We start from the raw sequence: 221,490 nt of genomic DNA on the forward strand, positions 1-221,490 counted from the left end.
CATCCCAGCCATCATCACCGCATATCCCAGATCCAGATCAGAAAAAACAATGATTTTGTGATCTCCCATTCTTTCAACAGAGTTATCAGGAAGTGACTTTTTATAACTTTTTATAACTTTAAAAGCAAAAGAGACCACTAGGTCATTTATCTGACAGCTGCCCTGCATCTTTTACTACTTTATATAAAGGAAAAATATGGAAGCATTTATAAATCTGGCAGACAACTCAGCAACAAAAACCTCCACAGGGCCTTTAAAGACTATTTAAAAAAGCTATAATAAATCCACAATATAAAGTTTCTTTACTTACTTAACAAGGGTTTTACTTTACTTATCAGTAGTTTGCATTTTCAGAGACAAACTTTAGCAGATGAAGTACCATTTAGAAGTGTCAGGAACAGATGCCTTGCTATCTCAAGAGGAAACATGCAGAGGTTCTTCAAACATAAAGGAGAGGGGGACGCTGATAAACATGTGTACTGATAGCTGTAAAATTTTCTTTATTATTTATTGAGATCAATAGTATGTGAAAAAGCAATTTAAACAGTTCTCTTGGCAGTAACAAAGTTTGGGGCTCAAACCTGCTTCAAATCATACAACTGAAGCAGTAGCTCTATCGTTAAGGTGACTGGCTTCTTCATCATTCTGTCATTATACAGCCTGACAATCCTATTCATCATAAAATCAAGAGAATTTGTTTTATCAGGATGAAATTTGGCATGGTGAATCTACCTGGTGAGAATAATAATCTGGAACACCCAATAAAGAATGACTGAGTTACAGCATCTTAAAAAAAATGGCACTGATGTCTAGTCCTGTATTTGTGAGCATGTTCTGCCCACCCAAAACTTACCGTCTGAAAAATGCAAGATTTATTTTTATTTATTAATTAATTCTATATATCCCGCCCTTCCTCCCAGAGGTTTATTGCAGATGTCATTCTTTCCTTGGTTTTATGAAAACCTTTCATGTATTTGTAAAGTTATGAGATTACAAATTTCCCATTTGAATGAATCAGTCAGCGAATTGCAAGTTATTCAACACATGATTTTTGCAGCCACAGTCAAGAAATGAAGAGACATGATAAGGTGAAGTGTGGGTAAAACAGAGGCCAAGTTTATTTAGATAAAATCAATTAAAGGAATGATTATGCAAAATGATCTGCAGAGTGAAAGTGCAGGACCAAACTCTTAACCAATTGGGTGAGGACACCCTGCCATGAGAGGGTGGTGGTCCAAGCCCACTCCCCTTCCCCTAGTCCCAACTCCATGGGGTGGTTAGGAAGGCCTTCCTGATCCACCCCCTTCCAGGGCCTCACTACTCTGAGTGGGTGTTACAAGTTAGCCCCAAAGATGAACTTTATCCTGCCAACAGGCCTCACCAACCCAGAAGGCAAGTCTCAGATCCCACCTTTCACCTTATAGGTTGCATAGGAATGCTCACCAAGCCATACCCTGTGAAATTCCTGCACATATCCACCACAAAAGAGGACAAGCCTCATCTTAGACCCTTTTCCCTCACCAGCAGCCAAATATTTCACACAGGGCACCCTGCAGATCAGCCAGAAACAGACCATTACCCAGATCAGGCATATGGACACCATCTGATCGGTAAAGTTCAGCCCTACCACACTTCACCTCTGTATGATGTATTTCCTTGCCCAGAAAACCAGCAAGAGCAAGCCAGACTCCCTATTCACCTTCTTCCAGGCTTGTTCAGGCTTCTAGGGTCAATCCCTATCCTTCAAACCATCTTAGGGAGGATGTTGGACCAAACAATCAAGGTCCTTGGCTACCGATTCCGAATAACCCCCAAATCCAGGCAAGCCTGTATGATAAGGGCTTTACCCTTCAACTATCCCAGGTCATTGCTCCCCAAATGCACAACCAAAACCCAAGGAGGGTTCTGCACCAACAAAGGATCAAAAATAGTTGGTAGGAGGCGCTTCCACAGCATGCCAAGACTAGCTACTCGACCAAAGCCTGAGCTCCAGCTGGAAGCTGACAGTGCCTGAGCTCCAGCTGGGTTCAATGATTAGTCTGCAATGCTCTCCTCTTGGCCCAGAAGACCATGCTGTGTCCTCATATGAGTACCCTCTCCAGCAACCTCCAACCTGTTAAAACAGAAAGAAAATAATTAACATGGTACTCACTAGCGCAATAATCAATGAGGGCCCTTAACTGGCCTAACATAAGCCCATAAAGCACCTGATTGCCAGAGCCCCATCTCCTGTATATTAGTGCTTCCAATGCCCAAGTTAGCTACAACAGAAGCAGCACCAATCCTAAAACAATGTGTGCCAAACTGCACCAGATCATAACACAAACAAGACAAAGTCCGCTTGATAATGGTCCAAACCCAAAACTTAGTTAAAAGCAGAGCTTGGAAAAGTTACTTTTTTGAACTGCAATTCCCATCCGCCCCAGCCAGCATGGCCACTGGATTGGGCTGATGGGAGTTGTAGTTCAAAAAAGTAACTTTTCCAAGCTCTGGAACTTAAAAGACTGATCTTGATAACAAAATAGCAACCCACCAACTGACCCTAAGCTGCAAGAAACATCATAAGCCTTGGACCAGGCACAACCCTTCCAAGAGGGAGAGGTGAAAGTGATAACAGACCCCTGGCCCCTTTAGTTAGTCTTAGACCTGCGCAGCCAAATCTGAATGCTGATGACCTACTGTGACATCACCTGTGTCCAAACCCTGACCAGACCTGTCGTACCTAGAGAAAGAAAGCAACTCACCCATATGAAAAGCCCCCCAAAATGCCATAACAGAAACTGCATGAAACAATGCTGCCTCATAGCTGGAACTACATAAAGATATCCAGAGCCCATATCCAGCAAAATAGATGACAATATAGGGCAATGGGAATCTGGCACAGGAGGTTGGGCACAAGTCCATCTTTCAAACATTTTCCTGATCTTATAATCCCCTGAGATGTCAGGTACCCCATTAAATTTAGCCAGAAATCTAGTATATGCTAACTTACCTCTGATGGTCTTCACAGAAAGGCTCTGTTGGTGAACAGCCACATAGAATTCAATAAGCTACTCCATTGGGATGGGCCAAAGCAGTGGATACCCCGTTTTAAAACAGAAAATAACAAATTCCCTACCTGCCCTCCAATAAGAGGATCTCGTACAGGTGGCAAAGGATAGCATTATGGCCTTCTTAGATTCAAGCTGCCAAGATCCCACAGCATCACAGGCATTGGCTCTGGGTGAAGTCTGGCCTAAGGGGCCAACTCCTGAAAATGTGTCATCTGACGTGAAAGGGCATCAGCCATGCCATTGTCCAGGCCAGGAACATGGCAAGCAGGAAAATGAATATTCAATCAGAGGCATTAAGTAACCAAAGTGCATACCGGAACCATCACTCTAGGATTCTTAGAAGTAAGGGAATTGATTATACACACAATAGACTGGTTAGCACACCAAAAACGGACCACAGAGTTGGTCAAATCATCCTCCCACATATCAACAGCAACCACTATAGGGAAAAACTCTAAAAAGGTCAAATCCCTCATGATGCCTGTAAAGAACTTGGGGGGTGGAGTCAATTCCCAACTCCAGGGTAATTGATCCCAGCAGGCACCACCCATGCCTCCCTTACTAGGGCTGAGTTAAGCCTAACACCAACCCTGTAGGGTAGGTAGACTGCCACCACCCCTTAAATCTGGTCACACATTCTGGGCCAAAGGGAAACCGAAAGAGCCAGAAAGAGACCTGCCAAGGATTCCAAAAAAACAAGAGCCAAAATGTAATCTTTAATCCTTTTGGTGAAAATACTCAGTTATATGGTAGTCTGTGGCTAAATGGCCAAGGTGTTGGATTCTGAGCCAAATACCCCTGTAGTGAACACACACTGGTAAATAAGAGGTAGTCTTCATTTATTTATTTATTTATTAAATTTATTAGTCACCCATCTGGCTGGCTGTCCAGCCACTCTGGGCAACGTACAAAATAAAAACATACAAATACATTAAAACATTAAAAATCTCAACAATAATAATAAAACCTAACTCACCGCAAAAGCCTGCCTGAAGAGCCAGGTCTTTAAGGCCTGGCGGAAGCTCATCATATTATTAAAATAAAATTATAAGTGCAATCATTATTAAAATAAAATTATAAGTGCAAAAATATAGCAGCAAAATAGTTCCTTAAGCCAAACACCCAGAAGGTTAGGTAAAATACAAAAATACATAGAGTTCAATCACAGGACAAAAATAACAAATCTGTCTAGCCTATTTTATATTCACACATTATAGAAAGATGGGCAGAGTAACTTCATGATCCCATATCTCACCCAGAGATGTATGGCCTGCATTGCAATAGGAAGATGGAACCCCAAAATCAGGTAGGAACATTGAGGAACAAAGACCAAAATCTTAGCTCTACTTTTATTGGTTGCAGGCTACGGTCTGAAGGCACATAAGGACAGCTCCCAGCTGAAGCTAAGCAGGGTCATGTCTGGTCAGTGCCTGGATGGGAGACAGCCTGGGAACCATATGTAACCTGCCTTGGGTTTCTATCATTAAAAGAAAGGCAGGGTATAAATGTAATAATAAATAGATAAATAAATAAATAAGCCCTGCAACAGCCAGGAATTAATTAGCCAATCAGAGGGCTTTCTGATTAAAAAATCTTCCAGAGTTTCCATGCCTAATGATCGCACATTTTCTCCAAACTTCCAGGGCTTGAGGTACCAATCTCACGTTGATAAGCAGGTGTTCTTATTAACTGCCTAATTAACTGGATTCAGCTGTGAGAACTAATAATCTCATGGCCTCCTGGGGACCCTAATTCAGGCAAGATGTTTCACCCACAAATTCCTTGCCACCATCTTTATCAGCAAACCTTAGCAAAACGAGGCATTCTTGACATTGCCAGCCTCAACCCATGCCCCTGGCCATGCCTCAGCACATCAGCTGTCCTGAAAAATGACCCCAAAACCCAGTGCCCCAGAATCATCAAAATTCATTTACAGCTCCACCTCCAATAAGTCCTGCCACCAAAAAGAAACCCCATTAAACTGATCTAAAAAATGTGACCAGACCAACAAATCCTCCCTCATATCCCAGGTAACCCTAACTCTGTGATGAGATCTGATAAGGTCTTTCATCAAATCACAAATCTTATGGAGGAAAGACCTGCCAGTAGCAATAACCCTACAGGCAAAATTTAGATGCACAACTAACTCCTGTAGCTCTATCAGGGTAACCTTCCGAGCACCCAACATCCTAGTAGTCCTATGCTTCAACTCATCCAACTTTTGTTGGCGTGTGCGTATATAGATCATACAAGGAAGAAATCCAAGTGTCGCATAGAACAGGAATAAGCCAGGCCAGGCAAGTTTCTTGTAAGAGTCTTTACTTAGCATAAGACATTAGATACAGTTCTCTCCACAGACGACTATTCCCCCACACTGAGCTTTTTGCAAGAGTCCCTCCTTATCTGCTTGCCAGCCAGCTGCTAACCTTGGCAAACCTGGCGCTCTGTTCTTCCAGCTTAACCCTTCTGCTTCAGGTTTCACTCTCTCTGCTAAAAACCCTGTCTGTGAGTCTCACAGAATGCTTCACTGACCAACAGCCCCCACCTGAGACTCACAGATTACAAAACTTCATTGTTCAACATTACATTTCTACAATATTAACTTTTCATTACAATACATATCAGTATATGGTTTGTTTCCTTACAGTTTCTATTTACATTTTCAGTTCAGGTTTTGTTTCTTTATTTCTTTATTCACACAAGTTTCACAGAGTCATTTTTGTTCACTTTTATTTGATAATACATTTATATTTCATTCCTCAATACAAAATTTCCACATGAGATCCATTGTTTCTTTGTCTATTGGTCCTTCTTTTTCCCATTCTACTGGATATTCATCTGTCTCATCATTTTTATGTGTAACATTAAATGTGAATCTCTGAGGTGGTTGTCCTTTCGTTTTTCTTTCTGATCTCCCAACATTATCTATTTCCATTTCTTCCTCACTCTCAATTTTACTTGGACCTGCACCTGTGTCTGCACTTGTACTTGGCACTTCTGTATCTTGCATTGCCATGTCTTCACTTCTCAGTCTTTTCACAGTACGTTTGCCAACGTGTATTAGATCAGTCAATGCTTAATGGAATTTGCTGCCCAAAAGGAACATCTGCTGCTTCCTGCTTGTTTGCACCCTCTAGGATAACTGTTTGACTCTCTCTCCAAGGTTTATCTATCACCTTTATGCTTCTGCTTAACACTAATTGTTGTTTCTCAGGCAACCAAACTCTATAATATGAATTCTGAAATCCCAAAACGCGTCCTGCCTGAGCTCTTGAGCCTAATTTACCATGCCTTTTCTGTTTTGCAACATGTACCCAGCATTTAGCTCCAAAACGCTCTATGTGTTTCACCCTGGGCTTTCTTCCAGTCAACTTCTCATAGGGAAACATGCCTATTACTCTGTGCACAAGACGGTTCTGAATATAAACAGTGTACAGAATACATTCACCCCAATAAGTGTTATTCATATCAGCATCTGCTAGCATGGCTCTCATTGAATCCTGCAATGACCGGTTTCTCCTCTCTGCAGTTCCGTTGGAGGATGGGCTGAAGGGAGCAGTGAGACTCTGTATTATTCCCTTCTTTTCCAAATATGTTTTAAATGAAGTACTGGTAAATTCCCCACCTTGATCTGATTTGATATTCTTGATAACAACCCCATATTGTGTCTCTGTCCTCTGTATAAATGCCTTTAATTTCTCTTCTGCTTCACTTTTCTTTTTCAATAAGAATACATGTGTAAATTTGGAGAAATCATCCACAATCACTAAATAAAACCTTGCTCCACCTTTTGAGCACTGGAAAGGTCCAGCCAAGTCCACATGTATGAGCTGATAGGGTTTAGTGGTCGTGCTTTCACAGCTCTTATTTACAGGAGTTACAGTCATTTTTGTTTTATAGCATACCTCACATTCATCCACATGCTCACAATGTGTTAATTTCAAATCTTGACTATGCTTTGGGGTGTTTTTCACCTTTTCGAAATGTGCATGTGCCAATTTTCTGTGCCATTCATGTAAACAATTTTCATGTTTATTTTTATTAACTCCTATCCAGGCACACGTGGGTTTATCAAGAGTGCACTCAACCATAAACATTTGGTTCTGTAATTTCCCTTGCATACATATTTCACCATCCTTTCTCACAAAACATCTATCCCCTTCAAATGTAATTTTACAACCTATTTGAGCCAATTTTCTTACTGATAGAATGTTATATTTTAAACCAGAAACCAATAACACATCTGTTAATAGAGTTCCCAAATTACATAACCTGAGCGTGCCTCTTGCAATAGCGTCCTGAGTCGATCCGTCAGCCAGATAAATCTTCTCCTGCACTGGCTTTGAAGTGTAAAATAAACTAGAGTCTGTGATTAGGCAATTAGACGCTCCGCTGTCGAGAAGCCACTTAGAGTTAATTAGTTTATTGTCCTCCTTAGTAACAAAGTTCACGCTTGTTCTCTGACTTCCAAAGTCCCTGTTATTTCTCTTCTTACTTAAACAATGTCTCTGTATATGTCCACGGGACCCACAAAAATAACATATTTTATTCTCTTGCCTGCTTCTTTGATATTGTTGTTGTTGTACAGCCACAGTCTCTTTTAACTCAGTTTTCTTATTCTCTTCTCTCCTATTCCACTCTTGTTGAAGTTTCTGTTCTACAAAGTCCAAATTTAGATTTCCGTCTGGTAAACTTTCCAGACTAGAGACCATGACATCCCATTTTTGATCAAATGAAGATAACAGTATATAGACCATCTGAATGTCACTATGATGCACTCCTCTATCTTGCAGCTCAGCATTTAATCTACGAAATTCAGCCAGATGCTCTGTCATAGTCACTTCATCTGTAAAACGCATCTGATAAAGTTTCCATGCTAAACACAGCCTGCTTCCTGCAGTTTGCTGCACATGAGTGGCTCTTAGCTTCTCCCACATCTGATTAGCTGTCGGCTCATTACTCACCAGCAACAGTTGTGAATCAGACAGCCCCAGAGTAATAAAAGCCTTCGCTTTCTCGTCTTTCTTCAACCACGCTGCTGAAGGAGCTGCCGGAGGGGGGTTTTCTACGACATCATTCAAATCTTCTTTAATCAGAACTGCTCTCATTCTCCATTTCCAGCTGGAGTAGTTTACAGCATTCAGTCTCTCCATCGGCATCCCGGATGACAGGTTTACAGCCATGTTGTCCACTCTTACTTGCCTCTTTCTTGTACTTTCGTTTCTCTCTGCAACAACGTCACGTCAACGACTCTCGAACCCGTTACCTTGTATGATAAGCTGGGCCCATAACCCCTGTTGGCGTGTGCGTATATAGATCATACAAGGAAGAAATCCAAGTGTCACATAGAACAGGAATAAGCCAGGCCAGGCAAGTTTCTTGTAAGAGTCTTTACTTAGCATAAGACATTAGACACAGTTCTCTCCACAGACTATTCCCCCACACTGAGCTTTTTGCAAGAGTCCCTCCTTATCTGCTTGCCAGCCAGCTGCTGACCTTGGCAAACCTGGTGCTCTGTTCTTCCAGCTTAACCCTTCTGCTTCAGGTTTCACTCTCTCTGCTAAAAACCCTGTTTGTGAGTCTCACAGAATGCTTCACTGACCAACAACTTTGCCTCAGATAAAGGACAAGCCTGTGTCAGTGAGTCAAACTCAATCCCAAAAAAGGTAAGCACAGCTACTGAGCCCTCAGTTTTCTCCTTGGTCAAGGGCACCCCAAGTTCCTTACCAGATGCCAAAATTCAGACATAAGCTGAAAGCACTGTTGCAAGCCAGCTGGTTCAAAAGTCATCCAGATAATGAACTACTGCAGAAGAGCCAACCTGCCTTAAGAAGACCAGAAGTCATATTTTAACAGCAACTTTCTTCTCAAATTTACATGAATTCATCAATTTAGGCCCCTCTTCAGTGGATTGTAGTAAACACCTAGGACTTCTTTCCCAATTGTGTATAGCCAAAATGGGCAGCTGTATCTTCCCCCCTTTTTTCTGATCCGGGGGGGGATGACATTCCTATATTTCCCAGTTCTCAGCAAGTTTGTCACTGAAAGATGGTGGTATGGATGCTTCACAATCCTCTACAACTTTGTCTCTTTTTCTGATAGGCCTTCTGAATTTGGGGAGAAGGAATATGATAGGACATAGATATTCCTAGGGTTCTAGGATTCTTGTTGTTCTCTTCAACTTTGTGGATGTATGGTCACATTCTGTGAGCAGCAAGTCATGCCATATTGTGTAGGCCTGCCTTTCCCAACCTTTGAGTTCGCAGAAGTTGCTGGATGACAGTTCCCATCATTCCTGACCATTGGCCATGCTGGCTGGGGCTGATGGGAGTTGTAGTCCAACATCTGAGGACCCAAAGTTTGGGCAAGGCTGGTGTAGGTGGCTCATAAGCAGGGTGTTGGGCCTTACTTCTTATTTGAGTTTCCAGATGCAAGATTGCTTCCAGTGTTAGCAGGCCCTTTCCTTAAAGACTTTCATTACATTATCTGACTGAGGAAGTGATTCTGACCACTGTTAAAGGGACAGTAATATATTAGTTAAAGAGAAGCTAAAGACAAAAAAGGGGTGCAGAGAAACATACTTTGGGGTACAAAAAGAAAAACAGTGAACATGAGAAATAGCGGGGTGGAGAAATGGAGAACAATGGAGGAAACAGATGAAGGTATAGATGAGGGATAGTTTGAAAAGAAGGTAGGTGCTATGGAGTTCAGAGAAGGGAGAGAAAAAAGATTAACTAATAATGAGTTAAAAACAAAATACAGTTGAAAGTTCAAGAAAAATGTTTTTCTGTTGTTAACATAGCAATGCAGCTACAAATGTATTAAACCCTGTGCTCCTTGGATAGTTGACTAATTATCCTAACCAATAGAAATCCATATAATTTATCATAAAAGAGGATTTCAAAATGGTAAAACAAACAAGAAGTCTGTGCAGGCTCCAAATTCATATTTCAGGCTGCAGAGAAGCCATGAAGAACATGAATTTCCAAATCACCACATAAAAAGGAGGGCACAGCCGTGAGCCTCTGGCATGACTTACCCAGCCTGCAGGGGCAAAGGGATAGGACACAGCACTGTGGAGACACAGCATAGGAAGGAAACATGAAGGGAATTTCTTTCTTTTTTACAAGAATCACCATGAAGGAACACAGAGGTAAAAAGGACAACAAGAAACACAGAGACAAGAATTAAGAAAGTGAGTTGCCGGAAGCCTCAGGAGAGGCTTCCCCCAGACACCTGGTTGGCCACTGTGAGAACAGGATGCTGGACCAGATGGGTCACTGGCCTGATCCAGCAGGCTCTTCTTATGTTCTTATGAGCTAAGGCTAAAGGGAGATCTGCCTTGGATGAAAGGCAGGAATAGACTGGAGTGAAGACTGGAAGACTGGAGTCACGCTATATGTTAAAAATATATCTCCCTGCACAGAAATACAGGAAGATGAGCTTGGTAGCTCCACCAAGAGTATCTGGATTAAAATTAATGGGGCAAGTAATAAAAGGAATGTGGTGCTTGGAGTCTACTATCGACCACCCAATCAAGGACAAGATGAGAATGTAACTTCTGAAAAGCAAATTGCCAATGTTTTGAGGTGGCATGATGTAGTAGTAATGGGGGACTTCAATTACCCCGATATCTGTTGGGAGACAAATTCTTCCAAACATGGCCCTTCCAAGAAATTTCTGGCTTGTGTTGGAGATAACTTTCTCCTACAAAAAGTGGAGGAAGCAACCAGAGGATCAGCTATCCTGGACTTGATTTGGTGGATGAAGTGGAAGTTACGGGAACTCTGGGGGAAAGTGACCACGCTATACTTGAATTCTTGATTTTAAAGAAGCAAAACCTGAGAGTAGCCATACACGCACCCTGGACTTCAGGAAAGCTGATTTTAATAAACTCAGAACAATTGTAAGTACGGTTCCATGGCAAGCGACCCTAAGGAGAAAAGGAGTCCAAGATGGGTGGGAGTTTCTAAAAAAGGAAATTCTAAAAGCGCAATGGCAAGCAATTCCAACAAGGAAAAAAGGGGGAAAACAGCAGAAGAAGCCAATGTGGCTTCACAAAAACCTTAGAGGTGACCTGAAAACAAAAAAGGATACATATAGGAAGTGGACAGAAGGCCAGGCCACAAAGGAAGAGTACAGGCAGGTATCACGGAATTGCAGGGATGGTGTCAAGAAGGCTAAAGCTGAGAATGAGCTGAGGTTAGCGAGGGATGCTAAAAGCAACAAAAAAGCTTTCTTCAGGTACGTCCATAGTAAAAGACAGAGACAGGAAATGGTGACACAGCTACTCAGTGAGGATGGCGAAATGATAACAAATGACAAAGAAAAGGCAGAAGTGCTCAATTCCTACTTTGGCTCAGTCTTCTCCCCAAAAAGGGTCTATGACCCTCCTGGGAAACATGAAGTAGAATGGCCAGGATTGGACCTTGAGATTGATAGACAAACAGGCAAGGAATACCTAATCACTTTAAATGAGTTCAAATCGGCAGGCCCCAATAAACTGCATCCTAGAGGATTGAAGGAATTGGCTGAAGAACTCTCAGAACTGCTGTCTATTATCTTTACAAAATCGTGGATGACTGGTGAAGTGCCGGATGACTGGAGGAGAGCTAATGTTGCCCCAGTCTTCAAAAAGGCGAAAAAGGAGGGACCAGGGAGCTACATTCCAATTAGCCTAACATTAATCCTCTGGAACAGATTATGAAGCAGTCGATCGGTAAGCACCTTGAAAAGAATGCAGTGATTACTAGAAACCAACATGGATTTATGAAGAACAAATCCTGCCAAAATCTCTTATCTTTTGATCAGGTAACCTCCCTTGTAGACTATGGGAATGCTATGGACATAATATATCTCGACTGCAGCAAAGCTTTTGACAAAGTGCCCCATGATATTCTGATTAGCAAGCTAGCTAAATGTGGGCTGGATGGAACAACTATCAGGTAGATCCTCAGTTTTCTTCTCAAACTGGGTGGAAGTAACAAGTGGGGTACCACAGGGCTCGGTCCTAGGCCCAGTGTTCTTCAACATTTTTATTAACGACTTGGATGAGGAGCTACACAGCATGTTTATCAAATTTGCAGATGATACAAAATTGGGGGGCACAGCTAATACCGTGGAAGCCAGAAACAAAATTCAAAGGGACCTTGATAGGCTGGAGCGTTACACTGAAAACAACAGAAATAAATTTAACAGGGATGAATGCAAAGTTCTACAGTTAGGAAAAAGAAACCAAATGCACAGTTATAAGATGGGGAATACTTGGCTCAGCCATACAACATGTGAGAAGGATCTTGGAATTGTCGTTGATCACAAGCTGAATATGAGCCAACAGTGCGACGTGGCTGCAAAAAAAGGCAAATGCTATATTAGGCTGCATTAACAGAAGTATAGTTTCCAAATTGTGTGAAGTATTAGTCCCTCTCTATTCAGCACTGGTTAGGTCTCATCTTGAATACTGCATCCAGTTCTGGTCTCCGCACTTCAAGAAGGATGCAGACAAACTGGAACGGGTTCAGAGCAGGGCAACAAGGATGATCGGGGGACTGGAAACAAAGCCCTATGAGGAGAGACTGAAAGAACTGGGCATGTTTAGCCTGGAGAAGAGAAGACTGAGGGGAGATATGATAGCACTCTTCAAGTACATGAAAGGTTTCCACACAGAGGATGGCTGGGATTTCTTCTCGATTGTCCCAGAGTGCAGGACACGGAATAATGGGCTCAAGTTGCAGGAAGCCAGATTTTGACTGAACATCAGGAAAAACTTCCTAACTCTTGGAGCCATATGACAATGGAACCAATTACCTAGAGAGGTAGTGGGCTCTCCGACACTGGAGACATTCAAGAGGCAGCTGGACAGCCATCTGTTGGGAATGCTTTGATTTGGATTCCTGTACTGAACAGAGGGTTGGACTTGATGGCCTTATAGGCCCCTTCCAACTCTACTATTCTATGATTCTAAGGAGTGGCTCAAGTCTTCTGCCTTCGGACACTAGGAAGCACTATAACCTACCTGATGGCATGCTACCTGGGAAAAACATGAATTTTTAAATCACCACATTGAAAACATGCTAAATCAAGAACATAAATACTTCAGTTCAACCTGTGGTGCATGCATGTGCAGAATTAATTTTACATTTCCTGGGTTGAAAGATTTTGGTGAGAAAATTGGCATTGGAAACCACCCAAAGAGCTTCGGCTATTGGGCGGTATACAAATTCAAGCAATAAATAAATAAATTAAAAGATGTAAATCCAAACATAAATTATGTATTTTACCATTTTCATTATTTCACTTTACACAGAAGACACTGAACTGGTTTCTTCAATTGAAAAAGACTAGGATACCATTTAGTACAAATGATTAGAATCTATTTGGAGCTCCACTCTAGGTGTGGGGAACCTTTGGCCCTCCCAATGTTGCTGAACTTCAACTCCCATTAACTCTCACATTGGCCTTGCTTGCTGGAGTTTTATTTCAGCAGCACTTGGGGATCAAAAGTTCCCCACACCTGCTGTACTCTATGGCATTGATAGTGGCAAGAAAGGATATTTCTCTGCACTGTGTCTAAGGTTGGGATATCTATGGGGGAAAACTCACTCTGGATCTAGAACTGTCCTGTTTAGTTAACCATTGTGCTTTTCATAGGTGATTTGAGGTTGTTTTCTGCCCATGTGAAGACCACTACTACTCGCTTTTGTGTCCCTAATGATTTATGTGAACTTCTGTTATTATGTTTAAAGTCTTCACCAGCACATGTGATTGGTGGAGCAGTGTGGAAATGGAGTGCAGGGACAACACTTTTGCTCTCAGTTCAAGCTTATTTATACTGTGGGATGCCTCTGTCAGCAGGACCACTTGGCCCTGACAGTTCACTCTCCACCAGACAAACTGATATTGGTTGCCACTACTATCTATTGGATCTTGAAAGGGGATACATCTGGTGATATTTCTTTGCAATAGCCAGGACTGAAGGGACTTCCTGACACAGCTGGGAACCAGCACCCTTGGACAACTCCTGGGTGCAGTGGCTGTTTGAAGGGGAATGAGGAGGCATATGAAGCCAGGGCATGACCTCAGTAGTGGATATCATGAGGCTGAGCAGATGGGCCAGGACCATCACGTTCTCAACTCTGTGGATGTCGATACTGGAAGCTTTGGAACAGAATTTCTGGACCATTTTTTCTGAGAAACCATGCCCTTGACTGTGTCTGTCTCAATTGCTAGGTGTTGGAGAGAATGTGTAGGACAGAGGTGGCTAGCCTTCTTGGGGGGGCCAAGGGCGACATTGACCCATGGTCAACCCTCTGGGGGCCAAAGTGTAACTTGGATGTGCTCAGGTTTGTTTGTTTTTTAAAAAAACAAATTTTGGAGAACCTTGGGAGACCCACAATAAAACTTTTGATACCACAGGTGTACTTGTGTGTATGTGATAAGGGAACAGTAAGTAAAATACTTTTTAATTTAATTTGCCACAATAAAACCTCTTGGAGTGCTATATGTGTAGGATGTAGATAGCTCTTATCCAAATTGATCATAAGACCATGGGCTGAAGGACATTGATGATATCCTAAATATCTTTCAACACCTGCTTTCAGGACAATGGTCCAACATGTTACTGATATAGGGGTACTCCAAACAGACCCAAAGATGCCACCACCAAACCATGATCTTTGTGAAAACCCTGGAGGTTGAGGACAGCCTGAAAGGAAGAGTCTGATATTAGAAGAAACTGTTTTACTCACCAGAAAGGTTTTTATTTGGGGGCACCAGGACACCGCCAAGTGGGTATTGTCTTCCTCTCCTGTTGCCTGAGGCAGGAAAGAGTTAACACTCCAAAGGATTCTCACCTTAGCTCCTTCCACTAACAACATCATGACTCAAAATAATGTTGCATTCGCTGAAGCTAACATGAAACATGAACTTGCAAACTTCTAGATCAGTTCCCTGACCCTTCAATTTCCCCCCATTTTCCTTGTGTTTCCATGTTGCATACCAGGGTGAGCCTTGGGGGTGTCCTGGTGTCCCCAGAGAAACACCCTTCTGGTGAGTGGCTGCCTCTGCAGATGCATAAATACCCATCTTACACTACTTGATAAATGTATCTGGGTTTGCCCAAGTGGCTCCCTGACAAACCTCTTGTAGAGGAACATTTCTTGTATGTACTACATGAGCAGCTGCTGCTCTTGTTGAATGCACCATGGTACCAGGTGTAGAGTAAGGTGATCCTGATTGCTTCGGAAGCAGCCAGAGAAGTTTCAGTTAGGAGGAACTCACTAATGGACACCTGGCAATTTAGGCAACCAAACCTCCTGAGTGTTTCAAAAGCAGCCAGGAAATCTCTGACTAGGTGAAACTTCTCATACCTACAAAGCAATCCCTGAAACATTACCATGCTACATGAACCTGCTGAGTGCCAGTAATCTGCAAACGTAAACTGCTGTTTAAATGAACACAAAGGAACAGAAGGTCTGGTAGTCTTAATTTCCAGTGAATTAAGGATTATTATATAAGAAGCATGTGTTTCTTAGATTCTGTTACCCACATTCTCAAAAAACTATATAAAAAACTAATTGCCTGTTGAAGACAAGGAATAAAGACAAGTTAACTTACACGTAAAACATGCATTAAATTTGCTACTGATCTTCCTCAAGGGAGGAAATGAAATGGAACTGCATGTGAGTAAACCTTAGCCAAGTTACCAAGTTGTGCAGAGTAGTAATCCCTACCAAAGGTTACTTTGTTCCAGCAAATAATTTGTTTGTAATATTAATCTATAAACTGTTTTACGCCACCCTGGGACCTGATGGCAAAGGGCAGACAATGAACTGAACATCAGTACCATTCCAACAGTTTTTTAGCTAATGAACTGAACACCCTGGTAAAATAATAGTGAATATGTCATTGCAGAAGATAATACTGAATATGTTGTTGCCGAGGATATGGCTGAAACTCATGGAAACTTGTGAAATAAAAGCAAGCTCATATATATTCTATTTATTTGTTATTTAATAGCTATTGTTAAGATCATCCTATGAAATGGAAATGGACTGCCTTCAAGTTGATCCTGATTTATGGCGACCCTATGAACAGGGATTTCATGGTAAGCGGTATTCAGAGGGGGTTTACCATTGCCTCCCTCTGAGGCTAGTCCTCCCCAGCTGGCTGGGGCCTGCTCAGCTTGCCACAGCTGCACAAGCCAGCCCCTTCCTTGTCTGCAACTGCCAGCTGGGGGGCAACTGGGCTCCTTGGGACTATGCAGCTTGCCCACGGCTGCACAGGTGGCAGGGGACCATTAAACTCCTAATGAATCAATTATATGTAATTATCCATTCCTTCAGCTATTAAAGACTGCAGCTCTCCAGGAGAGCAAATTTGTGCTATGTGCTGCTACCCTTAAAAATACTTCCAAACAAAAATTTCACAGGGCTATCTGCTAGAAATAACCTTCACATTCTCATGACACTTATGAGGTAACTGATATTTACTTATATGCCTCTGGCCCTCCAAAGGAACCAACAGATTCTTTCCAAAGGTGTGTTTTGAGGGGGGAAACCTAACAGTCTCCACAGACATGTCTTTATCTCTTCAACACTGTATGAACATTCTCGGGCCCAAATAACCGCCAATTGGCTATTACAACTGGAAAAGATGTTGACCCTTGCAGCTGGATCTTTTGGAACACTCCTGAATGACTGATGTGACAACCCCATAATTACTGAGTGGAATCCCCTTATTATATGTTATAATCGTCGTTATCATTTTCATTATTATTTTCCTCTTGCTGAGGGATTCAAGGTTGATGGAGCTAATAATGGCCATCAATGCAGTCTGTCACACAAGAAAATGCATTAGCACATGCCACTGTGACCTGACCAGTTTCTGAGACAGAGGAGGAACAGAAATAGTCCATTCTGAAGACTTGTATTGGGAGCAGCAAACACCCGAGAAGTAGAAGGGATGGACTTCGCACATGGTGTATTGTGTCAAAGACTGCCGTGGCCTTAAAAACAGGTGTAGGCCATGATTTATGAGACCATTTTGTCATTTCTTTCTACATTCAGAACATACCATATCTAACCCAACTATATACTGAACCAGTAAAGGCTGCTCTGATAATAAAGAAGCAGACCGTCCAGTATGGGACATTATAGAAACTACTACTCACATTACAATAGAGTGCAGTGACAGCTCTCTGCCTTTGAGAGGCTGACTGCAGCTTCTGATTACTGAATGTGGAGGCTGGAACCCAATAACTTTACCTCCTGATGTGGAAGTGCCCAAATTGGCCCTGTACACAGTACTTGGCAACTGTGGCAATGTAGTATAATAGTTAGTAGCAGAGCTTGGAAAAGTTACTTTTTTGAACTACAACTCCTATCAACCCAATCCACTGGCCATGCTGGCTGGGGCTGATGGGAGTTGTAGTTCAAAAAGTAACTTTTCCGAGCTCTGGTTAGTAGTAAGATGTTGCTGTGGAATAGCATGAACCATTCAACAGAAATGATGACTGTTACTGAGCAGTAGGATACATTTCATGCACCTAAGCTATTCTTTTAGTTGTGTCCAGTGGTTGTGCTATCTCTTTTGGTAGGTGAGCTTTGGACACTAAATTAACCACTGGCAAATTAATTGCTAGTAGTCAGAGTTTATGCATAAACTCTGGGTCTGGAAAGTAGTATTTATTTGCCAAAACAAATAGTCTGAAGAAGTGCTTCCCATTCAATCTAAGTCTTTTACTTAGGAGCTGAACTGGAATCACCTTGAAATCAGTACTAGGTTCTTTTGGAACCTCTGTGCTTTGGATCAGTTGGCTTGTCAGGATGATCCAATGCTAACATTCTACAAAACAAATGAATAAAATGTTCACCTTTAACAGTGTGTGAGATATTTCCTTTTCAGTCTGTACCAGGAAGTTACTTCCTTCCCCCTCCTCAATATCTGGTGTCACCTGAGGATCAAGGGAATCAGTGTTCATAGCAGCATCTGGCTGTCTAGCAACCTGTGGTGTCACTCTGAACTCTTGCCCCCAGCCCATTGGAATTGTGTGCAAGTCTGGGAACTTAACACCCTCATCTGAAGAGGAATTGTGCCCATGATATGGCTTTCTCCTAATCTGATTGTGCATCAGACTAATTTTATTGATTGATTGATTAATCATCATCAGTATTGTTTTTGCATGACTTGGCAGCAATAATTTGTGGATAATCTGGTTGATCAGTCTGTCTGTGGCTGGACTGAGAAACTACACTGTGAATTAGAAAACTGTAGTGCACCCAATGTGCCACTATATGGCGCTGTTGAGTGCACTTGAGCCACTGTATCTCAGCGAGATTTAACATCTTCCAGGCAAACTATTTATCTGCTGCAAAAACAGATGCAGTTCAGATAACCACATGGACTGAGTGTTCTGCTCAGTTGATCTGAATGTAGGCAATTGCCACATATAGCCCCTGTGTTTTCTTTGAAGAGACCAGTTTTGTTTGGTATTTGTTTTTAATGAAGTGTCTTTGTCTGTTGCTTATGCCCACAAATTAATCACTTGATGAAGATAGCACACATGGAACAGCCCTAGTACTTGTTTGAGGTGGGAGCTGCAGATTAGACAGCTCAGCTGCATGCTTGATTGCAGTTTGCCGAGCTGAGTCTACTTCTACTGACCAGGGCATCCAGGACACGCTTCCCTCATATAGCATGTCTTCCTGGTCTCCAGTAACTCATCTGACCTTGTAGTGGCCATTAGTTGCTGCCCAATCATTGACCTGCAGACAAGGTGGAGGTCACACCCTCCACGGGGCTACGTAAGACTATTGAGGGAACGCAGCAGCATTTCTCAGACCCAGAAACAACTGAATCATCATACACATTCTGTTGCGCCTAACTGGTCGGTCTGCCAAACGTTTTAACCATCAGCCTGAGTGCTCTACCTCTGGGCACATCATGTGGGTCTGGTGAAGCACTGTCACATGTTCTCTGTTGTCCCTGCTGCTCATTAACAGTATTGTTTGGCTGACTCAAATGGACACTGTGCTACAATGTATTGGAAGCTAATTGATTATTCACTGATGCACGGTGTGCTTGTGTAACTTGCTGCATTTGTGCAGATGCTACTTGAAAAGACTGGCGAAATGCAGCTAGTTCTGCAGAAATGTCATCCATCAGGGTTCTTCCAATGTGATTTAATGCAGCAGGACTTAAATGGAAAGATTCCTGATTGAAACCAGAGATGGCAGCAGACAGCAAATTAACTGTCTCTGTTTAATCTTTATACTGTTGCTGTTTTTGACCAGAGGTGGCAGCATTACGCAATGGCACTGTATCTAAACAGATCTGGGGAAGTTCAGACTGCTGGGTGTTAAACCCAGTGCACTCTGAATTTGAGCTGGAAAGGACCAAAGGATCTGGAGCCCTTTCATCCTCAGACAGCATCTCATCTTCTGTTGCCACCCATTGCTGGCTTTGCTCTCATGTAAGCTGCTATTCTGCACTTCAATAATGTTGTTGGTAGAACTGTGTTTTTATTTTTGTCCTTCCTTTTGGCATCATTTTCCCTCCCTGATTGCTCTGCTACCACATCGCTTGCACGGTTTGCAATGCTTTTGTGAATGTTTCTGGCCACTCTTTGTGCTACTGCAAGAGTTAATGGGCCACCCACTGCCCGTGAGGCTGCTTTCTGTTGCCCAAATGGCAGTCTTCTGCACTCTAATAATGTTGTTGGTAAAATGGTGTTTTTATTTTTTCCCTTAGTTCTGGCAGCACTTTCCCTCCCTGATTGCTCTGCTACTGCATTGCTTGCAGGGTTTACAGTGCTTTGCTGTTGATTACTGGCCTCTCTCTGTGCTACCGCAGGAGTGAATAGGCCACGTGCTGACTGTGAGACTGTTTACTGTTGATCAAAATGGCGGCTGCCTCCATGCACACTGCTGCAGCTTGTCTTTTTAACCGTCATCTTGCCTGAGCGGGCTGAAGGTGCTACCGCACCAACCACTCCTCCCAGTTTGTGCCATAACTTCAATCTTTTATTAGAGTGCTCTGTAGAGACTTTGTTATGATCCTTGTGTTTTTAACCAACATCTTTTTCTCTGAGTGGGCTGAAGGCGCTACTACAGCAACCGCTCTTGCCACTTTCTGTGTGGATTTTATTTTTTGGAGTGCTCCTTAGGAATTTTGCTGCCAGCAGGGTTTTTTTTTCCTTTTCAGAAGAGTATTCCTTGTCACAGTTGAATCAATGTACAAAATTCATTAGATAAAACAAAATTAATTTGAACACCTCAGATCAATCAACAGGAACACTCATTTAAAACTTCTGAAAAAGAACAACATATCAGACACAAAAGCAAGTTTGGAAAAAATTAATATTATTTAAAATATGTCTGACTTAAATATCTCCACATAACAAAGTGTTGTTATCAAGTCAACAGTCATATTACTTATATACATATGTCCATAGTTAACAAAAGAATTATGAGATCTCCTATCAAAGCAGTGATTTTTCTCCTTCAGGAAATAGAAAGAACTAGTCTTATAATACACAAAGTATAAATTATATGTACAGATAGCTTCTTTCTGGAACTGAGAGCAAATAAAAAGCAATTATTTTTCAGAAAGATATAACATGTCTACATTACAATAAAATGAATTAATACTGATTTTGAAGTGTTCACTTGAAGTTGGAAACTTTATGAACACTTCCTATAATTAGGATTGTTATTTACAAAATATACTTAACAGCCACATAGAGGCTTAAATATCTGTATATATATACACACACACACACACACATATATAACATATAAAGAAATTCAAAAATTTAAAGTAAAGTTAAGCAAGATCCTTCTGTCTTTGGAATGTTTAAAACAGAAAATTCTTTATTCCAGTGTTTCTTTAGATATATAAGCTTTTCTATGGGGCTTTTCAGAAAAATACTGAAAGGCCTAGGTAGTTTTAAAATGTGTTAAAAGGCTCCCAATTTGAATGGCAACAAAATCATGTTTTTTATTAATTGGGAGGTATCTGTTGGAGAGACCAACCTGTGTCAACTGATACAACCTATGTTGCAGCTCACTTGGTTTGGTCACAAGAAGGTACAGTTTTGTATGTCCTACCATCTTTAACTTATGGCTTATGTTTTCATAGTTAGCCAGCTAAAGCTGCTGAGCTTTAAGACATACACAGAAAATATATGTATTTGTTGTTCATGGAGCCTCTGCTGTTGTTAGTTAGGTTTTCTGTGAATTATTGCTGAATGTAAAGCTAAACATGTACAATTAAGAAATTAATAAAAAGTAACATTAACAAAATGAATATGGCCCATCATTTTCTGACATGTCAACACCAGCAGCATCATTATGTAATACCAATTAATGGACTAAGGCATTTAATGCTGTATTTTAATATGAATTCTCTACTGCAGCCTTTCCCAACCAGTGTGCCTCCAAATATTGTTGGACCACAATTCCCATCTTTCCTGACCATTGGCAATGCTGGCTGAGGCTGATGGGAGTTGTGGTCCAACAACATCTGGAGGCACACTGGTTGGGAAAGGCTGCTCTACTGCATGCAACTAATTGTGAGATCATTTTTCTTCCAATTAATTTTAAACAGTCAGGAATTCCTCATGATTGGCAGAATCTCCATATGGTCTACCTTCCAATCAGCATTCACCAATATAAAGGTCTGGGTGTGTGTCTTTGTTTTTTAAGTGAATACACTTATGGTGGATTTGGATTCGAAAGATGAGCAAGTTCCATGTACCTGAGATCACTGATTGTAGTCAATATAGCAAAGTGTATCTGGTGAGTCTCCAATATCCTCCAAGCTTACAAAAAACAACAATTCTTTTGTTGGTTTTGTAAAATTTAAAAAGCTATATTATCTTATTATTTTCAATATGTTAGGTTTTAATAATAAAAATCCACAGATGACTATTTTTAGAAAAACTCTAGTCCTGAAAGCATTTCAAGCTTTCACCTTGGTTGCCATCAAAAAATATTGGTTATACTCTGCCATTCATTTGAAGATTCTTGTACAACCTCTTCCAAGTTCAGAGCTCGATTAATGTCTTCTCCTTCTTGTCCTTGATGACTGGTAGATTCTTGTACCGTGCCTACCATAATGTAGAACAGAAATAATGCTAAGAGGCATAAGCACAAGATCTACTGTAAATACAGAAGTGTTTACTAAATACACAATAAGAAATGTGTAACATTTTTTGCAGAAAAAGTAAACTAATTCCAACCACACATTATGTAATACCTACAAAATAGGGTACCCACATTCCTTTCATCATTGCAATCATTTTGATACAGAGCAGCAGATAAACTCTACAGTGCTCTTGGTTGTGGGTTGCCTACTCCTTTCAATGGAGGAACATGAATGCTTAATCTATTCTGACCATTTAAATTAATGAAACAGTCTGTGAGGTCAATGGAATACATTTATTGCTGTAAGAAGTCACTGAATCATGGGAAGAAACTATCATCTATATAACGACCCAAAAATTTAGTTACAAAACACTGCTCCACTTTCCCAACCCATTCATTTAACACAGATTCCACTACTGTATTTATTCACATTCATGATAAACAACAGTTTAGCTTAATATAAATGAGTGTAGGTAGACTCGTACATCCCACCCCTCATTTCCACATGTGGCCACTAGGTGGAGTTTCGCTTCCAGTGTACCTTAAGCGCAACTTGTGTTGTCTGCACCAACAAACTACAGGTAATGTGGCTTGCCTGACATGACAAGTTATGCTTAAGCAAAACCGGAAGGAGAAAGCTTTCAAATTCCTCCTCGCAGCTATGCCAGAATAGGAAAAAGGAGGGGGAGAAGTGTGAGCCCAAGGCTCATTTACTTCACACTGAACTATGGTTCAGTGTGATGTCTGAATCAGCGTATATTGCCTTCAACTACCAAGAGAAATATCAGTAATATACTTCGGAGGGGAGGGGAGGACAGAACTCCTTTCTTGCTTTGATATGGTTCCAATGCGCATCTGGAAAAACTGATTATTTTGCTGCTAGCAGGCCAAGCATGCAGCCAACCCTACGTTTAGAAGAAAATGTGTCAGACGCAAAAAGCCTATGAATTGCACCCAATACTGCATAAGCAGAAGACAGCTTTCACAACAGATATTTCCTTTCCCCATCTTCCCTTGCAAGTATCCCCCTGAAAAGCCTCTCCAGAGCATGAGGAGGATGTACCCAGGGCCAGCTCCAAAGGGTGGCCAAGTGGGGCCCTGTCTGAGGGCCCCTGGGGCTACAGGGGCCGCTGAGGCACCCCTCCACTCCTCTTCTGTGATTCACGGCAGAATTGCTCCCGCTGATCGCACAGCGAGAGCTCCGGAGCCCCCACCATTCCCTTGCTTCTTCAACCTACCTTTCTTGGCTGTTTTGCAGTTGCGCGCACAGCGCTGCCCTTGACCAACATGGCAGCCAAGCTTCCCTAAGGGACTGAAGCCTCTGCCACCATCTTGGCTGATGGCACGCATGCATGCTACGCACACGTATCCCTGCCATGAGCCAAGATGGTGGCAGAGGCTTCAGCCCCTTAGGGAAACCTTGGCCGCCATCTTGATATAGGGCAGCTCTGCGTGTGCAAACACACAACAGCCGAGAAAGGTAGGTTGAAGAAGCAAGGAAATAGCGGGGACTCCGAAGCTCTTGCAGTGCGATCAGTGGGAGCAATCCTGCAGCAAATCACGGAAGGGCAGCGCTGGGGCCCAGGGCAGGCTTGTGCCCTAGGTCCCCGGCATGTCTGGGGCCAGCCCTAGATGTACCACTGTGGACTGCGTTCTACACAAGTGCAGTGAGAAAATGGGAGTTGCCCAAAACCAGGAAGAGAGATTTTGCACCACTCATGCAAAGTGTCTGTTTTCAGGTTATTTCCCTCACACACACATACTGCAACGCTGTAAGGCACAGCCCAAAATGTTCAATATGTCCCGCCCTGAAGAGGCTTTATGGGGGCTGTAAGAGGGAGGAGGGAAAGGAAAATATGCTGCTGTTTTGTAATTAACTGAGTATTCTATAGTACCCTGTTGCAGTCATGGGCTAAAAAAGCTTATGCTGTGTATCAAAATGCTTTCTTAGCCTCAGAAGCAGGATTATTGTAGTTGTGCTGAATAACAGCATGACAACTGGATAATGAGGGACCATGGTATCCCTCTGTAGAGTACAGGAAAGAGGAAAATATTACTATTCAGCACAAACAGTAACACCCATACATGTATATCATGCAATACATTATCCACTGCTGAATGCCTAAAGCAGGAGTGTGAATCCACTTTTCACCAGCAGGCCACTGCTTTACTTGTCCTGCACCTCATATCATATGAGTGACAGACAGGTGAGGCCTGATAAAAATGGTGGTATGGGCCACTTTCCCCACCCTTGGCCTAGACACTGAGAGGAGGGGATTAGAACAAAAGAAAAAGGTGTTAAGCCATGTGAATATTGGGTTGTAAAGCCCAGGGCTGGATTAAGCTCTACAGTATTTGATATAGAACTTTCACTTAGCACATTGCACATACCAGAATAGCCATGGGCTCGTTTCATATGAAGCTTCATATTGCTTTTCTGGGTAAATCCCATTGCACAATAATCACATTTGTATGGTCTTTCTCCGGTGTGTTTTTTCATATGAACTTGCAATGCACTCTTCTGGTTAAAAGCTTTCTCACACAATGTGCACTGAAACGGTCGCTCTCCTTTAATAAACAAGAAACTTTGAAAGATTAATTGCAAAGTGATGTGCAGTGGAGTAAAACCCCTTAAACTTCACAGATACACAAATATTACACTAATATTAGTGAGACCTTTCTCACTAAAAGCAGCCAATTGGCTGCTTTTAACTGCAAGTTATCCTTTTTGAGTTATCTATGGATTATATCCCTAGTTCAGGATAGGAGGCAGATTCTGAAGGGAAAAAAACACTGCGTCTAGACAGGGGTAGCCTGTGCATCGATTCACTACTTGAAGCCACTTTATAGTGATTGAGGGGGAAGGGAAATTCCTATCTAAAGTTTAAAGTACCAGGAGGAAACACATGGGTGCCATCTTTGCTGCACATGACAGTAACCCCTGCTGATACCAGTACCCTATGTCCACACTAAGGTGAGTTTCTTCTCAACAACTGCATGCTTGCATGGGTCTGGTTGTGGCACCCCGTTTTCCTTACCACTTCACAGTGTTTAAAAATATGGATGGGAATTCCCCTCCTTCTCCCCAGTCAACATGCAGATGATGCAAACTGCCTTACTAGGACTACTCTAACCCTTCCTGTACTCTCATAGTCAAAACTTCCAAAGAACCAAGTACCAACAAGGCACTGAAAAGGTAATTGCAAACTAAAACCTCAGAAAAAGTATAAAATGGAAAACCGTAACTCTACCATATATCTGGAAGATTTCCAAATATATACAAATACTATATATCCAGGGCCCCAAATAGTATTCAGAGCTTATCAAAGGCAAAACATCGAAGTCAGGATTCTATTCTCAATTACTTTATTTATTTATTTGAAAATAAACTCATTCTCACTGGGTGAGAATGTAACAGGAGATTAAGGATAACTCACAGATAAAGACTGAGTTGTCTGATCTACGTATGAAAGCATGTCAATTTTGAAACCCTGCACACCTCCACCTAGGATACTCTCAGGAAGCACTACAATCCTAGTAGAATATGCCATAATCTGTAACGGGACAGCTTCCTAAATATTTAAGAGGCTCAAAAATACATGATAATGCATTTCAGAATGAAAAAAAGGAGAGGCTTTCTTGTGTTAGTTGATTGCCATAATTTACAGAGGGCAGAAAGGAACTGAAACTAGTAAAAGACAGTTCATTTTAGTTATAAAACTTGGTCAGGAGAAGACACTGTATTGGCCTGAAGTAATAGAACTCCCAACCCTGAGACCTCTGCACTTAATGCTAGGAAAAGGCTCAGAAAAGCTGAAACATGGGTAGATTTACTCTTGAATAGAGATGGTCAGTTAACACTGCTGAACTCCTTTCTCACCTGTTGTTTCCAATTTGGGCATGTGGTGCAAAGACACAAGTGAACAGCCCAGGCACCCAATTGCTGCCTCTCTCTTCCTACTGTTCCCAGATTGAACTGCTAATGCAATGGCACAGATGTGGCAGAATCATGACTTCTAGTTTAAGTTCTATATAATTTACTTAATTTGTTAAGCAGTTTGTGGCTAGCCACTTTTTCTGCTAATTTCTTACCTGTATGAATGCGACTATGCCTTTCCAGTTGACTTGGCTTAGCAAAGGCTTTTTCACAAGTATCACATTTAAATACTCTTGGCTTTTGGGAATTGGGTGATGGTCCAGCCTGATGAGTCTGCGTATGTTCCTAATTCAAAACACACAAGAAATATCTTATAGATGTTTAGGTAAGGAAAAAAATCACTGGTGCAAACTCCCTCACACGTTCTTTTATAAAGATCTACAAAGTAAGAGGCCAGAAATTGGCAAATTCAATCTATGTTAGAAAGGATACAGATAACATACACTCCTTAACAAGTGTAAGACTTTCTTAAATTTAAAAAGCATGAAGCACAACCATTTACAACTTCCCTGTTTCAGCAGAAAGCATGTTAAAAAGATAAGCATTTCCCCAAATTCCAGACTTCTTTCCAAGGAAAGAAGCCCACACTCACAATTATGGTGGAGCCAATATGGCTTGGTTCACATGTAACCATTTTCCATTATGACTGAACCAAGCTCATAAATCAAAATAAAAATTTATTTCTCCTTCCTCACAAAAAATTGAAGTATAGCTTTATAAAGGTATTATATTTTTATTCTGCTTCCTGACAAGCAAGGTGTTTCATATTAAAATATAATAAAACATGTGCAATGCTAAAAAGAACATAGAAACCGGCATAATCAACAGCACTAAAACCATTAAACAGTTGGGGGGGGGAAAGAAAGGTCCTGGTCTTAACCATGAACGAAGAAGTAACCAGCTGGATTTCTTTAGGTAAGACCGAGGGCCATTGAGATTTTGTACCCCTTGCCTCCCAGGAAGAATACCAGAGCAATGGAGGCAACAGCCTAGACCCATCCATTTGCCAGAGAAGTAACAGCTGCAAGAAGCTTGCTTCTTAAAGAACACTCTGATCCAACTACCAGTTGCCCTGGGAGTACAGAAATGAAGGGAAGCACACCCTGGTCCTATTAACTAGTCAGAAGAGAGCAGGATGGGGAAAAAATCCAGATATCAAAAAAGGGTAATGTGTCAGAGCTATGCCAGTAACAGGATCAGATAACTTGGAACCTCAATATCCAGACAAAAATTCCAATGGGTATAATTTTGCAAGCATCTATTATTAATTGAAAGCCTGTTTATAATTCATCTTTTAAAACTTATTAAAGGTTCCTAATAGTAGCAGAATTGTTTTCATCAAATAATACCTATTGAAAAGGCAGATGTTCACTGTAAAAACAAACAAGGATGCCCTTTTTGAACGATTTAGACCTCTTTGGAGGTTTTCAATATAATACGTTGTAGATTTTATTTCATACCTTAAGGTGTGTTGCTCGTTTGAAGGCTTTATTGCAAATATGACAAACATGGATTCTTTCTTTTCCATGAACTTCTTTACTGTGCTGCATTAGCATGGCAGCTGAAGAAAAAGTTTGACTACATTCAAAACACTGGTGCACACGGGACTCTTTTTCAGCCTGAATACCTTTAGGCAGGCTTGGGGAAATCTCACTCACCTGAAACAATTACATAAAATACACACACATTATGGGAAATACACCTACCTAAAACTCAAGATGTGAATATCACTCTTCAGATGTGATGTGCTTATGCCTTGAAGAACACATAATTGAATGGGTAGCAATATATGCCATGCAACCTTTAGTCCAACTCTTCAGTAAAATAAAGGAATCAGTTATGAGTAATCTACTACTTATAAAAACCTGTTTTCCCAAAATTAGTATTTTGTATAACTCGTAAGAGATTAAGATGCACAATATATTTTCACTCAAGTTTCAGAGTGAAGGAATTTACCTGTGAATTTTTATTCCAGTAGGTGGCAGGAGGTTATTCTGTTATTGGTATGCTGCCTCCCCCACATGAATCAGCAAGGTAGAGCTAATTTGTCAATTATCATAGGTGAATACCTGCCCAAGTCCCCAGAAAGATAATGCAAAAACACTAACAAATACAAAAACTGGAGCATCTAACAAATTAACAGGAGAAGAAAACAAATGGATATTCCTTAGAATCCCTGTATGAAACCCATATACAAATAAGTTAGTGAAGTTGAAAGAGAGGATCAGAATATTCTCCTGCCACTGACTGGAAGAAGAATGTATAGGTAAGAATTCCCTCTTCTAATAGTGGCAGTAATGTATTCTGTCCCTCAGAATGTACTATGGCAATGCCATTGCCTGGTGAGATAGCTTCAGTGTCATTACCTTCACTGGGAGAATAACCCGTTAAGTATCTTCCTTCCAAAGGCTGACAATGCTGAAACAAATGTTTTTAGTCAAAGTGTGTACAAATTAGCAGAGGGCCATGTTGCAGTTTTCTTCCAACAAATGTTATGTCTTCACAACATTCCTGAAGTGGCTGTCTGCTTACAGAATGTGAAAGGGCCCTGTTAATGCTTGTAGTATAGACCAGCAGTTCTTTTTTCCTCCCTAGGACTACTTGAAAATTGCTGGAAATCGTGGCACGCCACTTAATTAGCTTTTTGTGGCTGTTCAAAAAATCAAAGCACATATTTTCATGACTGTACACTTACCTTTCTAATGGTATGCATGTGCCTCTTTTTGTGTGCAAATTTATGTGAAGTCAGTTATAATGTTTGTCAGCTTTAGCCTCAGATCAGGTTCAGCATTCTGAATTTGGATTTGAGATCCCTTCAGATAATGCAAAAACTGCAATTGACTGAGTGCCACCAACTTGGGTAATTATCTTACTACAGCAATAGCCACCAAGAGCATCTTCCACATAGTTTTCACAGAGGAATCAGTGGCATAGGGGTCCTCATTCAGAACCAATGGGACTTTGGGAATCAAGTTGAGAATTCAAGTCAAAATTCTAGCCACTTCTGGGGGTGTCACAAAGACACTGTCATTTTACACTAGGGTGTTGGGAATGGAATTTGCCCTCGGCAGGTAAGAAATGACTCAGTCAGACCATTACTAAGCCACCAGTTCTTTAGACAGATCAGCCAATAATGCTTTTTTTAATTGTTGTAAAGTGTGGGGCGACAATAGTAATGGAGTAGGAGGGTTAGATAATGATTGAGATTGAATAGAAGGATCCAATTCTTGCCCTGCAGGTAGGGTCCTAATTGGGGAAAAGGTGGGAGAAACACGATCTTGCCAGATATAGGACGGACAAAAGGGATGAGCTCTGGAGGAATCCTGAAAAGCCCTGAAATCCTCAGAAAAAGAGTGGAGAAAATGGTCCTAAGGTCCATTAGGGACTGTCCTCCTCCTTCGCCAGACAGCTGCTTCTGAGCTCTAAGGCACCTGTGCATCAAGCACCAAGATCTTTCTCTTGTCCCAGGTCCAATCTCCACAGCAGACTCCCCCCCTTCCGAGGTGATCCCATTCAATAGAGAGGGAGAACATGGCTCTGCTGCTAATCTCCCCCCTGATCTCGCAAACCTTGTGTGTTAAATGGTCTCAATGTTGGCGCAGTAAAATTGCTGGATGCCTCCATAGCCTCCCTGCCCACAATTGCACAGAGCACCCAAACATGCTCTGGCCTGCTGGAGAGGGGTTGGCAACAGCTGCTACTAGTGGAGGATGCTGCTTTATGGAAGCCCAGAGCGAAGGTGATGCAGCTGAGATTTTCTGTCAGGAACGGTTGGTTTTTCTTTAGATTTTCCCATGGCCCATAAGCAGAAATCTGTATGTTTATGGCTGAGTGGGACTTATGGGTGAGGGATGAGCAATTCTGAAGAGAGACTGTGATTCTGAGGTAAGGTGGTGAGAGACAGAAGGGAGTGCTGAAGAAGAAAATGGAGGGATGGCACTGAGGTAAAAGTCCAAGGTCTCTACATTCGAAACAGGGGACAACAAGCACAACCCAAACAAGAAATGAGGGCTGAACAAGTAAACTGACAGAACCTTTTTTTTTTAAAGAAAAAATATGGATTAAACAGGGTTTTGAAGAAAGATAGATGAGGAGCAAACAAGAAGACAGACACTAAAATATATAGGCCTGAACCACTAACTGAGCAGAGCACATGAAGACAACCACATTTGGTGAAGGCAGAAAAAGAACTATTCTCAAAGGAAGGGGAAACTAGAAGAGTCTGCAAAATTGAGCAGTGCCTTTTCTGCCTTTAACCATAAGGTGCTCAAGTCCCACCTAAGATCATCTTACATGCATGAGAGAAGATGGACGTTGTAGTTCAGCAACATCTGCAGGGCCAAAGGTTCCCCACACCTGTACTAGACAATCAGATCTGCAAGCCAATTCTTATTTACAAATGACAATCACTCTAATAATTTGATCTTTCAGGTTGAATCTAAATGATACAGAGACAAAAAAGAAGATGGGGCAGAAAATAAAGGAAGCATATTACAATGAATCGCTGTCAGAATCAGAAGAATTCAAAGTAATGATGGTACAGAGTAGGGGTGGACAAACGTTTTTCTGTCATAGGCCAAATTCCTTCAGGAGTAATCTGTCAGTGACAGCACACCAGCAGTGATTGGGGCCAGAGCCAGTGGTGGTGGTGGTGCTGCAGGGCAGCCCTTTTGCTTTCCCTTTTTCTGCTCCCTCCCCTTTCCATCCTTGCTCCCCCCCATATTAAATTAGGCCAAAGGCAGCAGGGTGCCTACCACTGGCATAGAAACATGGAATGCAAAGAAAGAAAGGATATAAAGAGGAACAGGACATAAAGATTATTAGGGAATGAGCAGCCACATGTATGAATCAGCCTTTAACATTAAAATAAAATGGAAACAGCCAAGACATAAGGATATACACTTAAAATGTTATTTTAACATACACAAAAACAGTGGAGTAATGTTCAAAATGGAAGATTCTTTTAATATGAAGCTGCTTCAAAATTATCATTGAAAAGGCAAAGCTAAGCCAAATGTTAAACCTCCATTTTTAACTTCCATAATAAACTAAATTAATTAGGATAAGATAAAAGACAACATAAATTTTCATCTATATAAAGTCTACATATCTTGTGTCTTTATTCATGGCAGAAGGTTTATAAAAGTGTTTACCTGATATGCTAATTCATCCTGGTTTGTAGGTATTGAATGTGGAGTATGACTCACTAGAATAACTTGCTGAGAGCTTGAAGTGCTTTGTCCAGAGAGACTAGAATCTGTCAGTAAAGCAGGAAACTGTTGTCCCTGCCAAAAGAAAAATAGTAAAGAATTTTACATTTAGAAGAAAATGTAACTGCCATGTTCAGCCAAAGTATTCAACCCCCACACATTAATATGTGGTAGAGCCACCTTTCGCTGTAATAACAATTTAAGTCTTTTGGGGTAGGTATGTACCAACTTTGCACACAGTGTCGGAAGGATTTTGGCCTATTCTTGGCAGATTCGCTCCAGGTTGTTCAGTTTGGTTGGACGTCACTTGTGGACCACAATTTTTAAAGAGCGCCACAGATTCTCAACGGGATTCAAATCAGGACTTTGACTAGGCCATAGTAGGACATTCACCTTTTTGTTCTTCAGCCACTCCAAGGTTGCTTCGGCCTTGTGCTTAGGATCATTGTCTTGCTGAAAAGTGAATTTCCTCCCAAGCTTTAGTTTTTTAGTGGACTGAAAGAGCTTCTCTTGCAGTATTTCCCTGTATTCACTCTATCCATTCTTCCTTCAGTTTTAACAAGATGTCCAGTCCCTGCTGATGAGAAGCATCCCACAGCATGATGCTGCCACCACCATACTTCACTGTAGGGATGGTGTGTCTTGAGGCATGGGTAGTGTTAGGCTTGCACCACACATAGAGCTTTGAGTTTTGGCCAAAAAGCTCTATCTTGGTCTCATCTGACAACAAAACCTTTTCCCACATTGCAGCTGAGGCACTCTCTTGCTTTTTGGCAAACTACACACGTGCTTTCAGATGGTACTTTTTGGGTAATGTTTCTTTCTTGCCACACTCCCATACAGGCAATACTAATACTAATACTAATACTAATACTAATACTAATACTAATAATAATAATGCCATTTCTATATCGCTTAATATATATAAAAATCTCTAAGTGATGTACAGAAGATAAAACAGCAAATATAAAAATATACAATAAAGCCACAATACAAATGCATACATAATACAAATTAACAAATAAATATTACAACAATTGCCTTGCACTTCTCCACTCAACATCTCTCAACCTCCTGGCTCTCACTCAGGACTCCACCCATCCACCCTGGCTCTCACCCAGGGTGCAACACACACACATCGCCCCCAAATCTCACAAGCTTCCCAGGGGATCCCCAGAATGCCGAACAGAAGGATGAAGGAGCAGCTGGAGGCCCGGGCCACCCCTGCAGCCCAGTGTTATGCAGAGCTCTTGATATGGTTGACTGGTGCACCATTATTTCAAAATAAAATATCATACAGAACGAAATTACAATGTACCATTTGTAATTCAGTAATATGAGAGCATTGGTCAGGAGTGTGATTACTTTTGCAAGGCACTATGTGTATGCGCAGTTCCCCTGAAGTGTTATCTTTCCCATCTATCACATTGAGTCCACATTAATAACAACCAAATATATATAGCACAATCAATATGCATGGTGTTCTGCAAAGCTGCTGAGGGGCTTACAATCTAAAACTCAACATAGGGGAGACAACAGAGGAAGGGGAAGGAAATAGAGGGAGGAGCACATAAAGGAGGTATATGCATTATTTTCAGTTACACATATATAGGCTTGGTTAGAGCATGGAATGGAGACTAAGAGTTTGTGCCAAATGATACACAGGAAAAGGTGTTTTGATGAGGTATCTGAAGGGAGTAAGAGAGTGGACATCATGGTTGTTAGACTCTTTTCTAAAGAGGCAGGTGGGTCCCCAGGGGATGAATACAATAGACATTTTACAGGTAGTTTTGGTCTTTTCCTGGATTAAACTAGGAAATGTAGTGCTCTCTTTTAATAAACTGCAGGGGGGGCAGGTGGAGGGATATGTGCCCTACTGCATGTGGTGATGGTCCTCTTACTTTACACAGACTTTTCCTTCTGAGGTCTCCCCAGATTACTTATAAAGTATGCAATTTACGCCCATGTTTATGTGTGTTTTATCATAGAACAGCAAGGCTTGAAGGAGAACCCACTTATATTATATATTCTACATCTTGCCTTAATATAGGATACCCTATGCTTAAATCATCTCCTACAGATGCTTGTCTAGCCTGCAACAGTTCTTGCAGCAAGAAAGGAAATATTTGCTTATGTGTAATTTATAGACACATTGCACATGTGTTAATTAACACTAAAATCAGCAGAGGCAACAGGGCTGATAAATGTTTTAGCAAGGAACCTTATTGTCTCTAATGATGAAGACTTCTTGAAAAAAAGTTAAAATTGACAGTGTGATCTTTAAATTATTTCAGCAACAGAAATACTGCAAAATCAATGGGACTGAAAATCAGAGGCAAAGCAGATTAAATGGAGGAAACTAGGGGAAAAGGAGTCTGAACACAGCTTGACATAGAAAATATGTTTGCAGTTTACTATATCTATGATTATGTCTCGTAACAGCTAATGTGAATACAGTTACTTTAAAATGTACTATAAGACATTACAGGACATAATCATAGCTATTAAACTGCAAAAAATATTTTCTGTGTCAAGCTGCATTCAGACTTCCTTTCCCTAGTTTTATAAAGATAATTAATAAGCATCATGAATAGGATAGAGAACTATGACACAAACCTGTGATGTGATGTTAAGTGTAACTGCATCAAGACCAGCAGATAACATACTTTGAGTATCAGCCAATGTCAATGTGACGCTACCATCTCCGACTCCTGGTGATGACATTACTAAATTCTGAGCTGGTTGAGAGATGGGTGTTGTTGAAGGAAGGTTACCGCTTGATGCATTAAGCTCTGTAAAAGTATGATATCGTAAAGGTCTAAATGTAGTTAAGATAATGTAGTTGTTGGAAGAAGTGCAACATGCCTAAATTTGTAAATGGGTACAATACAGGCGGGCCCCGCTTATACGGCGGGTTCTGTTCCGGACCCCCGCCGTAAAGCAGAAATCGCTGTAAAGCGGAACCCCATTCACTATAATGGGCCGCGTCGTGTGAAAACAGCGCAAAACATCGCAAAAGAGCAAAAAATACCTTTAAAATTGAAAATGAAAGCCATCGCATCAGCGAAACACCTTAAAGCGGAACGCTGTAAAGCAGGGCCCTACTGTAGTCTATTTTGAAAAATACTCATATTTGTCCATTTTTCTTAACATGTTCTAGGTACATATGAATTATTTACAAGTGGAATTTGTTAAGGTAGGCAGGTATGACAGCATTTTTAATAAGAGCTTAAAATAACATGAACATAAGAGTATTATAATTTTAATGGAAAAATCTGAATTAAGAAGTGCACTGCAACTGCTGAGAAAAACAAAAAGGGAGAACACATGTCTTGGTCTTCAATAAACTCAGGCATTTTTGAGAATCAAATTCTCTCTTGTTTCTTCACTGAAACAGCTAAGCTATGTGAATAGGATTATAACAGATCCCACTACAGTAGGGCCCCACTCATACAGCGGGTTACGTTTCGGACCCCCGCTGTAAAGCGAAAACTGCTGTAAAGCGGAACTCATTGAATAGAATGGCGCGCAATGCCCAAAAACTGCCGTAAAAGTGGAACCACTGTATTAGCAAATTGCTGTAAAGCAAAGCACTGTAAAGTGCGGCCCTACTGCATATGATTTATTTGAGTAAAATTATTAAAAGCCTACCTGAACTACTGTTCAGTGCTGGACTCTGAGAGAGGAGCTGATCATTACTTATTGTCAATGTAGCACCTGTTGACTGATTACTGATAGCTGGTGTTGCCAGTCGTAGATTCCCATTCAGTTCATTACTTCCAGAGGAATTATGCTGAATAAGATCTTGGCCTAAATGCAAAATTGAATCTGTAAGCCAGTAAAATCTATATTTATTTGTGAATTTTAAAATATATTATTTTACAAGAAAAAATAATTGTGCCGCTATGGAAATATAAACCATGAAATCCATCCAACCGTAAATATTAAAAATATTCACTTCACATTAAACAAATTAACAACACTATAACAAAGTTCAATTAAAACAGCAAATGATATAGGAATAATTAATATGGTGTTGAAAACCAATATTACTATCTTGTAAAGACACCTGGACAATGGCTCAGTTCACACATAATGCTAAGCCAACACATGACTATCATGAACAAGCAAGCATGGTTTGGCTTAGCATTACATTTGAACAGGGGAACATGGTTTGTCTCCTCCAAACAATTCATAAGCCATGAACAAACTTTGGTTATAGCTGATAGTTTGTTTGGTTTATGTTTATGTGCAAACCAGGCCAATATAAATAACTTTATATTCTTTTTCAGCAGAACAAAAGAATGAAAATTAAATAAATTAAATTGGTTGTACTTGAAAGGAATTTCTACCAAGTGCAAAGGTACCTTCAGATGGGATGTAAGCTGCCCCTAGCATTTGAAGGCAGGAACACTATTGCACAAAAGGGAGTCTCTTTGCTATCTCTCCCTCTCAGTGGCAACAAACTACACAGCAACATCACAGCTGAGGCTCTTTTCTGAAAGTGCAAAGGCCTCACAGCTAATTAACGTGTGTGTGTAAATACCCTGAGGCAGCCAATGAAAGCACAGAGGGCCCTGAGGGCATCTTTATACTCATATAGAAATATCTTTCAGGTAAGACCAATGGTCCTCTCTCCCATGAGTGTAATATGTTTTCAGGTGGGATATCCTAAAGCTAACTCTTATGCAGGATAAGTATCTGGGTGCCTACTGGCTTGGGAGGACATTCTGAAGCATTCTTCTCCCAAATGCAGCTTCAGCTGAGGTGTAAAAGTCAGTCTTTATAATACTTCGTAAAGGTACTTGGATTGGACTGGATGGCGGTATGAAAAACCTCATGAAGAGGGTCCTTTAAAGAAAAGGCTACCAAAGTCACAGCTGTCCTTGTTAAGTGAGCCATGACCTTTGCTGGCAGAGCTAAATGTAATGATGTATGTGCTAGTGTTATGCAGGTTTTAATCCACCTTGTAGGAATAGTGGTGGTGAATCTTTTCTCTGATAGGTCAGGGTGAAAAGACACCAACAGTAAATTTGATTAATAAAAATACTTTCTTTGAGAAATGAATACTTTCAAGGCTTTATGAATGTCCAGAGAATGCCATGCCTTTTCAGTCAGGTGAGAAGGGAAAATATAAAAGGTAGGACGAACAAGTTCTTGATGTCTATGAAATGAAGAAATTATCTTTGGAATAAATTATGGATCTGTGTGTAGGATGACCCTGTCTCAATAGAAAAGGCACAAATGGCCACAAACAGTACATTCAATTCTGACCTTCATCTGGTAGAGGTGAGCTACAAGAAGCAACTTTTAGAAACAAGCATAAGTTGAATAACTTTAATGGTTCAAAGGGCAGCTTCTGAACAGCAGACAGAACTTTGTGAAGGTCTCATGAAGGAAAGCGATATTTGACCAGTGGATTAATGAGAGATGCTTCCCAAAGAAACTTGTGTAGGAAAGGATGGGCACCCAAGGGATTGTCCAGCTCCTTTGACAGAACTGAAGTCAGGGCCAAGGCCTATGTGCAAGGTGTTTGGCTACAGACCCACATCAAGGCCCTTCTTGACATGACAAGCTAATCCACCACATCAGCCTCCATAGGATGAGTGCCATATTCCTGACACCAGCTGAAGAAAACTGCCCAAGTGGCTTGGCATATATGTATTATAGAAAAACAACTTGAGGATAGTATCATAGCTACAACTTCAGAGGACAGACCAAACTTCAAGAGATGTTGCCTCTCAACTTCCAGGCAGACAGCAAGCCAGCCTAGATTGGAGTGCAGTAGAAGACCCTGCATAGGCAATCTAGATAGACTGGTAGATACCAAGGAAGAGACACTGGCAGCTGAACTAACACTGAAAACCAAGGCCTTGAATGTTCTGGTCTCCTCTCAGGTGTTCTGCAACCAGAGATTCTAGATGAGACTCCGACCAATCTAGCACACATAAAGCTTCCTTCTGCAGACCCAAAGACCAAGACCAAGTCTCCCCTGACAGTTTATGTGAGGCTTCAGCTTGTTATATGTTCTTAGAGGAATATCAAAGGCTGCTCAGCAATGTGAAATCTTGGATGACCAACCTTGGGACTCCTAACTCCAAACATTGATCATCTGGCAAGATTTGCCTGGAGATCAAGTGTCCTGAACCATCCACCATTCGTAATGGGCACCACATTCAGACAAACTGGCGTCGGATGTGATGATTACTTTCAATTGATCTATCAGCAGATTTCACTTTAGAAGCCACCAGCACAACAAAGGCTGTACAGACAGTGGCATAACAATCCAAATATGGCAATTGTTTGCAATGGCCAACCGATGGGGTTGGAGTTGCCCACTGCAGAGAGCATGAGTGATAATATGCCCATGACATTACTTATATCACTGAGATCATGCCCAGCAGCTGCACCAACTTTATCACATCCCCAATCTTGCCACCTCCTGGATCTTCAGAACATCATCTGCAGCAAGGGCCATGTCCCCTATTTGGTTTTGATCAGTGTGCCTAGATGCTGAGGACAGTTCATTCCAGTTGAATGGCCTTTTGCATCCTTGACTAAGAATCCACGATCCTTGAGATAGGGAGGGTGACCAAATCAGCAGGTTATCCAGATAAGCTTGTATGTGTGCACTCTGCAGATAGAGATGAGCTATGAGGGTCATCACAATTTTGGTGAAGACTCTGGTGGCCGATGAGTCAAAGGGACATTTGTTTATATTGGTAATGTTGGTCCGCACAGGAGAACTGCAGATAAAATCTGTGCATCCTGTGGATAGGGATGTATAGAAAGGTCTCTGTCAGATCAATGGGAACCAGACAGTTTACATGCTGATGGATTCCACACTCTCCATGCAGAATGTATAGGATACAATGAACTTGTTCAGATATTTCAAGTCCAATAAGGCCCCCTAGGAGCTGTCCCTCTTCGGCACAACGAAGATGATGAAATAAATGCCAAAGAAGGCTTCTCCTGTCAGTACCAGCTCTATCGTTGCAATGTCCAGTAGATGCTGGCTATGTTCTACCTCCACTGTCGGAGGCAATATGCTTCAGAATATCAATTGCTGGAAACTGTAGAAGGGGAGAATATTGTTGCATTAAAGTCCTACTTGCATGCTTCCCAGAGGCACCTGATTGCCACTGTGAGAACAGGATGCTGGACAGGATCGGCCACTGCCCTGATCCAGTAAGCTCTTCTTATGGTACTATGCTGGATAGCCACTTGCACTTTCCCTCCTCTGGTTTGGATGACACTGGAGACAGGAGAAACCTGTGAGATGTCTCGGATTGCAGCCCCAGGTGTAGGCTATGTCTGATAGTATTGATGACCTAGTGGCCGATGTCATGTCCTCTCACTTCCCAGAAAAAAATAGGAGATGTTCCCTCAGCTGAGGCATGATGGCATCAGAACTGTTGTCTTCGCCCTTTGCACTGAGAGGGGTTGCTGAATCTTCCTGGTGCCTGCTGCTGACCATGGGCTTGGAACTGTGGGTGATTCTAGGAGGCCTGTGAGGGCCGAAAGTCTCTGCCTTTACCAGTAGACTGTGAAGTGTGAAACTGATAAAAATGAAACAAGTGATGGAAGAAATGCTGATTCCACCAGGGCATTATTTAATGCCTCTTCTCCAACCAACTTGCCCACAACAAATGGTTCTGAATATAGGTTGATTTGAGATGCTGGCTCAGCCTCCCAATGGCAAAATCAGACAACCCTTCTTGTTACTACATCTCCTGCCATTGCTTCTGTGGAGAACTGAGTGGCATCCATGTAGTGTTAACCACAAAAGCTGCTGGAGACCTTCAAAAATGTCATGCGTATTCTGTCAGGGTCCTGCTTGGGTTCATCCAACAAATTATCCAACCACAACAGACATCCTTGCAAAAACTGTTGTAGCACAAGACAAGAAGTTCTGATAACTAAAGCACTGACAGCATGCACTCGTCCCAAACTGTCATCCAGCAAGAACTGAGATCTTGCGGTAGGACCACAAGACAGGGCATTTCCATTTTTGGAGTGCAAACTAGCACCACCATAGGTCCATCAGTAACTGGCAACTTGAGCCATCAGGTGATGATCTGGAACGTAAAATCTGTTAGCATATGTTAGTGTTTTCCTATATTGCAAGGGCACATCCCACTCTGATTTTAATAACTTTTGGAATAAAAAAAGACAGAGAAATTATATTTGTTTTAGATTTTACATCTGGCAGCACTGATGCACCCTTGAAGAGGTGGGGGTGAGATTTTCCCATGCAGCGTTAAGATATAAAGCTGATCACCATTGCTTGAGAGCTTGCTGCCTGCTCTCCCATTGGGCGGCGAGAGACATAGCTACAACATGGCCACCACCACTAACAACATCAAAAGTTAGGTATTAAGGCTTACTGACCTCCTCCTCTTTGAGATGAGGAAGCCACTCTTGGCACTGTAGCTGCTGGACTCAAGGTGTGAGATGTGGCTCCTGGGAGCACACATTCCTTTGAGCAGGGTGTGGTGGGCTGGTTCTTTTTTTCCCCATCTGTGGAGTAGCAAGTGGCCCGGAGTATATGGGAGAAACAATGGGGCAACACAGATGGGGAGGATGGGTGAGATAACAGGAAACAAAGGAGAAGGGATGGATATACCCATACAATATCAGAGTGAAGGAAACAATGGCCTCAAAGATAGCTTAGTCAGGTAATGACAAAAGAAATAGGCAAAAAAGTGAAGTAAAATAATATGATTTAAAAAAACTAACCATCAACAAAAAAAGCAACCAATCTCACAGAAAAAAAACTATTCTAACTCCCACAAACACAGAGATGCAACATGCAGAACACAAGCCTGAGAAGAAGATAGGTGACAGAGAACTGAATCCAACGTCTGCTCCAAACCCAGACAGAAACAAACTGAAGCTCTGGTGGGAGAGACAACAAAACAACATCCTTTGGAGCTACAGGGTCCCTGCCTTCAAATGCCAGGGGAAATTCACATCTCACCTGAAAACCTCTTACACTCACAACTCACGAAAGAGCAAGTTCTGCATTGAAAGGCTTTTTACAGAAAAGACCAAATTGCTTGCTGAACTAAGGCACAAAGGTAGGACTTCAAGAGAACGAGCTGTGCCTGAGCACAGAGACAATTAAAAGGGTTTCAGGAGCAGATCTAAAATATAAGTCTTCCACTTATAACAAACTAATAAGCATATATTACCAGACAAAGTCATTGGATGAGAATCAGAGTGACTTTACAAACAATTAGAGGATAGTATACTTGCCAGATATAGTAAGGGTAATTTCCTGAGGAGTTCCTGATGAATTTGTAGTAGTTGTACTAGAAGCATGAGCTAAAACATGACTCAGACTTGAATTATTTATTGTTAATGTAATCTCGTGTTGACCATTTGGGGTTGATACCATACCCTGTGAAGTCATGACCTGAGAGAGATCTTGAGAACCTAAACACAAGCACAATAAAAATAACTTTAAAAAATCACTAGCCAAGCTTCAGTTTGTTGATATTTATTATGGTGATGTCTGTAAACATGACAATCAGAAAGCAGAGGAGCAGGCATGTCCCACCTATTCACAGAAGCAATATAGACAATCCAAGAAGAAATCGCAATATTAGAGAAGAGATGGTATTCCTAACTTGGATGCAGATTATCCACTTTCTCGGCATGGAGTCCCATCCACTCATTAGGAAGTGTTTGATTAGAGATCCTCACTCTCCTCAGCCTGCTACTGTCATTCTACTCTGCTTCAGGTTACTAGCAGATGTTGGTGTGGGTGGGGAAGAGGATCTTTCTGTTTCCTGGAATTCCTTTGAGGAGTTTTTCTCCAAATGGTTAGCCCAAGTCAGTCACTCCTATGCATAACTGTGTATGTAAATAGCTCTTAAAGAACAACCTAATCACCATATTTTTTCGGAATAATTCTGCATCATATTAAATGATTTAAATAATTAGACAATTAAATGATACAAAAATGTTCCTCAACTATGAGGATTTTTTAAAAGATATGTATAATATATATATTATATTCCCTGTGGAATTCCCTCCCCTTAAATGTTAGGCGGGCGCCATCTCTGTTATCTTTTCGTCACCTTTTGAAGACTTTCCTCTTTCAACAAGCCTTTTGAGACCTATCCCAGTCTGCGTCTGTGTTGGAATTGCTTTTAATATGTTTTTATTTTTTTAGACATATATACACGTATATATATATATATATATATATATGTGCGTATATATATACATGTATAGATAGAAAATGTGTATTTATCAATATGTGCCAAGGGGCAATATTGTATTTGTTATTAAAATTAATATTTATATAATAGCTTTCAAAAGGGATGAGCAAAGTAACGAATGATTTTTGAAAAACATGAAAGAGTTTGGGAAACTTTTAGCAAAAAAAGTTCAAAATGGAAGAGTGTATTTTCTTAGCATACTTACCAGTAGTACTAGTAGTCAATACAGATTCCTGCTCAGATATAGGTCCTATTGTCATATTTGCTGAAGAGGCAACAGTGGGCTGTAAGGTTAAGCTTGACAAAGGTTGTATTACCACATTTGTTGGCACTGAACTATCTGTTGTCTGGAGGGAGGCATTCTGAGTTGCCAAACTGGGATCACCAGTTAGCTGCTGGGTAAGTACATTACCCTGTTGTAATGTCTGCTGCAAAAGACTGGGATCAATCTGAAAAGAAAATGAATATATTAAAAATAAAGATATATATAAGTCCCTTACAAAATGTTAAATTTCCCATAGAAAACATGCTCCCCAACCCTAAGTAGGCTAGATTTAAGAAACTGCATACATTCTAACCACAGCATACAAGAGTTACCTTATGAAATCTGATTGAGACTGTAGTAAATAAGCTCCTGCTAAACCTTGTTTAATTTGCACAAATTATTGAGATGCTTCATACTTACAATTGCCATGTTTGCACGTAATGCTCAGCCAAAATTCCTGGTTTAATAAGTCAGGATAGATATGAGCAGAGTATACCCAAAGGTAGCCCCTTTCCTGCCACGTTTCTCCTCCCTTTGCACGAGAGGCAAAACAAACCAGGATTCAGCACTTAACCCATGGATTCCCATTTCATGCAAATCCAGAAACTAGTTAGTTAGAATTTATTTCTATGCTGCCTTTCAGCCCAAAAGGTTACCAAGACAGCTCAAAAGGTTAACACAAATACAAAATTCATGCAATAAAAGACAACAAAATCCCGACATCTAAAAACAACAGCACTCCCAACTGAAAGCTAAATACATCCACCATCCTACCTAAAGGCAAAGGCCAGTTCCCCCAAAATGTCAGAGACAGGTGGAGTAAACGATGGTTAATTGCTTCAAACAAGGCAGAATATAAGCCACTGTTTAAGATCTGGCTTCATATCCTGGCATTTTTCCACATTCAGATTAACTGGTAGTTTTGATTAAGTGCCGAATTATGTCTTGTTTTGCTGCTAAAAGCAGCAGGAAAAGAGCTGCCTGTAGGTGCACACCACTGACACATATAATGGCTTATACATCTGAAATTGGATTTTCATCTTAGTGTTATGTATGAAGGAGGCCAATGTGAGCTAGTAACCATCAGTCACCAAAGCAGTTAGCAAATTCAACCACAAAAGTCAGAATACTGTGTGAACCTAAGGGGTTCCCATTTTCTTTAAAGGTAGATAACACTAGTGCCTAGTCATTGCCTCCCACGAAAGTTACTGAAACAGACTAAAGGGTAGGAGAGCTCTGGTCTTGTTGGAGAGAGATGGTCTAGGGACATCTCCTTTCACTGAATGTGGAAGAGTCAGAGAGAGTAAATATCAAAGGCTAGAAGTGTTATGCCCGAAGATTTGCATGACTACAATTCATATGTTGGGTATACATCCAATGTTTGCAAATCTGCTGTACACAGTGGCAGGACAAACCCTTTCTCCTAAAGCAAGATTTACTCACTTCCAATGACAAAATATCTACATATAAAGGATATTTGAATAATTACAAGTTCACAACTTGCAATTATTGTTATATTAAGCAAAGGAAGATACTTGTGGGGTAAGGATGGGTGAGGGAAACAGCAACATAGAAAAATATTTGGCCATTAAACCTCTTCTTTAATTGTTTATGAAAGATAATACTGGATGAACACACCTGTAATGTAATGTTGTTAATGGTGGTAGGATCTATTCCAGAAATTTGAACATTTGGTCCAACCAAGTTAGCAGCAAGCTGTAACTGTATTCCTTCAAGGGTTGCCAAACTACCATCTGTCAAGGATACAGTTAAATCACCTCCAGCTACCAAAGAAAACAGTTATAATTTAAATTTATATCCTTTACTTTCAAGAAGCTATGTTTACAAATATCTTTCTTTTATGAGTAAGCATGTAAAATCCTTCTTATATTAAAATATATTAAATAATGTTTGTATCAGTAAACAATATTGTAATGACTTTTGGTTAAACAATTAAAGTCTCACATTGAGGGCTACAAATCCTAAACACACTAACATGGGCATACAAATAACAAAACTACATAATTGGTACCATATATGGAATGCTCAATACAATTTAACATTGATCCACCCTTTGTATGTGTGTGATATAAGATAAATGATTTCCACCTTTCAGGCCCAACATGTTACATTTCATCTTATCTTATATCTCCATATTGCAAATAAATATGACCAAACAGTCTATCTGTAGATCGTCTGTAAGTAGAGCATATAAATGACCTATTACTGCTGCTGCAGCATGTGCTTTAAATCAATTTACTGTTGATTTTTTATGTTTGTGGTTTATTGCTAATTTTATTATTGATTTGCTCTATTTTATTATTACTCTATAGTTTTGTTAGCCACCATAAGCTAACTTGTTGATAAAAAATATAGGACAGAAATACTAATCGTTATCATCATAAGAATCAGAATGAAAATGTTCTGATGCACACTAAGTAATTTAGTTCTTCTCTACCCATGAAAGCACAAATATAATCCTTCAAACTCGACTTTATAATAACTGAATGAAAACTATAAATTGGTATAGTCAAATCAAAGTTGGAAAGACTCAATCAATAGTCAACAATCTAGTACAGCCTCTGCTCTGAGGATCCATAGAGTTGCAATGTTACTTGCATATTTGAACCCCAAGCTTAAGGATTTTCCTCAACAGCTGCTGGGGGTAGGGGCAGGGCAATCCAAAGGTAGGTTTGTTAAACTCTCCTGTGCCATTTTCCCACTGAAAATGCCCCTCCACTTGCTATTTCACTATACAGCCAGTGCGGTGTAATGGTCAGAATGTTGGACTGTGAGTTGGAAGACCAGGGTTCAAATCCCTGCTCGGCCTTGAAGCTCACTGGGTGACTTTGGGCCAGTCACTACCTCTCAGCTTAACCTAAATCACAGGGTTTTGGGGAGGATAAAATCAGGAGGGGGATAAATCTTGGAGGAAAGGTAGGATATAAATTTAACAACAGCAGCAGCAGCAGCTACAAAAAGAAGTAGGGGGCATAAGATTTTTTCTTACCATAAACCTATTTTTGGGAGAGAAAAAATATAGCATTCTGGAACCTTCAGAAAGAAAGAAGGGTTGGCATCGAATTCTATTTACAATCAAGAGGTATATAAATTTTGGTTAAATAAATAAAATCCTCCCACACCAGTGCTACGTCATAGCTAGGAATCGTGGTCTCTGTTGGGCTGCTAAAAAACCTACAGCAAATGCTTGTAAATAGAGATCATTTTTCTTCTTCTCTCACCTAGATCTTTCCCCCACCCCTTCTACCCAACAAGGGACACACACACACACACAATTTTAAGTATATTTAACCCCCTTCCCCAGCTGGGCAGGCTGGCTAAAGGAAGAAAAGAGTCTAAGGTTGGACAGTGGCTCTGTCTGCAATCAGTTCATCCTCCCATGCCAAATATTCTCCCAAACTCACTGCGCCACTGAGTTGCAGCAGTCAGAAATGCACTTCCAATAGCCTCAGCCTGCTCTTCCCCCATGGCACTGTGGAAGCTGAGACAGCCAATGAGGTAATTTTCTTTCTGTGCTGTGGTGCAGTTTAGAGTGAGCAAAATCAGTGAATCTTGCCCGAGCTATGCCTTTTCACAGCATGAACAATAGTTCTATTTCTTCCTTCTCAGATCTTAGCAAAGAAAACAGGATTTGGTACTCTGTCAATGAAACTCCAAACAAAACACAGTATTTACCTGACATTGAAGCAGGAAGTATAGCCTGACCAACAAGACCTTGTGGAAGCAAATTTTGGTCAAATTGGCCTGTCAGAACAGAATTATTCATGATGAAGACATTGGGATCAGCTGAGGATGAATTAAGAAGATTTACTGGCTGTAGTCCCTCAGATGGTGTACGAGGAACAGGTTTCCTGACCTTCTTGGCCTCTGGTTTAAAGTGACACTGTATGTGGGTCTTCCTGCGTCCAGACGTTCGAAATCGCAAGTCACAGTGAGGACATTTAAAGGGCTTTGCTCCAGTATGTAAGCGCATATGCACTTTCAGACTACCTTTTGTAGAAAACGAATTGCTGCACACGTGGCAACTGAAGAGTTTCTGACCTAGAGAGTAACAAAACAGTCTGATATGAGGTGAAAATGAAGATCCTCATCACTTTACAGCTATGACTCACTGCAGCATTTCTGATGAACATGTGCATGTTGAAATTATACTGAGAGAGCCTGTATGGAGGAGACAGTTGTGTCAGAAAAATCAGGAGTGGTACATCTGTTCCTGTATTCCTTTCCCTACTCGCTTACCGTGTAGAAAGTAAACATATTGTTGCGTGCCACCCCAATCTCTGAGCGGTGAGATTTCCAGGGGTCCCTGCGCTCGCCTTGGGTTTGGTTTCCTTGGGAAGAAGGTCAATGGAGACTGTGGTGTCTTTATGAAATATGGTTTATTTATTTACACACATTCCAACCTGAAAGGATGGAGGGGTTCAAGGCATCAGCAGTCCAATATCCAGTTTTTCCATCAGGGTTAAAGGAGGCATCCCAAAGCCATGGTGCAGAGAGCCAGTCTCTCTCTGTGCCTCCAGTTCCAGCCTTTTTCTCACACTCAAAACACAACCCTCTTCTCGGCCCCAGGAGAGGCTCTCCTGAAGAGTTTCAATGACAAAAGGGTCTTCCTGGCCCATTCGCCAGTTGCTGGGCACTTGATAGACCCATTAACAAACCCGGCCACTCTATCAGCTTAACAAAAGAAACTCATCTGACCAGCAGAGAGAGTTTCTCACCCCAAGGCACAGGATTCCAAATTGGAGGCTCGAAGGGGACTCATAGAAATTATCCATTTCAACCCCCAAACTCACAACACTATGAACCAGGAAATGTATTTGAATGGAGACTGAATGTAGATTGTCTTTAAGCTTGAGACTGAAATTATTAACAGCTCAAATTATTTTGAAAAGTGGGATGAGCGAAAGAGGCTGTATGTGGCGATTGTATATAGTCCCTACTAGAATATTTTTTCTTTCATTTTGATAGGCAAGATCTATAGTCACAGACTGATTTTTTTAACACTGAAGGCATGATACAGACAAAGTTAGCCATTACACTTGATCATGGTTGGCTATACTACAAAAGAGACCCATCCATCAAACACTGCTGTTTTCTGTCCACGCTAGTGGGCTGTCTTTGATGGATTGTTTCTGTGCTGTGCGTTCTGGTAATTACTTACTAAGGGAAGGGGGCAGAACACACGTGCACATGCACAGGTACAATAATACTGGTGCACATGCCCAGAATGTACCTGTGCAATTTTTTCTCTCCCACAGGAAGTGCCCCACTCCCCGCAAAAATGCACAAGCTTTCACTGAGCCCATTGTGAAATGTGATAGCAAAAGACAAGTAACATTTACTCTTGCGCACTTCACAATGACTACACATGTATAATAGGTCATTTTTATGTAATGGATTTTCCACAGTAATAGGAAATCAGGATTACACATTTTAAAAAATACAGGCTGGTATTTTGATGACAATGACATCATATGGACAGTGCAAAAAACATGCATGTGTTAGCAGCACAAGTTCTACTATAAACCTCTATCTGAATGTATCCTTTAATAAATGGAAAAAGGCTTGCTACAATAATTCATTAAAAATCAAAAGATCTTGACCAGATTATCAGCACAAAATATTTATATATTTTTCACCTATATAGTTGGCATTATAAAATATCTTGCTTACCTGTGTGTGTTTTTACATGACAATCCAGAGTAGACTTTACAGTAAAACTCTTCCCACATTCATCACATTTATATGGTTTTTCACCTGTATGGATGCGCACGTGCCTAGCCAAAAATATATATATGCTTTGGTTACTATATGCTCATGCCAATACTATATGCTTATGCCAACATCAATGGCTACTAAGCTTTTGAAACATCTAGGCCTCAAAACTATGAAGAGAAATGTAGTTTATTGAGCAAGCTGAAAAAACATGTTTGGAAACATTTCTGGTTTTCCAGGCATATTTTTCAACTTCATTTTAATATATTACATATTATAAACTTGCTGCAGAATTACCAGACATGTATACAAAGTTACAGCTGGTACATTAAAATCCTAACTGCCTATGTACAAGTCCAATCATATGTGAACCCTTATGGAGTACTAAGCCACTGATTTTCATCTGACAAGCTTTTCCATAATGGTCACAATCCAGAGAGCCTCTCTAATTTATTTAAAACATTTCTATACCACCCTTCATCATAACAGATACCAGGGTGATCTACAACATTATAGATAATAAGTTATTTAAAGCCTAGCACAATAAAACACTAAACATTAAAACCCATAAAAAATAGCAACCAAAAATGTTGAGGAAGACTGAAGGATTACACAAATTAAAATGCCCAAATAAATAAGAACGTCTTAACCTGGTGCTGAAAATATTACAAACTGGGTGCCAGGTGTACCTCCTTAGGCAGGGCATTCCAGAGGCAGGGGACCATAACTGAGAAAGCCTCCCTTATGGGCACTCAGTAGGGCTTCTGATATCTTTAATGTGAACAGTTACCTCCCATGCCATATTGCAAACTGCTTGTGAAACTTCTCCAGGTTTCAAAAGCAGATCCAATGTTATATGAACAGCTGCTATTTAGGGGGGGAAATCAATAAATCACTGAGCACATAATTAATAGTGCATTTCTTTAGACTGTGGCCAGAATTACTAAGAGTTGTAAAACAGACAGTTGGTCTCACCTGAAAGGTGGTTTTACCCGGGTATCATGCCAACAGATGGGTACTAGTGTCCAAAGGCAGGAATGCACTGGAATCAAAACTTCAGCAGCTCCTTTCGGTCTTCACCCCAGTCCATGCCGGATGAACTGTACACCGGATCCATGCTCAGTTTAATTATTTTAGCTTCTAATGATAGTTCAGGTGAAAGGAGACAAAGAGATTTCATCAGATGAACGTCCCTAGTCCTTGCTAGGTGGACTTTAAGGGATCGACGGACATCCAGAGAGTGCCAGGCTTTCTCAAGAGGGTGGACTGGATGAGGGCAGATGGACAGTAATACAATGTCCTGACTACCAGTAAAAGGTAGAACACATCTTGGGATGAAACACAGGATTGGTATGTAATACCACAAAGTCCTTGTGAAAGACACAGAGGTGACAGGCAGTGGTCAAAGCCACCAGATCAGAAATTCTGCGGACCGAGGTGATTGCCACAAGAAACAGGACCTTGAACAAAAGCAGGCGTAATGGAGTGGACCGAAGGGGCTCTAAGGGAGGGTGCTGCAGGATCTGCAGGACTTTCTGAAGACTCCAAGAGGGAAATCGATGACCTACTGGTGGTGCAAGAAGGGATGCCCCTTTTAGGAACCACTTGACCAAGGGATGTGTCCCAAGGGGAGCCTGGTCTGGTCACACTGACAAGATAGAGAAAATGGCTGAGCAGTGTGTTCGGCTTCCATCCCATTGAAAGACTTACATGGAAGAAGTTAAGTATGTAACTGACTGTAGCACCAGATGGGCGGACCCATTTTTTGAAGCACCATTTGGCAAAGGCTGACCATGCGGCTTGATAGGTATGAACAGTGGAGAGCTACCTGGAAGCCAAAATGGTCACAATGACATCTTAAGAGAGCCCCGAGTACCTCAAGTGGCACCGCTCAATACCCAAGCTGTCATTTCAACCACTGGGGATCCAGTGGTAGATTAGGCCCCGAGACAGAAGGTCTGGTCACAAGAGCAGGTGCCATAGATCCTGAATTGAGAGGGACAGTAGCTCCGAGAAACATGGCCTGTGTGGCCAATAGGGAGCCAGATGGATGACTCTGGTGTGTTTCTGATGAACTTCTGGATGGTCATACCTAGTAGAGGGACTGAGGGGGGAGGCACAGAGGAGCCCGCTTGGCCATGATGTTGAGAGGGTATCAACTGGTTTGGCGCCCAGTTGAACCTATCTTGTGAAGAACGATGGAAGTTGTGCATTCTGATTGAAGGCAAAGAGATCTACTTTGAGGGGTCTGAAATGTGAAGCAATTGGCAAAACACCTCAGGATGAAATTTCCACTTCCAAGGCAGAACCTGCTCTCTGCTGAGCCAATCTGCTGCAATGTTCAATTCGCCACTGAGGTGTTCTGCCCTTAGAGAGTGCAGGTGATGTTTGGCCCAATTGAAGATGAGGGTCAAGTCCGTTTGGAGGACCCTTGAGCATGTGCCCCTCTGACGGTTCAAAAGTGCCTTCACACTGATGTTGTCGGTTTGGACTAGAACATCGGTCAGGTAGAACTTCCAATGAAAGTGGAGGAGGGTGAGCCTCATAACTCGCAACTCCAGCAAGTTTATGCTTAGCGTTTGTCCAGGTCCTTTGAACAAAGAGGGAGTTGCAATGGAGCCCCCACCCTAGTAGACTGACATCTGTCGTTATCAGGGTCCTCTCAGAAGGGGGTGACCTTCTGCAAATTTTCAGTCACCGTCCCTCAGCAGAATGACGCCCTCAGAAACGGTGACAGAAGCAGTCTTCTGTGCCTTGAGTTGGCAATGCACAGTTGAAAGGGCAGATGGATCCACTGGAGAGGCCAGGAATAATGGCAAGCCCAAGGGATGATGTGAATGGAACTGAACAGACCCAAAGCTCTGGCAAAGAACATCACATGCGCCACTCTCCAAGACCCGAGATGCTGAGCTGCCTGGATGATGGCCATTATTCTCTTTGGAGACAGAAAGACCATTGCATGGGCAGTGTCCAATATAGCCCCCGGTCCTGAAGATGTTGCATTGGATACAAATGGCTCTTTTCCAAATTGACAAGGAAGTTGTGATCCTTCAATGCTGCCAGAGTGAGGAATACCTGATTGGAAACCAGTGATCTGGTGTGCACCCTTATGAGGAGATTGTCCAGATAGGGATAGATGTGTATCCCCTGGAGCTGGAGATGTACCACCAGGGTGATAATCAGCTTCGTGAATACCCTGAAAAGAGACTGAATAGTAAGGCCCGGTACTTGAAATGATCCTAGCCGTATGCAAACCTTAGAAATTGTCAAAAGGCAGACAAGATCAGAACACAAAGATAGGCCTCCTTTAGATTGATAGAGGTGAGGAAGGCCCCTTCCTTGAGAACCTCCACAATGGACACGAGAGACTCCATCTGGAAGCACTGGTGTCTGAGAAATATATTGAGGAATTTGAGGTCCAAAGTAGCTCTCCACTAGTGTTTGTTTTTGGGCACAGTGAACAAAATGCAGTAGACACCTGAGTAAAAGTCTTCAAGATTCATTGGTTCTATCACCCCTATAGAGAGTAGGTGGTGTATTGCTTCTAACATCACTGCCCGCCACTCCAGATATTTGGACAGGGGCAAAGGGAGGAACCTGCAAGGGAGTTCCTGAAATTCTATGGCGTAGACATGAATCATAGAGTTTCTCACCCAAGTGCCCATAGTTATATGCCTCCAGGAGCTGGCAAAGCAAAGGAGCCTGCCCCCAGCTGGGATGCCATCAGTACTAGCACTCTTGACATTCCCCCGGCTAGGGGTGGGAGTGTGCCTCAGGCATCTAGAGGACTGGTATTGGTTACATGCAGGGAAGAGGTGCTTGTTCCAGTAGCCTCTGGATGAATGAAAGTCGTGGCCACTACCCCGGCTGCGGTGCCTGAAAGGGTTGTTGGGCAGGGGTATGAAGATGACCTGTAGCCAGCTCGATGATCTTCTCTCTTAGTTGTAGCCAACACGGGTTTGCTCTTATCCTTGGGATCAGCCAGGACTGCCTTGAGGGCCTCCAAAGAGCAGAGAGCCTGTATAAGGAGCAGTGGAGAGATTGATACAAGCTGTGTTGTCAGCATCCCAGTGGCAGAACAAGAGGGTTCAGCGAGCCACTATACCCATGGGCAGAATTCTGGCGGCAAACTGTGTAGCATTGAACATTGCATGTGTTATGAATGCTGCAGCCTTGCATAACTTGAGCAAGGTCTTGTGGAGCCAATTTGTGCCAGGTTGTGGAACATCCAGTAACTCATCCAACCACATCATTGAGGCCTTGATGCCCTGGTGATCAGGAAGGTAGCGCAAGTGGTCCAGCATACACGGATGCATCATGGGTTTTCCTAAGGGCAAAGGCCAGTCTCCGTTCAGATGCATCCTTAAATTGAGAGTCCCCTTCTTTTGGGAGGATAGAGTTAGAAATAAGGCTCAGGATAGGCCCATCCACTGCCGGAACCTTCAGGAATTCCATGAAGTCTGAATCCAATGAATAAAATTGGTTGGTGAAGGCTGTCACATGGCATGGTCCCATTCCTTCCATGCCATTCTATCAAGAGGATCAGGTACCAGGAAGGAAAGGACCGAAGACTTAGGGGTCTTTTCACCAGAGCAGGAGCAGGCTCAGGTTCAGATCTTTCCAGACCCAGGGTGGCTAAAGAGTTGTGGAATAGTGCATGGTTACCTGAAGCCTGGATGAGGCGATGTGAGAGATCCCCCCCTTCCAACTCACCACTCCAATCCTCATTACCTGCAAGGGTGATGAAATGGTCCACAGACTCTAGAGTACATTGAGCCCTTCCCTGGGAGACATCAAAGGGATTAGGGGATGGCACCCGTCATTCCTCAACTGGAGGTGGGGAACGAGCCTGGAGCGCAAGAGCAAGGGAGGACCTCTGAACTTCAGCTGATATTGACCCAAGCAGAGAATCTCTGAATTGGGATAGAAGGGCCTGATTCAAAAGGAGACCCTGTAGAGGGGTGTAAGGAGACTGAGGGTCAAGGGCTGCCCATGGATCAGAGGACAGCTGAGACTCAGTGGACAACCCAGGCTGATCAGGCGCAGGAGGCGGTAAAGTTGAAAGCTGCTTGGAGGCAGAGACAGAAGTCTGAGTATTGGGTACTGAGTAGTGCAGCAGCCTTTCCAGAGGGCTGGTCTGGGAACCCTTCAAATTCCTCATCAGAGGAGCTAATGGGTGATGAAAGAGGGCTTCCAGCCTATGTAGCCCATGAAACTTTCTCTCCACTACCTGCACGGAGTCACCCCAAGCAGTAGGAAAGCTGACATAGTGGGCTGTTCTTTTCAGGTGAGGCTGTCAATGTGCTGAACCGGTGCCTGATCGCAACAATGGACTGGATGAGAGCTAACAAACTGAGGCTTAATCCAGACAAGACTGAAATGCTGATAGTGGGTAGTTCTTCTGACCAGATGGTGGATGTTCATCCTGTCCTGGATGGGGTTGCACTCCCCCTGAAGGAGCAGGTTCATAGTTTGGGCGTTCTTTTAGAACCGTCCTTGTCACTTGAGGCTCAGGTATCCTCGGTGGCACGGAATGCTTTCTACCAACTTCGGTTGGTGGCCCAGCTACGTCCCTATCTGGATAGAGACAATCTCGCTTCAGTTGTTCATGCTCTGGTAACCTCTAAATTAGATTACTGTAATGCGCTCTACGTGGGGCTGCCTTTGAAGACGGTTCGGAAACTGCAGCTCGTGCAAAATGCAGCGGGCAGATTGTTAACAGGGGCCAGGCGGTCCGAACATATAACACCGATTCTGGCCCGCTTGCACTGGCTGCCTATATGTTTCCTGGCCCAATTCAAGGTGCTGGTTTTAACCTATAAAGCCTTATATGGCCTGGGACCACAATACCTGATGGAACGTCTCTCCCGATACGAACCTACCCGTACACTTCGTTCAACATCGAAGGCCCTCCTCCGGGTGCCTACTCAGAGGGAAGCCCGGAGGATGGTAACAATAAAAAGGGCTTTCTCAGTGGTGGCCCCCGAATTATGGAACGATCTCCCTGTGGAGGTACGCCTGGCGCCAACATTATTATCTTTTCGACGCCAGGTTAAAACATTCCTTTTCTCCCAGGCATTTTAATATATTTAATAATTTAATAATTTTAATTTTAACATTTTAACATCTCAACTTATTTTAGCATCTTAGTATGCTAGTATATTTGTATTTTAGTATGTTTAAATTGTTCTATAAGTGGTTTTAATTGTATTTTGCTGTCTTGCTTGTTGTGAACCACCCAGAGAGCTTCGGCTATGGGGCGGTATAGAAATTTAATAAATAAATAAATAAATAAATAAATAAATAAATGACTTCTTAGTGTATTTAGAATGCTTTTGTGTTTACGTGGCTTGGATTCTGACATGGGCATGAGGTTGATGGCTGCTGAGATGATAGTTACTGTGTATCATTGTATTGTGCCTCAGTGGTGACATCCATAGTCACAGGGGAAGATGGCCCGGCCATGGTAACACGCACACAGTAGAGGGGAGTGGTACCGGGTGTAATTGAGTAGGATCCATACAATATAATCAACACATGCACAGGTATAGGAGTGCAGTAGATAAGCAGAGGCCAAGGATAAATGAACACAGCAGAGGGGAGCGGTTTGACCTCAGAGTGCAGTCAATAATTTATATGTATATAACTACAACAACTTCTCCCTTGTCCAAGCAGGGAAGGGAAGAAGAAAAGGAGGGGCCAAGGCTAAGTAGGCAAGGCTGGCTAAGAACAGGAGCGCAGTAGGGCAGAGAAGAAAAAAGGCGGGAAAGCAGGGATCGGAGAAATGGAGGACAGAAAAAAGTGTGGGAAGGCTCAAAATGGCAGCTGGAGCAGGGAGCTAAGAAAGGCTATCCAGAGTCACAGCTGTGAGCTCTGAAGTATGTGTGACCAGCAAGGCAACTGAAAGGAAATGGCCTAGAGCTACTAGCTACACACACTAAGGATGAGGAAGGAAGGAGCCAGCAAAAACAGGACGGAGCTCGTGGCAGGGACAAGCCATGAGCTCTGCAGAGCGAGCGATGGTGAGGAAGGGGGTCCCTGTGGCTGCAAGCACTGAAGGATAAGCAGCCTCTGAAAACTCCGGCGGTGGCCAGAAAAGGAACAGCTGTACTGTGCGCTCAGAGGAGTGGGGGAGGGAGCCACAACTGTGGGCTCCCCAAACACGTACGAAGAGCTGCTAGTTAGCAGGCACCTAGTGGGACAGAGGGCCAGGAGGAGGGGGATCTAACGAGAGCCCCCCAAGGGGGGCCAAGAAGGGAGACTGCAGTAGCAAGCCTCAGGGGAGGGAGGCCAACAGGGTCAGGAATCAAAGGAGGAATTTTTTAAAAAAAAGAGGCAAAAAGGGGGAACCAAGGGCAAAAGGTGAAAAGGCAACAAGGAACAGACTCACTAGACAAGCTGAAGAGAGCTAAGGATGAGAGATCCAAACTCGGACACTGGCAGGAATGGACTGGGGTGAAGACTGGAGGAGCAGCTGAAGTACTGACTCCAGTGCATTCCTTTGGACACCAGGCACCGCTAGTACCCATCTGATGGCATGCTACCCAGGAAAAAATAAGATGCTTAATATGGATTCTTTAGCTTTTGAATGGAAGATCTTCTTACCTGACTAAGTCACTAGGTTTTTTAAAGCTTTTGGGACAGAAAGTACAACAGTTGGCATATTTTGGCTCAGCTTCCATTTCTGCTTGTTTGTCTTTGATTTCGCTAATTCTGTCCTTTTCTGCAGCAGACTGGACAAGAACTTTTTCAGAAACAGTTGCACTTTCTTGGGGCCTAATTTTTGCAAGTTCTGCTGTTTCTTCCTCTGTGAAAGTGATAACACCAGGTCTAGATTTTCTAGAAGTAGTTCTTTCAGAGGTCTCATCATCATCTTCTGCATATTTAAACAGAGAAACAATAACATGTTATAGAATACTTTTAGAGGCCTGTTAAGATAACAAACCCTTTGAACATTAAATCATTTTAAAATCAAAGTAATTATTCATGAGCATTTAAAAGCAAAAGCACAGCTATATCAAGATTAAAATGCAAACGGTGCAGGTCCTCACAGCCACTTCATGCACTCCATCAACCTACAAGAACAAAGTAGGTTGTGTCCACTTTCTATCTTCAGGTTACACAATATGGTCAATACCAGGGCTAAAATAATCTTAAAATTATGGTAAAATCCAGTATTTCTCAAGGGATATGTATATGAAAAAAACTGCTCACCTCCTCCTGGTGCTTCTCCACCTGTTGCTGCTGTTGAAGACACAGTTTGATGCTTTTTCATGTGCTTTTTGCAGTGAACTGTGGTTCTGAAACTTTCGTCACAAAATGGGCACTTGTATGGTTTCATGCTCATGTGAGTTGCCATATGTCTAGTAAGGCTTCCATTAGTAGTGAAGGATGTATTGCAAATGCTGCAGCTAAATGCTTTAACTCCTAAAGAAATACAAACAAATCAGCTATTTTAGTTATCTAATTCACCTGCACACATATGAGGTTTTCAGGTTTAAGCTGCAATTCTAAGTACACAATGACATGCTTCCAATTTGTTCCCACAAATGTGATGACAATCACTAGATTGTTTTTATTTATTTGACATTTTTATCCCAATCTTCCTTTAACAACCTCAGGTTAGGTCGTCGTCCCCCCAGCATCAGTTATCCTCACAACAACCCTCTGAAATAGGCTAGGTTGAGAAACAGTGACTGGCTCAAGGTCACGGAATGAGCTTCATAGCTGAGTGAAGGTGATTCTCTGCATTTTTAATCCATTCTAACTACTACAGTACACTATAATTAGGACAATGTTTAAAAGGATATCCTACTAATAATTATTAGCCATGTTAGGTTAATGGAATCTCCGTGTCAGAGGCAGTATACTTTGAATACTGGAAATGGTCATGTTTTGCACTGAAGTGCTCAATAGTTTTCAGTTGGCCACTGCTGAGAACAGAAACCTGGACTAAATGACCCTTGGTTTGATCCAGGATGGAAATTCTTATACTGTCATGCTCTTGTTCAGGACACTAGAGCATTACATGCCTTAAAAAGGCTTGCAAAAGAACCAAATTATTACCAGTGTTTTATCACCTGTATGAGTCTTCTCATGAGATTTAAGAACTCCAGAAGAAACAAATCCTCGTCCACACAATTGGCATTTATAAGGCTTCTCCCCAGTGTGCGAACGTACATGCTGCTTCAAGTGGCTGGATTTCTTAAACCCCTTATTGCAATATTCACACCTATAAAAATAGAAATTTAATTTGAATAAATGAAAAGACAGCTTTGTGTAAATAAATACAAAGTTTAGTCATTGTTCCTGGTTTACTGCTAGCAACAACAGATATCAGCATACAGACTTACAGTTCTTCAATGCTTGTGCCTTAAATGTTTCCCTTTGACATATATTCAGTTCATAAACTGATTTAGATTGCAATCTTATGTTTGCTCAGGAATAAGTCCCACTGTGTTCAAATAGATTTACTCCCATGTAAGTGCATATAGGACTGCCATATATGCTAGAACACTGGTATTTAAGTTGTTTTAGTGCTATTGAATTTAGATATTCCAAAATTTTTGTTTATGGACCACAGGTTTTGTATAATGAAAGTCCACTTCTGGGTCGGACAGGCAGAAAGATACTTCTGTACTTCCCTACCCAGTATGGAAACATACCAGGCTGCTTAGCACTAGCAGGAAAGATGAGGATGGGGTGTGGGGCTGAAGAGAAGGCTGGAAGCCCAGAGGCTGGTGGTACCCTATTCATGACTTCCTGTCCTCCCAAAAGCTGCCTCTACCAAGGCACAGGCTTCTAACATGTAATGATTGTTATGGAAATATGGATATGCAAAGAAACTCAGCGGTATGAGCTGCGTGTGTGCCAGTATTTGTATTTACCTAAGTAGCAGGCTTTTACCCTGCATTTAGATCACTGAGACTTAAGGGTTAGTAAAATAAGAAAAGCTATTTTATTTATACAAATACATAACAAGCCACATCTGGCCTGGTAACAGTGCTGATATATAGAACTTTCCCAATGGCTTGTCTGTAGCTCTCATGGTCTTCCCACGGTTGTTTGTTGTGGTCTGGTTTCAGGTATTCTACTTCCATTGGAATAGGTGCTGGATGTCCTAGACTTTCAAGAAGGTCTTGGATCTTTTGTCATTGACTCAGCAAGAAGGATCCATCATCTACTCTTTCAATTTGAAGTCCAAGGTAGAGAGCAACATCACCTAGGCACTTCATTTCAACCTCCTTGTTGAGATGATTCACTAGTTGTTGCTTGTCCAGTGGTTCTTGATAAGCCAACAGTAGATCATCCATGTAATCAGTAGGTAAGTCCATCTGTTGTTCCTGAATCTGCTGTACAGGCATGGCTCTGCTCTGCCTTGTACAGAGCCTTCTTTCAAGAGCATTTTTCTCAGTTTTTCATTCCAGGCTTTGGCAGCCTGTTTAAGTCCACAGATGGATTTTTGAAGTTTACACACTAGGTTTTTTTTCCGTGGAACTTTAAACCCTGTGGCTGTTGCATGTAGATTTCCTCTTCTATTTATCCATGCAAGAATGCTGTTTTTATATCCATGTGATCCACCTACATTTTCTTGTTTGCAACAACACTCAGAAGAGTTCTGATGGTCATGTGTTTGACCACAGGAGCAAAAGTTTGATAGCAGTCTTGTCCATACTTTTGAGAGTATCCTTTGGCTACCAGTCTTGCCTTGTATCTCTCAACGTTTCCTTCAGCATCTGGCTTTTTCTTGAATATCCACTTGCAGCCTACACCCTCCTTGAGGAAGCTTGGTCAGTGTCCAAGCTTTATTCTTATGTAGAGCTGCCAGCTCTTCCTTGGCTGCCTGCCTCCACCTCTCAGCTTCAGCTTTGGATAAGGCTTCAATCTCTTTCCAGGTCTCTGGCTCTGGAAGTTCATCTCTCATGAGGTAAGCAAGTCTTTCTGGTGGTACACCTTTGTTGGTGCATTCAGAGCATCTGGGTGCTGACGCTTCAGCTGCCCCTTCTGGCTCAGACTCCTCATCTTCCTCTGCTGGTGTATTACTGTGATCCTTTCTGTGGTGGAAGAATAGCTCAGTGTCTTCTTCCATTTTGCTGTCATCTGTTTGGTGTGGTGCCCTTTACGGTTGGTGTGCACACTTTCCTTCATCAAAGTGGACAGCTCTGTATACTCCAACTTTGCTAGTTTTGGGATCTATGACTCAGTATCCCTTCTGCATTGAAGAATATCCAATGAATATTCCTTCCTTGGCAGCATTGTCAAATTTTGACCTCTTTTGTTTTGGGATGTGCATAAAGGCCTTGCAGCCCAATACATGAAGGTGAGACATACTTTGTGTTCGATCATGCCATAGCTCGAAAGGTGTTTTGTTGGTTGCAGCTGCCGGATATCAGTTCTTCAGATAGGTAGCAGTAACCACTGCTTTTTTCCAGTACTTCTGTGGTAACTATGCATCTTCCAACAAGGAACAAATCATCTGTCCAAGAGTCTGGTTCACACGTTCCACAACCCCATTTTGTTATGGAGTATAAACAACAGTAGTCTCATGCTGTATATGCCTTCTTCACATAGAAAGTCTTGCATAGCCCTGGACACAAATTCTCCTCCATTGTCAGATCTTATAAACTGTGGCTTTCTGCCAAATTTGTTGGACACAATTCCAACATAGTCCTTCAATTTTTGAAGTATTTGACTTTTCTCTCTCAGTAGGTACATTAAAGTACACTTTGAGTAGTCAACTATGAAAGTCAGCATGTATAAATTTCCACCCTGTGATGGCATTCTAATGGGTCCACGAAGGTATGTGTGAATTAATTCTAGAGGTTTTGTAGTTTTCCTTTTATCTCTCTATCCTGCCTTTGGTTGCTGTTTCTGCCCACAGTAAAAATTGCTTTTTCAGACAGAGCTTGTTCCTCTCTTTCTTTATAGTCCTGATATTTCAAATATACCATAGTCTGATCCATATTCTGATCTGTTTGTTGAAGTATGCAAGCCGTTATATAATGACATTGATTTAGAGAGGCTAGGAGTATGAGCTTTTGTAAATCTTTGTCCAACGATCTTCCACATTTTTCTAATTCTCGGAGCAGACTTGTAAATCTCTCCAAATGTAGATTGAGATCTTCTCTATCAGATTGTTTCAGCATGTACAGCAACTTATAAACATCACGTGATTTTTAGATTTTCTCCGATACACATTTCCAAGCTTTTCCCATATTTCCTTCACATTCCTACAGCCCATGCAAACATTAAGTGCCTCATCTGATAAAGCAGAAATAAGAAGAGACTTCACTTTGTCATGCTTACACTTCCAGGAGGCAGTGGCTGCTTCATCTGCTGCCAAGGGTTCCCGATCAGTCAGGACTCCATGCAGATCCTCCCCTTACAAAAGTGCCATCATTCGAAGACTCCAAATCGCATGATTGTCCTCCTCCAGCTTTGGGATGCTTAAGTGTTGGTTCTTCAGCCAGGTCTTTTCTTTTGCTTTTCTTCTTCAGGTCTTTTCTCCTGCTTTTCTTCTTCTAACCTAGTCTCCTTTTGATCTCTTTTTGTAAATCACACACAGTACTTAGTCTTTTTAGCTTTCTGGCACAACTTGCAGTTCAATTTAGCTTACTGGGCAGCCATAACCCTTTGTTATGGAAATATGCAGAGAAACTCAGCGGTATGAGCTGTGTGTGTGCCAGTATGTGTATTTACCTAAGTAGCAGGCTTTTACCCTGCAGTTAGATCACTGAGACTTAAGAGTTAGTAAAATAAGAAAAGCTACTTTATTTATACAAATACATAGTAGATAGGAAACGCATACCTAGTTCTAACTAAGTTAGAGGAGCAATGCCCAGACTTGGGTATTGCCCTCATGGCTCAGGAGAGAGAACAAAGATGTTTCCTCTCTCCTCAATCAAAGAAGAAAGACAAAGGCAGGAGGGCCAGGTCAGCTTTCCTGAGCATATCAGTTTATGACAGAAGGAAGTTAGGTAGAGAAGAACGTAAGTAAAGGTAGACAAGCCTTGCCACCTGGGGGACCCCAACTCTATCTTCCTTCTGGGATACAAACAAAATAACCCAATAGGAGTTGCTGTTGTCCCACTTCCAACAGTAATTCATGTATGTAACTGCTAAAGACCAAGTGGTGGTCTGGGAGATTTCAGAAATAAGACATTTGCTCTTACCGTAAAATGGTTTTCTCTGTGCATATCAAAAGCTGATCTCAGGTGGGTAGCTAGCTCCACCTAGCGATTGAAGGCAGAAGAGTCCTAAAGAGTTTTCTTTTTTAACAAGGACTTCCTGCTCTGCGCAGCTCCTTATTTCAGTTTTTGATAACAAGCCAACCAACAGCAGGAAAGAACAAAGAGAAATAATAGGAACCATCAACACGAAACAGGAGACAACAGCACTCATACGCTCTCTGTTGTGGGCCTAAGATGAAAAAGACAGTGATGGCAACCCAACTCTCCTAGGGAGTGGCCCTGAGATAAGCTTTTGACATGCACAGAGAAAACCTTTTTACAGTAAGACCGTATGTCTTTTCTCCTGTGCATGGAAATGCTGATCTCAGGTGCGGCATACCAAAGCTGACCCATGTAAGGTGGGAACATCGCTGGGCTAATTTCACTAGTGATCTGGGAGAATGTGCTGTAGCACTCTCCTCCCAAAAGCTGCCTCTTCTGATTGCATATGTGTTAATCTTATAGTGTTGAATAAATGTATTAGGTGCGGCCCATGTAGCTGCTCTACCAATCTCTGTGATAGCCGATGTGGCTGCTGCCCTAGTTGAGCGGGCCACTATCCTGACCAGTCGGGCTAACTTTAGAGAGGCATAGGCCAGTGTGATACATGCCTTGATCCACCTAGCGAGCGTGGACAAAGACACTTTCTTCCCTAAAGATGCTGGGTGGAAGGAGACAAATAAACTATCTGTCTGATGGAGATGTTTTGTTTTAGAGATATACACTTTCAGAGCTCTTTGCACATCCAGTGAATGCCACGCTTTCTCTGTGGGATGAATGGAATTAGGACAAAAAGAAGGAAGTACCAGTTCTTGCTGACAGTGGAAGATAGACAGTACTTTAGGACGAAAAGAAGGGGCAGTATGTAGGACTACTCTGTCCTTATGAAACACACAGAAATTCTTGTCAAAAGACGGAGCATTCAACTCAGACACTCTCCAGGCCGAAGTAATGGCCACAAGGAACAAGACCTTAAAGGATAGGAGATGTAGGGAAATTTGACTTAGGGGTTCGAAAGGGGGCTTTTGTAGGGCCGTTAACACCTTGTGTAGATCCCAAGTTGGGTAACCATGGATTGTAGGAGGTGCCAATGCCGTTGCCCCATGTAGAAAACTCCTGAGTAACAGATGAGATCCCAGCGGTTTCTCCGGAGATGTAGACAGAACCGCCGAAAGGGCTGAAGCCTGGCATCTGAGAGTGTTTGGCCTAAGACCCAAGGACAAGCCATCCTGTAGGAATCAGAGAATGTTGTTTATACCTGCTTTCCTTGGAATTAAACCCTTCTTTTGTGACCATGTTGAGAATGCCTTCCATGTAGTCTCATATATTCTAATTGTGGAAGGGCATCTTGAGGCCATCATAGTTTCCACCACTTGAGATGGAATGCCTCATTTTAAGAGGCATCGCCTCTCAATCTCCAGACATGAAGTGCCAGCCATCCCGGGTCTGGGTGAAGAAGCTGTCCCTGTGACAATAGGTCTTTCCTGAGGGGAATTTGCCACGGAGGATGAATCGACAGATCAACAAGTTCTGGGAACCAGGGTCTCCTTGGCCACCAAGGAGCTATCAGCAGAACTCTTGCCCTTTCGGCTCGGATCTTCTGAAGTACCCTGGGAATGATTGGAAGAGGTGGGAAGGCATAGAGTTGTCCTTGGTGCCACTGGGATGTCAGAGCATCTATGCCTTCCACCTCTGGTGTCACGTATCTGGAGAAAAATCTTTTCACCTGGCAGTTGAGGTGTGTGGCAAATAGGTCCACCTCGACTCTGCCGAAGCATCTCACTATTTCCTGAAAGGCCAACGGGTGAAGCTTCCATTCTCCCTCATGCACATTCTGTCTGCTGAGCCAATTCCCTTGGTAGTTGTCCTCCCTTTTGAGGTATTCCATGAGGATGGAGTCCACATGTTTCCGCCCACTGGAACAGCAGGGCAGCTTCCTTCTGTAGTTTTGGGGAGCATGTGCCTCTCTGAAGATTCAAATGTGATTTGGCCGATACGTTGTCTGTCCTGACCAGCACTGCCCCAAACCGTTTGAACTCTGCAAAGTGCCTCAGGGCTAGCCGAACTGCACGAAAGCTCCAGAAGATTGATTGGAAGTACTGACTCCTGTGGTGACCAAGTCCCTTGTATCATCTGTCTGTCACAAATGGCTCCCCAGCCTGTCAGGCTGGCATCTGAGGTGATCAGGGTCTGTGGAGGACCTGGAACAGCACTCCCCTTAGTAGATTGGGTTTGTGCACCCACCAAAGCAGGGAGCGACAGACCAGTGGTGAAAGTGCTGCCTTCCGGTGATGCCTGGCCGCAATGTCGCTTTGAAAAGGCAATAGCACCCACTGGAGTGGTCGAGAGTACTGAGTAGATTCCTGAAAACCTCTCGCCTGTTCCAACGGGCTCTATTGCCGCAATCTGCAGAAGGTGGACAATTGCTTGAAGAGTCCTTTCCCACTTGTCTGGAGACATTCAGAGGGGGGAGGGGATAAACTTGGTTGGAGGGAGGGAGGTGAATTCCAGCCTCAGCCTGTATCTGAGGTTGTGCAGTACCCATTGGTCTGAAGACACATCCCTCCAGCGGTGGGCAAAGTGTTGAAGGCTTCCTCTCACCTGAGGGACCCTGGCATCAGAATTGATGCATATTCCCTCGAGACTGGGATCCAAAACCTGATCTGTTGGGGAAAGGTTGTTGGCTTTTAGACTGGGTACATTGCCTATTCCAGAAGGGACAGATGGTACGGGACTCCTTTGCTCTTCCGAATGCCTTGGAGCCTCGAAAGGACTGGGTTAGGCAAATAAGGATAGCAAGGTCTATGGAAAAATCTTTTGTCATCTCATTTTTTGGCAGAAAGCATAGCTTTCTTCTGTTCCTTCGACTCCAAGACCCCAGCTACGGCATCATTGCCAAATAGTTTGCCACCCATATAGGGCTCAGATGCAAAATTAGAGCGGGCTGCAGTATCGGCCTCCCAATGGCGTAACCATAGAGTGCTTCGAGTGAAAACACTAGCTACTAATGACCTTGCCGGAAAATGCATGGCATCTGCCATAAAGGTCACTGCTCTTGAAATTTTCAGAAAAGACTTCTGGATTCGAGCCAGATACTGCTGCAGGCCACCCAATAGATCCTCTAGCTACAGCAGGGATGCTCTTGCGAAGACCGAGGAGGCTGCTGCAGTTCTGACAGAGAGTGCACTGGCCTCATGAATCCCCCTAAGGCCTAGATCCAGCTTGCGCTGTGACGGATCCTTGAGGTGGGCATCCGAGTCTTTCAGGTTCAAGGACGGATTTAGTAAATTGACTATGGGGGCATCGACCAGAGGAACCTTGAGTTGGTCCATGATTTGTTGTTCCAACGTATAGTATTTGTTGGCAGTTGCAATTGATTTCTTGAACTGCAGCGGGGCATCAAATCTGGACTTGATCACTTTAGGCAACAGTGATGGAAGTTTTAGCACCCTAGACTTGGTTTCCGGGTCTGGCCACACATCTGAAATTCTAGATGCTGAGGGAGCTGGAGGATCTTCCAGAGAATTTAGTTTCAGAGCTTCCATTGCCTTGCACAGGAGTGGAAGGAAATGAGCCTCCTGGAAAATCCTATTGGTCACTACTTCCTCCGACTCCAAATCTCCACTCCATTCTTCCTCATCAAGGACAATCAGCTCATTGACTGGGTCCACCGTTGCCTCCTCCTGAAGTTGAGGATGCCTGCCTTGTGAGGAGGTGATGGAGAAGCCCTTAAGGGGCCCTGGCCACAAGCGATTTAGGCCCTTGAAAATTAATGAAGGAAAAATGGATTTCTTTCCCCTTTGTCACACACAGCAGGCATTTAAAGCAGACCTGCGTGTACCAAGCAAAAAAAGGGTTAAGCTCACCCTGTTATAAAATTCCTGAGCATCTTTCAGTGCCAAATGGCTAAATGCGTGACTGCAGATCATTTATTTAGTATTGTTTCTCTTGATTAATATACCTGTTACTAAGTGATCTTGGAAACCAGGTTTCTGAGATTATAGAGCAGCTAAGAGAAAATCTTCATAACAGAATCAAAGTGAAAGACAAGATAAAATTTTTGTTTGATATTCAATTTTTATAATGGCATATGTATACTTTTATTCCATAAATGTAAAGTGTGTGGGCCACTTTTCTGCTTCCCTCTGTGTTTGATGGAGAGTGGCTTGCTGCCATTTACCCCTTTTCCTTCACAGTGTTCCCTAATCATTCTTTATATTATATTCTTTATATGTGGCTTTTTTTTATAACATGGTGAGTTAAAACTAATCTTTCTTAATAGCAAGGTAGTAAGAAAAATTCTCACATGGAACTTCCAGTCACTCTATGTGAAACAAAACTTGGCTTTGACATCATGGCAAGGAACATTCCGTTATGTCCTAAGAGATATTCCTTGACCAGCTTGACTGGCCAGGAGCCATGATAGAATGGAATGTAAATGGTACATATTGGTTTCAGAACAGTACAAGATCATCAGCAATATATGACAGTAGAATGGTGAGATCTGGAAAAGGGAACAGATTGACATTACTCTAAGAAAGATAACCACACAATGAGATGGGGTGTGTCTACTTGGTTATGATTCATTTTAATGAAGTTATCTGGCTGGTTGGAAATATTTCAAGAGGGAAGAACTATTACAAAGAACTTAGGGGATTGGTAAAACTAATGTCACATGTGTATTCAATAAGGTATAAAGGATCTGTTCAGACTGTATTTCTTTGCAGTCCCTCTTGGATACTTCCTGGATGTGTTCTGGGGGACTGACCTTGCATATCCTTGTTGTTGTTTTTAATAAAGGCCTACCTTTTTGCTTTAAGCCTGTGTCTTTAATTTACTTAAGGACCCCCAGCAAAGATCCCACAGGAGAAAATAACAATTTCTCGATCAGTGGCATAAGGATCTGGTGATGCCCTGCCTGGTGGTTGGGGCACGTTTGAAGAAGAGCAGAGTGTAGTGAGGCCCTGCACCACTTGCGCTCTTGAAGGTGGCAGAGTGGGTGCTGTGGCTGGTGTGTCCTGAGTGGAGTGTCAAGCCTCAGCCGCTGATGTGGAAAGATCTCTGGCTAGATCCATTAGGAGAGAATCTCTCAGCTGTACCTTTAATTGTTGTAGCATGTGCAGTAACTAAAACTGTAGTGGTTGAGCATGAGAACAGTGTGGGTTGTGCACTACCCCCTGAACTTGGAGTTCCTGACGTGAAGAGGGTGAAATGAAGAATGCTTCACCCCCCTTCTACTGTTATGCTTGGTGAGACGTAGCTGTCTCGAGGAAGCCTTCAAACTCTTCAGGAGAAGATGATGTAGAAAAAATCACTTCCAGAGTGGGCTGGAATTGGGTGCCTTCCTCCTCAGATAGGGATTCCAGACCCCTCTGTGATCTGCACATTGCTATGAGCCTCCTTTGGTGCAGCCCCCTGTGCATCACCAGGCCGTTGCCTGTCGTGACTGGTCCCCCTACTTCTCTTAGGTGCCAGTCGTTGTGGAGCCACCCTGCCTGCAACAGTACATGCCTCAGACACCTCGTGCCTGCTGGAAGAGGGGCAGACTATGGCTACCTCCGCTTGGGATTCAATAGAACCTAAAGGCCCTAGGGCCTGGCTGGATAATGGCGGAGGCATGACTTCCATTGTAGTGTGAGGCTGAAGTAACTTTGGTGGGTGGTCCGATTTGCGTGTTGCCATCCCCATGGGCGCAAACCATGCTGTGGGTCTTATGGGGGCTAAGTGTCGTGATAATAGCCGGGCCAGGTGCTGATGAGCAGCGGGGTATGTGAATACGCTTCTCCCATGGCTGGAGCATCCCACTGAGGCCTTCCACAAGCAAGAGGATGGAGGAGGGGGTGGCAGGCACTTGGCATCCTAGGGAGCATGCTGCAAGAGGCATCCCCGCTCATGTCGTGAAAGGAGGAGGCCGGTCGGGTGATTGCCTGTAGGCAGGCACAGACGCACCTGAGAAACGAGGTTGGGGGGGCAGAGTCCAATGAAGGAGACAGTGGTCTCGCAGCCAAAGTGGTGGGGCGGCTGCTTTGCGGTCAGCTCAGCACCGTCGCAAAGTCTTGGGGGGGAGAAACGTAAAATGACAACCCCCCTTTTTTGTTTTAAACAAGACACATGTAGGAAAACAGTAAAGGAAGGAAAAGGTACAGACACACAATAGGAAAAAAACACCAAACTATACAGGCCTGAATACAGAAAGGAGCTAGATCAACCGTCCTTGGAGGAAGGCAGAAGAGAAACTGAAATAAGGAGCTGCGCAGAGCAGGAAGTCCTTGTAAAAAAAAAAAAAAGCTCTTTAGCACTCTTCTGCCTTCAACCACTAGGTGGAGCTAGCTACCCACCTGAGATCAGCTTTTTCATGCACAGGAGAACACGGCATTTGTTGATAGAGCTCTGCCTTCATGGAATATGTTGTGATGTTGAGCAGGACAGGAATGTACTGTATACTTCATATGGCAATGCAATGCAAGCTTTGGTTCACTAGGCTATGGTGGAAACAAGTTATCTACATGTGGATGCACATTGTATGTGTATCTTGAAGCCCCCGGGGCACATTTTATTATTTATAAATATATTTATATATATATCATTTTAAAACATCAAAGTGGTTTACAAGTTTTTTTAAAAAATGTACAGTAAAGACCATTAAAAATACAATAAAAACAGAGGTCAACTATTCACACAGAGGTCAGTTTATGCCAAAAATGTTCAGAAGGGTGGGAAGGTTTGGGATGGAAGGAAGAATGAGTTTCTGTGATCTGTGGACTAAATCATTGAGGTTAGAATGAAAGAAGAGTCAGGTCTAATAATCATTTTGTCCTTGTGAAAAACACAGAGCTGGTCTTTGATGGAGACAGCTCTTTACAGACTGAACTTTTGCCTTTCACATGTGGCTTTGTAGATACAGGTGGTCAATTGTTTCCTGGAAGGTGTTTACAACCTCTGCTAAAAAAGCTGCATTTTATGAAGTTCTTCTGTTCCATTTCAAGTGCAGTCATGATGGGCTTTGGGTCAGAATGTTTCCATGTTTAATCTGTAGTACACTACAAATTTATCCACATATTTTAGACCGAGGATGTCCCTCCCATGTTCTCCTTTTGTGGGAGAAAGAAGAGAAAGATGGAGTAGACTTTCAGGAATTTTTCTGTGAGTGGGACAGTTTCTATTGCTTTGCTGCTTGGATATGCAATGCAACCTGTCTGATTATCTTTCTCACCTCAGTACTGGTGATGGAATAAACTGGCATTTTTGTCTGTTAAAAAGCCTTCCTTTATGGTTCACATGACACACTGAACTGATGCACAGGCTTTTCAGGCAGGGGAAAAGTACCAGAGCTTTTCTCCTCCTAGTAGGTTTATGGCAAGTGAATTGCTGACATTGTCCCTTTGGTGCCATGGGGGGGGGGGAAGTCTACCCAAGCAGAGTTGGATTTCTGGTAGGAAACACAGGGGTGCGTCAGAAAGTTTTGGTTGATCCAAAGTCTCTGGAATGAAAAGAGGCCTCCTGAGGAAAAAGTAAATTGAATGAACATCTGGGGTGTCTGCGTTCATCCCTTCTTTAAGAAATTGGCATTGCCATTTGTTTGTCTTTTGTCTCTATTAAGATGCATTTAAACACATCATCCCAAGAAGACAGGACCCCTTGAAGGTTACTGAGGCTGGGTTAGATCTGAGTGATGTATCTATATCCCAGTGTCTGAGCTAAATAGTGCCTCTGGTATTTACTGCCACTAAAATCTAAGGTAACATCTAGTTGGGAACACTAGAAAGCTTAAAGAGTGATTATTTTCTTGTCAGCAGCTACATAAGAATTGCTAATTGTGAAGTTCAACAAACCTGTAAGAACGCTTGCTTTGATCTTCATGATCTTCCAGAAACTGAGAGCGTTGATTATGCAGGTCAAGTTCTTGTGACTGATCTTGAATCAGACGGGTAGTCTGGGAATCAAGCATTCATCTTACACTTATCAATACAATATTAAAATGAAGTCACTTAAATATGTAAGAAGGAATGCTATACTCTACAAACCAGTAAGGTTGTGTGACAATGAATCCTGAACCTCAATGGATCCTGTATTTCATGGCCCTGTTAATGGACCACTTCTCTGACTTTGGGGAGGGGGAGTAATTCACTCTAATTTGATGACAATAGCACAGCTGCCCTCTCAGAGGTCCAATCACCATTTCCATTTTCCAAAAATGCCCTGAGCATTGCAGGTCATTGTGAGGAGGGAAAATGGCAGCTGTGACAATGTTCAGTTAGTGAAGTGGTACAATCTTCTCTCTGAAGTAGCAATATTTGGCTTAAGAAGCAAAATAAATAATAAACCTTTCAAGTAAATACTTACTACATTAATAGCCTCTGGTGCAGGAACTTGAAGCAGATTTGGTTGGTGATAACTTGTTGAAAGAGCCTGGGATTCAAGGGTGCTTGAATCCTGAAGCTGCTGTACTGCTGGAAATTGATTTGGCTGATTGTAGCCATCATTAACTGTAAAACCTGTCACAAGAAAAATCAGAAATCCTTACTTTTTTTGTAGTGTGCATAATTCACACTCATTGATTATAATGTAAGCAATCCACTTACATTGGACTAAACAGCTCAACAACTGTTTGCCATAAGACTTTTATGTTGACATCTATCCCTGGTTTTATATTCTTATTTAATATTTTTTTTAAAAAAAAATAGCTCACCAATATAGTTCACCAATAGTAGCATCCTAACCCCAGCAAGTAAGGAAGTAAGGAAAACTCTGTTCCAAATCTCTATCACACATCCAAAAGTGGCATAGGATGTACATGCTTTGCAAGTCCAGTAGATCCAAAAAACCCTGTCATCCTTGTAATGCAAGGTAATTTGGGGTGTTGCTGGTAAAAGTTCATGCTAATATTACCACAGTAGTATGGAATTTGTAGAGCTTAATCTTATGTGTTGCTGGGTTAACACAATAGCCCATAGGATCGAGCCATATCCAATTAAAAAACCCAGATATAATGATAACTTATGGGAAGACAAAAATATTTTCCTCTTCATCTGGAAGAAAACAGCAGAAACATTCTGGACATCCACTAAATAGTCACAGTAAGAAGGTCACTTACCCTCAGATTGCCTTGTTTTCCACAATGTTCTCTACAGAATACAATTTGAAGTTTCCTTAAAAAGCCTCAATTACCTCAGAGCCATTCAAATTTTGAATTTATTGTATGTGTGTATGTGTCTAACAGGTCGACCCAACTCCCTTTATCTACATTAATATCAGACAAATGCAAGACTCAGTAGGAAGAATGGTAGGTAACAGAAGATTTGTGTCTGTGTTTGACCTCATTCAATGAAAACAATAAAAACATTAACATTGTGCCCTACTAATCCTTGTGCGTCTTCAACATAAAACAAAGTTCATTTCTTAACAAGTCAGAAAAGGCCTCCTTTTAATATAATTGCTGGTGTTCCTGAGAGATAATTGTTCAAACAGGAAATGCAATGGCAAATGTTTTATTAAAAGGAAAAAGTCTTCCCACATTTTTCATCATTTGCGTCCATACAAAGTTATTACTCAGATCCATTTAATCCATTCCAGCCTCTCTCAAGTGCAAAACATAAAAAGAAGCAATCTCCCAAAACAAATATGGCCAACAATGTTAATAAAAGAGCCAGAAATCTAGGTAACAAAGTCACATGTCATAATATTAATAGGAAAAAAAATCATGCTATTAAATCACAATGTTTCTGCGATACTGCTTCATCTTCATGACTTAGTTATTTATTTGATTTATATCCCACCCTTCCTCCCAGTAGGAGCCCAGGGCAGAATCCACAATTTCAGTTTAATTCAAAAGTGTTCATAACCATTTATGTAAAACGTTATATTGCCTGCCTTTGCCAATTCTTATAAGCTTTCAAATGCAGAAAATTAGTACATAAACAAGAGGGGGACTTGACACATTTCCATATTCTTGATATTTGTAATATTAGTTTCAGCTAACAGTAGATTATGGCACTGAACTACACTGCCAACACGAAGATATGCCCTCATTCTGAAGGACAACAAAAGAGAATAGAGGCAAAAGGAGTGTAAGGTCACATCCACACCATACATTTAAAGCACATGGCTTCCCTCCAAAGAATGTGCGGAACTGTAGTTTACCTCTCACAAATCTGTAATTCCTAGCACCCTTAACAAACTACAGTTCCCAGCATTCTTTTTTCCAGGGCGAGCCATGTGTTTTAAATGTATCGTGTGGATGTGACCTAAGTTAGAGTTGGAAGCACTTCCATGATTTTTGTCCATTTGTCTTTCCAGTGCTACCACTCCATGTTGCATCTCATGCCATTTCTGAAGGTTTCCCTCAGGAATCCAGATAGCTATTCTTCAGGAGCACCTTTTAGGGTGGCTTTAGGGAATAGCAGCAGGGTGAATCAAGACAGGAAAGCTCTGAACGAACCCATAATACAATATATCATATTTTTTTTAATATGAAACAAGTAACAAACCTATGTAAAAATAATAGAGTCCTTAGACAAAGGATTAAAGAAACAATGAGTTGGACTTTCATTTTCCTATCTAACAAGTAACAAAGAGAACTGAGAAAAATGAAGCACATATGGAGACAAAGGGAGAGGGTCCACCAATTCAAACACATGATCCACATATACCTACCTGTAATTCAAAATTTCTGAAGGGCTCCAAGAACATCAAAAAAACTTCAATGTGTGGGAAATCTGTAGTGGGCATTCCAAGTAAAACAGCAATCTTGTACAATTTAATCCATGCTTTGTCTAGCATTACTTAATAATTTACATTTCTATGAGATGTCCTATGATAAAAAAAGAATTTTCTTCTAAAGTAATATGATTAAAGCTAGGTACGTTATTAAAGAGGAGCTGCACCAATTATCTATAATGCAGAATACTGTCAAGGTCTAATTTGAGGCATAGAGAAAACAAATCTTGTACCTGAGCTTTCACAAATTATACTTTTTAAAAAATGTAATTGGCTCTGAAACTCAGTTGCACTTGTGCTACCTCTTTCTATACATGTGAGAATATTTTGGGATTGCTGTCATTGTACAGCCATATTGATGAAGCTTCCATATATTACAAAAATATGATTGGTCACTTTGAAAATTATTGTTTAATTATTTACTAACCTTGTGATAATCCTTGCTGATCAAATGATTGCTGTGCTATACTCTGCTGTTCAAATTGATTCATATTCTCTTGCAGTGCATGCTGGGATGCCACAAATCTATCTGAAATTAGAAATACAAAGACATGGAAATGAAATTAATTACCCAAACTCCATGTCGATTTCGGTACAGCCCATGACCTTGTCCTGGCCTCTCTTGTTCCTATTCTTTCTGAAGATGAAGACTAAAGGAGACATGTTTAACTAATGAGGTTCAGCATGAGTCTGATGTGACTTTCTCCTTGCAGTGAAAGGAAGGTCCACAGAAAGAGCCTGAAACTCATACTGAATTGAGATTTCCCCCCAGTAAGTGATGTCTTAAAAGGAGTTTTTGTATGATAATTTAGCTGCTCCAGTGTTATTACTTCACAGTGGGCTCACAACATACTATATATCCTCACCTGTCTGCCCAAAAGAGCCACAAGGCAGCCCACAATAACAAGAAGAATACTTGTGGGCATCTGCCAGTGAAGCTCAGTGTAATAAACTATCAAGGATATTTTTCTTCCTTTAAACAGACTTCTTTATTAATAGAACATTTACCTTCATCTTGACCTAATGGTTGATCAGTCAATTGTGGCCTCAGTCCGGTTTCTTCCGAGTCTACAACCTGCTGGTGGTCCAAATCTAAAATAGTTTCTTGATCTGTTGTAACAGCTTCCGTTTGCTGCAGTTCTTCACTTTCAATCTCAACTTGCATCTGAGTAGAAATATGAATGCTCTGTTGATCTACTGTTGTATCATCAATTGAAGCAGCTTGCTGATGCTGTTGCAGCTGTTGCGCAAGCTCATACCTGAAAGAGGAAGAAGAGTTAATCTATTGCACTGTCAAGAAATGAGATGATAGTTGGAGCTTCTTTTAACTGTGCATATCTAAACAGTTCACAGCAACAAAAGCAGGTTAGTTCGAAATTAACATTTCTACTCACCTGTAACCTGTAACCTTGTAACTAAATACTACTTTCCAAATGGGCATGTCAGTACCACTGACTGTCCATCTCCCCACCCCTTGCAAGCTTACCAGGCAGGGGGCTACAGGGGTAGTTGGTGGTGTGGATATTTTTAGCCACACTCCCCCTTTTTTTAAAGCTGGGATTTTCACAGTGGAGAATCCCCAGGGCCAGCAGTTACCTTTTCCTTCTCCTTGCCCTGTTACCTGTGCCAAAGGCCCCAATATACCATGCAAAATAACACTAGGTTGGAGGCAGGACCTAGAAGCACTGGAGGGACTTGAGCAGCTGCTGCAATTCCCAAGTCAGCACTTCCCTGCTTAGTGACGGGCCTTTAATTTTTAAAAAACAAGTGGTGAAGCTGTCTGGGCATCTAGCCCTTGGCTGATCAAGCCAAATGCTGACACCACTTATGCATTGATAAGATTCCAGAACTAAGAATGTTGACTCCCCAATCAAAAATTGGTATCAATACAAATTCAAGTGCTTGTGGAAAGCAGAAAATTAAAATGTACATACCTATGGGTTTTCATGTGTTTTTTGCAGTTTAATGAGGTTTTGAATGTTTTTTGACAATATGGGCACATATATGGTCGAAGGTCATTATGGATGCCCATGTGTCTTCGCAGACTCCCACCAGTTGTGAAAGCCCCATTGCAGATAAGACATTTGAAAGCTTTTAATCCTGTGTGTGTTCGAATATGTGCTTTCAACACTCCAGCAGACACAAAACCTCTTCCACACTGAGAACATTTGAATGGTTTCTCACCAGTATGTGATCTTTAAAACAAGTAATATAAAATTAATCTCAAAAAGTGACAGAAGGGAAAGCAAATATATAGGAAGCTGGAGATTGGGATTATTAATTATAAGGGACAGAAAGAACACCGATACATTTTTCTCAAATTTTATTAGACAAAATTGATTTAGGAGTATTTTATTATACATTCATAATGGGATCTGCAACAAAATGTGGCAAAGCAAAACACCACTGTTCAGGTTTTCCAGCCATTCTATCCCTTTCCCCCCCACACTCACACAAATGGTCAGCCAACATTTTGTACCCACTGAACATGTTCGGTCTTCACTGGACTTTTGGGTGGGTGTGTTTCCCCTCCCTTACAGAATTATTCTGAAGAGGTTTTTTTGTATGTGTACAATCAATCCAGCAAATTCATTAACTGTAAGGGGAATAACTTAAACTCCTCAGCAGATCACCAAGGTAATTAATTTAGGGCTTCAAATATTTAGAATTAATTGTACTATAACTTAATTAATCAACAGACCAACGGACACTCGGCAGTTACTCAGCCACTCACGCCAATTCATTTTAAAAAAATGTCTGAAACCGTCCATACACATTCATACACAATTAATTTTCAACACCGAATAATAACTTAAACTTAAATAAGGATATAAGCTAGCCAGATTGAAGAGCAAGGCAAAAATCAGTACTGTTCAAGTGAGGCAGGAAAAAAAAACTAGAACTCCATGGGAGGGGTTGTGGTGATGGTCCACTGGAGTGTTAACTCTTTCCTGCCTCAAGCGCTAGCAAAGGAAGACAATACCCACTTGGGGGTGTCCTGATGCTCACTGGAGAAGTGACTTTTCTCTCTTAACCTACTGCAAGAAAAAAGAAAATCACAATTTGTTGCAGCTTTGTATTCCCTGTCTTCTAAGTCTTAATGGTCTATGCCTTTGGAATGAAGGTAAATAGATTTGAAGATAGTACAGGACAGAGGTGAGAAGATAAAGAAGGAACTATTTCCTGTTCTTTTAAGTTTGAGAACATTCTCTCAACCACCCTTTTTCTCTGGAATTTACCGGATATGCTGTTTAAGATGACAAGACTTTTTGTACGCTCTATGACAGTAATAACATTTGTATGGCCTATCTGCTTCATTCACAAAATTATTATTGAAGTAATTTTGGAAGAATTGGCTATTTCTTGGGATTGGCTGGATAAGACCTGTATAGAGAAAGAAAGAAAAAGATCATTGGATACTAATTCAGAAAGTTTTAAAGACCAAACAATTGTAACAACGCCTGGCAACATTCAGATGATCAAGCTCTCAGCTTATGCATGAGCTTCAGCCACCAGCATGCAACTGCTTCTTCTTCTTCTTCTTCTTCTTCTTATTATTATTATTATTATTATTAGACTTATATCCCGCCCTTCGTCCCAGCAGGAGCCCAGGGACTGCTTCACACTCCCTTTGCTTTAAATATATTGTTGTGTACCTAAACTCAGGAAACCACTTTCGTTAAAAAAATGAAGATCAAACAGAAGATATCAACAATTTCTCAAAGACCAAGTAGAGTCATTAACATTCATTATGCTATTTAAAATGCCAGAGGACTAATAGGTTAACAATAATTATGTTGCAAATATGGAATTTTTTTTCCACACATTTCCTGAATGACATTAAAAACTCTTCAATATAATCTTTCAACCTTTCATACAATTACATGTATATGAGTCTGATTTATTCCATGAATTTAACTTGTGCATCACATACTGAGCTTGTGATATCAGTGTAATGAGATAGGTTGTGATAACTGCAATTAGTACAGCAGCCACTGTGCTCCATCGAAAACGCTTCTTTACTGATCAATTTTGGAGAACCAGCTGCAGAATAAGCTACATGCCTGATTTGGGCCTAATAAGCTTTCACAGTAATGCCCAGAAAAATGCATTTAAAAAGTATTTTCTTCAGGCATTTGTTTGGTCACTTGGTCATCTTGCTTCCCCCCCCCAATCTAACTATTAGGACTTTTACAAGCAAAATCATACTGTGCACACTTTACCTAAATCTGTGATGAGTATAGGTTCTTGCAAAGGAATATCAGGTACCGGAACACTGGACTTTCCTATTCGAAATTTTGCAGGTTTACGCTGATGTCGCATTTTTCTCAGTTCAGTGTGTTTAAAATGAGAGGCAATGTGTGTCTTTCTGTGTCCAGAAGTTCGGAATTTTTTATCACAGTGTGGGCAAGCAAAAGGTCTAATCCCTAAAAAAGATTAACATATTAATTTTTAATTCTCCATATCTCAGAAACTATACAAAAAGTAGATGAATATATTTCTTGAACTTATTTAGAAACTTTGCCCATTACAGCTTTTATACATGTTTTAGTTTGTGAAATACGACAAGCTAAATTATTGTCCTAACACTATCTCTACACACACTTTGATCATATGCAAGATTTGGATTTACACACTTCTTCCTATGCTTCTTCCATGGTCCAAAATGTTTACTCTCTAGCCCAGCTCTAGATAAGTTAATGTGACTAGTTACACCAGACTGTGGATGGCAATATACATACAAAAGCAACATGGTGCAATCTTGATAACATCCATGTTTAGATATGCATTTGGTTGTGCATCTAATTAAAACGTACTTTTGCGAATCTAGAGAAGTTTAACCAATGTGGTGAGGTACCAAAACTGGATTCATCCATCTCTTTCCTCCACATAACATGCATGCGATGTGCATCCATATAAAATCAAAAATCCACAAACTATAGTCCCAATTTTGTTATTTAAGGATATACCTTACTGAGCAGATATATGTGGTCATCACATAGAGCATCAGTTACATATTACAACCAAAGACAGCCAAGAGTCTTATGACACCTTACGGACTAACAATTTTATTATAGTATAAGCAAAAAAATCAGAAATTTGTCTTATTGTGAATTTCTGTTTACTGGGGATGATGGATGATATTCCTGCTACAGATGACGCCTCCTACTGGAAGGAACAGGCAGGGTCCACTAAAGCCTTTTGCCACCTCTCCAGGGGGAGGAGTCATCCCTCTCATCAGATCGATTGGAAGAGCAAACAACTCAACCCCACACTGATATTCCAACTTTAACTCTGTTGATAAATGAAACCTAACTTATGAGAAACTATACTGAAGAGAAATGGAACAGTTTGTTCTTACTGTAAACAGTGTTTCTTCATGGATGACAAGAGGTCTCCAAGTGGGTATTGTAGCTCCCTCTACAGCTCAGAGACAGGAAACACTTCAGCAAATACTTTTGCTCCTCTCCTCTTGTTGAGGCTCAGTTTCATTTCTTGGAAAAGCTTTAGAGTACCACCCCAACAGAAAACTCAAGGATCAAACATAGTACATGGGGGGGGGGAGAACACTCATCTGTATAACAAGTTAGGAACAAAACGTGTTAGGAATAAGGTCAACTGACCATCGACAAATAGAGGAGAAAGGCGTCATGGCACTCCGATTCAGTCCCAGCCACCGGAAAATCAATCAATCAATCTATCTATCTATCTATCTATCCAGAGACTCACAAATACTGTAAGGGTGGGCCTTGGAGACCTCTTGTCATCCATGAAAAAACACCATTTACAGTAAGAACAAGCTATTCCTTCTCTCATGGATGACAGAGGTCTCCAAGTGGGACGTACTAAAGCTGCAGACCTAGGGTGGGACAATGGTAGGCCCAGAGGAGGATAAGACCTGTTGCAGAATTCTGGCCAAATGACACCTCCACCAAGGTGTATAGATCAATTTTGTAGTGCCTGGTGAAGGTACTAGGAGTGGCCACGTTGCTGCTTTACAGATATCTAGTATCAGAGCATTTGTGGAAGAACTGCTGATGTAGCAGCAGACCTAGTGGAGTGTGCGGTAATGTGCAGTGGTGATTGCAAGTGTAGGGACTCATACGCTAAAGAAATGCAAGGGCTGATCTAACGAGCCAGGGCTGAACTTGATACTTTTTTCCCCGTAGTGGGCAGGATGGAAAGACCGCCTAAACAGTTTGGTTCTATTGATATACACCTTCGGTGACATCTAATCTCTAATGAATGCCACGCCTTCTCTTTGGTGTGGGAAGGGTTAGGACAGAAAGAAGGAAGAATTATTTCCTGTTGCCTATGGAAGGCAGTGTTTACTTTGGTGACAAAGGCTGGGTTAGTGTGTAGTACCACCCTGTCTTTCTGGAAAATACATGTGCTTTTCAACAGATAGAGCGTGCAGCTCAGACACCCTACGTGCTGTCATAATAGCCACAAGAAGAACTGTTTTGAAGGAAATAATTCTTACAGGGACTGACCCCAAAAATTCAATGGAGGTTAGCATCAGCATCATAACATTTGAGGGCCAGATCTAACCTACGTCTCCTGCTTTCTTGTGTTGTGGAAAGAAACATGAGGCCTGGTAACTCTTATGCCAGAGACGCATGGAGACTCAGGCCAGCAAATGTCTTATGTGCGGCCGAGGTAAACCTAGAGAGCCCCTCGCACAACTAATAAATGCCCAGCCTTCTCCATAGGATGAGCTGGATTGGAATGTATTGTGGTAAAGGGACCACAGATGGCACTGGAGATACCATGATGGAGTAAACTCCAACGTATCATTTCCAGCAAACATGCCCAACAGGTCAAGATATTCGACTAGCATTACCTCATACAGTCACCTAGTAGAATTGAAATTGGTATTTGGAGAGGAGACCAGTTGCAAGATTAAACAACCTGATTAATTTCAAAATGAAAGAAACATCTCAGAGACTATTGTCCCCAGAAACCAATCAGAATTCCTTACGGGTTTTGTTTTGTTTTGGTTTTTTCTTTTTGGTTTTTGGCAGAAAAAGAAGAACCTTGCACCCCCATGGAATCCAGAAGTTGCTTCATAAACTTATTATTGTCTTAATAATGTCTTAAGGCCATCCTGTGGTAACACAGAGAGATAGCCAACAGCTTGAGTAGCATTACAATTTTCTTACAGCTACCCTGTAGTTTATGCAGGGAGGAAGCCAGCAGCTTGTCTGGGTCCAATAGGCAAATATATATTGACAAGGCCAGTAGTGGTCACCAGACACGATGAACAAGCCCTGACTGCCTAAACAGAGACATGCTTTGAACTCCTAGCCACCCGAAATGGCAGGAGCCCGCTGCTGTACTCGTGTCCTGCGTGCGAGCCTCCCCTGGACCTATGGGGTGCTGGAGAATCAGCCATAGGAAGTAAATGCCCAGGGACATATTCTGACTAAGTAACTAGTCCAGAGAACTACCTGTCAAAAAAAAAACAGTAAAATCAAAAAGATTTCTTTTCTTTCTTTAACCACGGAAATGCTTACTTGCAGATAGGAAGGCGAATATCCATACAAATATGCCAATGTGTAACTTGGAGTCAAGTTACACAAACTGAACAGTGAAGTAAGTCTTACCAATGGCTAAATTGTTTTGATAAATTTAATATGGAATTTTAAACTGTTATAAGTCACCCAGGGACTTGCAGGTGAAAGCCAGGAGTTGACTGAACATCCACCACCTTTCAGGAGAACTGCACCTCAGCACATATATGCCAATGTGAGTAACCTTGAGTCTAGTTACACAAAGTGAAAATGTGAAGTAAGCCTCACCAAATGACAAATGGAATTTTAAACTGTCTTAAGTCATCCAGGAGCCTGCTGGTGGATAGAAGACTTAACCGAGCAGTCAGCTAATGTATGTTTACCTAGGATGTTAACAAGGGAACCCTAAGCGCTTCCAAGGAAGTCACTGGATAAATCCAAATATTTACTCAGACAGTTATGTAGAAAACCTCATGTAATTGACAAGCTATATTCAGCTTAATTTATTTATCTTGCTTATTTACGGATTCCCACCAGGATGACAGTAAGTTCCTCCTTCGTAAGGAAGTCACTGGATAAATCCAAAAAATTCACAGACAGTTATAAAGGGCTGCAACTGTTCATAGGAAAAGACTGGGGCTTCGAACTGCAGCTCATGAGGCAATTCATATACCTTCAGTACATTGAGGTCCCTAGAGGAGACACCAGGTTATTCTACTATTGCCTCTGAAGATGGCCTGCTGCTGTTTAGGCCTTGGGAGAACTGGAACTTTGAGCTGAGGGTTATGAGGCAATTCATATGCCCTCATTACACTGAGGTCCCCTAGAGGAGCCACCAGGTTGCTCTACTGTTGCCTCTAGAAATGGCCTGCTGCTGTTCAGGCCTTGGGAGAACTGGAGCTTTGAGCTGAGGTTCATGAGGCAATCTATATGTCTTCACTACACTGAGCCCCCCTAGAGGCACCACATTATTCTACAGTTGCCCTGGAAAAGGCCTGCTGCTGTTCAGGCCTAGGGAAAAAGGGAATCAGGTCTTTCAGAAATATTGAAACTGCTGTTCCATTGTCTCTCATAAAGAAAGGCGGAAAAGCTTCCTAGCTGAGGACTATGACATATCTCTGCCCTACAGTTCTGAAAGGCCCTTTCCACAGTCACTAGACACACCAGGATGAAGTGGGAACAGAGGTACCATAAAAAAGGCGGGGGAAAGCTCCTATACCATATCCCTGCCCAAGGGCTCCGAATGGAAAGCCAGGCCCTTTCCACCATCATTGGACAGACTAGGACCATAAAATGCCGGGAAACCTCCTCAGGTACCACAAAAATGGCGGAAAAACTCCTCACCAAAGGTCTATGCCATATCTGTCCAACAGCTCCCAATGGCAAAGTTAGGCCCTTTCCAGTCACTGGACAGACTAGGACCATAAAAACTGTGGGAAACCTCCTCAGCAGAGGCCTACACCCTATCTCTGCCCAAGGATTATGCGTACCAAAGCTAGGCCCTTTCCCCGGGGTTCTGAGTGGAAAAGCTAAGCCCTTTCCACAGTCACTGGACAGACAGGGACCTAAAACGCAGCGGAGAGTGATAAAGAGCTGTGCATTTTTCTCACCACAAGCCTCGTCCACACCAAACGTTGCTGCTCTGGTGCAATTTCTGAGAAGAAATACCTGGAAGGTATTGGCCTCCATTTCCATGATCATCATAATTCTAATTTGGATCGTGGGTGGGCCACGGAGTAAAAAGCACTCCTGTGGCATTTTGGGGGGGGGGTCTAATTTTATGCAGTTAGCCAACACAGATGGGTTTTTTTTTCATCAGTAGTTGAAGCCGAATGATATGGATAGTTTCTCTTGGCACCAAGTCTACCAGCCGCGGCCTAAGAAGCTTCAGCTTACAATAATCAAACGTCCTCCCTTCTGGCCAAATCTGTTGTGCACTATCATCCAGCAGTCACTCCCAGTTTCCACACAGAAACACAGCTTTTTTTTCCCTTACTCATTCCTGGTTGACCCAGAAGATTTCCTTTTGTCCCATGTCTGTAACAGTTTCTTTAATGGAGTTCCATCCTGTATTTTACTTTGCTTTGGAACCCATTTTCTTCCCTATACAGATATGACATCGATGTCCCTTGGTTTTGCCGCTTCTTACGCGGGGGTTGCTCTAGTAGCAATCCAAGACCCACCTTTCATATTATCTTGTCTTGCCGACAAGATGGCATTCGCTACTGCTGGGGAAATCCCCAATCTTAACAGTCTGTTGCACTCAATTCCCATGCAGTCAACCGAAGCCACTGAGGATCTGGATGTAAGAGAGGGCCCTGATGGAGCAAGTCTGGATGCGCTGCTGGTGAAACAGTGGTGCCTGCACCAGTTGTATGATGTCCAAGAACCAGGGATGCCTTGGCCAATAAGGTGCTATGATGACCACCCAAGCTCCCTCTGCCCGAATCTTTTTCAGGACCCTGGACAACAGAGGAGTCAGAGGAAACACATAGAGTAGGCTTTTGGGCCAAGGGACTGCCAGGGCATCCTATTGCTCCACTCTGTGACTCTGGAATCGAGAAAATAATCGCTGCATCTGATGATTGTCCTCGGAGGCGAATAGGTCCAGTTTGAAGTTGCCAAACTTCGCTTGAAGCGACTGGAACACCTTCATGTCGAGAGCTCATTCACCTGGGAAGAGCCGCTGTCGGCTCATCCAATCTGCTGTGACATTCAAGTGCCCGTGAATGTATTCTGACGTGACCGATGACACGTGCTGTTCCACCCACAACAGCACTGCAATTGACTCGGAGTTCAGAGCCCCCGACTGGGTATCTCCCTGCTTGTTCAAATGGGCCTGAGTTGTTGTGTTGTCGGTGCATATGAGAACAGCTGGCAAGCTGATGGTGGCTGCAAATTGTCAGAGTGCCAGATATGCTGCCTGTAGTTGCAGCCAGTTGATGCTTCTGCCCGCATCTAATGGCGACCAGTGACCCTGCACATAGTGACCCTGGCAATGAGCTCCCCAGCCCCGGAGACTTGCGTCAGTGGTAATGAGTGATCAAGGTGGATCCTGCAGAGGTACTTCCCTTTCCAGGTTCCTTGTCACCGTCCACCAAGAGAGGGACTGTTTGATCTGCCGGCAGAGAAAGATATAACAGTGGTTGCAGTGTGCAATGTCATCTTGATAACGGAGAAGCAGCCCTTGAAGTGGCTGAGAGTGCAAGCGAGCCCAGGGAGTAATCCCTATTGCCGATGCCATCATACTGAGCAGCTTCGCAAGCATGATTACATCTGCTAACCGAACTCATGTCAAAGTGAGGGCTAAGGCAGAGATCTTCTGAATTCTTTCCAGTGACAGGGAGATGAACTGTTGTGCCGTGTCCAGTCTCGCTCCTAAGTGAATTAACTGTTGAGAAGGATTTAGGTGACTTTTTGAGAATTCACCAAACAACCGTGCTCCTTCAGGTGTGCCAGCGTTATCTGGAAATCTTCTCGAGCTCGATAAACGGAACTAGAGTGAATCAGGAGATTGTCTAGGTAAGGATATATGTGCAGACTTTGCAGTCAAAGACCCGCTACCAATGTCACCATCACCTTGGTAAAGACTCTTGGCACTGAGGCAAGGCCGAATGGCAGTGCTTTGTATTGGAAATGGCCTCCATTGTAGTAGAAGCGGAGCAGGTGCCAGTGCGATGGGAATATAGGGATGTGCAGGCAGACTTCCTTCAAGTCTACTGATGCGAGAAAGTCCTGAGACTGGAGTGCTTCCCGTATAGATGTAAGTTTCCATCCTGAACTTCCGCTGGGCAACAAACTCATTTAAAAATTTGAGATCGAGTACTTCACGCCAGGATCCGTCCTTCTTCCCAACCAAGAAGACTGAGTAAAGCCCTAAGAAAAACTCTCCTGAGGGCACCTCCTCTATTGCAGAGATGTCTAACAGCGATGAATCTCATCCAAGACCACTTTTTGCTTCTCCATTGATTTGGCCTGGGTGAAGGAAAAAACCTGGCAGGCGGGTACTCCATCAACGCTATTTGTAACCCTCTTTGACAGTTTTCAAGACCCACTTGTCCTGGGTAGTGTCTTGCCATCGGTGGAAGAAGTGGCTCAGACGTCCCCCCACTGGCGGCAGAAAAGCTGAAGGTTCTGACGTCCCTGCCGCGTTTGATTGAAGGAAGACCTGGAGAAAGGGGCCTGTTGCGGCTTCTGCTGGAATCTCTGCCTGTTCCAAGAGGAACATCCACTTCTGAAGTAGCAACCTTGGCCCGCAAACCTGAAGCCATGAAAGGGCGCTTATACATACATTTGTCATCCTGCTTCTAGGATGGCATCATCTTCTTTTTGTCCCTCGACTCTACTAAAACCTCCTTCAGCGCCTCGTCACTGATAATTTGGAACCTGAAAAGGGAACTGAAGCTAAGTTAGCTCACAAAGAGGCATCCACATCCCAGTGGTTGAGCCACAGATGCCTTTGTGCAACCACAGCTGCAGCCATGGCTCTACAAGAAAATTGGGTAGAGTCCTTAGTCGCATTGGCTATGAATATTAGTGATCTGGAGACCTTCAGCAGAGATTTTCTAACTCTAGTCGGATCTTGATTAACATCATCTAACAGGTCCTCCACCCACAGCAATGCTGCTCTGGCAAATACCAAAGCTGAAAAGGAAGCCCGTATTGACAGCGCATTAGCCTCATGAGAGCGTTTAAGAGCTGCGTCAGACTTACGCTCATTGGGATCCTTCAGTTGAGCATCTCCATCCTGGGGCAAGAGAGCACAGGAAAGTAGAGCAGAGATTGGCCCATCCACAGCCGGGATCCGAAGTTGGTGCATGACTTCAGCATCTAGGACATAAAACTTATTGGCGTAATTAGTACCCTTTCTGCACTGAAGAGGTGAATCCCACTCTAATTTCATTACTGTCTTAAATGATGCTGGTAATGGCATGCACCTAGTGGAGGTTTTTGGTACAGGGAGAACCAATGCACTTTTAGATAGAGGTCCCTGTTGCTGCTGTGCTACATTTAGTTCCAGGGCAGCCACTACCTTGCAAAACAGAGGAGGGAAATGAACATCTAAAAACAGTCTTGCTGATCCCATTTCCTCTAGATCTGATCAGTCACTCCATTCCCCTTCCTCCAACACTGCATCCCCTTCATCATCAGGCTGTCTGTCATTAGCTGTGAGCCCCTGATGCCTGCCACATCCCCTAGCAATGGCAAGTGGACTGGGGGATGATGGTCTATTGTGGCGTTGCTGCCCACTTAAGTCTTTTTGAACCCGGGGGATGTACATCCCCATTCTCCTGTGAGGAAGGAGGAGGCCTTTTTGATGCCCCACGCCTTGCCAACTCGACAGCCACAGGTGACAACAGATCCGACAACATAATCTGTGACAGTTGTTGCTGTAGCAGTTGTTGTATAGATGGTACAGTGGGAGTACTGTGCTGCAGTTGGACTGGAGATTCATACCGCATGGCTGCTGGAAGGCATTGCCCTTGTGTCCTGATCAGGTCCTCTCCCTTTGACGACAGACGCTCTAGCTCCCTACGCATACTAGGGATAAGGCACAGGGGATCAGGAGAGCGTGGTTGTAGTGTCCCTGACAGGGTGTAAGTGCTAGCTTCAGGTGGAGAAAATGATGTTGCCTCACTATGACTTGTAATGGTGGGGGCTACCGCCCCCTATACGCCACTACTGCGAGTGATGCCGCTCCAGCTGTCTCCAAAATGGCGGGCGCTGTGCCATGCTCCAAGATGGCGGCCACTGCATTTTCACGCTCCAAGATGGTGGATGCTACCATGCCTCCACGATCTAACATTGCCTCTTCTCTTGACCCCGCTGCCGATAAAGTGCCTTCCGTGGACTCACCGCAGGGGAGGCTTTGGCAGTTGGGGCTGCGAAAGCCAAGCCCTGAAGATGGCTCTTCAAACAGGTCACTGCTGCCAATAAGCAGCCCTTACTGAACATTGGCGGGAAGCTGGAGTGGGCGGGAACTGACTACAGCCGCTGCCGAGTGCTACCCGGGCTTTTTAGGATATTTCTTCTTTCTTGATGCTTGATCTTTAATTTTATCCATGTCTTTCAGGGAGAAGTCAAGAAAGGCAGCTCACAGAAGTGAGAGAAATGATAGGAGTCGAGTAACGCTGACAGGGAAGGAGACTAAGAATGTGACAGAATTTTTTTTTAAGTAAGAAATACCAACAAAGTATAAGAAGTGTAAGAAACAAGAAAAGAAATAAAGTGATAACACAGGAAGGGAGAAGAAGCTCCTTCAGAGAGGAAAGACAACCTAGTAGGATGTGCTCCAAGCTGAAACTGGAAACGAAACTGAGCCTCAGCAACAGGGGAGAGCAAAAAACATTCGCTGAAGCTTTTCCTGTCTCTGAGCTGTAGGGGGAGCTACACTACTCACTTGGAGACCTTTGTCATCCATGAGAGAACAAGAGGATCCAACCATCACTAACAGCAGGCAAGGTTAGTCTGGTGAGAGGGATGACTCCTCCCTCTGGAGAGGAGGCAAAAGGCTTTAGTGGACCCTGCCTGTTTCTTCCAGTAAGAAGTCATCCCTATCAGGAATGTCATCCATTATTCTCAGGTAAACAAAGAGCCTTCTTGGGTTTGTTGCAAAAGACAACATGGCTACACATCTGGAAAATCTTGCAAACTATGCAACATTGATAGAGTGGATACAATCCCTCCATCTCAAACTGGTTTGTTTAAAACAGACAGGAAGCTCTCTCAATATTGGAAAGATAACTGTGAGACCTACCTGTATGCAAACGAATATGCACCTTTAAACTTCCTGAGGTAGAAAAACACTTCATGCAGTACTGGCACTTAAATGCCTTAATACCAGTGTGTGTTTTTATGTGTGCTGTGAGGGTACTCTTCACAGCAAAAGCCCGGAAACACTGTGGACATTTGAATGGTTTTTCATGAGTGTGAATGCGAATGTGTCTCACTAGATCGCTGGGTTTTTTAAATTCTTTAGAACAATATGGACAAATATGCCATCGTATTCCATTTTCCTCACGTATGGAACCTGAAATACAATTTTAGAAGAAATATTAGAAGTATATTTTACTACTTAATATGCTATTAATACAACTACCTCAGAAGGATTTTAGTAAACCATGTACAGTGAAGAAATCCTGCATTTCCCCTCAGTCATCTCTCATCTCAGATTTAAATGTAACTGTAAGTTTTATTTAGTTATTAAATTTATATCCCGCCCTTCTTCCCAGAAGGAGCCCAGGGCACCAAGTGAAAGAAACCAGTTTAAATCACAATATTAGACTACAATAAAACAGAAGAAAAAAATATAAATGGAACTACATTGAAATGAGATTTATTTAAACTAATAAATGTTAAGTTTATATTGTACAATTGTTATGTGCCTTCAAATTGATTGAGACTTATGGTAACCCTATGAATCAGTGACCTCCAAGAGCATCTGTCATGAACCACACTGTTCAGATCTTGTAAGTTCAGGTCTGTAGCTTCCTTTATGGAATCAATCCATCTCTGGTTTGGTCTTCCTCTTTTTCTACTCCCTTCTGTTTTTCCCAGCATTATTGTCTTTTCTAGTGAATTAGGTCTTCTCATTATGTGTCCAAAATATGATAACCTCAGTTTCATCATTTTAGCTTCTAGTGACAGTTCTGGTTTAATTTGTTGTAATACCCAATTATTTGTCTTTTTCGCAGTCCATGGTATGCACAAAGCCCTCCTCCAACACCACATTTCAAATGAGTTGATTTTTCTCTTATCTGCTTTTTTCACTGTCCAACTTTCACAACCATACATAGAGATTGGGAATACCGTGGAACTGCCCTACATTAAAGTCCTCCTGCAAAATAGGTGTTGAGTAAGAGTATCACTGTTACACCTTCAGTTCATTTTTATGAGGTTTTCATAGGTAATGTTTGTAATGGACACTACCTAATATTTTTAGAACATTTGAGTGCGCAATGATAAAACAGTTACCTGAATATTCTACTATTCCCAAATATATTCAACAGGACATTAGCAAATCCTGGCATAAACACACAGTGGATCAGTCACTATAAATGTCTGAGGATGATTTTTCCTATAGTTTGAAATTCTGCTAATTGGAATTGCAAAGAAGAACCTCTCTGTCATCTCTTACAGCTTCAGGAACTGACATCACTAACCTGTCATTCAGATGACGTATCTCATGCAAGAGGACATACATGCAGGGACTAGTACAAGCTTGCAGAGTGCCAGTACTGGGTTCCATATTTTATATATTTATTTACAGCCCGTCCATCATATGGTCACAGGAAATGTTACAAAAGTGCCATGCCACAATCAAGGCAAATATGATTTACATTAAAATCATAAAATAAAATAATAAATGACACAATAACAAACAAAACAGCAGCACAGAACAGCAGTGCAGCAAGGGGGATCCACTCAACTGAAGGCATGGGGAGAGAGGTGAATCTTGACCAATTGTCAAAAAGCATACAGTGATGGCACAAGATGCATCTCAGAGGGATTAAATTCATTATTATGTAACAACAACAACAACATCCTGCTTTATTAAGAAATTTCCACACCCATGGCATATTCAACTTTTGCATATTCCCCTGAAGGCTTGCCCATAAACCCAAGTATGGTAAAGGAAGAATTAAATAATTGTTAATTCCCAAAATCAAATACCATTAGTTGGAGTCACAAAGGCAGTAGTCAAAAAGCCTAGTGATTTCTGCAATGCAACAGTCCATGTTGCATACTAAACACCATGCAAATGATTATAATCTCAAACCCATCTTATTGGTTCATGTTTCCTCAACCATCCAGGTGTTTTTGACTACAACTTCCATCATTCCTGACCACTGGCCACTCTGGCGGGCTAATGGGTGGTGTACTCCAAAGTATCTGGAGGGCAGCACACTGAGGAAGGCTGTATTATTCTGTGCTGCTGAAAATATACCAGCCCTTTTCATCTGCCCAATATTCAGCTATACCACCACTTGTGGCAACTGCAATAAATCACTGAGCAGTGCGAGAAAAGCAGTTATCGAATCCACTGAGAGCATACCCATTTCTGCTGAACTTCAGATTGGATTAGAAAAGGTAAGAAAAAGCCTAAACACAGATTCATAAGACTGAAAGATATACAGATTTGAAGTAGACAGAATACAACTTGATAATGTTGAAATATTTCGAATGTCTACTGATGTAGCTGAATCATACATTTGGGCAAAAACATCTACAGTATAAAACGTATTTTCTTTCTTGTTAATTCTTCTACTTGTTTATCAAATAGAATGGAGACTGTCCTCTTTATCCATTCTGAGACAAGTTGTTTTAAGAAAAAAAGCTTGGCCAGGGTTGCACTAGGAGTTATCTCCCACTGCCTCTCTACAGACAGTAAATGTTGCTCATGTAGCTCTGAAACTTTAGCAGGAATGGGGAACTGGATCGGATCAGGCTGGCAGACTGAATCCTTATCTTCCCAACAGGGTTGGTGTAAATCACCTGATTGACACCTGTTAATCACCTAATGTCACAATGAGTACCCTAAATATCCTATTCCTGTCCTCCCAGCCTGTGGGCTAAGAGCTGGAAGAGGTCTGGGTTTGGGATAGAGGAATAACTCCTGACTGAACAGGAAGCCTCACAAGGAACTGAATCAACAGTCAATGTTGGCAAATCAGAATATCTCAGCCATCTGAGAACAGTAAGAATGGTGTCAGCCCTCTGTTTCTGAACTTTGGAACATAAGAACATAAGAACATAAGAAGAGCCTGCTGGATCAGGCCAGTGGCCCATCTAGTCCAGCATCCTGTTCTCACAGTGGCCAACCAGGTGCCTGGGGGAAGCCCGCAAGCAGGACCCGACTGCAAGAACACTCTCCCCTCCTGAGGCTTCCGGCAACTGGTTTTCAGAAGCATGCTACCTCTGACTAGGGTGGCACAACACAGCCATCATGGCTAGTAGCCATTGATAGCCCTGTCCTCCATGAATTTGTCTAATCTTCTTTTAAAGCCATCCAAGCTGGTGGCCATTACTGCATCTTGTGGGAGCAAATTCCATAGTTTAACTATGCGCTGAGTAAAGAAGTACTTCCTTTTGTCTGTCCTGAATCTTCCAACATTCAGCTTCTTTGAACGTCCATGAGTTCTAGTATTATGATGGAGAAGAACTTTTCTCTATCCACTTTCTCAATGCCATGCATAATTTTATACACTTCTATCATGTCTCCTCTGACCCGCCTTGTCTCTAAACTAAAAAGCCCCAAATTCTGCAACCTTTCCTTGTAAGGGAGTCGCTCCATCCCCTTGATCATTCTGGTTGCTCTCTTCTGAACCTTTTCCAACTCTATAATATCCTTTTTGAGATGAGGCGACCAGAACTGTACACAGTATTCCAAATGCGGCCGCACCACAGATCTATACAACGGCATTATGATATCGGCTGTTTTATTTTCAATACCTTTCCTAATTATCCCTAGCATGGAATTTGCCTTTTTCACAGCTGCCGCACACTGGGTCGACATTTTCATCGTGCTGTCCACTACAACCCCGAGGTCTCTCTCCCGGTCGGTCACCGCCAGTTCAGACCCCATGAGCGTATATGTGAAATTCACATTTTTTGCTCCAATATGCATAATTTTACACTTGTTTATATTGAATTGCATTTGCCATTTTTCCGCCCATTCACTCAGTTTGGACACAGGTCTTTTTGGAGCTCTTCGCAATCCCTTTTTGTTTTAACAACCCTGAACAATTTAGTGTCGTCAGCAAACTTGGCCACTTCACTGCTCACTCCTAATTCTAGGTCATTAATGAACAAGTTGAAAAGTACAGGTCCCAATACCGATCCTTGAGGGACTCCACTTTCTACAGCCCTCCATTGGGAGAACTTTCTGTTTATTTCTACTCTCTGCTTTCTGCTTCTTAACCAATTCCTTATCCACAAGAGGACCACTCCTCTTATTCCATGACTGCTAAGCTTCCTCAGAAGTCTTTGGTGAGGTACCTTGTCAAAAGCTTTTTGAAAGTCTAAGTACACTATGCCCACTGGATCACCTCTATCTATATGCTTGTTGACACTCTTGAAGAATTCTAATAGGTTACTCAGACAGGACTTTCCCTTGCAGAAGCCATGCTGGCTCTGCTTCAGCAAGGCTTGTCCTTCTATGTGCATAGTTAATCTAGCTTTAATAATACTTTCTGCCAGTTTTCCAGGGTCAGAAGTCTGTAATTTCCAGGATCCCCTCTGGATCCCTTTTTGAAGATTGGCGTTACATTTGCCACTTTCCAGTCCTCAGGCACGGAGGAAGACCTGAGGGACAAGTTACATATTTTAGTTAGCAGATCAGCAATTTCACATTTGAGTTCTTTGAGAACGCTCAGGTGGATGCCATCTGGGCCTGGTGATTTGTCAGTTTTTATATTGTCCATTAAGCCTAGAACTTCCTCTCTCGTTACCACTATTTGTCTCAGTTCCTCAGAATCCCTTCCTGCAAATGTTAGTTCAGGTTCAGGGATCTGCCCTATATCTCCCACTGTGAAGACAGATGCAAAGAATTCATTTAGCTTCTCTGCAATCTCGTCGTTCTTTAGTACACCTTTGACTCCCTTATCATCCAAGGGTCCAATCGTCTCCCTAGATGGTCTCCTGCTTTGAATGTATTTATAGAATTTTTTGTTGTTGGTTTTTATGTTCTTAGCAATGTGCTCCTCAAATTCTTTTTTAGCATCCCTTATTGTCTTCTTGCATTTCTTTTGCCAGAGTTTGTGTTCTTTTTTATTTTCTTCATTCGGACAAGACTTCCATTTTCTGAAGGAAGACTTTTTGCCTCTAAGAGTTTCCTTGACTTTGCTCGTTAACCATGCTGGCATCTTCTTGGCCCTGGCGGTACCTTTTCTGATCTGCGGTATGCACTCCAGTTGAGCTTCTAATATAGTGTTTTTAAACAACTTCCAAGCATTTTCGAGTGATGTGACCCTCTGGACTTTGTGTTTCAGCTTTCTTTTTACCAATCCCCTCATTTTTGTGAAGTTTCCTCTTTTGAAGTCAAATGTGACCGTGTTGGATTTTCTTGGCAATTGGCCATTTACACGTATGTTTAATTTAATAGCACTATGGTCACTGCTCCCAATCGGTTCAACAACACTTACATCTTGCACCAGGTCCCGGTCCCCACTGAGGATTAAGTCCAGGGTTGCCATCCCTCTGGTCGGTTCCATGACCAACTGGTCTAGGGAATAGTCATTTAGAGTATCTAGAAATTTTGCTTCTTTGTCATGACTGGAACACATATGCGGCCAGTCTATGTCTGGGTAGTTGAAGTCACCCATTACTACCACATTTCCTAGTTTGGATGCTTCCTCAATTTCATATCTCATCTCAAGGTCTCCCTGAGCATTTTGATCAGGGGGACGATAGATCGTTCCCAGTATTAAATCCCTCCTGCAGCATGGTATCACCACCCACAACGATTCTGTGGAGAAGTCTGCTTCTTTTGGGGTTTTGAGCTTGCTGGATTCAATGCCTTCTTTCATGTATAGAGCGACTCCGCCACCAATACGTCCTTCCCTGTCCTTCCGATATAGTTTATATCCAGGGATAACCATATCCCACTGGTTTTCTCCATTTCACCAGGTCTCCGTTATGCTCACTATATCAATGCTCTCCTCTAAGACCAAGCACTCCAGTTCTCCCATCTTGGTTCGCAGGCTCCTAGCATTAGCGTACAGGCACTTGTAAGCAGTGTCTCTCTTCAAGTGTCTTTGGCACTTGCAGTTTGGCCTGTGGTAATTTTGCCCTTCTGAATTTATATCCTGTGCCCCTGCTCTCACAATGCCTACTTCTAGGCCTACCCCTTTTAAAATTTCATCATTTCTTTGGTCTTTATCCCAGGGGGTAGGGTTTATTCCGAACCGGACCTTCCTCAGCTCCTGTCGAGTTTCCCCCCTCAGTCAGTTTAAAAGCTGCTCTGCCACCTTTTTAATTTTAAGTGCCAGCAGTCTGGTTCCATTCTGGTTCAAGTGGAGCCCGTCCCTTTTGCACAGGCCCAGCTTGTCCCAAAATGTTCCCCAGTGCCTAACAAATCCAAACCCTTCCACCCGACACCATCGTCTCATCCACGCATTGAGACTGTGCCTGTCTGACTGGTCCTGCATGTGGAACCGGTAGCATTTCAGAGAAAGCCACCTTGGAGGTCCTGGCTTTCAGCATCCTACCTAGCAACCTAAATTTTGCTTCCAGGACCTCATGGCTGCATTTCCCCATGTCGTTGGTGCCAACGTGCACCACGACCACTGACTCCTCCCCAGCACTGTCTACCAAACTAACTAAACGACGGGAGATATCCGCAACCTTCGAACCAGGCAGGCAAAACACCTTGCGGTCTGCATGTCCATCACACACCCCACTGTCTATGTTCCTAATGATCGAATCACCCACTACAAGGATCCCTCCACCCCCTGGAGATATATCCTCGGCACAAGAGGATAGCTGCTCATCCCCCAAGGAATGGGTCCCTTCTAAGGGATCGTTTCCCTCTTCCTCAGCTAGATGCTCTCCTTCCCTGAGACCACCGTTCTCCATGATAGCAGAAGAGCTATCATCCTTGGAGTGGGACACAGCTATAACGTCCCTGAAGGCCTTTTCCAAGTCAGCCACCTTGGCCTCAAGGAAATGAAGTCGTTCCTGGACAGCCAGGGGCTCATTGCACCGAGAGCACACCCACGACTTCTGTCCAACAGGCAGACAGTCGTACATGCTGCAGGTAGTGCAAAACACTGGAAAGCCCCCACACCCCTGCTGGCTTCTTACCTGCATAGTTTTGTTTAAGGTTTATTACATCAATGGGTTGGAAACTGCAGTTTACTTGAGGTCAGGGAACAGACGGGCAGAGTGGGGGGGGCCTGGCCTCCTCGCCCTGCTGCCGAACTCGCTCTGCTGCTTAACTCACCTTGACACTTCGTCAGCTGGGGCTCCCTCTAGCTCGTGGAGCAGGCTCCCTCGCTAGGGTGCTCTGAATTTATATGTGTGGCTGGTCCCTCCCAGCTACTGCTGCCAGCCAATGATGTGTTAATTGAGGCTGATGGCTCAACTATCAGCTGGGGCTTAACTCCTTAGGATTATCTCAGGCTTCCTTCCTTAGCGAGGGGCAGGGCTGTTTAAGGACTTTGACTAGTGGTACTAAGAAAGATTAACTAGCTTTTACTCTATTTTTATTTTATTTGCTAACAACCACTTTTATCAGTGCAAGTTCCCCTGCAGTTTTAAGTGGTGCCTTGCACTCTGGCCTGGACAAACTAGACTAGGTTTTGGCTGCTTTTAATTTAAGCAAGGGGCTGCGACTTCCAGGCAAGTCTTTTTTTGTTTGTTGTTTGCCCACCTAGAACAGCCTGACCTTTCTTTAACCTAGGGAAACAGAGCTTGTGGTTGTGTTTAAGGAAGGCTAAAGCTGCCCTTTTTAGCAAAGACTGAGCTGACTCTCTCCCTGTATGTATTGGTGGAGTTTCCTTTTTCCCCTTCTCTCCGACTGGAATGTAGCCTTGTTTACAGTGTTCCCTGAAGCTTTCCTGCTAGGGTGGTGTTGAAAACTAGCTTTCTATAGGCTTCCTTCTCCTAGGATCTGTCTCCTAAGATCTAGGTTCTTTCAGGATTTGGCTCCTAGCTCAGGGTGCCCTTATTACTTATTGCTCTGAGCTGTTTCAATTAAATTAAATTATGAAATAAATGGGAGCTACTTACCCTGTTTTTGCTCTGCTGCTTAACTCGCCTTGACGCTTTGTCAGCTGGGGCCTTGACACTTCGTCAGCTGAGGTTCCCTCTGGCTCGTGGAGCAGACTCCCTCGCTAGGGTGCTCTGAATTTATATGTGTTTATATGTGCTAGATCCCTCATGAAGAGGAGAATGGCAAGAATGTGTAGAAGAGGTTCTGGGTCAGGGCAGAATCAATACATTGATATACGTAGTCTGAGGATATGTGAAATGTGTAGTTCATTTCTTTGTGAAGTGTGGGGATGTAAAGAGGTCATATGAAGAAGTTCCTAAGTGTTAAGCAACCTGGTCGAAGAACTTACTGTGGAGTCACCCTTTTCCAGATCTAGGCTTTGTCTGCCTACACAATTTCCATCTCCTTTGACGTGACAAGTACATCAAGAGTTATTTGTTCTGCACAGCGGAAGGACAAGCTAGCCTTCTTATGGAAAGCAGAACCTTTGGCTCCCCCATTTATTCACATAGAACCAACATATTGTTTATGCATATTACGATGTGGACACCTTGAACTTTGCACTGGAAGTGGAAATAAGCCAGCACACCATATGGGACCATTCTTTGGGGAGCAAATCTGACCCTTTTTCCAAGTGAGGACCCATGGACTTGCTTTCAAGTGCTGACCCTTGAGGAAAATCCCACCGCCATGAATGGAGGTGATGCTTATTTATTATTTGATTTATATCCCGCCCTTCCTCCCAGCAGGATCCCAGGGCGGCAGAACAGAATGCTTGAGAACAGAATGCTCAAGAACAGCAAGATTGCTTTCATCCTGAGAAACTGGGTGTTGAGGCTGGTTTAATGAGGGATCCACAGTCCCTGAACTATGCTGTTCTAACAGAATTCTCCATGCCATCAATGCTGTGGAAGAATTGGAATTCCTCTAGTCAAAAAGTTAGGGTGCACATGGCTTGGGAAAACTGGGACTGCAGTGCAATCCCTGATACTACCACAACATTTAGAAACAGAAGACCCACAGTTCTGGCTTGCAAGGGCTCAGGCCTCAGCAAGGACCCAGACAGATATCAACTCAACCCTCCTGCATCTTTTAGACCTCAAGGAAGGATAGAAGGGGGTGAAGGCTGAGCCACAAGACTGAGAAACTACACCCAAATTCATCTTTCCCCCCATCTAATATTCTTCCACCTGGTTTTCCAAGAGGACAAAACTGATTAGGACTATAGCACTTCAAAGCAGGAACCTGCAACCACTACAGAGGAAGGACTGGCTCCCAAGAGGAAGCAGGAGTTGAGTCCTAGCCCAATCCCGCCTAATCTTTCTTCTTAAAAGAACCTGATTCCTAGAGAATGGAGAGTAGAATACTCAGTGTCTGTACCACTGGATGGTAACGAGAAGAGAGAATGGATGGGATAAAGAATAATAAATGGTGCTGAACAGTGAACAATTTCATTACCAGGTAAAAACTGGGATTTTTTCTTCAGAACCCTTTTCTCCTTTTTCTCTGCTTTATCTGGATTTTCTAGCTCTTTAACTTGTTCTGCATTGGTAGAGTTGACTTGATGACCGGAAAGATTCTGAACATCTGCATTTTCATCCTGACTTGAAGAAGTCTTACTTTCATTGCAGTCCGCATTTGTTGAGACAGGAATTGAAGACAGCCCACTATTTTCCAAAGCTTGCTAAGACAAACATAATGAATTAAACTGAGCGCAAGATTCATAAGTACTTCCAATTAGCCTCGGCCAAAGGTGTTGGCAAAAATACAGTAACACAGCTATTCACTGAATTCTGTTTGGATCATTTTGAATTTGAAAAATGTACAAGTCTTGGGATGTCTTCAGATTTTCTCACACAAGTAAGAAAAGTAACAATCACCTGTTACATTAGAATGATTACATTAGCAGTATTTGGAATCATAACAAAAGCAGCATCTCAGCATTCAAATATCAGAGCCTAACTCCTAACAATTTCAATCAACAACCCAATGGCATTTCATTTTAAGACTCTATCCTCCAGAAATAGGTGAACATTCTCAGTTTGCAAGAAGCTGCTACTCAATCAGGTTTAATAAGCATTGCTTTTTTAAAAAAAGCTGTCACACAATACCACTTAAAAATCATTTTCCTACATTGGGTCATTTTTTAATTAAAACTGATAGAGGTATTAAACAAACTTATACACTGATGAATGGAGTATGAAGCTCACTAGAAGAAGGACCCAACAACTGCTGCTGCCAATCCCCCACGCATGCTCAACCCTATAAGACCTTGGGATAGAGGGGTCTTGCAGCAAGCAGTAATTTTCTCTTTAGCTCTTCCACTGGAAAGCCAGCACAGCAAATATATTAGGACAGTGATGGGAAGTCTCTGGACCTCCAGATGTTGTGGGTCTACACCTGACCACTGACCATGCTGGCTACAACTGATGGGAATTGAGTCCAATAACATGTGAGGGGCTGCAGGTTCCCCATACCAATGTTAGAGAGAGAAGGAAAGGAGTCATAGGCCACTCACCCCAGCCTATGGTATCCAGCACCTTCCTCACAGAAAGCAAGCTTGTGATTAACATATGCTACTATTTTCAGCTCCCATTAGAATCTAGCAGGGTGAAATTAGAGGTGATTTGGGGAAGTATGTGGGAGAGAGAAATCCCCCTAATTTTTACAAAACCTAGGGTATTGACTGACTTTTCCTGGGTGAACTCCTCTGCCCTAGGCATGGAGCTTTCCATGTGCTGAAGAGGTAGGTGAGATTCCAAAACAGATTACTTACCTGCAAAATGTCTCTGTTGATTCCCACAGCCATACTGAGTTGCTGACCAGGTTGCTGGGACTGATTATTTTCGACTGGCTCTGACAACTCAAGGAGTTGCTGAATAACATCAGTTACAGACTGCTGACCTTGATGTCCTGTAACTGAAGTTACTGGATTTTCTGTCTGTGGACAAAAGAGATATTGTCTTAAATATGCAAATATGATTCATAAAAGAACTTAAAAATGCAAGAACATTTTGAATTTAACTTTTTTTATGTGACATTGGCCTACTTGTGTATTGTACAGTAATCCATATATAAAGAGGAAATATCTCAAATGTATCAGTAAAGAACTGCATTCAGAAACAAACTGAAAACCAGCACAGATGGTGCAACAATGGAGAAAAATGCTCCAGGAAATTGGTATCAGTCAGAAAAATGTTTTTTAATTAAAAAGAATCAATAAAAGTTTACAGAATGCCTGTAAGACCCATGAAGCCTTGCACAATACTGTTCTTGCTGGAATTGATGCTAATGATAGAGGTGGAACTAGATTGCTGGGTTTACCTCTTTGTCTTAAAAGGCTCAATCATTTACTTTCTGGACTTAAGCTGGCTCGTTGTTAACAAGGTCTCGGAAGTCTTAGGTTCTATTATCACTATGGATGTTCTTATCAACTTCAAGCAACTTCTGCTCTTTAGAAAAAGGCAAATATTTATTTTATTTATTTATTATTTAATTTATATCCCATCCTTCCTCCCAGCAGGAGCCCAGGGGGGCAAACAAAAGCAGTAAAAACACTTTAAAACATCATAAAAACAGACTTTAAAATATATTAAAACAAAACAACTTTTAAAACTTTTTTTAAAAAGCCTTAAAGACATCTTTAAAAAAGGGTTAAAAACATATTGGTTTTTTAAATATATATATATATATATTATAAAGCAATTCCAACACAGATGCAGACTGGGATAGGTCTTAACTTAAAAGGCTTGGTGAAAGAAGAAGAATATGGTGTTTTTCCTCCAGAAGGATGAACACTGATTAATAATGAGCCTTAATTTCTTATGCTTTGTAAACCTCAAGTTTGAAAGGCTAGCTCATTTCTGAATATAAAATGTTTTGAATGAATATATACGAAACGGAACAGGCAAGCCTGCTGACGTAATTATATTTCCAAGATACAGCAACTAGCACCCTGCATAAAATATGTTCATTTCTTTCGAGCATTCATATTAGCATACATTTTGGCAATGCACATATCCTCCAAAAATAAGCCAACCGGTTAAATAATTGCAGAAAAACCACCATATACACTAATATATATAATATATATTAAATATCCAAGAGGCATTAAGATATAAGAGGTGTAATTTTAATTATAAAGTTATTCTGCTACAAGGACACACACACACAAATCTGCATGTTTAAAGACTATTTAAAAGAGGAAAGATATACCTATCTATTTTGAACATCATTATGTCTGTCCATTAAATAGTGATAATAATGCTCTTCTACATTCATGCCAAGCATGGCCCCATCCCAGAAATGGGAGGAATGGTTCTTACCTAAAGTATCTTCTCAAGAACGATAAGCCTTCACATGGGTCATACCTGCCACCTCGTGGCTACAGGGAGGAAAAATGGGACTTTTGGAGGAAGGAGCCATCTCGCAAGACTCCAGTCCGATACTCCCCAGGAGCGAGACCCAGAACCCAGTCAAACCAACCAACAAAATAGAAGAAAAGGAAACAACAACATGGAGAAAAATATGAAGGCTACTTCCTACATTAAGAAAACACCAACAACGCAGACAGTGAACAACCCCTCAAGGAAAGAACTAACGGGTGGGTTATGAATGTTCATCATCCTCCAGAATGTACCTTCAGAAAAGAACCAATCCTCCCTTCTTCAAGGACGATGACCCTTCACATGGGATGTACTCCAGCAGCCACAGTAAAAGGGGGGGGGAGAAAAAAAACACTGTCTATGGGTGCATGATAACATGCTGTAGAACTCTGTGACCAAAGGCTGCATTCAAATTTTACAATGAGCTGTAAAGATATTAGGAGAAAGCGGCATTTTTGGCTGCTGATTTGGTGAAATGAGGAACATTCTGAGGAACAGGAAGTCCTAGAGACTCACAGGCCACTGCAATGCAAGCCCAAAGCCAATGGGGCAGGGTAGCACTGGAGACCTTATTTCCAAACTAGGATGGAACGAAACAAAAAGAGAGTCAGTCTAACTAGAAGACTTACTCCACATACTGTAGACCTTAAATGCTCTACAGATATTAAGGAAATACTACCTTAGCATGCCAGGGTGCACCGGACGGGGACAAAAGATGGCCAAAACAAGTTCTTATTGTCAACAGAACATCAAGTCCACCTTTGGGATGTATGAAGCATCCACACACAGCACAACTCTGTCAGGATGGAAAATACACAGGTGCCACCAAAAAGGAACCCAACTCAGAAACATACCAAACTGAAGTGGTGGCAAAAAGAAAAATAACCTCAGGGAAAGATGACGGAGAGAGACCGTACTCAAGGGCTCAAGGAAGAGCCACTGGAGTGCTGTCAACACTTTATGAAGATTCCAGGAGGGGAAGCGATGGAGCACTGAATGATAGATTGCTGATGTTCCATGCAAGGAATGCAGATGAGAGGATGAGATCTCAGACTTTTGCTGGCATGTATGGAGAGGACTGGTGAAATTGTCACTACATGTTGCTGTAAGGAGTACAACTTGAGACCCAAATGCAAGCCACCCTGCAGAAAACCATGAACATGAGGTATCTTGAACATAGTAGGACACACCTTCGTTCGCACACACCACTCAGCAAAATGCTTTCATGTTGAACTATAGATGTGTAATGTAGAGGAATGATAAGAAGTGACAATAGTCACCTCATCTCATCATCAGAGAGGCCCATTTTCAGCAGAAGACAGTGATCAATCACCAAGCTGACAGTTTAAAGCAGCCAGGTCCAGATGCCACACTGGACCCTGTGCCAAGAGATATGGAACAACTGAAAGAGGCCAAGGCCTGGCAACCGCCAGATGGAGGACCTTGGAGAACCAGGGACTATAGGGCCAGTGAGGAGCAATCATGACCACCTCCATCTTCTCCTCTCGGATCTTACGAAGAATCCTCACTAGAAGTACAGCTGGAGGAAAGGTGCATGAGTTCCCAGGGCCACAGAATGGAGAGCACATTCAACGCTTCCGTCCCTGGCACTGGGAATCGAGCAAAGAAGCAGGACAGCTGGGCACTGAATTCAGAGGCAAACAGGTCCAGAAGGGGAAGGCCAAAGTGCCATTGAAGAGAGGCGAAGACCCTGAGGTGGAACCTCCACTCTCCCAGAAGGATCTGCTGTTGGCTGAGCTTATCAGCAGCGATGTTGGACATGCCACTGAGATGTTCTGCACAAAGAAACAGGAAATGAGATTCCGCCCATAAAAAGGGAAGCATTCACTTTGCTTGCAGACTGCATGATCAAGTGCCACCTTGATGGTTGATGTGAGCTTTCACTGTAGTGTTATTGGGGAAGAGCAACACATGGGCAAGACTGAACTTGGTGACAAAGTGTTGACAGGCCAACTTGGCCACACACAGTCCCAGTAAACTGATGCTGTGCTTGGCCTCTACTGAGGACCAGACACCCTGGAGAAAGTCCAAAAAGCACTGTCATGATGGTAGTCCTGCAAAGATCCCAGAAGGACAGAAAAAGATGTGGCCTCATGGGATCTCCAAAGAGTGAAGTTCATGCGACACTCTGTACAGTCCTTAAATGGACCATTGGTCTCACCTGAAGGGTGATTTTCCTATGAGGACGGACATCACAACGGGTTAAAGCTCCACCTATCGTGCGAAGGCAAGAATGTCTTTGAAGTCAAGACTAGGGGCGTCAGGCCCCTCCCACTCTCCAGTTCATTCGCAGCGAGTCTAAGGAGAGGTATCTAAAAATACAAGAACAAGGCCAACAGGCCTGGCAGCAGGAAAATAACACAATATTACCATGCACAGTAACATGACTCCAACATAGCGGTATAACAGAACTAGAAGTCTTGACTTCACTTTTAAATTTAATATAATAGCTTAACAGTAATATAGAACACATTAGAAAATATATAGTCATCCTCCAACTGGGAGGGTCGTGATGTCCGTCCTCATAGGAAAATCACCCTTCAGGTGAGACCAATGGTCCATTTTCCCTATGAGTCCGGCCATCACAACGGGATGTACCCCAGCAGCCCAAACAGGGAGGGACCACCCACGTGTTAATCGTCATTAAGAACCTGTTGCAACACTCGTCTGCCAAAAGAAGCGTCAGCAGAGGCATAGCGATCAATTTTATAATGCCTTATAAACGAGTGTGGGGTAGACCAGACTGCAGCCCTACAAATATCGGCAACAGGAGCATTAGTGGCAAAAGCAGCCGAAGTGGCAGCTGACCTGGTAGAATGAGCCGTTATACTAGCAGGAACTGACAGCTTAAGAGACTCATATGCTAAAGTAATACATGCCCTTAACCAACGGGATAAGGTAGGATTGGAAACTTTATGCCCCATAGACCTTGGATGAAAGGATACAAACAGAGACTCAGTTCGTCGTATATCCTGGGTCCTAGACAGGTAGGTCTTGAGAGCCCTCCGGACATCTAACGAATGCCAAGCCTTCTCGAGAGGATGGGTAGGATTCGGGCAAAAGGAAGGCAAAACAATGTCCTGGTTGCAATGGAACACTGAATCAACCTTGGGACGGAAGGAAGGATCAGTTTTCAGTACAACCGAGTCCTTATTGAAGACGCAGAGATGGCGAGCGGAAGACAATGCGCCCAACTCCGAAACTCGTCTAGCAGATGTGATTGCGATCAGGAACAAGACCTTGAAGGACAGTATACGAAGAGGCACAGTCCTGATGGGTTCAAACGGAGGGCGTTGCAAAGCCTGCAGAACCTTCAGCAAACTCCATGAGGGAAACCGATGGACAACAGCCGGAGAGCGTAGGGCGACTCCCCTCAAAAAACGTTTGATGAACGGATGTGAGGAAATATGATCTCCAGGAGAGGACACTGAGAGAATGGACGAAAGAGTGGACGCATGTCGACGTAGAGTGTTGGGTCGAAGTCCCATCATAAAGCCGCTATGGAGAAATTGTAGCACCTGATGCACATTGGCCTGGGATGGATCATGGTGGTGGGACTGACACCACTTGGAGAAAGCCACCCAGGTATGTTGATAAATACGGGTGGTAGATGGTCTTCTCGAGGCCAAAATAATGTCAATCACAGCGTCAGACAGTCCAGCTGACCTCAAATGTCCCCGTTCAAACGCCACGCTGTTAGATTGAACCAAGTAGGGTCCTGGTGCAGTACTGGACCCTGGGATAGAAGGTCTGGCCTTACTGGAAGTGTCCAAGGATCCATCATTGACATTGCCAGAAGATCTGAAAACCACGGTCGGCGTGGCCAAAATGGTGCTATCAGAACCAGCTGTGCCTTTTCGGTTCGCGCCTTCCTCAAGGTTTTGGCTAACAATGGTATGGGAGGGAAGGCGTACAGTAGACCATCTGGCAAACAGGTCGACTGATAGGGCGCCGAACCGACACTGGAGACGATGGAAAATGGATGAAGTTTCCATTCTCCCGGAAAGACCTGTTGTCTGCTGAGCCAGTCTGCTGTCACATTCCAAATCCCTCTGAGGTGCTCTGCTTTCAGGGATTGTAGATGTTGTTCTGCCCAGACAAAGATGAGGGAGGCTAAGTCCTGCAGAGGACGAGACCTGGTGCCCCCCTGTCTGTTCAAATGTGATTTTACACACGTGTTGTCTGTTCGAATGAGCACATGATGCAAAGGGAACAGAGACTGAAAATGACATAGAGCTAAGTGGACAGCCTTTAGTTCCAGCCAGTTGATGCTTTGGGATTGCTCTGTGTTGGACCAAACCCCCTGAACGTACTGGGAGTTGCAGTGGGCTCCCCAACATATGAGGCTGGCATCTGTGGTTACAACGGTTCTGCGGGGTTCTCTGAACGACGTGCCCTTGGAGAGGTGTTGAACCTTGGTCCACCAGCGGAAGGAGAGGCGCAGTGCGGGGCTCAAGCGAACTTTGCGATGGTTGGAGCTGGCAATGTCTTTTTGAAAAGGCAACAGAATACATTGAAGGGGCCGAGTGTGGGCTCGAGCCCATGGTACAATGTGGATTGTAGATATAAACATCCCGAGTGTTCTGGCGAGAAGCATGACGTCTGCGGATGTTTGTTGCATCAGGGACCTTGCGATGCTTATGATGGCAGTGATGCGATCTGGAGCCAAGAAGACCATTGCCTGCAGGGTGTCCAACATTGCCCCTAGATGTAGTAGGCGTTGGGTTGGTTGGAGATGGCTTTTGTCGAAGTTGACAAGCCAGCCGTAGTCCTGCAAAACATTGAGGGTGATCATTAAATGATGATGAGCCAGTTCCTCCGACTTGGCCCGTATTAGCAAATCATCCAAATATGGGTAGATATGAACCCCTTGGGTCCGGAGGTAAGCCACTAGGATGAGTAGCACCTTGGTAAACACTCTTGGAGCAGAGGAGAGGCCGAATGGCATCGCTCTATATTGAAAATGCTGGTGGCCAAAAGCAAACCGAAGAAACTTTCTGTGGGCTATGCAAATGGGCACATGGAGATACGCTTCCTTAAGGTCGATAGAAGCCAGGAAGTCTCCTTCATGCAGACTCTCCGTAATGGAGTGGAGTGATTCCATTTTGAACCTGCGATATGTTACAAAACGGTTGACAAACTTGAGGTCCAAGACCGCCCTCCATGATAAATCTCGTTTTGGCACAGCAAATAGGAGGGAGTACACCCCTTCCGACCTCTCAGATGTGGGAACTGGCTCTATCGCCGCTATGTCCAAGAGGTGGTGTATAGCTGTCTGCATAATGTTGTGCCTGGCTGGTGCCCTTGGGCAAGGAGACGGGTGGAATCTGTCTGATGGGGTTGCCCAGAACTCTATGGTATAACCATAACTGAAAAGGTCCCTGATCCAGGAGACCTTAGTAAGGCGCAGGCATCGACCTCCAAAATTAAGTAATCTGCCACCTATGGGGAGGGCGTTAAGACTACTTGTGTAGGCGAGGGCCTCCTTTATATGAGGACGATGAGTTGCCCCTGCGCCCTTGGTACTGACCTCTGCCCTGGAAGCGTCGGTTCCAGGAGCCCCTGAATGCGTTGGGGTCATAGGGTCTGAAGTCGCGGCCTCGTCCTCCTGGCCGCGTTCCTCGAAAGGGCTGGTTAGAACGGAAGGAAGGGAATCGCCTGAAAGGCCTGTGGTCGCTGTTCTTGACTGTGGCCAGAACCGGTTTGTGGGCGTCTTTTGGATCAACCAGCACTGCCTTTAGAGCTTCCTCGCTGAAGAATAGAGATCCGGAGTAAGGAGCCCTGGACAGATTCAATCTGGCCGCTGAATCAGCTTGCCAGTGGCGAAGCCAGAGGGTGCGACGAGCGACTATTTGAGCCGTCATGGCTCGTGCCCCTAATTGAGTGGCATCCAAAGTGGCATCAGCCACAAAAGCTGCTGTCTTACGCAATTTCAATAGTGCTCTTCTGAGGGTGACAGGATCAGGGTTAGCATCCTCTAGAAGGTCATCCAGCCACATCATAGATGCTCTGGAGAAGATGGAGGCTGAAGCAGAGGCACGCATGGCTAGGGCAGTGGCCTCGAGATTCTTGCGGAGGGCGAAGTCTATTTGTCGCTCAGTAGTGTCTTTTAGGTGGGATTCCCCTTCCCTGGGCAAAAGCGATCGTGAAACGAGGCGAGCGATTGGTTCATCTATGCCAGGGACATCTAACTTGGTGGCAAAGTCCGGGGCTAGGGCGTAAAGTCTGTCAGCCAGGTTCTTGAAGCGTCGAGCTTTGAGTGGATGGGCCCATTCTTCAGAGGCTAATTTGGTAATTAGGTCCGGCACCGGGATGTAGTGTTCAGTAGGTGCAGGGGATTTGAGGACCTTGGCCCCTTTGATAGCTGGGGCGGGCAAAGTTGCAGGCGCAGTCTGGAGACCAAGGGTATTAACTACCCTGCGTGCTAGCGGCTGATAGTCTGAGGAATTAAACAAGCGATACGATGTATCCTCCTCATGATCTGAATAGTCGCTCCAGTCGTCTCCTTCAACATGGTCAGTGAAGGTTGACTCCTCCACATATGAGGCTTCGTCCGTACATCTGCCTCTGGCTACATCAAAGGGATCTGGTGAACCGGAAGAATGAGCTTCGTGGCACGCACGTTGGACCATGTTAAGTGGAGGTATGGCAGGAACTTGTGGTAGTGACTGCATTTGAGTGAAAAATGCCAGCATGGCTTGAAGTTGGGAGAGGAAATCAGGAGACAGCTGCAGACCGGATGTGGCAGATGTATGTGCCTGAGGAACTATTGGAACAGATGTTTGGGGCGGTAAAACAGAGGGAGGTTCGTTAGGCAAACACGGGGGAAAGCCAACAAACTCTTCCTCGTCAGAGGCAGCAGCAGGGGAATGGAGAATATCGCTTATGTGTGCCTGTGCTGTGGTGGTGGTTGGCACAGAGCCATAACGTGGGCGCTTTGGTTTACTATGGCTGGAAAGATGTTTTGTCTTAGCCAGTGCTTTGGTATGTCTGGTCTTAGTCGTGTTAGAATGTTGTGGCTTGGCTGATTGTGGCATGCCTGGCTGATCTGGCACCATATGGGTTGATGGCGACATGCCTGGCTGTTCTGCCATCTTATATTAACTTGGGTGCAGTACACTGCCACGGAGGGGGCAGAATGTAAAGACCCGAACTGGCACAGCGTACTACCACGGAGGGGGTAGGATACACTGGCAGATGGCGAAGTGCACTGCCACAGAGGGGGCAGAATGCACTGAGATATCAGCGTTAAGGTAATATAGGCTGTTTTAGAGTGGTACACTCAGATTAGTGCTGTAGGCTGGGTTTCAGGTTTGGTTCACGACCTCAGAGGGGGCGGGACCAATATAAATCAGATTTAGTACAAATCAGCCACTAAGAGTAAGGCTCCAGCCTTGATCATACAATCCAGCCACTAGGATTAAAGCTTCAGCCTTGATAAAATAATCCAGCCCACTAGGCTTGGAGCTCCAGCCTTTATAATATAATCCAGCCACTAGGATTACAGCCACAGTAAAATTGTGTGTAAAGCAGCCCTGTGTAAGTCTGTCTGCAGCACTTATACAACACACATACGGATAGATAGCCTGCAAGGGAGGTATCCGATGGTTAATAAGGGTAACAAAAAAGGCGGGAAATTTGAATTTGAAAAATGGCGCCCGGAAAAAAGAGCAGGAAAAAATGATCCAAAAATGGCGGAGGAAGAAGAAGCAATGGCGGTCGCTGGGGGAGGCGCGGGGTCGATAGCCGCACTAGCGGCTCTAAAAAACCCCAACAAGAAGATTGCCTAGAGAAGCCTGTGTCGGAAGAGGCAGCAGAAGGCAAGCCGCTGTCGCCGCCGAGTGAAGAGCTCTCCGCGGCGAAGATCAAAGCTCTCTGCGGCGAAAATCAAATCTCTCCGCGGTGAAAATTAAATTCACGGAGAGAGAGGGAGAAGGAGAGCCGCAGCACCAGGCTCCGGTGAGGTAGTACACCGGCAGGCTAAAAATGGGTGGCGGGGGAAAAATCAAAAAAGAGAGCAGGAAGCCGCAGCCGCAAGCTCCCGCAGGGGAGAGAAACGCAGCAGAGGTCTCTCCAAGAGCTCCTCAGAGCGCTGCTTGAGACCGCCCGGCACAGGAAAAAATAGAGCCAAGAGCTCCCGATGGATGCAACAGAGCCAGGGGAGAAAGCTCAAAAGCAGCCAAAAAACGAAGAGGACCGCAGCCGCGGTCTCTGTGGGAACCCTCAAAAAAAGCCTCAAACAAGTAAGGGAAAAAAGAAGCTTAAAGAAAAGCTCAAAATTGGCCAAAAACCTAGAGAACCGCAGCCGCGGTCTCTGTGGGGACCCTCAAACTTAAATGGGAAGTTAAACACAGACAGGGAAAGGAAGGACTTGAAGACAAATAAACTTAGCTAAATGCTTCTTGCTACGCAATGGATCCAATCTTGTTCGTACGAAGGCAAGAATGAACTGGAGAGTGGGAGGGGCCTGACGCCCCTAGTCTTGACTTCAAAGACATTCTTGCCTTCGCACGATAGGTGGAGCTTTAACCCGTTGTGATGGCCGGACTCATAGGGAAAATTGTGCCACAACCTCTTTCGAGAATGAGACACTAATTGAGCTATGGTCAAATCCACTCCAGGGACCTTCAGAAGATCCATAAAAGGCTCCTCATAAGTATAGAAATGGGTGGCAATCAAGGAAAGCGAGAAAAGTGGTTTGGCTGCTTTTCTTCTGTCAGCTCATTCAGGAACATTTCTGAACAAGCAGCCAGTGCTCACACAATTGTTCTGTTTCTGATATGGCTAGAACCACCTAGAGTGCATTTAATAGCTGCAGTGTGCAAGACATGAATAAATAGCATATTATAAGAATATTCTGCTGTCTCCCCATTTAATTTTCTTAATACCTCCCAAGACCCAATAGTTGGGTGGGGTCTCCAACTATTAATTCCACCTACTCAGATGACTACTGTTGGAATCCTGCGAGCTTAAGTGAGCTAACGTCTAACATGTAAGGACTCTGAGCATTTACAGGTAAGGGGGAAAAGCAAGAACCCTCAATCCTGTGCATTCACAAGAAGGGGGCTGGCCTTGCCAGTTTCACAGAGAAGTGGTAGGTAGTGAACTGGATCAAAGAGACAGTGGGAAGAAGATGCAGAAGGGAGCGGAGGAGGCAAGTTGTCAACATCAATCCACTTCCCCTCTTCCAGGTCCCGATCAGTAGACTTGAGAGCTGAAGGACTGATAGGCTGCCGGAGGGCAAAAGGATTATTGGAAGCATTCTCTTTTTCCTCAGAAGAATGCCCCAGAACGGTAGCTGGCACCCCTTGGTGGACAAGGCGAGACTTGGCAACAGGCAGTGGACAATGAGGCGGAACTGGTGGAGGAGCCTGGGATATGCTTGAAAGAGAAAACAGCCGCTGGAACTGAGGAAGCTGGCAGATGGGGCTGTGGAGTCAACAGTTGCTGGAAAACTGAAGCAGGAACCAATCCTGAAAGGAAATGCCCCCGAAGCAAGGCCCCAGCAAGGCATCATTAACCTGAGACACAAAGTCAGAAGGCATTGATGGTGAAGAATGAGCAAAGGCTGAGGCAGAACTTGAAGAAAGGGGCCAGACTGAGTAACACGAGGCACTGAAGACGTGCTAAAGAGGGAGTTGTTGTTGAGGGACAACCAGGACAACTTGTGCGAATACTTATGGGACTGTAGGGACCCCCATTATTAGGCTAGAGCAGCCTCCTAAGGAAACACACACACACACACACACACTAACATGGTGCAGAGGAACAGCGCAAGAAAAATTCCCAAGTTAACTCAAGTGCACTCATAGACGGGCTCAGAAGAGCACAGCAATAACAAGGGTAGTTGGGGCACTAATTCAACCGAAAAACACAATCCCTACAATGAAGAACAATATACTTCCAAACCCTCAGGCACAGAGGAGAAGGAGGAAATAACAGGAGGGAAAGAAAAACAAAGGTGGGTTGTTTTTTAAAAAAAATGCGAGAGCAAGGGGCACCAGGCTAGGCTGTGTCACACAAAAGTACTGGAACCGCTCACAAAAAAAATGGGAAGCGCAGAGCTGGCAAGGAGAAGAAAAAGAAATGAAGAGAAAAACTGACTAAAAACGTCCCCAGGTGGGGAGGAACAAGGTAAAAACAAGATAAAACATCAGTGATTAATGAACGAAGATGGAGGTTACACTGAAGAAAAGGCACAAGAAAACATTCACCAGCATAAAACACAGGAAAAACTGAGCAAAACAGACTTGGAGAGATAGCAAGAGGAAGACCAAGGAAAACACTGCCTGATGTGATGGGCAGGGAAAAAGGACTGGAGTCTCATGAACTCACATGATAGTTGGTTCCTTCTGTTTTTCCTGCCTCTGGCCATCAGGTGGGGGTCATGACCCATGTCATGTCTTCCAGAGAAGTTCTCATTCAATCTTTGCTCATCGGCATGAACATCAACTTCTAATTCAACTGCACCACACACATACTCCTGAGATTCAATCAGTCTTTACCAGGCAGCAAGCCTTAAGTGTGGCAGGCCCTGTCATGTGAGTCTCTTTGCCAGTAGAGGTTGAGCAGGAGTTATCCCTGCCTTCTTTTAAATAACTTTTGAAAATGATATTGTTCAGACAGGCTTTTGGAACCTGTTTTTTTTTTTTAAAAAAAAACCCAACTGGTATTTATTGACGTTTTTATTGATGTTATTGTAGCATTGGTTTTTCGTTGTACACTGCCTTTCTATATTTTTATGCTAAGTGTGGTATAGAAATATTTAAATAAATAAAACAAAACTGGCTCTGACAGCACTAACCACCTATTTGGGCTTGGATTCAACCCCCTTCCTGGCAGGGGTCACACACACAATGGAGGGGCACTCTCTGTGCACCCTGAGCATTCTTTTTCCACAGCATTATCATTCAGCACTCTTGAAAGCTGCTCAAAGGTTATAATTATTGATGTTTGAAATAAGGACCTAAATTGGCCGTGCACAGCATAAGACTCTCTAAAGTCCATACCTTGCAGAACTTTCTACACCTTTGTATTGCATTAAGGAGATGTAACAATCTCTGTAACACAATACAAAGACATGGAAAGCTGTGCAAGACATGAGTTCACCATATCAATGCAACACAATTAAGCTAAGAAACAGAATACTCACATTCTTCCATTTATTATCAACAGGCTGCAACAAATTAACTGTTGTTAATGTCACAGGCTGGGCCACAGAATCCTATGAAAAAAACAACAGTGCCATTAGCTGATTGCTCAAAAATAGAGTAGGAACATCTAAAATGTTGCAAAGCCACTTCCAATTAAGATAAAGCAAAAGAACACAACACCCTATTTTAAAAAGAATAAAAATATTCAAATATACAGAGAAGCACCATATTCTTATATCTTATTTTCAATTTACACAGCTACTTCAGCTGTATTATTTTTCTAGTGATAAGATTTAAAATCCTGATTTTGCTCTTTAGCATAGCTGATTAATGGAAATAAGTGGCACTTAAATGAAAAATGTCAACTGCTGATAATTAATCTATTAAAATTAAAGAAATATAACAGCTAATTAAATTCAAGTAAGCATGTATGTGTTTCTTTTTATTTTAGCATGAGCACACTACTTCATAAAAATGCCTCTTGTAAGCTTTTGAATTCATAATATTTTTCTTCTTGTTTGTTTTCTAAAGTGCATTTTAGATCAGTGACATAACTCTTAGAAAGGAAGAAACATTCTGGATCTGATATGAATATCAAAAGGGAAAGGCATTGTATAACATTAATGCAATTGTTTGGGCACTACATTAAATCACAGCTAAAATTAAAGCTATGATTTACTGTGAATAAGCAGCATGCTCAGATGTCCCCCCCTGCGCTCCTCCCCTGCTCCTTCCTTTTGTACACCAGGTGAACACACCAGTTTTGTTCTTGGTTTACCACTTAAGGTTTCTTTGGGAAACAGTGATAGATAGATAGAAGCCACCCTCTAGGTTTTTTTCCTCCCCAGCACACAAAAGGAAGGAGAGGACCACAGTCGTGGCTATTGAGCAGCATGCTCCAGTATGCTGCTTGTTCATGTTTAAAACATAGTTACATTTTAATTATGGTTTAGCCTGATGTCTCACCTAGGCCAGCATTTCTCTAATAATGAAAAACAATACTTGCAAGTCAAGTCAGTACTTTCAGAAAAATAACATTTTCAAAGTTGTTTTAAACAGGTAAATGTGTTAAATCTGTTGTAGCAAAGATGAGAAAGATTCCTGCAGCTTCTTTAAAGACTAACAAATGTACTGCATGAGCTTTCATAGGCAAGAACCTACTTCATCAGATGCACAAAGTGAACCATTTAAGTTACTGGATCTTCTATACACTGATGGACCTAGCAGAAGGGAAAATCTGTTTTACAAGGCAAGATTAAATGATAAAAGGAGCACATCCTCACAACAGGGACACCAATGTATTAATGAATCACTTGTCAGGAATTTATCTCTTATCCGTTGACAAAAAGAAAAGTTAAGGCCATGGACATGGTGCACTAGGAAATTCTGCAGGTGTGCCTCATTGAAATGCATGGGTATTGCCCAAGAGCACTGTATTATTGAAAAACAATTAACTTCAGTCAGACCTAAAGAAAGAATTATTGGTGGATTTTGCCTCAAGAAAAAAAGCAAGACAATATATCTCTCACACATACATAAACAGTAAACATGTAAGTGAACAAACACGTTAGAATTCCTCTTCCCCTGTACCAAGAGAGATGAGAATGTAAAGATTACCGTTGTAATGTGAGGTGTTTCTGTAGTAGAACTTGTTGTATTTTGTGTGCTATTCATATGCATCTTGCTGATATGAGTATTTAAGCTGCCTAAACTTTTGAAGATACAACTGCACTCTGTACAGTTATAAGTAGGGCCATTCTTCACCTTTAGGAATAAAAGAGAGGAAAGCTCAATTTTAGAACTTTGCAGTTATGATTATTCTATAACCTAAAACAAGAACAACTCTCTTTAAAACACCTTGTTTTATTCCCCAGCTGACAGACCAATCAAAACTGTTATTACAGATGAACTCAAGATAGTAAAGACCTGAAAAGCATCATGCATGGCACAATTATGCCACTCACTGAATAAACACCATCTTCTGTCCATAAATAGGAAAATCCTTGAACCATGAATAACAGTGTCAATGGGCTTTTTTTATTCGGTATTTGAATCTATGTAAATTAATTAGCACCTCATACAGATGCTGTGATTAGAACATAAAAATACATAGAAAATAAGCAGAAGGATTTGGGGATAGCCATCTCTGGAAGTCAGAACTACATTTCCCAAGGACTGCAGAGAGGGAGAGAAAATACAAGATTTCCCTCCACCCCCTTCTCAGTCCTGCTTCCAGAATGCTCCCAACACTGCTACTCTGGACAGTCAAGTACAGTTTAAATTTCAAATAGGAGGAGGGTTCAGGTATGTAAACCAAGAATTCTGACTAGCTTGGATTTTAATCCAAGCAGAAAAATTTGGAGCCTTGTAATGCTCAGTTCTCTTTTACAAGCTTTTGAATTACAAGCTTTTTGAACTTTATATTCAGGTCCAAACCTGGCAAGCTTCGCTACAATCTTTACTTTTGTCCTAAAATAGCTTTTCATCAGGGGAGTATTGCTTTAATGAAAATCTGTTTTTGTCTGCTCCACAAGGAACGATACATATTTTTCTGCTCCAGCTAGTGATCACAAGCACCAGGGCCAGTTCTAAAGGGCAGCCATGTGGGGCACTGGCCCGAGGGCCCATGGAGCTACAGGGGCCCCTGAGGGGCCCCTCTGCTCACCTTCCACGATCCACAGCAGCAGCCGCGGATCGCAGGGCAGGAGCTTGTGCCTGCTCGCCATTCCCTTGCCCCACCTACTTGTCTCCTGCCTTTTAACATTGCCCTTAATGAAGATGGTGGCCGAGGTTTCCCTAAGATGCTGAAGCCCCTGCCGCCATCTTGGTTGACGGCAGAGATGTGCATACATAGCACGCAAGCGTGCCATCAACCAAGATGGCGGCAGAGGCTACATCCCCTTAGGGAAACCGTGGCCTCCATCTTCGTTAATGGCAATGCTGAAAGACAGGCGACAGGTAGGGGAGCATGGGGGGGTCACGCGCACACACACACACACCAGGGCCCCAGGGAAGCTGATGCCCAAGGGCCCTGGCATGCATGGGGACAACCCTGGCAAGCACTATTCCCTGTGATATTTTACAGATGGGTGGTTTGGGAGTCAGACAGCCTATTTCCCTTTGTATACCTTTCACTCTTAAATCTCTGTGATTCCATCCTCTTTCACTGGACCCCCCTCCTCATCTCCCTTTCCTTTATCAGCTCTGTCCCATGATCACTGCCACTTCATTATTACCTTCCAACAATGTTTCTAACCATGGCTGGAGATGGATGAGAGCATACCCTAGCAGGCTGCCCAGCACTCTGGCAGAGTATGCCCTCCTTCAGAGGGGCTGATGTAGGTAAGGTGACGGTGAAGATAATATGGAGTCTAACAGACAAGGGGGCCAGCAGTAGCAGTTGCTGGCGGCTGCGTTGAAGAGGCAAAAGGAAAGAAGTGAGGGAGAGGGAAGGGGTAAGAGAAAAAACATGCAAGGGGGAAAGAGCAGTTCGTCCCCACACTCTTATCTGTGACATTTCACTGACAGTTATTTAATTTCTGTTTAAGATTGTCACAACTCCTCCAGGAAAATCTATGGATGCATCTAAAACAAAACAAAAAAACCACCTGTTTTTATTCCATCAAATATGAGACAAATCAATGAATGCAGAAACACTTAATATTGATAAACATCTTCATTTAAAGCCTGTTGCCCATGAAAGTGTGTTGACAATAATTGAAATGAACAATGCTATTTACCTCTGAATGAACTCTCTGAATATGTGACTGAAGATTGCCTTTCTGAGAAAAGGCTGCAGGACAAAAGGCACATGCATGGGGCTTTTCACCAGTGTGTTTAATCATATGGGTTTGTAATGCCCCCTTCTGATTAAATGCTTTCCCACATTCACTACATTTAAATGGCCTTTCTCCTAAAAAATAAATAACACACACACAACATAGAGATGTGTTCTCATTAGTAACAAATAACATTAAATTAAAACCATATATATTAATTTTGGTATAAAACAGTAAAATAAAATATAGCAATAATTACAACACGGTTTAAAAAAGCAATTGTCCACATTATTTAACAAACCTACATATGTAAAAGAATTCCCCCAAAGATTATAATTTTCTGTCTCCTCTTTCTCCCCAACTATATATCAAAAAGTATACTAGTCTGTGTACTTGTTACATCACTAAAAAGTAATTGTTTAAAATATAATCCCACCCACTGTGTCCGCATGTGAAGTCGGGTGCATTGGCCTCTACAAGAACAAACGGTCCTGGAGACTTCCAAGACACATCCGTCTCAGCTTTCCCAATCTGCAGATGCTCAAGAAATGCACCATGCCACTGTAAAACAGGACTTGAAGTAGCAATGGGAGGTCATCCATACACTCCAGTAGAGCATATAGTCCCATTACTCCAAGCATGCAGCTTGGCTGTAGTTGGATTACGTGTAGGGTTGGGCTGGAATAAGATTGCGAGTGGGGAAGGGTCAGACACAATCCTGTAGAAAACTTAGTAAATGAAGGGGCTCATATTTTTATTAAGCTGCACCCTAAGCACATTAATGCAGGCAACCTATAAATATTTTGCATTCAATTAAAAATTCTTGATTCCATTTCCATTTTACCAAGTACTTAAATAATTAAAAATGAAACTCTCAAAGCAGAATAAAATATTGAGCATATACATATTATCAAGCTTCAGGCTATAAATCTGGAGTCCCCAACATGACACCCAGGGGCACAATCAGACACCCTGTTTAACCTGTAGAAATCCCCTGCCTTTCCCAATTAAAAAAAAATTACAATGTGGGGCAAGATTTTCTTTTCTTTTCCCACTGGAAAACAAACTACAGGTTTCCAGCAGCCATACCCTGTGTTTCCTTTTCCCCAGAAAATCTCCAGGCTCCATGGGCCCAGAGACATTCCTCCCAGCAACAGAAAGGAGGAGAGTGGGACCATTGCAGTGATCTGTTGCTACTTCATAACCTTGGGGAATGGAAGGGGTGCTCTGTCTATTTGCAGGGAGTTGCCTGCATTTGTAGCTTTTGGGGATGACGTTTACCCGTTATTTGTGGCATTTGGGCTTTTTTTCTTAGCATAGCTTTTGGGGTAGATGTGTGGATTTTGCCTGTTTGTGGCTTGGGGTGGGGGACTGGGATTTTTTGGTGGCTATGGTTGGGTTTTGACTGTTTTCTGTTTCCTTTTGTGTTTTGTTGTGCTTTCTGGAGGCAAATATGTGATTCGCTATTTGGGGAACAAACTCAACTTCTCTCTTGTCATAAAGTCACAAGAAACTGACTACAAGACAGGACACCTCAGCAGGCATTTTGTGTTTAGGCAGGACCTCATAACAGTTGCTTTATGGTGTTCAGGAGAATTTCTCAAATTATCGAAGTTGTCCCGTGGCGCAAAAAGGTTGGGAATCCCTGCTATAAACAAACCATCTTCAAACACAATGATTCAAGGTACAACACAGAAATTCAATAAGAAATAATTTCAGTCTATGTAATGGTAATGAATGTTGAGTTAGAGATAGCACTAAAGTTCTCTAGATTCAGAGCTAGAACAAAATTTGGAGATGAACATCTGAGCTAGAGATTTCCTGACTTACTCCTCCTTTGGAGAGCTGCCCTTCTTCAAAGATGGAATAGGGAACAAAACCTACATCTCACAGGAGACCCAATTACCCTGACTGCTCTACACAATGTGGGCTTGTACCCCCCAGAAGCAACTTTCCTAGGGGTACTCTTTCAAAGGCACTCCAATGCTAACTGATGAGATGACTGTCTCCAAGCATTTGCATAAAGCATGGGTGGGGAACATTTTTGGCTCCATGGCCCAGATCTTTATCAGGATCTGCTTTGCAGGCCAAATTTGACAGTCACACAGAATCATGATGACATCACATGACTGTCAAAAACACTTTCACTACCCTTAAGTCTCCGCAATCGGGGACTTAAAGGCAGAGGAGGAACTTGTAAAAGCCTCTTCCAAGTTTCTCCCCTCCCCTTTTAAGTCCCTGATCGCTGAGTATTAAGGGAAACACAGGGAGATTGGAAAACGCTTTTGCAAATCTCCCGCACCACCTTAAACTCCCTGATCATAGAGGCTTAAAGGAGGGGGGAGATTTATATTAGCATTTGCCAACACTCCCCCCCACACTTCCCTTCTAATTCTCTGCGATCGGGGGTTTAAAGGGGGAGGGGAAGATTTGGAAAAGCCTCTTCTAAGTTTCCCCCTCCCCCTGTATCTGCCCAATCACAGAGACTTTAAGGCAGCCCCTACACTCCTGTTTGAGCAAAGAGGAGCACAGGAGCCATCTTAAAGCTGCAAAAGCCTATCTGAAGTAGTGCACGTATGTATGCATGTGCTATTTCCAGGAGTGTAGTGAGACAGTTTTCATTAGGTGGGCAGAGACAAAAATAGGGGGGAGGGCAGAAGGGTTGGGACATCGGTCACTGCAAAAGAGGATTCTGGGGGGGGGCACATTTTCTTAAGTAATGACAAAAATAAAACCCAATTTATGCATTTTAATTAGGAATTATGATTTGTGAAGTTTATAAAACGCAAATCAAATTAAAATACAATATTTTCCACATACAAAATAGTTATGCAAACTAAATAACTGACTAAGAAGTAAATGTATATTGTGCAAGTCATCCTACCATAATGATCTGAACTGTTAATAAAGTTCAGTAATGCGCCATGATTTCTTTGCAAACTTGCAGAGGAACTGTTCACTTGAAATTCCTTCAAATATGATACTTTCAAAAGCCAAGATTACTACGTTTGCTGCCTGAAGACAGCAGGAGAAGCCAATGTGGCGTCACAAAAAGCTTAGAGATGACCTGAAGACAAAAAGGACACATACAGAAGGTAGAAGAAAGGCCAAGTCACAGAGGAAGTGTACAGACAAATAGCACGGAATTTCAGGGACGGTCAGGAAAGTTAAAAGTTGAGAATGAGCTGAGGTTAGTGAGAGATGGTAAAAGCAACAAAAAAGCTTTCTTCGGGTACATCCATAGCAAAAGACATTAACAAAATGGTGGTATAGCTGCTCAATGAGGATGGCAAAATGATAACAGTTGACAAAGAAAAATCAGACGTGCTCAAATCCTACTTTGGCTCAGTCTTCTCTCAAAAGAGGATCTATGATCCTCCTGGCAAATGTGAAGCTGAAGGGGCAGGATTGCAGATTGAGATTGACAGGCCTAATTAGGAATACCTAATTACTTTGAATGAGTTCAAATCTGCAGGGCCCAATGAACTGCATCCTAGAGTATTGAGGGAACAGGCTGAAGAACTCTCAGAACCACTGTATTTATCTTTGTGAAATTGTGGAGTATGGCTGAAGTGTCGGATGACTGGAGGAAGGCTAATGTTGTCCCTATCTTCAAAAAGGGCATAAAGGAGGAACCTGGGAACTACAGACCAGTCAGCCTGACATCAATCCCTGAGAAAATTCTGGAGCGAATTATAAAGCAGTCAATCTGCAAGCACCTTGAAAACAATGCAGTGATTACTAAAAGTCAACATGGATTCATCAAGAACAAATCCCGCCAGAGTAATCTTATCTCATTTTTTGATCAGGTAACCTCTCTGGTAGAGTGTGGTATTGCGGTGGACATAATATATCTTGACTTCAGCAAAGCTTTTGACGATGTGCTCCATGATATTCTGATTAGCAAGCTAGCTAAATGTGGGCTGGATGGAACAGCTATCAGGTAGAACCACCTTCGGCTACAGAATCGTACTCAAAGATTGCTTATCAATGGTTCCTTTTCAACGGGAAAGTAATGAGCAGGAAACCACAGCACTCAGCCCTGGGCTCAATGCTCTTTAACATGTTTATTGATAACTTAGATGAGGAGGTGCAGAGAATGCTTATCAAATTTGCAGATGATACAAAATTAGGAGGAATAGCTAATACCCTGGAGGACAGAAACAAAATTCGAAGGGATCTTGATAGGCTGGAGCATTGGGCTGAAAACAGAATAACTTTTACCAGGGATAAGTGCAAAATTCTACACTTAGGAAAAAGAAACCAAAGGTGCAGTTATAAGATGGGGGATATTTGGCTCAGCAATACGACATGTGAGAAGGATTTTGGAATTGTCGTTGATCACAAGCTGAATATGAGCCAACAGTGCGATGTGGCTGCAAAAAAGGCAAATGCTATTTTAGGTTGCATTAACAGAACTATGGTTTCCAAACTGAGTGACGTACTAGTTCCCCTCTATTCAGCACTGGTTACACCTGATCTTGAATATTGTGTCCAGTTCTGGACACTGCAATTTAAGAAGGATGCAGACAAACTGGAACAGGTTCAGAAGAAGACAATGAGGATGATCAAGGAACTGGAAGCAAAGCCCTATGAGGAGAGACTGGAAGAACTGGGTATGTTTAGCCTGGAGAAGAGAAGACTTAGGGGAGATATGATCATGGTCTTCAAGTACTTGCAAAGTTGTCACACAGAGGAGGGCCAAGATCTCTTCCCAATCGTCCCAGAGTGCAGGACACGGAATAATGGGCTCAAGTTACAGAAAGCCAGATTTCGACTGAACATCAGAAAAAATGTCCTGTTAGAGCAGTACAACAATGGAACCAATTACTTAGGAACGTGGTGGCCTCTCCAACACTGGATGCATTCAAGAAGCAGCTGGACAGCCATCTCTTGGATATGCTGTAATTTAGATTCCTGCATTGAGCAGGGGGTTGGACTCAATGGCCTTGTAAGCCGTTTCCAACTCTATTATTCTATGACGTTTGTTTTTCTCTGATAAACAACTGAACACCTGTATGGTGTCAAAATGTGTCAAAGTTGAGAATGAATTTTCACACACAGCTATAGATGCATCAAAGGTGAGTCCTGCACATACAAAGTGTGCATGCGTGGAAAGGCTTCCTTGTACAGGTACAATGTTTTAGAAAACTCTAGAATTAACTGTACAAGCACACAATCTCTGTTCTACAGAAAGGCCCTGGGCCAGCCAGCTAACACTGCTTCTGATGGCTCTATCATCAAATCTCACACACCCTATTTTGGCAGTACATATGTTTGCATGAGAAAAGTTAAATAAGGTACATTACTATTTTTCAACTTTTTTTTTAACAAACTAAGGAAGAAATTCCTCCCACACACACACACACACACACACACACAAATATTCCAGCTCCCCATTGCCTGGGCTAAGTTAGTAAGGTCTCATTTAGACTTCCTGGGCCTTGAAGAGCCAGCTCACTCACCTCTCTGCTTCTTCTCAGGTCTGCCCTGGACTGCTGTATAGTCTAAGCCCAAAAGCCTAGGCACTAATAAACACCCACTACCTCCAGAGGCTGGCTGAGCACTACAGGGGAGGAGAAGATGCTCCGCAGTGCATAACAATACTTCCTGCATTTTCCTCCTCCAATTGCAGATCCTTAGGTTTGCCAACTCCCTCCCCCATCCATGAAGACTTGTGTTCACTTCATTCACACTTTTAACTCGTATTTACTGAGTTCGCATTCCCTTGGTAACTTTGCCCTGCCCCCCTCTTTGGATGCCTAAATGCTAGAAACTTGGGAACTGAAGAAAAATTTCATTTGGGGGGCAATGCCCTCATTCTCCCCTCCCCCTCCCCCCGTCGCTACACCCCTGGCTACTTCAAAGAGTGCTTTTTAACAGGGCTTTAATCTCTGCTTAGATGGTCAGCAAGGATTAAATCCTGCTGCCTTGGCTGTGCAATTTTGTTTTTGTTTTTCAGCTGGGAATATGATCATACAGCCAAGGCAGGATTAAACCTTGTCCAGTTCATGAGCATGATTTTGGGAAAATGGCCTCACAGGCTAAACTGGACCCCTTGGGGGGCTGTGACTGGGTTGAAGGTTGGACGTTCACCATCCGTGGCATGAGGACAGCTTTGAAAGGCCACAATAGGAAAATTTATCAGATTCACCCAGAAATTAACCAAACTCCTGATTTTAAGGAAATATCTTGGGTCATTTTCAAGCCAATCTAAAGTGAGCTATGACAGCCTGTATGTCTTTTACATTGATTAAAATATCTGACTCCTCAATATATACACAAGAAGCCCTGAAAATCAGATATATTTCACTTTTGAGGGGGAATTGAAATGTTTAATTTTAAAATTAGGGGCAAGTCTGACCTCTTGTGTTCATTTTCTGCATTTCACATGGAGGTCTTTATGAAACTGCATTCTTCCATATGTCTGAGAATTAAAATTTGTCTTTCATTAAAATTAAATAATGTATATAAATGAATGGGCAAAATGGTAAATTTTGATTGTCAAGATCAGACTAAATATCAAAATATTATCTAAAATTGCATAATTCTATATATAGAGAAAAATATTTTAAATAAATATGCGTGCTGTACAGCCTAAAAATATAATATTAGCTTGCCTGCCAACATGCATCACAAGCCAGCTTGAGTATATCTAGAACTTCAAAAAGCAAGTGCTCATTCCTTGCATAACATCACAACTTTGCACTGTACCAGCACTACCAAGCAACAAGTAAAATGGGGTCAGAAACCCAAAGCGGGGGTGGGGGATGGGAAGGAGGAACAAAATGAAAAGCTCAACAAAACCTCAGGTTGCGGTAGCAAGCTATTTGCCTGAAACAACTACAAATTATTCCATAAACGACCTTGTGTGGGAAACTGTAAGGTCTATTTTTCAAAACATTATGCCATTTAAATTTTGCACAAGCAAACTAATCTTACATGGCTCAGAACATAAGCTGTACATGCAGCAGAGGACAATTCTGAACCTTGGACATTTTTAGTATTTTGTGCATTTCTCCCATTCAACACAAAACGTTTAGTAAAAACTTGCTCCTATACAAGCAAATCCCATTCATACAATTTCTGCATATCTGTATTATACAGCCACAAGTGTGGCTGTATACTATAGCCGGCGTGGATTTTTCACATTCCGCAATGTTAAATTGAAAATACCCCCCAAGCCATTCTGATGCTTCCCATAATCTCATTTTAAAACAAAACCTTACAAATCTTATAGTCCTGAACTCAGAAACACTTGCTTAACAACACTCTCAATTTTCATGGTGATACATAAAACAGTCAGAGAGAATGAATAGTTCAAAGTCTAAAAAGAGAGGGGGGAAACGCAGAGTCCTTTTGGACTTTTTTATCTCAGAGTTCTCATAAGCTATTGAAATTCATTAATCTGTTGCCACCATTCACCATAAGCTCAGGCACGTTACCAAATTCTTCCAAGCTACACAGCAAGTGGATTGGACTGTGAAAGAACAACCCAAATTGTGTTTGCATTTTGACAAATTTGTAGGGCTGTACAATATCTCAGAGAGAAGGTCAGGTCTCCTGCTCCCCTGGTGCATTCACTATAGCTGCCCAATTTCCCTGCTTTTTAAAGTTTGATAGAAATATCTATGGGCTATAGGTATGTTCTTAAACCGCAAGGTGTTACATAAAACAGTCAGAGAATCAAGAGTTCAAAGTCTACAAAGAGGGGGGGAAACCCAGAGCCCTTTTGGACTTTTTTCTCTCAGAGTTCTCATAATCTGTTGAAATTCATTAAAAATCAGCCATGTTCACAGAGTACCTGTAAACCTGTTACTGACCTTGCCCCATACTCTGACATTCATCTTCTGCAGTTTAAAAGTTAAAAAAATGCCCGGCTGATTTTTAATTAATTTAATACATTTTGGCTGGCAGCCTATGATAACGCGGGGCATGCTCAGTAAGAACTGTCAGTGTTCTAAAAGCTTCACAGCTGCTTGGCTTGGCTAATCAGGGGCCCCCACCCACACCAGACTTTGATTTCACATGAGACAGTCATGGCTTCCCTCAGAGAATCCTGAGAAGTGTAGTTTGTGAAGGGTGCCAAGAGAAGACTCCTATTCCACTGAGGGAGCTCCAGTGGCCAGACTGGTTTAACAGTCAGCCACTCTGACTGAAGATCTGTGAGGGGAACAGGGCGTCTCCTAGCAACTCTCAGCACCCTTCACTAACTACAATTCCCAGGATTCTTTGAGAGAAGCCATGACTGTCCAAAGTGAAATAAAGGCCTGGTGTGGATGTGGTCAGGGACAGCTTTGGTTTAAATTTGGGTGGGAGGCTACATGTGCCTGCTGTAGAATAAAAAGGTGGGGGAAATGATGAAAAACAATGATACTGTTCACAATATTTTCCTTTTAGAAAGGGGCTTCCCCTCTGCCCAGTGCCCACCCACCCAATCACCTCCCCCTCCCCTCCTTGCCCCTCCCCCAGCTCAGTGTTGGACTATGACCTGGGAAACCAGGGTTCGAATTCCCACACAGCCATGAAGCTCCCTGAGTGACCTTGGGCCAGTCACTGCCTCTCAGCCTCAGAGGAAGGCAATGGTAAAACCACCTCTGAATACTGTTTACCATGAAAACCCTATTCACAGGTTCAACATAAGTCGGGATCGACTTGAAGGCAGTCCATTTCCATTTTCAAAAATGATTGCACAGAAATAAATCCCATTGAACTCAAAAAGTATGCAAACGATCAAACCCATCCTCCCTTCTCCTTCCTCCTATCCCCTCCCTCTTGCCCCTTCCCTCCCCTTCCTTTGCCCCTCCCTCCCCCTTCCCTTCCTCCTCCCCATTGTCAGTTTTACCTTTCTTAAGCATGATTGCATGGAAGTAAATACCACTGAACTCTATAAGCATGCAAATGATCGAACCTGCCCTCTCCTCCCCCTTCCTTTACCCCCTCCAATACATTCCTTCCCCATCCCCATCCCCTTCTTCCTCCCCCATGGTCAGTTTTTCTTATCCTAAGCATGATTGCATAGTAAATCCCATTGAACTCAATAAGCATGCAAATGATCAGACCTGCTTTTCCCCTCCTTCCCCTCTCCTCCCCTCTTCCTTCTTCCTCCTCCCTGGCCCACTCCAGCCCTCTCCCCCAGTCAGTTTTACCTATCCTAAGCATGATTGCACGGGAGTAAATCGCACTGAATTCAATAAACATGCAAATGATCAAACCTGTCCTTCTCCTCCCCTCCCCATCCAGCCTGCTCCCATCCCAGTCCTCCCCTCTGCATTTCCTCCCCTCCCTCCTCCCCTCCTTCCTCCCCTTCCTCCTCCCCTCTTCCCCATCCCCTGTGGTCAGTTTCATCTATCCTAAGCATGATTGCAGGGGAGTAAATCCCACTGAACTCAATAAGCATGCAAATGATCAATCCATTCTCAGCAAACTTGCACAGGATCCCATTTCTTACCTCCCGGATTAAAAAGCAGGGAATTTCACTAATAGGCAAAAAAAACCTTGCAGTTTAAGAACGTAGCTATAGCCAACAGATATTTCTATCAAACTTTAAAAAGCAGGGAAATTGGGCAGCTATAGTGAATGCACCAGGGGAACAGGAGACCTGAACTCCTCTCTGAGATATTGTACTGCCCTACAAATTTGTCAAAATGCAAACCCAATTTGGGTTGGTATTTCACAGTCCAATCCACTTGCTGTGTAGCTTGGAAGAATTTGGTAACATGTGCCTCTGAGCATATGGTGAGTGGTGGCAACACCTGCAATCAGCCCAAATAATAGAAAGAAGACATGTACTGTGCTGATCATGTTTTAGCAGGGAGGAAGCAACATTAAGACAGTTGATATAGTTCAAATGGTCACTTTAAATTGGACCATTGGTCTCACCTGAAGGGTGATTTTCATAGGAGGTAGGCCATCAAAGCGGGTAGTGACTCCACCTATCGTCCGAAGGCAAGAATGTTTCTGAAGTCAAGACTAGGGGCGTCAGGCCCCTCCCACTCTCCAGTTCATTCGCAGCGAGTCCAAAGAGAGATATCTAAAAATGCAGGAAAAAGGGCCAACGGGCCTACCGGCAAGAACATAACATAATAGCAACATTCATAATAATATGATTCTAACATAACCGTAATAGGAGTCTTGACTTCACTAATAAACGTAATAAAATAGTGTAACACAACAGGGATATCAAAAACAATCCCCAAGACTATCTAGGCATCCAGGTTTCCTCCAACTGGGAGGGTCATGATGGCCTACCTCCTATGAAAATCACCCTTCAGGTGAGACCAATGGTCCATTTTCCATAGGACGTAGGCCATTAAAGCAGGATGTACCAAAGCAGCCCATAACAGGGAGGGACCACCCACATGCTAATCATCATTAAGAACCTGTTGCAACACTCGTCTGCCAAAAGAGGCATCGGCAAAGGCATAACGATCTATTTTATAATGCCTTATAAACGAGTGTGGGGTAGACCAAACGGCTGCTCTGCAAATATCAGCAACAGGAGCATTAGTAGCAAAAGCAGCCGTAGTGGCAGCTGACCTAGTAGAATGAGCTGTTATACTAGGTGGAACAGGAAGCTTAAGGGACTCATAAGCTAAGGTAATACATGCTCTCAACCAGCGGAATAAGGTAGAGTTAGCAACTTTATGCCCCAAGAACGTGGATTAAAGGATACAAACAAAGACTCAGTCTGTCGTATATCTTGGGTCCTGGAGAGGTAGGTCTTGAGAGCCCTCCGAACATCCAACGAATGCCAAGCCTTCTCTAGATGATGGGTAGGATTCGGACAAAATGAAGGAAGAACAATGTCCTGGTTGCAATGGAAAACTGAATTGACCTTGGGGCAGAAGGAAGGATCAGTTTTCAGCACAACAGAATCCTTGTGAAATACACAGAGATGGCGAGCAGAAGACAATGCACCCAGTTCCGACACTCGTCTCGCAGAAGTGATCGCAATCAGGAACAGTGCCTTGAAGGACAGCAGACATAAAGGCACAGTCCTGAGGGGCTCAAAGGGAGGGCATTGTAAGGCCTGCAGAACCTTTGACAGACTGCATGAGGGGAAATGGTGGACTACAGCCGGTGAGCGTAGAGCAGTGCTTCTGAGGAATCGTTTGATGAACGGATGTGAGGCAATAGGGGCACCAGTGGAGGACACTGAAAGAATGGACGACAGAGTCGACGCATGTCGACGCAATGTGTTGGATCTAAGTCCCATCATGAGGCCCCTATGAAGATATTGCAGCACTTGTTGTACTGTAGCCTGTGAAGGATCGAGGTGCTGAGTCTGACACCACCTGGAAAAAGCCACCCAAGTATGTTGATATATACGGGTGGTGGATGGTCGTCTCGAGGCTAGAATAATGTCAATGACAGCGTCCGACAGTCCAGCCGACCTCAAATGTCGCCATTCAAAAGCCATGCTGTTAGGTTGAGCCACTTGGGGTCCTGATGACATACTGGGCCCTGGGATAGGAGGTCTGGCCTGACTGGGAGTGTCCAAGGTTCCGTCACTGACATTGCAAGAAGGTCTGAGAACCACGGTCGACGGGGCCAATATGGTGCTATCAGAACCAGTCGTACCCTCTCACGCCTCGTCTTCCTCAAGGTTCTGGCTAGCAGTGGAATGGGAGGGAAGGCATACAACAGGCCATCCGGCCACGGTATTGACAGAGCATCCACCGCTTCCGCTGTCGTGTCCAGGTATCGTGCGAAGTACCTGGGGAGCTGGCAATTGCGACTGGAAGCAAACAGGTCGACTGAGAAGAGGCCGAATCGACGCTGGAGAAGATGGAAAACGGTCGGATGAAGTTTCCATTCTCCTGGAAAGACTTGTTGTCTGCTGAGCCAGTCCGCTGTCACATTCCAAATACCTCTGAGATGCTCTGCTTTCAAGGACTGTAGATTTTGTTCTGCCCAGTCAAAGATGAGGTAAGCTAGATACTGCAAGGAACACGACCTCGTTCCTCCTTGTCTGTTTAAATGTGATTTCGCACACGTGTTGTCGGTTCGAATGAGGACATGGTCCAAGGGGAACAGAGATTGAAAATGGAGCAGAGCAAAGTGGGCAGCCTTTAGCTCCAGCCAATTGATGCTCTGCTGCGGTCCAAACCCCTTGAACATACTGAGAGTTGCAGTGGGCCCCTCAACCGAGGAGACTGGCATCTGTGGTGATGACAGTCCTGTGGGGTTCTCTGAACGGAGTGCCCTGGGTGAGATGTTTTACCCTTGTCCACCAGCGGAATGACAAATGCAGTGTGTGGCTCAATGGAATTGGTCGATGGTTTGAGCTGGCAATGTCGTGTTGGAACGGCAGCAAGGCCCACTGTAGCTGGCGAGTATGAGCTCGAGCCTATGGAATAATATGAATGGTGGACACCAACATTCCTAGCGCCCTGGCTAGAAGCATGACGTCTGCGGATGTTTTGTGCATCAGAGATCTTGCGATGTCTGTGATAGCAGTTATGCGATCTGGGGACAGGAACACAGTCGCTTGCAGGGTGTCCAACATTGCTCCTAGATGTTGCAGACGTTGGGTTGGTTGTAGATGGCTTTTGCCGAAGTTGACTAGCCAACCGTGGGCCTGTAAGACATGTAGCGTGAGTGTTAGGTGACGATGAGCCCGCTCCCTAGAATTCGCCCATATTAGAAGATTATCCAGATAGGGGTAGATGTGGACCCCTTGAAGCCTAAGGTAAGCCACTAGTATGAGTAGCACCTTGGTAAATACTCTCGGAGCAGACGAGAGTCCGAACGGCATGTCGCGATATTGGAAGTGCTGGGAGCCAAAGGCAAAACGAAGAAATTTTCTGTGGGCTATGCAAATAGGCACATGGAGGTACGCTTCCTTTAGATCGATAGAAACCACGAAGTCTCCTTCGTGCAGGCTGTCTGTAATGGAGTGGAGGGATTCCATTTTGAACCTGCGATACTTTACGAAACGGTTAATGAACTTGAGATCCAATACCGCCCTCCATGAGAGATCTCGTTTGGGCACAGCAAATAGGAGGGAGTACACCCCTTCCGACCTCTCTGCAGTAGGGACTGGCTCTATCGCCACTATGTCCAAGAGGTGACGTATCGCAGTCTGCATGATGCAATGCCTGGCTGGTGCCCTGGGACAAGGGGAGGGATGAAACTTGTCTGGAGGTATTGCCCAAAACTCAATTGCATATCCATAACAAAAAAGATCTCTGATCCAGGAGATCTGAGTCAGACGTAGCCAATGCTTGCCAAATAGAAGAAGTCTGCCCCCAACTGGTATTATATTAATACTGTCTGCGCTGTTGAGACCCTCCCCTGCATGAGGACGTTGAGTAGCCTCTGCGGCCCTGGTACTGACCTCTACCCGGGAAACATTGGTTCCAGCCTCCTCTGGAGGAGCGGAAATCATATGTTGGGAACTCACGGCCTCGTCCCCCGGGCCACGTTCCTCGAAAAGGCTGAGACGTGCGGTACGAAGCGAAGCGTCTAGAAGGTCTGTGCTCAATGTTTCTGACGGTGGCCAAGACAGGTTTTCGAGTGTCCTTAGGGTCAACAAGCACCACCTTTAGTGCCTCCTCGCCGAAAAGTAATGGCCCAGCATAAGGTGCCTGTGATAGATTAACTCTGGCAGTAGAATCAGCCTGCCAGTGACGGAGCCAGAGGGTCCGTCGGGCAACAACCTGAGCCGCCATGGCTTGTGCTCCTAGCTGATTCGCGTCCAAGGTGGCGTCAGCTACGAAAGCAGCTGTTTTGCGCAATTTTAGTAGCGATCTTCGCAGAGAGACAGGATCTGGATTTGGATCGTCGATGAGGTCGTCCAACCACATCATCGCTGCCCTGGCGAAAATAGAGGCTGATGTAGATGGGTCCCTTGGACCCACCTGAAGGGTGATTTTCACAGGTACGCCTGCCATCAGATCGGGTACTACTGCCATCTAGCGTCCGAAGGCAAGAATGCACTAGAGTCAAAACCTGGGGCTCGAGCCCCTCCCACTCAAGTCTTCATGATGACGAGTCCGAAGTGGTAAATCTGAAAGTAACCAAAGGGCAAAAGCCCAAGCAGCAAAGAAATTATACACAGCAAATATCATAGAACTTGCAACATAAGAACAGGTTTTAACTAAAGCAAACCAGACAGAGCACGAATCCTATAGGTTGAACTATATGCAGACCACTGAACGAATTTCCCCAGAAATCCCCCACAAGAGAGGGACGTGATGGCAGGCGTACCTGTGAAAATCACCCTTCAGGTGGGTCCAAGGGACCATTTTCCACAGGTAGCCTGCCATCAGATCGGGATATACCAACGTAGTCCCCTAATAGGGAGGGATTCCTAGGAAGTTACAAATCAGAAAGGACGTGTTGGAGGACACGTCTCCCGAAGGAGGCGTCAGCTGAAGCATAGCGATCAATCTTATAATGCTTCACAAAGGAGTTAGGGGTAGCCCATACTGCCGCCCTTCATATGTCTGTAAGAGGAGCATTAGTTATGAAAGCCGCCGTAGTGGCAGCAGACCTGGTCGAATGAGCCGTGATGTTAGACGGCACTGGTAAGTTAAGTGACTGATATGCAATAGAGATACAGGCTCGAAGCCAACAGGACAAAGTTGATTTGGACACCTTTTTTCCCAAAGTTCTTGGATGAAAGGATACAAATAATGCTTCTGTCTGTCGGAAGTCTTGGGTGCGAGAGAGGTAAACTTTGAGCGCTCTCCTAACATCTAGCAAATGCCAGGCCTTTTCGAGGGGGTGGACCGGCTTAGGACAGAAGGATGGAAGCACAATGTCCTGGCTATTGTGGAAGATTGAGTTGACCTTAGGGCAAAAGGATGGATCCAGCCTCAGAACTACTGAGTCCTTATGGAATACGCAGAGATGACGGGCCGATGACAAGGCCTGTAACTCCGAAATCCGCCTCGCGGACGTGATAGCCACGAGGAAAAGGACTTTAAAAGACAACAGTCTGACTTCTGGGAAGGGTGACTTCGCTTGTGCCTGCTTTTGGGATGGGCTCCCGCCTCAAAAGAAGCTTATTCAGATATAAATCAGTCAGAACTTTTTTTTTTTGACTGATGAAATTTCTCCCGGGCAGGGAGAAACGTAGAGATCAACCTCAAAAGCCTGTTTTTGTTGGGAGGACTGGATTTCATTAATTTATGAGATAAGGTCCAGCCAACAATGCCGGACGGACTTCCGAACAAGCTCTATCTGTTTAAGCGATACGTTTATCTTTTCTTTAAAGAGAGAACGGACTAACAGGCAAGCACCCTTCTTTCTATTATTTTTTTTACTTGGTTTAAATTGTTGCAGCCAAAGGAGATTTGTCAGATTGATCGGCTTTGGACAACTTCTGGGTGAGCTATAACTCTTCTCTGTTATTCACGAAATTAACAGCTTATCTCTGTTTCTGTCGCAAAAAGCTGTTCTGGAAGTGCATTCTAAAGATATAAACAGAAGAGGGATTTCTATTCCTGATTTCTATTCCGAGGAATATTATATTGTCTGGGACTATTCTCTTTTTGGTCTATTTTATTTTGACGAATCTGCTTCTTCACGACGCCACTAGCTGTTTTGATGCTGGGAACTAAATTTGTTTTGCATTCTTGAACATAGAGAGATAAGGCAGGCTGCTCTGTTTATACTGTGATGTCATCAAGCCTGGAATATTAACCCAATTGTTGCTGAAATAAGAAGTGGTTCTTCTTTATTTTTGTTTTGCTTTGTTTTCGTGGTTTTAAAAATGGCAATCAAGAAAGTGGCTGAGAATCTGGAAGTAACTATGTTTCAGAAAATAATGGATGAGATTGAGATAACGAAACAAACCCTGCGACAGTAAGGAGCTGAAAATTGAACTGAGCAAAATGACGCAGGAGTTTAAAGAAATAGGGGATCCTGTGAGAGAGGAGAATGAGATCAGAGATGAGAAAAGAAAAAATAAAGGGAAGATACAAGCCCTGGAGATTGGAACAAATGTGGAATTGGAAAAAGATCTGGAGTTTATGGATTTTAGAAATAAAATCTACTGTTTGGAATTTAACGTTATCTCTGAAGAAATTAATGAAGATATTAGAGATAAAGTTATCATGGCTTGGATAATCTTTTGGACTGGAATGACGTGATGGAGTTTGATATAGAGAAAATCTATGGAATTAACTGCAGCCATGTGACAATGGAAAAACTCTCAAGAGATGAGCCAGTGCATTTTGTAAAAAAGAAGAACAGAGATATGACTTTACAACAGTATTTCAGCAACTTATTCAGAATGGATGGCAAGAAAATATTTGGGATAGAGGAAATTCCCATCAGACTCTTATTATATGACTATGGCTACGACAGCAAGATTATTATGGAATACTGATAATGGAAGATTGGACACTGAAATTACTGGACTTAACAGGACTATTGAAGATGGAAGATGGAACTAATAGGGATAATGGAATAATGGCTATTGAAATTATTGAACCTAACAGATTTTGATGAGATGGATTAATCGAAATGTTTATTTGGACTATGGTTATGACAATAAGATTATTATAATTAACGAGATGGATTAATTGACATATTTATTTGGAGAAAATTGATAGATATATTTCTTAAAGAATTGAAACCTCTCTTTGACTTTTTGTGGAAAGAATAAAGTAATGTTTATGAGATTTGATGATTAATTAAGATAACTACTGGAGGAAAGTGATTTTATAATATGATTTAAGAGACAGGATTGTTATATATTGTAGACCTATAACTGATTTGATCTGTGACAAATGGGAAGTCAATATTTTATTTTATTTTTGTTTAATTATTTTTGTTTTGTTTTGTTTTTTGTCTTTGAATGTTTTATGATTTTGTTTTGTATGTTTTATGAAAATTTGAATAAAAATTATTGTAAAAAAAAAAAAAGACAACATTCTAAGAGGCACTGAGGCAAGCGGCTCAAATGGAGGTCGCTGTAATGCCTGCAAAACCTTGGAGAGGTTCCAGGATGGAAAATGGTGACGTACAACTGGCGAGAGGTGGGTAGCTCCTCTTAAAAAGCGTTTGATGAGCGGGTGAGTGCCCAGGGGTGCAGCCGATGAAGAAACAGACAGAATTGACGAGATGGTGGAGGCCTGTCTACGTAGAGTGTTTGGTCTGAGTCCCAATTTCATGCCTCTGTATAAGAACTGTAGAACGTGATGTACAGTGGCTTGGGGTGCTGAAAAACCTTTAGAAGTGCACCAGCTGGAAAAAGCACGCCAAGTACTCTGATAGATTCGAGTAGTTGACGGTCGCCTTGATGCTAAAATAGTGTTTATGACCCCTTGAGAAAGACCAGCGGAGATCAACTGTGTCCGCTCAAAAGCCAAGCTCTCAGGCTCAGCCAGTTCGGGTCTGGATGCCAAACTGGTCCTTGGGAGAGAAGATCCGGCCTGATTGGAAGGGTCCAGGGATCCGCCATTGACATCAAGAGGAGGTCCGAAAACCAGGGTCTGCGAGGCCAGTAAGGTGCTATGAGTAAGATCCGTGTCCGTTCGAGTCGTTTTGTCAATGTCCTGCCTAGGAGTGATATAGGCGGGAAAGCATACAGGAGCCCGTGTGGCCATGGTGTCGTCAGAGCATCCACTGCTTCCGCCGTTGGCTCTAGGTACCTTCAGAAGTAACGAGGCAGTTGGCAGTTGTGGCTGGAGGCGAAGAGATCCAGCGAGAGGGGGCCGAACCGTCGCTGAAGGAGGGAGAACACAGCCGGATGTAGCTTCCATTCTCCCGGATGGACCGTTTGCCTGCTGAGCCAGTCGGCCGTAACGTTTAGAGTTCCGCTGAGGTGTTCTGCTCGGACTCGGCCCAGTCAAAGATGCGTGTCGCTTCCTCCTGCAGAGCCCTGGACCTCGTGCCTCCCTGTCTGTTGATGTGAGATTTCACGCAAACATTGTCCGTCCGAATGAGGACATGTTGTAGAGCGAATAGTGGCTAGAAGTGTCTCAGAGCGAGATGAGCAGCTCTGAGCTCCAGCCAGTTGATGTTGTGACTTAGTTCCTGGGTTGACCACACGCCTTGGACAAAGGTAGAGTTGCAATGGGCTCCCCAGCCGGACAGACTGGCATCCGTGGTGATTAGGACTCTGGTTGGGTCCCGAAACGGTGTCCCCTTGGTGAGGGAAGTTGTGGATACCCACCAGCGGAATGATTGCTTCAGAGATTGGCCCAGCGGAATTACGCGATGGTTGGATATGGAAATGTCCGCTTGAAAAGGTAGGAGAGCCCATTGTAAAGGTCTTGAATGATGTCGGGCCCACGGAATGATGTGGATCGAGGAAATCATTGCCCCGAGGAACTGGGCCAGAAACATGACATCTGCTGTGGAGCGATGTAGAAGTAAGGTTGCCATGGCTGTAATGGAAGCAATACGGTCTGGGGACAGAAAGAACATGGCTAGGGATGTGTCCAGTATTGCACCTAAGTGCTGGAGGCGCTGAGTTGGTTGGAGATGACTCTTTTCGGTATTGATCAGCCAACCGTGAGAGTGTAGAGCCTCTAGGGTGAACTGGATCTGCCTGTTGGCCAAGTCCCGGGAGCCTGCTCGGAGGAGAAGGTCGTCGAGATAAGCATAAATGTGGACCCCCTGGAGGCAGAGATACGCCAGCATGGTGGCCATCACTTTGGTGAAGACTCGGGGGGCCGAGGAGAGGCTGAATGGAAGGGCCCGGTATTGAAAATGGAGGTGGCCTAGTGCAAATCTCAGGAACCGTCTGTGACCCGGGCAAATTGGGATGTGTAAGTAAGCGTCCCTCAGGTCGATGGATGCGATAAAGTCTCCTTGTTGTAGAGCCTCTACAATGGATGCCAGAGATTCCATCTTGAAGTGGCGGTATTTGACGAAGCGGTTGAGGCCCTTGAGGTCTAAGACCGCCCTCCATGAGGAGTCTCGCTTGGGAACCGTAAAGAGGATGGAGTACACGCCTTGTAGTTGTTCGGATGGAGGAACAGGCTCTATAGCGGCTATCTCTAGTAGATGTCGTATGGCGTCCTGCATAACCTTTTTGCGTGCCTTGGAGATGGGGGAGATGCAAAATTTGTCCGGTGGTGTCCGCCAAAATTCTATATTGTAGCCCTGGGTGAAGAGGAGCCTGACCCAGGAGATGTTTGTCAAGTTTAGCCAGATGCTGGAGAAGAAGGAGAGTCTGCCTCCAATGGGGATGGAGTCAGAACTGCCTGCACTGACGGGTTCCTCTGCCGTATGCCTGCCTGTTTTGGTATTGGCCCCTGTATTGTAAGCGTTGTCTGGGCCAGGGTGCCTTGGAGGGACGGAAATCTGTAGGCCTGGTGTCCCGTCCTCGTCCACCAGGTCGTCCTCTCCGAAAGGGATGGAAAGAACAGTAAGGGGTAAACCGTTGTACGGGTCTGCGGTCGTCCCTTTTGGCCGTAGCTAGTGCAGGTTTACGATTGTCCTTGGGGTCGACAAGGACTGCTTTGAGTACGTCCTCGCCGAAGAGCATAGATCCCGACTATGGTGCTAAGGATAAGTTGGTTCTGACAGTCGAATCGGCGTCCCAATGTTGGAGCCATAGGGTACGACGAGCTACAATTTTGGCCGCAAGTGCGCGTGCACCGTGATGGAAGGCGTCTAATGTGGCGTCCGCCACAAATGCAGCAGCCTTGTGTAGCTTGAGGAGACTTTTCCTTAGTTTTGCGGGATCCGGGTTGGGATCGTCAAGGAGATCCTCTAACCACATCATGGAGGCCCGTGAGAAAATAGAGGTGGTAGAAGAGGCCCGGATAGAATGAGCGGAAGCCTCATGTATCTTACGGCAGACAAAGTCAAGCCTCCTTTCATAGGGGTCCTTGAGCTGAGATTCGCCTTCCTTTGGGAGGAGGGACCGAGATACCAGATTGGAAATAGTTTGGTCCACCCCCGGGACGTTCAGAAAGGCCATGAATTCTGGGGCAAGGGTATAGAGCTTGTTGGCTAAGGATGAGGAGCGACGTGGACAAAGAGGGCAGGCCCATTCTTCTCTGGTCAGTTTGTTAATGGGGTCTGGCACGGGAATGAAGTGCTGAACTGATTTGGGGGACTTGAGAACTCTGGCACCCTTGACAGGAGGAGCAACCGGTTGTATAAGTTCTGGTTGAATGCCAAGGGTGTCCATGACTCTGTAAGCCAGAGGCAAGAAATCCGCCGGATCAAAGAGGCGATAAGAGACCTCCTCCTCCGGGTCAGATTCTCCACTCCATTCATCCAGGTCAGTCTGAAAGACGTTCATGTAGTCATCAGTCTGAGATTGCTCTACGTCCAATCTACCCCTGGCCACATCATATGGGTTAGGAGAGGGTAGCGGAGCGTCAATATTGTCGCCAGGTTGTCTCGCAGAGCTGAGTTGTTGCGAGGTTCCGGGCTGAGAAGACAATAGTAGAGAAGGCTGAGGTTGGGATAGGCACCCCAGTAGCTCTCGTAGTTGGTGCAGGAAGTCAGAAGTCAACTGTATCCCTGGAGGAGTGGAAGATGGTGGTGCCTGTTCCTGAAGAGGAATTTGAGGCTGCACAGGCGGAGGAGGAGCTTGGCTGGGGAAACCTGCAAACTCTTCTTCTGAGGACTCAGAAGGAGACTGGAAAAGCTCAGGAGGGGCAGCATGGCGAGATTTCTCCGGAAGTGGAGGTGATATATAGCGTGGTCTCTTGGTCGCCCTGTGACCAGACAGGTGTTTAGTCTTTGCTTTTGCCTTGGCGTGTTTGTTTTTAACTGGCTGGCGTGGTGATGGACGACTTGCTTCAGGGGATATTGTCACCTCAGGGTTCAAGTCCGCCATGTCAATCTCTGAATCACGCACACAATGGAAAAGGAGCAGTGACAGAGATAAGGGTGACAGAGATAAGGTAGAAATAGTATAGGACAGACTACGGACAGTATGCCAGGAGTCAAGAGTGAGTACGCCCAGGACAAGGAAACTAATGACTCAGCTAAAATTGGCCCCAAGCTAAGTGCACGCACACAATGGGGAAGGTGCGAGATCACTTGTTACACTGCCAACTTCGCCACGAGCTAAGTCCACGCACACAATGGGGAAGGTGCGAGACCGCAGTTTCACTGCCAACTTGGCCACGAGCTAAGTCCACGCACACAATGGGGAAGGTGCGAGACCGCTAGTTACACTGCCAACTTGGCCATGAGCTAAGTCCACGCACACAATGGGGAAGGTGCGAGACCGCTAGTTACACTGCCAACTTGGCCACGAGCTAAGTCCATGCACACAATGGGGAAGGTGCGAGACCGCTAGTTACACTGCCAGAGGAGATATGTTTATTGTAAAAGCGCAGTGTGGCCAGGGCGAGATACGCGCACTCAATGGGGAAGGTGCGGTATCGCCAAGGTGCACAGACTAAATAATGTGCCAGCTATAGGTGGAGCATAAGTCAATTGGAAGTGCACCTACAAACATACACACACACCATAGGGAAGGTGTGGTATAATATGTATCACCTGATAATATATGTATCACCTGACAACTCAGGTCTCCCAAGCTGTGAATATTTTGGTAACAGGAGACTACACAAGTCTCACAAGTTAAAAACGTAATGAAAGGGAAAAAACGGCAAAAAACGAAAACAAAATGGCGGCCGCAATATCGGAGCACCTAACTAGGGCTTGAAAAACGGCCAAGAGGCAGCTGAAATGATATGCCGCCTGGTAGGACCACAAAGCAGGTGGCTGCAAAAAGAACAGGAGCCTAGAAGCAGGATGAGAGGGGCGATATAGGGTAGCCTAAATAAGCCCAAGCCGGGCTGGATGAGCAGCCAGGCTGATAGGGAAACGTAGGAGCCTTTAAGGAGAGTAGATTGAATAAAAATGGCGGCCGCGAAAAACGGTGGCGGGAAAAGAGACTGCTATAGCAGGCTTCAGGGAGCCGGGACTAAAAGCCCCCACAAACAGAGCCGCAGCCGCCAAAGCCCCCACAAACGAGAGCTATGAGGGAGCCCACAAACAAGAGCTACGAGGGAGCCGTAGCCACGAGCTACCCAACGTAGAGGTTTGAAAACTGAAAAAAGGGGGGGAGACCGCAGCCGCAGAGCCCCCACTAAACGAAAAAAGCAGCAGCCGCTGCTGGACACACTCTGAACGCAAACGTGAGGGGGGGGGAAGCGATAAGGAGGAGAGTGACAACAAAGTGGAAATAATAACTATAAACTGAAAAAAGGAGGGGGGGAGACCACAGCCGCGGAGCCCCCGCTAAAACGAGAAAGCAGCAGCCGCTGCTGGACACACTCCGACGCAAACGTGAAGAGGGGAAGCGATAAGGAGGAGAGTAAGGTGAAAACGATAAGGAGAGTAACAATAGGATTAGAAGGAGCTACGCTCTGTCTAAATTTCGAACTGCCTCGGACGAGGGTAAGAATGAAGACTGGAGTGGGAGGGGCTCGAGCCCCAGGTTTTGACTCTAGTGCATTTTTGCCTTTGGACGCTAGATGGCAGTAGTACTCGATCTGATGGCAGGCTACCTGTGGAAAAGCACGCAAAGAAAAGGCGATGGCCTCATGGGTCTTGCGTAAAGCAAAGTCCAGTCTGCGGTCAGTGGCATCCTTTAAATGAGATTCTCCTTCTCTTGGCAAAAGAGATCTGGAAACTAAGCTGGAAATTGGCTCGTCTATGCCAGGGACGGCCAGTCTGGTAGAAAAGTCCGGGGCCAAAGGATAAAATCTGTCCGCAATGTTATTAAATCGGCGTGCTTGTAAAGGGTGAGACCATTCATCCTTGGCCAGTTTAGCGATGGAGTCTGGCACAGGAAGATAGTGTTCTGTTGAAGCGGGGGATTTCAAGACCCTGGCCCCTTTTAAAGCGGGAGTAGCAGCTGCAGTGGGAGTGGATTGAAGGCCTAGGGTGTTCAACACTCTGCGCGCAAGAGGCAGGTAGTCTGAGGCATCGAAGAGACGATAGGATGTATCCTGCTCATGTTCCAAATGGTCACTCCAGTCGTCTCCTTCGTCTTGCAGCACGAATGCGGATTCCTCCGCACAAGAGATGTCATCAACAAACCTGCCCCTGGCAATGTCAAACGGATTTGGGGAACATGAAGGGTTCGTCTCACTGTGAGCAAATTGGTCCCCACTGTGTGGAGGTCTAGCAGGAACTTGCGATGGTGATTGTCTCCGAGTGAAAAACGACAGCATGCCCTGAAGTTGAGTAATGAACTCCTGGGACAGCTGCAGTCCTGGAGATGTAGCCAGTTGCTCTTGGATAGGTGGAAGTGCGGACGGCCCCAAAGGTAGTGAAGAAGAGTAAGCCCCGGGTTGGGTGACCGTTGGCTGCTCAGCAAAACCAGGAAAGTCCTCCTCATCAGAGGACGCAGCAGGAGAATGAAAGAGGGTAGTTAAGTGTGCATGGGTTGACCCCTCTGGGACTGGAACAGAGACATAGCGGGGCTGCTTGGTTGTGCTGTGGCTGGAAAGATGTTTGGTTTTGGCAGCCGCTTTAGCATGCTTATGTTTGACCGCCTTAGGTGGATTAGGCTTGGTCGTCTGGTTTGCCTCTGGCTGTTGTTTCGGCTTGGTTGCCTGGGTTGTCTCTGGCTGTTCTGCCATCATATATTTTAAGGGTAGCAGTGCATGGTACATGACTGGGGCAGAATGCACAGACCCGAACAGGCTCAGTACACGGCACATGACTGGGGCAGAATGCACTGGCTGATGGCTAAGTACACTGCCACGATGGGGCAGAATGTACACTATGAACAGACTTAGTACACGGCCACAGATGGGGCAGAATGCACGTCCAGATAGCGTGGCACAGTATCAACAGGTGGGGTACAATATAGAGCAGAAGTAATATTTGCACAGCTTAACCCAGTATCAACAGCTATAGTACTCGTTCACGGATGGGGAGAATGTACAGTCCAAACAGCTTGTATGGTATCAACAGCCTTTGTACACGGCCACGGATGGGGCAGAATGTACAGTCCAGACAGGGATTATATGGTATCAGCGCCTTGCGCACTAGGTATCAGTTAGTCTGGTGCACCATAGTGCAGTATTAATAGTTTGATGAAACAGGCACAGATGCACAGGAGCTGTAGCAGTAACAGTCTTTGTACTGGTTCAGATAGCAGCAGTAATCAAATAGTTGCAGGGCCAGCAGCAGAAGCAGAGTTAATAAAGGAACCTATATAAAGTGATAGAAGCCTATCTGTAACACACAAACAGGGGCAGATCACACAGGGGAAGCTGACAGGAATTCTGGACTCTGCTATCCACAGCCCGTGTAAGGGGGGGCCCCCTTGCAATACTAGTGGGTTAGCAGAAAGAGCGGGGGAAAACGGACAGTCAAAATGGCGCCCACGGAAAGAAGCGGGAAAAAGGGCCAATCAAAAAAAGGCTAGAAACTGGTGAAGAAGCAATGGCAGTTAGGGAAGCACCGAAGAGCTCAAAAAACGCCTTCAAAGGAGACGATCTAATGGCGGGGGGCTGATAAGCACGATCGCAGCTAGAGAGCGGCCTAGCTCTCTATTGCCGCGGGACAGTCTCAGCTGGCAAGGAGAAAGACGGAGCCGCAGCCGCAGGCTCTGAAGGCGGTCGAGGCGAGCTTTAAAATGCTGCAGACCGAGCTGGGGGGAGGTGGGATAGTTCAACTATAGTGGACACTGAATAGGGAAAACTGCAGGCGCAGGCTTTGAAACTGGCGCAAAAGGGTTAAAGAGGAGGAGGACGGCGGCGCGAGAGCTGTAAGGGCAGGCTGCCGGATTAAGTGAGCGGCCGCCTGCTGAGGAGGGGAAAACCGCAGCCGCGGTCTCCAGAAATGGCCGTTCAGAAAGGCAAGGAGCTGCAGCAACAAGCTCCTGTAAAAATTAGTGTCCACCGCCTCTAGAAGAGAGGACCGCAGCTGCGGTCTCTCTGAAGCACCGTCAGGCGCTCACTGGGGAAGAATCAAGGGGAAAATAGAAACCCTGCAAGAAAATCCCCAGGGGAAACAATTGAATTTTAAACAGGTGTGAACAAACAAATAAAGGACGAAGACAAGACAGGGAAGGACAAAAACGTACAGAAGTACACAGAAATCTCCCACCCTGTCACAAAAACACGAAAGACTTATCTAAGCTAAGCAATAATCTCAAACTTGTTCGGTACAAAGGCAAGAATGAACTGGAGAGTGGGAGGGGCCTGACGCCCCTAGTCTTGACTTCAGAAACATTCTTGCCTTCAGACGATAGGTGGAGTCACTACCCGCTTTGGTGGGATACCTCCTATGGAAAAATGTCTGATTTACTTTGCAATTTTAGTGAAGTTTCCTATAGTAAATCATTTTCTTTTGTTTCTACTTCTGTGAGTATGTGAAGTACAGCAATGCTACAAAATTTACACTAAAAAAACCTCCATACATAATTGTGGAACAATGGCACTAACTATTCTGCAGAATAGTCTCCAGTGGACCTCAGGTGTGTCTCAATCTGCACAAGTTAAAACAATGGGAGGCGAAATATATTCTAGCAAAATTCTAGGTGTGCTCTATGTTTTTAATTGACCATGCCCACCTTGCCTTAAATGAAGTGGTTTAAACATAGCAGGCTGAAAACATGCATCCTCTTTTTTCCAACAGCTAAGAGTCATTGCTGAAGTAGCAACATATTGTAATCAGTCTGATTTTACATCAAACTGCAGTTTCAGATTCAACTGTTAATGCACCCAAAATAGAAATAGAACACAACCTCCTATTTGAAACACAAAAGGCTGTGTTCACCATCATATGACACTGACCAATAAAAAGGCTTTGAAATTAATAAAAATAAATTTGACACAGATTTGTAGGATGAATGAGGGAAATAAAATTTTCTAGTTTACATTCTCTGTAGAAACATTACTAACACAGGAAAGAAGCAAAGTAAGAAGAACACCAGCAAACATACAAAAATATAATTCTCTGTCTTTGGAGATGGCAGGTGTTGCCACCACTCACCATATGCTCAGAGGCACATTACCAAATTCTTCCAAGCTACACAGCAAGTGGATTGGACTGTGAAAGACCAACCCAAATTGTGTTTGCATTGTGACCAATTTGTAAGTCAGTCCAATATCTCAGACAGGAGGTCAGGTCTCCTGCTCCCCTGGTGCATTCACTATAGCTGCCCAATTTCCCGGCTTTTTAAAGTTTGATAGAAATATCTGTGGGCTATAGCTACATTCTTAAACCGCAAGGTTTTTTGCCTATTAGTGAATAGTTACTTATGTTCATTAGTCCTATTTCCCATTAAAAGGTGTCTAAGACTTTTAGGAGGGTGCAATGCTCATGCCTTGGGTACTTAATATATACATATGTGGAATTAATATTTGCAGTTATTAAAATGCACCAAAAACCATTTTTATGCCTTTCTTTCTATGAAGGAACCATTTTATGCCTCTCTCTCTCTCTCTCTCTCTCTCTCTCTCTCTTCTTTCCCAGTAGGAGCCCAGGGCATCACACTGTTCTCCTGGGAATGAATATTAATGGTTGGAAGGAGTTTAGTTATCCTATTTAACTAAAAAGGTTACATATGAAAGCAAAAACAAAGCAATTAGTAAAAATTAGAATCTCTCAAGACTATACGCACTTTTAAATACCTTTCTCTGTGGATTTATTCACCTTACCTGTGTGTATTCGAACATGTCGTGTCAATTGACTTGGTTTCTGGAAAGTCTTTCCACAATGTGGACATGAATATGTAAACCCACTTCTGTCAATATTTCTGTTGTATGACCTGGTATTTGATACCCTGTGGACATTTATTAAGCAGTTAAACATTATGGTGAATTCAATCTTACAGCCGTCACCTCATAAGAACAGTAAACCAATCCCTGTCATTGTTCCAACTAGTTCTGGATCCACAAAGAACTGGAATTAGAAATGAAGGCCAGGTATACAATATAGTAGATGCTTTGCTGGTAACAATACAGTACAAACTATAATTTTGGCTTCTAACATTTCACTCCAAACTTTACAAGCAGATTCCCTATCAGATATAGAGGACAAAAATAACACTTGGTGCTCCATGATTAGTGCCAAACATATAGCAGCCATTTTGAGTCTTTTGAGATTCTTACATTGTTTAATCCCTTCACACACTCTCTCTCCTACAGATGCCAGAGAGCAGGAACTGGTTATTGTTTATTATTATTATTATTATTATTATTATATTTATATCCCACCCTTCCTCCCAGCAGGAGCCCTGGGCAGCAAACTAAAGCACCAAAAACACTAAGACATCATAAAAACAAACTTTAAAACACATTAAAACAAAACATCTTCAAAAACGTTACTTAAAAAAAACCTTTCAAAACATCTAAGATAAAAAACATTTTAAAAAAGGTTTAAGAACATATTAAAAAGCAATTCCAACACAGATGCAGACTGGGATAGGTCTCAACTCAAAAGGCTTGTTGAAAGAGGAAAGTCTTCAATAGGTGCCAAAAAGATAACAGAGATGGCACCTGACTAATATTTAAGGGGAGGGAATTCTACAGGGTAGCTGCCACCACACTAAAGGTCCATTTCCTATGTTGTGCAGAACGGACCTCTTGATAAGATGTATCTGCAGGAGGCCCTCACCTGCAGAGTGCAGTGATTGACTGGGTATATAAGAGATAAAACTATCTTTCAGGTATCCTGGTCCCAAGCTGTATAGCGTTTTGTACACCAAAACTAGAATCTTGAACTTGGCCTGGAAGCAAATGGACAGCCAGTGTAATTATTTCAGCAGCGGGGTGACATGTTGGCAATACCCTGCCCCAGTGAGCAATCTCACCGCCTCATTTTGCACCAGCTGCAATTTCTGGACCAACCGCAATGGCAGCCCCACATAGAGCGCATTAGAGTAATCCAGCCTGGATGTTACCAGTGCATGGACAAGGGTAAAATTAGGGCTGCAATTAAACTTTTAATAAAATAAAGAGGATCCCCTGACTAATAAGGCAGAAGACTTTGAAATAAATAAATGCATTCAATGCTAGTGATCATAAAAATGTAAGGTGGCCATCTGCAAAGATACATTCTCCCTTCTCTCACACACAGAAGATGATGCTGGATACAATATGTGTACTTGTATATTTCTTGCTTCTGAAATCTAACGCCTTGTATGATGTATATGTACATGAACACTCCTCCATAATGTTACAACCTGGGCACTGTAGAAAAAATACAGGAGCTCACTACTTCAACATATGTACAGAATTTCCAAATTGGGGACTCCTGCCATACTTAACAAAGTTTAAGCAGCAGTATGAAGTCACTTGAATTAAATAAAAACTATGCATAGAACCCTGCCAACTTCACTCCTAACTGTTGTGGGTCCCAATGCACTCCATCTAGGCATAAGGATTATGCTACTGAAGTTAAGACCCCAGTGTGAAATCTGGCTGGCCTACGTTTGCTTATGGGTGTTCATCTCAGAGCATTTCTTCGGATGACAAGCATGATGGATCAATCAGAGACATTTCTGAACCTTCAACCCACTTGTGAACACATTTAAATATCCAGCTATTCTCACCTTATTTTGTAATGAGTTTTCATGTGTTCCTTTAGTTGGGAAGAAGTTTCAACCTCTTTCTTACAAGTTTTACACATATGGACTTTGCTTCCAGACAATTCTTGACGATGTTCTTCCATGTGCAGGGCCAACTGACTCTGCAAAGTAAACTCATCTCCACACTCTGAACATATAAGATTCTGTAAAGATAGTAAGCTGGCTTGATTATTTTCAAAATCTGCATAAAGATCCGTTATTTTATTGTAACATTTTATTACTTAAAACATTTTTAAACCCTCTGTTGATAGAAAGATTGACTGTACTGATCTGGTATCAGAGTCACATATACTCCAAGAAAGCCTGGGTGGACTTTATTAGGTACAATACCATTTGCAAGTTAAAAAAAAATTCGTGCCTTATTGAGATCTTCATTTTTTCCAGTACAACAATATAGTTAAACATAAGCATTGAGTTCAACAATATCCTACCATGTAAAGTACAAAAACCCTTACAGATCCCAGTTTTTGACACACACACAAATTGTGCCATTAACATATAAATAACATAATTCTAAGAGTAACAGTGCAATAATCATGAGTTGTGAATTATGTCTAAAAACAACAAAGCTCACAGACCTTGCAGCCATAGCACATGCTACCTGAGCAGCCTATGCACATTCACTACATTCCGTAACTGCATGAATGGGAAAGACAAATCTGTTACATGAAGAATATGTTGTTGTGATTTTCTGTCACAGGGATGACACCTTTACCTTTTCTTAGTGCCAGCATTGCCAGAGTCTACCAGTTCTGAGGCTCCCTCTCTTGACATCCCAGGCAAATTATGTCTAGACTCAACACATGGCTTGACCAATTCTAGACCTAATGGCTAGATGGCTCCTAGGAACAGCCATATTTTGGGATGTTCACACTTTCATGGATTGTTCAGTTTCCAAACAATATAGACATTTAAGCAGGCAATGTCCACTAAAATTTGACATCACAGTTGCCTAATGTTGCTTCATGCATTTGTAAGTGTATGTGATGAGAGCCAATAGAGGAATCCTGTTAAATATGTAATTCTGGTCCGGGATGGTTGTATCAAAATGCATTGAAAGAAGGAAATCAGTATTCTTTCTTTGGCACATAAATGTACTAGCATCAAATACCATAAGACTTGCTGCAATGCTGACCAAACATGCATTAGAGCACTTAATTATGCATATTACATGGTAGTGAAGGCAGGAAAGAATGCCTGCTTTGCTATCTCAAGTAGCCACCCAGTCCACTTCGGGATGGTCTAGGGTTTATTAGTATGTTCTTTAGTGAAGAATACTTTTAGGCCACAGAGGATGTGAAACCCATAAAGGCTCACTGTGACTTGTTTGCTAGGCACTTTGAGGATAAAGTCACTTGTGTCCATAATAATCTTAGTGCTGTTCTTATACCAGTTCCATCTCAAACATCCAGTGCAGCATCTGATCTGTGGGATCAGTTTCAGACATGGGCAAGGTGCTTGTAGAGATACAGCTGACTGCAAACCCCTCAAACCTGTTCCTTGTGGCTGATTTAAATTTCTCTCTCTCTCTCTCTCTCTCTCTCTCTCTCTCTCTGTGTGTGTGTGTGTGTGTGTGTGTGTGTGTGTGCGCGCGCGCACGCGTATGTGTAAAAAAAAATCTTTGTGTGAGGTGGTGGTCCCCATTGCCCTTAACAAGGTGACGGTGGGGCCATCCTGAAGAAACCCGCCGGGACGCAATAGTCTATGACAACCACTGCCCTGTCACAAATAGCCCCTCCTTAGGGTAGGTTATCAACAGGGTTGTGATGGCACTACTTCAGATACTCTTAGATGATACCAACTATCTAGACCCATATTAATTTGGTTTAAGGACTGAATTGGCTGTGCATGCTCTGATGAATTACCTTTATTAGTAGACGTACAGAGGGAGTGTGACCCTCTTTCTCTTACTTGATCTCTCAATGGTTTTTAACATTAACCATTTTAACCTCCTGGACTGAATATATGGGATGGGTATCAGAGGCACTGTATTCCAGTGGTTCTATTCCTACCTACAGGGTTAGTTTCAAAGAGGGGCACTGGGTGACTATTTTTCAACAACTGGCAACTGTGCTGTGGGGTGCCACAAGGTACCATCTTGTCCCCAGTGCTATTTAACATCTGCATGAAGCCATTGGGAGCCATCATTAGAGGATTTGGAGTGAGGTTAGTTCTATTTCTCTGTAATATCTCAATCAATTGCCATGCAGGTCCTAGACTAGTTCCTGGATGCCATATGGATGAGGGCCTATAGATGAATCCTGGCAAGACAGAGACCTTGTACTTTGGGTGATAATACATATTTAAATATAAACTTTGAAAGAAGATACACATTTAAATGCATATTTAAACTATGTTTTTAAAGTTTTTTTTTAAAAAAATCACAGATTGCAGTGTACATGGAATGTAATTATGAATACATACATACAAATCAGATTGATCCACACCTAGCCTTGGTGGTATGTGAAGAAGTCTTGAGTTCAGACTTCCCCTCCTCCTTCTGCATAGTCAGATTAAATTAGTTACTTTGACTTTAGTGAAAGCCATAGTTTGTCATTATATCTGAAATGGCAAACTATAGTTTGAAACTACTAACCAGTTTCAAATCTTAACTTACAAACACCCAGTTTCATGTGGATGGCAGAGCAGGGCTGCACTTTAAGCCCCACCCCTGACATCATGAATCCTCCCCATAACAACTAAGTACTGTGTGCAGTTGTCTGGACGAAATTCCAATGTATACGGACCTGTTCACATATAGGGACTCCACACAATTGCGTCACCTCCACAAATGGGTCTTGTATCCAAAGCAGTGCCAGGGGAGTTCCACTGGTGCAGTGACAGTTCTGTTTCCTCTCCTCTCCATATGCCTCCAACTCTCTGGAGCCTATTTTGAGGGCATATGGAGGGCAACAGGGGAAAGGAAGGAAAATTCGGCATCTCGCTTGCACTAGTGGAACAGGAACATCGGATACTTCCCTGTAAGGCCCATTGTGTGGAGTTCCTACAGAAAGTTCTCTTCAGACAACCGCACACAACACACGGCTGTTCGAGGAAGAAATTATGATGTCAGTGGTGGGACTAGAAACATGGCCACTCTACCACCAACATGGTATGCCCTACACATCAGTAATACCAAACAGGGCTTAATTTATATTCAACAGGAAGCTACTAATTGAACTGGAGTATCAATTGGGGAAAGGGAGCACAGAAACACAAGTCTCATTCACACTGTGTCAATTCCATGGTTTATTGTTACGTCTGAACCAATCTTTTATATACAAGTTTTAATCCTGCCCTGATATTCTTCTCAAATACTGTTTCAAAATGATATAACCAGAATTGAGTTTTTTTCCTAGCTGTTCCTTCTAAAACATTATGCATTAATTTTGTTTTTTCCATAAAACTAGACAATAAGGAATAAAACTGTATACAGTCTCTTGCTCGTTAAAATCAGCAGAGGATTTCATGAAGTATATCTTCTCCACTCCCAATCTTTTGTTTTCACACAAATAATCTATCCATAGAACTCAAGAAGCAACTCGAGGACTCTGGAACAAAAAACTCACTTCAAATCTTTGCATTCTATATGTGCTTTAAAAATAAAGATATAATTACCTCTTCTTTTTCATGAAGCATAATATGAGCTTTAAGACTAGCTACCCTGGAGAATTTTTTGTTGCATACAGGACAAGTAGGATCTTCGCCATTGTGGGTACATTTATGCAGTGTAAGGTTGAACTCAACATTAAATGACATTGGACACTGGTTACATCGATGAGGCTGTTTGCGGGGGAAAAAATCAAGGCAATACTTAAGCTTCATGATCCCACTGAGGAGGCAATATAAAAGATGGAAGTCACCTCACTATGATTGTAAACCTCACTGAAAACCTCATAATTGAAGTTTCAGTATATAAGCTCCTTAAATAAATAATGAAGTCCAAATGAAATATTGCCAATTGCCAAAACCAAAACGTTGACTGAATCTCCACAATGGCATTCCTTTCCTGTTCCACGCCCTAGTGAATAATTTATTTGCTGTTTTTATAATCCATCTTTCTGTCTACGCACTTGAAAACATTCTCCACACCATACCCTTTTGGAGTGATAACTAAGCTTTACATATTTCAGCTTTAAGACAGGAAAGCAAACCTGGAACATTTCCTTGGAAAATTATTGTTCCCTTACTTCTTTCGTTTTTATGATGCCAGGCCATAGATTTTAGAACTATTAGATTAACATCCTCTGTAATGCTTTAAAGAGTAGAAAACACTGTAAAGTTAGAGAAAGATTTCTTAATAAAGCTTGAGTTTTCATATTATATTTCCATAACTTATCTATGTATGTATATATTCAGTGGCTCAAGCAAGCTATAATGTCTAAAATACAGCCAATTGTTCCTAAACTGCGAACAAGGAACAATAATACATACATTTTAAATTAAATATATCTTTCTAGAGAAGAATGGCAGAGAATAGGAAAATTCTGTCTTATTAAACCTCCTGAAAACTAGGTTTACAAAGAATCCTGGAATTTGAATCATGAAGAAATTAAATGGAGATTTATGCACACCTTCTACTTCAGCAATTTTGTCATAAAGGCTACCCAGATTTATTGAGATACCTACCTTGTCATTTTGCTCATGATCTCTCATGTGGCGCTGGAATTGTGTGTCTTTTGAAAAAGACAGAAAACAGATTTCACACTTACGAAAGTTTGGGACTTGCTGGGTATAATTATTGTTCTCTGTATTCAGTGTTAGAACACCATCTACAAAATAAGTATAAACATTTTTGAATGGAACTATGCATCTTGCAGTGGTTATTTTATGTTTGCTCAAAGTTGTTCATGTCTGTTTTTTTCTGGTTTTGTAAATGATACATAATTTGAAAATACATTCTTTTTTGCCTCAAGAGCTCTCAACGTATATTAAAAATGTAAGACAACCTTTAATCTTCTCCATTTAATTTGTACTGCTTTACAATATTAAGCACCCACAAAAAGCATTGGGGATAAACATTTTAATTGATATAGGTTGCAATCGTCTATATCAGTTTATTCTTGCATAATCCTAATGATTTCAGAAGTTTTATAATATATTAGAGGACTACAGGCACAGCGAACAATCTGAATAGAAAGGTCCACTCACAATTTGGCACTTGCAATCCGTTCTCAAAACTCAGAGACAGGAGACATGTAAAAAGATACTAAATATAATTCTACTAAAATAAGCTAAAATTGTAGAACAATCTGCATGTCCATTATATTTTACTGCGTTGTAGGATACTTACAGCTTGATCCTATGCAGAATTAGGCACACCAAACCCCAGTGAAATCAAAGGGCTTAGGTGTGGTATCAGGATTCTATCCATGTATACATTAACCTAGTTTTGATTTTTAAAAACTGTAAACACTGGTTACCAACTTTTCCACTTGGTTTACTTCGGCACACTACACACCTAGTTTATCCTGTGTTCTGTGACCAAAACAAATTGTTCAAATAGTGAAAGATACAACAGAATTAATAACTACATCCCAGATACGAGTTCCAAAACCATATTAAATGTGAATGTAGGCTTCCTTCACATACAAGGGCATTATTTGTTTTGAGGGTGAAGCCTTACCATCAAGGGAGTGTAAGTAGCTTCAGTCTCCCTTGAAGTGGGGAAGAGCAAAGTTACAAGGTACTAACTGAAACTGAATAGAAGATGTGGTTCTGCCACATCATCACCACAGTTACTCTACCATTAGATTTTTTTAAGGGTGAAATGTCTTGTTTTCTTGAACTTTATACTACAGCTGGATTAAAGCAAGAACGTATAAACTGTGAACAGTAGTCATCTAGAAGGCTAGAATTAGAAACAATTTTTTATCCTATTACAACCCACTGCAACAAGTTCACTTTTATTGCGGAGCCATGCCCAGAGACTGTAAGGGCTCCTTCTGGGAGGAGGGGCAGGATAGAAATTTAATAATAATAAATAGATAATAATAAGTGGGGCAACAGGAACACATCCCAGATTTAGAAATACAATCAATAGAGGAAACTTTTAAAAGCTTTAATGAGACACTCCCCCAACTGTCATCTACAGCAATCTATCAGGCTATAGGGAAGGTAGGAAAAGTGGGATTAATTGCCTCTCCACTGCCTCCATCCAGCTCCGCCCTCAACTGTCATCTACAGCAGCAATTCTATCAGACTGCAGGAGAGGGAGAGATTGGATTGCAAGCCTTTGCCATTAGCTCTGCTGAAAGACCAACAACTTTCCCCCCCCAAAATTTTTTTTCATTCAAGCTGTCCATCGCTTTATAACGAAAAACTAGTGTGTGAGCTTGTGTTTTCCTCCCTCCCAATCCGCTTTTCTTCTGTGTTGTGTCTTTTAGATTAGAAGCCTGAAGGCAGTGGCTGTGTTATCACTGATCTTTGTGAGCCACTCTGGAACCTTTTTTCAGCTGGAAAAAAAATGCTTTATATAAACAAAGTGTATTTCACAGTTGGCTGAGGGTCACAAAGATATGGAGGAGATAAAGTGTTTTCTCATCCTGCATTTCCCTTTTTGGATTTGACTTACCACAGCCCATCGCAAAACAAGAGTTGCAGAGGCAGCTAGGGACATCCTTGCAGTAGTATGGTAATCCCTGCCCCCTCCCTGTCTAGGGTACAGGAAAGGCTGAACTGCGAGGCTCTGAATATGTTGGCAGGGCAGTCCAACTAAACACACCTCCTCTGTCCTTTTTCAGTTCAGAGATATGAATTGGGGGGGGGGACTCCTTTGGTCACTGAGTTGCCAAGGTTCAGGGCGAAGCCAGAAGTCTCAACCAATCTAACTCCACACTAAAAACAGAACAGGGAAATGTGTCCAAATGTCACACAAAATCAGGGACAAGGGAAAGGCAGGGTCATGGCAACCAGTTTTTGGCTTGGCTAGTCTAAGACTAGTAAAAATTGCTTATGTCTGCAAATGCTACCATGAGCTCCTTGAAGAAAGGACAGTATATAAATATGATACAAAAATAAATGGTGTAATTCTAAAAATAGGGGAATTGCACCCTAAGTATAATTCCCTCTTCTCTGCACATTACTTCATGGTGGGTTCATCAAAGGTTCAAAAATATGAGAATAGAGAGTTAAAGACAAAAGGGGAACTTGTCTAAGCCCATGGTGCTGGATGACACATTGTGCAAGATTACATTAATACCTCAGTTAACAAATCCTCCAGGAAAGAAGCTCCTTTTAACAAAATCTTTTTTGGGTGGTGGTGGCAGCACACACTCTGACAGTCAGAATTTGGCTCCTTATCTGCTGGACTGCAGCTGCTGTAGGCAGCTCTCTCATGTGCAGCTAGAATGGTGCTCCTAGCCAGGTGGCAGAGACACCTCCACAGCAAACAGTGCTTTGGGTGCCCTGCAAGCACTGTTCACTGCAGACATGTCTGCTCAAGTGTAGGAGAGGATGGCAGAGAGCAAGAGAGTGACCAAGCACAGGGTGGTGGTGACGATGGCTGCCCCTCACCTGCCAGCTCAAGAGTATGTAAAGGAGAATTGTGCTCAAAGCTTTAGCAAGATGCTACATGATAAAGAAAAAAGGCAAGGCAGGCATCCCTGCATGTGTTTTGGAAGAGGCCATCATGTGGTCTGTATTCAAGGCTTACCTGATCTGGTTGTTTCATTTCAGACATGTGTATCCTTAGTTTTGAATAAAAAGTTTGCTGAAATATGTTGAACTGTTCTTATTTTTTGTTGTGGAGGAACCTATCCCTATTCTTTCCATGTTATTCTACCTGTGATATCAAAGTTTCTGTGAAAGAAGTATTGTCCAGGAACACGTATACTTCGTTAACTGAGGTATTACAGTATATACAAATCAATACAAAAACTTCAACTGGACTTTTTAAAAAGCGTTTTGTTATGTTGCTCTTCCTCACTACATCACATGAAGTGTTGTCCTCCCATTTTTTTTCTTTTTTCAGTAACTTTATTTTGGAAAGAACTACACAGGTGGATTTTGTTTGTTGTCTATGGTTGGGGAAAACAGGCAGAGGAACTTTCCCATAAGCAGATGGGTAAGAAACAAAGATTTTAAAACACACACACACACACCGGTGACTTGACCTACTTGAGTCATCTGTTTTACAAACCCATTGGTTTTGATAATTCTTGGTCCCTTTGGGGACTCCACAAGTGTAAGCCATCCAATACTTGACAGGTGGAGACAGTTTATAGCATAAGTATATACATTTGGGCATACAACTACTAAACCATTACAACCTGCTGCTGCTTCTCTAGGTGGAATTGGGGCCGCCCTTCCCTTACAGGAGACTTTTAGAAGCAACTGCTGGAGAAGCAGGAAAGAAACAATATATGAGATGGCCATTATGGCCACCAATTCCTGCCACTTCATGAGTTGAGACTGTGGCCCTCCCTCATGCAGCAAGCTATGTAATGGAACAGATACAATAGGTTTTTTAAACAAAAAAGTGGAAGAGTGCTCTACCTTTCAAGTGTCACTTTTTATACATCATTTGAGAATTGGGGCAAGACAAGCAAAACAACAGCAAACTAAGTTTGAGGAAAGGAAGGAAAGTAGATCCAAGAAAATATTACTACAAGAAAAGTAATTTAGCTTGCCTGTCTTTATTTCCAAAAATCCACCTAAATGTAATACTTCACAGTATAATCCTATTCATACCAACTCAGAAAAAAATTCCACTGAGGTCAAGACAAGGGGTAGATACTAATGAAATAGATATAAACCAGGGATGGGGAACCTGTGGCTGAAGTATAGGTCCCATCATCTCTTACCACTAACAATGGTGGCTGGGGCTGATGGGAGTTGGGAGGGTCACAGGTTCCTCAGCCCTACTACAAGCTATCTGAGACCATGGGATGTAAGAAAAATAAACCCTGCTATAAAAGCACAGTGTCCAGGCCACAAAACACAACATCAAGTAACTGCTCTCCTCCCTCCTTCCCTCACATGATATAAAAAGAGAACTAGCTATAAACATCCTGGAACATAGAGGCCAGTGGTCCCTTACTTTTAAGACCATGATGCTTGCCTGTTTTTTTCAGGTAAAAGGGCCTAGGATCAGAATACAAAGAATGACAGTTCCCAGCTAGTTTCCATGGATTTACTTGAAAGCAGGGGTGAGCTTTCTGATTCCCTATTGTCTAAGAAGCACGTGGACAAAATGATTTCCCTCTCTGCCAAATTAGTCTGCTGAAATAGACAACGTTTAGGACATCCAGGAAAAGTTGCGTATGGACGCATGTAGAACTATAACCTCATCTCCGTTCTGGTACTCAGAACAAATTGCTGGCCCCCCGGTTCTATAATTCTAAGTGTCTTGTCTTTGTCACCTTGCTGCAATTGGTGGATCTAGGAGTTCTAGTAAAGTACAAAGTAGATCCCGCAAGACTGTAGTCTGCCTTCCTCTGAAATGTTCTCGGAGTACTGCAGGAAGAAGGTAGGGCAACTACAAAGAGGAACTGCTGCAGCAGGAGGAGCACAGCGGCCGTGAAGGTGGTGCCTTCTGCATTCCTCTTGAGGCTGCGGAAAAGGCTGTTTCACGGAGGTTGCTTTATACGAACGTCTCTAAAGGGGACCGTTCGTCCCACTCCCTTCGAGATAAAGAATGAATCAATAAGGGGACCCATTTTACCACACCAGAGATCGTATTAGAAAGCAACTCAGACGAAGGTGTTAAAAGAATTCACTGACACCCAACTCGGCCTTCCTTTCCCTCCTCTTCCCCTACTCCTAACACTATACAGCTTTCCTTCCCTCAACCGTTCTGACTGAATCGAGCCTTCCCTCCCTCTATATATAGATTTATAAGAGCGCGCGGCGGTAGCAACATGCGCTCCTCCGCCGCCGGCTGCGCGGAGTTAGCTCGGTATCATTCCGCACAGGGCCGGCCGCACACTAAGTCCTTCGCACAATAGGCCCGGCCTTCCTCCTTCGCCTTTCTCCATATCCGGGGACTATATGCGAGGCCCGGCGGATTGTTTCACGGTGCCTTTCTCACCCTGCGCGAGCGATGTAAGGGATTCAGCCCAGCACCCGGAGACGTTTTGTTTTGCTTTTTGCTGAGCCCGTCCGCGCTTCTTCTTCTTTTTTTTACCTGACTCGGTGGCTGCTTTGGTGTTTTCTCTACCGCCGGGTTTTGGAGGCCGCCCCCGCGGCATGGTTGCCCCCTCCCCTTTCCCTCCCTCCCCTCCCCTGTGTGGTCGCGCGCGCGCGTGCGCGCGCACTCCCACGCAACGATGGCGGAGGGAGAGGCGGTTGGGAAGTTCGAATTCTGTGAGATGGTACAGATGGAGAGGGGAGGTGTGTATGTGAGTGTGTGAAAAGGTAGAACGCGGCCCCGCGAAACGACTGCGCGCGCACAATAAACTAGTGCAAGACGCAAGGAAAACAGGAATGTAAAAGAAACATCGGCGCACGCGCGCAACTCGCAACAGTGTGGTAGGATGAAAAAATAAGCGCATGCGCCCTACATGGAGTAAATAACGTACGGTCGGAAACAAGAAGGACAGGAACTTTGTTTTTTATGATTAATTGTTAGCTGAAAGGTTCTAACGTATGTGGAGGTGCTGCATTGGGGTAACTGCTTATGCATAGAAAAGGAAAGTAATGATGGCATTGAAAAATGTGAATAATGTCGCGATCCTAGTGCCAAGAATCAGGGTACAGTACTATTCCCAATAACCTGGGAGTAAGGCCCTTTGCATTCGGTAGGGTTTACGTCTGAATAGACATGGTTAGGATTTCACTGCTAGTGTCTAGAATTTAAGACATGTTAATGTTGTTTAGATTTCGAAAAAAAGATGTCGGTTAGTCTTCTGATTTATGTACCTTCCACTGAATGTATATTGATCATGCTGTTCTTATAAGTTGTATTTATTCTTGTTCAACCAGTTTAAGTGACACTGAAAGGCAGTAGCCACAGGGCATAAGGAGAATGTTTAAAAATGAGTAAACAGTGGGATTTAATTCCATAAAAAAATAAGGAAAACAAATCAGGAAGGTAAGGAAAATGTTGGATATGTCAGGGACAAAAAGATTTCTTGCCTAGGAGGTTCTAGAAGGCAGTTAAGGATTGGAGAATGATGTTGGGGTTAATTGGTGTAATATAGATGTTGTAGACCTAGCAATATGTCTGCTAAACTGTATTAAAGAGAGCTGCCAACAGTTCTAGTAGTACTTTCCCAACACTGTTCTCTGGCTTTGGCCCCTTAGGTAGGACACTGTGCCAGCCCTCAGCCAGTCCAGGAGGGTACCATGGTCAATTGTATCAAAAGCTGCACAGAGATATAGAAGAAGGAGCAAGTTTGCAATACCCTTGCCATGTTCTTGATAAAGATAATCCCTCAGAGCGTAATTCTGTCCTGTGATCAGGTCTGAATCTAGATTGGAATGGGTCTAGATAGTCATTGTATTCCCAGAATGCCTGATGTGGTCTCCAGCCTCTCTGCCTCATACTTTGTATGTAAAAATAAAGATTATAATGAGATGCATTCTCCTTTTTAGTGTTTTTTTGTGTGAAGTTTTAGGTATTGTGTTGGGTGGAGAAGATATAAAGTAAATCATGTGGAGCAGGAGTATCTTAGCATTCTAGTGCTGATACATAGCAAAATAGAGAAATGACACATACCTCAAAAAAGACTATTGACTTGCATTTTATTTCAAAATTTACATTCAGCTTTTTAGCCAAAAAGATACTTAAAGTGTCCTACCAAAAAACCTCTCATTTAAGACCATCAGGAACAAACGAAATATACTGTTTCCACATGATTCCAGAATCCCTTGGGCAGCATAGTCTGCCCTCACCCTCATTCTTCTCCAGTTGCCACTTAGGGCGTTGTCCTTTCACCACCATTTTCCAGTTATTAGATCTTACTGAAAATTTCTGAAGCAAAGAAATAGGGCTGAGCAGCTGAGCATCTAGATGGAGGCAAGACTTACTGACAGGGGGCAGTTGCAAAACTCCTGGAGTCCTACAGAGGAACAATTAAAAGAACCACTGTAGCTTGCTCAGCCCTTGCAAGTTCACAATTGGAAAATTGGAAAAATTCCTGGCAGAATAGGTATGGGAGAGTAAATAAGCACTTTGGAAAAGAGTATAGGCACAGATGAATCATACTGGAAAATATATATTGTCTTGGTGTCCAACACTGTCACCATTCACCACATGTGGCAAACTGGTGCTTCTAACATCTATTTTTCAAAATAGAATTTTAAATAAAATTCTTTTTACATGTACCAGTTGAAAAAAGCGTCCACTCTCTGCCTTTAACAATCACATACCGTGGGTCCTATACACTTTTCTGACTTTGAAAAATACAGAATTGTTTTGAATTCATGTTGGACTGCCTTCAAGTTGATCCCGACTTATGGCGACCCTATGAATAGAGTTTTCATGGTAAGCAGTATTCAGAGGGGGTTTACCATTGCCTTCCTCTGAGGCTGAGAGGCAGTGACTGGCCCAAGGTCACCCAGTGAGCTTCATGGCTGTGTGGGGATTTGAACCCTGGTCTCCCAGGTCCTAGTCTAACACCTCAACTCATACAAGATACATTTCACTTTGACATCTACAATTCTCAACCACTCAACAGTTTGTGAGGCTTTCTTTGGAGAGGCATCATTTTGAGAAGAATGTGATTTTACTTCAAAGCACTCAACATTTGAAAGACGATTCCATTGTTATGAAGTGGACTCATATTTTAAATCAAAATGAGTTCATGGTTCCAAATATAGTTATTCCAAAACTTTTCAATTTTTGGTTAAACGTGGCTCTGTGAATTATCTTTTTAGGTGGTAAAAATGATGGAATCAAAATATAGATTGCAAATATTGAACAAAAATTTGGAGGAAGAGTTACATCTGATTTTTTGCCTGATTTCCCTGCACTCCTTAATGAAAAGATACCTATAATTTCTCACTAATTCTATAAATAAATAATTCAAAACGTGTCTTTTTCTGCCCTCCAAACACAGTTAATACATCTGCCACATGTTTTGGCAAATATGAAAAAACTGTTGGACACCACTGATCTATTGGATGGTTGAACTATATGATGTAGATGCTGATTGTTGCTAGAGTTATGGTTATTTGTTAATATGCGGGGTCAAGACCAGTGAGTTGGGGATATTGATTTGTAATAAAAACTAATAAAACTTTTTAAAAAGTAAGCATATGGAATGTAACTCCTCCAGTCTACCATCTGAATTGCTCCTGTTTGCACAGCCCTACATCATGCCAAATCTTTACTCACCACTGACCTCTCAGAAGGAAACAGGCAGGGTCTTGATAGTGATGACATGCAGCATTTCAGAAGCACTCTGAGCATCTCCAAGGTCCAACATGATTCCATCATCATTACCACCTACTTCCCAGCTCTAAAAGCTCATCCTTGTCCTGAGCCTGCCCAAGTGTCAGTGGGAGCCCTGGAAGATCTGCCTTTTCCTGGGATGGAGGGCTTTTCCAAACTTCATGCTATCTTCAGTGATGCTTGGAAATCAATGATGTTAGCTTCTAAAACAGCCTTTTTCACAGTCATGGCAAGGGCTCGCACACAAAAAGTTCCCATTTTTCTGAAAAGGAGCAAATGGCACAGTTTGACTTGTATTGCTCCTTGATGCAGTTTGGGTAGAAATGCCATTGTGATTGAACCCTTACTCTTAACATCATAGTAAGTGTTACAGTGCATAAATTTTTTTAGGCGTGGAAGATGCTTCAAGTTACCATTGACTGGACTACCTTGGGCAAGTCACAATTACAGGTTCCCTTTCTCCATTCCAAAAGATGTAAGAATTGCAAATAACAAAAAGGGGTTGGGAGTACAGTTTAACCACAGCTGCTGTCGTGGTAGGATATCCTAAAAATACCAACAACTTTTCCAGGTATACATGGATGAGATTTTGGCTTCTTTCTGTCGATGGAATTAGTTTGTCACACACCTGTGCATCTATTGATTCATTAATTACATGATTGATTCTTTGAGTTGGGTGGGGTTTTTTGATCTTTGGAAAAGAATTGTGTAAGGAGTCAGAAGACAAACCAAATACAGCATAATTTATGCAATAAAATTGCACTGCTTGTGAATGGAGAACTTACGTAGCAACCAGTAAATTTCTATTTTAATCCATTCAGTTTGGGAAACAGAGCATAGGATTAGGGATGGCTCTAGAGATAATATAAACCTGTAATTCTCTTAATGGGTCTGTGCTTATGTCATCAACCACAAGTACACAGACTGACCAATGGGTGAATAGAAAAAGTCCTCAGAGCTCAGCAAAGCAAAATGATCTCAAAAGAAAACACTGCTAGAGTTATTTATGGATTTTTAAGAAAACAATATACTGTATGAACGCACACTATCTCTAACTTTCAAAAATATTTAAAAAGTTCGCAGACGGTTAATCGCTATCTCCCTGCATATTACTGACCTCAGCACGGTTACTTGAGACAAAGAACATAATGGGTGACTCAATAAAATACCTATACAGACAGTAGAAAATAGAAACTGGCTAGTTTCAGCCAGAGGCTTAGCTTCTAGGCTGAGGAACAACCGCAGCTGTACCTTTAATTTTTACCTAAGGAAATTAGTGTGGTAAACTTTATGCAGGTTTAGAGTTTTCAACTGCAGGCAGTTTTGTTTAATTTTTCTGTAATATTTGTTGTGCAGCTAAAAGAGATACTATATCTAAAAGTAATAGGTCTTTCTAATTTAAAAAAATGTTTCTAGCCACCACTTTAATTTTCCACTGTTTATTGTATTTCTATAGCGCCCTTCCTCCCATAGGTGCTCAGGGAAGTGTACAATATCATTAAAATACCATAATCACAGGACATTAATTAAAACCTTTAAACACACAATTTAAAAATCTAACAGCACTCCAGAGCAATACCAAGAGGGGGGCACTGTAGAAATTAAAACAGTGGCCTGGCACAACCTCCTGGCACTGCGTAAAGGGTCAGGGGGAAAAGGTGGTGGGCCTAGCAGCTAACCAAGGGTGCCAGTTGCTGATGCCAGTCCTGGGCAGGGGGAATTGTGCCCAAGGGTCCCCCAATACCTGGAACTGGCATTGTAATAAATAAAGAATAAACAACCCTTAGCTCAAGGTTTGGCTCAGTGTCATGTTAATACTACTAAAGAATACACAGTTTACAGTGGATCTAACAAATCTCCCCAAATCTCTCTCTCACACACATGCACCTTGATAAGCCCACCCTTGTTCCCCAGGCTCTGGTTTCTTTGCTCCAAATCCCTCAATGCTGTGTTTCTCTAGGAAAGATAGCTGTTGAGCTTCCCCGTCATGTGGTTATATGCAATATGTAATTGGGCTGCTATGCTAGCACTGTAACATTCAAACATAATGGGAATGGCAGGGGAATTATATATATTCACATTGTTACTGAATACATATCTTTGCTGATGGAACAGCTAAATTGGCCTGCATATCTGTCATGGTGGGAGCATACCTCACATGAGCAGCCAGTGCAATTTTTTCAGAATGGGGTAACATATTGGTGATACCCTGCCCCAATGAGCAGTCTTTCCACTGCATTTTGCACCAGCTGCACCTTCCAGACCAACCTCAATGGCAGCCCTATATGGAACGCATTACAGTAATCCAACCTGGAGGTTACCACTGCATGGACAACTGTGATCAGGCTATCCCGGTCCTGAAATGGCCACAGCTGTCTTACCAGCCAAAGCTGGTAAACGGCACTCCTAGCCACTTAGATCACCTGGGTCTCTAGTGACAAAGATGGATCCAGGAGCACCCTCAGACTACAAACATGCTCTTTCAGAGGGAGTACAACTCCATCCAAAGAAGGCAACTGACCAATTATCCAAACTTGGGAATCACCATCCAACAGTGCCTTCATCTTACTAGGATTCAGAGGCAGTTTATTGGTCCTCATCCAGCCCACCACCAAGTCCAGGCACCAGTCCAGGGCTTGCATGGCCTCTCCTGATTCAGATGTTACAGAGAAATAGAGGTAGGTATCATCAGCGTACTGGAGACTCTTTGCCCCAAATCTCCTGATGACTGCTCCCAAGGGCTTCATATAGATGTTAAACAGCATTGGGGACAAGGGGGTACCCTGCAGCACTCCACAACACAACTGCCAGGGGATTGAAAGACAATCACCCAATGCTGTTCTCTGAAAATGGTCCTGGAGGTACAATCAGAACCATTGTAAACCAGTGTCTCCAATACCCATCTCAGCAAGTTGGCTCAAAAGGATACCATGGTCGATAGTATCAAAAGCCACTAAGAGATCAAGCACTCCCCCTGTCCTCCTCCCAATAAAGGTCATTCAGGGCAACCAAGGCCATTCATCAGGATGACCAAGGGTGATTCAGTCCTATAACCAGGCCTGAACGCAGATTGGAATGGGTCAAGATAATCAGTTTCATAAGAGTACTTGCAATTGCTGTACCACAGCCCTCTCAATCACATTCCCTAAAAAGGGGGTATTTGCAACTGGGCGGTAGTTGTCACTACCAATAGGTCTAGGGTGGGCTTTTCCAGGAGCCGTTGGATCACTACCTCTTTCAGGGCAACTGGGACCACTCCCTCCCTCAAAGGGAGATGCTGTGCTAGATGCAATATCATTTTTAATTATATTTTATTGCTTTTATATTGTATTCTATTGTATTGCAATTTGAATTACATAGAATTCAAACTGCAATAAAATAAAATATAATGTAACAAGCAATAAAAATACAATTACAAATCAATACGGATATTTAATATGATGGATATGTTGTCTCCTGTGTCAACCACAAACCCACAGACAATCCATGGACCATGGGTGGTCTGCGGACCACAGTTTTGGAACCCTGGCTTAGAGGTTATGGTTGATTTTGCAGTATATAAATTCTGTTAAATATAAACCTACAGCTACTTAGCCAGTGTAACTTGAAAGCAGGTTTGCTCTGTCAATATGTTTATAAAAAAGGGTATGCTTGCATTGTGATTTACCCGGGCTGAGGGGAGTTGGATGTGACAGACCCCTGGCTGAGCCAGCAGGTCTCAGCTCCGCCAGCAGAAGCCCTTCACCCCGGCTCACCCATGGCAGAGCTGGGATCCTTCAGGTTCAGCTCTTCAGAGCGCTCCTGTAGGTCCCGATCCAGGCCAAAGTTACACCAAGAAAAAGGTTTTTCATTGTAATTATTTTCTTAAACCAACCTTTAAGAACTCAATGGGGAGTGCTTACTCACTGGTGCTTACTCACCAGTGGGGGTATTCATGAGAGCCAGCTTTTACATTTCCGTTCATGTGCTCAGTTCCTGGCTGAGCTGACATTCTGCCAGCCCGGCGAATCCCAAATGGCAAATGGATGCTGTGGAGATTCCTGCCGGCACCCCTTCTGCCAGCTGCCCCTGAGTTGGATTGCTCTGCCCAACCGGAGGGTCCGAAATACATTAACAGTGTAATCCTATGCATATGTATTCAGTCTGAACTTACTCCTGAATAAGTGAGTACAGGATTGCCAAATCCCAACTGACCTCAGTAGGCAGAGTCACATTGAAAAGTTTATGTTAAAGGGACACTTGTCAGTAGGACTAGAGGAACAATTTGATTTTGTTTGTATTATAATGAGAAACTAGCTAACTTGCACTTCTCTAACAATATTCCAAAGTACAGCTATCCTTTGAAATTTGCAGTTCCCTGAATTTTGTAGTGCCATTTTCCAATCAAACAATATGAACAAAAATGCATTATGGGGAAATGTGCATAAAAGCACATGTATTATTGAAAATAACACACAAACCTGAATTATATTAGGGAAATTTGTTGCAAATATATATATTTTAGCCAAAATGTGTTTATTAGGAGAAATCTGCACTAAAATATTGATGAATTTTCTTGAGGATTTTTTTTTAAATGCAAATTGCTGTGGAAATGTGAAGAACTGACTTTAAAACTGGAAAAGTTAGAAAACAGAGAGAGACAAAATAGACAGATTCATTCATCCCTAGTTGTCAGAAAGATTTGCATGGGAGAATGTGCTCTTGTAGGAATTTAGGGTGCAAGTGCTGCACATGAATTAGGCCTAGAAATTGAATGAGAATAAAGATTTTAAAACACTGGAGTGATATTTATTTATTTATTACATTTATATGTCATCTGTCCTTCACGTTCTGAGATACCATTTTGGCATACAAGTGACAATAATAATAGGCTGAGAGAGAGTGACTGACTCATGCTCATCCAGTCAGCTTTATTGCAGAGTGGGTATTTTAACCCTGGCCTCCCAGACCCTAGGCTAACACTTAAAATTGACTGTAGGGAAACTGTCCCATGAGCTAATTTGTAGTTAAAATTGATTTCTTGCCCACCTTTCACCATGAGGTCCTAAGGTGAGTTACGATATTTTTAAAATACAATATTTAAAACTGATTAGGATGGCATGGGTGCTGTAAGGCTTCCTCTTGGTGAGTCCCACATGTCCTCAGAAGTCCACCGTCTCTCTATACATACAGTTCCCTGGTGAATTCTTCATGCTTTCATACTAGAGGTTCTTTTCATCACGGGACACATTTTGTATCAGGTTTTCTATGTTTGCCTAGTCTCTGACCTGCTACTGAAGTAGTTAACCCCAGAAACCTTGCAGCAGCATCCTGCTTTTGTCTGTTCCCTGCTGCTGAGGAAGTACCAGCTAGTAAGCCCTTTGCTGGATAATCCTTTCTACCTCACTTGGGTTTACTTCAGACTTCTAAAACAATCAGAAAAATAAACAAGGTGGCAAAGGTAAAGAGGATACATGATGCTCCCACTGTTGAGACCTCAGGGTAAAAGGTCATTACTTGTGGGTCTCCTCCTAGTCCGACAGAGATTGACTCTTTTGAGAAGATTTGGCCAGCTAATTCCCCATTCCTGTTCTTCCCAATGTAAGGCCATAACATCTCAAAGCACATGGCCATTTATCAGCTAGGCCCATGCCTTATAGCAAATCTTGTGCAACTGCTTGGCATTTGGAAGTACTGTGCTTCTGCCCACTCCCCAGCAGTGTTCTACACACCATGCCAGTTCCTCCAGCTGTGTGAGTTTTCACAGTTCTGTGCTTCCAATCAATACTAGCCTGTATTGCAAGGGTGAGTTTTCTCCCGTATGGGGCCACACCCTTTTACTGTAGTGGTGTATTGTGCATTACAATATTGTATTTAATACTGCAGCTATGTACAGGGAATATTTTTGAGGCAAGATGTTTCTAGCTGTGTCCATTTGGTGATGCTAACAGTTCAGGAAGCCTCCATGTATAATCTGTCCAGGCTGTCTAAAGCTGTAAACATACTATGCACAGGAGAACTCCCACAGCACATCAGCATGCAACTCTTAATGGTTATTGCTGACATTTATAAATGAGCAAAAATCAATGTGATCCTCAGCACGTTCTGTTCTGATCTGTACCAACTCTGGCTACAGACGCAGTACATTATATCAGTCTAACCTTAAAGTTACCAGACCATAGATAACTGTGGGAAGGCTGTCTTCATTTCTGTATTAAGGAGGGGCCATAGCTAGGGTACCAACCAAATTGGTGAAAGGTACTTAATGCTTGGATGCCAATTGGGCACCCAAAGACCAGAGCAGATCTAATAGCATCCCTACTCTGCAAGTCTCATTTAGGAGAAGTGCAGCCTCATCTAGGAAAGGATGAGCACCACTTTCTTGGTTAATTGAGTCATCGCACAACAGCACCTCTATCCTCTCTGGACAGAGCTTCAGTTTATTAGCCCTCATCCAGACCATCACTGACTGCAGAGTTACTGACTACCCATTTGAAAATGGAAATGGACTGCCTTCAAGTCGATCCCGACTTATGGCGACCCTATGAATAGAGTTTTCATGGTAAGTGGTATTCAGAGGGGGTTTACCATTGCCTCCCTCTGAGGCTGAGAGGCAGTGACTGGCCCAAGGTCACCCAGTGAGCTTCATGGCTGTGTGGGGATTCGTACCCTGCTCTCCCAGGTTGTAGTTCAACCACTACACCACATTGGCTCTACCCATTTAGTCCTTTACAAAAAGCATATGAGCATAGATTGTCATTTACCTAGCATCTGCAAAAATATGTGTATTTTTGTTCATGTAGCTCATCTGTCACCAACATGTAGAATTCACTACCACAAACAGAGGCAGCAACATATAGAGTCTGCTACCACAAGAATGTAGTGATGTCTGCAAACTTGGATGACTTTAAAAAGTGGTTAGGCATCTTCATGGAAGAAAAGGCTATCTGTAGCTATATTATATTACCTTCAGTATTCAGTATCAGAGGCAGTGTGTTTCTGAATACCAGTTGCTGAGGAACAATTGGGGGGAAATGTAATTGCACTCATGTCCTGCTTGTGGGTTTCTCATAGGCATCTGGTTAGAGACTGTCACACAGAATACTAGACTATATAGGCCTTAGTTACAATCCAGCATGGCTCTCATGTTCTTTGGAGATGTTTTCATGTCATGAATCCTGGTGCAGCCTTAGGACACGCCAGCATTTCTGTTAAATGTAAATTGGGTGGAGTATTTCAGTATCGACTTGGCTTCCAGGAATGAATGTCTTGATGTCTTTAACTTTACAGACAGACTGCATTTTTACAGGAATTGATATTAATTCCTACAATAAAGGTACTTCTAAAAAGGACTAGCTTAAAACCAGAGGTGTTAGTTAGTTAGTGTCCTGCCCAGAATCCGAGAGATGAGTCGGAGACGAGACTGGGATTAATTCTTGTTTTATTAGAGTAACGGTTACATCAAAAGTAGTGCGCTTCATAGACCTCTCTAATGCTGACTCACTACTGTCCCTAACTAGACTACCTAATCATGCTCTGCAGCATGTGGAGTAAGTTGACTCAGCACCCCAATCAGGGGGGCACCGCCTTAAATAGGAAAGGTTTTCGCCCGTAATCTCTGACTCCTTTGAAGTTCCACCTTCTGACCGACCCACTTCTCATGGAGTCTCGCACAGGGCGAGGGAGGGCGAGCCTCTGCCTGCTCATCTGACAAGGCAGGCTTGCTAGGTGCTGGCTCCACTTTGGGGGGAGGAGAACCCTCTGGTGGGGAAGCGTTTGAAGTGCCAGGTGGGGAGTCCTGGCGGGATGGAGTTGGCGCGTGAGTGAGGTCGGCCCTCAACGACTCTGTTGGGGTTCTTGTAGGTGGAGTGAGCTCTGTGTTGTCGGGAGGACTGTCCGTGGGAACTGGCAGGCTATTGACTTCACCCCCTCCCTCAATGCCCTCGAAAACCTCATCCACCTCTGGCTCCTCTCCCTGATCTATCTGGGGAGGCTGGGAGTTCCATAGAGTAGAGCTTGCCACACTAAAGGCTTTTTTCCTTTAGTGACTGATTGAACCTCAAGGGTGTGGAGGACCACCAAACTGACCATGGGAGAGGAGGAGAGGGGAGGAGAAGGGGGTGAATTGGAAGGGGAGGAGTGGGAGGGGATAAGGGAGGGAAGGAGAAGGGTAAGAGGAAGGGGATAGGAGGGAGGAGGTGGAGGAGGGGAGGTTTGATCATTTGCATGCTTATTGAGTTCAATGGGATTTAGTCCTGTGCAATCATGCTTAGGATAAGTGAAACTGACCTGGGGGAGCGGGGAAGGGGGAAGGGGAGGCATAGGGAGGGAAGAGGAGGGAAGAGGAGGGAGGGGAAGATATTCAGTGGGTGGGCACTGGGCAGAGAGAAAGCCCCTTACCTTTCCAAAAGGAAAACATGGTTAACAGTTTCAGGGTTTCCCCCACCTTTTTATTCTACAGCAGAAGCATGTAGTCTCCCACCCAAATTTAAACCAAAGCTGACCCTGCCCACATCCACACCTGACATTTATTCCACTTTAAACAGCCATGGCTTCCCCCAAAGAATACTGAGAAGTGTTGCTTATGAAGGGTAGTGTGGGTCCATCTACATGGTGGTTTACTGTGCATTTGGTGCTACTCATGTCTCCTTTAAATTTGCATGGTTCACATGAAGTTACTGGCAAACAGACGCTACCACGCAGTTGTCCCCCTGTAAATGCATACTAACCCAATCTACTGATAATATGAAATGGGGAGAAAAATACGTTTCAGCTTTGGTTCCCTCCTCCATGTAGGCACTTTGCTTTGCTGTTTTTAGGTGGATGTGGCAATCATTCCCCTCTCCACACCCACAATCCCCTCCTCCTTTCTTTCATTTTGTTTCCTCTGGGCTGAAAAGTAACTTCCGGCTGCTCTCCTCCATTCTGCTGGTCTTTTTAATGTTGCTGCAAATGGTGCCTTTATTTTCTTTTTTTGCTAACTTGTCTGCGAGCATAACACTGCTCAGACAAAGATTTGTATTTCAGCTGTATCCTACCAACCATAGGCTGGGAAAACATATATTTTCACTTCTGGTTGTTTTTTTAAGGAACCTACTGCAGCTGGTAGTATGCTCGGTCACCTAGCAACAAGAGGGAGTGGGAATGTATAATTAGAGAGTGGGGCCACAAGGAAACAGTGAGACTAATTCTTCCCAGAGAATAGGAAAAAAATGATTTGCAGCCACCATTGAGCAGGAATTGCAGATGGTGCAAAACAAGGTAAAAGCAGTGTACTTGCTACAAAGAAATGTTCCAATGTTGATGAGCCTGAAGAATTGTTAGGAGATGCCATATTCTCACAAACCTACAATCACCAGAAGAGGGGCTGACTGTTAAACACACTGGAGCTCTCTCAGGGGAATAGGAGTCTCCTAACAACTCTCAGCATCATTGACAAATTACACTTCCCAGGATTTTTTGGGGAAGCCATGACTATTTAAAGTGGAATAAATGTCTGGCATGGGTGGGGCCTGCTGATTAGCCAAGCCAAACAGCTGTGAATCTGGCTTTTAGAACACTATTGGTTGGTTCTTACTGAACATGCTTGTGCTAAAATAGACCCCAATGTTAAATTTCTTAAATTAATTAAAAATCTGCCAGGGATTTTTTTAAACTGTTAACCCGCAGAAAATGAAGGACAGAGTATGGGGCAAGGTCAGTAATAGGATCACAGGTACTCTGTGAACATGGCTGATTTTTAATTAATTCCAAGAGATTATGAGACCACTTACAAAAAAATCCAGCAGGAGTCTGGATTTTCCCTCTCTTGTTTTACACTTTGAACTCTAGATTCTCTCTGACTGTTTTGTGTATCGCCATGAAAACTTATAGGGTTGTTAAGCAAGAGTTTCTGAGTTCAGGACAATAAATTTTACAATGAGCTGTTTTGAAATGAGTTTATGGGAAGCAGCAGAATGGCATGGGGGTTATTTTCAATTTAACGTGACGGAATGTGAAAAATCCATGCTGGCTACAGTACACAGCCGCTCTTGTGGCTGTATAAATATTAGCATAATTAAAATAATTTACCGAGAATAATTAACAAATATATTTAGGTATGGGTGCTGATATGATCTTCCAAATTCTTTTGCTGCTGACTCTGTAAAGAAGAGGCAAGAAACCAGCTTTGAGGTGTTTACCTCTCGAAACATCTGACAGAAAACACAAAACTTGCTACCTATACCTATACCAAGGGTTGCCAGCATAGTGCCCTCTAGATGTTTTGGGATTACAGCTCCCACAACTTATATCCTAATTTCAGTTGGTTCTGGTTAGGATATTATGGAGCACAGTGGGATTCTGATATAGTACCAACTTTGCATAATATGGTTTTGGAACCATAGTGCTGGAAAGCTTTCCATATAATATGGAGGCTTTATCCTTTATCCCACTATTTCAGTTAGCTAGGTGCAGCTTCTGCTATGCTGTTACACCTTCCTGAGAGATTCTGCTTCATAAGGCAACTCTTTTGCACCATTAATGGCTGAGGCCTGTTCCCTACTACTAGAAGACTGATAATGAGGCAATAGGTAGTGAAGCCTTTTTCTGGTATGGTAATGCCCACGAGCAGACTCACATTTAGGTTCCCTTTCTGCCATTATTAATATTTATATTTGAAGGGGCTGGTAGACAGCTGTAGTATATTCAGCGGGTTCCTCTTTCAGCAGTTCTTAGCATGAACTGTCTATCTGCCAGGTGGAAATAGCAGTAGATATCAATGGGATATACGTCTGCTCCTAGGTGATCTGTAGTCTGCATTTCCCTTTGTCCAGTCATTATCTAGAAAATATATGGGACTGAAGAGAAAAAGAGCTAGCACTAAACCGGGGCTAAAGAAAATCCCTTGTGATTCTTACAGCCATAATTTAGTAACACCATCTTAAATGTTTCTTAATTCCGACTTGATCCATAGATCAAAAACAGGAGCAGCTGTAGTCTTGCAAAAATTAAGAATTCAGTAATATATAATACTCAGAGAGTATGTATGTGTATCCTGGGTGTAAATTGTTTTTGTCCTGAATTCAGTAACTTTCATGTATTAGTTTTACTTACAAACCTTTTCTCTTCAGATGTAGCTCAAAATGTAAGCTATAGCATCCCTTGTGGATTTTGGCTTTTATTAGCAAAAGATACATGTTCCCTATCAATAAATACTACACTTTGAAGAACATAGTACAGACTCATGACAGCAAGTTCTAAAGTACCCAGGTGACTCTGACAATACTTAGGGTTGCCAGGTTCATGGCCTGAGATGGATCCTGTATCTTTAGGAGAAGAGAAAGTCAGCCAAGTGCAGGTGTTCTTGCAACCCTGTAATGGGAAAAACCACAAGGTGGAATTCTCCCTTCCCCCTGTACAACTTTTAAAGATACAGAAGACCTCTTGGTTGCCAGGCCCAGCCTCCAAGAGGTCTTCTGTATCTTTAAAAGTTGTGCAGGGGGAAGGGAGAATTCCACCTTGTGGTTTTTCCCATTACAGTGTTGCAAGAACACCTGCACTTGGCTGACCTCTTCTCCTAAAGATACAGGATCCATCTCAGGCCATGAACCTGGCAACCCCAACAATACTCCAAGTAAGCAATTTACTCCCGGTTGTTTTTCCCGGCTCCTCAAAAATTGAAACATGACTCTGTCTCTAAATCCTTGTCTCCAAGGAGCCTACTGAAATGAATTGTAGTGTTTTTTATAAATTGCAAAGGACAAAAAACCTTAATTGAAGAATATTAGAATATTTATCTGAAAACAGTGATATCAGCTCAGTGGTTGTATCCTATTTTATAGAAGGTATGAGGTGTAAATGTTGTTACTGTTGTTGGTTTAGATTTTCAGGCTCAGGTTACAATTGTTAATAATTAATTAATAGCACAATCCTAACTATGCCTACTCAGAAGTAAGCCCTATTAAATTTACTCCCAGGTAAATAGGCTTAGGATTGCAGCCTAAATCAATTCAATTACTTGATTAATTGCACATTTTAAATATTGTTTTTAATTGGGTTATCCCTCTCAAAGTATGTTTGGTACTGATGGCATTGCTGTGAGCCAACCAAATGCCACTATTAAGGATAATTTCAGAGTTTTTCCCACAATGAAGAGTATTCTGTGCACACTCTGCCTTTAGTTCAAGATATTCATGACATTTCTTCAGAATATCACTCATACTAAAGTATTGTAACACTTCAGTCCATTAATCCTGGGGCTGCCAATGCAGTGCCCACGATCTCAGTGGTGCCCTTCTGAGCCCTCCTCATTGCTCCCTTCATCATGAGTTAGTGACAATGGTTATCTCCCCCCCCCCAAAAAAAAAGTATATAGCATTGAAGGAGTACTGAAGCAAAAATACATAGAGATGAAGGAGGAAGTTGGTTGGAAAAACCCAGCTGTAGTACTCTTCCCACTTCCTCTTTCAGTTCTATGTGCTTTTTCAGCACCCAAGCTGCCGCTCTGAGCCTTGAAAAGTAACACACATGAAAGAAGTTCATTTTGCCTCTTTATGTGCTTTTCAAGGCTTAGATCAGCACCTAAGCAGCTGAACAGAAAGCAGAGGTAAGAGGGGAGGGAGCAATCTGGAAGACTGTGGGGAGGAAAACATAGTGACTGAAGTATATCCCTTCAGCCACCATGTTTTCCTCCCCACAGTCTTCCAGATTGCTCCCCTCTCCTGTGAGGAGCCACAGAAGTCAGCATGCCCATGTGAGGCGTCCTTCCCTGGCTCTCCCTGTCAGATTCCTACCTGCTCGTGGTTACTGCCTGTCTCTAGGCACCACCAGGGACTCCACCAGTCCGGACCGCACTCTCTTATGGTTTACCTGTCCGCTCTAGCACAGATCTCAACAGATCCCCCTGCTAGGCAACCACCAGTAACGTCCCAATACTAGTATCCCCAGAGACTCTGAATACTGGTATTGTCATTCTCTTCACCGCTGCCACCATTTGTTACACTCCCCCTTCAGCCTTGGTCATTACCTTACCCTCCCTTCTGGTCTGTGAAACCCCACCCAAGGATCAGGCCTTTGGTAAACCAAATTAAGTATTTATTACAGATAACAAAGCTAACAAGATTAACAAGATTTCTTCTTAAGGCACATAAGCATATGGTTTTACTCAATACTAATCTGAACTCCACCTCCCTCCTGGCAAACAACTCTCTAAACCCCACCAAGCAACCCACTCTTTCTCTTCTCCCCCCAGATTCCACTCTCACTCTTCCTTTTATACGTTCAGCCATTTTAAACACTCAGCCAATCATCTAGCATTCTACTGCCCATTCACTCCCCCTCCTCTTTCACTCCACTTACCATGTATCTTCTAAACAACCAACACTTACCATATATACATTAATATAGGAACATCACATTTCCCCCCCCTTAAACAACGGCAGAGTATTATTCCTGTTCCAGGATTTATACGTCGCGTTAACAATATAAACAAGTCTCTATGGGGAAAATGTCTTTCTTTGTCCTTCCATCTGGTCACGTCACTGCAGTCCCAGCCACTTGCCTGGAAAGTCCATCGGGCAGTACATTGTCCTTGCCTTTTATGAACTGGAAGTCCACTTGATAGTCCTGTAGGGCCCAGGACCACCTCTACAGCATAGTGTTATGGTTTTTCATAGTCTGCAACCATAACAAGGCCCGATGATCCATAGTCACTGTGAATCTTCATCCCCACACGTATGGGCGCAACTTGTTCAGTCCCCACACGACCGCTAGGCACTCCTTCTGGGCCGACGAATAGTTTTTCTCCCTCGGCGTCAGCTTGCGACTCAGGTACGCCACTGGATGTCTGGTGCCTTCTCTCTCCTGTAGCAAGACGACTCCCAGCGCCAGGTCCGACGCATCTGTAGCCACGATGAATGGTTTCTCATAGTCTGGTGCTATTAATATGGGTCCTTGGCACAAGGCTTGCTTCAGTAGATCAAAAGCCTTCTGACATTCATCCATCCATACCACATGCTCAGAACACTTCTTCTTGGTTAATTCATGCAAGGGGATAGGCCACGATTGCACTGCCTCTACCTTGCTCCATAAGGGGGTGATTTTCCCACTCCCCACCTTATGTCCTAAATAGATTACTTCCTTTAGCCCAAACTGGCATTTCTTAGCTTTTATTGTGAGGCCTGCTTTTCTTAAGGCCTCCAATACTGTTGTCAGGTGTTGGACATGCTCAGGCACCGACTTGCTAAAAATGGCCACGTCATCAATATAGGCCACTGCAAAATCTGACATGCCTCGCAACACAGTATTGATTAGCCTCTGAAATGAACTTGGTGAGTTCCTTAGTCCCATGGGTAAGGTCACAAACTCATATAACCCATCTGGTGTACTGAAGGCAGTTTTGGCTCTGGATTGCTCGTCTAGTTCCATTTGCAAAAATCCTTTACAGAGATCTAGTGTAGGGATAATGGTTGCTGCCCCCAATAACTCTAACATTGCGTCTACCCTAGGCATAGGATACGCATCTGGGACAGTAATTTTATTGATTAGCCGATAATCAATGCAAAACCTTGTCGTTCCATTTTTTTTTGGAACCAGGACAATCCTTGAGGCCCAGGGACTGATGGATTCCCTGATCACTCCTAATTCCAGCATCTCTTCCACCTCCTTTTTGATCTCATTCAAAACTTTCCCATTCACACGGTACGGAACAGATCTGATTGGGGCATGATCTCCAGTATCAATGGAATGTATACTGGTTCGGCCAGGTTTGTTGCTAAAGAGATTCCTATAGGTTTTCAAAACTCTCAGAATCTCCTCTTTTACTTCCTCCTTCACCTCCTCTGACCATTCCACTTGATCTACCCCTCCTTTGTCTTTGCTTTCCTGTACCAAATCTGGAAGTTCAGGCCCACTTCCCTCAGGGAATAAGGTAACTTGCAACACCTGTGCATCCCTGGTATGGTAAGGCTTCAACATATTTACATGAACCACTTTGCTTTTGTTTAATTGGTCTGTGGTGATTACATACGTCACTGTGTCAAGCCTTTCTCTGATGGTATATGGTCCTTCCCAGTTAGCCTGTAATTTGTCATGTTTCCTGGGTATGAACGCCCTAACCATATCTCCCATGAATACACTGCCTTGATCCGTCAGCACTTCATGAGGGAAACCCAGCCTCATAAACATTTTTAATAAAGCATCTGCCACCACAGGGGCTTCTACAGATCTTAGTGCTTCTGCGTCTGGGTACCTGGTGGCAAAATCCACCACCACCAATAGATATTTCTTGCCATGCCTTGTGGGTTTGGAAAAAGGGCCCACCAAATCTATTCCCACTCTATAAAAGGGTTGTCCAATTATAGGAAGGGGCTTTAAGGGTGCCTTAGTCTTTACTCCACTTTTTCCCACCTTTTGGCATATTCCACAAGATAGACAATGTTGTTTTACATCTTTGGAGATGTTTGGCCAATAATAGTGTGCAGCCAATCTCCTCTTGGTCTTTTTTATTCCCAGATGTCCTGCACATGGGACATCGTGGGCTACCTCTAGCAATCTGGTTCTGTATTTGCTAGGTACTATCAATTGCTTCACTGGTTCACATTCAACCTTTCTCTCAGCAGGCATCCACAGTCTATATAAAATCCCATTCTCACACACAACTTGATTCCTCAGTTTGTCAGTGAAAGGAATCTGTTGGGTCAGAGCTTGTTCCTTTATCTGCTTCAAACTTATATCTTTTTGCAGCCCTTCCCTGAATTGATCTGCCTCATCATTATCAGAGACCACTTGATACAGTTTGTCTCCTTCAGCAGGCCTGCTAGTGGTTGCTATGGTGACCTGAGGCTGGTTAACAGATTCCACCCTGTTTGTTTCAGCCCCCCTTAATATGGCTTCTTTTTCTCTGCCAATTTGCTGTCTGGTCACTACATATATCTTTCCTTGGGCTCCCATTACATCTCTTCCCAGTATTACTGGTTCTTGTTGCTGGGCATTAATGCCTACTTTATATCGGCCCTCTCGGCCTCTCCAAGTCATTTCCACCAGGGCCACAGGCAAACTTTCTGGTTGACCCCTCACTCATTGGATAGTCACAGTTTCCTGAGATAATATTACCTCAGATTTTATTAAATCTGGCCTCAGTAATGTCTGAGCGGCACCAGTATCAAGCAATGCCCAATAATTTGCCCCTTGTACACTCACTTCCTCTCTCAGACTTGAATCAAGGTCTGTTACTTCTGTCCAGTTTATCTGGGAGAACTGAACCTTTTTCGCTGTTTCTAAAGCCTTGGGCTCTGTTTTCACTGCCCTTGTCTGAGCAGGATTACTAATGGGGTTGGCAACCTCACATTGAAAACGTAGGTGCCCCGGTCTACCACATTTGTAGCATAATTTCTCCTCACTTTTAGGGTACACAGATCCACTCTGGGGTGTCCTGTGCCCTTCAGATTTTACTGGAGGACTCACTCGCTGTGGTACCACATCCCTTCTGCCAGCGTTATATGGTCTGGGTTTAAAATCTCTTGATGTTTTCCCCACCCAGCCAGTTCTGTTGGAGGCGAAGTGATCCGCCATCTCTGCGGCCTCCTGCACCGATGTAGGGGAACGGTCTTTGACCAGGAGCCTTATTTCTGGTGGGAACTGATGGTATAATTGATCCAATATCATGAGGTTTTTCACCTCCTCCACAGACTGAGCTTTTGCACTTGTCAGCCATTTCCCAAATATGTCCATCAGTTTTGCCCCCAACTCCACGAAAGACCTCCCTGTCTGTATCTGGCAATTTCTGAAAAGCTTTCTAAAATAATCAGGGCCCAGTCTGAATCTTTTGTAGACTGCCTCTTTAAACTCAGCATAGGTGACGGGCCTGTCTGAGGGGAAATATTGGTATACCTCAGCCAATTCCCCTTTGATCAGGTTTGATAAATACTGCATGTATTTATCTTCAGGTAGCCCCCACAACTGAGCTGCCTTTTCAAAGGTTGTGAGATAAATTTGAGGATCTTGACCAGGCTCATAGACAGCAAAGTCCTTTGGAGTAATTTTTATTTTTGCTCCATCTCTGTCCTTTCTTGTTTCATCAGAATGAAACTTCTCTCTTTCAAATTTTAACTTTTCTGCCTGTAATTCCGCATCCACTCTCATTCTCTCAGTTTCCATCCGCAATCTCTTAGTTTCCAACTCTCGCTGTTTATCTTTTTCCTCAGCCTCAAAGACCCGCTGCTTTTCTTTCTCATCAGCCTCCCTCCTCAATCTCTCAGCTTCCAACTCCCTCTGCTTGTCTTTCCCATCAGCTTCCATCCTCAATCTCTCAGCTTCCAACTCCTTCTGCTTGTCTTTTTCCTCAGCCTCCCATCTTAACTTCTCTCTCAAGTACTCTATATAAGCGGGATTGCTTAAATATCCTTCTGGGGTCTCTTCTCTGACAGGTTGTTTTTGCTGGGCAGTAGCAAATCCTATAAGTGCTACCCTCAATTCATCTACCCCTTTACCCTCGTGAGGTAAATTGAATGTTATGCACTTCTCCACCAGCTCCTCTCTTTTCATTTTTATGTATTCAGCCATGGTGTTTGAGTTCACTCACTCTTTGCCACACACTCTTTGCCAGTCACTCTCACAAGTAATCTTGTTTTGTTATTTCTGTTTGCCACACAACTATTAGGGATTGTCTAGTATTCGTATCTCACTGCTACAGCCAACACCTGTGACGTAGTCTCCTTTGTCACCACGTGTCTTTGGGACTCTCTTTGGTTCGTATCTGGATTCTCTGTTGTTCGTATCCCACCGCTACCACCACATGTGAGGTGTCCTTCCCTGGCTCTCCCTGTCAGGTTCCTACCTGCTCGTGGTTACTGCCTGTCTCTAGGCACCACCAGGGACTCCACCAGTCCGGACCGCACTCTCTTATGGTTTACCTGTCCGCTCTAGCACAGATCTCAACAGATCCCCCTGCTAGGCAACCACCAGTAACGTCCCAATACTAGTATCCCCAGAGACTCTGAATACTGGTATTGTCATTCTCTTCACCGCTGCCACCATTTGTTACAGTTCCCCTTCAGCCTTGGTCATTACCTTACCCTCCCTTCTGGTCTGTGAAACCCCAGCCAAGGATCAGGCCTTTGGTAAACCAAATTAAGTATTTATTACAGATAACAAAGCTAACAAGATTAACAAGATTTCTTCTTAAGGCACATAAGCATATGGTTTTACTCAATACTAATCCGAACTCCACCTCCCTCCTGGCAAACAACTCTCTAAACCCCACCAAGCAACCCACTCTTTCTCTTCTCCCCCCAGATTCCACTCTCACTCTTCCTTTTATACGTTCAGCCATTTTAAACACTCAGCCAATCATCTAGCATTCTACTCCCCCTCCTCTTTCACTCCACTTACCATGTATCTTCTAAACAACCAACACTTACCATATATACATTAATATAGGAACATCACAGCCCACACACACAGAATGTTCATGGGGGGAAAGAAGCAATGAGAGAGGTGGTCCACAGTACTGTCTCAACATTCCAGATGGGCCCCTAGACCCAAAAAGTTCTGAAATCCCTAAGAGGGTCAAGTTAATTTATGATACCAGAGGTACTGCACTGAGGTCTGGACCTTTGGGGACCTGTTTTTTCTAGAGCCTCAGACCACCTTCTACTATTGAAGTTTGGTTGGCTCTGCCTCCAGTTTAGCAAGGTCTTGGATAGTCCAAGCAAGCTTTTCATCAGGAGTTTGTGGAAGCTTCCAGGGATCTCCATTTTAGTAGACTTGGGCTGCTAGATTTAGTCTTCAGGTTGGTTGAAGCTTTGTCCCTGCCCAAATGCACAGTCTTCCACAATCAGTGCCCAAGAATCTGGGTTTCCTGCTCCATTGAATTTTCTCTGCCTGAATCATAGAATCCTTTGTGTTGTGTATTGGTATCCTTAAGGTAAATTTACATCAACAGTTTATTGTGCAATCTGTAGCTGCATTTTGAATCTGCAGCATGCAGATTTCACACCGTATGTTCGAGTCCACTTGCACATTTCATTTTTTTAAAGCAAGTACTATAAACACCACTATGCATCATGTTTCTTTCTAGCCAATATCCTATTCTTTCTCATGACTTGATCCTTTCCTTTTTTACATAATTCTTTTTTTCTCCTTTAATTTATTTTGTGTAAAATGCATAGTTCCTAGATGTACAAAGTGAAACAAGAAAAGTAACTTTGAGTCTTGTTTTCTTTTATCTGGAATCCACCTGATTATCTACCTGCTAAGTATTCCACAATTCCAGTTCTTTGGTCCTGATCCTGGCTGGACAAGGGAATCTTTGTGGACTTTTTTATGGGTGTCCACCACCAGTCCTTAGCCCCACAATTTAACTGAGATGGCACTCCCCTGACAGGCAGCTGCCCAGAAGGTTTGGTGCTAAAGGTCTCTTGATCCCAGCCCTGCGACTGGCGTAGAGATTGTGCCTGTCATGATACCCTAGGGATGTTATGCCAGCTGGGTGAGAGATGGGACATGATGGCTTCCAGACTCCTTGTGCAACATGTTGTAAACTATCCTGGACCTAAGAGCCAAGGAATCCCACAGGATAGATCTGGGATAGGACAGGATTTTGCTTTTTCTTCACTGACATGTCATTGCATTGTACTGATGTAGCTATGGCTGATCCAAAGTGGCAGGTCATGTTACTTTGTGTTTGCTTGCTCTGTAGAACATCCCACTGAAAATCTGTAGGACTCTGTCTGAACAAATATGTTGAGGACTACAAGGTAGCTAATCATGCAAAAGCCCTAGTGTCCAAGTCTTTCTACACAAAACATGAGAATTTCCCAGCAGCTGCCAGCAGCTCTGGTCATGGGGGAGATCAAAGCTAATTAAAATGAATGTATTAATATGCAAGAAAAATGCAGTATGGGTGAATCTGAAATTGATCAGTTGCATGATTTGAGCCCAATAGGTCTCAGGACTATAAGCCTTCTTTGCATAAACAATTTACTATGAAATTTCACCTACACCACATAAATGGTAAGGGCCTGTATCCTTACAAAGGAGTCACACAATTAGATGACTTGCAGTGCATATTTTAATCCAAATGTTAATTGTAAAGTAATTTAGGTTTGCTGCTGATCTCTTTGCCTGTTTTAGATATTGACAATTTCTAGGGTGTCATACTGTGAACACTATCCCCCCCCAATAGGCATCCAGAATGCCATAAAGAATACTCCATTGTTGATAGAATTGTATGAGTTTGATTTCTGCACCAGACATAGTTCTAAGTGTCTGAAGCAATGCATCATCTCTGTAGTTCAGGGTGAGCATAAAGCCCACAATACATTAAAGTCTCTAATAGATGGCCTTCTCCTTATTTATATAAGCCCTGTAGCACAAAATAATCACATCTCATGGTGTGATGTCCCAACATGTGTCGCTGAAAACTATAGTACTACATAACCAAAAATAATAGAAAACTTAGGCTGCAATCCTATACCCACTTGCCTGTGAGCTAGTAGACAAGCAGAGAAATTCAGTTTGATTCACATTTTAATGTGACCCTACCTGATTCTCACTTCCCATAACAATACACAAACCAAAATGCAGCTGCCCTTCAAAATTTGCAGTTACTTCTGTGAATATTGCAATGCAAGTCTCTAACCAAAATATGAGTACAAAAATATGTTTATTAGGGGAATGTGTATAAAAAGGCATATATTAGTGAAAATAATAAACAAAACTGCATTATCGTGGGGAAATTGCTTGCAAAAATGTGTATATTAGGCAAAATTGCATACAAAAATGTATAAATTGGAAGAAATGTGCACTGCTGGCAAATTTTTGCTAGGACTTTTTAAAAAAATGCAAACTAGTATAGGAATATAGTGGTATAATCTTGACTGGAAAAATGAGAAACTGAGAGAAACTGAAATTGACAGATGCATCCATCCCTATGCATAAGCCCCACTGAACTCAATGAAACTTAGTTCTAAGTCAAAGTGTGAGATTGCACTGTTACTTAAGTTTACATTCAATGGCCTGATGCCTCCAATCCAGTCACATACTGTGATGCCTGGCTATCAAAAAAAGCACTCCAGTCTCACAAATGGGAAATAGGTTTAATGGAAAGCTCAAAGCATACATCTAAATAAGGAATGCTAGACAAAGCACTTGGCTGATTAAATGTGTCTCACCTGTGCTCAGCAAGCAATTCATAAGTCTTAAAAATACATTACACCACATCTCCATTTCATAACAAGAACACATATATTTAAAAACAATAAAATCATATTTAGCATATTTAGCTCCATCATATGGGAATCTCTTTATGGTAAACTGGAACAGGAGATCCTCAAAAAAGCCATCAACAAATCACTTATATGGTGGCGATACACTGATGACATCTTTATGGTCTGGACAAATGGTATAAAGGTTTAGAACAATTTAAAAATTACATCAACTCCATCCATCTATTAGGTTTATATTTAATAGTACAAATGACAATCCGCACATCCCTTTTCTTGATGTTCTTCTCACCATTGAAAACAACAAAATAGCCACTGATCTCTACAGCAAACCCACTGATGCCCACACCTATTTAAACTGGAAATCCTGCCATCCTAAGCATATAAAGAAAAACATTGTGTATAGCTTAGCTCTGAAAATCAAACTTATTTGCAACACTGAAGGTAAATACCACAGAAGGATCAGTGAACTTAAAGAACACCTTCTTCTGACAGAATATCCTCCAGATATTATCGATTGCAACATCTACCAAGCCTCCATTCTGTCCAGAGAAAACCTCCACCATCATACTGAGGTGTCAAAGAGCAGAGAGCAATGGATTCCATTTGTGGTAGATTTCCATCCAGCATCTCCTATCACCAAGCAATCAGGGAGAGCTACCCATTGCTGGCAAACTCTGAACTAGAGCTATCAGCAGGCCTCCTGTTGTAGCATTTCGCCAGCCTCCTAATTTGCGCAGACTGTTAGTGAGAGCTGTGCTTAAGCCACCTGCCACCTTGGTAACAGCATTTGTATGTTAGCAGCTGATGAAGGCGGAAGTCAAAAAGTTTTGGTATTACAATAAAAACCTCTGTTTTGTTAATTACAATTACGTGTGTGTGTGTGTGTGTGTGTGTGTGTGTGTGTATTGTTGTGAGTTTGGGAGTTGGAATGAATGATCCCTGTGAGTCCCCTTCCAGCCTCTGATTTGGAATCCTGTGCCTTGGGGTGAGGGGCTGGCTCTGCTGGAGTTTCTTTTGTTAAGCTAATAGAGTGGCCAGTTAGCTAATGGGTCTTTCAAGTGCCCAGCAACTGGTGAATGGGCCAGAAAGATCCTTCTGTCATTGAAACTCTGCAGGAGAGCCTCCTCCCCTCTCCTAGCGGGTAGCAGAAGTTTAGGCTTTGAGTGTGTTGAGAGTGTGTCTAGAGAATGGCTGGGAACTGGAGGCAGGCAGAGAGGCTGGCTCTCCGCACGATGGCTTTAGGATGCCTCCTGTAACACTGATGGAAAAGCTGGATATTGGGTTGCTGATGCCTTGAACCCCTCCATCCTAAGCTCAGGTTGGAATGTGTGTAAATAAAGAAACTATATTTCATAAAGACACCACAGTCTCCGCTGACCTTCTTCCCAAAGGAAACCAAACCCTGGATGAGCACAGGGACCCCTGAAATCTCACCGCTCAGAGAGTGGGGGGGGCACGCAACAATATATATATATATATATATATATATATATAAAATACAAAAATAGAAAATCAAACAAATTACTACAATGGGGCCAGAAGTCATCAATACTTAGCCCACAGCTGAGGATGGTCTTTACCATCATCTTTCCTCAAGGGACATAGTCCCTAAATCTTGCTGGTAAGATGACAGGTCTGCCTCGAGATGTTACACATACAGGAAGCCTTTCTTGAACAGGAAAAGCACTTGTCTCCTGAGGTATGATGTTGTCCTCATTAGCATCTTTAGCGTCACTTATAAAGTTGTCAAGAGGATCATCCAGTTGAATATCCTGTCCCATGGCAAGAGATTCATCCTGCAGCAGTAGGATATAGCTGAAAACCTTGCTCCCAGCATTTCTAGTTTTCAGCCAAATTACCTTGCAAAACAAGTAGAGGTGGAGGACAAAGTGAGTTCATGTTTACAGCTACCAAGCTGATAAATGTGTGCAAAAACACACCAACAACCCTCAATTGCAAAGGAAAAGAAATCCAAATCCGATTTCTGACACCATGTGATGTCTGGCTATCAAGAAAAGCACTCCAGTCTCACATATGGGAAACAAGTTTAATGGAGAGCTCAAAGCATACATCCAAATAATGATGTAAGACGTTATGCTCCTATAAGCTAATTTCAAAACAAAGCCTTACAAAACTTATAGTTTTGAACTCAGAAATGCTTGCTTAACAACCCTCTAAATTTTCATGGCAATACACAAAACAATCAGAGATAATCGAGAGTTCAAAGTGTAAAAAGAAAGAGAGAAATCCAGACCTTTGTTGGACTTTTTTCTGTCAGAGTTCTCATAATTTGTTCAGATTAATTAAAAATCAGCCATATTCACAGAGTACCTATAATTATCCTATTACTGACCTTGCCCCATACTCTGACCTTCATCTTCTGCAGTTTAAAAGTTGAAAAAATGCCTGGCTGATTTTAATTAATTTAAGAAATTTTCAGTTGAATTCAATGATAAGGCCAGGCATGCTCAGTAAGAACCAACTACCAGTGTTCTAAAAGCCAGACTCACTGCTTCTTGGCTTGGCTAATCAGGGGGCCACATGCAGACAAGACCTTTATTTCACTTTAGACTGTCATGGCTTCCCCCTAAGAATCATCAGAAGTGTAGTTTGTGAAGGCTGCTGAGAGGGGACTCCTATTCCCTTGACAGAGCTCCAGTGGCCAGAGCAGTTTAACACTCAGCCCCACTTCTGGGGATTATAGCTCTGTGAGGGGAATAGGGCATCTCCTAGCAACTCTCAGCACCTTTCACAAACTACACTTCCCAGGATTCTTTGGGAGAAGCCATGTCTGTCTAAAGTGAAATAAAGGTCTGGTGTGGATGTGGCCCAGGACAGCTTTGGTTTAAATTTTGGTGGGAGACTACATGTGTCTGCTGCAGAATAAAAAGGTGGGGTAACCCTGAAAAACAATGTTCACAATGTTTTCCTTTTAGAAAGGAAAGGGTTTCCCCTCTGCCCAGTGCCCACCCACCCAATCTCCTCCCCCTTCCTTCCTCCCTCCCCCCTTCCTGCCCCCCTCCCTTCCCCCCCAGGTCAGTTTCACCTATCCTAAGCATGATTGCACAGGAGTAAATCCCATTCAACTCAAAAAGCATGCACATGATCAAACCTGCCCTCCCCTCCTCCTCCTCCATCCTATCCCCTTCCTCTTGCATTTTCCCTCCCCCTTCCCCATCCCCTTATTTATTTATTATTTATGTATTATATTTATACACCACCTTTCTTTCATCATAGAAACTCAAGGCAGCATACATGTGGTTCCCAGGTGGTCTCCCATCCACACACTGACCAGACCAGGATCTGCTTAGCTTCAGCAGGGTGTTGGCCTTATGTGCCTTCAGACCATAGCCTGGGACCTTCCAATTCTGCTCTCCTCTCCGCTCCCCCATGGTGGGGAGATGATCAAACCGCTCCCCCATAAGCATGCAGATGATCAAACCTGCCCTTCCCCCATCACCTCCCTTATGCCCCTTCCCTTCCACTTCCTTCATGCCTCTCCTTCCAATCCCCACCTTCCCCCTCCTCCTCCTGCTCCCCTCTCCCCTCCCTTCCTCCTTCCCTCTCCTATCCCCCTTCCTCCTCCCTCATGGTAAGTTTTACCTATCCTAACCATGATTTCACAGGAATAAATCCTATTGAACTCAATATGCATGCAAATGACCAGACCTGCCTTTTCCCCTCATTCCCCTCTCCTCTCCCTTCCTCCTCCCTTCTTCCTCCCCTACCCTCTTCCTTCTTCCTCGTCCCCTGCCCACTCCCTCCCCCCTTCTCCTCGTTCCCCCCCACGGTCAGTTTTACCTATCCTAAGCATGATTTAATAAATCCCACTGAACTCCATAAACATGCAAATGATCAAACCTCACCTCACCTCCCCCTCCTACCTGCTCCCATCCCCCTCCTCACCTCTGTTTATTTATTTATTTATTTATTGCATTTGTATACCGCCCCATAGCTGAAGCTCTCTGGGCAGTTTACAACAATTAAAAACATTAAAAGCAATTTAAAAACACATGCTAAAATGCCTGGGAGAAGAGGAAAGTCTTGACCTGGTGTCGAAAAGATAACAGTGTTGGTGCCTGGTGCACCTCATCAAGCAGATCATTCCATAATTTGGGGGCCACCACTGAGAAGGCCCTCTCCCTTGCAGCCAGACTCCCAGCTTACCTCTGAGTAGGCACTCAGCCTTTGATGTTGAGCGTAGTGTACAGGTGGGTTCATGTCAGGAGAGGCGTGCTATCAGGTGTTGTGGTCCTAAGCCTTGTAAGGCTTTATAGGTTAAAACCAGCACCTTGATTCAAGCTCGGAAACATACATGCAGCCAAAGCATCCCCAAACTGGTTTTATAAGTTTGAACCGTCTGTTACCAATCTGGCCGCTGCATTTTGCACAAGATGCAGTTTCCGAACCGTCTTCAAAAGTAGCCCCATGTAGAGTGCATTGCAGTAATCTAACTTGGAGGTTACCAGAGCATGGACAACTGAAGCCAGGTTATCCCTGTCCAGATAGGGACGTAGCTGGGCCACCAACCAAAGTTGGTAGAAGGCACTCCATGCCACCGAGGCTACCTGAGCCTCAAGTGACAGAGATGGTTCTAGGAGAACCCCCAAGCTATGAACCTGCTCCTTCAGGGGCAGTGCAACCCCATCTAGGACAGGTTGGACACCCACCATCTGGTCAGAAGAACCACCCACTAGCAGCATCTCAGTCTTGTCTGGATTGAGTCTCAGTTTATTAGCCCTCATCCAGTCCATTGTCGCAGCCAGGCACTGGTTCAGCACATTGACAGCCTCACCTGAAGAAGATGAAAAGGAGAAATAGAGCTGTGTGTCATCAGCATACTGATGGCAATGCACTCGAAAGCTCCAGATGACCCCAGCCAACAGTTTCATGTAGATGTTGAACAGCATGGGGGACAGAACTGACCCCTACGGAACCCCATACTGGAGAGTCCAGGGTGCTGAGCAATGTTCCCCAAGCACCATCTTCTGGAGCCGACCCGCCAAGTAGGAGCAGAATCACCGCCATGCAGTCCCTCCCACTCCCAACTCAGCCAGTCTTCCCAGAAGGATACCATGGTCGATGGTATCAAAAGCAGCTGAGAGATCAAGGAGAATCAACAGAGTCACACTCCCCCTGTCTCTCTCCCAACAGAGGTCATCATACAGAGCGACCAAGGTTGTTTCCATGCCAAAATCAGGCCTGAAACCCAACTGAAATGGATCCAGATAATCCAGATAACCACTCGTTCAAGCACCTTGCCCAGGAATAGAACATTTGAAACCAGTCTATAGTTATTAAGATTTTCTGGGTCCAGGGAGGGTCTCTTCAGGAGTGTTCTCACTACCTCCTCTTTCAGGCAGCCAGGGATCACCCCCTCTCACCGAGAGCCATTAATCACTTCCCTGGCCCAGCCGGCTGTTCCATCCCTGCTAGCTTTTATTAGCCAAGAAGGATAAAGATTTTATCCTGGAAGTGCCTAGCAAATTCATTACAGCGGGCCTCAAATAGATCTACCATGTCCTTGGGGCCAGTGTGTAATAGCCCCCGGACAGTTCTGAAGAGCTCCGCTGGGTGGCAGATTGATGATTTGATAGTGGCAGCAAAATATTGGTTTTTTGCTGCCCTCACTGCCCCTAAAACAAGATCAGCACACCACATCTTGTTTCTGTTATTTGGACTGATTGCAGGTGTTGCCACCATTCATCATATGCTCAGAGGCACGTTACCAAATTCTTCCAAGCTATGCCGAAAGTGGATTGGACTATGAAAGACCAACCCAAATGGTGTTTGCATTTTTACAAATTTGTAGGGCAGTACAAGAGCAGGTCTCCTGCTCCCCTGGTGCATTCACTATAGCTGCCCAATTTCCCTGCTTTTTAATGTTTGATAGAAATATCTGTTGGCTATAGGTACATTCTTAAACCGCAAGGGTTTTTTGCCTAAGTGAATACTTGTTCATTTGTTTTCACTTTGGGCGCTATTTGTTGGTGAGGAACAAATCTGTACCTTACTAGTAGGCATTTACCCTCCAGTTAAGCCTATCTGGCTTGCAAAATTCTGAATTCGTATTTGAGAATGGGACTACAAAACTTTGGCAGCTTTTATTTTGAGCATTTTAGTACTTTTTAATGAGATGTGTCCCAAGAAAAATTAGAGCTTGGAAAAGTTACTTTTTTGAACCACAACTCCCATCAGCCCAATCCAGTGGCTATGCTGGCTGGGGCTGATGGGAGCTGAAGTTCAAAAAAGTAACTTTTCCAAACTCTGAAAAAAATGACCCTATTGAAAACATCTAATGTGAAAACCTGTTCTTCAGGTTGTAGTGGAATGTACATTATAGGAGTTAAAATATTGTCAATCAGTCTTTAGCAACTGGACTTCACAGAAATATTTCATCTATTGGGTTTGCTTGCTCACAACCATACTATGGAATCCCAATTCACTTAGGCTTGCACAATTTATAATTTTAAAAAATACATGTTGACATGTGGAATGCAGTCCCACTCTGCAGTAATCACATGATGCCCCCTTAATTCAATTCACATAGAAAGAACCCATTGTCCTGAAACTGAAAGTTTATGCAAGCTCTTAACAAAAATTCCAGAACCCTAGCATAACACTGTTGGATATGTTGGAAAATCAGAAATCTGTGAATGTTTGGTTACACTAAAAAAAATTGAAAGTTTTTTTTTAATGATAGTTAATTCTCTCAAAACTACCATTGACCATAAATAGAGGCCTAACTGCCTAGGCTTTTTAAGAGAACCTGACTAGGAGTCCAGTGTCTGTGAGTTCATATCCCTACTTGTGTCTCCTGGGTGTCAAGGGCCAGCTGAAGATCACCCCCACAGTGAGTGGCTCAGGGGTTACGTGCCCTGCCACCTGTGCAGCCGTGGGCAAGCTGCATAGTCCCAAGGAGCCCAGTTGCCCTCCAGCTGGCAGTTGCGGACAAGGAAGGAGCTGGCTTGTGCAGCTGTGGCAAGCTGAGCAGGCCCTAGCCAGCTGGGGAGGACTAGCCTCAGAGGGAGGCAATGGTAAACCCCCTCTAAATACCGCTTACCATGAAATTCCTATTCATAGGGTCGCCATAAGTCAGGATCGAATTGAAGGCAGACCATTTCCATTTCACAGGTAAATTGAGGGCCAATTTATTATCTAAAGAATATGCAGTTTCTCTGCCTTCCAGGAGATGGCATTCAACTTCTAGAAAAATGTCATACTTAAAATGTCTTGTAACTTCCACAAGAGTAAAACTTTGATGAAAATACATAAATTCACCACTGAAAAAAAGGTTTTTAGAAAATGTAAATCTTTAGGTGTCAGAATATATTAAATTAATTATTGATTATTGGCAAGAATGGAGAAACAGTAGGAAAATAGCAATTGCTCTATTTTAACCTTAAACTAGTAGCAAAATAAATAGATCAAGGTCTGATTTTTTATATTCCTCAGATATGCTTCATTTTTTTTAGCCACTCATTAAAATTATGCTTTGAAAACTGTGGGTCTTTGGTTGAGCATACTGATTAAGAGACAACAGATACAAATAGTTATGACAGTCATATTTTAATTTTTTTTTACATTTGCCAATCTAAACTTTTCAGAATCTGTTTGGCACATGTTAGTCTAAATATAGTAAACTGTCTGAATGTTTAACATAATTTGTTCAGCAGCAGTGTTAAATAGATCACACGTTAATCAATAAGGACTATTTCATTACAAGGAAACCTCAGTCCAGATGACTGGACTATACATGTGCCTGATACAGAGTATCATTTTACATTCTGCCAAATATATGCATCTGATATATTTCAAAAAATCTTCTATGGCAGTATAATATAGAAAATCAAGTCACCCTAGAGCAGTGGTTCTTTACTTTTTTGGGTCATGGATCCCTATGATAATAATGAAAACTATGAACCCCCATAAATAAACAAACAAATAAATAAAATTTATTGCATTAGAGATTTTTTTAAAAATCTCCTGCATTAGACAAAGAAAGGTTGACCATGTGCTTCTGTTTAGTTTTAGGTATATTATATTCTTATAATTCTCTGAATTTTTATTGCAAGCATTGCTGTTTTGCACCCACTAGAATTGCTAGGATGGCTTTTCACAATTTCTGTCCTCTCATTAGGTCTATATCAGACAGACCTCTGTATCCTTGGTCAGCACACAGCAGTGCAACATGAAGAAAGATTCGATACAAAGTATTGTATTGAAAATACAAAGTATTTTCCTAAGTAGCATTATATAAAAAAATGTGTACCATGGAACTTTTTAAAAAAAAAACACTGCAGCCAGATCTGAATCTGTTGGCGTTCATTCAGTGTGTGGCATTTTCCACAAAGAAAGTTTCACTGACTATTTAACTAGTGGTTGATCATTAATGTTTAATTCATCCAGTAACAACCACTTACATAAAAGTAAAGGACTCAGAGTAGCCATGGGGTGGCTAACCTATTTTTGGGCAACCCTCTGGGGCTTCATGTAAAAGTGGGTTTGGTGAGAAATGCACTTCTCAAGGCTGCCTTCTAAAAGGTGACTCATGAGAGTAGTCAGTTTTTAAAAAACAAATAAATAGAAAATGGATAATTGGGGAGGGTCCTTGGGGACCCCCTAAACTGTTTGGCATCAAAGTATCATAGTTACCATGGGAGCAGTTATAATTTTAAAAAGCTATTTTATTTTTAAATTGATAATTTGGGGGGAGTTTGGGTAAGCTAAAATAACCTTTTGGCATCATGCCTTCACTCAGGAGTTCAAAAGAGTGGTCTTTTTTAAAAAACAAGTACTTTTTTTCTTAAAATGACAAATTTTGGGAGGGAGAATCTTGGAGGTTGCAAAAAAAATTGCTGGGGAGATCCCACCTGTGAGCTAGCCACCCCTGACTTATCAATTGCTGTAAGGGAAGGTAGCTTAGTTCTCAAAGGGAAAAAACCCAGGAGGAAGAAAGACACAGAGAAGCCACATGTCCTAGAAAAAAAGTTCTTGGTGTAAGGATATCAGGATTGGAGAAAGATGTCCTGTGGAAATGGGACTGGACAATAAAATGGTAAGGGGGATGGGTGTGGGGATGCTAGATAGATCCAGGGGGTGGAAATTTAGCAGTCAGTTTAGCATTTAGTGTTGGAAGGAAGAGGCTGTGGCAGATGAGTTAAAAGCAACAGGAGTAGGTGAAAGGACACTGCATACACACCATCCATTTAAAGCACATTTAAAGCAGATTCCCCCAAGAGAATCTGGGGAACTCTAGTTTATCCCCCAACGATTTCTGGCACCTTTAACAAGCTACAGTTCCCAGATGTATTGGGGGACGTTATGTGCTTCAAATGCATGGTGCGCATGCAGTCAGGAATTGTTACTCAAATTTTATTTATGGGCTTAAGCATGCATAGAGGACAAAAGGGCATAAACGAAGGCAGAAGCATTTTTAAAATGCAATAATTTATGGAATTCAGAAAAGCATAAATGCAAATAAATTAATGTCATAAGCTATTTCTTTTGAGCAAATTGCCACTAGTCCTTTCAGAAAAGGTGGAGGGAAATCCAAATAAGGATCTTCTAGAACTATAAGTCTTGGTGGCAAAGTTATGACTTGTGGAATAATGGCTGCAGTAAAAGGCCACAATCCAACATAATGCTGAGACCACTTAAATGCATTGAAACTGTGAGTATGGTTGCAGTCACTGTGTACAGATCTATCACAAAGAATTTGGTGCTTCAAATTATGTAAAGAATAGTTGAAGCATGGACAATAGATGGGGCGTGAGGAGGAACCCAAGCAGCATTTGTCTTACTTACCACATCCTGACAGCCAAGACCAAGTAAGCAAATAGTGTACTGACAAAGGCAGCACATTATGTGAATCACCAGAAAAAGCTGTGGCTAGAATGAATAATATTTTTAGTAAATGACCAGCTGCAACACAAATGAAATGAAGAACTTCACCTCAGCTGGGATATTGTTCTTCTATAAAAATGACTGGTATAAGATCTGAGACTGGTTGGACCCAAGCCAGAGAAGGGAAAGGGATCAGGTTGCTAGCCAAAATCAGGAACTAGTTGCATAATTGGATTTGGGATACAGGTTATGAGGTTGATCATGGGGCAATTATCAAAACAGAAGCAGGATCCAGGTACAGTGATGGAGGAGGAATGTTTAAAATGGATGCATACACGGGATTTGGTAGTTTTGATATGATGAAACTTTGCCCACATTAGAGTACCTCTTTGCATCGGATTCTTGCTTATGTCTGAGCCACTCATCCACTGTCCTTAAAAAAAAAGCCCAGTGATATGCAAAATTATATGCAAGACCCCAAAGCACTTATATTATACATATAATGCATATAAAAGGGTCAAGTCCCATATGGTACTATATTTCTGCTGCATAATTTTGTAAGTATTAATACATAAAGAATTGTATACAGTTTTATGCATTATTGCATGTATCTCTTTATGTGATGGTTACATTAAGGAACCTCGAGTGTATATATATGTGTAATATTACATGTATAATATGCATATTAACACATATAATAATGTGTATAATAATTTTATTTATTTTATTTAAAAGCATTTATAAACCATTTAATATTTTAAAATCTCTAAGTGGTGTACAGTATAAAAACAAATATCATTCAAATAAAAGTACAACCTGGAACCTATATGATAGCAATATAAAAGCATATTAAGGCAAATAAAAAGCATATAAAACATATAAAAAGAAATAATGCACAAGATATGTTATAATTATTTGTATTTTTAGCAAAAAAAACCCTAAAAGAATAACCTTGCTTCTCATCAAATCAAGAAATATGATGGGAATTAGGACAAAACTCTGTGCAGGTAAGGTCAACTTGGAGATTTTCATAAAATTCCATCCCTAACCAGGTCAAGGATCAGCATGAAGTCCCCTGCCTGTCCGCCAACGTCTTTGCTTATAGCCTTCAGTATAGGAGCCAACACACCCAAAGGCTACCCACATGAGGATTCTGTAGCTCAGCTGACCATATGCTGAGTCACATGAGGAAAATATGGTAAAAAAACCACCATAGAGAAAAAAGTAACAAGAAAGCTTATACCAGTAGTTGCAATATGCTGAGAAGCAAAACACAGTTATTCACTAATAGGCAAAAAACCTTGCGGTTTAAGAATGTACCTATAGCCAACAGATATTCCTATCAAACTTTAAAAAGCAGGGAAATTGGGCAGCTATAGTGAATGCACCAGGGGAGCAGGAGACCTGAACTCCTCTCTGAGATATTGTACTGCCCTATAAATTTGTCAAAATGCACACACAATTTGGGTTGGTCTTTCACAGTCCAATCCACATATCGTTTGTGGACTGAAAGCAACAACAGTGGATACCGATTATATTCACTGGATTAATTTCTGTTTCAGACATGGAACAAATAAGCAAACATTAGCAATTTCTGCTCTCATTTCTACTTTTGTGAGAATTCTCCAACAGTGTTTTGCACTGCTTTAGCTTCTAAAAAGTAAATGACTGCTCCTACATTTGACTGGTGCAATGTGGTATGGTATGGTAGCTAATACTAAAAATGTGAAATCTTATAAAATGACATGGGCGTGAGTTGCATTATCTACTAATGACGCTGCAGGCACTATCCAATATGTGTCCATGAGAGGCAGGCAACCCACATTGACATTCACATTCATAATCAGCACACTGACTCGACAGAGTGATGAAAATAGCATTCTGTAGTTTGGATACAGGCAAAATGTAGCACTGCTCAAACATAAGGACCTACTTAAGGAAATATGTCCACCCCTTAATAACAAGTGAGTAAGAATTACTCATCAGTTTCACATGCAAATAAGGTAGCACAAAAGGTCCCATATTATAAAAAAAACAGACTTATGCTTATCTGTGAATCTTAGCTGAATATAGTGCTGATTCTGTTTATTCTGTTCTAGTTTTGAAAGAGACTTTAGCTAATGAGTTTACATCTTGTGCACTTTTCACTCTCCTCTAGTATGGCCATGAAGAAACTGAATCCCAAGAATGTTTCTATTTTAGCCCATTTCAGTTTTAAAAAAACCAGTTGCCCTTTTCTGCTTCTGTGATTATCCAAATACAAGCTGCTAATCACAATTTCTCTGTTCCTCATACTAGCTTTAGGGTGTCACCATTCAAAGGCAGGGGAGAGAGATCTTTACCCATCAGGGAATGCACACACAGACACGGTTAAGTCCCTAACCACCCATTAGCTGATTGGTAACAGACCCATTTAATGAAGCTAACTAAACTCATAACAGTATTTTTTTAATAAAGACAATCAACTGTGGATCTCTAAAAGCACTTAGGAAACTTTTGTAAATTTGTAAGGTAAATTTGAAAGATGAAATAAGAAAACAAAGTGAATACCTGAAGAAGCAAGTTCTATACTATAGATACACATGAACGCATAAACACAGCTACCCATTAAAAGTGTGTTACAAACCTTGAGGCAAACCTATAGGGCCCCAAAACAAAATATGGCATCTGAGCACAAATAGATCCCAGGGCCACATCTCTAGGCACCTTAAACAAAATGTATTCATATCCTACTCTACAAGTTCTGAGCTTAGCCCTGGAATTTTGAAAAACTTTCTGGAGAAAACCCTGGTTACAAATTGAGTGTAGCATCTATGAATTTACACACAGAGGGAATGGGCAATGTCACCAGCTCTTAGTCACAGTTCATTTAAGTTTAGCCTTCAGGCCACAACTTGGCAGATGCAATATAACCACTCAAAAGAGACTACTAAATAAATCCTAAAGCCTCTTGACAGTGTGCTTCCCAGGCTGAACTCTTAGCCTTCCTTTGTTCCATTATGTTCAATACAATGAGTGTGAAGAAGGCAGTTGTAAAGGACAGTACTGAGACCACACCAGACTCACCAAGCACAAGTCGAAAAAATGCCCAGGTGACAGCTGAAAATGACTGCTCTACGTGTTCCTTGCATGACTGGTTATTGTGAGACAATATATTAATTTGCATGAGTGGGATTTCTGTACCTCATTACAGATTTTCAAAGATTTTAATCAAAGAAGCACACATAGGATAGCAGTATTTTGGTAAGCACACACAGTAAACGGAATCCTCACAGTCACTCAGTTCAGACTAAATTCCTAGGTGTATGTATAAAATGTATCAGTAGCAGATAATAATAGTGCAAGACAGTATAACTGAAGGGGAAAAGAAAAGGATCAGTTAATGCCTGGACATTCACCAGCACTGGCTTCTTACATATTTATTTAATATGTGTTATAGTATTGCTAAATTTCTTACTCTTAAAATATCATGGTGGTGTACAAAAAAAGCATTAAAACATAATATAAAATCATAAATACTGAACAAATGACCAACACTGACTTTAATTAATTCTCTAAAAACATTTGGCAAAACAAAAATTAAAACAGGCAATTAAACATCAAAATTGTAGGTGCCCTGTCTGATTTCAATAGGAACAGTGTTCCAAAATACTGGTGCCTTTACAATAACAGCCTCAGCGTGCACAGAAACTAAATGAAGATGTGATAAGTGGGGAATAGTCAGGAGGGCTGATAGCAGTATTCTGGACAGTGTCAGGTTACCTGGTCTTTGGCCATTTGGGACTTTATACACTAACAGTAATACCTTGAACTTCACTCAGTAATGAACTGGCAGCCAGTAAAGAGCTTTCAGTACCAGTGTAATATGCTAAGATGGAGCTGCTCCAGCCAAAAACCTGGCTCCAACATTCTTCACTAGCTGCCATTTCCAATCCAGCTTCAAGGTAGCCCCACACAGAGTGCATTGCAGTAGTCCAATCATGAGGTTACCAAGGCCTAAACCCGTTCTTATAACTTTGAAGAGACTGGAAGCTGCAGCCCAAACCTGCATATTCCAGAGCAAGTGAAGACAAAACAAGGAGTCCTGCAGTTTAGTACATGATATTAATTGAATATGCCTCAGCCTTTGGTTGTCAACTGCAAAATGGGCCAGTTAACAGGAGGTCTGGCCATTGTCAAATCAAATCATTTACCTCTTCTTAAGCCTGTTTCCTGCTCTGTATGCTCCTTGCATGATTGGTTTTCCTGAGACTATATATTAACTTACATGAGTGTGTGTATGAAGTCTTTACAACAACTCTGTGAAGTAGGTTAGACTGAGAGTCAGGGGTGTCATCAGGATTTTCAGGGGCCAGTAAACTCCATGTAGATTGGGCCCTCTGCTGCACTCCCCAAAGACACAAATGTGCATAAAATTTGCATATGTCAAATGTAGATTTGTAACCTCTTTCGCAGGAGGAAGTGGAGCACCAAAAATAAAGCAGGGGTCACACACAATTAATAAGATATCTAACAGACAGAATATCAACAAGTGAAGCTATCCCCAGAATTCCATATTATAAAAAAACTTACTCTGTTTAACCTCTGCCTGCCACATAGCTGTTAAAGGTATTCAAGCCCTGTTCTCCTCCAATGCCAATCCTAAAGCATGCAAAAAACGTAAGTTTCATGAGTTGTAAACGAATTATGTTACAGTACTGTAGGTCTTTCACCCGCTGACCATAGGCTGCCAATGCACCATTCAGTACAAGATGATGTAGTATTTCAGACTGAGAGAATCAGTGATTTAAGATGTACAAGATGCTCATGCTGGGATAAATTCAAGATTTAAATAGTTCAAATCAAATTTTTATTACAGTCAACAGACCATTGAATCATCAGATAAAAACAGATAATATTATTACAACCTCATTTTAAAAAATATAAATGGAATATATATAAATAGGTGAAATAATACTTTAAAAATACAAAGAACACACAGTTGGTTAGGAGACTACCAAACAATCATTAATGGTCTAATACAAATAGCCAAGTTCAAGAATTTGGCCACTTGTTCTGTAATTAAATAGTTAAAAAGCAAACAATGTATTCATTTGTTGTGATTATTACTTATACTTCATAATAAACATATACTTTTTTCTTTTTCATATTTGGGCAAAAAAATTGTAGTCCCCATTTAACCATGAAGGTCACTTGGTGCCCATGGATTCTCTTAGCCTAACCTACCCCACAGGCTGACTGTGAGGATAAAATGGAATGGGGAACAGCCATGTACGCACCTTGATCTCTTTGAATAACACAACAAAACCCATTTACACCAGTAACAACAACCCATCCAAGAACCTCATGGGTGCAAAAGCAACTAATCACACCTCCCCACAAAATGCTGCTATAGTCAGATTAACCAACCCCCCCATCCCACTGCTGTATTTCTCAAGAGAAAACACACACAAAGAGATCAGATAACACCACTCCAACTATGAAGCACTCAGTGAACATTTCTGTCCACTCCACCATTGCACTGCCCATGCTGTAAAAACAACAGCAGCAACACATTTGGGCAACGTGATATATATTAAAATTAGCATCTGTAACTGTATAATTTGTAATATAGCACAGGCAAAAAAAAAGAGGTGTTGAAACACTAGAAATAAAAACACTCACAAGGCCAGGGAAACAACCAATCCCCCCATGCTTTGATTACTACATTCCATTCCTGAATTTTTTTACAGCAAACAGAAACGGTACTCTGAACATGTACAATTTCACATTTTAAACTCACTTAATTCATCATTGTTTTGCTCACTTCCTGCCTTAGGGTGCAATCACCTTTCCTCTGGGCTGGGTTGAGTTGGATGCCACAGATCCCTGGCTGTGCCGGCCTCCACCAGCCTTCCCTGGCAGCAATCCTCCACCGTGGCTCCTTTGTGGTGTCTCCAGGAGCCTGCTGGCACTGCTGGGGGCCCACTGGGGACGGCCAGCCTGGCTGATGGAGGGCCAGCAGAATCTAATGGAAGCCCCCAAAGGGGGGCATTCTGTGGTCATGGTGGGGAGCTCCACCCAGAAACTCCCCCAGCCTTGTAGCCGACAGAGTAAAAAATTGTAATGGGCCTCTGTGGGGAGTGCTTACTCCCTGAGAGGCCAATTCATGGGAACCGTTGCTTTCCAGCTGGCTCATGAGTGCAGCTCCCGAGCAGGAGCCCATGGAGCTGGATCCTTCTCCCCCAACCCCCCTTCTGCTGAACATACCTCACATGGCTATTGTGACAATATAGAAGGAAATATAAAATGAGATGAGGGTGCTCTTGGATGAGACCGATTATCTGGATCCGTTTCAATCCGGTTTTAGGCCTGGTTTTGGCACTGAAACAGCCTTGGTCGCCCTGTATGATGACCTTTGTCGGGAGAGGGACAGAGGGAGTGTGACTCTGTTGATTCTCCTTGATCTCTCAGCGGCGTTTGATACCATCGACCATGGTATCCTTCTGGGGAGACTCGCGGAGTTGGGAGTTAGAGGCACTGCTTGGCAGTGGTTCCGCTCCTACTTGGCGGATCGTCACCAGAAGGTAGTACTTGGGGAACATTGCTCGACACCTTGGACTCTCCATTGTGGAGTCCCTCAGGGGTCAGTTTTGTCCCCCATGCTTTTTAACATCTACATGCAGCCTCTGGGTGCCGTCATCAGGAGTTTTGGAGTGCGTTGCCACCAGTACACTGATGACACACAGCTCTATTTCTCCTTTTCATCTTCTGCAGGTGAGTCTGTGGATGTGCTGAATCGCTGCCTGACCGCGATAATGGACTGGATGAGAGCCAATAAACTGAGACTCAATCCAGACAAGACTGAGACACTGTTGGTGAATGCCTTCCCTGCCCAGATGGTGGATGTTTACCCTGTTCTAGATGGGGTTACACTCCCCTTGAAGGAACAGGTTCGTAGTCTTGGGGTTCTTTTCGATCCTTCCTTGTCTCTTGAGGCGCAAGTGGCCACGGTGGCAAGGAATGCGTTCTACCACCTTCGGTTAGTAGCCCAGCTACGCCCCTATCTGGACAGGGATGACCTTGCCTCAGTTGTTCATGCTCTGGTAACTTCTAGGTTGGATTACTGTAATGCGCTCTACGTAGGGCTGCCCTTGAAGACAGTTCGGAAGCTTCAGCTAGTGCAAAACGCAGCAGCCAGAATGCTGACGGAGACCAGCCGGTCAGTGCATATAACACCTGTTCTGGCCCATTTGCACTGGCTACCTATTTGCTTCCGAGCCAGATTCAAGGTGCTGGTTTTGACCTATAAAGCCTTACACGGCGTGGGACCGCAGTATCTTGTGGAACGCCTCTCCCGCTATGAACCGACCTGGTCATTTCGCTCAGCATCTAAGGCCCTCCTCCGGGTACCAACCCATCAGGAAGCCCGGAGGACAGTTACTCGATCTAGGGCCTTTTCTGTAGTGGCCCCCAAACTGTGGAACAGCCTCCCCGAAGAAGTACGCCTGGCGCCGACACTTCTATCTTTTCGGCGCCAGGTTAAGACCTGGCTATGCTCCCAGGCATTTTAAGCGTTTAATGTTATAATTTTAAATCTTTTTTGTTTGCTGTTTATTTATTGTGATATTCTGTATTTTAATCTTTTTGTACACTGCCCAGAGAGCTATTCGCTATGGGCGCTTTAAAAATGAAACAAATAATAATAATAATAATAATAATAATAATAATAATAATAATAATAATAATAATAATAATAATAATAAATAACTGATTGTCAGGCCTCACAGCTGCACAGCCTGCAGATGGAATAGTGGAAAAGACAGACAACACACATACCCTAGCCTTCCACCTTGGTTAGGACTTGGGATAAGGCAGTGGATTCACTGCTCTGCTCCTCTCTGACCCTGCTTAGGGGCCTATCAGTCACGGCCCTGCCCTCCCAAGCCAGGTGGAAATAGGCCAGACAGAGACCAGGTCTTGCAGGACTCTCAGCTATATGGTCTCTCAAACTAGAACCTCCCAAGAGGTTTGGATATACTACAGGCATATCCAAAATCTTCAGCACAAAGAAAACATGATAGTGAGCACTGACCTAAAAAAAACCACAGCTTCTTCCTGTGTTCTTTTCTTGTAAGAAAACAACATTTATATTTCAAAGGAATATTTTCTTACACTTGGAAATGCTTATTTTCTATCTGCTGAAACTGTGCCGAAAATATTAGAGAAGATTGTGTTCATAGTTTTAAAAGCAAATTGCTTTAGCATTTGCCATCTAAGCGTCAGCTTCCTGGAGCTTCCTTTTCTCCCCATCTCTCACAAGTTCATCTGTTTTCCCACAGAGTGGAAAAGACTGAAATATAGCAGCATAGCTGAGCACAGGGTGCATTTAGCAATGCCAGCTTGACTAACAAGTAAACACAAACGGGAAGCTTTGGTGCTTTGGGGCTATTCATTAAAGGTTTCCTTGATGAAGCCCTGCTTTTGGAATGAACTGCTTGTATCAGCATGAAAGCCAAGTTTCTCGACAGTAAAATATCAATAGGACAAATAACATAAAGGAATATCCTCCTTTTAAAACTGAACTTGAGGTGTGTGTCATTTCATTAATTTACAGCACATTGGTGTTAGGAGGGCTGGTGGCTTTGGCTTGTACATTATAAATATTGACATTTAAACATCTCAGCAGCATTCTTAAATCATCCCGCAGAGCTGAAACCTATATAATTTTTCCAGCCAGATAAGGGACTCATATGCATCTTTTTAGAAAACACCTAAACATTTTTCACTGCTGTGAAGCCATACACTAATATTATCAGCCAGGTCATATATTTTTTAAAAAATTAAAAAATTAAACTCATTCAACAGAGAGGGTTTTCTTCTTTACACACTAATTTTCGCTTTTCATCTGGGCTAAAACCATGCGTGTGTGTATGTGTGTGTGGAGAAAGAGAAAAGGATTGCATGAGTGTATATAACAAGATGATACTTGAGGTCTACATTGCTTAGCATATTTAAACAGGGCCAGTCCTAAACCATATGAGTTCCTGATTCCCCACCCTAGCAATGCAGGTGCCCACACCAGAAGGAACTTGTCATGCATACTCAGTCTGAGGCTCACAATTCTTCATTACCTGTTCCCAGAGGGTTTGTTGTTGTTATGTGCCTTCAAGTCGATTAAGACTTATGGTCAGGGCCGGTTCTAAAGGGTGGCCAGGTTGGGCACTGACCCAAGGGCCCCAGAGGTACAGGAGCCCCTGAGGGGCCCCTGAGGGACCCTCCACTCCCCTTCCATGATCTGTGCCCCCCACTTACCTGTCAGCCAGCTTTTTAGCATTGCCCATAATGAAGATGGCGGCCGCAGCTTCCCTAAGGAACTGAAGCGCTGCCACCTTCTTAATTGATGGCAGAGATGTGCGCGCATAGCACGCACATGTGCCATCAACAAAGATGGCAGCGGAGGCTTCATTCCCCTTAGGGAAACCGCGGCCGCCATCTTCATTAAGGGCAATGGTAAAGACTAGACAGGTAGGGGGGGCATGGAGGGGCACGTGGGGGGGCGCACGCACACGCACACCCACCCACCGGGGGCCCAGGGCAAGCTGATGCCCAAGGGGCCCTGCATGCCTGGAGCCGGCCCTGCCGGCCCTATGAATCAGCAACCTCCAATAGCATCTGTCGTGAACCACCCTGTTCAAATCTTGTAACTTCAGCTCTGTGGCTTCCTTTATGGAATGAATCCATCTCTTGTTTGGCCTTCCTCTTTTCTGCTCCCTTCTGTTTTTCCCAGCATTATTTTCCTTTCTAGTGAATCATGTGTTCTCATTATGTGTCCAAAGTATGATAACCTCAGTTTCATCATTTTAGCTTCTAGTGCTAGTTCTGGTTTAATTTGATCTAACACCCAATTATTTGTCTTCTTCGCAGTCCAGGGTATGCACAAAGCTCTCCTCCAACACCACATTTCAAATTATCTGCTTTTTTCACATCCATACATAGAGATCGGGAATACCGTTCATAGAGATCGGTCTGAATTATCCTGACTTTAACGTTCAGTGATACCTCTTTGCATTTGAGGACCTTTTCTAGTTCTCCCATACCTGCCCTCCCCAGTCCTAGCCTTCTTCTGATTTCTTGACTATTGTCTCCATTTTGGTTAATGACTGTGCCGAGGTATTGATAATCCTTGACAAGTTCAATGTGCTCGTTGTCAACTTTAAAGTTACATAAATCCTCTGTTGTCATTACTTTAGTCTTCTTGACATTCAGTTGTAGTCCTGCTTTTCTGCTTTCCTCTTTAACTTTCATCTGCATTCTTTTCAAATCATTACTGCTTTCTGCTAAGAGTATGGTATTGTCTGTATATCTTAAACTATTGATATTCCTCCCTCTAATTTTCACACCTCCTTCATCTTGGTCCAATCCTGCTTTCTGTATGATATGTTCTGCCTATAGATTAAACAAGTAGAGTGATAAAATACACCGTGTCTCATACCCTTTCCGATGGGGAACCAGTTTCTTCATATTCTGTCCTTACAGTAGCCGCTGTCCAGAGTATAGGTTGTGCATTAGGACAATCAGATGCTGTAGCACCCCCATTTCTTTTAAACCATTTCATAGTTTTTCATGATCTACACAATCAAAGGCTTTGCTGTAATCTATAAAGCACAGAGTGGTTTCCTTTCAAAATTCCATGGTCTCTTTCCATTATGCAATGTATGTTTATGATATGATCTCTGGTGCCTCTTCCCTTTCTAAATCCGGATTGGATGTCTGGCATTTCTCGCTCCATATATGGTAACATCCTTTGTTGTAGAAACTTGAGCATTACTTTACTTGCATGGGATATTAAGGCCATAGTTCAATAATTACTGCATTCCCTGGTATCCCCTTTCTTTGGAATTGGGATGTATATTGAACGTTTCCAGTCTGTGGGCCATTGTTTAGTTTTTCATATTTGTTGACAAATTTTTGTCAGAATTTGGACAGATTCAGTCTCAGTAGCTTGTAGCAACTCTATTGATATGCCATCTGTTCCTGGTGATTTGTTTCTTCCAAGTATTTTAAGAGCAGCTTTCACCTCACATTCTAAAATTTCTGGTTCTTCATCATATGGTTCCTCCATGAATGAATCTGTCATCCTTGCATCTCTTTTATAGAGTTCTTCAGTGTATTGCTTCCATCTTCCTTTTATTTCATCTCAGTCAGTCAGTGTGCTCCCCTGTTGACTATTCAACATCCCTACCCTGGCTTTAAATTTCCCTTTAATTTCTCTAATCTTTTGGAATAGGGCTCCTGTTCTACCCTTTTTGTTGTCCTTTTCTATTTCTATACAATAACTATTGTAATAGTTCTCTTTGTCCCTATGTACTAGTGACTGTATTATTGCATTTAGGGTTCTGTGTTTCTATCTCCTTTTGCTTTTGCTTTTCTTCTCTCCTTAACCATTTGAAGACTTTCTTCAGTCATCCATTGAGGTCTTTCTCTCTTTTTAAGTAGAGGTATTGTCTTTTTGCATTCTTCCCTGATGAGGTCTCTGACTTCACTCCATAGTTCTTCTGGTTCTCTGTCAACTAAGTTTAAAGCCTCAAATCTGTTCCTTATTTGATTTTTATATTTTAAATAAAATATTTGCTATGGCGTTTTAATATGTAACTTGTTTTAGTTTTAAATTTTGTTGTAATTGTTTTCTGATTCCTTGTTTTTATATATGTTTATGCTGTATTTATTATGAGATTTTGAGATGTTTTGTATTTTTATATTTTGTTGTACACCGCCCAGAGAGCTAATGCTAGTCGGGCGGTATAAAAATCTAATAAAATAAAATAAAATAAAATAAATAAATAAATAAATAAACAAATTCTTCTGGGATGTTATTTAAATTGTATTTTGGCATTATGATTGCTTTGTTGTTGTTCTTTAGCTTTACTCTGATTTTTTATATGACCAGTTCATGATCTGTACCACAGTCTGCTCCTAGTCTTGTTTTTGCATAAGGTATGGAACTTCTCCATCTTCTGCTACCAATTATATAATCAATTTGATTCCTATACTGACCATTTGTTGATGTCCACGTGTGCAGTCATCTGTTCGGTTGCTCAAAAAATGTGTTTGCAAGAAACAAATCATTGGCTTCACAGAACTTGATAAGTCTTTCTCTTGCTTCATTTCTATCTCCTAAGCCCCATTTTCCCACAATTCCTAGTTCGATTAGCAACCCAAATATCCTGATTTTACACTCCTCCACCTTTCTTACATCAAATAATGCAACGCAGCATACATAGGTCTCCATAGTGGTCTTCTGTCTTGGTATAGGACAACACTTACAAGACCCAGATGTTCATTGCTTCAGCAAGATGGCAGCCCCAGCCAGCATGACCAATGATCAGGGATGATGGCAATTGTAGTCCAGCAATATCTGGGGACCCAAAGGTTGGGAAAGGCTGCCATATTTGCTCAATGGTTGGGTCAGTCCTGTTTTCAAAAGTGGTTGGTGAAGTCTTGAGAAAAACTTTTGCAATTGAGGTTCCAAGCTGAAATCTTTATATGGGGCTGAAAAAATGAATTAATTTGTCATCTTGTTTAGACTGGTGGTGAATCTTGCCTGTAATACGTTATGTCACAACTCACAGACTTTTTCTTTTCCATAATAAAAAAATGCCAATTGCTTTGGGTCATCTTGTTACTTTAGCGTAGATTATTTTGTTATCCTACAACATATAGAATTTCTGCTTTTTAACTTCCAGGAAATATTTGATATTCAAGTCCAGCTCAAATATCATGAAGCATCCAAACCTAATAATGTGTGAAATGTTTCTATGGGAATAATGTATTACATTGTTTGGGGGAAATGCTGTAGCTCAGTGAAAGGCTATTTGGTTTGTATGCAGAAGGTTCCAGGTTCAACTCCCAACATCTCCAATTAGGCTGAGGCAGAGCCCTGTCTGGAATCCTGGACAGCTGCTGCCTGTCAATGTAGGCAATACTGTGCTAGATGGACCAATGGTCTCACTTGGTATAAGGCAGCTTCCTCTGTTCCCATGTTCCTCAGCACATTTTAATAAAAAAGAAAATCCTGGTCTTCTAATATGTCATTCAGGCTTCCAAAAAAGGATGCACTAGAACTCAAAGCAAAAGGAAATGACAAGGCTTTTGAACTATTGTAGCACGTACTGTACCTTTGAACTGTTCTCTATGTCTCCTCAAGGGACAGTTTGTAAACAAAAAGAAATAAAGGCAGGGGAAACACTTCTAGAAAGCTTGCCTTCAAAGAATGGGGGAAAATACTAGCAGTCTGGAAATAGATTAAGGCATCGTTACAAAATGCATTTCAAGTCCCACCCTCCCACTGCCTTCTGAAATCTTTGTTAATTCAATTGGTTCAAAGTAATTTTTCTTTCAAAAGGCCCAAAACATATAACATCAACATTTTGTTCATTGCAACTGTGAGCAAAGTTTTTGACAGCAAGAGTGCCAATTCTTCAACTGAGAATTTCACTTTGTACAACCGATGTGGAGAATTTTCATACAAACTTAAGATACTGGAAGTCCTAAGTCCTACTTCAGAGCTACTATTACCACAGTGTTCCATTAAAAAGCTCTCTTCTTTCCAAGCCATTGTTTCTGAGAGCTTGCTGTCATGTACATCTGTGACATGACTAGGTGAAATATAGCTGCAGGCAGAAAGAAAGAAAAATCTAGGTATTTTTCACTTCAGGAAAAACTTCCTTTGGTTGAAAAAAGAAAATAAGAAGATGACAACATAAATTCTACCAGAGAGCGAACAGCTATATAGGTGCTTCTCTGTCCTGATGAAGTACCTTTGGTGTTTGAATAAAACTGCTAGTCTTATGTAGAATGCTACTTTGGTGGCAATTGCTGCTTGAACTCATAAAGAGGAAATCACTATTAAACAAAAATATATTGGACAACATATAATGTGCAAACTAAATTCATTCAAGTTGTATTGTGCTCATATGTGACATCAGGTGAGGAGCCCCAGTGACAGTAATATTCCAGATTAATGGGGGGAAATGCATCTGCCAAAAGAAGACTCCATTGTGCAATGTTGATGCTGGCAGGAATAGAATTTCTGATGTCACTGATATATGATGTCATATATACAATGAATTTTAGATGGTTGAATATATGGCAATATTTTTTGTCTTTTTTTCAGTCGGTAACTTTGGCCCCAGCCCTGTAACGAGGGTTACACTGATCAGTAGCAAGTAGATGTGCATGTTGTTAGAATCTGGCTCATTGCATTTCAGTTTGCACTCTGCATAAAGTCCAGCAGTGGCACATGAGGGGGTCTGGGTGGCAGTGCCGCCATCCCAGCATCAGAGGCACTGCCACTCATGAAAATGGGGCAGGGTGGGGTGTGGCGAGGTCAGGAGAGCTCTGGGTTGGCAACATCAGCATGGTGTGTGTACACCAGCAGGATGCCAACAGCCTGGAGCTTCCCCTTCCCTGCCCAGCCCCATTCCTGTTCCAGTGAGTGGCAGTGCCCCTCTCGTATTCCACGGCTGATAATGGCACGCAGTTATGGCTAGGTGCCTTTCTACTCTTTTACTTGTAATGTATACAGATCCAATGAATAGGAAAGCTGTAGTTGTATGCCACTTGCTTTTGAAAAACCAATCAGTCATCATTCCACAATAAAATATTTCCATGACAATCCCACAAAAGTTACGGAACACTTTCTTTCAACAGTTTCTATTTTCCTCTGACTCTTAATAACATTTTCCTGAAACCCAACTCTAGCTTTCTTTATGAATCTTGAGAGCATAACTCCCAGTTATGCTCTACACGTTACATGTAAAACAAGGGTATTCATTAATTTTTTTAAAAAGGCCAAAAATATCTTGCATGAAATTATGTGGAAGAGCTTAGCTGAACACCTACTTTTCAGTTATACCCCCACCCCAAAAAAACTCTTGTCATTGTCATGGAAACTGACATATTTCTTTAGAGATACCTTTGCAAGAATCACACCAAACAATCACACCAAACACATTCTTTTGGGCTGTCCTCACCCTTTTTGCTCCTCTTATTATATCAAGTTAAATCTGATGTCTTGTCAAGATATCACAAAAGAAACAATATGCAATAGGTGGAAAATCACTCTTGGAAGGCCTTTAAAATAGCTAATAAAATATATTAGGCAAAATTCCAAAGGGGAATTAGGAGTTGAAATCCAGCATCTGAAAGTTTCATTTTGGTGTACTAACAGCCCTACAACCTGAAAAGTCTAGCGTGTGGATGGATGAACTGTTGTTTTCTTTTCTGGAAATAAGGTTTTTCTGAAATACAGTCATTCAATGAGAAGTTTTTCATTCCTTCTCAATACATATATGTAGCAATCCACAGTAGTGACATGCAGAAGGAGCAGGACCCGAATTCACATTTATCTGCTGGTAAAGTAAATGGTAAGGATGTCCTCCAAAAAAGCTCTAATATTGTCAGAAGAAGTCGCTTTAGTGTTTGAAATAAGTGAAAGAGTACATGAAAATAAAGTACCACTATGCAAATCTATGGTGCAGACCCATTTAGCAGTACCTGGAGACATCGAAAGAGATGGATTAGTGCAGGGCCTACAAAAAGAAGAATTTCTTCACACAATGTAAAAGTCATCTTTGACATTAAGGGCTGCAAGATGTGATTGATTTGCTTTCTGTTGTGAGTGGCTGCTATTGTAATTTTGTAATTTAATGTCTGCAACTCCAAAAGTGGTAGGAGCGGGGCAAAACTCAACCCACCACTGAAGATTTTATTGGCTGAAAGGACTTCAGCAACTGGTTGATCTTTCTTTCCCACCAGCTGTTTTCAGAGGAGCAGGGTTTTGAATTTTGCATATTTATGTGTTGTTCTGCTATCTCTTGTGTACCCTGAGATTCATATAAGGAAAAGCAGTCTATAAATGTAATAATAATAAAAGGCTGTTGTCATGAGCTTAGATGGCTTTCAGAAAACAGAAGGTTCATGAAGCAGAGATTTACAAATGCTGATTAGCCATGATATATAAAAATATTGTCTCCATGATCAGAATCAATACATCCTTCATCACCAGGTGTTGATGATAATGATCCATGCATTGGTAACTTCAAGACTTGATTACTGTAATGCACTTTATGTGGGGCTTCCCTTGTATCTGATCTGGAAGCTGCAACTAGTGCACAATGCAGCAGCCAGTCTGCTCACAGGAGTGGATTACTGGCAACATACAGGCATACCCCGCTGTAACGTATGCAATGGGACCGGAGAGTATACTTTAAGCGAAAATAACCTTTAAGTGAAGCAATTGTCTTCACTTGTACTGCACACAATCACCGCTAGATGGCAGCGGCGTCATGCCAATAAAGTATACATTATTGTGAAGCGCGAGAACGTTAAGCGAGGTATGGGAACAAATGGAGCATGTATGTTATAGCGAGGCAACGTTAAGCGGGGTATGCCTGTATTACCCCATTACTAGAAGACCTGCACTGGTTGACAATCTGCTACCAGGACAGGTCCAAGGTACTTGTGTTAATTCACAAAGCCCTAAACAACTTGGGCCCAAAGTACCTTAAGGACTGCCTGACTCCCTGTGTTCCACCTCTATCACTGAGATCTTCTGATGGGGGGCACTTTTAGTGGTTCCTCACACTCCAGAGGTTCGCATGGCCTCCATCAGGGACCAAGCCTGTCCTGTGGCAGGCCCTGTCCTGGGGAACTCCCTATCAATAGTGGTTTGGCAGGAACCATCCCTTCTTTCTTTCAGGCTTCTCCAGAACACTGGACTTTTAAAACAGGCCTTTTAATATGAATTTTCTTTTCCAACCAATGCCATACTTACGGATGTTTTATTATTGTTGTTAATGTGTTTTTTTTGTTTTGAATTCTATCATATTTTTGTATTTTATAATCTGCTTCGATATACTTTTATGAAAAGTGTGGCTTATAAATACTTTAATAAATAAACATTAATGCATTAATTAATTTACCAAACCCCCTTTAATTAGTTACCAATAGCTCTTAGCAGAGATTAATAAGCATAATAAATCTGCAAATACAAGATGGACTACACATCTGGTTTTCTGGTTGCAGGCAGTTAGAAAGTGCACATACAGTGTAATTGCTCAGGAAGCTTATTCGGAGTAAAAGGGACAAGCAGCGCACTTTGATGATTCATTAACAAATGTTTTAGCAGAGGCAAAACTGTCCTGTGCCAGCACTTAACAAGAGGCATGTGTCTTTGTTGGGTGCTTCTTCTGCCATGCTAGTTGGGAGGGAAAAAATACATTTCCACCACAGGGACTGTGAGCATATGCAGTGCAAATATTTTGACAGTGAATATAAACAGCTTTCCTGCATTTTAAACCACTAAATCAAGGGCACAAACTCCCATGCGTTTGCAGATTGCAATCTTCAGTGAAGATGGCCTAGCATCTGTTTTGCATTTATGATTTCATGGTGTACTGTCTGGGAATATTTTTTCAGCCCTTTTTTCTGAGTTGTTTGGTTGTCATGGACACCACAGCCATAATTGAAAACAAGAGTGTGGCAATTCAATAAGAGATCTTGCACCAACATCTTGTGCCAACTAGCAGGTACAGTTAATGAAGACTGTATATACTATTAATCATTTAATAGTGAATATCATTGTAATAAAGAAATAAATAATAATGACTTCAGTTGATGAGTGCCTATCAGTTTGGAAGCAAAACAGGGCCATCCCAAAATAAGGTAGTAGCTTTTACCTACTTGGGGGATCACCAAGGTATGCAGAAGAATGTAAGTTTATAATTTAAAGGAGAAAGAAATTTGGGGAGGGAAAACCCAAAATTGCTTGACAAGGACCTGGGAGCTTCCAAGATTTGACTCATAACTTATAGAGTTCTCATAGAGATAATAAATTTTAGAGTGATGCCATTCCCTGTGTCTAGAGACAGAACTTCCATGTTCACACTGATAGCCAAAGAAAGGATTTCCTGTCTTTGCTGCCTCCTTTTGTTTGGGTGGAAGGACATGTTGCTGTCTCACCTATGATAAAATCCTGGATTTCTCCATTATTTACCATGGGCAACTCTTACTTCCTGGTTACCATTTATTCTATCTAACACAGAACTTGGTGGTCCCATGATTATCAGGTAGGAAGTCAAACGGGGCCAGCAAAAAGTCTGTGTGTTTGTGTGAATTAACCTGTTTATTAGGAAATTGATGTTTATTGGGGGAATAGGAATGTCCCTTATACTGAGTCAGACCAACGGTCTGTTTAGCTTAATAATGTTAATAGTGACTGCCAGCAGCTCTTCAGGATTTCACAGCCTTTCTCAGCTCTACATGGAGATGCTTGGGATTGAATCTGGGACCCTGTGCATTTTGGCTACATAAGCAATGACACTTATAGCCTGAACATCGTCATCCTCTATGTTGTTGTTATGTTCTTTCAAGTCGATTACAACTTACAGCGACCCTATGAATCCTCTGATGACGATATTACTATTTGCTTGCCTGTAAATCTAACAGACATAATCTTTAAGCATATCCCTCATGTTATGTTGCAAAGAAAAACCAAGCTACTCTTATAAGAGAAAAAAAGGGGGGGTTGTAATGATGTCATGTTTATGAGCTGAGCTGAGCTGTATTTATCTTTCAGCAGTGCTGCAACTCAAGTTCTGTAATAATAATAATAATAAATTTTATTTTTCAGCCGCCTATCTGTCCGGGTTAGGGACACTCTAGGCGACGAACAACAAGAATAATAACAATACATATAGATCAACATAATCAAATTTTAAGCTAAAAAACCATTCATTAATTCAATTGTAACATAAGTTAATCTGTCCCAATCTTGTAGGCCTGCCTGAACAGCCAGGTCTTCAAGGCTCGGCGATAGCTGGACAGGGAGGGAGCAAGTCTGAGATCGAAAGGGAGAGAGTTCCAGAGGGTAGGGGCCACAACAGAGAATGCCCTCTCTCTGGTCCGCACCAGCCTAGCTGTTCTCACCGGTGGGACCGAGAGAAGGTCTTGCGAGGCTGATCTTGTCAGGCGGCACAATCGGTGATTCTGGAGGCGTTCCTTCAGATATACTGGGCCGAAACCGTATAGGGTTTTAAAGGTCAACACCAACACCTTGAATTGGGCCTGGTAGACAACTGGTAGCCAGTGAAGATCTAATAACACTGGGGTGATATGATCCCAGCGACGGCTATGCGTAATCAAGCGTGCCGCCGCGTTCTGTACCAGCTGTAATTTCCGGACCGTTTTCAAGGGTAACCCCACGTAGAGCACATTGCAGTAGTCTAAGCGAGAGGAGGCCAGGGCATGTATCACCTGAGGGAGCAGGTGAACAGGAAGATAGGGACGCAGTCTCCGTATCAGATGTAATTGATACCAAGCTGCCTGGCTCATTGCTGTAATCTGAGCCTCCATGGACAGCTGGGAGTCAAGTATGACCCCAAGACTGCGGACCTGGTCCTTCAGGGATAAACTTACCCCATCAAGCATCAGGTCAGTAATTCCTAACTTCCTTTTATCTCCCACAAGTAATACCTCAGTCTTGTCGGGGTTCAGCTTCAGCCTATTCTCTCCCATCCATCCACTTACGGATTCTAGGCACTTGGACATGGTATTCACAGCCAACTCCGGTGAGGACTTAAAGGAGAGATAGAGCTGAGTGTCATCTGCGTACTGATGGCACTGCAACCCAAAACTCCTGATGATTGCTCCCAGCGGTTTCACATAGATGTTGAATAGCATGGGCGAGAGGATAGAACCCTGTGGCACTCCACAATGAAGAGGCCAAGGGTCTGAAACCTCATCTCCCAATGCCACCTGTTGCTGCCTATCCGAGAGATAGGAACGGAACCACTGCAAAACAGTGCCTCCTATTCCTAATCCCTCTAGGCGGTTTAAAAGGATACCATGGTCAATGGTATTGAAAGCCGCTGAGAGGTCCAGGAGGACAAGGAAGGTGTATTCACCCCTATCCAATGCCCTCCGCATATCATCTACCAGAGCGACCAAGGCTGTTTCCGTACCATGACCAGTCCTAAAACCCGATTGGTATGGATCTAAATAATCCGTTTCCTCCAAGTTTGTCTGTAATTGCGCAGCCACCACCCTCTCAATCACCTTGCCCAAGAATGGTAAATTAGAGACTGGGCGAAAGTTGTTTAACTGTTGGGGATCCAAGGATGGTTTTTTTAAGATGGGCTTTATTACCGCTTCCTTGAGGGCTGATGGCATTGCACCCTCTTGCAAGGATGCATTCACCACCGCCTTGATCCCTTCGCCCAGTCTCTCTTTACAGCTCATGATGAGCCATGATGGGCAAGGATCAACCAGACAGGTGGTCGGCTTCACAATACAGAGCACCTTGTCCACTTCCTCAGAGAGAAGAGGCTGAAACCGATCCCAACAGACCGGAATGCAACTGGCCGACTCTGGCCCACTTCCTGTCTCCACGGCGAGCGGAAGCGTGCTCTTCAGACGTTCGATTTTATCGGCAAAGTGTTTAGCAAAAGTATCACAGGAGATTTTAGAATGTTCCATGGGTTCCTGAGCAACTGGAACAACCAGGCTTCGGACCACTTGGAACAATCTCCTGGGACAACACTCTGCCGACACAATAGAGGCAGCAAAGAAATTTTTCTTTGCTGCCTTTGTTGCCACCTGGTAGGCAACTATTGCTGCTCTAACCCGTGTCTGATCGTCTTCAGTGCAAGATTTCCGCCACCGGCGCTCTAGTCGTCTCACCTCCTGTCTCAGACCCCGCAGCCATGGTGTATACCAAGGTGCTGTCTGAGTTCTGTTCAGGGGGAGAGGATGTTTCGGAGCCACCCGGTCCACCGCCCTGGCGATCTCCTTATTCCACTCCATCACCAGGGATTCGACCGGGCGACCTTCAGTCAGCTCCATATCCCCCAGCACATGCAGGAATCCTTTGGGCTCCATCAGGTGTCTGGGGTGGACCATTCTAATAGGTCCTTGTCCCCTGCGGAGGGCGTGCGGCATAGAGAAATCTATATTCACCAGATAGTGATCTGACCATGACACGGGGTTAGAAGAATTCACCCCCATTTTCAGAGCACTATCCTCCCTTCCCGAGACAAACACAAAGTCGAGAGCATGACCGGCTACATGGGTAGGCCCTCTATTACTAAGGTGCAGATCCCAGGAAGTCATGGTTTCCATGAAATCCCGAGGGGCTCCTGTGAGGACAGCCTCGGCATGTACGTTGAAATCCCCCATCACCACAAGATTGGGGGAGAGCAATCGCACAGCCGAGACTACCTCGAGCACCTCAGTCAGGGATTCTGCTGCACAGCGGGGTGGGCGGTACACAAGCAGAATCCCTAAACTGCCCTTTGGGCCCAACCTCCAGTACATGCAATCAACAAACTTGGTCTCGTGGAGAGGGGGTCTGGCAAAACACAAAGATTCCCAGTAGATAACTGCCACCCCCTCCCCGCCTCCCAATCCTCAGCTGCTGTGCATATCGGAAACCGGCTGGACACATGGCCTCAAGTATAGGAGCTGAGGCCTCATCCATGTAGCTGCCTGACATCTGAATCTGCAGTACTAGAGGGGAACTGTCTCCATTCTCATTACTGGCTTTTCTTGGTACTTTAAAATGCCATATGAGAGAGCTTAAGTTTCTCCAGTGTTGTAGAATTTTCCTAGTGAGGTAAACATTTATAATGGAGATGTTCACAGTTTATCTTTTGGAATGGGAAGGAAGCCACCAAAAATGACTTTCCTGAGTACCTACCATGTCCTTTCTCTTGCCGGTATATTTTGAGACCTCGGCCCATGCTTCTATAAAGTTTCCCAGTTCATATTAGTATCTTTTGTTAAGTATCTCAGCTGGAACCCTGCTAGTCTGCATCAGTGTCAAGCTTGTTCGTTAGTTAAATTCTCTGAGCTCTTATGTATCAAACAGAGCAATCCAGGCACAAAAGAGAGTTATCAGCAAGCCTGGAGAAACCCCAACATTTGCAAAAGTACAAAAAGAAGGTAGTAGAAGAAAAAAACCCTATTGGGGGGGTGGACACCCAAAATGAAATAATGTGTGTGTTCAGTGGTCATAGAATGCTGACTAACTGCTGGGGAAGGGGGATGGAAGTTTTGGAGGAGGGCATGGCTGGCTGACTTACGCACTGGATATAATTTTGTTACAGGTCCCACTTTTTTATCTTAGGTTCTTCATTCTGATTATGGCCACATTCCTGCATTGCCAAGGGAGTACACTTGCCATTTTCTCTAGCTGGATTCAATACTGTTCTGGTAATGTTTGAATGATGGAATCATATGAGATAGGCAGATAATGCGGCTAATATCCACACCAGCATTTATGTGCATTTGGAACACTGAAATTGATATTACCCTCATGATCCTAGTGAGCCCATGTGATTCCAAACTTGACTTCAGTGTTGTAGGATCCAGGCACAAGGAAGAAGAAATTATGACGTTCCTGTTGTGTATGAATTGGGGAACACTTTCTCATCTCTTCTTAACCATCTTGTTGCTCTGTCAGTTTTGCAAATGCTTTTGACCCCTTATGTTTTGCTCTTCCTATGGTTTCTTCATGCCTCTCTGTAGGCTTTTTCTTATGCAGAGAGCAACCTTAAGATCAGCCTGTTCAGCAAAACATTGAATGAGTCGCTCAAGCTTCACCAGTTGGGCCTTTCTTCATAGCAAGATTTGGAATGTAGTGTCCTAGCCCTTAACAAGGACTTCTCAGAGGCACAGTCATCCAACAACTTCAGCTCTGAAGAGGAGATGATACAAAATTGGGAGGCATAGCTAATACCGTGGAAGACAGAAACAAAATTCAAAGGGACCTTGATAGGCTGGAGCATTGGGCTGAATACAACAGAATGAAATTCAACAGGGATAAATGCAAAGTTCTATACTTAGGAAAAAGAAACCAAATGCACAGTTATAAGATGGGGGATACTTGGCTCAGCCATACAATATGTGAGAAGGATCTTGGAATTGTCGTTGATCACAAGCTGAATATGAGCCAACAGTGTGATGTGGCTGCAAAAAAGGCAAATGCTATATTAGGCTGCATTAACAGAAGTATAGTTTCCAAATTGTGTGAAGTATTAGTTCCCCTCTATTCAGCACTGGTTAGGCCTCATCTTGAATACTGCGTCCAGTTCTGTTCTCTGCACTTCAAGAAGGATGCAGACAAACTGGAACGGGTTCAGAGGAGGGCAACAAGGATGATCAGGGTATTGGAAACAAAGCCCTATGAGGAGAGACTGAAAGAACTGGGTATGTTTAGCCTGGAGAAGAGAAGACTGAGGGGAGATATGGTAGCACTCTTCAAGTACATGAAAGGTTGTCACACAGAGGAGGGCCAGGATCTCTTCTCGGTCATCCCAGAGTGTAGGACACGGAATAATGGGCTGAAGTTGCAGGAAGCCAGATTTCGACTGGACATCAGAAAAACTCCCTGTTAGAGCCATATTACAATGGAATCAATTACCTAGAGAGGTAGTGGGCTCTCCGACACTGGAGGCATTCAAGAGGCAGCTGGACAGCCATCTGTTGGGAATGCTTTGATTTGGATTCCTGCATTGTGCAGGGGGTTGGACTTGATGGCCTTATAGGCCCCATCCAACTCTACTATTCTATGTTTCTATGAGATGGATTCACTCCTTGGTCCATCCCACTAAACTACGAGGAGACATCTCTGCCACGGGACTCTGATAACTGGTTCACAGACTCCTCGAGGAATCAGGAGAGCCCTGAAGAGATATCTACACAGCTGGAAATCCCATTACCCTAAATGAGCCCAAGGCTGCAACAGAGGGCATTAGCCCTTGAACTAGCCAAGAAGCAGCTCTCAGTGGTGGGGCCTTCAGTCAATGACTATCTAGCCCAGTTATAAAACTCAGCCAGTTGCTCCAGGATCTTACTGAGACAATGTGAACATTTTGCTTCAACTATTGGAGCACTATGTGGATTCCCTCCAAGGTGCCTGTGCCCTTGCATCTAGGAACTTCTGACCTCTCCTTGATTGGGCCATCATCCCTCCTGAGTGGTGGGCATGCATGTGGATCACACGTAGATGTTCAAAATATTAACAGGATGACTCAATTGTGTTATGGAAATACAAGTAAAAAAACAAACATGGTTTTTTAGGCAGGCATTCGAGACCTCTGTCTAATTTAGTTTAAATTTTTGTATGATGGGGGTAGGGTTGCATTGAGTATACTTATTGTTGTTTTGTATTATATGTTATATTTTACTCTATGTTATATTTTAGTCTATGTACGCCGCCTAGAGTGGCCGTTAATTCAGCCAGATAGGCGGCCTAGAAATAAAATTTTATTATTATTATTATTATGGAAATATGCAAAGATCCTCAGCGGTATGAGCTGTGTGTGTGCCAGTGTGTGTATTTACCTAAGAAAGCAGGCTTTTACCTCGCATTTAGATCACTGAGACTTAAGAGTAAAATAAGAAAAGCTACTTCATTTATAGAAATGCATAGTAGATAGGAAAGGCATACCTAGTTCTAACTAACTAAGTAGAGATGGAATGCTAAAAGAAAAAAGTCTTTAGTAAAGGATTTTGATCAAAGGATTAATTTTTAAAAAAAAATCATTTTGAGGAGTTGTTTAATGGTATCCAAAGCTTGCCTTGTTAGTTTAGGCAAGGCCTTGACAAACCAACTGGAAAATGACAAAGCAAAGTTCTTTGTGCTGGAATCCAAATTCTATTGAAGTCAATGGTACTTAAGTGGGATAAGAGTTCTATGAGTTTTCAGGAATCAGTTCATTAGGCTGTAATAGTCAAATTCAGAGATAGCCAATGTGCTTCCCTCCAGATGTCGTCAGCTCCTATCAACCCCTGCCAAGGATGATGGGAATACCAGTGCAATAGCATCTGGAAGACATCGCATTGGCTACAGCTGGTTACACTATAGTAGGGTTAGTTAGGCTATTAAGACATTTTTAGACCAGTATTATTTTCAATTTTTACAAAATATGGAGAACACTAATTTAATTATAATATAAGGGGTTTGACCAATAATGTCATGGGAGCTCCAATGTGTACATGGAGCTCTGATATGTATTCACCAGTAGAAGGCTCATAGATCAGTGTTTGAGCTGCGTGTTGTATGCAGAAGGCCCCAGGATCAACCCCTGGCATCTCCAGGTAGAACTGAGAAAGACTTCTCTGCTAAACCTGCTGCCAGTCAGTGCAGATAATACTGAGAGAGATAGACCCATGGTTTGGCTCAGGATAAGGCAGCTTCCTATGTTCCAAATTGCAACTTCTAATACAAGTAAAAATCAGATAATTCATGTGGTTTTGCTTCATGTTCAGAGTACTCAGCTGGTCAAAACAGTTTATCATAGTAATCATCCAAGGGAAACAGTTACTGTCACAAAAGGGACGGAATCACTGCAATCCTTGGTACTTCTTGCACAATATTTATTTATTTATTTATTTGGAAACGGCTTTTTCAAAAGGATTCTCCAAGTAATGTAGAATATATATTAAAATGACTAAAATACCCAAACAAAACCAAATGTATATAAAACCTTCATTAAAGTCATAATTATGAAAAATATTGTGTTTTGTTTTAGTGTTTTGCTCTTTGTTCACTGGCCAGGTCTCCTTCTGGGAGGAAAGGCAGGACAGAAGTTTAATAGAAGAAGAAGAAGAAGAAGAAGAAGAAGAAGAAGAAGAAGATTCCTGCATTGAGCTGGGGGTTGGACTCGATGGCCTTATAGGCCCCTTCCAACTCTACTATTCGAAGAAGAAGAATGACCCACAATCATTTTTCCTGCCCGTTGCAGTAATTGTAATGCACTATGCTAAATGCTGTATGATAATTTATTGCTTCTTTTATTCCTTATACTGTAGTAGTTTATAGTATTACAATTTGCATTCCATAGAATTCAAACTGTAATACAATAAAATATTATATAAGAAATAAAAGAAGCAACAAAAATACAGTAAAGCACAATATAAATCAATTAAAATCAATTTGAATATTTAATGTGGACATTTTGTGGACCATGTGAATGACGCTTGCGGACCACTGTTGGTCCACGGACCATAGTTTGGGAACCCCTGGTTTAGAAAACATCATTGCCATATCATAAGTGATACTGATACCACTTCATTTACAAGCCAACTTGGTTCCTCTGCGCCTATGGAAAACCTTGGCAGTGTGACTCCCAACACCAAGGATGTTAAGGTAATTGCTTTTTAAAGAACAGACCACAGAACTCCACTCAAGTTTAACCTTTCATTTTCTTCACAGTCTTTTTTCTACAAAATTTGTAAACCATCCTTTACATATCCTCTCCACCATCCTTTATCTGTCCTGACTTTGCAAAAGGCAAAAATAACTCAGTAATTGAAGCAGAATAATGTAAATAAGGTCACCACACAACTGAACGGTGTGCTCTGCCTTGCAGCTATTATAAGCATCAAACTTCAAAATGCAATTGCATCCTCCAGATTACATACATGCACTTACAAGAAGCATGGACTACTTTTTTGTGCAAGGAACACAAGTCTGCTGAGACATTTCTCACTTTGCTGTGATCTCCTTGCAGCAGATATCCTTGCAGAGGAAGGAATCACAATTGTACAATTTGCACAACATCAGAGCCTTTCCTCTTCCTGCTCACCAGCTGATGGTTGGGGGGGAACCCAGGGTCCTGGACAAAATATGGCTACAGGATGCATCTGGCCTGTGGGTCCATGGTATCTCATCCCTGCTCTATTTAGTACATTTGGATTATTCAACTTCAACTTCATATTAAAAAATGAACTCACAACACAGCAGAAAGATGGTTCTCTGTTATTATTCCTGAGTTCAGAAACACTAAAACATGATAGTATATAAAAGAATTTCAGCCTTCAGGAAAGATGGGTAAGAATCTGTTAAGGTAACATCTCCTTTGTAAAAATCAGGGTGGAAAAATGTTGGAGTTGTGGCACTGTATGTGGAAGCAATTATTAAATCAAGTTTAATAATAATAATAATAATAATAATAATAATAATAATAATAATAATAATAATAAACCAGATGGTGGATGTCCAACCTGTCCTGGATGGGGTTGCACTCCCCCTGAAGGAGCAGGTTTGTAGCTTGGGGGTTCTCCTAGAACCATCTCTGTCACTTGAGGCTCAGGTAGCCTCGGTGGCACAGAGTGCCTTCTACCAACTTCGGTTGGTGGCCCAACTATGTCCCTATCTGGACAGGGATAACCTGGCTTCAGTTGTCCATGCTCTGGTAACCTCCAAACTAGATTACTGCAATGCACTCTACGTGGGGCTGCCTTTGAAGATGGTTCGGAAACCAGCTTGTGCAAAATGCAGCAGCCAGATTGATAACAGGGACCAGACGGTCTGAACATATAAAACCGATTCTGGCCCACTTGCATTGGCTGTCTGTATGTTTCCAAGCTCAATTCAAGGTGCTGGTTTTGACCTATAAAGCCTTACATGGCTTGGGACCACAATACCTGATGGAATGCCTCTCCCGATATGAACCCTCCCATTCACTACATTCAACATCCAAGGCCCTCCTTCGGGTGCCTACTCCAAGGGAAGCTCGGAGGGTGGCAACAAGGGAGAGGGCCTTCTCAGTGGTGCCCCCCAAATTATGGAATGATGTTTCTAACGAGGTGCACCTGGCACCAACACTGTTATTTTTTCTGTGCCAGGTCAAGACTTTCCTCTTCTCCCAGGCATTTTAGCATGTGTTTAAATTGTTTTTATATTGTTTTAAATTTTAAAATTGTGTTTTAAATTGTATATTTGTTTTAATGTTTTTGATTGCTGTAAACTGCCCAGAGAGCTTCAGCTATGGGGCAGTATACAAGTGCAACAAATAAATAAATAAATAAAACATTTCCTGCACTAGGTTGCCTAATTCATTTAAGAGTCCACCACAAACAACAAATAGTATAATCATGGTGAAATAAACAGATTACCCTCCTTTGTGCTGATTGATTTTCCCATTTTATACAGATATTTCTTTGCAAATAAATACCTATCTAGGTTCTGGGTTGTTGTTTTTCAGGTGGCGTTAATTGACTGGCAGTTTGATCATAGGTTTCTATAGGGAGGTAAATCTGTGGCATCTTGGAATGTTCCACTCCCAGGGGAACATCCTGACGCCAGCCCTGATATCTGTAGTCTTACATCTGTGGTAGTCCATTCACAATGCGGTGGAATAGAAGTAATTCAGAGATGAGCAGCCCAGTATGTTCTGATATCTTAGACTTGACAGGCATCCGCTCCACATACATACTTAATTATTGTAAAGCTTTGCCATTGCAGTCTCTGTCTTTCATTTCTCATTCCACCCCCTGCCCCTGGACTCCAGGATACCGGATTTTTATAGTTGGAGTTCCAGCCTACCCACACTAAATTAACCCATTAAGGGAAGACACACTTTTATGTGAGTCCAGATTACTCTTGCTTCTGGCCACCATTTTATTAGAGTTATTTCTCCTTAAGTGAAGATTACAGGTTGCACAGATTACAGAGGATGCATTAATTATACAGGTTGTGGAAGGACTGGGAATGTTGTCTCTCTAAAGCTTCTCAGGACAAAAGTTAAGCACCAGTCATATGTATGCATGTAAGGCAGAAGTGTTTATAGGTAAGTTTTCAGACTAGCGTGTTAGCAACAAGTTGAGGCTTGCCAATTTATCTTTCAAGAATTCCTTTTGTTCTGGCATAATTAAAAGGTATTCATTTGCATATAAACAAATCATTACCATTTTAATTCTGCTAGGATTTATCTGTTTCCTTCCTCTTCACTTTTATTCTCTTTATATCATTCCCATAGGTGTCAGACTGCTTTTTTTTTTAGCATTTATTATCTTAGCAGTGTACACCTATATGTTACAAAGGTCTCTTCTAGTCCACACAGTGGACAAGAACCATTCTGAATTGAAGAAAGCTGTTCAGTCCACAATGCTGCCTTACCGGGCTGAGTTTAGGGATAGCCCAAAGTGAAAAATACTACCATTTCCTCCAACAATTTCCCCACAACGTGGGAAAAATATTATCTGAATGAACCCCTAGATTGTGGTCTGTTAAAACAGGCCATTTTGCATTGAAAGCAGGGGTGGGGAACCTATGGCCCAGACACAGTTGGACTACAACGCCCATCAGCCCCAACCAGCATGGCCACTGATCAGCAGATTTAGAGAGCCATGGATTCCCAATCCTAGCCATGTATAAGACAAGATTTTCTTTATAGGGGAAAAATGGCAAATTTGTAGAAGAAAACAATCTGAACACGATCAGAAGAAAGCATCCTGAACAGCCCTTTTAGAAGCACCTAATGCTGTTACCTGTGTCCATGATGATACAAGCAAAGTGAGGTATTGAGAGCCAATGTGTATGCCATGGAGCAGGGGTGGAGAACCTGTGGACTTCCAGATGCTATTGGATTCCAGTTCCCATCAATCCTAGCCAGCATGGCCAATGGTCAGTGATATTGGGAAGTTAACCATTTAACATCAGGACTGGCCCTATGATTAGACAGAGTGAGACAGATCCCTCAGGCAGCAGATGCTGGGAGCAGCTGTTCCTCCTGAGGACCCAGCCATTCCCCTCTGCCTGAGAACAGAGCTGTGGGTGCCATACAGGCTGCTCTGTTCTGCATAAAATGGCCTGCTTTCCTCAAGGCTGCAGAGGATGTTATCTCATGGCCAATACTGAAGTAAGAAGTTTCAGCTGCTAGTAGGGATGGAAAGGTCTGTCAGTTTCGGTTCTCTCAGTTCCTCATTTTTTTTCAGTCTGAAATTCAGTTCCCCATTCAATTCAGCAATTTGCAATTTTATTTTTTCAAAACTCCTCATGAAAATTCTTTAACATTTTAGTGCTAATTTCGCCTAATAAACACAGTTTTGACTACTGTACAGATTTTTCAAGCAGTTTCTCCTAATAGAATGCATTTTTGCATATTATTTTCATGAATATATTCATTTTTATGCACACTTTCCCCAAATGTATGCATTTTGGTGAACTTTGGCTGGCATTGCAAAATTTGGATAAGAGCGAATTTTGAAGGTTGGCTTTGTTTCAATGCTTGTATTGTTTCAGAAAGTACAAAATTTGATAGATTAAATGAGAAACCAAATCAAATTTCTCCCCCATTCCTAACTGTATGTGGAATGGTGGGGGAGGGGGTATCTTGCCCTTCACCTCAAGAAGCAAAGCCTCTTGGGTTAGTGCTGTCTGAAGGGCCAGAGGTCCCTCATCCCTTCTGTAGAGAATGCTACAGCAGACAAAACAGATTATGGGAATTATAAATTCCTAGACTAGCTGATGTGTTGCAATGGGAGAAAGTCATGTGGTGCTATTGGGAGGGAGGGAGGAAGAGAGAGAGGGAGAGAGATTTTTGGCATGAATGAAGTAACAGTCCAATTTGTCTGAAGGTCAACAGTTTGGCACATCTCAAAATTGTTTTCAGCAATGTATACTAGTATCCAAGCCGCTTAGCTAGAAGGGAGAGACAACCAATGTAATGTGAGGGGGAGAGTTTGCATGAATGGCAATTGAGAGTGTAGCATACGTCATACTTGCCGCTGTCTTGTTTTAAGGGCTGCACTGAGACAATGTCAAACTCTCATTTTTCAAAGGAGTGCAGTGGAGTTGCTGGCTGGTCAAAAGGTGCTACCTTCTCCTTTCCCCTGTCCAGGCTTTATTGCATCTTCTCTCAGTCCACAACATCAGCAAAGCAAACAAAGTTGCCCTGCTACTGCATTTCTCCACATCTACTGTCCTTGCATTTGTTGTGCCCAAACTTGTCTTTCTCCCATTCCATTGTCTTTCTAATCTCATCCCTCTGCACTGCTCCTTATTCTCTAGCAAATAACATCTTCTCTTTCGCTTCTTCTCATTGCTTTCCCCTCCTTTCCTCCCTTCCTCCTTTTATACGTAACCTTCTGTTTTTCTTTGGTGTCTTAGCAGGAAGGATATAATACAATCTCTGCTACACAGTAACAAAAGTAAATATGTAGCCCAGTGGGAGTGCAGTGAAGCTGGACAGCCCTTTTGCAATATGATACCAGGCCCCAGATTCTAGGCTAGGGAAAGTTTCTTGCATACTAAACAGTGTTGCAGCTCTTACATAGATAACTTTTGGGGTTTCCCCCCTCCTATATTTTACCTAGTCCTTTTAATCTGCTCTAGATTTTGAAAGACCCTCTAGACAAGATCCAAAAGATCTAAAGCTGAAGCTGGGTTGGTAAAAAATAAGTTTGCTAATTCTCAGGCTAAAAAAAAAAAATCAAATTAACACAGTTTCAAATCTAAGAGAAAATGAATTGCCATATTATTTGACTGCTGGAGCAACAGATGCAGAGGGGAAAGTTCTTAACTTCCTCCTTTCTGGACCAGTGCTATAAATTATTCTTTTCTGAGCAGCCAGTCACAAAATAAAACTGCAGAAATAAACTGGTTATAAAATTACATACCATCTTTTTATGAATCTAATCAAAAGGGAAGGAAAACATCTAGGCAAATGTTCTGGACTTTTTGTTTTTAAACAAACTAACAACACATGCACAACACCACAACTGTATTTAGTATTATTTATGTTTTGTTAAATCCAGTTTTGGGAATTGTCAAAAGTTGCCTGGTCAACTTGTGACCTGCCATGTCTGTTGGAGTCCATTAGTAGGCCTGCAATATTTAACCGTTTAATCTGTTAGATGAATTAATATAAATGTTTGATTGGATTAAAGTAGTAGGAGAGGATTTATGAAGATGCTAGAGCTGAAGGAAGAAGTGGCAGATTTTTTAAAACAAGTTGATTTTTTTTAAAAGCAATGTTTTAAATGGATAGTATGTGTCATCCTAAAAGAGGTGCCCCCTTTTCTCTCTCACTCAGGAGGGAGTGCCTCTTCTAGGATGGTCTCTGCTAGAACATAGTGTGTTGGGCTTGCATCTTAGGATAAGTTAATATAAGGAAGTCCGCAGAAAGAACATTTCTTCTCACCTCCTCTTCTTGCACCACTAACCTCTCCAGAGGACTAGGGGCTCTCCTGAATAAATTGTGATGGTGTGTGGAGAACTACTGGAGTGGCGGGAGAATCACCAAAACTGGGCTATCTCTGTCCAGTTTGGGGCAATTTATTTTCTCCCCACCTGGTCTGACACCTTATATTGTTCAGGAGAGCCCCCTAACCATCTGCAACACCTTTTGTGTGTGTGTGTGTGTGTGTGAACTGCTGCAGAGAGAAGGAAGGGAGCAGAAATCTTTGCTTCCATGAACTTCCTTATCTTATCTTAGGTTCCAACACTCACTTTTTTTACCTTCTTGTTTTATTCCTGTGCAGAAGGTTTGATTATTCAACTACTATTGGTTTAATAGCATTACAGCCCTGCAGACATACCATTAATTGTAGCCTGTCAGTTGCAAAATAATCAACTTTTTTTTACATTCTAAAGCAAGCAGAAGAAAACAGAAAATGTATTGAATGCCTTACAGCCACCAAACAATACTAATTTTGCCATGTGATTCAGAAACTGTGGAGGCCTGGTGTAAACAACATCACACCTATGTGCTACTTAACAGGAAAAGTTAGCCCTTCCCTCTGTTTTCTCACTGTTGGAGGTGAAATAGTTGACAACCATAGAGAGGGCCTTTTTGGTTGTGGTACCCATTTATGCAATGCCCTCCCTAGAAAGTCTCATCTGGCTTCAACACTGCTTTATTTCAGATGCCAGTCACAGCCATTTTTATTTGCTTTCACATTTCAGGCATTTTTATATGTTGTCAAGTCTTTGGCTTTGTCTGCCAGTAGTTTTATTATGTTTTTAGGGTTCTGACATTTTAATCGTGTAAACCAGTGGTGAGCAGGATAAATATATATACATATTTTAAAAATGAATGTAAGAATATGCAGCAGTGGCTAAACTTACAAGGTACACTGCTTAGAAGTGTGAACAATTAAGTGGTATATATATGTCTTTAAAAATAAATAAATAAAATCAGCAGTTTTAAGACAAGTATACATTATAAACTAAAATTGCATGTTTAAATTGCATGTTTGGGTTGGCTTGCCTAAACAAAAACATTTTAGCTGGTGCCACAAACAGTACAATGGAGGCACTTGGCCCTAATAGTAATGGACAGTGATTTCCAAAGAGCAGATGCTGCCACTCAGTAGGAGTTAAGTTTGGGGTGAAGGGTTGAAGGATTCTTCATAAAATCCACAAGCTCCACTTCCTAAATTCACTCCAATTTAAGCCAATTTGTGCATCTGCCCCCCTGCAGCAGGAACATGCTTTGCAGAACTAACAGATCTTAAATTTCCTCTGTCCTACTACTCTTAGGGATGACGTGCAGAACTCCAAAATAAGGAATACATTGACTTGCATACTACAGTAAGTTGACTTAAGGAATATCACAGAAGTTTCCCAACACTTTCTCCCCCCTGATGCCACCTGCAGCCCCCAAGAAGCCTCTCTGGGCCTCCCAAGCAATGCAGAATGAAGCTTGGGGGCTTGTTGGGGGTGGGTGGGGATTTTTCCTTTTTTGAGCCTCCTGGAATGGACTTATTTTAGGAACCAAGCTACTATCTGTCAGTAACATGTTACAAGTGTCAGAACCAGTAGCAGACGGTTTGGTGGGCAGTGGCGGCTGGTGGCTCTGATGTCAGTGAGGCAGTGAATCCGATCCAGGTTTTAGTCTGAAGTTTCAAGGAGCTGTCCAAGGACAGCTCCTTGAAAGTTCAGATTAAAACCTGGAGCGGAGTCGCTGCCCCACTGACATCAGGGCCACCAGTCTCCATTGTTGGTGGGGGTGACTCCCTCTGGCTAGTCACAGCTGCATACTGGACCAGATTAAATTATTAACCTGAATGTATTACATTAGCTTTCCACAACCTGGTGCCCTCCAGATAGTTTGGACTGCAGTTGTAGTCTGACTGGGGCTAATGGGAATTGTAGTCCAAAATGACAGGCTAAGTCTGATGGGAGTTGTAGTCCAAAACATCTGGAGAACAGTATTAAATTATCTGTATTAACTTGAAAAGGAGCAGTACATGTAATATACATAAGGAACCATTCCTTGAAATAAGGAATAGGTGGCAAGCTAACAACATTGGCCTCCTGTTTTGTATTCTAGTTTCGCTTTTTTATCAACCCTATTTTGTTTTCTATTTTCTTTCTTTGCTTAATTTTTAAAGATATGTGCTGTATTTATTGTAAATGAAGAATTAAAAAATAGGACATTAAAAATGCAGTGGCAGTGGTTGATGCCTGATGTCACTGGTAAGGAACAGTGGCAAGATTTTAAACTCCCATAAAAAAAAAGACCACATGCTCAGAGCTGGGATGCCAATATCAGAACTGGAGTAGGTTAACCCTCTCTTTCCTCTCCCACAGTTCTAAGCAACTGAGTAGAAAACTAAGTTTAAAATAGCTGAATCTACAGATGTTTGTCTGTTGGCTATACATTTGGATATCTCTTAAGCAGTGGAGGCTGGTTGCTCCAATGTCAGTGGGGCAGTGAATCCGCTCCAGGTTTTAGTTCAAATTCAGCACCTTGGATAGCTCCTTGAAATTTTGAACTAAAATCCAGAGCAGATTCACTACCCCACCAACACTGGAGCCACCAATCTGCACTGCGATTTATGTGTGATAACCACATTTTGTGTGATGGTTCCTGAGATCAAGGAACAGATTGTTTTCTATGTTTGGATGCATTTGGATGCCATTTTGAACTGAGATGGTGAACGGGACCTTTCAAAACTGCACTGATTTTAACCATGTATGTAAAAACTGTCTGATTTGTTGGTGTCTAAGAATTTCTGGGCAATGCTGGGCATGAGGCTTCCAGTATTTCATAGTTTTGAGTTACTGCTTCATGGACATTGGCCACTTTAAAACTAGAATAATTGTATTTATATTTATGCACATGCTATGTTGTAAAAATGTACCTTAAGTAGGCATATTAAAACAAATGAAACAATTTAAACAGTAAAAGGTATTGAAGCTCCATTAATAGTGTATATTGATAACAGGCCTCTGCAGAAAATTCACCTCCTTTTATGATGCAGAATGATGGTTGCAAATAGAAATAAAATCTAGATTATACAGAAGAGAGTAAAAACATCATGGGTCCAAGTCTGCATTTTCATGGAGGAGTTTGTTTAAACAAGAACTCATATTTTCTTGTTTTTTAGGGCAGGACTTTTGTTTTATTTCTTTTTAAAAGATGAGGTGCTCTTGTATTTCCTTAATGCTTTAGAAGATCCAAGCCAAAAATGTTACCAGCACAATGAAGCCTAAATGACTAGGATTGGTCTCCTGTCATACCAAAAATAATCATAAGAATCCACTAAATATATTTCATAAATCTGTACTGGTTTCCTTTGAATCTATACAATTTACTTGAAAGGTTGATAAATCTGAATTGAATCTCTCGGTTAATCTAGCTTGAACTTTAACCTTATAATCAAGCCTCAACAAGGAATGTTTGGAGGTGGTGACCTCTGTTTTACAAGGTCAAATACTGCTGAAGTCAATAAGAAGAGGCACAGCAGGGATCATACATACCCAAGCTGTG

At 42.7% G+C, this 221,490-nt stretch overlaps 1 protein-coding gene across 8 annotated transcripts; it reads right to left on the bottom strand.

Annotated features, from left to right (window-relative positions):
- Positions 1–20,503: 20,503 nt before the first annotated feature.
- Positions 20,504–151,769, bottom strand: ZNF236 (zinc finger protein 236). Of its 8 annotated transcripts, none has more exons than XM_061594203.1 (33): positions 151,704–151,769; positions 146,207–146,349; positions 145,196–145,360; positions 141,542–141,720; positions 139,647–139,771; positions 113,047–113,219; positions 110,924–111,070; positions 109,306–109,377; positions 96,524–96,688; positions 95,206–95,431; positions 85,792–86,064; positions 75,744–75,947; positions 74,760–74,904; positions 73,455–73,715; positions 72,529–72,779; positions 71,948–72,049; positions 69,148–69,299; positions 68,637–68,737; positions 56,656–56,807; positions 55,790–56,002; positions 55,181–55,451; positions 47,534–47,637; positions 45,536–45,901; positions 43,478–43,623; positions 41,780–42,023; positions 40,604–40,783; positions 34,997–35,155; positions 33,962–34,137; positions 31,289–31,420; positions 27,596–27,793; positions 26,291–26,420; positions 24,590–24,766; positions 20,504–22,161 (listed from the first exon to the last, which is right to left on the bottom strand). In XM_061594203.1, the coding sequence occupies exons 1-33, from the start codon at positions 151,765–151,767 to the stop codon at positions 22,037–22,039; spliced, it is 5,721 nt and encodes a 1,906-aa protein (XP_061450187.1). In that variant the 5' UTR covers positions 151,768–151,769; the 3' UTR covers positions 20,504–22,036. The 8 variants fall into 8 exon arrangements, with proteins under 8 accessions (XP_061450187.1, XP_061450215.1, XP_061450206.1 ...); XM_061594231.1 differs by having other exon boundaries at positions 151,608–151,743; XM_061594222.1 differs by lacking the exon at positions 151,704–151,769 and adding an exon at positions 150,940–151,519.
- Between the last annotated feature and the right edge of the window lie 69,721 nt (positions 151,770–221,490).

The sequence above is a fragment of the Rhineura floridana genome, chromosome 1 (genome assembly GCF_030035675.1).
Source record: "Rhineura floridana isolate rRhiFlo1 chromosome 1, rRhiFlo1.hap2, whole genome shotgun sequence".
NCBI lineage: Eukaryota > Metazoa > Chordata > Lepidosauria > Squamata > Rhineuridae > Rhineura > Rhineura floridana.

What these genes read in the sequence shown, in the direction of transcription:
- ZNF236 (XM_061594203.1), bottom strand. Translation starts at nt 151,767, where the DNA reads ATGCCGCGGGGGCGGCCTCCAAAACCCGGCGGTAGAGAAAACACCAAA. An exon ending in TCATGAGAAGACTCATACAG is followed by an intron (nt 56,003 to 56,655) that starts GTGATAAAACAC and finishes GTATTTCTTTAG; the next exon opens with GAGTTAAAGCATTTAGCTGC. An exon ending in ACTTCCTGCTTCAATGTCAG is followed by an intron (nt 43,624 to 45,535) that starts GTAAATACTGTG and finishes TTTCTTTGGTAG; the next exon opens with CTGGAGGTGATTTAACTGTA.